The 288,358-nt window shown below is 39.1% G+C and overlaps 2 protein-coding genes across 2 annotated transcripts; one reads left to right on the top strand and one right to left on the bottom strand.

The window, feature by feature from the left end:
* Window positions 1-114,133: 114,133 nt before the first annotated feature.
* On the bottom strand, window positions 114,134-114,994 carry LOC145089366 (uncharacterized). Its single transcript, XM_079027810.1, has 3 exons — window positions 114,938-114,994; window positions 114,790-114,889; window positions 114,134-114,690 (listed from the first exon to the last, which is right to left on the bottom strand). The coding sequence occupies exons 1-3, from the start codon at window positions 114,992-114,994 to the stop codon at window positions 114,134-114,136; spliced, it is 714 nt and encodes a 237-aa protein (XP_078883936.1).
* A 10,990-nt stretch (window positions 114,995-125,984) lies between these two features.
* LOC145086486 (Late embryogenesis abundant (LEA) hydroxyproline-rich glycoprotein family) lies at window positions 125,985-126,981 on the top strand. The gene has a single exon (XM_079024249.1). The coding sequence runs from the start codon at window positions 126,107-126,109 to the stop codon at window positions 126,890-126,892; it is 786 nt and encodes a 261-aa protein (XP_078880375.1). The 5' UTR covers window positions 125,985-126,106; the 3' UTR covers window positions 126,893-126,981.
* The last annotated feature ends 161,377 nt before the right edge of the window (window positions 126,982-288,358 follow it).

The following is a 288,358-nucleotide window of genomic DNA, read 5'->3' as shown; positions in this document are numbered from 1 at the left end:
AGCTAAAAGCGCTATCTTTCAAAAATCAGTACGTCAAGCCTCCTCACCCGACGTGCGTTCAAAGCCAAATCCTGAAGAAAAGCCCAACCGCTCAATATGAAGTCATTCGTTGAAGATTCATCAAGTTCATCTTGAAGCTGTGAAGAATTTGAAGATTAATGCTGAAGCCAAGTTCCCAATAAGATTAACAAGAAAAGCCAGCTACTTCTTAGGGGGAGCTTGTTGCGTCATTTAAGAAAAGAAAAGAAATCTATAAACCAAGGGGGAGATTGTTGGGTCAATATTTTGGTTTATACTTTGCTTTTCTAGGAAATTGATTTGTTATGTAATATTGTATATGTGTTTACGGTCAGGAAGTGAGTTTACGACCGTAAACAGAGTTTATGGCCGTAAACCATGTTTACGGTCCATGTTTTCCATGTGTATATATATAGGGGTGAGGGGTGTGAGGAATAGAGTGATGAACACCAAGGAGCTTAAGTGTGTGCATTCTAAGGTGTGAGAGAAGCTAGAGAGAAGAGTGTGTGTGAATTATGTGTATGGAGCTTCAATCATTTCATTGAATACATCATAGATTCATCTTCTTCTTCTTCTCCTTATCTTCTATTTTTGATCTGACATCATCCATTTGATTGGGATTCCGCACCATCAAACGGATCTGATTGATACACAAGCAGATTGGGGACTTACATTAGTTTTGGATCTTTGATGGATTTTTAGACTTATGGTTTAGATTTTAAGTTGATTAAGTTATTATGATGGATAAATTCGGAGACTTTATCCATTAAGACGTTTCATGTTTTAGATTTGAGTTTTGGAACTCCTGTCTTCAGGTATTAAGGACTAAATATGAGAGGTTGATAATCTGAGTCTCTCGATGCGATGAAATGAGTGTCTTGATGCTAATTTTGAGTATCTTTGAAAGATGTAGTATGCTCAAGAATCATATTAAAGTGATATTTCTAATTAACATATGATACTAATGGGTCACACTAACAACTTGATACAATTTGGTATTTATTAGAAAATGATTTTAATAAATATTCAATACACTCTTATAATTAAATTGGAAATTATTTATTTCTAAGAGAGAATAATTTTCATTATCATGTAAAATTACAGAATTCATATGGTATGAATTATTAAGTCATGCACAACCTTTTTGAGTAGGTATATTTTTTGCCTTCTACCAAAAAGTTAAAGTTTATATTTTTATAAACATGGTTTACAAAATATAAAAGGCTTTTGTCTTCTTCTTTGTTCCTATTTTCGAAAATATGGCTAGACAAAAGGAAGACATGCCTTTTGATTATTTAAATAAAAGTATGGCTTGTCTTAAGAAGCATAGGGGACAAATCGAGCTAGTAGAAGCATTGATTCTTAATGGTTAAGGAGTCATGTATTTTGTGCATGCTATATAAATAAAAGAAAGGATTTCATTTGTTTGGTTCTTAAGATACAAAACCGTAAATATCTTGGATTTTGAGCATACTTTGGTTATGAAATTCATGTTGGGTTTTGAGCATTCTAACACTCCTAAGGTGTTCATGCAACCCTAAATATCTTGGATCTATGTTTTCACTAATTATACATGCAAAGGTGTTTCCAAGGTTTAAGCCTATAACTAGCATACAAATATGTAAACTACACAAGATACTAGTTAGTGTAACATACCTTTTCATATGGCTAGAAGTCTTGATAAATTTGGCCTTAAGAGCTTAGCCCCAATAGTGTGGAAGCCTCAAGTGGAATCACAACACATCAAGGACAAAGGTAGGAATTGAGAGAGAATCTCCATGCACTCTAAAACCTTCATGAACTCCAAGAACATGCCCCCACACACTAGGGTTGGCCGTTTTTAGGTCATCATATATGTGTTTATATGTGTTGAATTATCAGAGTCATGGGTAAAACCCAAACCCATACCCATGGGTTTTATGATCCATGGTTTATGTGGCCCAACTCTTTATGTATCCATACATAAACTTGGTCCAACATGGATCATAAGCCCAACACATATAAATATAACTAATTAACATAATTAGTCCCTATATATTTAAATAGTCTCTTTTTTATCACTATATCAATTCCAAATTAATTCTTTATCAATACTAATGAAAACCATATGATTTCATATTAATATATTAGTACTTATAATATATTAATAAATCATATATAACCTTCTTTCAAGACTCCATCCTAACAAATTGTCCTGATGATATGCAACCCAAATGGACCATGCTACTCTCGGGTCAAGTACATACCAATAAAAGTTATGGGCTTAGACATCTAATGCAATAGTCTCCCACTTGGATAAGTCTAAAACTATTATTTCATGTATGGCTTCATAACCCGACTAGCAATCGTAGCTCTTTAAGCCGCTGTCAAACTCTGAACACATCAAATGACACGTCCATTAGATAAGTGATCATATATTCCTCCATTCTAGATATCATATCGACTGAGATATGGATTATAATCATTCTCTATGTCCATTTTTTGTTTCCCGATTTTCGATTTATGACAACTAACCAATTGAACAAATCAAATCAGTCAAGGCTTGGCCAAGCACTTAGGGTTGTCATCATTAAATTATTGAAGGGCCCACATATATCGCTTTTATCCTTATGAGGTAAAAGGAATAGATTAAATTTGACTCATATGATTGCACTAACTACTTGTTGAATCATACACAAATACACGTTTTATAACATCAAGTTATTGATGCGTTTTTGTACAATCAATGTACAACCAACTCATATCTCTAGGTTTCTAGAATACGAGATATTATCGTCTCATGATTCACTCGTGATAAAATCCATGAAGTGATTCAAATGAGCATGGGTTTAATCCAATACTCGGACCTTATGAGCACTCATGAATGTTGTAGCAACCATTTTTATGTCTAATGCACCTTAGACAAATCTTACAAGCCAAATTCATGACAGTCTTAATTCCATACCTACTTCCAACGTATAACCGACTGTAGAGAGTTTGAATAAAATAATTATTCTGGAAGTCAAAACATGCAAAGTGAAACACAAGAATAATACTAATCCTATATGGCCCCAACACTTTGATAGTAAATAAAAACACCTTTTATCTAAGCACCATATTGATTACTCATTATTCATGTAATGTTCGGAATTGTCAACTTAATACTTGAATTAAAACAATAATCATGTCATGCTCCAAGCATGCACACTATGTTTACCTACGATCATTTCTTTTGTGAAATAGATCAATTGAACACGACTCCAATGATGCTCATTTCATAATCCCAATCCCTTTTTCCATTTACTATAATTTGTTAGATTCTAAACTTATATGCAATGATTCTCTTGTAATGACTATGCACAAAGGTCACAAAGACTTGGCAACAGACATTACAAAGTATTGCAATGAAGATCAATTCCATGGAAACGAAGTCTCATATTCAAAGTACTTTCCTTTGAACATCCTTCTTTGCATTAAGTTTTCTAATCTTACACAGATTCAGAGAATAACTTCCACCTATGAAAACAATTCCATATTACCATTTTGACTATCACTTCTGAACAAAAGTTACCACTTTTCAAAATATGTCAATATGGTCATTTTCAAAGTTTACACTGTACTTCCAATTGTCCACGAGCAACCAATCTTTGGTAAACCTCAAATTGTCCTCGAAAATTGTTTAATCATTTTAGTCATATCCGGTTCTATTCCTTTTTCCCTCTTAATGCCCTAAGCATTTGGAAAATTTAGAATGGATGTGATCGATCCTATACCCGAAGCATATGGGACACAATTCATGCTATAAAATTTTTATTTGCCATGTTCTCGCAATTCGAACTATGAAGAGGGATGTCGTAATCATAATTGAATTTTGAGAACGCAACATATATAGAATTTCCTTATGTTGAACCATTCCAACATAACATTCATATATATCTTTGACTAAAGTTGATTAAAATCTCAATCTAAGCTTGTAGAATTGGGATGAAGCATAAAATCCTCTCCCTTAATTATAGCAAAACAACTTTTCAAGGCGAATTGAAACTTTTGTTTTCTATAATTAACATTGCTAACTTGCAACACTAAACATAATAATCATGCTTCCACTAGCATAATGATTATTATCTTACCAGCATAACACTCATGCTCCCACTAGCTTTGGCATGTACTCAGAAATCAACTAGACTTACAGAAATCAATACTTTATTGAGTTTCTTACCAAAGTTCAGGTTTCTGACCCAAGATTGCTTTGATAAAACTTTATCAAAATCATACACCTTTCCTTAGATAGCTCACATGTGTGTCTAAACAATTTTAGAACTATAAAAAGGGATGTTGCAATCATAGTCTCAATTGTTTAGACCTTTTCCATTTCTCACAAGTCTATGTTAGTGTGTCGGTTAATCACACGCGCTCCACTAACGAATTTGAGAATGAAAATGTCACAATTGCTATCTACTTCAAATCTACTTAGTGAAAGTGTTTCCTCACCATCATTTTCATGAATTGGTGAGAAACCTTATGACACTTAGATTTTATGGTGTATGTGTTCCTATCCATGTGAATTTGTCATAACCATAATCACAAGACAAGGTTAGTGACAAATCCAAACTCATATGGACTGAAGTTTCCTAATCTCATTTTCTTGCCACCCGGCAGCACAAGTGCCTACTATTGCTTCCAGGATGTTTCAAACAAATGAGAACTTATAGAACTCACAAGCATTGTCAACTTAAACTGGAATGGCCACAAAAACAGAAATATGTCAACACAATGGGCTACAAACCTCAAGTTGTGTGCTAGCCATTAAACAATAGGTTTTATTCTTGATTAGTTCTTGAAACTTTTCCAAGATCTTTAAGACTCCCACTGTCCTCTTGATATATGACATTCTCTTGTCAAGAACCATTCCTTGAAAAAACAAATATTCAAGAGTTAGTGTGGATTCTTATCAAGATAAACACTTTTCACAATTGCTCTTAGATGGTCTCTGTTTTATCCAAAACATCACAACTTACCAATTTCAAATGTACAAGAGTAAGAAACCTTTTACTCTTACATTTGACAAGTGTTAGAAATCTTTCTTAATATTATGTCACTCAAGTTACAATCTTAGAGTATGACTCTAAGACTTGTTTTGGAACGAAGTATGATTTATCTTTTGATTTGACCATTTCCACACTTCACGATTCCTCTCCTTAGCCAAACAAATGTACTAAGGTTTTGTAAGAGGATCAATTGTGACATGGTTCCATAATCACTAAGATAATCATAAAACAAGATACTCAAGTACTCTTCCATCTCTTCAGATTGGAGAAACTTTTATTTTTCTGCCTTATTCGATTCTTCTTATCCGTCCTGCCATACATTGAAACTTTTCCAATATTTTAGAATTATACTTAAACTTGTAAGTAAATCATAACGAATATTCTTAGCGATCTTTGTGGTGGACCTGGCCAATGCACATCCAAGTGTACCCAATCCTTTAGTCCCTCACTTGACTCACACATGTATGTGAGCACGGAGTTAGTCTTAAACTATTCTTTTATTTTAAAACTTGTGGAAAAAATTTATCCTTGCAATGCAAATACATATGAAAACATGTTGTTATCTATTCCTAAGCAATATATCACAACTCTTAAGCATCGGTTCAAAATTCTGATCATCGAACCATGCGATCGAAATCCATCTATTGCGATCAGAATTAGCTTACTCTTTCTTTAAGCTTCCTTACTTTTCTTTGATTCTACAAAACATCAAAATGTAATTACATTACATCATGTATCGAGAATCTCCAAATAAGAACTTAATAGAGTTAGATAGTAGACTTTACCTGAAGTAAAGTCAAACCTTTTTGACTTTACCATCCTTATGATCTTTCAGGTAAAATGGGTAGCTTCGCAACCAATGTCCCTTCTATTAGCAATAGAAACATATGGACCCTCTGGAAATGATGCACGAGACTATATCAGAATTAGCCTTTCTCTTTACCGTTAGATCAAATGACTTGACCATAGTCGATCCCTTTCCATTGGGAAGAGAAAGCTTTTCTGGACTTTCAATGTTACCATTACCAATGTCTGTTGAAGCATGGGAAGTAGATCTTCCAATCAAATTTGCTTTACTAGTGCTCCAAATCATTGCTGGTTTAGCAGCATCAAGCAAATAGGTAAGATCATTAAGGTTAATGTCATAGTCTATTACATAGTAGTCCTTAAAGAAGTCACTATGTGACTTACAAAGTGATTGAAGAACCCAGTCAACAGTCAACTTCCTTAAGACCTTGACACCCACTCTCCCGGCTTCCCAATATGTGACTTAATCTCCAAGATGTAAGCACATATTGACTTTTCTTTTCAAATAGGGATTGAGTGACCTTGAACTTGTGGGTCAGGGAGAAATATTGGAGGGGGTGGAGGAAGTGAAGTATGATGTCTATTCCTATTAATGCACAACAAGGGATTGATCTTTCACCATGATTGCCATTTGGGATATCATCTTCTTCAGGAAAGCTATATCCAAAAGGATGACGAAGACCATAGTTGTCTGAACATAGACATCTATGAGGGATAAATTCAAGTTTCAGTTGATTTAATTCTTTAACATAACACCCAATATGAAATATTAAGGCTAGGACCCATCAAACTATTTTATAACTTGGAAGAGGGATGTCGTAATCCAAGCTACAAAATATTTGAAGGTACATAAATGACGATTTACCAATTTCCACCATGAAAAACAAAATAAATTATTAAGTTTTAATGGCATGTTTAAATCTCGATTGTGCCCTCTCAAGTTGGTAACTGGGATGTCGAGGATCACAAACAAGGTGTAAATAACCATGCAAATTGACTTGGTACCCTTAATTTTATCACCCAATTGATGTGCCAGTTAACCACACGAGCTCCACCGATCTATGATAAAACATAAGTCACCCTTTGCCACACATTGTTAGTGCCATTTTAGTGTGCTGGTTAACCACACACGCTCCACTAACGACATAACAAAGGTGTAAAGTGTAATTTCATGGGTTAACACCAAATTTACATTTTCCTAAGTAACTAAGATTGGGAATTAATTAGTCTTTAGTTACTTAGTATTTATCATTATACTTTTTGTGAAGGGAGAATTATAGTCATTTCCTACTCGTGCGGCTAATGACCCTCCACCAGTCACGGAAGCGGTGGGTGAGAGTACACACCTATTAAACTACCATTTTATAGGCAATAACCTTATACCCCCCTTAGAGACTGGCTTTGTGAATGAGGGATACTAACGGTAAGATTGACTTTACCTTATACATATATATAACCATTAACTTTTAATATAATGTTAGTATAAGGTTGAATTTTAAACTTTTAAAATTCTAAGGTTTAATTAGGAATTAAAGTATACATGGGGAGGTAACTTTGCAAATTCCAAAACTTGAGGGCAAGTTTTGAAACTCTTCAAAACTCTTAGATTTTCATAACTTATGAGTTTAATTAAGGTTTTAAAAATCTTTAATGAAGAGACACTTGAACACCCATAACTTGAGGACAAGTTATGGAGTTCATAAAACTATTTATGACGAAGAGACTCTTCAAGTTTCTTAACCTATGGTTGTAATAACTTTTATAATGAGACTTTTCATATAACATGATGACAATTTACAAAAACACATATTAAGAATAACTTTTAGATTAATTTGGATTGAAAACAACTATCACAAACATGTCTAACAATATTCATAATCTTGATTAAACTCATATGAACATGACAATTCAAATCAAACAATTTTCATGTAATTAGCCTAATCATTAAACTAATACAAAACATGAAAGTTTTGACAATTATCTTTTGAGTTGGATTAGAATGATCATTACTACATCAAAAATAGGTTTATAGGTTCAAAAATAGCTTATGGTAATGTTCCTAGTCCAATTCCATCCTAGAAACTCGAAAATATGCATTCTGGGTGACAAACTTGTCGAGTTCATCAAGAAACTCATCGAGTTCATGCTTTAACACATGAACTCGTTGAGTTTTTGGCCAAAACACGTCGAGTTTCATGTCTGGGCAGATTCTTGGCTTCGAAAAATGTGTTGCATCAAGTATAATTGAAAACAGCCCTAGGATTTGATACTACTGTTGGGTTTTGAACATTCTAACACTCCTATGGTGTTCATGCAACCCTAAATACCTTGGATCTATGTTTTCACTAATTGTACATGCAAAGGTGTTTCCAAGGTATTAAGCCTATAACTAGCATACAAATATGTAAACTACACAAGATATGTAAGGTCCTGAAACGGATCTTACTAGTGATCAAACAAACAAAACAATCAATAGTAACGAGAATGAAGTAGAAACAGAAATCAGAACAAGCTTGCACACGCTTTTATTGATGAAAAACGTCAGGTACAACTTGTTTATATCTACCGTAAACTCTGTGGCATCAACAACCATTAAATGACCTAGCTAGCATCTATATATAGTGTAATTGGGCCGACCTTGGGTTTACGGCCGTAAACAGGCTTACGGCCATAAACTCATGCCACGACTGTAAACTACTAACAACACTACCAATACTGTCTATTGACTCAAAAGACCCTATAACAACAAAAGCCTAGACCAAACCATTAACTGGACCCTTCAAGATACTTGTTAGTGTAACATACATTTTCATATGGCTGGAAGTCTTCATACATTTGGCCTTAAGAGCTTAGCCCCAATAGTGTGGAAGCCTCAAGTGGAATCACAGCATGTGAAAACCCGAAATTTCTATCTTGTACGAGAGGCCAATTGAATCCAAGTTAAACTAGTTTTACTAGCTTTTAACATTGTTTGGGGTCTAATGGAGTGTTCTAAACCAAGTACAATTAAGGTAGGAACCTAGAAATGGGATAACATAATGCATATCAAGTAAAATCGGGTCAAACACTCCAAAGCATGGAGTGTGCGGCCTCACACTTGAGTGTACGGCCACACACAGGTGTGTGCGGCCGCACACCCATCCCAGCCACACACTCCCACCTATATATACCACACTAAGTCATTTTGAACACTTTTTCCCACTCTTTCAAAGCTAGAACTCGAAATCCTCTCAAGTATCATCCAACTCTCCACTCCAATCTTCAAACAAGTAAGTGGTTCATCCCTTGAGTGACTATTACATGATCATAACTAGTCTTCTTCCCCACTTAGATCCATGAAAACATGTTTTTGGTATGAACCTTCAAAAACACCAAGAACACACACTAAGTTTTGGACCCTAATCACCACTTTCAAGCATCTAAAACGTGTATATACTTGTTATACTTGGTTATATACTAAGAACACTTAATGATATGCTTGAAAAACTCGATTTCATCATCTTCATGAAGGGTGTGCGGCCGCACACATTCATAGTGGCCGCACACACCCTTTTTGAGTCCCAAAATGGCAATGAACTCCATATAAGGCTAGAGAAATAAGTAAGAAACATTCCTAGATGAGTCCTACAGCCTTAAGATACGTTTTGACATACTTCATAGGGAGTTTGCAGTTGCACACACATCCTGCCTGCACACCCTGGCCGCACACACCAATATGGTGTATTTTGACCATACACTCCCTTGTATAGCCATACACCCCTTATACACAATCATTTATGATTGTAACACTTCAATAAAAGTGTTTACTAGTCCCTAAGGTGGTCCCAATTCAATAATTAGCTGTTACGGACACTAATTGTATACATACATATGTCATAATATGGTTAATACGATTCGTTTGTGCTCGAGTCCACAAATACTCAACCTCCTAAACCGATCCTACCGTCGCTTCACTCACTAACAGGTGAGTTCATACCCTCCTTAATTTACCTTTTATATGTTTTAAATGCTTTTATGGGGGAGAATACAAGTTGAAACGTACTAGATATTATATCAATCACATGTGATTAATGACTAGTACGCCAATGGATTTACTATCCTTTAAACTGTCTTGTCAACAACATTACTTCAAAACGATTTCCAAACACTTTACATGTTAAACTCTTTATAAAACTTAGTTTCAGTTTCCAATTCATTACTTTCAAAACTCTTTAAACTCATATACTGTCAAATCATGTCCAATACATATACGGTTATATAAGTAAGGTTTGAAGGACTTAGGACTGATAATACGCTCTATTTCATGTTCCTTGTTTGGTTGTGGACTTAGAGTCCCCTATTGTTTGTCCGAGTGTCGTTTGATCCTTAGTTATATATCATGTGTATATGTATAGAAATAAAACCTTCCTGTGTTATTTCAATACACTCAATTATACAAATGATCTTACTAGTAAACTATAATAGGTATAGTTTGGTGATATACTACTTACTACTTCTAGTAAAATGTAACATGCAATGAGCCAGTTCATACATGAGTCAATACATACTGTAAGCAATACACTACACTATACTATTAAACACACTATAATGAGAGTCAGAGAAAGCATACACTAATACATACTATTCATACATACTATAGACTACACTAGAGAACTTACTATGATGGGGATTAGGAAAGCCATATACTACACTATTACATACACTATATACATACTATGCAATAAATGTGAGGCACTACTTCGGGGCACGGCATCTTTGTCATGGCTAGTCTTGTACCCAGAATCTCCTGGAGGGAGATCGTAAATTTGTGTATAGATCTATACTGGATTGACAATCCTACACCTTACTGCTAGCTACAGTGGGATCTGCAGATCTTCGGGTGACAAATGTCATTACTGTTCGACGTATTACAACGCCGTGATTTCCCTAGTCAATTAGTACGGTTACAACTATGTAGCATTATACCGTAATTAACAATTGGATTAAGGTAGTTAGTACAATAATAATTATAATATTGTCACACTACCATACTTCATTGTTTTCCCTTTACATTTACTTTGTGATCTCCTCACATAAAGAGTAATGTAGAAACTATATTTTCTAATAATAGTCACATTTGGGAAAGGTATGCACTCTTACAACAAACAAATATACGTTACACTTGATGCCTTGGTAGAAGGATGCTTTTAGTGGAAAACATAGGGTTTTCTGGGAAAGATGACCAATCACTATAAACATTTTTTTGCACTATTAAACTCAAATACTTGCAAACATTTTTTATATAGAACATGACACTAAATACATATGGACTCACCAGCTTTAATGCTGATAAACTCTTTCAAAATAACTTGTATTCTCAGGTCATCAGTAGACACGTATAGATACCAGCTTTTGAGAAGATGGAGCATTTACAGGACTCATCTTTTATTTTGATTCATATTTTTGGTGTCTATAACTGTACAGAACACACCTGTATTAAAATACATTATTAATGCAATGGATGATGTTGTTTTCTTGTTTACTATATTTTTGTGTTGTGATACTGTACATGATGTCCTGCGCCCCAGAACGTTTCCGCCGTTCTTGGTTTTGGGGTGTGACAGATTGGTATCAGAGCATTGTTTATAGTGAATTGAGTATATCAAACCATAAAATATATACTAACTATAAACACAATGGGATTAAAATATCCTGACCAAGAGTTATACTTTTAAATAATAAAATATTTAACTAAGTATACATACCTGCATTCATACTAAAATCAGTGTCACTAGGGCAGAACAAAAGTATTACGATTGTTGAATGTCACAAGTAAGCTTGGGGATGTAAGGTCAGTTCTAGGAGTGGCATAGTCTGATCAACTATGTTGGTCCGAGAAGTGATTAACATATACCCAGGAATGGTTGTGATATGGCAACAAGTCTAAAAACTTACCAACACTACTACAATGAAAACATTAGGACAAAACATAAACCTAAAATACTATAGGATTATTTTGTGTTACTATAATTACTTGTCTGAGAACTAAAAAGGCCTTTATTGATAGGTCAATAGTTGCTAGGTGGATACGCTGAGGTTATGTGTATCTAGGATGTTATATACTCAGAATTTGTGGTCTTTGCTTTACTCCATGTTCCTTCTTTGGTTGTTGGTTTAGAGTTAGGGTCACTTATTCGAAGGTCTATCCTGTTTTGAATACACATAACTAGTATGCACTATGCAAGTATTGAAGTAACTAATAAAGATTATATTATAATTATCTTAAATAGTACATCTATTTATATAAGATTCTTATACCTCCTTCCTCGCGTAGATATGATGGCTGGATTCCATCCACCTGGCGACCCGTACTTCCCGAATCAAGGAAATGCTGGATGGCTTGACTATGACCCGGAAGATGATCATCCAATCCTTTTGGATGATCACCTTGTTGAAGGTTTTTCTGATGGTTCTGATACCGAGCCAGAAGTCGACAACCTGCCTCCTGTGGCCCTAGTCCCGAATCCTAACCCTCGTCAGGCTTTTCAAGGCCCGACGCCTGCATGGATTGAATGCATGGAAACATGGGGCGAAGAGTAAAATCAGCCCATGACATTCAATGGAGACCAAAACTTTTATGACACTAGTGAAGGAGGATCAGTGGATAGAGTCTTGCCAATGCTTGTTCGAAGGTTTGCTCGCAATGAGATCCAGGGCAGGACAACCCTTCAGCGCATCACAGAGGTTGATGCAAATGCAAGGATGCATTCCATTCGCACCAGCCGCCTAGAGCATGCTCGGGAGAGGTCTGCAACGGACCACGAGAACCTACGGCAAGCACTAGCTGACACCCAGGATGAAGTCATAGAGCTCCGGGTTCGCAAGAGAGTCTACGAATGACACCTTCTCAAAATGGAGCGTCATCTGGCAGACCTTAGGGTTCGCCCGAGGAATGCCCGTCGCCGGTAGCAGATGTTTAGTGCATCTTTTCTTTTGACTCAAGGAATAGCCTTCCCTAACTATGTTCTATGAAACTTTTGTCTGTAAAATATTCCTACTCTTCAAGTACTCTAACTAGGAATCTAAAAGTTGTCAACCTTTTCCCTTTATGGTATGATGTAAGACCTACCGTTCGGTCATTTTTCCCCGAACTTGTTACATCAATAATACCAGTAATATTGACAGTTATCTAGCCTATTGGAAAAACCTGTACTCTTGTGTTTCTCTACTCTTTTACTGTACTTCTATTTCGAAACATACACTCATTCAACTGTTGGACTATGGCAATTTAGCCCATGGATCACTCTCATTATGCTTACAATTGATTCTTATTATCATGTTCATCTTTTAAATTTATAGTTGAAGGATGCCTCCTCGCAAATCAACAAGGCGTAATCCTCCGAGTACTGCAACTCCAATACCACCACCACCTCCTCCACAATTCGATGCGACGGCTCTGAATGCTGCAGTAGCTGCGGCAATGGCAACTGCCATGGCACAATATCACTCTACTGATGCCAGCAGAGGTGGAACCCCTGTTAACTCTACTCATGGTGAACTCCTTGTGGGCTCGAGAGAGTGCTCCTACAAGGACTTCACTAACTGTAAGCCAAAGCCCTTCAAAGGGACTGGCGAAGTCATTGCCCTCTCGCAATGGTACGAAAAGACGGAGTCGATCTTCGAGATTTGCTCCTGCCCGACTGCGAGTAATGACAAGTTTGTTGCTTGCACCTTTGAGGAGAAAGCCCTGACATGGTGGAACAGCCATGTCAAGCCACTCACTCTTGCAGAGGCTAACGACATTGTCTGGGAAACTCTGAAAGACCTCATGATCGAGGAATACTGCCCAAGGGGCAAAATCCAGAAGTTGGAACAAGAGCTATGGAGCCTAACCATGAAGGGCTCTGATATAGTTTCTTATACCACCAGGTTCAGCGAACTGGTTGCCCTCTGCCCCAACATGGTTCACACAGAGGGAAAGAAGATAGAGAGGTATATCTGGGGGTCGTTGCCTGCGGTTCAGAGGAATGTGTTAGCTTCAAACCCCACTAACTTCGACAGTGCCAAGCAATTGGCACAGCGTCTCATTGACCATGAGGTTCGTACCCCATCTGCAACAACAATCCTAGCCATCCCTGAACCTTCCAAAACCACTGACAATAAGCGGAAGTTTTGGGATGACAAGAAAAAGTAGAAAGTTGCAAAAAAGCAGCAGGTTGTAGCGGTTCATGCTGCGGTAACCCTTTCCGCTGCTGCTCCGGCAAAGCAGTACGCTGGAAACTTGCCTAAGTGCAACAAATGCAGCTTCCACCACAATGGACCTTGCCGAGAATTGCAGTACTCCAATGGCAACAAGAAGGGAAACACATTCCGCTTCTGTAAATCCCCGGAAAGGCCAATCAACCAGGTCCCTAGTCCTGGTGTGCCTCAGTCAGGCTATGGATGTGGCGAAGTGGGCCACTACAAGAGGGACTGCCCCAAAGCAAGAAATGTTGGTGGAGCGGGAAGAGTTCTGGCTATAAGCCACGGAGAAGCAGTTGCTGACCACACAGTGGTGACTGGTACGTTTCTCCTTGAAAACTCTTATGCATGCATACTTTTTGATAGCGGAGCGGCGAGAAGTTTCGTAAATCAGAAATTCACTCGTTTACTTAAACAATAACCACACACAATTAAGGAACTGTTCACTGTAGAAATGGCTAATGGGAAGACAGAAAGTAATAATAGCATATACATAGGATGTACTCTAACTCTAGATATCCATTCATTTCTTATCAACCTCATGCCGGTCTCAAGTAAAAGTGTCAACGTCATCATCGGCATGGATTGGTTGAGTCTTCATCGTGCCGACATTATGTGCTATGAAAAGGCTGTACACCTTAATATTCCGTCTAACAAAACTCATATCATCTACGGCGATAAACCCAGCACTAGCCTTAGCATCATCTTAAGTATTCAAGCTCAAAAGTACCTATGTAAGGAATATCGTGCATTCCTTGCACATGTTGTTGATACGAGCAAAGAAACCAAAGACCTGAAAAACCTCCCCGTGGTACGCAACTTCCCCGACATCTTTCCAAAAGAACTACCAGGGTTACCTCCGTAACGACAAGTCGAATTCCGAATCGACTTAATTCCGGGAGCTACCTGAGTAGCCAAATCGCCCTATCGCCTAGCACCAGCTGAGATGTAGGAACTGTCTGGACAACTTAACGAACTGCTCAGCAAGGGCTTTATTAGACCAAGCTTCTCACCCTGGGGAGCACGGGTCATGTTCGTCAAGAAGAAAGATGGATCGTTTCGTATATGCATCAACTATAGGGAGCTCAACAAGCTAACGGTTAAAAATCGTTACCCTTTGCCTCGCATTGACGATTTCTTTGATCAACTGCAAGGGGCATCTTACTTTTCAAAGATTAATCTGAGATCCGGGTATCACCAGTTGCGAGTGTTAGATGAGGATGTTCCGAACACATCTTTTCGAACTCGTTACAGACATTACGAGTTCGTAGTAATGCCATTCAGATTGACCAATACGCCCGTAGTGTTCACGGATCTAATGAATCAAGTATGTCGTCCCTACTTGGATCAGTTCGTCATCGTCTTCATCGATGACATACTTATCTACTCTCGAAGTGAGGAGGAAAATAGCAATCATCTGCGGCAAGTCCTAGGAACTCTATGAACAGAGAAGCTCTACGCGAAGTTCTCTAAATGTGAATTTTGGATCCAAAGAGTCGAATTCTTAGGATACGTGGTTAGCCAAGAGGGAATCCACGTGGACCCTTCCAAAATTAAGGCTATTGAAAATTGGTCAGCAGTGAAGACGCCTACAAAAATTCGCCAATTTCTAGGCCTCGTGGCTACTACCGCAGATTCATACAGAACTTCTCATGAATTGTGAAACCCCTTACAATGTTGACCCAGAAGCGCATGACCTTTGACTAGGGAGAGAATCAAGAGAAGGCATTCCAAATGTTGAAACGAGCCTTATGCACCGCACCGATACTATCCCTCCCCGAAGGAATAATAGACTTCGTAGTCTACTGTGATGCGTCAAACCACGGACTCGGGTGTGTTCTGATGCAACGAGGTATGGTCATCGCCTATGCCTCAAGACAGCTAAAGACACATGAAGTGAACTACACTACACACGATCTTGAGCTAGGAGTAGTTGTGTTTGCTCTAAAGACTTGGAGACACTACCTGTATGGTAAAAAAAAGCACGATCTTTACAGATGAAAAAAACCTACAACACATATTCAACCAAAAAGAACTCAATATGAGGCAACGACGGTGGGTCAAGCTACTCAATGACTACAAATGCAAAATTCGTTATCATACGTTTAATTCCAATGTAGTAGCAGACGCCCTAAGTCGGAAAGAATATTTTGTTCGAAGAGTCAGGTTACTACTATGACTATCCATTTGCATCTGTCCACACAAATTAAGAAGGCTCAGCTCGAAGCTTTGAAATCCGAAAATGTGGCGGGTGAATCCCTGCGAGGGATGGAGAAGAATCTGGAAGTCAAGGGTGGCGGAGCCTTATTCCTCATGGACCGGATCTGGACACCGAAACACGGTGGTTTCAGAGACTTGGTCATGACCGAGGCATACAACACTCGATATTTCGTCCACCCGGGTTCAGATAAGATGTATCTGGATCTTAAAAAGCCATACTGGTGGCTAAACATGAAGTCAGAGATTGCTACCTTCGTGAGTAAACGCCTTACTTGCGTGAAGGTTAAGGTCGAATACCAGAAACCATCGGGCTTACTTCAACAACCGGAGAAACCATCGGGCAGAGATTGCTACCTTCGTGAGTAAACGCCTTACTTGCGCGAAGGTTAAGGTCGAATACCAGAAACCATTGGGCTTACTTCAACAACCGGAGATACCACAATGGAAATGGGAACAAATTACTATGGACTTCATAACCAAGTTTCCCAAGACAACGGGTGGACTTGATACCATTTGGGTCATCGTCGATAGATTGACCAAATCCGCACATTTCCTACCAATCAAAGCGACTGACAAAATGGAGAAGCTTACAAGAACTAACATTAGGGAAATCGTTAGACTGCATGGTGTCCTTATATCCATTATCTCCGATAGAGATATTAGGTTCACTTCAAGATTCTGGTAGTCTCTACAAAGTTCCCTGGGGACGAGGCGGGACATGAGTACAACCTACCACCCATAGACCGACGGACAAAGTGAGAGAACGATATAAACACTTGAAGATATGTTGAGAGCCTGTGTGATTGATTTTGGGAAAGCATGGGATACTTATTTACCCCTTGTCGAATTTTCCTATAACAATAGTTATCACACTAGCATAAAGGTTGCTCCATTTGAAGCCCTCTACGGCCGAAAGTGCAGATCCCCTCTGTGCTGGGTTGAGGTGGGTGACACAAAGTTAGCTAAAGGACAAGCTCCTGACAGCACTCTCACAGGTCCGGAGATCATTCGGGAAACAACAGAGAAGATCGTTCAGATTCGTGAACGATTGAAAGCCTCTAGAGACCGACAGAAAAGCTACGCAGTTAAGCGAAGGAAACCTTTGGAATTCCAAGTGGGAGACCGCGTTCTTTTGAAAGTCTCACCCTGGAAGGGCTTAATACACTTCAGAAAGCGTGGGAAGCTAAATCTAAGGTATATAGGGCCTTTCGATATTCTTGCCCGAGTTGGCCAAGTAGCTTACAAAGTCAATCTATCGCGCGAACTCAATAACGTACATTCTACTTTCCACGTCTCCAACTTGAAAAAGTGTTTGGCCGACGAGACTCTTGTAATCTCACTCGACGAGATCGATATCAACGAGAGCCTTAACTTCGTGGAAGAACCTGTAGATATCATGGACCGTGAGGTTAAGCGAACGAAGCAAAGCAGCATCCCAATAGTGAAGGTTCGCTGGAACGCCAAGCGAGGCCAACACAAATAATAACCCTAAATATTACACACTAAAATAGTGTATAGTGGTAAAGGATCGAATCCACGGAGATTGGTTCAATTTATAACTCTATGAAAAATCTCTTTGTGAAAATACTTACAAAATAATAATAAAAATAAAATGGGGGGATTTGGTGTTTTGAAATACTTGAAACAAACTAGAATTAACTATGAATTAAAAGGACAATTTCAACAAAGATAAGGGTTGATGTAAAATCAATAAGGGAGAGATGGTTGACTTAAAGTTTCCTCACTTTGACTTTTGATGAACATATCATTAGAATCCAATGGTGCAATACTTTGATTTAAATCCTTAATTTGGCTATGGTAATCCAAGAAGCTTGAGATTACCTAGACTTTTCTTAATTGTTGAAATGGATAGAGAAGCTCATAACAATTTCCTTAGTCAAAGTCACTAATTCCAAATAGCATGTAATTAGTGAAAGTCAACTAACATTAAGAACCAAAAAGTCACCAAATCCAAGAGGAGTCAATTGCTTTCACTACCATGTTGGAGAAAATGTTTTTATGATTGTGTGAAGCAAAAACAACACAAAAATCATTTGTTGCTTGCTAATTTGAGGGTCATTTACTTAATCAAGAAATTAGCCAACTAATCACCACAAACACATTTAAACTCATGAATAAAAACATACTAGTAGTGATAAAATGATAAAACACAAAACATTTCCATAAAGATTTAAGAATAAGTTCATGGATTCTTCAACATTCAACAAAAGTTCAAAGGATTCAACAAGAAATCAACCAAGATTAGTTTAGCAAAGCATGGCTAAACTCAAAGAAACAAAGTTAGATGAAATTGTACCAAACATTTTACAAAAATTAAGAGGTGAAATCAAGATGTTTTTCAAGTGTTCTTGGCCTCAAAAAGTGCTTCAAACTCCAGAGAGAAAGTATCAAAATCGGACCTTCAAGATCTGGCTAAAGAGGTACACCCACCTTCCCAATATAGAGCTCTTAGCAAAATCCCGAAATTGCCCTTGTCAGGAATCCACGCGGGCCGCAGGGAATCTTACGCGGGCCACGGGCTCTGACAGGTATTTTTGATCTTTTTCAAGTTTTGGGCCCCCACAACTAATCCATTGCCCAGTTCGAATCCAATCAACTCCTAGCCCATTTTTCTTCAATATTTCTTCAATTAAAGCCCAATTTGTCTATCCACATCACTCTAAACTTCCGCTAACTCCCAAATATTGATCTTGCACACTCAAGAATTCTCCCGCGTCTTTCAAATTTAAAGCTCAATTCTTCCAAGCCTTCAAGCAATTGACAAGTCCACCCCGTGAGTCACCTTCATAGCCATCAAGCACGAAATCCCCAATTCCCTTCAAGCCCAATCGCCTCCCAAGAGTGTCGCCCTACTAGTTTCCAAGAAAATCTGCAATAATGCTCAAGAAACTAGAAAGTACCCCGAAATGGCCATAAAAATAACAAAAGGGAAAATATGCATGGAAGTTAACTAAAATGTGAATGAAATGTACTAAAATAAACTATAAAAAGAAGTAAATAAAATGAAGCTAACAAATCACCCCAAGCTTAAACCTTACGTGTCCTCAAGTAAGACAAGACTAAATGAACTTGGGACGAACTACCCTAGAAATAAAAAGAATGGATAGAACCATGGAACCTATTCGATGTTAGTCAACATGGTCAGAATTGATCTTGCTGCTGTCTCACAACTTTTTCATCCGATGACAATGGGACCATAAACCACAGCCAGGACAACTCCTCTAGGTGAATAAGGAGGGATGGTCAGTCGTAGTCTTAATGGAACATGCATACAATGAAGAACATCTGTAGTAGGGAGAAAGCAACTGGATGGGCTCAGGTGGAGCTCTTCTGTAAGTGCACACTCTGATCTCACGTCTTCCGGTTTCTCTCATGTGTAATTGGGTTTAATCGCCCGGGCACCGTTGTAGGAATCATTTCACTTAGTGTTGGCCCAAACCTCCCGTAGTATCCAACTCGACAGTCTCCCTAACATCACCAATTTGCGAGAGAAAAAAACAACTAGATCTATATACAATAAAACAGACCTATATAAATGAATATCAAACACCGGGTGACCAAGATGATGGGAAATTTGTTCAATAATTGAACCGAACACCTATCTAAAATAGTTGCAATTGAAATTTTGCATGCTTCTTTTTGCTTTGTTTTGTTTTTTTTGGTTTTTTTTTTGTTTTTTTTTGTTTGATACTTAAAGGTAATGTATTAACAATCGAAAATTTTAACAAGAAAACCCTTTGACTAAAATTTTGGTTCCCAAAAGTGTGTAAGTGGAACCGAAAGGGTAATGATATAATCTGAATGGCCTAAGTGTGAAAATGACCATGTGTGGAGCATAAAGATGTAATATAAGCTCCTTTTCAAACTCATGGTTTTTCAAAGATAATGAAAATGTCCAAATGTGGACTAAAAGACTCTTTAAAATTCTAACAAAATCGCAAAAAGATATGGTGATGTAAAGAGACCGGATATGGATTCTACTCGGGGACAAGCACCAATGCTTCATCCTAACAGTTCAAACATGATCAAGTGTGATCCTCTCAGCGGTAGTGACCGTAAGTCTAAGAACATCCATTGCTATAGTATATCCTACAGTTGTTAGTATTGTATGCATAATTCTTCATGAAACTACCTGGCCATGATCACTTACCCCTTTAAGCTACCAGCATCTGATCCCAAGTATGAAATCCCAAATTGCGGCTAGTGGTCCCGGTTCGATGGGTGAGGTAGCAACAAGATCCTAGACCAATAATGATACAATAACTGTGAACCTGTTCCATGGCATCCAAGAGATGTGAGAATAAATAGACAACAAAAATGCAAGAATGTTAATGCCTTAAGCTCAATGTTATGCAAAAATAAAAAGTGGAAAAGAGAAAATAAAATCTTTTTGAAATTTTATAACATAAAAAATCAATGCAAATTAACTTAAACTAATATGTTATGCAACCTAACTAAAGAAAAATGAATGAAAAATTAAAAAGAAAGGGAAATGCCCCACCCCAAGCTTAAGAACAAACATTCTCCTCAATGCTTAAGGAAAGGGCGGAAATGACCTAAATTGAAGGGTTGGGTAGAGCATAAGGGTTTGTAGAGAAGGAAAAATGGTGAATAATGGTTGTGGTCTCGAGGGATTCCGACCGGTAGATCTCCGGGAAATCGAGTTTTTGTGTGGAGCGCGGGCGGGGCGCGGGCCGCGTAGAGGCCGCGTGTAACATTCTTGGTTTCCTCTTGAGTTCACAGAAGGTTCAGAAGAATTTTGGGTCAAAACACGCGGGCCACGTAAAGGCCGCATGAACTGAAGCTCAAAAAATACTAAGTGTTGAAACCAGCCCCGCGGGCCGCGTGGAACCCGCATGCCGGCCGCGTTAGCTGAACAGGGCTAGAGGTTATTGTTTTACGCGGGCAAGGAATGGGCCGCACATAAGCCGCACATGTCCTTACGCAGGCCGCGTGACTTCCTGCGCCTTAAAATTTGAAATGTTTCAAAAAACTTGATTTTTGGCTTAAATGATTCCCGCGAAGTCCCGGTTTCAAAAACCCAATAAAAGGTTTGGACCAAAGGTGAGAATAAAGCTTGAAATTTTTCAAAAATGAACATTTTCAAAAAAAAAAAAACTTTCAAAATCATTTTATTCGGTTTATAAAAGACGAAAGCACAATGTTTCCCAAAAATGCCCTTCTTTAACGTCTTTGGCAAGACGCCTCCAAACTTCACTTTAACACTTTGGGGCATCCAAATGGACGACATCTTGGACATTTGAATCAAAACCTTCATAGAAAGGTTTCAACCGATGTCCATTAACATTGAAAATTTGCCCCGTGTCGACATTTTTTAGTTTCCACACCTCCATTAGGACTCTTTTCTTGTATTTGACTTTCTTTTTATGGGAGAACCATACCGTACTTAGACCTTTGATAATAGAAAGCATCCAACCATATTCTTTATTGTACTTGTTCAGTAAGGTGATCAACTCTTCCATCTTTGACATGGTGTTCAAGTTGGTGACTGGTTGGGCGTCTTCATTCTCGACATGTGTATCCTTTAAAGGGTCCGACATATTTATCATTCCCGGCTCTTGTGGTTCATCTACCATTGGAGTTAGTTTCTCAATGGTAGTGGGTGGCTCAACCTCTCTTTTGTTAACACCGAACACTTCCTCTATAGTTTCATTGACATCTTTCTCAATTTCTTCTTCCTCCTTGATAGCCTCTTCCACTTCTACTCCGTCTTCCTCTTCTCCACATAACACTCTTGGGCCATCAAAACTTTTCTCATCTTTCAAAGGAATGGCACATGCGCTATGCCATGGTCTCTCTTCAGATTGTAATTTGTCTTGATATTCCATTATACTTACTGATTGAGCAATTTGTGTTATTTGTTGCTCTAAGCTTTTGAGGCTAGCTTGGGTTTTTTCTTGGAAAATTTGGGTAGATGTGGCAATGATTTTCACAATCTCCTCTAAGGACATGCTTGGTGTTTCAAGTTGTTGAGGAGGTGGAGGATATGGATGTTGGAATTGTGGAGTTGGTTGGTATTGGTCATTTCTCCAAGCTTGGTATGGGCTTTGGTATTGATTGTATCCCCAAGCTTGGTTGTTGTCCCACCATTGATCATTATGATGTTGATCATAACTCCATTGGTTTGACCAGTAGTAACTTCCCTTCTCTTGCACTTCTTCCCATTCTCCTTGTAAATATGGACACACGTCGGATTGATGTCCATTTTGGGCACAAAAACCACAAAGAATAGGTGAGGGTTGCACACTTTGGTCATTTTCAATCATCATAACTAACTGAGCTAGCTCAGAAAGTTTATCTTAAATACAAGGAGTGTTCATTCCTGAACCATACTTTTTTCTTCAATTTTTTAGTTTTAAACTAGAGTACCTGCACAATGAGATCTAGGCATAGAGAAACAAATTGATTAAAAATAAACCAATCCCCGGCAACGGCGCCAAAAATTTGGTGGTTGTCGAGGCCAACACAAATAATAACCCTAAATATTACACACTAAAATAGTGTATAGTGGTAAAGGGATCGAATCCATGGAGATTGGTTCAATTTATAACTCTATGAAAAATCTCTTTGTGAAAATACTTATAAAATAACAATAAAAATTAAATGGGGGGATTTGGTGTTTTGAAATACTTGAAACAAACTAGAATTAACTATGAATTAAATGGACAATTTCAACAAAGATAAGGGTTTGATGTAAAATCAGTAAAGGAGAGATGGTTGACTTAAAGTTTCCTCACTTTGACTTTTGATGAACATATCATTAGAATCCAATGGTGCAATACTTTGATTTAAATCCTTAATTTGGCTATGGTAATCCAAGAAGCTTGAGATTACCTAGACTTTTCTTAATTGTTGAAATGGATAGAGAAGCTCATAACAATTTCCTTAGTCAAAGTCACTAATTCCAAATAGCATGCAATTTGTGAAAGTCAACTAGCATTAAGACCCAAAAAGTCACCAAATCCAAGAGGAGTCAATTGCTTTCACTACCATGTTGGAGAAAATGTTTTTATGATTGTGTGAAGCAAAAACAACACAAAAATCATTTGTTGCTTGCAAATTTGAGGATCATTTACTTAATCAAGAAATTAGCCAACTAATCACCACAAACACATTTAAACTCATGAATAAAAACATACTAGTAGTGATAAAATGATAAAACACAAAACATTTCCATAAAGATTTAAGAATAAGTTCATGGATTCTTCAACATTCAACAAAAGTTCAAAGGATTCAACAAGAAATCAACCAAGATTAGTTTAGCCAAGCATGGCTAAACTCAAAGAAACAAATTTAGATGAAATTGTACCAAACATTTTACAAAAATCAAGAGGTGAAATCAAGATGTTCTTCAAGTGTTCTTGGCCTCAAAAAGTGCTTCAAACTCCAGAGAGAAAGTATCAAAATCGGACCTTCAAGATCAGGCTAAAGAGGCACACCCACCTTCCCAATATAGAGCTCTTAGCAAAATCCCGAAATTGCCCTTGTCAGGAATCCACGCGGGCCGCAGGGAATCTTACGCGGGCCGTGGGCTCTGACGGGTATTTTTGATCTTCTTCAAGTTTTGGGCCCCAACAACTAATCCATTGGCCCAGTTCGAATCCAATCAACTCCTAACCCATTTTTCTTAAATATTTCTTCAATTAAAGCCCAATTTGTCTATCCACATCACTCTAAACTTCCGTTAACTCCCAAATATTGATCTTGCACACTCAAGAATTCTCCCGCGTCTTTCAAATTTAAAGCTCAATTCTTCCAAGCCTTCAAGCAATTGACAAGTCCACCCCATGAGTCACCTACATATCCATCAAGCACGAAATCCACAATTCCCTTCATGCCCAATCGCCTCCCAAGAGTGCCGCCCCGCTAGCTTCCAAGAAAATCTGCAATAATGCTCAAGAAACTAGAAAGTACCCCGAAATGGCCATAAAAATAACAAAAGGGAAAATATGCATGGAAGTTAACTAAAATGCGAATGAAATTTACTAAAATAAACTATAAAAAGAAGTAAATAAAATGAAGCTATCAACATTCTATTTTCCACGTCTCCAACTTGAAAAAGTGTTTGGCCGACGAGACTCTTGTAATCTCACTCGACGAGATCGATATCAACGAGAGCCTTAACTTCGTGGAAGAACCTGTAGAGATCATGGACCGTGAGGTTAAGCGAACGAAGCAAAGCCGCATCCCAATAGTGAAGGTTTGCTGGAACGCCAAGCGAGGACCGGAATTCACATGGGAGCGCGAGGATCAAATGAAATTGAAATATCCTCATCTATTCGCTTAGTTATTTGTAACTACTACATTCTGCTTAAACTCTAATTTCGGGACGATAGTCCCTCTAACGGGGGAATGATGTGACAACCCGAAATTTCTATCTTGTACGAGAGGCCAATTGAATCCAAGTTAAACTCGTTTTACTAGCTTTTAACACTGTTTGGGGTCTAATGGAGTGTTCTAAACCTAGTACAATTAAGGTATGAACCTAGAAATGGGATAACATAATGCATATCAAGCAAAATCGGGCCAAACACTCAAGCATGGAGTGTACGGCCGCACATTTGAGTGTACGGCCACACACAGGTGTGTGCGGCCGCACACCCATCCCAGCCACACACTCCCACCTATATATGCTACACTTAGTCATTTTGAACACTTTTTCCCTCGCTTTCAAAGCTAGAACTCGAAATCCTCTCAAGTATCATCCAACTCTCCACTCCAATCTTCAAACAAGTAAATGATTCATCCCTTGAGTGACTATTACATGATCATAACTAGTCTTCTTCCTCACTTAGATCCATGAAAACACGTTTTTTGTAGGAATCTTCAAAAACACCAAGAACACACACTAAGTTTTAGACCCTAATCGCCTCTTTCAAGCCTCTATAACGTGTATATACTTGTTATACCTGGTTATATGCTAAGACCACTTGATGATATGCTTGAAAAACTCAAGTTCATCATCTTCATGAAGGGTGTGCAGCCGCACACATTCATAGTGGTCGCACACACCCTTTTTGAGTCCCAAAATGGCAGTGAACTCCATGTAAGGCTAGAGCATGAAGTAAGAAACCTTCCTAGATGAGTCCTACGGCCATAAGATACGTTTTGACACACTTCATAGGGATTGTGTGGCCACACACATATCCTGGCCGCACACACACCAATATGGTGCACTTTGACCATACACTCCCTTGTATAGCCAGACACCTCTTATACACAATCATTTATGATTGTAACACTTCAATATAAGTGTTTACTAGTCCCTAAGGTGGTCCCAATTCAATAATTACCTGTTACAGACACTAATTGTATACATACATATGTCATAATATGCTTAATAGGATTCGTTTGTGCTCCAATCCACAATTGACACTCAACCTCCTGTACCGATCCTACCGCCGCTTCACTCACTAATAGGTGAGTTCATACCCTCCTTAATTTACCTTTTATATGTTTTAAATGCTTTTATGGGGGAGAATAAAAGTTGAAACATACTAGATATTATATCAATCACGTGTGATTAATGACTAGTACGCCAATGTATTTACTATGCTTTAAACTGTATTGTCAACAACATTACTTCAAAACGATTTCCAAAAACTTTTACATGTTAAACTCTTTATAAAACTTAGTTTCAGTTTCCAATTCATTACTTTCAAAACTCTTTAAACTCATATACTGTCAAATCATGTCCAATGCATATATGGTTATATAATTAAGGTTTGATGGACTTAGGACTGATAATACGCTCTATTTCCTGTTCCTTGTTTGGTTGTGGACTTAGAGTCCCCTATTGTTTGTCCGAGTGTCGTTTGATCCTTAGTTATATATAATGTGTATATGTATAGACATAAAAGCTTCCTGTCTTATTTCAATACACTCAGCTATACAAATGATCTTACTAGTAAACTATAATAGGTATAGTTTGGTGATATACTACTTACTACTTCTAGTACAATGTAACATGCAATGAGTCAGTTCGTACATGAATCAATACATATTGGAAGCAATACATTACACTATACTATTGAACACACTATAATGAGAGTCAGAGAAAACATACACTAATGCATACTATTCATACATACTATATACTACACTAGAGAACTCATTATGATGGGGATTAGGAAAGACATATACTACACTATTATACACACTATGTACATACTATGCAATAAATGACAGGCACTACTTTGGGGCACGACATCTCTGTCATGGCACGTCTTCCCAGAATCTCCTGGAAGGAGAAAGTGAATTTGTATATAGATCTATATAGGATAGACAATCTTACACTTTACTGCTAGCTACAGTGGGATCTGCAGATCTTCAGGTGACAAATGTCATTATTGTTCGACGTATTACAACATCATGATTTCCCCTAGTCAAGTAGTACGGTTAGAACTATATCACATTATACCTTAATAACAATTGATTAAGGTAGTTAGTATAATAATAATTATAATATTATCACACTACAATACTTCATTATTTTCCCTATACATCTACTTTGTGATCTCCTCACATAAAGAGTAATGTAAAAACTATATTTTCTAATAATAGTCACAGTTGGGAAAGGTATGCACTCATACAGCGAACAAACATACGTTACACTTGATGCCTTGGTAGAAGACAACTTTTAATGGAAAACGTAGGGTTTTCTGGGAAAGACGAACAATCACTATAAAAAAAAAAATTTGCACTATTATACTCGAATACTTACAAACGTTTTTCATACAAAACATGACACTAAATACTTATGGACTCACCAGCTTTAATGCTGATAAACTCTTTCAAAATAACTTGTATTCTCAGGTCATCAGTAGACAGGTACCGATACCAGCTTTTGAGAAGATGGAGCATTTACAAGACTCATCTTTTATTTTGATTCATATTTTTGGTGTCTATAACTGTACATAACACACTTGTATTAAAATACATTATTAATGCAATGGATGATGTTGATTGCTTGTTTACTATATTTTTGTGTTGTAATACTGTACATGACGTCCTCTGCCCCAAAACGTTCCCGCTGTTCTTGGTTTTGGGGTGTGACACAACACATCAAAGACAAAGATAGGACTTGAGAGAGAATCTCCATGCACTCTAAAACCTTCATGAACTCCAAGAACATGCATCCACACACTAGGGTTGGCCGTTTTTAGGTCATCATATATATATATATATATATATATATATATATATATATATATATATATATTTATATATATATGTGTGTGTGTGTATGTGTGTGTTGAATTCTAAGAGTCATGGGTGCAACCCAAACCCATACCCATGGGTTTTATGATCCATGGTTCATATGGCCCAACTCTTTATGTATCCATACATAAACTTGGTCCAACATGGATCATAATCCCAACACATATAAATAGAACTAATTAACATAATTAGTCCCCATATATTTAATTAGTCTGCTTTTGATCACTAAATCAATTCCAAATTAATTCTTGATCAATACTAATTAAAACCTTATGATTTCATATTAATATATTAGTACTTATAATATATTAATAAATCATATATAACCTTCTCTCAAGATTCCATCCTAACAAATTGTCCTGATGATATGCAACCCAAATTGACCATGCTACTCTCGGGTCAAGTACATACCAATAATAGTTATGGGCTTAGACATCTAATCCAACACTTCAATCTTAAGATTTAAGAATTATAGACTAGCATCTACATCAAGGCTTCTTGTTGTTGTCTCTTAAGTTCATCATTCCTCATCAACTTCCAAGCCTCACAAGATGATCTAAAGAACTACAAAAGTTGTAATTTCTACGTCTTTTTCTTTGGTTTGTGTTTGTTTTCTTTCCAAACTTTGCATGAAGATCCTTGGTGGGTTATAAACTTGTTTTATCTGAATCATTATGTCTTCCATTGCTAAATATTATGTTTTTGAAATTAAATTTTTGAATAAAAACCTAGCAATTGGTATCAAAGCCACCTTGCAAGTTTGGTTAGATTTTTTGATTTTTGGAAATCTTAGTTTTGGAGAATATAGATAACTTGGTTTTATATAAAAACAAGTTCATACATATTTTCTATCACAAAATTATATATGTTATTTTATGCGACAAAAGTTTTCATGCATCTTTTGTCATTTAAAGTTGTCTTAGAAAAAAAAGGTTATTTCATGTGTATGTTGATATGTATGATGTGCTTAAACTAGTGAATGACCATTGTGTTTGTTGTGTTGTTTGTGTTGGTTGTTTCATAAAATGGTTGTAATAATTTATTTTATTCATATGGTATGTAATAAATTAAATAGATTAGTTTTCTTGGTTTATTTTTGTAAATAATAAGTTAGTTTTTAAAATTAATTTATTTGTACAAAAATTTAAAAAGAGATGAAAATGAAACTATTTTTTTAAGACAAAAGATCCATTTTTGAAGTTAAAATGTGTGCAGGATTTCCAATGACAGCTTCTTAAAATTGTCACTAACGTTGTTTTCTAAAGGGTTGTTGGACTTTTAGCAACAGTTGTTGAATTTTAGCTTTCAAGAAGTCCTTCAAATCTTTTGCAAGCAAATGGTGTTTACTCAAGTGTGAGCTTCTACAATAACATTATAAGAAGATTTTTAGTCCCTTAAAATGTCCCTTTAGTAATGGACTTGACATTTTTTGTGTTGGATCACAAAAAATGTAATTAATTGGTTATGTTTATGCACATATATTTTTATGCATGTTTATAATGTTTATTTTATGCAATTATTATGTGTGGTTGATAAATTAGTTTTTCACATGCTAAAATAATTTTGGACAAAATAAACATCACATGGAGTTTTGTTTTCAAAATTTGTAATGCGGACATAAGATGTAACGAGTATTTGTTTTAGAATAAAATTCGGTTTTATAAAAACGCTAATAACGTCAAATTTTTAAATACTCAAATATAAGTTTTTAAATGGTGATTTTTATAACTTATATAAACTCCAAATAAGTATGTAATAAAAGGAAGTTTTATTAAAGATATAAAAAGGTTCAAATGCACTCCAACTTAATACTGGTTATTAAAATTGAATTGCGTCGAATTATATAAAAAAAAACTAGTTTTATATATTGAACCTTTAAAAGGTGATTTTCTTTTGAAAAATTGTACCATGATTTATTATATGCATGTAATAGCCATGATATCATACGTTTTTAAAATTTGAATTATATAACATATAAAAGACCCTTTTACAAACCTCAAATCAATACAATCTTTTTTGAAGAGCACTCGCACATCTTTTGTATGTACTAGTGGGATACATGATACCTAACCGCTTAGTGTTATATTTTGTTGGCCGGGGTGTATTCATAATTTATATAACCAAGTTATGAGCCGATTACACATATTTTTCAAATTATATGATTTGATCAGAAACATTTATGATAAAGCATACGTAAGCAAGAGAGTTATGAGCCATAGATGTGATCAAACATGTCTAATTAAATTTTTTATTAGCGATCCCATAAATCTTGGAATTATATAGTAATATATAATTGTTAATCGATATCTACCGGGTTGAATTAAAATGGAGGAGATAAACGATACCTAACCATTTAATTGTTTTGCAAATTGGATTTTTTTGGAAAGTAAAAGAGTATTAATTATTAAAGAGTGTAAATATTGAAAATACTAAATGAATTTTGTTAAAGTTTTGTAGTTAAATAACCCATTCTCATTACCATGAAATTGTCATTTTCTTTAATGACTTAATGAAACAATATCATTCACTAGATAAAACTTCAACAAATGAGTTCATGTCTTATGAGAAAATCTCGTGATAGATATGAAATTGTATACACTTAAACGTCTAAGTCCTAAACTATTTTTTAGCAATAATCTTGAACATGATACCTAGTAAAGGCATCACTATGATGCAAGCGATGTTTTTAATATCAAACTATGAATAGTTCAAGACCCAAAAGAGTCACCTTATGTGATTTAGGAGGCCCATGTTTTATGGACTGAACATCGTTAAGCCCAAGAAATACAATAAAGCCCAAATTGATGGATATTGTTTCTTTTGTGGAGAAACTGGAAACCAGAAGACAATCTGCTCCTCTTGTCTAGAAAGAAAGTCTGGAAGAGGCTAGTACTTCAGGTATCTACTAGATAGAAATTATAATATTCATATAACACTTAGGTACTTGGTACTTAAATCTTAATCTAATATTTGTAATTGGTTTGTAGATATTTATAGAAGAGTAATCAGCTGAGCACAATCAAGTTGGAACTACAATTTCGGAGTCTAGTTCATTATGCTTGGAACATAATGTACTTGTAATATAAAACAATGTTTGTTTACGAACAATGTATGTTTTAATTTATCTTACCTAAATATATGTCTCAGTTTAATTTATGAATGATTGACTATTTACTTAAGTCTTTTTTCATAACGATCACCATCATATTCGGAAATAATTTAAAAAAAATTATGTTACGAGACTAGATCTCTTCATTATAATTATAAAGTAAATATCAATATTTTATAAATAACAAGTTCTATATGCAAAATACTTTTCACTTAAACTTGTTTTAAATAAAACTCATCTTTAACATTGTTATATTTATTGTATAAATAACATTCACATATTCCTACTTCAAGAAAGAGATATTTGACGGAAAATAATGTAGTTTATTTGACATATGTGAATCTTATTTATATATAAAAGATTCCTAATGTTATTTTCACTATGTATTAGAGAAAATAATTATTAAGGAACTATACAATATAGTGTATGACTACTAATGAATGTCAAGGATTTATCATTGGATACCAAATCAACTCTATTAACAACTATAGTAGTTATAAATTATATTTTACATGTTATAAAATAACTGAGAAATATTTGTTGAAGCTTTCAAATATAAGGTTGAAATTCAAATCGATAAGAACTACCTCAGGCCTTAATGATAATAAAGAATAAATTAAATCTTACTTTGTATGATTTTCTTTCTAATCAGTAGAAATGTCCTCCTTTTATTTCCTTGGGATAACACCTAGAACGCTATCAATTTTACGTTGAGTATAAATACCAACTAACTAGTTGATATAATATTTTTTATAAGCTTTTTATGGAAATGACCCATCCCTATCTTATTAAATGTTTTATGGATTTGAATCCTATTATGGACTAAAGCTTCCAAACCCAAAATCTACTAAATGCATATTTATACAATACTCTAAATGTGTCTTAGATTATTATATACAAAACCAACAAGAATAAGTTCTCTTATTCCTTTGATAGTTGAGTTAGTAGAAAGCAAGCTTCTAATTACAAAGAAAGTGGGAGGTACATAGAAGTTGAAGTAGCTCAAGAACCATAACCCGATGTAGTTACATTTGGTACTAGTTGTAACAAGGATTATTAAACTTGAATAACAGCTATTCACAAACACAAATTGTTGGCATTAGTGGTACAAATCACCTATGACATTAGAAATGTGGAATCTCTCATTGATGAGCTTCTATTGATGGTTTCCAACAAATCCATCAATTACCAAGATGTTATGTCAGATCTCAAATCTAAGTAATGACTTAGAGTCATGAACATGAGATGTAATTCATGTATGATAATCAAGTACGGTCTTTATTGAATTTTATCTCTATAGCAAGTTTAAAAGGAGTAAATGATTCTTCTAGAAAGAATGCTCTACATGGATAATCATACAAATTTAAAGCAAGGCTTTTTATAAAAGGATTTTTCAAACTCATGTCATTGAATATGGTTCTTATCATACTGATGACATTTACTGTGATCAAACCTTTTTCGCTAGTAGACTTATTAGGGGTCGTTTGATAGTTACTGACTGGGTTAGAGCTGACTGGGTTAGAAATGCTGACTAAGTCCATATCTGACTGAGTTTATGCTGTTTGAATATTTATCTAAATGTTTGTGCTGAATGAAAATATAATCATATTACCCTTGTGTTGTCTCTTGTGCTGGATAAAAAAATTGTAAAAAAACAAATTAACATATAAAATCCAAATTAAACATACATCAATTAAAATCCAAATACAAAGTGTAATACAAAATCCAAATACAAATTTTTATACATAATAAAAAAAAGTACACCATTTAACGTGAACCATTTGAAAGTAACTGATTAGCAATCTGGTCACGCAAAGTAGTCATATAGTTAACGGCTTCTAAACCCCATTCTATGCCTTCTATGTTTTGACCCTCATTTCCTCCACCACCCACAAATTATGAATAACCATAGTGTTTTTTTCAAAGTTCGTAAATAATTCATCTTCAATATCGTATTTCCTTATAAAATTATGGACTGCAACACAAGCAATGACTATTTCTCTTTGCACTGGAAAAAGGATAAGGAGCCATATGTTTTAAAATTGGAAATCTCACCTTCAATACACCATAAGCACGTTTAATGTAACTTCTAAGTTGTGTATGAGCATGATTTAACCTTTCTTCCTTAGTCAAAGCTCTGTTTCTTCGAAAATCGGCTAACCAATACCTAGTATTGTGGTAGGGAGCCATAAATCCACAGGTGTTGGTGTATGCGGCATCCCACAGGTAATATTTATTTGTAGATGTATGATAAATTTATCATATAAATAATATAGATAATAAAACGTATAGTAAAGTTACAAACCTGGTGGAGGGAATAGAAATCCGGAAGTCGGGTTAAATGCAACTTCTTTCAAAACTTTAGAATCATGTGCTATGCCCTCCCATCCAGCCCATACAAAGGTGAATATCATACCCAAATTACAAATTCCAATTACATTTTGATAACATTCACCTTTTCCTCTTCCCCTATAACGAGTTTGTTTATCAACAGGCACAACTGCATGTACAAGTGTTCCATCTAGTGCACCTATTGCTCCGGGAAATATCTACATTAGCCGTCTATGTCGTTCTGAGGTATTTCTTGTTGAATTAGACGAGGTTGGTACTATAATTTCTCGTGCAAAACACATCATTGCACGTAAGACCTCATGAAAACATTGATGAATCGTTTTGTATGGAGTGATGAAATCTTTCTTTAATGGCTCGAAAACGTTCATTATGTCCTATAACATGTAAAAACACAGACATCTTCTCTTCAACGCTTATCGTCCTACTAGATTGCAACCAATTTCATTGTGTAAAGTGATTGCATAATAGTATAAATACATGTTGTGAAAGACGTAGAATATCGTAAAATTGTATAGGACATCTGTGTATCAAATCTTGTGTATACACATACCCCTTTGCTACTTGTTCGCTAGCTCTTATTCTTTTAATTATTCTTTTCCTTTGTCGGACCAACATCAACCAATACCAAGAGAATGTAAGAAAATATAAAAAGTCACCTTCTTTATCCATGTGTCATGTTAGATGTCAAATACAAATTACATTTTAATCAATAACATAACAATCCATAACATAACAAACCGTAACATATAAATACAAAAAGCATAACATTCCAAAACATATAAATTCATATAACATAACCGCACCTAAGAAAAACAATACATAACATAACAAAACCATAGCATACTAATGTCTAACAATGAACCATAACATACTAAAGTCAAACAATGAACCATAACATACTAAAGTCAAACGTAACATGTAAATACTAAAGTCAAGCAACTAATCCAAATTTTTTCCCGCATTTGTTACCCACGACTCACAAGTTAACAAGTTAAGGCGCAACCAAATTTTCCTATTACCAACACTTTCAGCAAATAACATAAGAGCAGTGGTGTATTTCGGATCATATTCTCCCCACTCCAAGCTTGTCAACTTCGCCATACAAGCATCCATCTCCTCATAAGATTATTTGCTTCGGTGAATGCTTGTGAAGCCTTGATAATTTCTTTTCCAACTTCTTTCAACTCATCATCAAGTGTGGTTTTTTTAGGACCATTTCGTTTGCCCCCCTTGATAATTTCTTTTCCAACTTCTTTCAACTCATCATCCAGATGATTCCTCACTAGTAGGTTGAGGTACTGTTAAGCTTGGGGTATCTGCATGAGGTGCTGGCTCATCCATCTCTGTATCCTCAAAATCATGTGTACTGAAGGTTTCATTAGGATGAGGTAATGTCAAAGATGGCCCCTAACTGTGAACACCGCTCGAGGTCTCCCCATCAAATAGTTGGGTACAAAGTTCAGGGCAAGGGACGGGTGCATTTCTCATCTTATCTACATACTTGTTCAACTGTTTGACAAATTTAACAAAAATTATTAAAGTAGTAAAAAAATAATCTACTTTAAAAAATATGTATATATGTATCTTCGTTTCCACTTCCCATTCTTCATTAGTCGTGTTAAAAGAATTCGTTACGGGATTATAAATATTTCCTGTTTTGTTTTTAAGTTTTAACCACACTGCATACTTTGCTTTTAAATAGTCGTCTCGGTTTTTCATTTCTTTTTTCTCGACACTAAAACTATGATATGTTTTCAATTTCTCCGCAACCACATCCCATGAACTTGCTTTTAGGCCACTACCCTCCCGGCCATTGCTTGTTAATTCTTGTATACATGCTTCCAAAAAAGTTTTGTCCACCAATTCCAACTTCCAACTAACCCTAATTCTTTTATCTGTCATGTCTATTGTAAAAAGGGGAAAAAAGCTAATCATCCACATAACACACATTTACAAATAAATCAAGCATAAATGTGATAAGCTAATCATCCACATAACACACATTTACAGATAGCTAACACTTTGTGCTTGATGTCAATAAGATAAAAATATATTTTTTTTGTATAACCTAAAGATAAAACAACTTGAAGACAAGACTTGGGATATTCAACTTTGATATTACTACAACTATATGGTATCAGTTTGCTAATACACATAAACATATCATATATCAGTTTGCTAACATATGAATAAGATAATGTTGGGTTTTGAGCATTCTAACACTCCTAAGTGTACATGCAACCCTAAATACCTTGGATCTGTGTTTTCTCTATTATACATGCAAATAAGAACTTCCAAGGTATTATCCTAATCTAGCATATAAAACAATGAATATAGTAGGATAGAATACATACCTTTTTGGTGTAGAAAGTCTTCATGAAGCTTGAGTTCCTAGTGCCCCAAGTGTGACACCTCAAATGGAATCACAATCATCAAAACACTTAGAATAACTTGAGAGAGAATTCTACAACTCATGAAATTCGGCTAGCCCTCTCTAGAATAATACTAGTGCCGATTTTGCCAAGAATAATATCTTTATATAGTGTTACAATTAGGGCAAACCCTAATTGTCATGACTTTCCATTTCCTTGGATCCATGGATTCAAATACACCATGGAGCATCCATGGACCATCCTATAGGTTTTAGCCCAACTTGATTATCCATGGAGCATTAGCCCACTATACAAGTATGGATGATTTACACAATCAACCCATATATTTAATTAGTCTTCTTTTGATCACTTAATTAATCCTAGATTAATTCTTGATTAATACTAATTAAATAATCTCATTATTCTTATTATTAATATACTAGAACTTATAATATATTAATAACCATAAGTGTCTTATTTCTCTCATTATAGTCTATCCAAGTGCATGATGGTATGCAACCCAAATGGACCATGCCGGGTCGGCTCAAGTCTTACCAATTATAGTTATGGACTTAGACATTAATCCAACAGTCTCCCACTTGGATAAGTCTAAAACTATTATTGCGTATGACTTCAGGAACCAACTGGCAATCGTAGCTCTCAAAAGCTTCTGTCGAACTCTGACCTTGTAGATGAACTCTGATCTTTGTCAATGACTTGTCCATTAGATAAGGGATCATATATTCCTCCATTCTAGATATCATATGGACTGAGACATGGATTATAATCATTCTCTCTGTCCATTTGTTGTTTCCCGATTTTCGATTTATGACGACTGACTAATTGAACAAATCAAATCAGTCCTGGCCCGGCCGAGCACTTCCGTTTGTCATCATCAAATCATCGAGGGGCCCACAGATATCGCTTTTATCCCAAAGGTAAAAGGAACGGATAAACTTCACTCATATGGCTTGTTCTACTACTTGTTGAATCATACACAAAAGCACGTTTTATAGCACCGAGTTACCAAATGCATTTTCATGCAATCAATGTACTATCAACTCATAGTAACAACTCATATCTCTAGGTTTGAAGAATATAAGATATTATCGTCTCATGATCACTCGTGATAAAATCCATGAAGTGATTCCAATGAGCGCGGGTTGAATCCAATACTCAGAACTTATGAGCACTCATGAGTGTTGTAGCCCTTTGTCCAACACCTTAGACCTCTACAAGCCAACCCATGACAGTCTTAATTCATATCTACTTCCAACATATGACCGACTGTGGATGGTTTGAATAACTTAGTCATTCCGAAAGAATAACCTAGTTTATTCGGGAAGTCAAAACATGCAAAATGAAACACAATAATAATTGAATCCAATATGGTCTCAGAACTTATGAATATAAATAAAACACCTTTTATTTATCACCATATGATTCACATTATTCATTGTATATTGTTTCAGCTATCAACTTTATTCTTGAATTTAAAACAATAGTTGTCCCATGCTCCAAGCATGTACACTATGTTTTCTAAACACTAGTCATTCCATACACCAAGTATGCATAATATGTTTGTCTATGATCTTTAATTTGTGATATAAATCAATTGAACATAACTCCAATGATTCTCTTTTCACACTCCCAAATCCTTACTGCAAATGCAAGAATTCCAAATTCATGCCATTTGCTTAAATCTGTTAGATTCTAAACTTATATGCATTGATCCTCTTGTAATGATTATGCAAAAAGTTATAAAGACTTGACAACAAACATTACAGAGCATTCAAAAGGAGATCAACTCCTTTGGAAACATCCTTCTTGCATTAAGTTTCCTTAATCTTACACAGATTGAAAAATCTTAACTTTGAAACATTTCTAGATTCCATTCTGACTTATCACTTCTAAACAAGAGTTGCCTCCTTCCAGATTATGTCAATATGGTCCTTCCAGAATTATCACTATACTTCCAATTGTCCTTGAGTAACCAATCTTTGGTAAACCTTAGATTGTCCTCGACAATTGTTTAATCCTTTTAGTCATATCCAGTTCTAAACCTTTTCCCTTCTTAATGCCCCAGGCATTTGGAAAATTTTAGAACAGATGATTATAGCACATGTAATCGATCCTATATCCGAAGCATATGGGACACGATTCATGATGTCTCACATAAAGACTAAACCAGTCTTTTGCTATAACATTTCCATTTCTATTTGCCAAGTTCTCATAATTCAGATTATGAAAAGGGATGTCGTAATCATAATCGAATTTTAGAACGCAAATAATGGACCCATATACAGAATTTCCTTATGTTGAGCCATTCCAACATGAAATTCATATATATTTCCTTGACTAAATGATTAAAACCTCACGATCTAAGCTTATAGATTTGAGATGAAATCATAATCTCCTCTCCCTTCATTATAGCAAAACAACTTTTCCCAATTGAAACCTTTTGTTTTCTATAATTAACATTGCTAACTTGCAATACTTATCATAATTATCATGCTCCCACTAACATGATGATCATTAGCATAACACTTATGCTCCCACTAGCTTTGACATGTTCTCAGAAATCACCTGGACTTCTAGAAATCAATACTTCATTGACTTTCTTACCAAAGTTCAGATTTCTGATGCTAGATTGTTTTTGATAAAACTTTATCAAAAATCATACACCTTCCCTTATATAGCACACTTGTGTGTCTAAACAGTTATGAAGAGGTATGCCGTAATCATAATGGTTAGACCTTTTTGCCACTTCTCACAAGTCCATATTAGTGTGCCGGTTAACCACACGCGCTCCACTAACGACTTTGAGAATGCAAATGTCACAATTGCTATCTAGATAAAATCTACTTAGTGAAACTGTTTCCTCACCATCATTTTCATGAATCGGAGAGAAACCTTATGACATTTAGATTTATATGGTGTATGAGTTCCTACCCATATGAATTTGTCAAAACCATAATCACAAGACAAAGATAATGACAAATCCAAAACCATATGGATTGAACACAATCTTAACTTCTTGCCACCTGGCAGCTCAAGGGCCTACCATTGCTTCCAAGTTGTTGTGCAACTAATTGAGAACTCTAAGAACTCATATGCAAAGCCAACTTTAACTGGAATGGGCACAGAATATGTCAACACGATAGGTTGTAAACCGCAAGTCGTGTGCTAGTGAAGAACTTCAGGTTTTATTCTTGATTAGTTCCTGAGACTTTCAAGACCTTTAAGACTCCCACTGTCCTCTTGACATATAAGACTTCCTTGTCAAACATCCAAGAGATAGTGCGGATTCTAATCAAGATGAACACTTCACACCATTGGCCTTAGTTGGTCTTTGTTTTATCCAAAATATCACAACGTACCAATTTCAAATATACAAGAGTAGAAAACTTTTACTCTTGCATTTGACAAGTGTTTTAAACCTTCTTTAAGACATGTCACTCAAGTTACAATCTTGGAGTATGACTCTAAGTCTTGTATTGGAACGAAGTATGACTCATCCTCTTGATTTAACCATTTCAACAATTCAAGATCCCTCTTCTTAGTCATAAGAATGCACTAAGATTTCCTTAGAAAACTGATTGTGATATGGTTTCTTAATCATTAAGATGATCACAAAATTGATACTAAAGTACTCTCCCATCTTTTCAGATTTGAGAAACTTTTATCCTTCTGCCTAATTTGATTCTTCTTATTCGCTCTGCCATACATTGGAACCTTTTTCCAATGTCTCAGAATTACACTTAAGCATGTAAGTATAATCATATTTACTGAACTTAAGTAAATCATGACGAATAGTCTTATCAATCTTTTGTGGTGGACTTAATCAGTGCACAAGAATGTGTACTCGATCCCTTAGTCCTTTACTTGACTCACACATCCATGTGAACAGTATTTAGTCTTAGTTTTCCAAAACTTGAAAGTTCTCATTCATCATGCTATACAACTTGCATGATTCCAAGTTCCGGTCCAATTGAAACTTGGGTGTGAGAATCTTTCCTTATTTGGTAAATATAGACATTACCACAAATGAAAGAATCAATTTCATATTTCCACTCTTGCTGTTACTGGAATCTTATAAGCAACAATTTTTCCTCAAATGCCATTGTAAGGATATTTTAAAAATAAATAAAATCAAAAATTTTCTTTTATTTTAAAACTTTGCGGAAAAAACTTATCCTTACAATCCATATGAAAACTTGTTGTTATCTATTCCTAAGCAATATCTCATAACTCCTGAGAAGTAGCTCAAGAATCCGATCTTCAAACTACGCGATAGAAATCCATCTATGCGATCAGATTCAGCATATTCTTTCTTTACGTTTCTTCATTTTTCTTTGATTCTTAAAACATCACCATGTGACCCAGTCACATCATGTATAAAGAATCTCATAATAGAAACATAACAGAGTTTGATAGTGGAATCTACCTGAAGTAGAGTCAAACTTATTGACTTTAACATCCTTAGGTAAATTTGGCAGCTTTGCAACCAATGCCCCTTCCTTTGGCAATATAAACATATGGACCCTTTGATAATGGTACACGAGACTATCACAGACTTAGCTTTTCTCTTTACCATTTGGTCAACCGAGTTGACTATGGCCGATCCCTTTCCATTGGGAAGAGAGAGCTTTTCTGGATTTCCTGCGTCACTATTGTCAATGTCCATCAAGTTTTAAGGAAGTTGATCTTAACAAATAGATAAGATCATTAAGGGTCTTGTCATAGTCTGTTACATAGGTGTCCCAAAGGAACTCACTATGTGACTTAGAAAGTGATTGAACCACCAACTTTCTCAAGACTTTGACACCTAACTCTCCCGGCTTGTCAATATGTGACTACATCTCCAAGATGTGATCACACCTAGACCTTGCCTTGCCAATAGGGCTTGAGTGACCTTAAACTTTTCAAGAACTTGTGGGTTCGGGAGAATAATTGGAGGAGGAGAAAGAAGTATGATATCCATGGGACATCATCCTCATTAGGAAACCTTGTTTCAAGAGATTTGGGAAGATCATAGATGTCTATTACAGACATCTTTTGGGAGATATTCAAGATAGTTGATTTAAAGTCCTTAATATGACACCCAATATGAAATATTAAGGGTAGGACCCAACAAACTATTTTATAACTTAGAAGAGGTATGCCGTAATCCAAGCTATAAAATATTTGAAGGTAGGTGAATGACGATTCACCAATTTCCACCAAGATAAACGAAATGTATCATTAGGTTTTAATTGGTTTTGAAACTCCTAGATCTTTGAGATTCATTGAACTGTTCAATGGCATGTTTCAATCTCGAGTGTGCCCTTCAGGTTTTGTGACTGCGATGCCGAGGATCACAAAACAAGGTGTGAAGTAACCATGCAAATCACTTGGTACCCTTAATAAATTACCCCTCAATCGATGTGCCGGTTAACCACACACGCTCCATCGATACTATGATAAATATTAAGTCACCCTTTACCTACCTTGTTAAGTCCAAGTTAGTGTGCCGGTTAACCACACACGCTCCACTAACGACTTTGACAAAGTGTAAAGTGTAATTTCATGGATTAGCACCTTATTCACATTTTCCTAAGTAACTAAGATTGGGTATTATTATGAGTTTAGTTACTTAGTTTTATCATTAATACTTTTAATGAAGGGAGAATTCTAGTCCTGTCAAACCCGTTCGGCTAACGACCCTCCACCAGTCAAGCAAGCGGTGGGTGAGAGTGGACACCCATTAAGTTGCCATTTTATAGGCAACAACCTTATACCCACCTTATAGACCGGCTTCGTGAATGAGGCGTACTAGCGGTAAGACTGACTTTACTCTTATACATATATATATTATTAACTCATAATATTATAAAGTATAAGGGTTGAATTTTAACTTTTAAAATTCTAAGGGCTAACTTGGAATTAAAGTATTCATACTTGAAAACTTTTCAAATTCCAAAACTTGAGGGCAAGTTTTGAAACTATTCAAAACTAATTAATTCCATAACTTATGTGTTTAAAGTAGTTTTAATCCAAAAACTCTTCAAGTTCCATAACTTGTTGAGGACAAGTTATGGAAGACTTTAAACTAATAAAAGAACTAACTTTTTCTTTATTTTATAACTTATGGATTTAATTATGGTTACATATTTTCCTTTAATGAAGTGACTCTTGAACTTCCATAACTTGAGGACAAGTTATGGAGTCATAAAAATTATTCAATGACACAAGACTCTTCATTTTGTAACCATTGCCAACTCTTATGAATTTTATGAGTCTTTAATGTGACTCTTCATGTAACTTGAGGACAAGTTACACAAACACATTTTATACTCAACTCTTAGATTAAAATAGATTGAAAACAACTATTTCAATTAACTTTTCTGTTAATCTAAGCAACTCATAAGAACAAGATAATTCAAATCAAACTTTTTCATGTAATTAGTCTAAACCTTAAACTAATACAAAACATGAATCTATTGACAATTATCTTTGAAAATGGATTAGCATGAACATTACCACATCAAAAATAAGTTTATAAGTTCAAAAACAACTTAGGGTAATGTTCCTAGTCCATTTCTAGCCAAAAACGTCGAATATATGTTGTCTGGGGGTCCAACTCGTCGAGTGCACGAACCAACTCGGCGAGTTGGATGCATTTTGCCTTGGACTCGGCGAGTCTGCTGGGCAGACAGCATCAAAACTCGATTTTCCAGCTTCTATTGCAGGTATAACAAGAAAACAAGCCTAGGCTCTGATACCACTGTTGGGTTTTGAGCATTCTAACACTCCTAAGTGTACATGCAACCCTAAATACCTTGGATCTATGCTTTCTCTATTATACATGCAAATAAGAACTTCCAAGGTATTATCCTAATCTAGCATATAAAACAATGAATATAATAGGATAGAATACATACCTTTTTGGTGTAGAAAGTCTTCATGAAGCTTGAGTGCCTAGTGCCCCAAGTGTGACACCTCAAATGGAATCACAATCATCAAAACACTTAGAATAACTTGAGAGAGAATTCTACAACTCATGAAATTCGGCTAGCCCTCTCTAGAATAATACTAGTGCCGATTTTGCCAAGAATAATATCTTTATATAGTGTTACAATTAGGGCAAACCCTAATTGTCATGACTTTCCATTTCCTTGGATCCATGGATTCAAATACACCAAGGAGCATCCATGGACCATCCTATGGGTTTTAGCCCAACTTGATTATCCATGGAGCATTAGCCCACTATACAAGTATGGATGATTTACACAATCAACCCATATATTTAATTAGTCTTCTTTTGATCACTTAATTAATCCTAGATTAATTCTTGATCAATACTAATTAAATAATCTCATTATTCTTATTATTAATATACTAGAACTTATAATATATTAATAACCATAAGTGTCTTATTTCTCTCATTATAGTCTATCCAAGTGCATGATGGTATGCAACCCAAATGGACCATGTCGGGTCGGGTCAAGTCTTACCAATTATAGTTATGGACTTAGACATTAATCCAACAGATAAAACATATATTTTTTTTTCTTATTTGTTTTCATGTGGTTTAGTGTATCAAATATAGATAATACACATAAACATCTCATATATAAGTTTTGTAATACACATATACCTATGTAACAAATTCTGATCATTGTTATGCTAGCCATTGTTGCATTTCTTGATTATGAAATATGGCAAATGGATGTCAAAACCGCTTTCCTTAATGGAAAGTTGGCTGACGATGTTTACATGAGTCAGCCAGAGGGTTTTTTCAGCGTAGAGTACCCTAATAGAGTGTGTAAGCTTGAAAAATCCATATATGGATTGAAACAAGCACCTTGCAGATGGAATCTTTGTTTTGATGAGAAAGTCAAAGAGTTTGGTTTTTCGAGGAGTGAAGATGAGTCCTGGGTGTATGTCAAGGCTAGTGGGAGTATAGTTAGATTTTTGGTACTGTATGTGGATGACATACTACTCATAGGAATTGACATCCCAACTCTATAGGAAGTAAAATCCTGGCTTGGGAAGTGTTTCGCTATGAAGGACATTGGAGAAGCTGCCTATATCCTAGGGATAAGGATTTAGAGTGACAGGAGTAAAAGAATAATTGGACTTAGTTAGAGTACCTACTTGGATAAGGTGTTGAATAGGTTCAGCATGCAGGATTCCAGATTGAGTAAGACTCAGAATCCGAGTACAAAGGTTGATTAGCTGAGATGAGTCGAGTACCGTATGCTTCCACTGTAGGCTCGATCATGTATGCTATGACTTGTACTCGTCCTGATGCATGTGGCCTTTGCTTTGAGCATGGTCAACAGATATCAGGGGAACCCTGGCAAGGCTTACTAAACTGCGATAAAGAACATTATCAAGTACCTGCGGAGCACTAAGGATTGGGTCCTTACCCTCAGTGGGAGTGATGACTTGAGAGTAGTGGGGTATAGTGATGCTAGCTTCCAGACTGATAGGGATAATTTCCGCTCTCAGTCAGGCTGGGTCTTCACCTTAAATGGAGGAGCAATTACATGGAAAAGTTCCAAGCAGCAGACAGTGGCTGATTCAACTTGCGAATCAGAGTACATAGCAGCAAGCGAGGCAGCAAAGGAGGCGATATGGCTGAAGAAATTCACTGGAGACCTTGGAGTAGTATCAGCTATAAAGGAGCCTATGGAGATTTTCTATGATAGTGCAAGTGCAGTTGCATTAGCGAAGCAACCAAGGGATCACAGGAGATCCAAACACATCGACAGAAAATATCATTTCATTAGACATCACATATAAGAAGGACTCCTCGTGGCAAAGAGGGTATCATCGGATGAGAACCCAGCAGATCCCCTCACGTAGGGATTGGGTAGGGTTAAGCATCTTCAGCATGCAAGGCGCATTGGGCTAAAGGATGATATTAGTTTTAGAAATTAGATAGCTTTTGAAATTTGTAAAGTGTAATTGACATTTGATGATAAATAAAAGTTGTTGTTTATTTATAAGTAAAGTGTTGCTATCTTTTGCCAATCGTTTACTATTACTTCATTTTTGCGTGTTTTGAATTCCAGAATAAGTATGTTATGGTATATCATATTATTCAAAACATCCATAGTCAATCATATTGTGGAAGTAGGTAATGAGGCAAGACTGTCATTAAGGGTCTGAATTTTGTTTGGGACAAAGGGGTTGCAGTGTTCATGAGTACTCTTGGAATAGTGATACGAGTATTGGATTGAACCCACGCTCACTTGTATCACTTCATGGAATTTATCTAGAGTGATTTTGAGACGGTAATATCATATAAGTCTTCAAACCTAGAGATATGAGTTGTTGACTATGAGTTGGTTATACATTGATTGTACAAAAACGCATTGGTAACTCGATGTTATAAAACGTACCTTTGTGTATGATTCAACAAGTACTAGAACAAGCATATGAGTCGAGGTTAATGTGTTCCTTTTAGTCCTTGGAGGATTAAAAGCAATATTTGGGCCCCTCGATGATTTTTTTGACCTATGTACCGGGCCCGGTCAGAACTAAATTGATGTGTTCGATTAAGTTCTATGTCAAACAAATCGGAAATCGGGAAACAAACTGCTGGACAATAAGTACCACATTGTTCCATGTATTTGTCTGGCTAATATCTTGAGAGCAGAGTCTTATATGATCACTTATCTTAAAATGGCACGTCATCTTAGTTCCGCGAGACTTTGAAAGAGCTACAATTGTTGATTGGCTCGTCAATTCATACTTGCAGTTATAGTTATTAGACTTATCCAAGTGGGAGACTGTTGGATAAGGTATCTAAGTCCATAACTATTTCTGGTATGTACTTGACCTGGTTGGCATGGTCCAGTTGGGTTGCATGGTATGATGACACTTGGATAGACAAAATGAGAAAAGGACACTTATGGTTTATTAATATAATATAAGTTCTAATATATTAATAATATTATTTAATTAGTATTGATCAACAATAAATTTGGAATTAATTTTGTGATAAAAAGAGACTAATTAAATATATAGGGTTGATTGTGTAAATTATCCATTCTTATATAGTGGGATAATGATCAATGGTTTATTGAATTGGGCTAAAACCCATAGGGTGCTCCATGGATGGTCCATGGAGGTTAAAACCCACGGATGATGGAGGAAATGAAAATCCATGTCAATTAAGGGTTTACATGGTGTAACCCTACTTGTGACACAACTATAAAAGGACCCCATGGGCTACCAAAATCGGCAATAAGTGTAGAACAAGAGGGCTAGCCGATTTTGAGTTTGTGTGTAGTTCTCTTAAAGTTATTCCAAGAATTATGGTGTTGTGTGAAACACTTGAGGCATCACATTTGGGGTGCTAGGCTCACAAAGTTCCCAAGGAATCCAAGCAACAAGAACGGTATGTTCTTCTACTAGCTTTTATGTTTCAAGTTCCCCATGTCATGCTAATTAGGTTAAGAACCTTGGAAAAATCAAATTTGCATGTATCTTAGTAAAATATAGATCCAAGCTTTCTAGGGTTGCATGTACCCCTTAGGAGTGTTAGAATGCTCAAAACCCTTCACATTTCACAAACAAGTCTCTAAAATCTTTGTCAGTCTCATAGTAACCCTTCAAAGTCTCCAACCCCAACAAACGAGCATCCAAAGTCACTAGCAAGGAATATTGCCTCGACAACGCACCGGCTACCACGTGTCTTTTGCTATGTTTATACCTGGAAGACAAGTGAAAAGATTGAAAAAACTCCACCCACTTGGCATGGCAAGTACTCAACTTTTGTTGATCATTTATGTACTTTAACGAATCATGATGCAAGTGCAAAATAAAATGATCTGCACGTAAGTAATGGCTCCAACGATCCAATGCTCAAACATTTGCATAAAACTCCTTGTCATACATACAATAATTCAATTGAGTACCTTCGAGCTTCTATGAAAAATAAGCGATAGGAAGCTTAGCTTGAATGAGAACTGCTCCAATTCTAATGCCACTCACATGACACTCCACCTCGACTAGTTGTGAAAAGTCAGGAAGAGCTAATACCGCAACACATAATAACTCCTTAACTTTCGCAAAGGCCTTTTGAGTGTCTTCCCCCATGTTAATGTTCCTTTCTTCAAAAAACATGTAATCGGACTCTTAATGGTGCTAAAGTCACAAACGAACGTCCTATAAAACGAATCAAGACCATCAAATGATCAGACTTCTGAAACAGTAGTAGTTGTAGGCCACGTCTTAATCACCTCGATCTTTCACTGGTCCACCAAAACTCCGTCTTTAGAAACAACATAGCCCAATAAAATAACTTTCTCCATCTAGAACGAACACTTATCCCTCTTCCTGTAAAGTTTTTGTGTTCTAAGACTCTCGAACACTTTTCTTAAATGCACCATATGGTCTTTTTTTTTGCTATATACCAAGATATCATGTACGCACCTCTGCAGAAAAGACTTCAATACTTCGTTCATCAGCCTCATGAGAGTACTAGGTGCATTCATAAGACCAAATTACATTACAATCCATTCATATAACCTTTGTTTGGTCTTAAAGGTTGGCTTCCATTCACCACCTTCTTGCATGTGAATCTGATGATACCCACTTCGCAGGTCAATCTTCGAAAATACCACCGAGCCATGCAATTCGTCCAACATGTCGTCAAGTCTAGGAATAGGAAATCTCCACTTGATTGTTATATTTTTCATTGGCTCTGCTATCCAAACACATACGCTAAGTTCCATCCTTCTTAGGCATAAGAAAGACAAGAACAACACATGGACTTAGGCTCTCCTGAACATAGCCTTTGTTCACCAACTCGTCAATTTGCTTTTGCAACTCCTTTGTTTCCTTTAGATAGCATCCATTACCTGCCTTGTTTGGTAAAGAAGCACCTAGCACAAGATCAATTTGATTTTCAATACCATGGTTTGGGGGGCAAACCCGATGGTAATTCGGTGGGGAACACATCCTGAACCTCCATAAGAAACTCTACAATTGGACCCCCTTCTTTTACATTCACCTCCTCCATTGGGTCTTATTTTGCAGTATCTACCTTGGATGTTCTTTCACAACAAGGACATAAATCTCCTCTCTTTTTTTGAGAACATGTTCCACCTCCTTTTCACTAGCTAGTACAGTAAGATTTAGCTTTTTGTTGTTCATCAATTTCACGTCTGTTGAGGACATGAGTGACAACATGATTTTCTTACCATTGTGCTTCAACTCATAGTTGTTACTCCTTCCCTTATACACCACATCCTTATCGAACTGCCAAGGACGTCCCAGTAAAATATGGAAAGCATACATTGGAATCACATCACATAAAATTTCATCCTTGTACGATCCCATAGCTAGACCAACGCAAACCTACTTTCTCACTTTTACTTTATTTCTATCATTTAGCCAATGAAAGCATATATGGTTTAGGATGGGCTGTTCTAACTAAGCCCAACTTTGTAACCATCTTACTTGAAGCCACATTCATACAACTACCACAATTGATGATTACACTATCGATCGTTCAAATGACACTTGGTATGAAAAATATGATCCCTCTGATCACAATCAGTCTACACCACTTGCATTTAAATAGCTCGAAGAACAAAACTCGTATCAAATTTTGGTGCTTCATACTTTTCTTCTTCTTGTTGTTCTTTACAAACTTCCTCAACAACAAAAGTATCTTCCAACACCACTTCTTCTTCAAATAACTTATCTCGGATTGCAACAGCCTCTCTAAGCATCACTGCCCTCTTGTTTGGACATGCGTTCTGATAGTGTCGCAACGCTAAACACTTAAAGCAATGAACCTTACACATACTAGTTTCCTTGTTAGCATTTCTTGTCCTCGGAGTCGTACTGGAACTATTCAAAACAATAGGAGTAGTTGTTGTGATTTCTTTCACATTCGCTTCTAATTTCACCCAAGGCTTGGGTTACTAGCTTCCCTACTAGAACTTCCCACATACTTCACTTCCCTTGCGCTTCTCCCTTCAAATTGAGACTACAAATCGCGTCAAAATCAAAAAATAGATAGAGTTCCACCATACTTGTGATATTGTAATTTAGAACACATATAAAATGTCCCATCTTTTGCTCTTCAGCCTCCTCAACATCTCCCATCAATGATAACTTCTCAAACTCATTAATGTAATCACCTACGTTAGTTTACCTTACTTCAAATCAACTATCACCCTATAGGTGGTCAATCTATGCTAATCTGACACATATCTCTTCTAAAGTTTCGATTTCAAAGATTCCCTAGAAGTAGTGTTTTCTTTTCACATATGAGCTCTTATAGTCTTCAAACCCTCATACGATAGCGAGGCTCCTCCACCAAACTTTAGGACTAAATACGTATAGTACTTATCGTCATCCAACTACTTAAACTCAAAAATTATTTACATCTTTCTTTCCCAATCCAAATAAACTTCGGGGTCAGCCCCACCAACGAACTCAGGCAACTCATAGACCATGAAATCTTTAGCAACCCTAAACTGCCTACGCCTAAGGTGCCTTCTTTCTCCATCTTGCAACCACACAATGCTTCACATAACGCGTTCATGAAATTAGGATCATTAACGTTCATGGTTTCTTGATGCAACTTCCAAAAGACCAATAACAAAATATATCAATTGAATAAAATCGAACAAACTCGTCAGGAAATTCGGCATTTGAGCTCCAACAACACTTATGATGCGAACATAGAGGGGGTATGTTTTCAAGTATTATTATGCAGCGGAAAATCAAGAATAGGATATGAAAACAAGAACAATGAATAACTTGCACAATAAGAAATCAAGAAAAAAATATATTTGATAAACAATCTATACCTATAGATTTGAGTATCGATGAAAAAAAAATCAATACCTATTGATTTGAGTTCAAATCAACCTAGAAAACACGTCCTAGAATTGACAAGGGGCAAGTAACCAACTCAAAAAGAAGACAAAGCTCTTTTATTCGAGATCAAGTACCACCCGGGTATGGCTAACGTGGTAGCCGATGCCATGATCAGAAAAGAATACTCAGGTCACCGAGTGAAAACCTTAACAATAACAATCCAATCCCACCTAACCTCACAAATCAAGGAAGCCCAAACAGATGCATTGAAGCCGGAGAACGTCTCAAATGAAACACTATGTGGGATGGATAAAGATTTTGAAGCTAGAGAGGACGGAACTTATTATTTCATGAACAAAATTTGGGTCCCTAAATTTGAGGAATTCAGAGAAATGATCATGAATGAATCCCACAAGACACGATATTCCGTCCATCCGGGTTCGGATAAGATGTACCTGGACATAAAGCAGCATTATTGGTGGCCAAATATGAAGGCAGAGATCGCCACTTATGTAGGCAAATGTCTCACTTGCACCAAGGTGAAAGTGGAATACCAAAAGCCCTCAGGACTATTACAACAGCCCGTAATACCCGAGTGGAAATGGGAAAAGATTACTATGGACTTCGTGGCCAAATTACCTAAGACGACAGACGGATTGGATGCTATCTGGGTAATCGTCGATAGGTTAACAAAATCCGCTCATTTCCTGCCAATAAAAGAAGCTTACAAGATGGAAAGGTTGACACGAATCTACATCAAGGAGATCATAAGACTTCATGGGGTGTCAATGTCTATTATCTCAGATCGAGATAGTAGGTGTACCTCATGGTTTTCGCAGTCACTTCAGAAGGCAATGGGAACACAATTGGACATGAGCACCGCTTACCACCCTCAGACTGATAGCCAAAGTGAACGAACCATACAAACACTCGAAGACATGCTCCGAGCCTGTGTGATTGACTTCAGCAAGTCATGAGATAGCCACTTTCCCTTGGTTGAATTCTCATACAACAACAGTTATCACACGAGCATCAATGTTTCTCCTTTCGAGGCTCTTTATGGTCGTAAATTCCGATCACCTCTATGTTGGGCTGAGGTGGGTGGCACCCAACTAGCAAAAGGACAATCACCAGACAGCACTCTCTCAGGGCCAGAGATCATTCAAGAAATGACCGAAAAGATAATCCAAATCAAAGCCCGACTTCAAGCATCTCCAGACTGATAGAAGAGCTATGCTGAAAAACGGCGAAAGCCTCTGTGTAAAGTCCAAATAACGTATCTTACTAGAGATCAATAGCAAACACAATCACACAAAGAAATAATAGAAGCGAAAATAGAATAAACCAAGCATGCACACGTTTTATATCAATAAACGTCTGGTACGACTCGATGGAAAGCCATGAACAATAATGGCATCAACAACCACAAAACGTTTGGCTAACCCTCTATTTATAGGGACCACGACCGAGAAGAGTTTACGGACGTAAGGTGTTTACGACCGTCAACTCATTAGAATCGTAAACTAACCAAAAACACACTACTAACACACTCCCTACTATTACATCGTAAAGCCTAGACCAAACCACTAATTTGGGCCCTTCAATCTCCCCCTTGGTTTGGACTAGCTCGAAGTTAACCTTTAGTGACTACCATGACGTCCGCTTGCCCCATTTCCCCATTCCACATCCGTTTGTTAAGAATCTCAGCAACCATAGTTGTATACACCTTCGCAGCATCTTCAAAAGTATCCTTTGCAACCAAAATCTGAAATTTGCTTAGGTAATGAATATCCCATTTTCGAAATTGTAACAAATCTCTTCGATCGTAGAGTCGAATGCACCCATTCTTGAGCTTGATGACCGTAGCAGAAGTAACTTCATCAAAGACCCAACACTCCATAGAACTTAAAGATCCATCTCGATAATGTTGAAGAACAGGGAACTATTTGACCTGCTTGGTTGCGAGCCACATCACGACTTGCAAAGGCTTATCAGTTTTAGTATCAAGGATGTCAGAATGCTCTTCTATAATAGACTCAGCAGTATTCATGGATGGAAACCCTTTCTTGACTTGATCTTCAAGGAAGTGCTTAAACTGAGTTGCCTGAGGATTGTTTGTTAAATTAGAGAAAGGAGCTCGAGACAATTCTGTCAGATCGACTCTAGTCCATGAACTAAAATCATGACTATCTCTGTCGAGCTCAGAGTTACCACTTTTCCTTAGCACTATCCACATCTTGAGAGGATCATGAAATCCCCACGAAGAAATTCCCGACCTATCACCGAAAGTATCTCTGAATCGAACGACTTCAAGATTAGTCATTGTAATCGTAGGTTCATCCCAAGAAGCATTCTGATTAGGGTTTCTTTTAAACAGCAGTTGCCCTTTCTTAGCTGGTTCCTCTTGTGCTTCGCGAATGGTTGGCTGAAACATGGGGAGCTTGAGGAGGCTCATCTTTAACACGATTAACAGCTCCTGGTGTTTGACCAGTTGGCAAAGAAACTGGAAAATCTTGGACATGTAGATTAATCTTATATTCATCAGCAGACGTCTGGTATTTATCACCGAGGTCTTCCTCAAGATTCTTCTTCAGCTCAAAGTAGCTTGAATTCAAGAGATTGAAGTGATCTTGGAGATCGGAAATCTGTTTTGACTTTAGCTCTTTGTCCTTAGTAAGATCAGCAACTTGCATACCAAGGTTTAAATTATCAGATTGAAGCTTAGACACTCGAACATTAAGCTTTGAATTTTCAACTTGAAGACCTGACACGCGAATATCAAGCTCAATTTTTTCTGACTCAGCACTAATATCTCCTTCTGTAGCCCTGAGATAGTTAGGTTGTCTCCTCCAGAACCATCATTCCCTATAGCAATACCTTTACCGCGAGGAGATGGCATTAGAAGTTGCTCCTCAGCCATATGCATAGCTAATCTCACAGAAGTCTCATCATGATCAGATCTAGGAGGAGTAAACCCTGGTGGAATAGAGGAACCACCAACCTCAAAAGTAGTGTCTGGACCCACAGAAAAAAGTTTTGTTGTGGTAAGACTGGGAGTAGTAGTAGTAGTAGGTGGTACTGGGAGGCTGCTAACGAGACTTGCAATTACATCACTCTGCCTCGGATCCCTTCTTTGTCTTTTCAACGGGGGTTGATCAAACTATGTCGTTGCAAAATCACTAACAAATGGCTCTGAGGTAGGAGGAACAAAAACAGGAAGGGAACATCCCATAATCGTCTCCATTGGAATGGAAACACTTGCCATTTGACCTGAAGTAGGGGTTGCAGTTTCAAAAACTTCATTTGACTCCCTTGTCTCAGTTGTTGGAAGGACAACATCATCGACATTGTTAAAGATAGTGTCAAGATTCTCATTTGACACCAAGTTGGCACTGCTAGCTAGAGAAGCTTTAATATCATCATTATCAAAACCAGTGAGATCAAGATCATCAAAGGAATCATTGTTGTCGCCTTCTACATTTTCTGCAAACTCCATGTGCATTCCTGAATCATCTCCTTGAGCAAGATTAGACATTTCGCCATGTTCCTCAGCCACATGAGCATCAGGAGTAGGAGTATCTTCCTTCTCAGTACTTTCATCCTCAGATACATCAATAACAATGTTGTTTGGAGATGACTTCTCAGAAGATGCAGGCTCAGAAAAGGCCTGGTCAGATGAACCATAAGATTCTGCAGGCTCATTTAGTTCAGTGAACTTTCCAAACTTTTCAAGCAGGTATTTTCCTTGAAAAATAAACTTTCCTTTTCGATTCTGTTTGGCGAGTCCTACAGTGTGGGGACTCAATGATTTCATATCCAGAACATCACCTTCCTTTCTCACATCCGGAAATTGAGCCTCGATGAACAGCTGAATGAATCTAGGATACAACAAGAAATTATCCCGAGTTGAAGCTCGAATGTTGACAACAAACTCATCCAAAATGAATCTAAAAAAATGGAACTTTATTCCTGCGGCGAGAGAAACAATGGCACTGGTATTCCGTTGAGAAATCTCATCTGCTCCCGATCTCCTCCCTGAAATGCAGCTAACGAATACGTGTGCTAACAATCTCCAATACGGATGTAAAAGTTTCTTTAAAGTTGGAAGTGAAGTGCCTTCATAACTCATTCTCCCCAGAATTCTTTGAGTGTCTTCAATTCCAATCTTCGTGGGGTAATTAGGTTGATCATCAATCAACAACGTCTCTCTGATAAAGCTTTCATTAATCACAATTTCACGACCTTGAACCGTAGCTTTAACAGTAAAATGAACGGCATCACTCATATCCATGCTTGCAGTCGCCCAGAATTCTCTGATTAAGTTCTGATAAAAAACAGGATTTGTTGTAATAACTGACGCCAAACAACACTCCCGAAGTCTGTGAATCATTGATCGAAGATCCGAATGAATACCAGGAGGATCCGCAAGGACAATAGCAAGATTGTGCATATCCGCAAATTTCAGGTTCACCATTTTGCTACACTCAACCATACTAAGTAAGACACGAAAACATGCCAAACGAACAACCAAAATATTTAATTTTAATTTTGATCCCCAAGAAAAATAATATTAATTATTTTTATTTAAAAATTTGGGTCAAAAATTAAAAAATATATTCATTTAAATTAAATCCAAATTGGCAGTCAACACAAGTTCACGGTCAACAGCAGTTCACGGTCAACATCAGTTCACGGCCCAAGAACACAGTTTGCGGCCGTAGAACTGTGTTTACGGTCGATGAACATAGATTTCGATCAAAACATGAAATTTGCATTTAATTAAGAGTGTACGGTCGTAAATCAACACAATAGATAGTCGTAGTTTGCGGCCGTAAGCAATTCGCGGTCATACACACGTTTACGGCTCAAGAACAGGGTTTGCGGCCCAAGCTTGCGGCCGTAAACTCCGTCGCACCCCTTTTTCTCGATTTCTGCTCAAATGACACGGTGAATCACACAATAAAATGCATATTTCTGATCTAGAACTCATTACCTTCGAGACTAACATATTAGATTTGCAAGATTTGACGAAATTTTTTTTGAGGAGAGAGAGAGTATATGAGAGGTTTGCGGTCGGAATCTTGAGAATGAAGGAGATTCCGGCGGTAAACTCCTTTTTATACCATTTTTACCATTTACATGATAACTACACAGTATTGAGCAGAGTCCAACACAGTCAAAAATTTTAAAACCAATTCTTTTTGAGGATTTTTACTAAGGTAAAAACAATATTAAAATAATAATAAAAATTTTAATTATGTACAATAAAAATAAACTAAAAATAATAATAAAAATAAAAACTTAGTAATTTTAATAGCTAAAAATTGAAATTAATTAATTAAAAAAAAGAAAATAAAAATAAAATAAAATAAAATAATTTAGCTTCAACTAAAACATAATCTAAAAAGTTTAACTACTGTGACTGAACTTGTGACGCTGGGATCAAAGTTGTTGAACAGTCTTATTCTACTTGTCGGTACCCTTATCTTCACATCTTCGTCTGATCGATCGCCAGTATTGTGGTCCACTTAAACACGAAAAATTTGTGACAATTTTGGACAATTTACCAATGACATGATACATGCATATATCTAATTGTAACTTTATTATCAAGAATGACCCTAATTCTTAAATAAATTATTCTTATCACCATTTAACTGACTACAACCAGGGATATTGTTGTCCACCTAAATCGAGTAGCGAGATCTACAGACAATCTGCATGTGTTCAATTTTAAGTGAACGTGTTTCCCGCTTCCTGATATGCCCCACCCATCAAGAACTTCCAGAGTACTCCTTACATCGGGTGAGCAGACAATCATTCAGAGAGAGCAGATTCAAATTGCTATTACTTAACGTTTTAGAGGGATTGAGAAGTAGAAGCTTGCATATGCTGTGTACCAGGTCAGATTGGAAGTCACGCAAAGGAGACAACATATGGCTAACAGATAAGAGGAATTTTTTATATATAACATGCAGAGAAATAGAGTTGCATATGTTGTGTACCAGGTCGGATTGGAAGTCACGCAAAGGAGACAACATATGACTAACAGATAGAAAGAAAGAAAACAATTTTCTACAGACCTAATTTATCGGAATTTACCAGTCGCCCCATCCAACAGGAATTAAGGACAGAATCCGCACATCGAGGAAAAGTGAATCCACAGTTCTAGATACGGGTTATTTAATGTGACCGGTAGATTCCCATGTATATCTCCCAGCTCAACCTATCCGAGCGTTGTGAAATCAGGTTAAACGGATCTAACTAGGTCAAAGTTTGTCAAGTCCTTAAATTCATTAGGTTCAACTCTCCCTAGTCAAGTCCATTTAAAATCTTTCGTGCCTACCAGCGCATCGAACACAGAGCGTAGACGATTCAACTTAGGTACGTTACGCTGATTTAGATTGCCCGTTATCACTTGCTAATTTCATTTCCTGTCACAATGTCACACCCCAAAACCAAGAACGGCGGAAACGTTCTGGGGCAGAGGACGTCATGTACAGTATCACAACACAGTAAATGTAAATAAGCAAACAACATCATCCATTGCATTAAATATATAACTTTAATACAAGCGTGTTATGTACAGTTCTAGACACCAAATATATAACGTAAATCAAAATAATATGATGAGTCTTGAATGCGCTCCATCTTCTCAAAAGCTGGCATCGGTACCTGTCTACTGATGACCTGAGAATACAAGTTATTTTGAAAGAGTTTATCAGCATTAAGCTGGTGAGTTCATAAGTATTTTAGTGTCGCTGTTTGTTGTCAAAACGTTTGAACGTGTCTCAAGTATAAGTTTGTAAAATGTATGTAAGTGTTTGTAAAAGTTTGAATATCTCATAAAACCCTATATTTTCTATTAAAGTAGCCTTCTACCAAGGCTTAACTATTTTGTATGCTTGTTTGTTGTAAAAGTGTGTAATTTCCCAAGTGTAACTATCATTTAACAAATATAGTTTGTACATTAATGTTTAAGTGAGGTTATCACTAAAAATATGTAATGGGTAAACCATTGTAGTACTGTAGTTTTGTATTATAGGAACTACTGCTGTACTAACTACCTTAAACCGGATTTATATTAAGGTATAATGTGATAATTTCACCATACTATCGACTGGTAACAACGACATACGAATGGTCGTAATAACGAAATGACGTTTGGCACCCGCAGACCTGCAGGTCCGGCTGTAGCTAGCAGCAAGGTGTAGGATAGTCAATCCAGTATAGATCTATACGCAAACTCACGCTCTCCCTCCAAGAGAATTCAGGCTACAACTCGGGCCATGACATTTAAGGCATGCTCCGATCCAGTGGATCATAATTGTTATCGTATTCTTGTATATGTAATGTTTCTCGTTCTAGTATAGTTGTATATGTTCTCCTCCTAGTATAGTTGTATATGTTCTCTTTCTAGTATAGTTGTATATGTTCTCATCCTAGTATAGTTGTATATGATCTCATAGTAATGTAATGTATAGACTCATGAATGAACTGACTCATTGATCTAACAGTTGTAGTAGTATGATCCTGTGTTACCCCGATGGTAACTTACTAGTAATGTGTATAGTACGCATGAATATGGAAGTACTTTTATGTCTATATATGTATAATTGATATATAAGTAATATTGAAACGACCTTCAGATGGTCACCCGAAATCCCACCAAACCACATCCAAATCGAGAAAAAGGAAATAGGGCGGATGGCCTTCCTAAGCCCTTTAAACATTGCTTATATATCTATACATATATGGGCATGCAATTTATAAGAAGTATAACAAAGTTTAAATAAAAGTATTTGGTAAGTAAAAGAGTTTGTAAAACATTTCAAAGTAAAGCAGTTTGATAAATAGTTTGAACAGTGATAAAATCTTTGGTTTTCTAGTTATTAATCACATGTGATTAATGCAATCACATGTGATTGATTTCAATAACTATATAAGCATTGAACTTGTATTCCCCCCCCCCCCCCCCATAAAGTATTTAAAACATTTAAAGGCATTTCAAAGGTTAATTAAAGGGGTATGAACTCACATGTGGTGAGTGGTTTGGATTGTAGTGTCGGATACCGTGCTAGGTGGCAAACGGAGACTTGTTCACACGCACGAGCCTAGTTATCATATAATAAGCATATATATAACTACTTAGCCAAATAATAACTTAATAAAATAAGTTGGGACACTTAGGAACATGTAAACACTTTGTATAAGTGTTATAGGTCCTAATGGTTGCATCTAAGTTGCTACGGGACAAGGCTAAAGGGGTTTAATGTACCAAATGACCTTGTATATGAGCTTACCACCCAAAAAACCCCACCTTTGGAGTTTACGGTTATAAAACCTTGAGTTTACGGCCGTGAACTCTTGACTTGGTGGTTTTGGGTGTCTTAAAGTGTTAAATGAATTCTAGAATAAGCCTAGCATTAGTGCTTTAATCCTTTAGGTAGTTTAGGGCCTTAGAATGCTCCTTTGAGGAGTTTATGGCCTAAATACCATATCCCCTAGAGTTTACGGCCGTAAACTCCTATGGGGTGGGTGTTTTAATTCTTTTAAGCCTCTTGCACACAAAGGATAAATCCTAGACTTTTGTTTAAGGCTAAAGGGGACTTTAGGCACACTTTGGTGCCTTTACTTGGAGTTTACGGCCCAAGAGTATTTCTTGGCCGTAAACTCCCCTTTAGGGATGATTTTGATGTAATTTACTCCCCATTCAAGCTACAAGTAATAGAGGGTTATTGTCTAAAGCCTTAAGGGGTGTTTAGGGCACTTTAAGCCCTTGAAAAATGGTGTTTACGGTCCAAGAAACTCTTGGACCATAAACTCCAAAAGCTAAGTGTTTTTGATTGTGTTCTAGCCTTAAAAGATCATACATAATGTCCTTAACTAGTTACCTAACAAGGAAATGGGACTAGGTAGCTCTTAGGCTTCGTTTTGGAGTTTACTCCCCAAGAACGTTCTTGGGCGGTAAACTCCCGGATCTTACAAATTTGACATGTAAAATATGTTATTAAGCATATAACATGCATTAAAACACAACTAGGAAAGTAGACTCACGATTTGGGATGAAAACCCGAAGATCCGTGAGAGAGAAAATGGCTTTTCTCTAGTTGGAAATGTGAATAATGAATAATTTAGTTCAGAATTCTATTTATAGTCCTGAAATATTTTGGCAGAAAATATTTTATTCTGGAATTGGACTTTAACATGATGAAGTGTTGAAATGCTCAAGTTTCACAAACCCATGAGCATCCACTCTCCTGATATCTCCTTAAATGTAAACCCTAATGTACACAAACTTATTCGGAAAAGTCTGAAGTTCATTGAAACTGGACTAGCTTCTATTGAATAGTTAGTGTTCGTACAAAATGGAAATTTCGGGTTGTCACACACAACACCTACAAACAAAACTATCAGCAATATTTTTAATTTTCTGAGTTTTTTTATTGTTTTTGGATTTTTGATTATTTCTCCCCTAAATTTGTGCATGAGTGAGAATAAAAATAAAAGAAAATGAAATGCGCAAATTTAATCTATCCTAAGGAAATAAAAAATAAAAAATAAAAAATAAAAAATAAAAATAAATATTGAAAATTGAGTTGAAGAAAAGAAGAAAGAAAAAAATATAAAAAAAAAAAAACTTAATCCTCAAAACGAATCATTTTCATAAAGCCTAGAAGCACATCGAAGCGAGCTTTGTTAAATGGCTTTGTGAACAAATCCGCCACATTATTATCAGTGTGGACCTGTTCCAGCCGGATTAGCGAACGTTCATAACAGTCTCTGATGAAATGAATTTTAATGTCGATGTGCTTGGTTTTAGAGTGTTGGACTGGGTTTTTGGCAATTTGAATAGCAGCTTCATTATCACAATAAATGGGGATTTCTAAATAATTCAAACCGTAGTCCAACAGCTGATGTTGGATCTAGATAACTTGAGAGCAGCAAGCCGATGCAGCAACGTATTCTGCCTCCTCTGTGGAAGTTGAGACAGTGTGTTGATTCTTGCATTGCCACGAAACTAGTCTGTCACATTGGTATTGACATCCTCCCGAGGTTGATTTCCTGTCAAGCTCACAGCCTCCATAATTACTGTCAGTAATAGCATAAAGATCAAATTCAGAATTCTTCGGATACCAAAGACCCAATTTTGGGCTCCTTTGATATACCGAAAAATTCTTTTGACAGCAATAAGATGTGAATGTTTAGGATTAGCCTGATAACGTGCGCATTGACAAACTGCAAACATGATGTCAGGTCGGCTTGCAGTAAGATACATCAGCGATCCGATCATCGATCGATAGTGAGTCTGATCTACGGATTCGCCTTCAGGATCTGGAGTCAGAAGAGGTCGTTCAGCCATTGGTGTTGAAGCAGACTTAGCATCGTTGAAAGACCCTAACTTTCGTATTTATGAAAGACCCAAACTTTCATACACGACAATATAGTTACTCCAAAACATGCTACTTGCATATTCATAAAAACAATATTTTACATTGATAAAGAGGTTACAAACTACTGGATACAAACCGACAATTTTAAAGTGTTATATATTACATAACTTCCCAGGATTCTATAGTTTTATACATATGGGAGTGCAAAATACAATAGTTTCAAACTATTCATAAACTTCTATCGATACAATAGTTTCAAACTATTCAAAAATCTTCTACCAGTATATAACTATCCTGGATGCTTATCTCCTGCAAATTTGTTAAACATTGAGAGGGTAAGCGGTGACGCTTAGTGAGTTCAATAATAGATACAATATAACGTTATGCCATATATATACTTCAATATGGCTGAAGCAAAGAGAAACAAGGAACAACAAGGGCATATGTGAATCATGTGATCAACATTCCATATCAATCATTGACTTGATTTAAAGATATAAAATCAATGAGACATAACAATTTCCAAGCTTGATATACATCAATAAAGCTTTGGCCCAAACGGCACAGAAGATATACAACTTCGGATTAACATTTTGGTAGATTTCAGGCTTATAGCGCTGTCTAACCTTCTGCCACTACCATAGAATAGAATTCATTCTCTTACGGAGACATGTTCCACATGGCCAGAGGCTACATACCAGTACCAACGTGAATCTAAGTCCTTTCACTGATCACATGGTCAATGGTATTTCTTTGCTATTAAAAATAGCGAATAAAAATAACCCGGAATAATAACACCGAAAGGCATGTAGCACATATAACACATAACATACAATTGTTCCTATATATTAAACTCACCGTTAAATAACCGGGGGCTAAAATATTAATTTGGGCAGCACTTCGGCTCTAAATAAAACTTGCGTCGTTGAAAACCGGGCTCTGCGAAGGTAGAGCTTCGAAACCGAAAAGATAAATTTTTCGGGCTTCTCGGGAGTCTCGGGGCGTGTTTCGGGCTTTGGAATCAGTATCGGGGCTTTAGGGGAAGTCGAAATAGTAAAAATATCAAAAAGGGGGGTGAAAGTGGCAATTTTCCAAAATTACCCGAGAGGTCTCGCAGGACCTTGTATTTATAGGGAGGTCCGAAGTCGGCTAAGGAAGGGGGAGTCAGCAGCGAGGACACGCGGCATCAGCAGGGCGGGGGTGCTTAGGCGGCTCGCACGTGGTTTGCGCATGCGAGGGGCTCGGTGTCGGCCTCTGATTGGACCAAGGTCTAGTCCGAGGCTTCGGACGTGGCACTCCTGCGAGGCTCGGACACGTGATAAAGGGCACGCGCCGGATTCTTAGTGGACCGAACTTCGGATGCGAGGGCAGGCAACACGTCTCGCCAGCTGGCTTCGGTGACTCACCAAATTTCGGACACGTGGCGTGTTTTAAGCGAGGGTGACGTGGCCAAAGTCCACGTATGCGAGATTTCTCAGTTTTTGTGCAAAAACATCTAAAATCCATAACTTTCACATACGAGCTCCGTTTTTGACGTTCTTTATATGCACGCGTAGCTAAAATTATGCTCTACAACTTTCGTTTAGACTTCGTCGGCTAATTTTGACTTTAATTTTAATATTATTATTTTTAACAGACCGGGACAGGAAAATCCGTTAGAAATTCATAACTTCTCCATCCGACGTCCGTTTTTGTCAAACTTTTACCGTTGCACTACTAATCACGAGACCTTCAATTCTCGTTTAGTTTGTGTCGGCTAAAAATCACTCGATCTAAAATACGAGTTTTTAGATGTCTATTGCTAAGCTGAAACTTCGAAAAATCATAACTTCTTCATACGAAGTCAGATTCAGACGGTCTTTATATGAAAGTTGATTATTTTCACGAGTTCTACAACTTTCATTTAGATTACTAAGGCTAAAAATTAGTTTATCGAAAACTAAATTTTTACGCGACAAAGTATTTTCCGGATTTATCACGGACGTTTGGTCATAACTTCTTCGTTATAACTCAGATTTCGATGAGGTTTTCACCCAAATGTTTCTATGAGATTATCTACAACTTTCAATAATAAAATTTTACTTATTCCAAATTTTATATTTTCACTATATTTCACTATTTGGCTTTTAATTGGAATCTCATAAAACTTCCAATACTTTCTGAATGATTCTAAGCATAGTTTTACTTCAATTCTAGTAAAAACTATCTGTTAGAACTCAACATTCAATCTTACATAATATTTCATAATATTATTTACTTAAAACACTATTTCAAAACGTGTATGTTACAATCGTGAAACTCGAACTTCTCAAGAATATCCTCCACATACTTGGCTTGATGTAGCAGGATTCCGGTTGAATTCTGTTTGACCTGAAGCCCCAAAAACATGGTCATTTCTCCCAACGAACTCATTTCGAACCGTTTCTTCATTACACCTTCGAATTCTTTGTAGAGCTGCGGACTGGTTAACCCAAATATGATGTCGTCAACATAGATTTGCACAAGAATTTGATCATTTCCTACATGCTTGATAAACAAGGACCGATCGATGGTTCCGCGAGAATAACCATGCTCGAGCAAATGCTTTGTTAGAGTTGCGTACCACGCTCGAGGAGCTTGATGTAACCCATATAATGCCTTGTCCAACTTGTAGACATGATTAGGAAATTTTGAGTCAACGAACCCAGGAGGTTGATCAACGTAGATTTCTTCCTTCACCTTGCCGTACAAGAAGGCAGTCTTGACGTCCATTTGATACACGGTAAAGTTCATGTAAGAAGCATATGCTAGAAAGATACGAATAGCCTCCAGGTGAGCTACTGGAGCATAAACTTCAGTGTAGTCAAGACCCTCGACTTGTCGAAACCCACGAACCACCAATCGAGTTTTATTTCGCACAATAACCCCTGAATCGTCCTGCTTATTTCGATAAACGCATCTTGTGTCAAGAGACTTCTTGCCCTTTGGTAACTCAACTAACTTCCAAACACTGAGTTTTTCAAATTGATGCAGTTCTTCATGCATTGCAACTACCCAGCTGGGTTCATTCAGAGCCATTTCAACTTTCTTGGGCTCTATTTGAGAAATAAAGCAAGAGTAGAGACAAGTATTAACATCTCCACTCTGACTTCTCATTTTAACACCGTCTCCCAGTTGAACAATGATGTTATCGATCGGATAATCGCGTTGAACTCTTGAAGGTATCTCTTGGCTGATATCATTGAGAGAGACAGGAAGAGTGGGAATGTTGATACCTGCTTCATTTGCTGATTGAGCTGCTCCAGAAGGTTCAGCCACGAACTCATTAGATATAATTTCAGGAAAGAGTAGTTCCATAAAGGTTGATGTGGTTGCGGAAGCGTCATTGGGCATGAACTCTATCTCCATAGGTGTAGATAGTGTAACTTCAGCATCAGGAGTATCATTTTGGACTGGAGATTTAGGACTATCAAGTTGTGCAGAAGACTCCCTCTCTGGTGAAGTAGTGAACTCCCCTTCAGGCATAGCATAGGACTCCCCCTCAGACATAGCAGAGGACTCCCCCTCAGATGAAACCGGAGACTTCCCTTTGAAAAAAGAAGGGGATTCAAATGGAGGTTTGTAGACAACTTCTTCGTCTTCGTCTTCAGAAATCTTCTTCAAACCAGAAACGGATCCGGATGAGCCACTCGAAGACACATTTATTGATTTGAATAGCGAGGTGTAATCAAACAGCCAATCCGGACCCACTCTAGCGCCCGTCTCATTTTCTTCCAACCAACGCACGTCATACGATTCCACAATCTGTTTTGTCTTCTTATTGTAGACTCTATAGTTAGTGCAAGCAGCATACCCTACGAAGTAACAATCATCGGCCTTTGCATTAAACTTCGGGTTGGCATCTAAGTGAAGAAGATTGCAAGGGCAGCCAAATACATGGAAATGACTGACTGACCGTTTGTGACCATAGAGAATCTCATACGGGGTCTTCATTTGAGCTTTGTTGATCATCACTCGATTCTGAACATAACAAGCAGTGTTTATCGCCTTGGCCCAAAAGAAAACCGGTAGCTTTGAATCACACAGCATCGTACTTGCAACATCCTTTAACGTTTTGTTCCTTCTTTCTGCAACACCATTTTGTTGGGGTGTGTGAGCAGAACTGAATTGACGCAGGATACCCTTTTCTGTGCAAAAATGATCGAGAACAGAGTTCTTGAACTCTGTTCCGTTGTCGGTACGAAGCGCCTTCACTTGATTGTTAGTTTGGTTTTTAACTAATACAATAAACTTCTTGATCAAATCAGCAACTCCAGCTTTGTTGGATAAAAAGAAAACCCACGTAAACCGAGAGAAATCATCGATCACAACCAGGCAATAAGAATTTCTGTTGATGCTAAGAACATTTACTAGTCCAAACAGATCCATATGAAGCAATTGAAGCAGCTGGTTAATTGAGTTGACCTGTTTTGGCAGATGTGGTTTTTTATGATGCTTTCCTTGGGCACATGACACACATTGTTCAAACATAATGAAGTCCTTGATAGGCAATCCATGGACCATCTCATTCTTCGCAAGACGATTCAAGTTCTTGGCATTAGCATGACCTAGTCTTCCGTGCCAGAGCATTGCAGTTTGTTCGGAGATCTTGGAGAAAAGGCACGTAACTTGTTCTGGAAGATTGCTATTCATATCAATGATATAGGCACTCCCATCTCTTTTAGATTTTACAAGAATCCACTCCTCTGGGGTGACAATGCCTGGCTTGAGAATCATGCATTCCTTATCAGTGAAATGTGTAGAATAGCCCTTGTCACAAATTTGAGAAACACTTAACAAACTATGCTTCAGCTTGGGAGCAAAATTAACATTCTCAAAACTTAAAACCCCATTCGAGACAGTTCCTCATTGAGTGATTTTACTACCTTCTCCACCCACAAAGGATATGTATCCCCCATTAAATTATTGAAAATTGGGCAGTTGGGCGATATCTCCTGTCATATGTCGGGAACAACTGTTGTCGACGAACCAGGGTCTGACGACATTTCCCCGCAACTGTCCCTGCAAAATGTGCGGGTTTAATTAGATTTGGGATCCCAGGTCATTATTTTCCTGGGTGGTCCCAATGCCTTTTCAGATTGATAATTTTCGGAATTTTTAGAGGACACGGAAGATGAATTGGAGACTTGTTTGGGCAGCCATTGATAATTGGGTTTTCTAATTGTCCTGGGTGTTTTAGAGATTGAATGAGTATCAGTTTGCTTAGGGCATGTGGGTTTTCTACCGGATTTGGTTGAAGACTCACTGCTGCCTCTTGACGAAACCGATCTTGGCTTGGCCATGTTCGGTTTTGGCAAACTGCCTGGGACTTTGTGATAAAAAAAACCTTTTTATGCTTTTGAAAAATTGCTCGTTTTCTACTTCGATCATCTTTCCAATCACCATTCCAGGAACGATTTCTAGAGGACTTTCTAGTTAAAGACCTTCCTCTGGGTTCGTTCTCTCCTCTTGGAAATTCGAAATGTACAAACATACGATTTTGACAATTTCTAGCTATATGACCACTAACACCACAATTGAAACAAATTTGTTTGTTATTGTTATAACTTGTGCTACATTGATCAGATTTGTTTTCCATACTATCACACTTGCTTCTCTCACAAGAACATGAATAGGAATTAGGTTGTGAGGCAAGCGAGGGTACATTAGATGGAGAAGTCTGTGAAATTGGTGGTTTCTCAAAATCATTATCACACACATCAAAATTCTCAGCCAAATTGTTCAAACCAAACTTTTTCAAACCATTCAAAACAGTATCAGAAGTAACAGAAACACCACCACAAAAAACATTGTCATTTGAAACATTAGAAAACATATTGTCTTTATTTAAAACTAAAACTTCAGGTTTAGACTCAATTTTATTTTCAGAAATATATCCTTCAACTTCGTGCTTTGACTGATTCAAGGATTGATCTGCAGGAGAAGTAGAAATGTTAGTACTTTCTACATTAATAAATCCTCCCGAAATAAAACCCGATGGCTTACCATAAACCATAAATGGTTCATTGGCAATCTCTTCTTTGGACAGAGGCTTTTGCTGATATGAATGATTGAAGGGAGGGGGCACTTGATTATAACCTAGACCTTTTGATTGATTTTTCTTAAATTTCATGCAATGGTCTATCATATTTGCAACTACCTCACTTGAAAAATCATATTTTCTAAAATCAAAATTAGCAGTTTCAAATTTTCCCTTTAAGGATTCAATTTCAGCCACTAGTTCCGCGTTCTGTTTCACTACATAATCATAATTTTCACATTTATTACTGTAGTCTTCCTGAAGTCTCCTAAAGTCCTTAATTTTTTTATTCCAATTGTGCTTTAAGTGGTTTTTGACCTTTTCTAAGTTGGTACCCTTCATATCAAAGGTCTTCTACTTCCCTTTTTAATGAGTCATTAAGGTCACGAAGAATCTTAAGGCTTTCTACTTCACTACCTAATGTTTCAATTTTCTCATGCATAGTTATAGCATAATCTATACAAGCTTGAGAGCATGATGCTAAACTTACCTCGGTTGAATTAGGTTCATGAGAAGAGGATATCATCAAAGCAAATTCCAGCTCCATCATCTTATCTTCAGCTGCCACAATCTCTGATGGGGAATCATCACAAACTTGTGCCAGGTGGGCAGTTTCGGGTCTAGACAGGTTCAGGGCTTGCATCTGATCCTCCCAGTCAAATGACTGAGCGACCATAGCCTTCTCGTTGTTCATTTGAGTACCACTTCGATTGTTTCTGACTGTAACCATTGTCCTATCATTGTTTAGTCTTTTGTCTGGCTGCGAACAATCACGAGCAAAATGCCCTGGCTCGTGGCAGTTGAAACATTACACCTTTCCCTTGTTGAACCCCACCTTCTTGTCAGAACTCATTCCCCAGTTATTCTTTCCAGTCTTTTTGGCAAATTGTTTCACCCTAAATACTGCCATAGCAATTTGCCATGTAATATCCATCTCCTCAACGTCTTCAGGGTGAATCTAATCAAGATCAGCAAATGATAGTTGAGGCGGAAGATCCCCGGCTACAAGCACATTGTAGCAGTTGACAAGACCTGAAGCAAGTGCAAGATTCTCATCACCCTCCTTTCCCTTTGAAGAAGAAGCTCCAGTTGAGGATGAAGCAGCTTGAGCAACCACAAATGATTGATTCTGCGAGAACGGCATGGATGATGCACAGGAAGTTGATGGAGTGGGGAAATTCTGAATCTATGCTTTCGGAGTATTAACTGATGAACCTGCAGAAGGAAGAGAAAAAGAAAAAGATGAAAGAGCATTGTTTGAAGAAATGCCAAGGTTCGCAGCTGAATATGAGTTCACATGGTTGATTTCCCGCTGATTGTCATCAATATCACACGCCTTGATGACTGCCATCACTTCAGCGAGAGAGAGAGAGAGAGAGAGAGAGAGAGACGGTTGAGATCCTTAGTCTTCTTAATGACAGCTACATTCATGTCCCAAGATTTTGGGAGAGCATTCAGTAGCTTCTTGTTTATCTCTGACTTTGTGTAGAAGATCCCAGCCATAGTCATTTCTGTATTGAGAGTTGTGAACCGCTGCAGCTATGCTTCAAGAGTCTCTCAAGGAACATAATTAAACATATTAAAACGTTGTCGCAGCATGTCTTGGCGACTCTCTCACATGTCTTCATTCCCTTCATACACCTCAATTAGGGCTTCCCACAAAGCTTTAGCAGACGTATACTCTATGAACCCTTGAGCAATATCTGGTGACAGGGCCATGGTCAAGATGGCCAATGCCTTCTCCTACTCTTCCACACTCTCAAAGTCTTCATCAGTGTAATTTTCTATCTTCTTATCAACCATTTTCCCCGCAAATGTAGTGGTTATTCTGACTGGATCCTTGATGATCCATTTCCATATCTTGAAATCTTTCATTTTTATGTACTTCTCTATTCTGTACTTCCACTCGGGAAACCCATCAGAAGACATTAACCTTGGAATTCGTGTAGTGGTGCCCATGACAGCATCAAGTTCTTGAAAATGAGTTTGACTTTTGAGTTTCCATTTTTATTGTTTAATAAATGTGAAATAAAATAAATTAATTAAGATATAAATTTTTTTTTTTAAAAATCCGATTTTCTGTCAAAATGAGTTTAGTGCCCAAAATTGGTTTGCGGCCGTAAACTCGAAGTTTGCGGTCGAAAGGGAAGATGGTCCAAAATTTACGGTTCAAAAATACGGTTGAAGATTCACGGTCCAAGGCTTTACGGGTGAAGTATACGGTCCAAGAACTTTGATGGGATTGCGGCCGTAAACAGAGATTACGGCCGTAAGCTCGAGCCGTAATCAACAAGTTTTTTATTTTCTCGATGAGACCAAAAACCCTTTTGCAGAAAAATGCGAACTTAGTCTCAAACCAATAAGAACTCGCTCCAAAATCAATTGTAGAATGCCTTTGACACTGGTTCTGCTCTGATACCAATTGTAAAGTCCAAATAACGGATCTTACCAGAGATCAATAGCAAACACAATCACCCAAAGCAATAATAGAAGCGAAAAGAGAATAAACCAAGCTTGCACATGTTTTATATCAATAAACGTCTGGTACAACTCGATGGAAAACCGTGAAAAATAATGGCATCAACAACCACAAAACGTCTGACTAACCCTCTATTTATAGGGACCACGGCCGAGAAGAGTTTACGGTCGTAAGGTGCTTACGGCCGTAAACTCATTACAACCGTAAACTAACCAAAAACACACTACTAACACACTCCCTACTATTACATCGTAAAGCCTAGACCAATCCACTAATTTGGGCCCTTCACTCTGGAATTCCAAGTCAGGGACTGGGTGATATTGAAAGTCTCTCCCTGGAAAGGAAGGATCCGCTTTGGGAAACAGGGAAAACTGAACCAGCGATACATCGGACCATTGGAGATTCTTGCCCGAATTGGTCTAGTAGCCTATAAGCTAAAGCTACCTTAAGAGCTCAACAATGTACACCCCATGTTCCACGTCTCGAATTGGAGAATCTCCTGTTCGTCGAAGAACCAGTCGAGATATTGGATACGAAAGTGAAGTGTACGAAGTAGAGCCGTATTCCGATAGTGAAAGTTCTATGGAACGCTAAACGTGGACCGGAATTCACATGGGAACGCGAAGACCAGATGACGCAGAAGTACCCTCACCTATTCTCTCATTCTTGAGTCCATCATTCAAAAGAATATCGAGACGAAATTCCCTCTAATGGGGGGATGATGTCACAACTAGCATTTTAGCTAGGAAATTCTAGGCTCATGTAAACATCATCTACTGTGATATTTATAACCTTAATTTGATATTATACATTATGAACATTCAATGACAAAATACTTAATCAATGTTCACAAGTTCAAAACCTTATTCAAAGCATCTCATATAGTCAACCAAGGGTTGAAAACCCTAAAAATCCCGGTTCAAGTTTAATATGAACTAGGATTTTCTTATTTGGCTTAATGAATTAATAAACCTTCAACTTGACAATTTTGGACCTAGGAATCCTAATTGGGCTCTAATTGGACCCACATCCATAAGATTTTAGCATTTTGGGCCATATAAACCTAGAACAATGCATCTTATCTCTAATGGGCCTTGTTGGGCCATAAATGATTTCATTTGCCCTAATGGGTTGTAAACCCTTTTAATTGGGATTCATTGGGCCGAGAACCTTAATAAGGGCCCAATGGGCCAAAAAATATTATTAGGCTTCATAAAAATCGAACAAAACCAAGAATGGGCCCAAACCATTCCATTTCCATTTCTTCTTAGCCCATTCTCAGCCCAACCTTGTACTAAAAAAAGGAAAACAAATGGGAGGATATTTGAGGTGCCACCTAATAATTACCTAATGGTTTTCTATGCTAATTACCCTTCAAATAAACAACTAGTCTCATGTCTCTAAGCACCTATCACATCTCAATCTCTCATCTCTTTTCCCTCTCTTCTTCTATCTCTTGGCCGAAACCCTCCCCTCACCTCTCTCATTTTCACTCACAAACTCTTCCAAAATCTCTCAAGAACCCCTCCTTCCCCCTCTAAATTTTCGAGATTTTAGGTGTGTTTTGAAGAGAATTTTTCATCAAGATCATCATCCTTGGAAAGATCTTACATGAATCTATGGTTTAACTTCTAGATTTCATCAAAAATCTCTTCATAACCCAAATCATTTCATGATCTATACTCTTGAACTTCATATAGTTCGAAAACCACCTCAAGGAGCTTACTAGGGCCGAGATCTTCTCTTCATTCTTCATCAAAAACCGAAACTTCAAAGCAAAGTGAGTTGATACCCCTTGTTTTTTTTCGTTATGCTATGTTTTGGGGGAGGATACAAGTTGATATGTGTTAGATCTATGTATTTTTGCATTCTTATGTGTGTTTTCTAAGTTATATATTGTGATTATGTGAAGAACTTCATAGATCTTGACAATATTTGGAAACTACAACACTTTATACAACTTACCTTAAGAAAAATGTGCTAAACAAGTTAAGAATGTTGAAAACTAAACAAAATCTTGTAAAAGGACCATTTTTGACAAGAAAACAAAAATATGAAGCCTCTTATGATTATTCACGGTTTTTCAAGCACCAAAAGAGTCATTTCTTTATAAAAATGTGTTTTTATGACATTATGGTTTTAAAAAGGGCCAAAAGTGTTAAATTTCGTATAATGGGCGTTCACGGTTTTCAAAGGGCCTAAATTGAAAATTTACGAATTTTATGGACTAAATTGTCATTTAACACAACTTTGAGCCAAATAGGTAAATTTACGGTTTTAGGGGCTGAAAATGTCACTTTATTTGAATTTGGGCCTAAAATGTCATTTTTACAAAACTTGGGCCGAAAATGTCATTTTATTTAAAAAGGGGCTAAAATGTAAATTAATGGGTCAAATACATCAATTTATGGTTACTTGGGCCAAAAATGTCAACTTACATACAATTGGACTAAAGATGTAAATTTACATGCTTATTGGACCTAAACTATGCATTACATGTTTAATGGGCCTTAATGGCCCATATACATGCTTATTGGACCTATATTATGCATTACATGTTCAATGGGCCTTAGTGGCCCATATGCATGCTTATTGAACCTAGACTATACATGACATGTTTAATGGGCCTTAGTGGCCCATATACATGCTTATTAGACGTAAACTATGTATTACGTGTTTAAGGGGCGTTAGTGGCCAATACACATGCTTATTGGACCCAAACTATACATTACATGTTTACTGGGCCATAGTGGTTTTACTACATTTCTTTTGGGCCTCATACATTCATTTACATACTCGTTGGATATTTTTTTAAAACATAGAACATACAAGAAAACATTATGCAACATAATGCAATAATCGCGTAAACTCAGTCAAGGTTTTCACCCGGGTAAGGCTAACGTGGTAGCGGATGCCCTGAGAAAAAACTTGATTTGTGAGGTTAGGTGGGATTGGATTGTTATTGTTAAGGTTTTCACCCAGGTGGTACTTGATCTCGCACCCATAATCATTTAGTAGCTCAACCCATCTTCACTGCCTCATGTTTAATTCTTTCTGATTCAAATGTGCTGGAGGGTTTTGTGGTCGGTGAAAATGGTGTACTTTGTACCATAGAGGTAGTGCCTCCAAATCTTTAGGGCGAAGACCACAACTCCTAGCTCGAGATCATGAGTGGTGTAATTTACGTCATGCGTCTTTAGCTGCCTGGATGCGTAGGCTATCACCTTTCCACGCTGCATGAGGACACAACCTAACCCTTTATTCGAAGCATTGCAGTAAACTACGAAATCTTTGGTTCCCTCTGGTAAGGATAACACTGGTGCGCTACAAAGGGCTCGCTTCAGGGTTTGGAAGGCGGCTTCTTGCTTTTCTGTCCAGTTGAAAGACACACCCTTTTGTGTCAAGGCGGTAAGTGGTTTAACTATCTTAGAGAAATTCTGGATAAACCTCCGGTAGTAGCCTACGAAACCCAAGAATTGACGAATTTCTGTTGGGGTTCTCAGCATAGCCCAGCCTTCAATGGCCTTCATCTTGGAAGGATCTACGTGAATTCTTCATTGCTGACTACATGACCCAAAAAGCTTACACTACGGATCTAGAATTTGCATTTGGAAATCTCTACGTAAAGTCTCTCAGATCTTAGGGTTTCTAAGATTTGACGGAGATATTGACCATGCTCTTCTTTGTTTCTAGAGTAGATAAGAATATCCTCGATGAAGACAATCATGAATTTATCCAGGAATGGGCGGCAGACTCAGTTCATGAGGTCCATAAATGCAGCGGGGGCATTTGTTAGACCGAAGGGCATCACGACAAACTCGTAAAGACCGTATCGTGTTCAAAAAGCAGTTTTGGGAGTATCCTCCTCCCGAACTTGGAGTTGATGATAACCGGATCTCAGATCTATCTTTGAGAAATAACTTTCTCCTTGAAGTTGGTCAAATAGCTCATCGATTCGTGGAAGTGGGTATCGATTTTTGATGGTAAGTTTGTTTAGTTCCCTATAATCGATGCACATCGTGAAGGATCCATTCTTTTTCTTGACAAACAAGACCGGAGCTCCCCAGGGTGAGAAGCTTGGTCGGATGAATCCCTTGCTCAACAGCTCACTTAGTTGGTTGGATAACGCCTGTATTTCGGCGTGAGCTAACCTATAGGGTGATTTGGCAATTGATGTGGCTCCTAGTATTAGGCCGATTCAGAATTCGACCTGTCTTTCTGGGGGTATTCCTAAAAGGTCTTCTGGAAATACATCCGGGAAGTCACATGGCACTGGAATGTCCTAAATGATTACTTCTTCTTTGGTCTTATCCACCACATGAGCGAGGAATGCGGAGTTCTTCTTGTATAGACACTTTTGTGCCTTGATGCATGAGCTAAGACGAAGATTTGCGCCAGGTTTATCACCATATATTATTAGGGTTTCGTGATTGGGGAGATGAAGGCGAACAACCTTCTAGCAACACATACTATCAACATGGTGGGAGTTTAACCAATCCATGCCGATTATCACATCAAAACTCCTAATATTTACTTGCATCAAGTCTATTTGAAAAGAGTGATGGTTTAGTGTTAATGTGCACCCTACATAGATATCTTGGGTTGTTTCAGTTTTTCCATTAGCTATTTCCACCGTGAAGGCTTTGTTGAGCTTTTGGGGCTGTTGATTTAGTAGGTGTTTGAATTTATTACTAACGAAACTTCTCTCCGCCCCACTATCAAATAATATGCATGCGTACGAGTTGTTTAGTAGAAACGTACCAGTAACAACTGATGGGTCCTACACCGCTTCACCTTGACCCATTGTCAACACTCTTCCTGATGTTCCTGTCCCCTGATTATTTGCTTTGGAGCATTTGCGCCAGAAATGGCCGGTTTCTCCACACCCATAGAAGGTGTGATTGGCCCCAGTAATGTTGTTGTTGTCGTTGTTGTCGTTGTTGTTGTTGTTGTTGTTGTTGTTGACGTTGTTGTTGTTGTTTGACTGTTGGTTTTCTTGTGGATAAGTTCTGCAGTATCTTACAGTGTGACCCTTTCGGTTGCAGCTTGTGCAATGCATCTCTCTACACTCTCCCTGATGGTCGAAGTTGCATTTGCTACACTTGGGTAGGATCCAGAGTATTGCTTGGGATTATTTGGTGTGGATGAGGCTGGAGCATGTAGTTTTGTGGTAGCTTGCGTAGCAGCATCAACAGTAATAGGTTGTTGTTTCTTTGATGATTCTGAATTTTGTTTTCCCTTCCGCTTGTAGTTTTTCCCCTTCTTGTTCTCACCTTCTTTTTTAAATTCCACTTCTCCTGTTTTGGCACCCTTTTTGTTTCCATGATCGTACAATTTCTTGGCTAGCCTCCTTGCACTATCATACGTCTCAGGGTTTGCTACAGTTACATTCCCTCGGAATTGTGCAGTCAATCCCCAGATGAATCTCTCGATCTTCTTCCCTTCAGATGTGATCATTCCGATACACAAGAGAGACAGCTCACTAAACCTTGATATGTATATACGCATCAATTTCATAGTTTTGAACCTTGAGGTTCCACAACTCTTGTTCCATTTTCTGAATTTCTCCCCTTGGACAGTACTCAACCAACAACATTTCCTTAAGCTCCTCCCATGGCATTGTGTTCGCCATCGGGAGCGTCATGGCCTTTATGTGACCATTCCAACAAGAGAGAGTTTGATTAACGAATGTGCAGGCCGCAAACTGGACCTTGCACCCATCCGGACATCCGCAGATTTCAAACACTGATTCCACCTTCTTTATCCATCGTTTTAGGGTTATTACGCCACCCGTCCCATTGAAGGTTCGTGGCTTGGCGTTGGTGAAGTCCTTGTAGGTGCAGGTTCTTGTGGTTCCGTGGTTTGTTCCCTGATTTGTGCTTCCGGTCCCCTGCCTGTTTCCTTCTCCGTTGTTTCCGTTGCGAATCTGTGCAAGTGCTGCAGTGACCGCAGTGGACACTGTTGCTTGGAATGCGACTGAGTTTACTTCTGGTGGAGTCGGTGTCATGTTGTTTCTGCAGTTTGGTCTTTGAGGCATCTTTCTGTCATAGAATGGAAAGACGTTGAGTATCTAATGTATTCAATTTCACGCTTTCTTGGTTATGGCACAATGTCAGTGATTTGGTTGTGTATAAGTGAGTGAATGCATACAATCAATATGTAGTAAAAATAATATAACGCATAGCAAATCACAAACATCACGATAAGATATAGATATATCATTTCTACTAGTAATAACCATTTTATAGGTAAAATTTGCTTAAAAGGTATACACAGTACATGGGGAAACATATGATCCGACAGCATGACGACCTTATGGGTAGTGTAATCACTTAAACATATGGTCGATAGTACATAGAGTAAAACATAAAAGAGAAATCATACTGATAGTACATGATCGGTACTAGTCGCGACGGGGTGGTTCAGGTGGTGCTGACGACGAGGTAGATGCACCCTGAAGTCTAGCCAGGTGGTGCTCGGCATCCCGAAGTCGGGCTTCCAACGCTGCCTGACGCACCTGGTAGTCCCCGACGACCTCGTGTGTCATCCTTTCTATGCGCTCTATTGCGGCTCTCATGGCCACCATCTGGCCAGCGGTTTCCTGCGCCTGCTCGTCGATATCGCACGTCCTCCTCACTATCACAGGCAGGGCACGATCGGTGGGTCCACCGTGACTCAAGTCATAGTAATCCCGGTTCATACCAAATGGGGGTCGCACCCCTTGTTGTCTGCTCCATCTCCAGATGTCGTGTGCCCTTGGGGGCGTAGGTCCATTGGGGCTCATCCTGTATGGGGGCACCCTGGCAATGTACGGAGCATTGAAGACTTCGGACCCCGTGTCAGTGTCATCTGTGTCACTTTCCTCTGTCTCCTCCTCGTCCGAGTCGGCTACCGGTTCTGCCGGTCTTTCCATGGGCTCCTCTTCATGTTCTTCTTCTGGTTCTTCCTCGGGTTCTTCCTTGTGTAACGACCCGAAAATCCTACCGTAAACGACGTTAGATTCCATTACTCGAAAAATAATTATTGTAAATGAATTTTAGTTTTTATGATAATAAGTTAAAATAAAATGAGTTAAAATGATGTTAATTAATATCTAAGAGAATTAGTTAATATATATATATATATATATATATATATATATATATATATATATATAAATTGTTTTATATAAGCCTAATGTTTAATTCAGGGTTAAAACTAATTCAAACAAAAATAGAAGGTTGGATATGAACAAAGGAGCATACGTCGAGGGTTAATGTTGTAACTTGAGAATTAAAACAATTTCAATGCTACGTAAATGTTTCCGTCCGTTTCTTTCTTGGGTTAAGCCTTTATGTAATTAACTAGGGTAACGTTACGAAAAACTAATCGTGCGTTCTTTTCCCTTCTCCTTATACGAACGCATAAAAAAATGAACCTCCCTTCTGTGCTTGTGCGACATCGACAACAAGAAGAAAAAAAACAAACCGGACGATTTGTGGAGGAAGGAAGGATCGGCGAGCAAAGAGGAAGGAGGAAGGAAGAGAGGCCTTGCTTGATCGATCCTAGAGGGGAGGAAGAGGGCTGCATTTTTGGCCAAGAATTGGTAAAAAAACATATTCTAATTTCTTTCTGGTGTTAATTTATCAATTCCTTGTTAATTGGTGATTGTTGTTGTTAGTTCTTTTCATATTTGGTGATTACAATATCATCTTCTTATTCCTAGAAACCTTTGAAGGTTCTTATGGTTTAATTTCACTTTTATTGGGTGTTTATGATGGCTCAATTGCTATCAAAATTGCTTATGAGCACCTTCAATAAGTTTATTGTTCAAATTCATATTTTGAGCAAAGTTTTGGAGTCTTAATCTGTGTTGTTGATTTCTAAAACTTAAGTTAACTTCCACCATGAATCAAATATATATTTTTCTGTGATTAAATGATGTTTTGAGTCACCCAATAAGTCTCAAAACAATCTTTCAAAGTCCTTCTATGAGTATTGGTGGTGGAAGAAATCCAAGTTTCTATTTGTGCAACTTACTTTGTTTTCCACCTAATGTTATGTACCTTGATAAGTGAGTTGTGAGTGGGATTAATATTGTTATTTTTTTTGACGTGTTACTTCTGTTGAGAGGCTAATTTTTACCCTTATGGATGTTTTTAGTGATGGCTTACTGTGTTAAGTGGTCAAAAGCCCTTGAAACCCAAAGCTAGAAAATTCACCAAAAATTATCAATCTGTCCCGGTATTCGAAAAATTATAGAAAAATCAATAGGAATCGAATTAGTGATTTTTAAATTCTCAAAGTTTCCATTTTGAGTCTAGTTTATCCATGAATTTTTCCAGAACCTTTTGGTGCTTTTAACTTAGGTGAAAATCGTCTTTTTCACCAGCTGATCAGAATTTAGCTGCATTGATAGACAGTTTTGTAAATATCATATAAAATTGTAGAAAATTTTATTTGGAACTTCAAAAGTACATTCCGAAAGGATAAAAGTATAAAATTCTTGAATATGAAATAAAAACGGAATATATACGGGTTTCAAGTGTGCTAAAACAGCTCTAAGCAGGTGGCTGTTTTGGGTCCAAAACTGAGAATTTTAATTGTTAGTTGATTTATGTGTTTGGGTTATAAATTTGTCATCCTTGGCATTATAGAACAACAATAACCTTTTTATTTAAAATGTAATAGGGGCAAGGGTGATATTTCAACCAATACAAGATTTGAAGTGTGAGTTGGTCACATTTTTGGCAAAGGTGAGTCAACTTGTGGTTTTAAAAGTACATTGTTACGAGTATCCCATATCTTAGATGGATTGTGCTGTACCTAGTTATCAAGGATGCATGTGCCCTTTTGATGATTGATTGTAATATCATTCTTATTGAAATGTTTTATATGTAATGATACCTAAGGTGTTGCATCCTAGACACTTCTATGTTCGATGTGAGATGTGATCTAGGGTCATTCTAGATCGAGTGAAGTGTATGAACATTATGTGAGAATGTTAATTCTTTTTTGAAAATATTTGTTTAAAATGTTTTAGGACTAGCATCCTAGTATTGTATCAACTTTATAGCTATGTTGTGTATGAAAGTAGTGTGTGATGTAAAATGTGATAACTTCATGAAATTACATGTTTGCATGAAAATAAACCTTACAGAGGTAATATGTTAATAAAAGAAAATTCATAATATTTACATGATTACTTGAAACGGTAAAAGTGTAACTCCTTATTTAATTAATCATTATTAAATTAGAAAAGGGGAACACACTAGCAGGGCGAAGGGTAGAAACCTAGACATAGGTAAATACCAAATCCGGATATTATGATGGCCTAGTGAGTTGAAAGATACCTATAGGAAAAAGCGCTTAAGCCAACTATGACGCCGACTGGTTTTTCTAGACAACCACTCGGGACATGGTCTTGGTATATCGGGACTGTAGTGATGTTGCTCAAGCGGTGGGACCAGCGCAAACATCACATGGGATTTGCGAGGTGTATATGTTGGTATTGGCATCGCTTGTACCAATCCTGAACGACAACGCATGTATACATATGTGCATAGTCGGAGTAGCGAACGCAGCGCACTGGGAGCAATGATTACGGGTGAGAGTCGTGTCTCACTTAGTGCATTGGGTCGTGTCGGTCATGTTAGTACCGAACGGGGTCTTGCTTTGTGGGTTTTGCGGGGAATAAGTAGACCCTAAATAAGAGGTAATACTTTAATAATTATAGCGGTGAGAGGTGAGTAATTATTAATGTAAAGTGGAGAAACTTAACATTATATAATAATATTTAAGCGGTGAATCGATAAGATTAAATTAGTTACAGAGTCGTTAAGGAGAGTAACTAATAAAACAAGCTCTAATTGAAGAACTAAAGTAAATTGAGATAAACCTGTGTTTGTTATGTGGTGTGATGTTGCATGTCTTGCTAGTGAGTCTGTCACACCCCATAACCGGAACGGCGGAAACATTCGGGGGTGAGAGTCGTGTCTCACTTAGTGCATTGGGTCGTGTCGGTCATGTTAGTACCGAACGGGGTCTTGCTTTGTGGGTTTTGCGGGGAATAAGTAGACCCTAAATAAGAGGTAATACTTTAATAATTATAGCGGTGAGAGGTGAGTAATTATTAATGTAAAGCGGAGAAACTTAACATTATATAATAATATTTAAGCGTTGAATCGATAAGATTAAATTAGTTACAGCGTCGTTAAGGAGAGTAACTAATAAAACAAGCTGTAACTGAAGAACTAAAGTAAATTGAGATAAACCTGTGTTTGTTATGTGGTGTGATGTTGCATGTCTTGCTAGTGAGTCTTTCACACCCCAAAACCGGAACGGTGGAAACGTTCGGGGGTGGAGGACGTCATGTTTAGTATCACAAGACATGCATCTAGTAATCAAAGTAATGAACAATCATTTCATTAGAAAGAAAGTGTTTACAAAGTATGTGTTAACAAAAACATAGAATACATATGTAAATAACAAAACAAGACTTGGAGCTATACTTTTCTGAATTCCCAGCGCAAGTACCTGTCTACTAGTTTCCTGAGAATACAAGTTATTTTGAAAGAGTTGACTAGCAATTAAGCTGGTGAGTTCATAAGATTTTAGTGATGTGAGTACATTGTAAGAAAGTTGTAGTAATTTGTAAGTTTTGTTTAGAAAAGTTTGCCTGTTCCTCCAGAAAATCCTATATTTCCTACTTTGATGAAAGATAAGTAAAAATGACTCTACAATCCTTTCTACGAGTACTAAATGGATACAAGTTATATAAAACTCAGAGTAAACTAACAATCGGTTGTGTGTATCCGCCCTAAGCCCACAACCAAACAAGGAACAGGAAATGAGGCAGAAGGCACACATCCCATTGTTTATTAGATCGTCGTTGTATATAACCCTGGCGTATTCACTTGGTACTCAGAGAGTTAATTGTAATAATTCCTTTATATTTGATGAAAAGATTCTTTAAGAAAACCCTTATTTATTTGTAATAAAAATGGTAACCACAGTGGTTACTTCTATAATCGCTTAGTTTATACTTGTTATATATAATCTAATATCGAATAAATAGTTAATTGTGTGAATCTGCCCTAAGCCCACAACCAAACAAGGAATATGAAGTAAGGCGGAAAGCACACATCTAACTACCTATCGGGTATTAATTATATATAACCCTGATGTATAAACTAAGGTATTATAGACACCTAAGGTCCTGTAAGTTATACTGGTTTAATAAGATGGATTAACCCCTTTACTGATAAGTTTCTAGTTTTGTCTACCAAATGTTCTATTTGAAAAGTATGTTTTGTACTAGAAAAATGTGCATTGAATTAGTGTCCTATGACCTGACCCATACCTAGTACCCCTTATGATGGCTTAATGTATACGAAACATATATATTACTATGATCGAATGGATAACAGTCTGGGTGAATCCGCTCTAAGCCCACAACCAAACAAGGAATAGGAAATGAAGTGGAAAGCACACATCCTATTACCTGTCGGATCCTATTATAAATATAAATTTTAGTTTAACTTAAACAACCCAAAGAATACTTTGTAAATAGTTAAAAGTGATAAATTGTAGTGTATTTCTTATTCTGATTATAAGTTATCATACTATACTTATAAAGGAGACATTTTTCCAATCACCTCATGCATTTGAAACCCCTACACAAATTTCCAAACACCTCATGCATTAAAAACTCCCACACATTTTCACATTCAAAGTAATTAATCACACATCACACACTTTATATATCTGAAATTTTGAAGCTACAGATGGAACTATGGATGGTAAATTTAGAGCATGACATGAATGATCAATTCATTTTGCTCCTACGTACTTATAAATATGTTCCCAATTCTGATGAAAATTTGGCAAGGATGATGAAACAAAACCAGCTCATGCATTGTAATTAAATCCTTTTATATCATTCATTTCATACCTTCCACTCATTTAGTTTGTTCCTTCTTCATGATAATTAAATCCATTTACATCATTTATTTCATAACTTCCACTCCTTTGGTTTGTACAATTTCAAATTCTCTAAATGGATTATCAATATATGGCAGCTATGATAGGATAATATGGATTGGGCATCAGTTGGTGAAGATACTCTAGAAATGAATCCAAGTTTTATGATCATCAGTTGGTGAAGGCGATATTGTCTACCGAAGTTAAAGTCTCAAGATAGAATATCAAAACCTTTGCATTTTAGATAAGTTTCCAGAACTATATTTGTTCTGATCTTACTAAAGAATGCAAGAACAGGAGGTCTACCCACGATTCTTGAAGATCTAAAACTCCAAGAATGAAAGAAGATTTAAAACCATTAAATATGAATGAGAAACTCGAACATAAAGATTTAATGGCGTAACTTTAGAAGTTCTACAAAATCTACAATGAAAAAAATGCAAAAATGAGATTTCTTAAATTACCAAACATTGCAAGTAATAAGTAAGTTCTCTAATCCTATTTCAGTAATTTTCAAAAAATGTGATTCAAACACATGTGGGGTTTACTTAAGAAACTAAACGCATACGGTCACAATTGAGAACCCATATTTAACCAATTATCAAATAATTACATTAGATACTAATGTGTACATAAACATTACATTTACAATTTTAAACTAATAATAATTTTGCATTATTTATTAGTAAATATAAATAATATTTAATCGCATACAATCTTTATGTTCACAATAGATTAAACCATATCAATTATAATGTCATATTTTTCTAATTGCATTATGTTAGTATCTTATTAGTTTTAAAATCGTAGTATCTTATTATTTTACCATATATATATATATATATATATATATATATATATATATATATATATATATATATATATATATATATATAACCATATTAAACTACATAATTATTCCACGACGCAACATACGGGCATTCGCATAGTATACTTATAAAGGAAGCATTTTTTTCGTTCACCACATTTATTTGAAGCTCTCACACATTTTTCCTTTCACCACATTCATTTGAAACTCCTATGACTTTTCAATTTCTTTCTAATAATAATTATAAGTTGGTTAATAACGTTAAATAATTATCAAACCTAAAGTGTAATCATATATAAACTAAATTTCAATATTAAAATAATATATTTACTTCTACTTATAAAAATATGTTTTTTAGCTTTTAACATAGTATACTTAATTTATTAGTTTTAATATATTGTTGGATGTAAACCATTACCGTTTTAAAGATATAATTTTGGAACAATGCAACATCCCAAAATTCAAGCCTGAAAATTTCATTTTTGAATTAATATGTTTAATAAATATTTTACCAAAACATTGTCGAGAAAACAACATCTTACAAAATCATAATGTTGTGTTTCAAACCATGACATCAAAAGTAATGAAAATCATAGTACAATCCCTGAAACTCAATGCGGAAACCATATGTGTGTATGATGTGCTGCTACACCGTCGGCTTCTTCCCCTTCGACGAAGAGGTACCTGAAACCAAAACCAAAAATGTAAGCACAAAGCTTAGTGAGTTCCCACATCATACCACATACCATACAATATCATCGATATCTTTCAACCAGTAACCTTCATCGGTATCTTTCAACCGGTAACCATCATCGGTATCTTTCAATCAGTAATCATCATCGGTATCTTTCAACCGGTAACTGCCATCGGTATCTTTCAACCGGTAACTGGGGACTATTTCATCCCCTACCACTAGCATGCAACAACAAATATAAGCATACAGTCAGACATATTCGGGTACTGACCTACTTGTAGGTCCTAAGGACCACTGTCAGGGAAGCTAATCCCTACTACACACATAACATGTCATACAGTTAAATCTCATGACCAAAACACATAACCAGACCAAGATAATTATCACAAAGAAAATCATCTTTTAAATAACCCTTTTTGGTGGGCCGACATTGTGGCCTTAGACCCACCCATACTGGAAGGTAAGTCACTTCAATGTCGTGCAGTGTTTCAATTATCCTTGGCGCACAAGTCGACTCCCTTCGACTCCTCGATTCCTACACGACAGCCTTAAAGTCAACACACAGCACGTGCAACACTAAACAGGGTTAGTCCAAGTCCAGTCAAAGTCAACTTCAAGTTGACCCGACTCGCCGAGTTGGGCCGTCAACTCGTCGAGCCCCTAACCCTTTACTCGTCCTTATCCACGTCTCGACTCGTCGATTTTGGCATTGACTCGATGAGTTCCTCTCTTGTATGAACATTGCATGAAACTCATCCGACTCGCCGAGTTGTATGAACACACGTCGAGTCTACCTTCATCTGATGAACAAGTCCTGTCCTCGACTCGCCGAGTTGCATGAACAACTCGTCGAGTTCATCTTCAATCTTAAGAAGATTGCCTTGGACTCGCTGAGTCTGTTCTCGTACTCGTTGAGTCCCTTGAACTCCAGGTCTAAAATTACGTCCAATGCGTTGGGTCACTCTTTCTGTCCGGTTACAACCCTTCTAACACTCAACTGAGTTCTTTTGACCTTCAACAGATATGGGACTCAAAACCATGGACTCATCGAGTCCCAAGAACGGACTTGCCGAGTCGGTCACGTCCATACTCTAAATCCTCGATTTCTGATGTACAACCTTTGAACAAAAGATAGATCCAAGCTTCTACAATCGATCTAGCTCGTAAAGTTACAAACTTTACATGCTTGTATGGGACTTTAAGCTCAAAAAGACATAAAACAAGCTCTTAAGATGCATGGGACCTTTCATGGGTGTAAAAGCAGTCCCCAACTGCCTTGTAACTTTCTTAATGACGTGATTCAAAAGCTCTAACCCCCAACCATGTTTGCAGTCATGGTTGGCCATCAAAAATGGCTTATAAAAGCCCTAAACCTCCCCAAAAAGGGATCTAACAAATGAAAGAGCAAGATTACAGCTTTTTACCTTCAATGAACTGTAGAAGGTGCACAAACTCAGGTTCCCTTGGTCTTTACTTTCTTCCTCAAGCTTTTCTCCTTCCTTCTTAAGACCACAAGCACCAAAATCCACCAACAAGGCTTAGATTGCTTCAATAACGGCTAGGGTTTCAATGAGAGGTGTTCTGGGAGTATAAGGGACGTTGTGGCCGACATAACATTATTTAAATATGGTGCAAACCCTCGGATTAGGGTTTTTGTCCAGACAGGGTCTACTCATCGAGTCCATCACTTATATCCCGCATCCCGTCCCGGTTCTACTCGGCGAGTTGGTCCTTCAACTCGCCGAGTCCAAGGACAAAAATGCAAATTGCTTAGAAAGAAATATGTACCAAGACCTAGGTGCTACAAATCTCCCCCACTTATTTTAGACTTCGTCCTCGAAGTCTGTTGCTCATTCCTAAAACAGCTCTGGGTAATGCTCCATCATCTCGTCCACTGGCTCCCAAGTCCATTTCGAGCCCTTCCGGTGCTGCCATTGCACCTTTACGAGCTCCACCCTCTTGTTCCTCAAATCCTTCGACTTCCGGTCGAGGATTGCCACAAGCCGCTCGATGTAATTTAGGCTGTCATCAACCTGAATGTCCTCCAAGGGCACTACTGCTAAGTCATCCACCAGGCACTTTCGCAACTGAGAAACATGGAAAGCGTTGTGTATCTGACTGAGTTCGGCTGGCAGATCCAGCCTATACGCCACCTTGCCCACCCGGGCTATAACCCTGAATGGTCCAATGTACCTGGGGCCCAACTTGCCCCATTTCCTGAATCGGATAACGCCCTTCCATGACAACACCTTCAGGATAACCATATCCCCGACCTGGAACTCCAGGTCTGATCGGCGCTTATCGGCATAGCTTTTCTGCCGACTCTGAGCAGTCTGGAGCCTGCTCCTGACCTGTTGAATCCTTTCTGTCGTCTTGAGCACTACATCGGTGCTCCCCATGACCCTCTGGCCAACCTCGCCCCAGCATATTGGGGTCCTGCAGTTCCTCCCGTATAACATCTCAAAGGGAGGACGATTGATACTCGTGTGGTAGTTGTTGTAGGAGAACTCAACCAACGGAAGGTAAGTATCCGAACTACCTCCAAAATCTAACACACACGCCCGCAGCATTTCCTCTAGAGTCTGGATGGTCCCTATACATCTTCGTCGCCCCGGAATGAATGGTGAATCGGGATTTGTGCGCCTCCTCCATCAGAACCTGGTGCACACCCCCGTGGTATAACACCCACACCCTACGGTGTAGTATAAGTAGTTCGCGGCTGTCATAGTCAAAGGAGGAAACCTGCCCCACTATCCGCTCGCTCTTCCGATGTTCCTCTTTCATGGCCTCCTGCTGGGCCTCCCGAATCCGCTCCAAAAGCGGAGTTACCATTGTCATCCTCAGACAGATATCTCTGATCGGCACTGCCTTGCGGCTGAGCGCGTCAGCCACCACATTGGCCTTCCCTGGATGGTAAAGGATCTCGCAATCGTAATCCTTCACCAAGTCCAACCACCGACGTTGCCTCATGTTTAGATTCGGCTGGTCCATGAGGTACCTCAAACTCTTGTGGTCCGTGAAGATGGTACACCAGACCCCATAGAGGTAATGCTGCCAAATCTTGAGGGCGAATAAAACAGCACCCAGCTCCAAATCATGTGTCGGGTAATTCGCCTCGTGAGGCCTCAACTGCCTCGAAGCGTAAGCAAGGACGTTCCCTCTCTGCATCAATATTGCGCCTAAACCTAAGATGGACGCATCGCAGTATACAACGAAATCCTCCATGCCCTCTGGCAGGGCTAAGATCGGCGCTTCGCACAATCTCTCCTCAATGTGTCAAATGCAGCCTGCTGCTCAGGCCCCCAACGGAAGACCACAGCCTTCCTTGTCAGCCTGGTCAGGGGCACAGCTATCTTGGAGAAATCCTGAATAAAACTCCGATAGTAACCTGCCAGTCCCAGGAAGCTCCGAATCTCGGATGGAGACCTCGGGACCTCCCACCTCATCACGGCCTCTACCTTGGCCAGATCTACCGAAATCCCGTTCTGGTTGACAAGGTGCCCAAGAAACTGCACCTCGCGCAACCAGAACTCACACTTGGAGAACTTAGCATATAAGCTCTTCCTCCTCAAAGTACTCAAAACCTCCCGTAAGTGCTCCTCATGCTGCTCTCGCGTCTTGGAATAGACCAAGATGTCATCGATGAAAACTATCACAGACCGATCCAGCATCGGTTTGCACACACGGTTCATGAGATCCATGAACGTGGTAGGAGCATTGGTGAGCCCGGAAGGAATCGCCACAAACTCATAGTGACCATAATGTGTCCAAAAGGCAGTCTTCTGCACATCCTCCTCTCTGACACTCATCTGATGCTATCCTAAATGCAGGTCAATCTTGGAGAACCAAGATGCTCCATGTAGCTGGTCAAAGAGATCATTGATCCACGGGAGTGGGTAACGGTTCTTCACCTTCACCTTATTCAGCTCCCGATAATCTATACACATCCGATGCGACCCGTCCTTCTTCTTCACAAACAGAATCGGGGCGCCCCAAGGTGAACTGCTCGGTCTAATGAACCCCTTATCTAACAGCTCCTGCAGCTGTGTAGACAGCTCCTGCATCTCGGGAGGAGCCAACTGATATGGTTCCTTGGCTATCGGAGCCGGACCAAGGACTAGGATGATCCTGAACTCCACCTATCTCTCCGAGGGTATCCCAGGCAACTCCTAGGGGAATACGTCCGTAAACTCTCGCACCACGAGCACATCGCCCACCGTCGCCTTTCCCGCCTCCCGGGTATCCATAACATAGGCGACATAACATGCGCAACCCTGCTGGAGGTAGCGCCTAGCCCTCGCTGCCGAACAAAAGGCTGGTCCTCGATGTGGCCTTTCGCCCTGAACCACCAGCTCTCCCCTACTAGGGGTCCTGATCTGCACTGACTGCTGCGCGCAATCGATCACTGCCCCATTGGGGCTCAGCCAATCCATACCAAAAATAACCTTGTTTCCCCGCAAAGGTATGGGAACCAAGTGATGGGTTTTAGCCATAAGAACTTTCCTATGTGCGCATGCAAAATCCTAATGCTTGGATCTAGGCTTTCTAATTAAACATGCTTTGAATCCAAGACTTCTAATGACTAATTAGGTATAAGAACAATACTAAATCAGATATAGAATCATACCTTTGAATCTCTTGTTTGATCTTGTTGTCTTGGAGCTCTAGAGTCACAATTGTCACTCCTCTAATGGCTTACAAACACCAAATAGCAAGGAGGATGATTTGAGAGAGAGGAGAGGGGAGGAATTCGGCCAGGGGTTCTCTACTTTAGATCAAGTACCGATTTCCCTTTGCCATAGGGTCTATTTATACTTGTAGACTCCTTAAGGGTTATAGCTTAAACCCTAATTGGATAATCTTCTCTTAAAGCAATCCAAATCCATTCCTTAGATAGACTTGGACGATTTTAAGCTATCTCTAGCTTCTAGAATCCTTCCACCCCTATCCAATATGGATTTACAGTCTAAAGTTTAACTATCAAACAATTGACAGTTTATACCCTCTTATTTAATTAATCTCTTTAAGTCACCAAATTAATTCTAATTAATTCTATGACTTATATTAATCAAATAACAATATTATTATTCTTTATATTATTCCCATAATATATGAATAATATTTATTCTCTCTTAATAAATCATCCTATCAAGTTGCTATGGTGAAGGCAACCCAAAAAGACCATGCACAACCGGGTCAAATACTTGCCTAATATAGTTGCAGCCTTAGACACTATTCCAACAGTCTCCCACTTGGATAAGTCTAGTAACTATATGCACAAGTACAATTCGGTTTGCAATCGTAGCTCTCAAAGACGCTGTCAAACTCTGATCTAATCAATCTTGTCCTTTAGATAAGGGATCGTACAGTCCTCTGTTAGATATCATGCTGACAATTCTATGGAATGATTAGTCAAGCATTTAGGTTTCTCGATCTCTGATTTATTTGACATAGAACTTAATCGAACACATCAATTCAGTTCTGACCGGGCCCGGCACATAAGTCAAATCAAATCATCGAGCGGCCGAGATATCGCTTTTACCTTCTTAGATAAAAGTTACAGATAAACTTCGACTTATATGCATTTACTTATTCATTAACCAACTATACACAACAATGCGTTTTATAACACCGAGTTACTGATGTGTTTTCGCATTATCAATGTACAATCAATTAACAAATAACAAACCATATATCTAGGTTTTAAGACTATATGATATTATCGTCTTGCGATCACCCTTTTATATCATATTCCATAAGGTGATTCTAGAAAGCGCGGGTTTGTTCCAATGCTCAAAACTAGTTCATAAGCACTCATGAACGTTGCAGCAACCCTTTGCTATGTCTAATACCATTTAGACAATCTACACACCAATTCACGACAATCTTCATTCATATCTACTTCCAACACATGAACGATTGTGGACAATTTGAATAATTCGATTATTCCTAATAAACCCAATTATTCTGGAAGTCAAAACATGCAAAGTGAAACAATAGTTAAACAATTTACATAAGACAGTAACATTACTCATAAATAAAACGCCTTTATTTAATCATCAAATGTTAATTACATTTATCTATTACACGTTTCTAATACTTTCTAATCTATGCTAATATCATCCTTCAACCCAATACTACTAGCATGCTGCAAGTGCTTAACCCTACTCAGTCCCTTCGTAAGCGGATTTGCTGGGTTATCTTCTGATGGTATCCTCTTCACCACGAGTTGTCCTTCTTCTACTCGATGTCTAATAAAGTGATATTTTCTGTCGATATGTCGAGATCTACCATGATCCCTTGGTTCCTTGGTCAAGGCAACCGCTCCTTCGTTATCACAGAAAATTTCCATAGGCTCCTTTATGGCAGGTACAACTCCAAGATCACCGATGAAGTTCTTCAACCATATTGCCTCCTTCGACGCTTCGCTCGCTGCAATGTACTTTGATTCGCACATTGAATCAGCTACGGTTTCCTGCTTGGAACTTTTCCAAGTTACTGCTCCTCCATTCAGGGTAAAGACCCAGCCCGACTACGAATGGTAGTTGTCCCTGTCGGTCTGAAAGCTGGCGTCATTATACCCGCACACCTTCAAGTCATCACTCCCTCCGAGGACTAAAAACCATTCCTTGGTCCTCCGAAGGTACTTAAGGATATTCTTGACCGCAATCCAATGGGCTCTGCCAGGGTTCCCTTGATATCTACTAACCATGCTCAAAGCAAAGGCTACATCAGGGCGAGTACAAGTCATAGCATACATGATTGAGCCAACTGCGGAAGCGTATGGTACTCGGCTCATTTATGCTATTTCGGCTTCGGTACTCGGACTTTGAGTCTTACTCAACTTGGCATTACTTTGTATCGGTAATTCTCCCTTCTTCGAATTTTCCATACTAAAGCGTTTTAGTACTTTATCTAAGTAAGTGTTCTGACTAAGACCTATTAGTCTCTTACTTCGTTCTCTCACTATCCTTATTCCCAAAATATAGGAAGCCTCTCCGAGGTCCTTCATAGCGAAGCACTTCCCGAGCCAGGACTTAACATCATGCAGTGTCGGGACGTCGTTTCCTATGAGTAGTATGTCATCGACATACAAAACGAGGAAGCTTACTATACTCCCACTGGCTTTGACATATTCACATGATTCATCTTCGCTTCGTACAAATCCAAACTCTTTGAATTTCTCATCGAAGCAAAGATTCAATCTGCGAGACGTTTGCTTAAATCCATAAATGGAATTCTCAAGCTTACACACTCTATTCGGATGCTTTGGATCTACAAACCCCTCTGGCTGAGCCATGTAAACATCCTCAGCCAACTTTCCGTTAAGGAAAGCGGTCTTGACATCCATTTGCCAAATCTCATAATCATGAAATGCGGAAATTGCTAGCATCACTCTAATAGATTTTATCTTCGCAACTGGTGAGAAGGTCTCATCATAGTCAACTCCGGGAGTTTGAGTAAAGCCCTTAGCGACCAATCGCGCTTTATATGTGTGTACGTTTCCATCCAAGTCGGTCTTCTTCTTGAAGATCCATTTGCACCCAACGGTCTTACGTCCGGGCACATTATCAACCAAATTCCAAACTTGGTTATCATACATGGATTGGATCTCGCTATCCATTGCCTCTTTCCATTTCGCAGACTCCGGGCCTTCCATGGCTTCCTTATAGTTATTAGGTTCATCAAGATTTATTAGTGTACCATCACTAATATACGTGTCCCTTTCGGTAGTAATATGAAAACCATAAAACTGGGAATGAACTCTAACTCTATCGGAACGTCTAAGAGGTAAGGACTCGTCAATCAGTTCCACCGGAGTTTCCTCCTCGGGTTGAGTGCCAGCGGTAAAGGTTCCTTCATCTATTGTCTCTTGAATCTCTTCAAGCTCGATTTTCCTCCCACTGTCTCCTTGGCCTATGAGTTCTCGCTCTCAGATAACTCCTCTTCATGCAACAAAGACAACATTGTCCTTCGGTCTATAGAAGAGATATCCAAAGGATTTCTGCCGGTAGCCGATGAAAATACATCGCTCACTTCGAGGTTTGAGCTTGTCGTGAGTATCTCGTCTTACGAAAGCCTCGCAACCCCAAACCTTGATATGTGCTAACGAGGGAGCTTTCCCTGTCGACATCTCGTGAGGTGTTTTGGCAACCTTCTTAGTAAGGACTCGGTTAAGGATATGGGCGGCAGTCTCTAAGGCATACCCCCCAAAAAGAGATTGGTAGTGAAGCACGACTCATCATAGAGCGAACCATATCCAATAAGGTTCGATTACGCCTTTCTGCCACACCATTCAACTGCGGTGTCCTAGGAGGCGTTAATTGTGAAACTATTCCACACTCATTGAGATAATCGTGGAATTCAAGACTTAGGTACTCTCCTCCTCGATCGGATTGACGCATCTTGATTTTCCTGCCCAATTGATTCTCCACTTCATTCTTGAACTCCTTGAACTTTTCAAAAGTTTCTGACTTTTGCTTGATCAAATAGATATACCCATATCTACTATAGTCATCGGTAAAAGTCACGTAGAAGCGGTTCCCATCCTTCATGGTTGATCTAAATGGTCCACATACATCGGTATGTATTAGGTCCAATAGACCCTCACCCCTTTCGCAAGTACTTGTGAAGGGTGACTTAGTCATCTTTCCAAGTAAACAAGACTCGCACGTGTCATCTTCCCTAAGGTCAAATGACTCCAATACTCCATCCTTTTGGAGTTGGGCTATGTGTTTCTTGTTGACATGTCCAAGACGACAGTGCCACAAGGATGCTATATCCATACTAGTGGAAGAATTTATGTTTAAAACATCATTTCCTAAGTTATCAACAATCATAACGGTTTCATAAATTCCATTACATGGTATAGCTTCAAAGTAAAATACACTATTTAGATAAGCCAAAATAGAACCATTCTCATTATTAAAAGAAAATCTAAAACCTTGTCTAAACAAACCATGAAATGAAATGATGTTTCTAGCCATTTCTGGCGAATAGCAACAATTGTTCAAATCTAAACATAAATTATTCCTAAGCACTAAAGAATACACTCCAATCTTGGTCACAGGCGACGATCTTCTGTTCCCCATGATTAGATTGATCCTTCCTTGCTCCACATCCCTACTTCTTCTTAGTCCCTGCACATTAGAACAAATATGATAACCACAACCGGTATCAAGAACCCAAGAAATAGCATGATTAGAATCGTTAGATTTAATTGTGTATATACCTGCGAAAGATGGCTTGATCTTTCCTTCCTTGATGGCTTGCAGGTATTCTAGGCAGCTTCTCTTCCAATGTCCTATCTTGTGGCAGTGGTGGCACTCTGCCTCCTTAGGGTTAGGGCAGGGCTTAGCGGGATCAACTTTGGTCCCACTAGAAGAGGCACCATCTCGGGCTTTAAACTTGCAATAGTTCTTAGATGAAGCCTTCCTCTTCTTTCCCTTTCCTTGACCAATGGCCAAGACAGGAGCAGCGGGTGGATTGGGAGTTGGTGCAACAGACTTGTCTTTGAAGTTGCTCTCAGCGACCCTCAAGAGACCTTGGAGTTTGCTTAGGGTGACCTCCTCTTTGTTCATGTGGTAGGTCATCCTAAATTGATTGTACATCGGAGGCAAAGAGTGAAGCACCATGTCGATCGCCAAGTCTTCCCCAAAGTCAACTTTTAACTTGTGAAGGCGGTCGACATACCTTTGCATCTTTTGCAGGTGCACGGTAAGAGACTCTCCATGACCCATCTTAGCGGAAATCATGTTGGTGAAAATCTCATAACGCTCTTGTCTCGCGTTTTGGTGGTATCTCTCCAATAAGTCTTGATGCATCTCGTACGGGTACATGTCCTCGTAGGACTTTTGGAATTCTGAGTTCATGGTGGCTATCATGATGCAATGTACCTTCGTTGCGTCGCGCTCATGAGTTTCAAAAGCGGTAATTTCGGCCGGAGTAGCGATTTCAGGTTTGATTTTCTCGAGCTTCTCATCGAGGACATACTCCTTATCCTCATAGCGAGCAATGGTGCGAATGTATCTTATCCATTCGCTAAAGTTCGTTCCATCGACAGTGACCTTTTGGCAAAGGCTCATCAATGTGAAAGAACTAGCAGCAGCATTGTTTGCGTTCGACATCTACAAATAGAAAGGACAAAGATAGATTAGAATATGAATCCCTAATTATCACCCAATAAGAAAAATTAGGGCTAGGATCCAACAACAATATTTACATATTAGAAAAGGGATGTCGTAATCCAACATGAAAATAAATTGAAGGTAAGTGAATGACGATTCACTAATTCTCCACCATAAAACCTAACTATTAGTCCTAAATGTATTGAGAATTCCTAGGTTCGGATGAGATTCATTGAAACTATTCAATGGCATGTTTAAATCTCGATATGCCCCTCTAGTTTGTGACTGGGATACCGAGGATCACAAAGCGGGTGTGAATTACCATGCAAATTCACATGGTGCCTTCATTGTAACGATCACTTATTCGATGTGCCGGTAAACCACACACGCTCCATCGAATTATGATAAACAATGAATCACCCTTTGCCACCTTTGCTTAGAACCAATTAGTGTGCTGGTAAACCACACACGCTCCACTAACTTCTTAGCAAGGGTGCAAAGTGTAATTTCATGGGATTGCATCAATTCACTTTTCCTAAAGTAACTAAGATTGGGAAATTTTAAAAATGTGTAGTTACTTTGTATTACTTATTATACTTTTAATGAGAGGACGAGGTTTCCCTATCCTACCCGTTCGGCTAACAACCCTCCACCGATCAAGCAAGCGGTGGGTGTGAGTGTACACCCATTAAGCGCCATTTTATAGGCTGCAACCTTACACCCACCTTATAGATCGGTTTCGTGAATGAGGCCTACTAACGGTAAGACTAGCATTTTAGTTATACATACATATATATATATATATATATATATATATATATATATACATATTATTCTTGTAATATTATATTAGTATAGGGTTGTATTTTAAACCTTTTAAAATCTAGGGTTTGAAATTTAAATTGTCTAAATTAAAACTTTTAATCACAAAATATAAATTTCAAAACTTGAGGACAAGTTTTAAACATTTAAAACATGGAGGATCAAATAACAAATAATTTTAATTAACAATTAATTTCCTAATTATCTATATTTGATTTATTCAAGATTTCTTACAAGATAATTACCAAAATAATCAAAATAATTAATTAATTATCATATAAGGAAATTAAATATTTTATTAGTTGATAAATATCTTTAATTAGATCAATATTATAGTCATATATATCAAAATATCGGATTAGGGTTGATCTAATATGATTAAGGTAAGTTTCCATAAGATAATCATGAAGAAATCCCGAATCTGGCCATTCCTGACGCTTGGACTCGCCGAGTGCACCAAGGGACTCGCCGAGTCAGGCCAACTCGCCGAGTCCACTATGGAACTCGCCGAGTCCATGACTCAGAAACACAAAAATCGAATTTTGCAGTTTAGTTTCAAACAAATAAGCAACAATTTAATGAAAACCAAGCTAGGTTCTAATACCACTGATGGGTTTTAGCCATAAGAACTTTCCTATGTGCGCATGAAAAACCCTAATGCTTGGATCTAGGCTTTCTAATTAAACATGCTTTGAATCCAAGACTTCTAATGACTAATTAGGTATAATAACAATACTAAATCAGATATAGAATCATACCTTTGAATCTCTTGTTTGATCTTGTTGTCTTGGTGCTCTAGAGTCACAATTGTCACTCCTCTAATGGCTTACAAACACCAAATAGCAAGGAGGATGATTTGAGAGAGAGGAGAGGGGAGGAATTCGGCCATGGTTTCTCTACTTTAGATCAAGTACCGATTTCCCTTTGCCATAGGGTCTATTTATACTTGTAGACTCCTTAAGGGTTACAGCTTAAACCCTAATTGGATAATCTTCTCTTAAAGCAATCCAAATCCATTCCTTAGATAGACTTGGACGATTTTAAGCTATCTCTAGCTTCTAGAATCCGTCCACCCCTATCCAATATGGATTTACAGTCTAAAGTTTAACTATCAAACAATTGACAATTTATACCCTCTTATTTAATTAATCTCTTTAAGTCACCAAATTAATTCTAATTAATTCTATGACTTATATTAATCAAATAACAATATTATTATTCTTTATATTATTCAAATAATATATTAATAATATTTATTCTCTCTTAATAAATCATCCTATCAAGTTGCTATGGTGAAGGCAACCCAAAAGGACCATGCACAACCGGGTCAAATACTTGCCTAATATAGTTGCAGCCTTAGACACTATTCCAACACCAAGTCCACCAGGTAACGTTCCTCGAACAGCCGCAAAACACAATCCCGGTAGACCTCTGACGCTCGCACAGACCGGTCGTCCGCAATCTCGACCTCTAGAGGGCAATCCAACATGCCCGAAGACTCAGGAAACTTCTTGCTAAGCGCAAGAGAGACAAATGATCGGGTGGCACCCGAATCAAACAACACCTGAACTGGGATACCATTCACATGGAACGATCCTAAGCAAGGCACATAATATATCAGAATCATAGCAACATAACATAAAATCATAAATAAGAAATCATACCCGTCACCACATCGGGTGCAGCGCGTGCCTCCTCGGCTGTCAGCTGAAATGCTCGGCTCTGAACTATTGGAGCCTCCAACTTGACCTTCCGGCCATCCACAACCCGTGTTGTCGTTAGAGTCGGCGCCACTGACGGCGCCGTTGCTGCTGTCAATCTAGGGCAATTGGCCTTTTTATGACCCCTCTGATTGCAATGAAAGCAAATCAGGTCTGATGTCTGAATCGCAGGAGTAGGGGCAGTACAATCTCTTCCAAAATGCCGAACCTTGCCACACGTATAGCAGCCTGATCCCGGCCCAGTGCGACAAGCCCCCACATGTAACCAATCGCATTTCCCACAACGGTTCCGTCCTGACTAGCCTTTCGGCCTACCATCGGATCCCTTGGGCTTCTTCCCCGAAGCCCCCGTCATCTGCCCCTCCTCTGCCTTCCTCTTCTGGATGTGCTCCAGATCAATCTCCCTCTCCTAGCCCTGGCAATCATGGAATCTAGGGTAGGGGAAGCTGAAAAACTGACATGCTCTCAGATGTCAACTCATAGCATGTCATGGTAGCGGGTCCTCTTCATGTCCTCATCACCCGCATACTGGGGCACCAACAAAGCCCTCTCCCAAAACTTAGCGGTGATCTCCTCCACAGTCTCCGTAGTCTGTCTCATATCCAACAACTCCCTGGCAAGCTACTAAAGCTCCACAACTGGTGCGAACTCGGCCCTGAATCGGGCCACAAAATCTAACCATGTCATAGCCTCAATGGCTGGGGATCCCAACGTGTCACCAATCAACTCCCACCAATCTCTGGCTCGGTCCCTCAAACATCCTGTAGCAAAACGGACCTTAGACCTTCTGGGCAGAAGCTAGTCAGCTGTGCAGACTCGATGTCTGTGATCCATCTCCTAGCGGAAATGGGGTACTTCACCCCATGGAAATCCACTGCACCACTCCCTCTAAAGTCCTTAAAGGACAGTGTGTGCGTGCTCGTCTGGACAGACGCTAGATTAATCCTAAACGATCAGAGACAATCATCCATCAGCTCAATGATCCCCTCCTTGATCGACCCAAAGATAACCGGTGTCGCATCAAGGATACCTCTCGTGATATCGGACGCGATGAACTCGCGTAATCCATCATCCACATGCTCGGATCCTGCACCCGAGCCCGATCCTGAACTGGATCTTGAACCTCCCGCTCCATGTCGCGTGACCACCATTCTGAAAATAAACATACTGTTGTCAGGGTCACATACAATATCCAAGTTTCCTGGTTCCATCTAGGCCCTCCTTGACTCGAGTACGAATCCTCTGCTTTCAGTAGTACGGGCCCATACTACCTTCCACATTTATCCGTACTTTCCTCAAGGATTGCTTCGACTTCACCAAGTCCCTTTTTCCGATACCCTTTCCACTGACCTCATCCTAGGCTTCCCTAGGGCACTCTCCGACCTACTCTCTGCCATTAGCTGCACAAAGAGTCCCCACCACCTCCCCCTAACTAGCTTGCGGATACTGTTACATATCCATTCCTTAGTTAGTTGAAGTTGGCCAAAACCCCCATAGCACAAGGCAAGCAGCATTCGTGCATTGAGTAACCAAACCAGGCATAACCTACACATGCCATCCTACTGCTGACTAATCAGTCCTAGCATACAACTCATACAACAAGCATATAAGGCATACTTCCTAGCCCCTTAGCCCTAACTAGCATGCAACTCTCTGAATCAAAACCATATAACATAACATAGGAAGTATGGGTATCTTGGGGAAAACTTACTTGAGGCCAGCCGGTCGCACGCATCGCACACTTATTCTTTCTTAAAATTTCTCAATTTAGATTTTATAAAACCATTTTCCTTTTAAAAATCTTTTAGTCCCTCGGTTTGAGTCCAGACACCCCCGAGGGTGTGACTGAATCCCTCAAACCAGGGCTCTGATACCAACTTGTAACATCCCAAAATTCAAGCCTGAAATTTTCATTTTTGAATTAATATGTTTAATAAATATTTTACCAAAACATTGTCGATAAAACAACATCATACAAAATCATAATGTTATGTCTCAAACCATGACATCAAAAGTTATGAAAATCAGAGTACAATCCCAGAAACTCAATGCGGAAACCATATGTGTGTGTGATGTGCTGCTACACTGCCGGCTCCTTCCCCTTCGACAAAGAGGTACCTGAAACCAAAACCAAAAATGTAAGCACAAAGTTTAGTGAGTTCCCACATCATACCACATACGTTTCAATATCGTCGATATCTTTCAACCGGTAACCTTCATCGGTATCTTTCAACCGGTAACCATCATCGGTATCTTTCAACCGGTAATCATCATCGGTATCTTTCAACTGGTAACTGCCATCAGTATCTTTCAACTGGTAACTACCATCGATATCTTTCAACCGGTAACTGGGTACTATTTCACCCCCTACCATAAGCATACAGTCAGTCATATCCGGGTACTGACCTACCCCTAGGTCCTAAGGACCACTGTCAGGGAAGCTAATCCCTACTACACACATAACATGTCATACAGTTAAATCTCATGACCAAAACACATAACTAGACCAAGATAATTATCACAAAGACAATCATCTTCTAAATACCCCTTTTTGGTGGGCTAGCATTGTGGCCTTAGACCCACACCTACTGGAAGTTAACTCACCTCAACGTCGTGCAGTGTTTCAATTATCCTCGGCGCACAAGTCGACTCCCTTCGACTCCTCGATTCCTATACGACAGCCTTCAAGTCAACACACAGCACGTGCAACCCTAAATAGGGTTAGTCCAAGTCCAGTCAAGGTCAACTTCAAGTTGACCCGACTCGTCGAGTTGGTCCGTCAACTCGTCGAGCCCCTAACCCTTTACTCGTCCTTATCCACGTCTCGACTCGTCGAGTTTGGCATTGAATCGACGAGTTCCTCTCTTGTATGAACATCGCATGAAACTCATCCGACTCGCCGAGTTGTCTGAACACTCGTCGAGTCCACCTTCATCTAATGAACAAGTCATGTCCTTGACTCACCGAGTTGCATGAACAACTCCTCGAGTTCATCTTCAATCTTAAGAAGATTGCCTTGGACTCGCCGAGTCTGTTCTAGTACTCGTCGAGTCCCATGAACTCCAGGTCTAAAATTACGTCCAATGCGTTGGGTCACTCTTTCTGTCTGGTTACAACCCTTCTAACACTCAACTGAGTTCTTTTGACCTTCAACAGATATGGGACTCAAAACCATGGACTCGTCGAGTCCCAGGAACGGACTCGCCGAGTCGGTCACATACATACTCTAAATCCTCGATTTCTGATGTACAACCTTTGATCAAAAGATAGATCCAAGCTTCTACAATCGATCTAGCTCGTAAAGTTACAAACTTTACATGCTTGCATGGGACTTTGAGCTCAAAAAGACATAAAAACAAACTCTTAAGATGAATGGGACCTTTCATGGATGCAAAAGTAGTCCCCAACTCCCTTATGACTCCCTTAATGATGTGATTCAGAAGCTCTAACCCCTAACCATGTTTGCAATCATGGTTGGCCATCAAAAGTGGCTTATAAAAGCCCTAAACCTCCCCAAAAAGGGATCTAACAAATGAAAGAGCAAGATTATAGCTTTTTACCTTCAATGAACTGTAGAAGGTGCACAAACTCAGGTTCCCTTGGTCTTTACTTGCTTCCTCAAGCTTTTCTCCTTCCTTCTTAAGACCACAAGCACCAAAATCCACCAACAAGGCTTAGATTGCTTCAATAACGGCTAAGGTTTCAATGAGAGGTGTTCTGGGAGCATAAGGGATGTTGTGGCCGACATAACATTGTTTAAATAGGGTGCAAACCCTCGGCTTAGGGTTTTTTCTAGACAGGGTCTCCTCGTCGAGTACGGGACCCGACTCGTCGAGTCCATCACTTAAATCCCGCGTCCCGTCCCGCTTCTACTCGACGAGTTGATCCTTCAACTCGCCGAGTCCAAAGCCAAAAATGCAAATTACTTAGAAAGAAATACGTACCAAGACCCAGGTGCTACAAACAATTTGAATAAAATACTTAAATTATTAATTTAAATATAACATTAAATTGTTAACTTAAATATAAATTTTAGTTTAACTTAAACAATCCAAAAAATATTTTGTAAATAGTTAAAAATGATAAATTGTAGTGTCTTTTAATAATGATTATAAGTTGGTTAATAAGGTTAAATAAATATCAAACCTAAAGTGTAATCATAAATAAACTAAATTTCAGTTTTAAAATAATATCTTTACTTCTATTTATAAAGTTATATCTTTAACTTTTACTACATCCTTCCCATATTTATTGTCCATTTTTGACTTTTGAAGTGTTTATTCTTCAACTTTGACTTTAAATATTTTTGTCCTTGATATATAATACTTGATGGAAAATTTGTGAATGGATTGTATTTTAAATATTTTCTCATTGCTATAAGTTTCAACGAGTAATACATAACACAAATAACAATATTTAAGGTCAAAGTTGATGAATAAAGACTTCAAAAGTCAAAAGTTGACAATTATTATGGGACGGAGGGAGTAACATATTATACTTAATTTATTAGATTTAAAGAATTGTTGTATGTAAACCATTATCAGTTTAAAGCTACATTTTTTGAACTGTATAGACAAATACTTAAACTATTAATTTAAATGTAACATTACAGTGTCAACTTAAATATAAATTTCAGTTCCACTTAAAAACCAAAGAATATTTTGTAAATAGTTAAAAGTGACAAGTTGTAAGATAAATGCAAAAACTAAATTGTAATATCAATTTAACTAAAATATTTTCTAAAGATATTTTTATAATCGAAAAAAGTTTTCGAATAAGTAACTTAAATAAAGTAGAATAATAATAGTTAAAAATAACTCTATGTAAATGATTATATTGTTATCTTTAAAATCAAAAAATAATGTTTGATGTTTTAAATAATTATAATGATAGAAATTAAGACATTAAGCAAACAAATTTTAAAAAATTAATTAACAATAACAACAACTATAAATAATATTAAACCATATATTATACTTAATTTTAATTATGTGTAACTCGCAGGTAGAAGTCATTCAAACGATTAAGATTATGCAATTATAATAGATGTATATATTATCATATAATTCAAAATAACCAATATATTATATCAATTTAGTAGATGAATTTTATATCAAATTTAACAACAACGTTATTGTTATATTTAAAAAAACATATATTTGTAAAGACTTCAACTATATAGGTGTTTCTGCGCAACACGCGGACATTCGTCTAGTATATACTTATAAAGGAAGCATTTTTTCTTTCACCACATTCATTTGAAACTCCCATGTATTTTTCTTTTCACCATATTTAATTAAAACTCTCATGACTTTTCAATTTCTTTCTAATACTGATTATAAGTTAGTTAATAAGATTAAATAAATATCAAACCTAAAGTGTAATCATATATAAAATAAATTCCAGTATTAAAAGAATATCATTACTTCTATTTATAAAGTTATGTTTTTTAACTTTTAACATATTATACTTAATTTATTAGTTTTAATATATTATTGGATGTAAACCATTATCATTTTAAAGCTACAACTTTTGAACAATTTGTATAAAATACTTAAATTATAAATATAAATATAAGATTACAAAGTCAACTTAAATTTAAATTTAGTTTAACTTAAACAACCCAAATAATATTTTGTAAATAGTCAAAAGCGAGAAATTGTAGTGTCTTTCTAATAATGATTATAAGTTGGCTAATAAGGTTAAATAAATATCAAACCTAAAGTGTAATCATAAATAAACTAAATTTCAATATTAAAATAATATCTTTATTTCTACTTAGAAAGTTATGTCTTTACATTTTAACATATTATATTTGATTTATTAGATTTAACATGTTGTTGTATGTAAACCATTATCAATTTAAAGCTACAACTTTTGAACAGTTTGGACAAAATACTTAAATTGTTAATTTAAATATAACATTACAGTGTCAACTTAAAAATAATTTCCAGTTCCACTTGAAAAACACGATTAATATCTTGTGAATAGTTAAAAGTGATAAATTATAGTGTTAAATGTAAAAACTAAATTACAGTCTCAATTTAACTAAAATATTCCCTAAAAATATTTGTATAATTGTTAAAAGTTTTCAAATGAGTAGTTTAAAATAATTTACAATAGCAATAGTTAAAAATAACTTTATATAAATGATTATATTGTTACCTTTAAAATCAAAAAACAATGTTTGATGTTTTAAATAATTATAATGATAGAAATTAAAACAATAAGCAAATAAATTTTAAAAAATTAATTAACAATAACAACAACTATAAATAACATTAAACCATATATTATATTTAATTTTATTCATGACTAACTCGTCGGTAGAAGTCATTCAAATGGTTGAGATTAGGGAGTTATAATAGATGTATATATTATAATATAATTCAAAATAATCAATATATTATATCAATTTAGTATACGAATTATTATATCAAATTTAACAACAACGTTATTATTATATTTAAAAAAAACATATATTTGTAAAGATTTCAACTATATAGGTGTTTCTGCGTAACTCACGGGTATTCGCCTAGTATCATATCATACTTTACTTATAAAGGAGACATTTTTCCTATCACCTCATGCATTTGAAAACCCCACACAAATTTCCAAGCACCTCATGCATTTAAAACCCCCATGCCTTTTCACCTTCAAAGTAATTAATCACACATCATGAAAGGTTTTATAACTTATATAATATGTTTAATAAGAAATTAATGGATAGTATACTATAAAAATACCATTATCTTTGAGTAGACACACAAATACAAATCACATACAAAATTCACAAAGAAAACAAGTTTAAAGGTTTTGTGTTGGTTTGAGGGCTTTCGACCATTTTTCGAGCCATGTTATTATATTAATGTTTGTAATTTGTAAGTTTGTTATATGCTAATTCTTTCTTTATATTTTTATTGGTTTAAGTATTATTTTAAGACAATCATTGTATGTTGTCGTTGAATCTTTAATGTAAATTAGATTAGATTCATGTTATCGATCATATGTTATGGAAAGTGATATCTATAATATTTAATTAAATATTTTATATATGTTTGTATGTTTGTGTTGCTTCAAAGTAATAATTAATTAAAAATTATGGATATGCAATATTATCCATAACATCCATGTAAGTCTCTTTTAAAATGCAAATTATCTATCTTATCACTTTATATTTTGGTATACGTTTAACATTTTAATTATAATAATAAGTGTCTTTTAAAAGTTTTCTTTCATTTATTAATAATAATAAGTGGTTTTAAAACTAATGAACCATAATTATAAATAATAAAATCAAATTATAAAAATCATGGATATGTCATATTATCCATGCAAGTCACTTTTGAAATGCAATTTGTCTATCTTATTAGTTTATTATTTAGTTAAAAATAACTTTATATAAATGATTATATTGTTACCTTTAAAATAAAAATAAATAAAAAAACAATGTTTGATATTTTAAATAATTATAATGATAGAAATTAAAACATTAAGCAAATAAATTTAAAAAAATTAATTAACAATAACAACTATAAATAACATTAAACCATATATTATATTTAATTTTATTCATGATGTTGGGTCAAAATATGGTTTTTACTTTACTTTTTTGGGCAATTGTATTTTTCTGTAATATTTATGAATTTATGGTCTAGTTTACGGCTGAGTTTACGGCCGTAAACACCTTACGGCCGTAAACTCATTTACAGCCCATTTGTTTCCGGCCCATGTTCCCCTCGTATAAATATAGGTATTAGGGTGTGAGGAATAGATTGATGAACCCTAAGGAGTTTACGGCCAGAGAGAAGAGAGTTTACGGTCAGAGAGCATTTTGTGTGAATCTTTTGTATCTGAAACTTTAATTCATATCAATTCATACGAAGATTCATATTATTCTTCTTCTCCTTCTCTTCTATTTGATCTGACATCATCTGTTTGATTGAGATTCCGCACCATCAAACGGATTTGATTGATACACAGACAAATTAGGGACTTACAATTGGTATCAGAGTTTACGGCCGGAAACTGTTCACGGCCGGAAACTGTTCACGGTCGCCGGAGTTTGTGGCTTCGGCTCGGCTCGGATCATGGCTCGTAATTTGTGGCTCGGCTCAGCGCTTTAATAAAAAAGGCCGCAAATCTCGGGGGAGGCAAGGATCGAACCTGCGACCTCCGGATCAACAATTCAAGCGACTAACAATCTTGGCTAGCCAATCCTTTGTGCATTCACTTTGAAATATTAAACTTAAACACTACCTTTCGCTTCCTAATTTCAAATTTTGACACTTTTACCCAAAAACTCAATTTCTTTTAACTTTAAATTCCTTTTTCATCCAAAATAATAATAATAATAATAATAATAATAATAATAATAATAATAATAATAATAATAATAATAATAATAATAATAATAATAATAAAATTATAAATAATAATAATAAATAAATTAATTAAATTAAAATTAATAAATAAAATTATATTTTAATTTTTTTTTCTTTTATTTTTATCTTTTGACCTTAAATTTTGAATTTGACTTTCAAGTTTGACCTTTGACTTTAAACTCTGACTTTTTCGTTTAATTTTTTAAATTTTCAAATTTAACTTTTCGGTTTGACTTTCAAGTTTGATTTTTTTGTTTGACTTTTTCAAGGTTGACTTTTTCAATTTGACTTTTAAGTTTTATTTTAGCTTCTAGTTGTGTTTATTTTTTAATTGATTTTAAAGTCTACGAGGGACTTGAAAACATGAAAGAGAGTCGTCAGGATATGGTAAGACAAAATTTCAACATTTTCGATTATATCCCTGGAGAAACCCTCGAAGCTCAGTTGCAACGATTCACTACACTCAGTACTGAGATGAATAGAGCCGGTATATTCTTGACTAAGTCCGAGATAAACAAAAAGCTGCTAAATTCACTTCCGAAATCGTAGGATATGAACGTGGTTATCATCAAGAAGTCAAAAGATCTCAATCATCTTAGTCTTGTTGATGTAATTCAAGAACTTGATGTTTTGAAGTGTAGAGAAACAATGAGTTCTGAAAACATTCTGGTCACTGAAGTTACATGTACTCCAGCTTGTGAAGCCACGATTAAATTTCTTCGGGAACAAATTGATGTATTTAAAAGAGAAGTTGAGGACCTGAGATATGAAGGATATCAACTCAAGAAAGGACATAAACCCATGAAGGCTAAATTAGAAGCTAAAACCAAGGACTTTAGGAAACTTCAGGAAGAGTATAGCAGCAAGTGTGAAAATTATGATTATGTTAAGAGACAACTTGCTGCTGTAACTGAAGAATTTGACGCTTTAAAAATTAAGTGTGGAAAAATTGATGTCGGTTTCAAAAATTATACTGCGTCAAGTCAGACAGTCGAGTCCTTATATGAAACCCAGTTAAAATTCAAAGAAAATCAAAACAAGGGTCTAGGGTATGATAGTGTACCTCCTCCTTATAATCATAACTACACATCCATCCCTATGACACAGGACGAAACTGATAGGTAGCCACATCTTCGATATGGCAAACGAGCTGGATTTGTGTCAGGAGGAGTTATTAATGTTGAAAATAGTGATGCTTCTGTTACATGTGCAGGTAAAGTAGTAGAGGATGAGAACAAGGAGAGTTCTTCTGAACAAACAAACGACCCCTTGAACTCTAAATCTGTTGCTTCTAATCAACCTGTCGTTGGTAAATACAGGCCACCAATTCCAACGCAACAGATTTCTTGTGGCAAGTGTGCATGTGGGAACAACAAGAGACAAGGCAAGGATACGCCACCAGGGGTAGGAAGAAATAACTTCACGTGGAAGAAAAAGACTTGTTTTCACTGTGGAACACCTAGACACATTGCCCGAAACTGTCCAAATCGCGCTTACGTTCCCTACAACGCACAAGAATGGCAAAACGCGCCAAGTGGGAGATACTTCAAAAGAAACCCTTCCATGTCACGTTCAGACAATGGTGACTGGAACGCGCAGAAGGCCAAGAATCAAACCCACAAGGCCAAGAATCCGAATCCCAAGGGCAAGAAGGAAATGTCAGCCAACAAGCCCAATCCAAGAGATGATCCAGTAAAACAAAGACCGGCTAAGTCAAATTCATCTCGAAGATCGACTTCAAGTTCCAAAGCAAGTGCCGAGGCACCCATCGGATCGAACAAGAAATGGGTTAAACCCGAATATAGATGGGTTCCAAAGGTGAAAACTCCTAACTCTTCTAATGACTCTAATATTTCATCGTCTTCTGTTTGTGATAAGCAGGACATGTCATGGGAGAGAGTACCCTGCATTGATGACAAAGGTCGACCCAGTTTCAAAATGGATTGGGTTCCAAATACCAATTAATCCCGCTCTGTGTCGGAGCAGCTATGGAGGCATATCATCAGACTTCGGTTTGTTGGTAGTGGCTGCTCCTGGCATATGATAGGGGACATCTCTTAAATATACAACACTCATAACTTTGTTCGAGAGTTTGTGTCCTTTGTGGGAAAGGAAAGAAGGGAAGAAAAGAAGGGATCACATGGGGTTAGTGCTTAATGACATGAAGAATTTTCGGATCTGTTCTGAGATTATGCTTGCTGTTCTCAGACCTTCTGAATGCATATTCAATTGGTGAATTACAGTTTGCATTTTCTTCTCTATACTCCTGAGTTTTTCTTAAGCTGATTCACTTTAAAGACTAATTTTTGTTTTAGGATAGTTTAAATTTGCACATTTACTTTTGTTTCTCTCCTATGCACAAATTTAGGGGGAGAAATAAAAAGAAAACAAAAATTAGAAAATTTTAATTCAAAAAAAATATGTTGGTTATGAAATGTACTTGAGGGAGATGTTTTGGGAAGTGATATTATCAAGTGATAACAGGCAACCTGAGTCTGCGTAACGTACCCAAAGTTGAAGGGTCTATGCTCTGTCTTGATGCGTCAGTAGGCACGAAAGATTCTAAATGGACTTGACTAGGCAGAGTAGAACTTAGGAAATTTATAGACTTGATAAACTTTGACCTAGTTGGATCCGTTCAGCCTGACAATACGACGCTCGTATAGGTTGAGCAGGGAGATATATGTGGGAATGTACTCGTCACATTAATTAAACCCGTACTTGGAACCGTGGTTTAACTTTTCCTCGATGTGCGGATTCTGTCCTTAATTCCAGTTGGATGGGGCGACTGGTAAATTCCGATAAATTAAGTTTGTAGAATATCATTTTCTTTCTTTTCGTCTGTTAGTCATATGTTGTCTCCTTTGCGTGACTTCCAATCCGACCTGGTACACAACATATGCAACTCTATTTCTCTGCATGTTATATATGTGAAATACTTCTTATCTGTTAGCCATATGTTGTCTCCTTTGCGTGACTTCTAATCCGACCTGGTACACAGCATATGCAACCTTCTACTTCTCAACCCCTCTGAAGTAATAAGTAATAGAATTCTGAATCTATCCTCTCTCTGAATGGTTGTCTGCTCACCCGGTGTAAGGAGTACTCTGGAAGTTCTTGATGGTTGGGGCATATCAGGAAGCGGGAAACACGTTCTAGTACACTTAAAATTGAACACTCAAAGATTATCTATACATCTCGCTGCTCAATTTAGGTGGACAACAATATCCCTGGTCGTCGTCAAATGAATGGACCTTAAGATATAGTATCTAAGAAATTAGGATCAGATATAAATTTTAGGTTTTTAAGTTCATCATGTCTTGTAACAAATAGTATGTCCTAAATCTGTCACAAATGTTTCGTGCTTAAGTGGACCACAATACCGACGATCGACCAGACAAAGATGTGAATATGGAAGGTACCGACAAGTGGATAAAGGCTGTCTAAAAACTTTGATCCCAAATCACTCTTAAAGTTAGATATCATTTTTATTTTTTATTTTGTTAAATTTGTCATAGTTTCTTCTAATTTAAATATTAGGGGAGAATTAAAAATTAAAAATAATGAAAATAAAAAAAATCAAAAAAAAAATTCAAAAATCAAAGAAAAATCAGAAAAATTAAAAATTCAAAAATAGTGTTATTTCTGTTTTATTTCTTGTTCAGAAAAATCAAAAATCCAAAAATATTTTTGTTTCTATTTTAATTTGTGTGCTAAGTTTTCTTTTAGTTTTCTTTTTGACTTGAATAGTGATTTCAGGTAAAGATGAAACTCATGGAGTTTGTGTTGAAGATTTCTGAGCCAAAGCCTCATCTGTGAGCATCGAAGAATTCTCATTCGAAGGAGCAAGAAATGAAGATTATTCTTTCAAATTCAATCTTTCAACCCCAGAAGCAAGGTGAAACAGAAATTGAAGATTATATGACGAATTGCATTGAAGCCTCCTCAATCAGTCTGTTGCTATCGTTGTACCTGCTAAAGTGATCCAGAAGATTTGTTCTCTCTGATGTTCTCTCTAAAGATTCTCAAGCTGAAAGCACTATCTTTCAAGAATCAGTACGTAAAGCCTCCTCACCCAATGTGCGTTCAATGCCAAATTCTGAAGAAAACCTCAAGTGCTCAAGATGAAGTCATTCATTGAAGATTCATATGTTCATCCTGATGCTGTGAAGAAATCGAAGGTTAAAGCTGAAGCCAAGCTCTCATTGAAGATTGAAAAGAACGGCCAGCTACTTTTTAGGGGGGGGGGGGGGCTTGTTGGGTTAATTAAGAAAAGAATGCTATAAACCAAGGGGGAGATTTTTTGGTCAAAATATGGTTTATACTTTACTTTTCTGGGCAATTGTATTTTTCTGTAATATTTATGAATTTATGGTCTAGTTTACGGCTGAGTTTACGGCCGTAAACACCTTACGGCCGTAAATGAGTTTACGGCCCATTTGTTTCCGGCCCATGTTCCCCTAGTATAAATATAGGTATTATGGTGTGAGCAATAGATTGATGAACCCTAAGGAGTTTACGGCCAGAGAGAAGAGAGTTTACGGTCAGAGAGCATTTTGTGTGAATCTTTTGTATCTAGAACTTTAATTCATATCAATTCATACGAAGATTCATATTATTCTTCTTCTCCTTCTCTTCTATTTGATCTGACATCATCTGTTTGATTGAGATTCCGCACCATCAAACGGATTTGATTGATACACAGGCAAATTAGGGACTTACACATGAGTAACTCGCGGGTAGAAGCCATTCAAACGGTTGAGATTATGCAGTTATAATAGATGTATATATTATCATATAATTCAAAATAATCAATATATTATATCAATTTAGTATACGAATTATTATATCAAATTTAACAACAACGTTATTATTATATTTAAAAAAAACATATATTTGTAAATATTTCACTATATACGTGTTTCTGCGCAACGCACAGGTATTCGCCTAGTATCATATCATACTATACTTATAAAGGAGACATATTTCCTATCACCTCATGCATTTGAAACCCCCACACAAATTTTCAAGCACCTCATGCATTTAAAATCCCCCATGCCTTTTCACCTTCAATGTAATTAATTACACATCATGAAAGGTTTTATAACTTATATAATATGTTTAATAAGCAATTAATGGATAGTCTACTATAAAAATACTATTATCTCTGAGTAGACACACAAATACAAATCACATAGAAAATTCACAAAAAAAAAAAACAAGTTTAAAGGTTTTGTGTTGGTTTGAGGGCTTTGGACTATTTTTCGAGCCATGTTATTATGTTAATGTTTTTAATTTGTAAGTTTGTTATATGCTAATTCTTTCTTTATATTTTTCTTGGTTTAAGTATTATTTTAAGACAATCATTGTATGTTGTGGTTGAATCTTTAATGTAAATTAGATTAGATTCATGTTATCGATCATATGTTATGGAAAGTGATATATATAGTATTTAATTAAATATTGTATATATGTTTGTATGTTTGTGTTGTTTCAAAGTAATAATTAATTAAAAATCATGGATATGCAATATTATCCAAAACGTCCATGTAAGTCTCTTTTAAAATGCAAATTGTCTATCTTATCACTTTATAGTATATGTTTAACATTTTAATTATAATAATAAGTGTCTTTTAAAAGTTTTCTTTCATTTATTAATAATAATAAGTGGTTTTAAAACTAATGAACCATAATTATAAATAATAAAATCAAATTATAAAAATCATGGATATTCATATTGTCAATGTAAGTCTCTTTTGAAATGCAATTTGTCTATCTTATTAGTTTATTATTTAGTGTATGTTTCACATTTTAATAGTAATGTTAAGTGTTTCTTAAAAGTCTTTTTTAACTTATTAATAATAATAAGAAAAAACATCATAAATGGTCCCTGTGGTTACCCAAAATCTGAAGTTTAGTCCCCGTGGTTTAAAAATCTCATAGATGGTCCCTATGTTTTCAAAACTTTTGATGTTTGGTCCTTTTTGCTAACTCGGGTTAAGTTTGTCCGTTAACTGAAGGGTATTTTTGTCATTTCACAACCACAGGGACCATTTATGATGTTTTCTCGTATTTTTTTTAAAAAAAAGAAAAAATTAAACATAATTAAATATATAAAAGGTCTCTCTCTCTCTCACTAATAAAACCTGCAACTTCCCCCATCTTCATTTGTGTAAACCTAGAAGACGAATGGCAGACATAGCATATCGAAAACCCAAAAATGAAGCCTATGAGAAAGCCCCAGCTAATTAATAGCAACTTTAATCCATGGAAGATGAAGTCGGCGACTGTTTCAATTTTAAACCTATTATGATTTTGGAAGCTGATATGATTTTGTGAAAACCCAACAAATCAAAAATCAAATGTAGCAAATCAAACTTTCATCTCCACTCATAATTCCGTCAACCAGAAGCCCGAAACGAAACAGAAAGAGTCCCTCGGAGCCGCTATCGCCGCCCATAGCCACCACCTGATGCCACCTTGTTGTTGTTTCTACCCGAATCCTATAGTGAGGTAGCCATCTCCGTTCCTTCCCTTCTCTACAACAACAAACACCTTGAACCCAAATGGGTAGCAGCGGCAGGTGGCTCTGCCACCTCCTCCTCTTCTGATGGGTTCGTCCGACATCGCTCGTCAATGAAAGATGAAAGGCGGTCGAAGAAGTGGGTCGCGACAGGAGGAGGGTGGTGTGGGCTGAAAACGACGGTGGCAGTGGGTGGTGCTCGCTCTGGCGACTCCCATTGCTTCTGTTAATTTCTTCCGGCGAGGTCGACACATGAGAGACGAGGGGAGGAAGGAGTAAAGGTCGAGGATGTTTGGGTTGCTGTATTCGACAAAATAAACACGATGGTGGTGGATTTTTACCATGGCAACGGGGAGTGGAGGAGGGAGCTGCTCCGGTGGCTGGCAGCGGTAGTTCTTGGTTGTAAGTGAAGAAGAAGGAAGGGGAAGGTTGGTCTGGAGAGAGAGAGAGAGAGAGAGAGAGAGAAAGACCTTTTATATATTTAATTTTTTTCTTTTTTTTTTAAATACGAGAAAACATCGTAAATGGTCCCTGTGGTGGTGAAATGACGAAAATACCCTTCAGTTAACGGACAAATTTAATGGAGTTAGCAAAAAGGACCAAACATCAAAAGTTTTGAAAACACAAGGACCATCTATGAGGTTTTTAAACCACGGGGACTAAACTTCAGATTTTGGGTAACCATAGGGACCATTTATGACGTTTTTTATAATAATAATAAGTGGTTTAAAACTAAAGAACAATAATTTTAAATGATAATAACATCAATTTATAAATTACATAACGTTATTAACAAATAAATTATATTTTAAATGAACATCATTATTGAAATTAGAAAATAATAACAAGTAAAAATTTAGATTAATCAATTATAACATTTGTTAAAAATAATATTAAATAGATAATTATATTTAATTTTATTAATGAGGAAGGTTGGTTGATGTCAATGAATAATATTGTTCAAAATATTATGTCAAAGTTAATGTCAATAACATAACCATTTTAAACATATATTTTTCAACATTTTAACAATATATTTTTAACATACGTTGCGCAACGCGCGGGAATTCGTCTAGTATACTTATAAAGGAAGCATTTTTCCTTTCACCACATTCATTTGAAACTTCCATGACTTTTAAATTTATTTCTAATAATAATTATAAGTTGGTTAATAAGGTTAAATAAATAGCAAACCTAAAGTGTAATCATATATAAACTAAATTTTAATATTAAAATAATATCTTTACTTCTACGTATAAAGTTATGTTTTTTAATTTTTAACATACTATACTTAATTTATTAGTTTTAATATATTGTTGGATGTAAACCATTATCATTTTACAGATACAATTTTGGAACAATTTGTATAAAATATTTAAATTATAAATTTAAATATAACATTACAAGGGGGGCGTTTGAGAGCTTCTAGCTTCTAGCGTTTGACAAAACGTTCCGTTTTGAATAGAAAATCTTGTTTGGCATTACAAGCTTCTAGCGTTTAGTTTAAACGAAACACTCCAAATTCAAATGCTACTTCATGTAGCGTTTAACAAAACGCTACAAGCTACCCGCCACCCGCAACAAGCTAACTGCTACCAGCTAATTTTGTCGAACACGCCCAAGGTCAACTTAAATTTAAATTTAGTTTAACTTAAACAACCCAAAAAATATTTTGTAAATAGTTAAAAGTGATAAATTGTAGTGTCCTTTTAATAATGATTATAAGTTGGTTAATAAGGTTAAATAAATATCAAACCTAAAGTTTAATCATAAATAAACTAAATTTCAATTTTAAAATAATATATTTACTTTTACTTAAAAAATTATCTCTTTAACTTTTAACATATTATACTTAATGTATTAGATTTAAAATGTTGTTGTATATAAACCATTATCAATTTAAAGCTATAACTTTTGAACCGTTTAGACAAAATACTTCAATTATTAATTTAAATATATCGTTACAGTGTCAACTTAAATATAAACTTCAAATCCACTTAAAAAACCAAAGAATATTTTGTAAATAGTTTTTTTTTTGGAAACGGCCGAGAATATTTTATTAATGGACCCCCACCAGCAAGAAACTAGACGAGGGCCAAGGTTTTACAGTCATTTACATATCAAGAAATATAAAAGGGGGAAACTCTCCAACTCTCCCAGCTACAAATTCCTTTTTCACCCCTACATTTGATCCATAAATAAACTAATGACTTAGTATCCTCGACCGCTTGAGTAGGGAAACAAACAGACCTTTGGAATAGTCTGTTGTTCCTTGATTTCCATAGCACCCATAACATGCCATAACAGATAGCGATGAATCTTTTTCTTCGTTTTACACAGTTTCCCCAATTAGAAGTAAGATCAATGAACTCACTTACTGTGTTGACTGCCATATCATCAATCCCGCACCATCTTAGATTTTTTCTCCGTACCATACTCGCAAACAGACAGTTGATGAGTATATGATCTGCATCTTCCTGCTGATTTACACATAGGCCATAAAATACAAAATCAATAGGAATATTCCTACTGATGAGTGCCGAAGCATAAGGTATGCGACCTTGCACTGCCCTCCAAACGAAGCACAACACCTTTATAGGAATTAATTTACACCAGCTGATCAAGTTATGAGAATGAGTGTTGATATGTTTGTGTTCAATTAACTGCCTTAGGGTCGAAACACAATAAATTCCATCAGGGGCAATAGAGTAATACATATGATCCGATCCAGGAAGCAGTTGGATTGAACTGACATCCTGTACAAGGCTCGATAGGCAGTTGTGTAGCCCATATTTTTCAGGATTAGACTTCCAACACCAACTTGTATCACCATTTCCATTGATTATGTCCTTCACCACACATCTCTTTTGACCCTCTAGATCATAAAGGGTAGGATATACCCTTTTTAATGTTGATGATCCAATCCAAATATCATTTCAAAACTGAGTGTTGTCCCCATATTTTACACATTGTTTAAACATATCATTGAAATTTATACCCATAGATTCCAGGTCAATTATTACTCCTGCAATGTTGTTCCATACACCTCTGAGAGATTTCTTGGAGAGATAATCTTTCGGTTTATTAAACAGGTTGTGAACTCCACATATAATCTTTCTCCATAGAGCTGAAGTGTCATTCCTAAGTCTCCACCACCATTTGACCAGTAGAGCAATGTTCATAGCCCTAATGGAACCAACACCTAGACCACCCAATTTTTTAGGACTAGTGACTTTGTTCCACGAGACCCAGTGAATTTTGTTTTTCTCATCGTTTCCCCCCCCCCCCCCCCAAATAAGAAAGATCTTCTTATCTTTTCCAGCCTCTCAATTACACTTAACGGAGCTTTAAACAACGAGAGATAGTATGTGGGAAGATTTCCCAGTACAGAAGTGATTAGAGTTAGTCTTCCCCCAAAGGATAGTGTTTTTGCCTTCCAACTAGTAAGTTTGGATTGAAACTCGTTGATAATTGGCTGCCAATTTCTCACCAAGTTCATGTTTGCCCCAACTGCTACTCCAAGATAGTTAAAAGGTAGACAACTAGCCTCACATCCAAGTATCCTAGCAGCATATGCGGTTTCACAACTCGATGCCCCAACACCAAAAACCTTGGATTTTCCAAAGTTAACCTTGAGACCAGAGGCCATATGGAAGCAGTGTAAGATGCAAGCTAGGTTTTTCATATTCAAACTGCACCATTCTCCTACAAATAACGCATCGTCTGCGTAAAACAAATGCGATATTTTTTCCTCAATTCCAAGAATTTTTACCCCTTTAAATATGTTTTTATCACTAGTGGTCTTCATAGATATATTAAGTCCCTCCATTGCAATAATGAAAAGAAACGAAGAGAGAGGATCTCCTCGCCTTACTCCTTTTGAGATCTTGAATTCTTTAGTTGGACTACCGTTGATAATAACCGAGGCACGGGCAGATGATAGGCAACCTCTAATCCATTTTCTCCACTTGTTCCCGAATCCCATTTGATTGAGAATGGAGTCGAGGTACTCCCAGTTGACAGAATTGAACGCTTTGTCGAAGTCTAATTTGAATAGTAGCACTTTCTTTTTTGTTTTTTTGGCCCAAGAACTTAATTCATTGACAACCAAGGGTCCATCAAGTATACTCCTTCCCTCAACGTATGCTGATTGAACTTCATCTATTACACTACCAATTACTGATTTTAGTCTAGTTGCCAGCACTTTGGAAATTATCTTGTATATGCAGCCGATCAAACTAATAGGCCTAAAATCAACCAAGGTAGTCGGGTCCTTAGCTTTGGGGGCTAACGTAATGAATGAGGAGTTACAGCCTTTGGATAGAGTTCCAGAATCTTCAAATTTCCGAATGGCACTCATCAAATCATCTTTTTTTACAACCCAGTATCGCTTAATAAACTTAAAAGTTAGTCTGTCAGGACCCAGAGCCTTATCACCACCACAAGCCCATGTGGCCTTTTTGACTTCATCTATCGTAAATGGGGCCTCAATACGAATTACATCCATCATCGAAATAGTTTTGAACCGGGAATTCACAAGTTTAGGTCTAGAAGCCCATCTTTCATTAAACTTGTTTTGGAAGAAATTAAACACCTCTTTTTTAATCTCCTCAACTTCATTGCTCCATTTGCCATTAATCATCAAACCGTCAATGTGGTTCTTCCTGTTTTGATTGTTAACAACTCTGTGGAAGAATGATGAGTTTTCATCCCCGTCCTTGGCCCACTTAATACGCGCCTTCTGCTTTAGGTCCTCAGCAGCAAGCCTTTCAAGTTCATGGATTCTCTTTAGGCAATTGCTCATGTAATGTAGTTCCTCTTCAGATAACATTCGGGTTTTTTCCTCTTTCTCAAGTTTCGTCGCAGATGCTTTCAGTGTTTCCTTTTCCTTAGCTTCCTTATTGTGTTATACTTTACGCCACTAACGAATAGCGTCCTTCACATGCTTGAGTTTGGCAGCCATATACGCATCAGCAGGCCCATAACCTCTGAATTCAGACCATGCATTCACCACCACTTGATCGATGTCGTCAACAAGTAGCCAAGAATTAAAGAATCTAAATGGTTTAGGACCAAAGTCCTTTCTACCCGAGGTGAGTGTAATAGGACTGTGATCAGATAGGTGCTTGGGATGAGCAGTTGTTGTGAGAGCCGGACAAGAAGACAGGAAATTAGGACATGCAAGGAACCTATCAATTTTCCTCAATTTATCATCTACACGACTCATATAAGTGAATCGTTCTCCACCCATGTTAAAGTCTTGCACACCAACCTCATGAATGAACCTGTTAAAGTCTTGTGCACTAACCTCACAAAATTGGGAATTGAATCTTTCCTCTTTGTGCCTCATAACATTAAAGTCTCCAAATAGGAGCCAATTCCCGGGCCAGTTCTGCATAATTTGTATCAGGTCCCTCCATAGTGTTTTCTTCTCATGTGGTGATTGAGGACCATATATATTTGCTATAATAGTAAGCCCTGCAATGCTAATCCAACAACCTATAAATATTAAGTAATGACGGCTCTTGATTACATTTGATTTTCTAAATAGTCTTGAATTCCAAATTGAGACTATACCGCCAGAACGTCCAGTGGAGTCCACCCACTCGTAGTCCATCACAGTGCCGTCCCAACATCCATTCACATCTATATTGGCGTAATTGGAGATTTGTGTCTCCTGCAGTCCCATGAAGTTAATATTATGCTACATCTTTAATTTCCTTACCCATTTCACCTTGGCATCGACTCCAATGCCACGAACATTGAGTGACATAAAATTCATTGGTCTTTCCTGTAGACACCAGCTTCGCCAATGACCGCATTGAGGATACTGCAGTCGCCATCAATTTGGTACCCTAGCTCTTCCCCAATTCTTACAGTTTGAGCTACTTCTTCGCTACACGAGCTCTCTATGCCTACAACACCAGATGATTGTTCAGAATTAGGGCTTTGGTTAAGGTTTATGACGGGCACGTGAGTTTCTTGTGAAGAAATGGAGTTCGTAGTAGAATTCAGGGGGATTTGTGTCGTGGATTGGTTCGTGAAAGTTTCCCCGGTTACATCATGATATATTTTTCTTTTTTTTGCTAGTTTGTCTGGTTGAGGCTCCAATGTCCGATCAACATGAGACAAGATATTGGGCTGAAAGTTCGGAAAAGGCCCAAAACAACCTAACGCCACCAATTTACTAATTGGGCCAGGCTCACTAGGCTCCGATATATGCACCTTGTCCTTTTTAGCATCAAATTTGAAAATTGGGAGGGGGCATGACTGTTCGTTATCCTCCGTATCCCCAGGATTATTCTCTGGAATTACAACCGCCTTTGGTGAATCCTCCACATTAATTTCATCATCATTTTCCGCAAACTTTGATGGCGATTTTACATTTTCAGTGACCGTTGACTTACTGACCGGCAGGATATTCCGACCATCGTTGTTACCAGAAGTATCCGTTTCCGGCATTATCTCCCCTTCTTCCATATCCACAGTTTTATTCGGACCTCCCATCCATGTATCAGAGATTCCATCAGCTTCATCTTCCACCAGTGTTAAACATCCTAGCATCAAGTCCTAAGTGTACGAGGCTTAAAAACTCACATAATAACCCTTAGCACGGATAAAAGGTAACAGATACAAGTCAGACTTTGATTGAATTTAATGGCTTTACAAGATAGAAATATCGGGTTGTCACATCATCCCCCCGTTAAAGGGAATTTCATCCTGAAATTAGAGTTTAAGCAATTATAGATAAACTAAGGTAAAATATGAGGATAGGGATCTGATTAGTCCTAACGACTACGCTGTCTAGGGTTTCTACGGATTCTTCCACAAAGTTGGGGTTCTCTCTTACCTCAATCAAAACGGGTGGAATAACAAAAGTCTCGTCGGACGACCAATTTTCAAGTTGGAGACGTGGAAAGTACAGTGTATGTTATTGGATTTCCGAGGTAGTCGGGGTCTATAAGTTACTGGATCAACTCTAGTAAGAATCTCAAATGATCTTACGTACCTTGGATTTAGCAATACACGCTTTCTAAAGCGTATTCTGCCCCTCCGGATGAGACCTTCACCTAACGAGGTCACTAACCTTGAATTTCCATGGGTTTTGTCTTATCGAAGGCGTTAACTTTTCTGCCTGACCCTGGGAGCTTCACGTCGCTCCTGGATTTGTACTCTCTTCTCGGTAGTTTCTCGGATGAATTTCGGACCAATGAAGGTGTCGTCTGGAAATTAGACCTCTAGCTAGTTGTGTGTTGCCTACTTTAATACAGTGCATAGAGGATCTGTACTTATGGCAAAAGCGGGTTTCGAATGGAGCAACTTTAAGTTCTAGCATGGTCAAGGACTCGACTAGTAATTGGGTATTCTTGTTCTTCCAAAGTCTATCATATATGTTCTCTGCACAACTTCTAACGATTGAATCATTGTCACACCCCCGAACCAGACGGCGGAAACGTCCGAGGGCTATTATGACTCAATTGAATACCATCACAATGAATATACATGAAACATAACATCATACATTACCAAGCATTGGAATATTATAACTGGTAGGGTTTACATTAAGTACATTGATCCATAATATTACATGCCCAAAAGTAAATTGTTTGATACTAATTAAAACAACAGCAAGACGTTACTGAGTACATTTTTCCTTTTCGATTTACCTGTTACCTGAGAATACAAGTATTTTGAAAAACATCAACATATGAAATGTTGGTGAGTTCATAAGTAATGTTTGAAATGTAGTGGTTTGTATTGTTTTGAAAATCACCAGAAAATCCGATATTTTCTGAAAAGAGCATAGTATAAAAAAAAAGTGTGATGATCCGTAAGTATGCTTGTTTGTTTCCATAGATGTAAAAGTACAATTTGTAAAACTCGGTATGTAACTCGTAGGTGTATTAATTGAAAACCCTAGGAAAACCCGATGTTTTCCTAATACTTTGCATCAAATGATTTATATTTTGTTATTTCGTTGCGACGGGTGTATTCGTTGAGTTCCCGATGACGTTGGATTAATTATGGATTGTGAATTGTTATAAACACACATTAATGAAAATGACTAGTTTACAACTATACAAACGATCCCTTAGGCATTGCTCGCACTATTCACTTAATCCAATCACCCGGACTTCTCATAGCCCCACAACCGAGGAGGAAAAGAGGGTGCGAAGCCCCCGATATTTACCATAAGTCATTCGAGGCTATCGTGAATGCAAAGGGCCCTTAGCCCGACTCGCATTCGGTGAATTCTCGACTTTACTAGCAGCACCAGAGGGCCCCTGGGGTCCGACAGCACAAAGCCTGTAAAAGTCCTTTTACACGGAATTATGTCATATAAGACCCAACTACATGTAAGCGAGTTTCCTTCGGGCCTAAAGATCATGTCATTGGGCTAGCTAGGCCCAACAAACACAATTTGAAACTTTCGGGCCCAAAGACGGTGTATCGACGTCTGGTGTATTCCCACGTGTGTATTGACTTCCCGAAATTTCCGCGTGTGTATTGAAGTATCATCGTGTTAGTAATTTCGGATTCATTATTGATTCGAGACCGAATCAATTCGTTTGATAACGATTTTTGGTGTTGAAGGTGTATTATATTTCGCCGATAGTCGAGGTACTAGTATTTCATCATGTCGGATTTATTGTTTAAAACATTAGAATTTTACATTTTTGCATCCCCTTTCTTTTGAATAAATTTACACTTTTGACCCTTTGTATACAAGAATTTCTATTTTAGTCCTTAAACCATTTTTCTTGACACTTTAGTATCAAAACTTGTAGAAAAGGTATTTTTCAGCTCAAAGTTATTTGAAAAACAGTTTTAGTCCCTCAAATGAAATTTTTCTCGGCTGAAACCCTTATTTTCGCAATTTTTACACTTTTGGCCCAAAGTAGAAAATTTTTGCATCTTTGGTCCCTTTTAAATATGAAAAGCATTTTTAACCCTTGAAATGGACTTGGAGCACTAGTAGTCCCCTGTTTTACAGAAAAATACAGTTTCAGCCCCTCTAATTTGAAAATCTCGCAAATTGGGCTTTATTGGGCCGAAAAATTCATTTTTGGCCCATTATGCTTAAAAATTTCACATTTAATCCTTCAAAGAGAATATTTCCAGAAAAATACATTGTTGAAACTGTTTTGACTCATTTCATCCATCAGAATTTGTATTTTGTCATTTTGGGCCCTTTAACCTTATATTTTTAACATTTTGAGTCCAAAAATGGGATTTTTAGCCCAAGGAGTTCATATTAACCAACTTGGTTATTTTTCTAGAAATGATTTGTGTGTAATAATATGTTTAATACTTGTTTCATACATCCTAATGCAAATCTTGATTTTTAAGGACTTTTTGACTAGTTTCAACACCATAATCACATAAGAACATGTAAATAAACATAGAAATCATACAAAGCATACATATACTCATAGATCTACACATTTGCTTGTATTCCCCCCCCCCCACAAAACTTATAAAAACCGAAAAATAGGGGGTATGAAGCTCACCTTTGGGTTGGGTTTCGGTTTTGGAGAAGATTGGAAGAAGTTTGATGTTGTTTTCGGCTCTAACAAGTCTTCCCTTGTTGATTTCGAACTTAGGGAGTTTCTAAGAGAGTGATCATGATTTTTGCATGGATTAGAAAGAGATTTTTGATAAAACAAAGAATCTAGATCATAGATCCAAGCATAATCTTACCTTAGATGAAGAATTTGTGGAAATATCTTCTTGAAAAACCTTCTAAAATTCGAGATCTTGATGAAGAGTGGAGGGAGTTTCCTTGAGAGATTTGTGGGAGAATTGTGTGTGTGTGTGTGTGTTTGGGATCGGCCGAGAATCAAGAAGAAAGGAGAGAAGAGAGAAGTGTGAAAGGATGGTGCATGGAAGTATGAGTCCTCTTGCATGGAAGTCCCTTAAATAATGGTGAGGTGTCACTCAGAAAGTCAACTCCCCTCTTCTTTTAGGCTTGGGCCGAGAATGGGGAGGGTGAGAGGAGATTTTTGGGCTTTTTGCCCTTAAGCCCATGTTATAGCTAGGTTGGATGATTTTTGGCCTAAAAAAAATATAAATATGATTTTTATGACCCATTAGGTTAGATTAGGTTAATTATGGTCCAAATGGTTAATATAATTAATCTATCTCATTCTAGGCCCAATATGGCCCAAAATATTGAATTAAATGGAATTGGGTCCAATTAGAGCCCATTTAAAGGTTCTAATCCCATGATAGTCAAATTGGAAGCTTATTGGTCCATTGAGTCCAATAAGGAAGTCCTAGTCTAAAATGGACCTAACAAGAACTACTAGGGTTTCCAATTGCTTGTTGACTATTTGTAGTACTTGTATGGTGTATTGGATTGAAATTTTGTTGTCATAGAGTAAGCATCATACATGCTCTTAAGTTTTTGATTCTACATTTTACTTGAGTGTGGTGATTACAAGACACAAAATTTCTAGTTGTGACAATCATTCTCTAATTATGTTAGTTGGTTTTAAAGATGGTAGGCTATGCATCATGACTGGCCTAGTTTCCAAAAAATTCTGAAGTGACTGCCTGAACTGGGAGATGATTCTACTATCTCAAACTGAGATAACAGATATTGGAACACCGTGCAATCTAACTAATTTCTCGGACTCATGTCCTAGTTAACTTCTCTATTTTGCATGATTCCTTAAGATTGTAGGAAAGGTGCGGATTTGGCTGATTTGATGACGATCACCCTAAATTGTAATCAATCCCCCTGTTGCCTTAGTTAACTTGATTATGAAGCTCCTTGTAATCCACTACAACTTCCTCTCAGGTATCTCTGGTGGTTTGTAGTGAGCCTGCGGGCTTTTTCTCTGAAGTTCATGATAAGACTTATACTTAAGTCATCCACCATCACCTCGTGCATACAAGTCATATATAATTTAGATTAACAAAACGTTCGGATGGGTGGCTCTGCCCAAAGTCCACAACCAAACAAGGCACAAGAGATAGGGCGGAATCACACATCCTAAATCTTGTTAAGTCTAAATTATATACCACTCTTGCGTATACACTTAGCAATGATTGATTAACCTAATGAGTTCTTAGTCTCTATTCTTAAACTTGGCATGGCGGTACGTGTGGTCTTTCTCGGAGATCTACTGGGTATACTTCGGGTGGTTACTGACTTCTGAGACTTCTTTGGTGTTTTTCGCATCAAGTTTATTATCCACGTGTAGGTTAGAAGGGCGTGGTACCCCTCACATAGGTACTTCTGAAGTTATGAAGTGAGAGGTGATATAAGGGTTGGCTTTATGGATCGAAAAAATTTCATCTGACGGTTGATTTAAGGGAAAAGCTCTTTTACACAACACCACATTTTTGCATGGTAAGGACCCAGCCCAAGCCATGTCGGATGATGATGTCGGAACTTCTTGATGAATCAGATACTTTGTTAATTAGAAGAAGAAATGATTACTACGAATCCTATTTTATCAAAATTAATAAATACAACTTAACGAGGGTTGTGATAATTTAAAACAATGAACTTTCATGAAATAAGCCCTACTAAATCTCTCTATAACTGTTTGGTATATGCAAGTCACATATAATTAATTAATGGGGTTTGAAAGCGTACCAAAATTATCGCAGGGTTCTTTGATGCTTCCCCCATATCATGGGGTCAAACTCCTCCTGCTCCCCTGTTATTCTTCTATGTTGGACAGTCCCTTCTGAAACGTCCTATTTCACCACAAAGGTGGCATATTGGACTGGTTCCAACATTAGTGGTTGAAGTAATGTGTCGGATCGAAATTCTGCAGAAACTGGTAGTGTGCCTGTTCCTATTGCAGTTCTTGCAATGTATCACTCGGCAGACTCTCGGGTGATGGAAGTTGCACTCTTTGCACTTGGGTAACCGGGATACTAGTAGAAACGGCAGTAGGAGTAACAGATTTCGTGGCCGCAGAGGCTGCCACTCGTTGTTGTCTCTTAGCTAACTTTTGAGGTGATTTTCCCTTCTTCTTATCCCAGAACATCCGTTTCTTGTTCTTAAACTTGAGGTTTGGAGTGTCGTTGTGAATAGGCACTTGTTTTTGTACTTGGTTATCACCTGGATTGGGATTGCCGATAACAAATCTACTATCATTTGCGTTGTTAGCGTTAAGGTGAGTCATGATAGTTGTTACGACGGCTGTGACCGCAACTTGAAAAGTAGTTGTATTCATCTAAATGATTGGTGTTTTGCCAACGGGTTGGTTACGTTTCTTCGGAGGCATGATTTTGTTACATGATAAGGAAATGAGTTCGTGAGGGTTGATGGTTTACTCTAGATGTATCCTAATCATTTATATGAATGTAACTTTTTCGTTTTGTTATACTGTCCTCGATGGTTCGACCTACGTCCTTATGATGTAGTCCTGGTAAGATGTACAAGGAAGTTCCTATAATGGTCACAAAGGCGGGTGTCATTCGAACTAAGTTATCTTTGGTTGGAGGATATCATGTTCCAATTTTCGAAAAGATTTGAAAGTAGCTCATAATAGAGTCTACATAAAATAGACTTATGAATTTTGAGAAATAATCACTCTCGATTGAGATTTCATGATCCGATTTATTGATGTTAGTCAATATTACTGATATTAAAGATGTAACAAGTTCAGGAAAATGGCCTAGGAGTAGGTCTTACATCAAACCTGAATAAGAAAATTTTGAAAGCATGAAGACCTAGCGAAACAGTACTTGCGGTACAAGAATATTTACAGGGAAAAGTGCTACTTAGAACATAGATAAGAAGGATATTCCTTAAACCAACAGAAAGGATGAGTACAGAATTTCCTACTGGCGATGGGCACCCCTTGGATGAACCCTTAATTCGGCCAGTTGACACTCCACATCAAGAAGGTGTCGTTCATACATTGTCTGGCGTGCTCGAAGCTCTATGACTTTAGCTCGAGTTACAGCTAGCTCTTGCTGCAGAGCCTCATTGTCCCTCATAGCTCTCCCATGAGCAACTTCAAGGTTGTCAATACGATCCGTATTGGCGTTTGTGTCCGCATCAAGCTCCACGGTTTGTTGAATGGCTGTCGTTCCTAGCTCAACATTTCGAGCTACTTGGCGAACCAAGATAGGAAGAATTCTGTCTGCTGAGCCTTCCTCACTTAGATTGTAGAAGCTTCGGTCTACATTATAGGGTAAGGGTTGACCCTGCTCGCGGCTCCATCTGCCCAAGTTCTCCTCCCACAAAGGCATCGGGCCCAGAAAAGTCAGACGAGGGTTAGGATTTAGGATGGGAGCCACTAGGGGTAGATCATTAACTTTTGGATCAGAGTCAGAATCCTCTGGGAAGTTTTCTGCGAGGTCATCATCTAAAGGGATTGCATGATTCTCTTCTGGCTCTGTATCGAGCCATCCACCATTTCCTTGGTTGGGAAAGTACAGGTCACCGGGGAGATGGAATCCAGCCATGTTATCTACGAGAGAATAGGGATAAAAGAGATAGTTAATAGACGTACTACTAAAGATAATTATAGGATGATCCTTACCAGTTACTTCAATACTTACGGAGTGCATACCAGCCATATGTAACCAAAACAGAATAGACCTTCGAATAAGTGACCCTAACTCTAAGTCCACAACCAAACAAGGAACAGGAAGTAAAGCAAAGATCACAGATTCTAAGTCTATGACACCTTAGTCACATATAACCTTAGCGTATCCACTCAGCAACTATTGACAAACTAGTAAAGAACTTTTAGTTCGCACATAAGGAATTATAGTAACACAAAATACTCCTATAGTATTTTAAGTTTATGCTATGTTCTAAAGTTTTCATTGTAGTAGTGTTGGTAATTTTTTAAACTTGCTGCAACACCACAACCATTCCTAGGCACATGCTAATCACTTCTCGGAAAGATATAGTTGATCAGGCTATATCACTCCCAGATCTGATTATATATCCCTAAGCCTACTTGTGATGTCCAACAACCACAATACTTTTGTTCTGTTCTAGTATGACACTGATCCTAGTATGAATGCTTATATGTATACTTTAGTTAAATATTTTATTATTTATAAGTATAAACTCTTGGTCAGAGTATTTTAATCTCGATGTGTTTATAGTTGTATATCTTTGATGGGTTGATATACTCAATTCACTATAAACAAAGCTTTGATACCAATCTGTCACACCTCCAAACCAGAACGGCGGAAATGTTCGGGGGGGGGGGGGGGGGGGGGGACGTCATGTTCAGTATCATAACAATGCGCAATAGTAAAACAAGCAACAACATCATCCATTGCATTAATAATATAGTTAATACAAGTGTGTTCTGAATGTATTTGTAAGACACCAAAAATATATATATCAAAATAAAAGACGAGTCTTGAACACGCTCCGGCTTCTCAAAAACCTGGTCCAGTGTACCTGTCTACTGGTGACTTGAGAATACAAGTTATTTTGAAAGAGTAGATCAACATTAAAGCTGGTGAGTTCATAAGTATTTTAGTGTCAAGTGTTTGTATAAGTTTGAAGAAAATGTTTGTAAGTGTTTGATGTAAAGTTTGTAAATGTTTGATGTAAAGTTTGTATACTTCCTAGAAAATCCTATATTTTCTACTAAAATGGAGAGTAGTCTTCTACCAAGACCCAATTGTTTGTATAAGTATGAAGAAAATGTTTGTAAGTGTTTGATGTAAAGTTTGTAAATGTTTGATGTAAAGTTTTTATACTTCCTAGAAAATCTTATAATTTCTACTAAAATGGAGAGTAGTCTTCTACCAAGACCCGACTGTTCTGTATGTTTGTTCTTTTGTAAAACTGAGTGTTTTCCCAAGTATATGACTATTATTACCAGAAAATAGTTACACTACCTTTTATGTGAGAAGATCATTATATGAATGTAATGGAAAAATGAAAGTGTACAGTAATGTTGTAATAAGTAACTACTAAAGCACTAACTACCTTAAAACCAATTTGTTTAATTAAGGATAAAATGTGATGTGGTTATAACCATACTTATTGACAAGTGTTTAACACGAAGACCTGCTGGTGTCGAAACTGATGTGACATTTGTCACCCCTTCGCTTGCCGGCCAAAATGTAGCGAACAGTCGGGATGTGGGATTTTCAGCCTCGTATAGATCTATACACACAATGCCCGCTCTCCCTTTAGGAGACTCTGGTTACAAAACGCGACCTACCAAGTATATTGCTAAGCCGTGAAGTAGTTTCACATTAATGTTATCTTGTTCTTGTAAAAGGATGTATGTTCCTTTCTGTTTCTTGTTATTGTATATTATATATATATATATATATATATATATATATATATATATATATATATATATATATATATATATATATATATATATATATATATATATATATATTTCGTTCCAAATTTTATAAAACATTATTTAATACAACATCGTCAATTTATTAGAAAAAATATTTATGACACGTTTTTAATTTATTTAATAGAAAAATCAAAGTTTATTTCCATCCATTTATATATCAAATTCTTTGATCCTAATTACAATATTTAGGCATAACTTTGCGACCAAAATTGTTTTTTTATCAAATATACACGTTAATTTGTATCATTTTTATTTTTACTTTTTATACAATAATATATAAAAGTTGACTTAGATTTGTTAATTACTTATAACAAAGTCATAAATATATTAAAAAATCACTTTGTAGTTTAAAAAAAATTAGTTTATTTAGATTTTAGTAATCTGTAGATGTTAAAAAACAAACAATCTTTTTTTTTTCAGACTGCAGACGTTTAGTCCACCTCTTCTACTGCAGAGGTCTATAGATATGGTCCGTAGAATGCAGAAATTTTGTTTAAAAAAACACAAATTCTTTTATTAGAAAATAGATTCATTATTTTACATAATTGATTACCAAATATTTTGAATTTCAAAATTTCTATTATTAATGTTGATTTTAAGTGACTTAGAATATATGTTAATTTTTAGAAAATAAGAGTTACAAATTATAAAAAATGACAAGTGACAATTTAGGATTATCTTATTTGTAATAAAAATGGTAATTTTGATATATATCTGTTATATATATAAACTAGGTGTGAGACTCATGTATTACATGAGTTTATTTAAAAAAAAATTAAATATAAAATTTTAACAATTTGAGAAGTTTCAATTTATAAGAAAAATAAGAAAAATTTTGAATTATTAAAATTAATGAGATTTAATGTATTGAATACATTACATATATAAACCCTTTTTAATAAATACCTTATATATATATATATATATATATATATATATATATATATATATATATATATATATATATTACCTTACATATTAAATGTGGAATTTTAATTTAATAAAATGAAAAATACAATAAAATGACAAATTGAAAATAGAAAATTCTAAAATTCTAAAAGATGTCATGTGTCCAAATGGAAAAGAAGAGTACATATGACAAAAAAAAAAAAAAAAAAAAAAAAAAAAAAAAAAAAAAAAACTTCATTTATTAAGGAGGATAAGCAAAATGTATTTACACGAGATATTAATGATCGACGCTTCATCTATTTAACAATTTATGCAATCAAATTGTATAAATGATGAAAGTAACAAAAATTTTATAATCACAACCTAAACGTAAATATTTTATATAAACACATATTCAAGCCCTTTAAAATTTGGATTGTTTCTACTTTGCAGTGAAACTAATAAAAGAGAACCGGCCAAACACAAAATGTCGAACGCGCAAGTCGTTGCCACTTGCCACGCGGTCTCCATCTTTCCAAAACCAGCTAAGTCCTCACTGTAATCCTATTTCATGCCTACCCACCACCTCCCCTCTATATCTCTCCATTCTCTCTCCCAACTCCGATCTCCCATTTCCAAAACAAACTTCAATCCTTCATTTCATTTTAGCTTTCCCACAAATGGCAGATCGTGTTCATCCAGCTGCTGCATCGGATCACTCCCATCCGCTTCCTGAATCTGTCAAGCCTCCTATCTCCGACGACAAACCACTACTTCCGCAAGGAACGTACGTTATCCAGATCCCTAAAGATCAGATCTACCGCATCCCTCCCCCTGAAAATTCTCAGAAAATAAAAAAACTTGCTAATCGAAAACCTCGACGGAGCTGCTGCTGCCGCTGTCTCGGTTGGACAATCGCCACCGTATTGATTCTAATTATCCTCCTGGCAATTGCTACTGGCATTCTCTACTTGGTTTTTCGTCCAGAAAAGTTGAAATATTCAATCGATAACATTTCAATAGGAGGCGTCAACCTGACTTCGTCAGCGCCGATATTCCCAAGGATAACTGTTGACATTAGAGCAGAAAACCCTAACGATAAGCTTTCGGTGTACTACAACGGAAAAGGAAGCTCTGTCAACGTGTATTACGCCGACGTTAACTTATGTAACGGTGTGTTACCGACGCTTCAACAGCATACGAATAACGTGACGATAATCAAAACGGCGTTAAGGGGATCAAATATTGTCTTAGCACGTGATGATCACTCGCGATTGGTATCACAGCAGGGCAAACGGAATGTGCCATTAAGATTGAAGGTTAAGGCTCCGCTGAAAATTAAAATTGGTGCCGTTAAAACGTGGGAGATAACGGTTACCGTCAAGTGTAACGTTGCTGTTGATCAATTAACCCAGAAGTCAAAGATCGTGTCGGAAAATTGTGATTATAGAGTAAAACTGTGGTAACAAAAAGAGAGGTAGCTTCGTAAATTGCTTGATTGTAAAGATCTCAAAATATACGTTGAATTATATAATCGCACAAAAACATTCATTAATTCTAGTGTAAATGTTCCTGTGGTATATTAAAAATTAAAATTTTGGTTTTCAGTTGATCAAACGAAACGAATGTCGTATTGAAAATACTACCACACAAACTGAAAATGAATCTATGCAAATTAATCTACAAATTATTGAACTATTAATTACAATACATAATCAAACTGAAATGCAACATAATCACGTATTGACAGTGCATCAGTGGTTGCGCTTGTGATTAGTTTGTGAAAGCCTATCTTAATGTAAGATGGAAAAAAATTATGGATTCTAAAATTACAGAGTTTAATAAAGTAAATATGAAACGGGTACTATACGTACACAGTATTTAAGTCATTAGGAATACATCAAATGGTCTTTGACATAATAATTTGACGAGGGCCGCCCTGATATATCTTAGGCCTGTGCGAACACAAAAAAAGGTCTCCTAAAAATATATTTATATAAAAAAAATCCAAAATATTATACACTATGTTAGAAATGGAAAACATTAAACAAAAAATATGGCCCTAGGTATAGGGATGTCGACGGGACCAAACGGGAGCGGAAATAGCTGCCCCGCTCCCGCCCCCCAAATCAGTTGATGCCCCCGCTCCCGGTCTTGCCCCCGGCTCCCCCACTTACATAGCCCCCCAGTCCTGCCCCCGGTTACCTCCATCGCTCCCAGTCCCGCCCCCCGTTCCCCCGGTTTATAGGCTTAAAATTCGATTTTTTTGCTAAACAACTACTTTGGTTTAGGTTAAAAAGACTATTTTTAACAACTTTAAAAGCTTAAAACCTAATATTTTAGAAACTAAAAAATTAAAAATCCAACATTACAAATCTAACATTATAAAATGACAATTCTAACAATCTTATAAATATAAAATACGACAAATCCAATATTATAAATATAAAATACTTACATGTCCAAAATTATATGATCAATTCACTACCTCTTCATATCCATTAATTGGAAACGGGAAAGTAAAACCTAACGTAAACCTAAAATTAGAAAATCTATTTTGTATATATATATATATATATATATATATATATATATATATATATATATATATATATATATATATATATATAAAACCGGGGCCCCCGCAGGAGTACAGGACGGAAATACCAACTCCCGACCCCGGTCCCGAAAATAAGTGGGGTTTAATTTTGCCCCCGCTCCCGGTTTTTTTAAAAATTTAGTCCTGTACGGGATCGGGGTCCCACGGGGGTGCAAACGAGCCAAGCTACTCACGAGCTACTCGAGACCGGATCGTTAAAAGCTCGAATCGAAATCGATTTTAAACGAGCCCAAGCCGAGTTCGAGCTTAATATTAAGCTCGTTTATTAAACGAGCTCGAGCTCAAGCCTATGTCATTAAGCTTGATTAGGCTCGCGAGCTTTTATATAATATTATTTAAATATATTAAAATAAAAACATATTAGGGGAATTATGGATTTAGAGTATTAGTAAACGAGCTTCTTAACGAGCTCGAGCCGAGCTTAAGCTTATTTAGACACATCAGATAAAAAACGAGTCGAGCCCGAGCCCGAGCCGAGCTTCTATAATTCTTTACGAGCTCGAGCCGAGCTCAGTACAAGGAAGCTCGAATCGAGCCGAGCTCGAGCTCGAGCCTTATATAACTTAAACGAGCCCAAGCCGAGCCTGGCCAGACTCGTTTGCACCCCTAGTTTTTGACAATTGGTAAGACCCCATAAATGCTTATGCCCTCTCACCAATTTCTCTAATACGAGATACTTTAGAAACTGCCAATTAATATATTTATATACATACACTACAAAACAAAATATAGGTTGAGATATGTAGTGCAAAAGAGTCGAACACGGGTGGTTGAGTACTACGTGACACGTCCATAACCAACTGCCCTTCAACAATTTTGGTGTTAACCGTCAATGATATTATATATAATATAATTACACTATGTAAATAGTATGATTTTGAGGCCCTATTTTTTTCGGAGGCCCTGTGCGGTGGAACACTTTAAACACCCCTAGGGTCAGCCCTGGATTTGACATGACTACGAGAAGTGACATAGCGATAAGAAGTGTGATTCTTGCATTTCCTTTAAAACCGTCCGGTATGCATGCCACGAAATGGATCGTGGTTTAGGTGGCCACGACCGTGGTTAGGCTATGGGGAGTGGTCACATCTATTCCACCGGAAAAGTGCTGCCACATATGCGCCATTCATTAATTCTAGGTCTGCCGGATGTTTGATTATGTGCCACCTTTGTTTGAGGACTCCAAATGCCCGTTCTACATCCTTCCTTGCAGATTCTTATGCTAACTTGAACATTTTCCGTTTATCGTCGGTCGAAAATGTGTATGACTTGACAAACGTAGCGTATTCTGGATATATCCCATCACCTAGGTAATACCCATATTTGTATTCATTTCCATTGACAACATATGGCATTTCTGGTGTTTTGCCCTGTAAAATATCGTTAAATATCGGAGACGCTTAGAGCACATTCAAGTCATTGTTTGACCTGGCCATACCAAAAAATGCATGCCAAAACCATAGGTCATTTGAAACCACCGCCTCCAAAATAACAGTTGGCACCCCATGATCACCTCAAGTGAACTGGCCACGCCACGCGTTGGGACAATTTTCCCACTCCCAATGTGTACAATCAATGCTACCAATCATCCCTGGAAAACCATGTTTCGCTTGATGTGCGGCATACAACTGTTCGACATCGATTTTAGTTGGATGTCGCAAGTATATGTCACGGTAAAGCTCTATGACATACTCACAAAATAAATATGTACACTCTCGACCCGTCATCTCAGACATTTTCAGATACTCATCTGATGCGTCTGCGGTTATACCATATCCCAACTGTCTAAGAGCGGCCGTACATTTTTGTATTGTGGTAAAACCGCGTTTACCTCTAGCATCCCATCGTAATTGAAAAAATTCATAATTACGTGTCAAATCTCTAGCGATACGTAAAAATAAAGTTCTATTAATACGAAAACATTCTTCGAATTTAGATAGATCATATAAACTAGCAACGACAAAATAATCACGTACCAAAAGTTCATGTGCCGCCTCTCGATCCCGGTTGATCCATTTTCTATGCTTCTTGTCGACGTTTGAACTTTCGCCCCTCTCACGTACCACATCTCGTGTCACGGATAACAACGTATACAAAATAAAATCGTCATCGAAATCGTTATCATCGGAAGACGAAATAACTAGAGGTGGAAAATTATCCATTTTTTGGTTTGATGTTTTGATGTGTGTGTTTGTTTTGAAAAAATGTGGGTGTGGTTTAGTGGAAATTGTGAATAAAGTGGATGTATATATAGAGAATTTGAAAAAATGAAAAAAAAAAAAACAGTTTTTTTTTTAAATGCAAGATATAACGGTCGAATGCAACGTTCCAATTTATTCAGCCAATCAAAGCCCTCGTCTTCGTCTGTCTTCAGCCTCACACCACATGCAACCCACCGGACTTGGGGGCGGTGTTCACGCGTGGGAGAGGCTGTCACCTCAGCCCAAGACGCGTGAAAACGCTCCCATACCGGGTAGCCATAGTGGACACCACCCCGGACCTTAGTGGTTCTTAGTGGTCGTTGTTCTTTGTGGTGGGTAAAACGGAAGAGCACGCCCAATCAGATTTCTTCTTCTCATTTCTTCTCTCTTCTTGTCTCTATCTCTCTCTACAATATATATATATATATATATATATATATATATATATAAAATTTAAAATCAAAAAAATAAGAGATATAGTGTTGGGTATACCAACATTTTAGTGGTGGTTAGTGGTAATGACGTGACACCCACCACTATAGTGGTTAGTGGTGGGTATAACGAATGACCTACGACATAGATAGTAAGGCTAAAGGGAGTGGTAACACTCTTAACACATTGCTATGTCAATTTTTTGAAAGACACGTCATTTTTTTCTATTTATCACAAAATTTTAACATTTTGTAGGGAGTAGTAACACTCCTAACACTCCATTTTTTTTATTTTTCTAATTTAATTTAATTACTCTATTTTAATAAACAAATATTTTTTTTAATATTACACAAACATTTTATAGATTTAGTTAATATCACATAAAAAATTATAAAATAATATATTTTTTTTTATGTTTTTCTTATTATTATCTTTATTGAAATTGGTCCCCACCGTTTACACTTTCTTTGAAACACAAATCCATTTCCCATTTCTATTCAGAGACTATCGAGAAGTCTCTGTGGTTCATCTCCCTTTTCATTTATTTCAGTTGCAAGAACCAGTAAAAAAAAAGTCTCTTCCAAAGTTCGTTTTAATTTCCATCTCCAAAATCTAGAGCGAGGTGCACTTCGGTCATCAAAGGAAAGAAAAGACTAAAACTACCAATTCGATATCCCAATTGTAGTTTCCTGTTTCCGTTTCAGTTTCCCCTCTCAAATTGGTGTCGAATATAGCTGTTAATTGGGGTTTATTTGGCCGATTGGGGTTTATTTGGCCGGAAAATCACCATTTGGTCGGTCCGTTGGAGTTGGTCTAAATCAAGAACAAGAAGAAGATGAAGAAGAAGAGGCGAACCCTTTTGCGTATCAGAACCTCAAACTGTGGAATTCAGTCAAAGATATGAGAACCAATCGACAGCATGCCTCCCACTCCCTTAGGCCTAATAGTTATTAGCGAGGCTCTTAGCATAACTTGGGGGGTGGTGTAGCGAGCTGCTAGGAGTGTAGTGGCCAGGCTTAGCGCCTCCCACTCCTTAGGCCTAAGAGTTATTAGAAATGAAATATATTAGTTTGCTTGTTTCAAAAAAAATCATTAAAAATACATAAAATAATTTGAAAGTATGTATATAATTAAACATAATGTTTTAAAAACCGGTTTCCGATTTAACAAGTTCGCCTGTCGGGTCAACCGACTTTTATAATTTTCATTTTTTTTCTTATTTTCTTACATATAAATACATATATAAATCATGAATTTAACATTTACAAGTTCAAACATTATATATATATATATATATATATATATATATATATATATATATATATATATATATATAAAGTTACAGATCAATCCAAATACATTAGAATAACAAATAATTATAAATTTTATTATTTTACATCAATTTATATACCTCAAAAAGAAAATAAAATATAATGCCGAAACAAAATATATTTTTAGATGAATACAAAACATCAAAAAACTTTATAACATTTATTATATGTTTTATTTAGAGAAAACTAAATAGATTCGAAAAAAAATCATCAAAGTTTATTGGGTCATCCGTTATACTCACCACATACCACATATATGGTGAGTGTCACATCAGCACCACATTCCTTTACCACTAACATGTGATATCTACCACTAACACACCACTTCACATCATTATTTTTAATACAAAAATACAACAAAATTACATTTTTTATATTAAAAAAACATTTATTTTTTAAATTGGTTTTTCATTAATTATAAAAATAAAATTACAACTTCAAACTACATTACTTAGTTAATCTAGAAAAAAACATTACATTAATTAAAAAAAACAAACATACATATAAAAAAACTAATCGTCGTTCATGTTACGTTGGTACAAATGTTCCGCGACATCTTCTCGAAGATTGAAACACGTTTCACTGTTATAAATTTCAACAAGTCGCTCTAAAAACGCATTCATTCCGGATACAAACTCCTCAATTGGAATGACAACATCGTTCGGATTATACATGCAAATCGCTCGACCTTCATCTTCAATAATCATATTATGCATTATAATACTGTTGGATTAATGTCTAAGTGCATAACTATAATTGGTAAGCCTTGACCCGACCCGGCATGGTCCATTTGGGTTGCATGGCATCATGCACTTGGATAGACTAAATGAGAGAAATAAGACACTCATGGTTATTAATATATTATAAGTTCTAGTATATTAATAATAAGAATAATAATATTTAATTAGTATTGATCAAGAATTAATTTAGAATTAATTATGTGATCAAAAGAAGACTAATTAAATATATGGGTTGATTGTGCAAATCATCCATAACTTATATAGTGGGCCAAAGCTCCATGGATAATCAAGTTGGGTTAAACCCATAGGATGCTCCATGGATGCTTCATGGAGGTTACATAACCCATGGGTCATGGAAATGAAATGTCATGACAATTAGGGCTTACATGGTGTAACCCTAATTATAACACACTATATAAGCATCATATTATTCACCAAAATCCGCCACTAGTGTGTGTAAAAGAAGGGCTAGCCGATTTCATGAGTTGTGAATTTCTCTCAAGTTATTCCAAGTGTATTTGGTGTTGTGTGAACCATTTGAGGTGTCACACTTGAGGCACTAGGCACTCAAGCTTCATGAAGACTTTCTACACCAAAGAGGTATATATTCTATCTTGTTATATTCATTGTTTTTGTATGCTAGAATAGGATAATACCTTGGATGTTCATATTTGCATGTATAATAGAGAAAACATAGATCCAAGGTATTTAGGGTTGCATGTACACTTAGGAGTGCTAGAATGCTCAAAACCCAACAGTGGTATCAGAGCCACGGGTTGTTTTCTGTTATAGTGATGCAAATATTTTATTTTCAAAGTTGAAAAAAAAGGAAAAAAAAAAACATGAAGTTTGTCAAATTTTAAGATAATTACTTGTTCTTGTGAAAAACTAATTATTTGTAAAATTTGAATAATTTGCTATATGAGTTAAATTATGTCAAATTTAGTAAAAGATAAAATGATATGATTATTTTATTAGTTTTAAAAGTTTGATCTAAAGAGTTTTATTTTTTGAAACCTCCATAAGTTATGGATATGAAAATGTTTTAAAAAAAATTGATGCAAAGTTTTTATGGAGTTAAAAAATTTTGGTGTTAATGTTTTAAAGAATTTCATAACTTAAGAATAAGTTATGGATCACCAAAAGTTTTTTGTGTTACCTTGTTTTATGAGTGAATTTAGATTAATGAAAAAAAAATATGTGATAGTTGGTTTTAATCCAAATTAATCCAAAAGAAGTTCATAAAATGTGTTTATGTAACTTAAAAGTCACATTTATGAATCTTAAAACTCATAAAAGTTAACATAGGTTACAAAATGAAGAGTCTTTTTCCTCATTAAATTGTTTTATGACTCCATAACTTGTCCTCAAGTTATGGATGTTCAAGAGTCTCTTCATTAAAGTTTTTAAAACTTTAATTAAACTCATAAGTTATGAAAATCCAAGAGTTTTGAATAGTTTCAAAAACTTGCCCTCAAGTTTTGGAATTTGTAAAGTTTTTCCCATGAATACTTTAATTCCAAGTTAAGCTCTTAGAATTTTAAAAGTTAAAATTCAACCCTTATACTTTATAATATTATAAGTTAATAATATTTATATATATGTATAAGAGTAAAGTCAGTCTTACCGTTAGTAGGCCTCATTCACGAAGCCGGTCTATAAGGGGGTATAAGGTTACTGCCTATAAAATGGCAGTTTAATGGGTCTCCACTCTCACTCACCGCTTCCATGACCGGTGGAGGGTCGTTAGCCGAACGGGTAGGAAAAGGACTAGAATTCTCCCTTCATTAAAAGTATTAATGATAAATACTAAGTAACTAAACTCTTATAAATACCCAATCTTAGTTACTTAGGAAAATGTGAATAAGGTGCTAATCCATGAAATTACACTTTGCACTTTGTTTAAGTCGGTTAGTGGAGCGTGTGTAGTTAACCGGCACACTAACTCGTATTTAACAAGGTAGGCAAAGGGTAACTTAATGTTTATCATAGTATTGATGGAGCGTGTGTGGTTAACCGACACATCGATTGGGGGGTAAACACTTAAGGGTACCAAGTAATTTGCATGGTTACTTCACACTTTGTTTTGTGATCCTCGGCATCCCAGTCACAAAACCTGAAGGGCACACTCGAGATTGAAACATGCCATTGAAAAGTTCAATGAATCTCAAAAGATCTATGAGTTTCAAATCCAATTAAAACCTAATAATATATTTCGTTTATCTTGGTGGAAATTAGTGAATCGTCATTCACCTACCTTCAAATATTTTATAGCTTGGATTACGACATCCCTCTTCTAAGTTATAAAATAGTTTGTTGGGTCCTAACCTTAATATTTCATATTGGGTGTCATATTAAGGACTTTAGATCAACTGTCTTGAATATCTCCCAAAAGATGTCTAAGTTCAGACATCTATGATCTTCCCAAATCTCTTGGAACTTTACTTCTTTCACCTCCTCCAATTATTCTCCCTAACCCACAAGTTCTTGAAAAGTTTAAGGTCACTCATTGGCAAACAAGGTCTATGTGTAATCACATCTTGGAGATGAAGTCACGTATTGACAAGCCGGGAGAGTTGGGTGTCAAAGTCTAGAGGAAGTGGATGTTCAATCACTTTCTAAGTCACATAGTGAATTCCTTTGGGACTCCTATGAAATAGACTGACAAGACCCTTAATGATCCTATCTATTTGCTTGGTGCTGCTAAATCAGAAATGATTTTGTGTACTAGTAAAGCAAATTTTATTAGGAGATTAACTTCCCAAAACTTTATGGACAGGGACAATAGTGACATAGGAAATCCAGAAAAGCATTATCTTCCCAATGGAAAGGGATTGGCCATAGTCAACTTGGTTGACCAAATGGTAAAGAGAAAGACTAAATCTAAGATAGTCCCATGTACTATTACCTAAGGGTCCATATATTTCTATTGCCAAAGGAAGGGGCTTTGTTTACGAAGCTGCCAAACTTACCTAAGAATGGTAAAGTCAATAAGTTTGACTCTACTTCAGGTAAAGTCCACTATCTAACTCTGCTAAGTTTCTATTCTGAGATTCTTGATACATGATGTGACTGGGTCACATGGTGATGTTTTAAGAATCAAAGAAAAGTGAAGGAACTTAAAGAAAGAATATGCTCGCGTTGATGGATTTCTATCGCATAGTTTGAAGATCGGATTCTTGAGCTACTTCTTAGGAGTTATGAGATATTGCTTAGGAATAGATAACAACAAGTTTTCATATGGATTGTAAGGATAAGTTTTTCCACAAAGTTTTAAAATAAAAGGAAATTTTTGATTTTATTTATTTTATGTATCCTTACAATGGCGTTTGTGGAAAATTGTTGCTTATAAGATTCCACTGATAGCAATATTGGAATGTGAATTTTATTCTCTCATTTGTGGTAATGTCTAAATTTACCAAATAAGGAAAGATTCTCATCGCCCAAGTTTCAGTTGGATAGAAACTTGGAATCATGCAAGTTGTATAGCATGATGAATGAGAACTTTCAAGTATTGGAAAATTAAGACTAATTACTTGTTCACATGGATGTGTGAGTCATGTAAAGGACTAAGGGACCGAGTACACATTCTTGTGCACTGATTAAGTCCACCACAAAAGATTGATAAGACTATTCGTCATGATTTACTTAAGTTCAGTAAATATGGTTATACTTACAAGTTTAAGTATAATTCTGAAACATTGGAAAAGTTTCAATGTATGGCAGAGCGAATAAGAAGAATCAAATTAGGCAGAAGGATAAAAGTTTCTCAAATCTGAAAAGATGGGAGAGTACTTTAGTATCAGTTTTTGTGATCATCTTAATGATTAAGAAGCCATATCAAAATTAGTTCTCAAAGGAAATCTTAGTGCATTCTTATGACTAAGAAGAGGAACTTGAATTGTTGAAATGGTTAAATCAAGAAGATAAGTCATAATTCGTTCCAATACAAGTCTTAGAGTCATACTCCAAGATTATAACTTGAGTGACATGTCTTAAAGAAGGTTTAAAATACTTGTCAAATGTACGAGTAAAAGCTTTCTACTCTTGTACATTTGAAATTGGTAAGTTGTGATGTTTTGGATAAAACAAAGACCAACTAAGGCAAATTGTGTGAAGTGTTTGTCTTGATTAGAATCCACACTATCTCTTGAATATCTAACAAGAAAGTCTTATAGGTCAAGAGGACAGTGGGAGTCTTGAAGGTCTTGAAAGTCTCAAGAACTAATCAGGAATAAAACATGAAGTTCTTCACACGACTTAAGGTTTATGACATATTTCTATGCCCATTCCAGTTAAGGTTGCTTTGCATATGAGTTCTTAGAGTTCTCAATTGGTTGCACAACAACTTGGAAGCAATGGCAGGCCCTTGAGCTGTTAGATGGCAAGAAATTAAGATTGAGTTCAATCCATATGAGTTTGGATTTGTCATTATCCTAGTCTTGTGATTATGGTTTGACAAATTCACATGGATAAGAACACATACACCATTAAATCTAAGTGTCATAAGGTTTCTCTCCGATTCATGAAAATGATGGTGAGGAAACACTTTCACTAAGTAGATTTTAGTTAGATAGCAATTGTGATATTTGCATTCTCCAAGTCGTTAGTGGGGCTGTGTGGTTAACCGGCACACTAACATGGACTTGTGAGAAGTGGCAAAATGTTCTAAACAATCAAGACTATGATTACGACATCCCTTTTCACAGTTCTTAAAATTGTTTAGACACACCTGTGAGCTATCTAAGATAAGGTGTATGATTATGATAAAGTTTTATCAAAGCAATCTAGTATCAGAAATCTGAACTTTGGTAAGAAAGTCAATAAAGTATTGATTTCTAGAAGTCCAGCTGATTTCTGAGTACATGTCAAAGCTAGTGGGAGCATAAGTGTTCTGCTAATAATCATCATGTTAGTGGGAGAATGATAATTATGATGAAGTATTGCAAGTTAGCAATGTTAATTATAGAAAACAAAAGGTTTCAATTGGGAAAAAGTTGTTTTGCTATAATTAAGGGAGAGGAAATTATACTTCATCTCAAATCTATAAGCTTAGATCGTGAGGTTTTAATCATTTAGTCAAGGATATATATATATATATATATATATATATATATATATATATATATATATGAGTTTCATGTTGGAATGGCTCAACATAAGGAAATTCTGTATATGGGTCCATTATTTAAGTTCTAAAATTCGATTATGATTACGGCATCCCTTTTTATAATCTGAATTATGAGAACTTGGCAAATTGAAATGGAAATATTATAGCAAAACACTAGTTTAGTCTTTATGTGAGACATCATGAATCTCGTGTCCCATATGCTTCATATATAGAATCGATTGCATGTGCTATATTCATCCTTTCTAAAAATTTCCAAATGCCTGGGGAATTAAGAAGGGAAAAGGTCTAGAACTGGATATGACTAAAATGATTAAGCAATTGTCGAGGACAATCTAAGGTTTACCAAAGATTGGTTGTTCAATGACAGTTGGAAGTATAGTGATAATTCTGGAAGGACCATATTGACATAATTTGTAAGGAGGCAACTCTTGTTCAGAAGTGATAGTCAAAATGGAATCTGGAAATGTTTCAAAGTTAGAAATTATTCAATCTGTGTAAGATTAGGAAACTTAATGCAAGAAGGATGTTTCCAAGGAGTTGATCTCCTTTGGAATGCTCTGTAATGGTTGTTGTCAAGTCTTTCTGACTTTGTGCATAATCATTACAAGAGGATCAATGCATATAAGTTTAGAATCTAACGGATTTTAGTAAATGGCATGAATTTGGTATTCTTGCATTTGCAGTAAGGATTTGGGACTGTGAATGAGAATCATTGGAGTTATGTTCAATTGATCTATTTCACAAAGTAAAGATTATAGACAAACATAGTATGCATACTTGGTGTGTGACATGACTAGTGTTTAGAAAAACATAGTGTACATGCTTGGAGCATGGGACAACTATTGTTTTAATTCAAGAATAAAGTTGATAGCTGAAACAGTATACAATGAATAATGTGTAATCATATGGTGATAAATAAAAGGTGTTTTATTTTATATTCATAAGTTCTGAGACCATATTAGATTCCATTATTATTGTGTTTCATTTTGCATGTTTTGACTTCCAGAATAAACTAGGTCATTGTTCTGGATGACTAAGTTATTCAAACCATCCACAGTCGGTCATATGTTAGAAGTAGATACGAATCAAGACTGTCATGGGTTGGGCTTGTAGAGGTCTAAGATGTTGGACAAGGTGGTGCTACAACACTCATGAGTGCTCATAAGTTCTGAGTATTGGATTCAACCCGCGCTCATTGGAATCACTTCATGGATTTTATCACGAGTGATCATGAGAGGATAATATCTATATTCTTCAAACCTAGAGATATGAGTTGTTACTATGATTTGATAGTACATTGATTGCACGAAATCGCATTGGTAACTCGATGTTATAAAACGTGTCTTTTTATATGATTCAACAAGTAGTAGAACAAGCCATATGAGTCGAAGTTTATCCATTCCTTTTACCTTCGGGATAAAAGCGATATTTGTGGGCCCCTCGATGATTTGATGATGAAAAATGGAAGTGCTCGGCCGGGCCATGACTGATTTGATTTGTTCAATTAGTCAGTCATCATAAATCGGAAATCGGGAAACAACAAATGGATAAAGAGAATGATTATAATCCATGTCTCAGTCCATATGATATCTAGAATGGAGGAATATATGATCCCTTATCTAATGGAGATGTCATTGACAAAGGTCAGAGTTCATATACAAGGTCAGAGTTCGACGGAAGCTTTTGAGAGCTACGATTGCCAGTCGGTTCTTGAAGTCATACACAATAATAGTTTTAGACTTATCCAAGTGGGAGACTGTTGGATTAATGTTTAAGTCCATAACTATAATTGGTAAGACTTGACCCGACCCGACGTGGTCCATTGGGGTTGCATGGCATCATGCACTTGGATAGACTAAATGAGAGAAATAAGACACTTATGGTTATTAATATATTATAAGTTCTAGTATATTAATAATAAGAATAATAATATTTAATTAGTATTGATCAAGAATTAATTTAGAATTAATTATGTGATCAAAAGAAGACTAATTAAATATATGGGTTGATTGTGCAAATCATCCATAACTTATATAGTGGGCCAAAGCTCCATGGATAATCAAGTTGGGTTAAACCCATAGGATGCTCCATGGAGGTTACATAACCCATGGGTCATGGAAATGAAAGGTAATGACAATTAGGGCTTACATGGTGTAACCATAATTGTAACACACTATATAAGCATCATATTATTCACCAAAATCGGCCACTAGTGTGTGTAAAAGAAGGGCAAGCTGATTTCATGAGTTGTGAATTTCTCTCAAGTTATTTCAAGTGTATTTGGTGTTGTGTGAACCATTTGAGGTGTCACTGTGACAACCCAAAGTTATTTCTGTTACATAATCCCGTTTTCACTAACGGAATTCGGCGTTGTATATATAAATTTCCGTAATATTTGGAGTCGTCAATAAATAAATATCTATTTATTTATATCTTCTTGACATTATCATTTTTGTATAAGTAAATATAATTGTAAGTGTTAACCTCGTTTAACCAAACAAAGTTGTATTACTTTTAACCACTTCACCCGGGTAAAAAGTATTAACCCTGTTAAACTTTAGCGTCGGGTAGCCGTGTACCGGGTACAATACCCGAGGCATATATAAAGGAAATGAACACCACTTTGAACCCTTTTACCACTCATTCACACTCTCTCTCACTACTTTCTCTCTCTAGACCCGAACCCGACTCCAAAACCGCGAATTTCGGCCTCCAAACGTAAGAGTTTCTTCCCTAGCTTGTTCTAAACGTACTCCATTGCATTTAGCACACAAAAATCATAGGATTTAGTGGAAAACATGGAGTTTACGGCCTAAGAAGCCCCTTAGGCCGTAAACACCCCAAAACCTAGCAAATGTCCCGTTTTTACTTCCTATAAGCTTGTATACTAATTAAAGGATATACCTAGATGAGTTTGGACATGAAAACTTAAGATTTTAGAGCCTAAAAAGGAGTTTACGGCCCAAGCTTGTGCGTAGGCCGTAAACACCCAATTTCCATGTCAAAAAGCCCCAAAAACTCACCTAAGGCATTCTAGAATTTTAGTTATAATTCTTGGAAGTGCTTAGGACAATTTAACAACTCATTTTGAGGGAAAAAATGGATTTTACGGCCCAAGCATAAGCTAGGACCGTAAACTCCCCCAAACTTAGCCAAAATGATGGTTTAAGCCCCTAAACACCCTTATACCTTCACTAGAAATCAAAGGAAATGGAATAAAGGCCTTAACATCATGAAATGGGGAGTGAACAAGAGTTCACGGCCAAGCCATGAGGCTTACGGCCATAAACTCCCAAGGAGTGGCCTTTGGGCCCTAAACTCCAAGGGAGTGAACTCATGAGCCCCTTGTTACCCCCTTTGGCCTTGTAAAATACCCTAGAACCACCACCTCTTGCATATGAAACTAGATAGAATTCAAAAATACCCCTCCCATGAGTTTACGGCCGTAAACTCATGGGGGACAAGGCCTCCCAACCGTAAACTCACTTAGGGTGGGTTTTAGGAGAGTAAACTCCAATGTGAGGTCACACACTCCTTCCATACAACTCATTGACCTTCTAAACTCAACCATAAGGCCTTTAATCAAGCTTAAATGTTTAAATGATTTAAATAGAATATAAGTCACTAATTACTTTCAAAACACTTATCCCACATGTTAATAGGGTCTTAAAGGGTGTACAAGTCCTTATTTGACACCAAACGCTCAACCGACACTTTCATCCGATTTACCCGATTTACTCGGTTTCAGGTGAGTTCATACCCCTTCAATGAACCTTTCAAATGTTTTTATATGTTTTAGGGGGGGGATACAAGTCAAATATACATGTTTATGGAAATTAATCACATGTGATTCACTATCTGTAGTTCAAATCACATATGATTTACCGCTATGCTTTATAAAAGGATTTTATGTTTTCAAAACTATTTTGGATAAATAAACAATTTTCTAAATGTTCCATTTGGACATGATTTTTATTAAATAAATTTTTCTTACAAAATGTAACCACACCAATACATTTATATAAGTAAGACTTGAAGGACTTAGGACCGATAGCTCGCCTTATTTCCTGTTCTTGTTTGATTGTGGGCTTAGGGTAGTTGTTATCCGTCCGACTGTCGTTGATTTCTTAGTTATATATCATGTATATTAGTGCTGGATACGAGTATTTTCATTTCATCCGATGCTTAAACCACTAAATTGACAAGAACCATACACACTAAGTTAACTGTAATAAGTATAGTTAAGGCCACTACTACTCGCTATAGCTACTACTCTACACACTATAATACACACTATTACGAGACTATACACTAATAAGAGAACACACTACAAGCTATACAAAAGACTACTACACTATAATACAAGAGAAAGTACTAATCCGAAGATAACACACTAACTCACTATGAGATACTCTATTCGCTACACACTACGCCCAGAGTTTTCCGACAGGAGAACGACGCTACATGTATAGATCTATACGGGGCAGACACTATTACATCCCGACTGTTAATTTCAGTCCGAGCTGTGTAGGCCCAGGGATGCCGCTACTTCACTACACTGTGCATGACCGGGAAGGTCATGGGGCCCTCTATTATACACACCATTGATAACATCCAAGGAATACATTATAACCACACTAAAACACTAAACTAAAGGCTAAGTTAATATCCCGAAGTAAAAAAGTATCTAACACTAAAGGAAGTTTGCACCACTATTATTGATTTCAGGCATAACCTACCATATTGCATTACTTATTGGAAATTCACTATTATACTGTTACAATAAATGTTTTTCTTCAAAGATGAAAATTACATGTTTCTTAAAGGTTTTCACTTACAATGTATTTCTGGAAAATATAGGATTTTCTAGGTTTTTCTACTACTTATGAATGTAAATTACAACTTTTCATACTATCGGTTCTAATGCTTTTTATACGAAAACTCACACTAAACTCTTATGAACTCACCGGCTTTATGCTGATATTCGTTTTCAAAACAACTTGTATCCTCAGTTCAAAGATAGACAGGTACAGGTGCGGCATTTTGGAGAAGGTGGAGCATACAAGATCCATCTCTTATTTTTGTAATACTTTTGGTGCTTGTTAAACATTACAAAACACACTTGTAATTAAACTCACTATGTAATGCAATGGTTGTATGTTTCTTGTTTTTACTATTATGCAATTGTGATGATACTGTACATGACGTCCTCCACCCCGAAATGTATTCCGCCGTTATCGGTTTTGGGGTGTGACAGATTGGTATCAGAGCATTGTTTATAGTGAATCAAGTATATCAACCTATAAAATATATACGATCTATAAACACTTCGGGACTAAAACACTCTGACCAAGAATATATACTGTTAAGCATCTAAAAGATTTAACTAAGTATATATATACACACATCGCTATAAAACACAGAAGTCAGTATCACCCTAGAACAGAACAAAAGTATTAAGATTGTTGGATAGCACAATTGGGCTTAGAGACATATAGTCACATTTGGGGGGATGTAGCCTGATCAACTACGTTTTCCTGGGGGTGACTAGCATGTGCCTAAGCTTAGTTGTGGTGTTGCAACAAGTCTAAAAACTTACCAACACTACCACAATAACGTTACCATAACGATACTATAGGAGTATTATGTATCTCTAAAACATTCGTATGTGATAACTAAAAGGGTCGTTACTGGTAGGACAATAGTTGCTAAGTGGATACGCCACGGTTACATGTGACTAGGGCGCTATAGACTCAGAATCTGTAGCCTTTGCTTCATTCCCTATTCTTGTTTGATTGGGGGTCTGAAGTTAGGGTTGCTTATTCGAAGGACTATCTTGCTTCGGTTACATGTAATCGGTATGCACTACGCAAGTATTGGGTCGACTAATAATGATTCATCTTATAAGTATCTTAGAGTAGTACGCCTGCTAACCTTTCCTTTCCCCTTTCTCGTGTAGATAGCATGGCTGGCTTCCACCATCTCGGTGATCCGTACTATCCAAACCAGGGCAATGGAGGATGGCTCAATGAGGAGTCAGACGATGATCACCCGATCCCTTTAGATGATCATCATGTTGAAGGCTTCTCAGATAGCTCGAGCTCCGAACCAGAAGTTAACAACCAACCTCCTGAAGCTCCGAACCCCAACCCCCGTCCGGCATTTCAGGGTCCCACTCCTATGTGGGCCATATCCTTGCATCGATGGAGTGAGGAGCAGGGCCAGCCTTTACCTTACAATGGAGACCAAAGCTTCTACAACATAAATGAAGGAGGACCAACGGATCGGGTTCTGCCCATCATGATCCGAAGGATTGCCAGGAATGTCGAGCGGGGTCAAGCTGCTATTGGTCGAGTTGTAGAAGTGGATTCCAACTCAAATCTCAACACGGTTCACATCCGCCAACTTGAAGAAGCCATGGACAGGACAAGGAGGACCAACGAGGCTCTGCAGCATCAGCTGGCTGCATCCCGAGCCGAAGTTAGGGAACTCCGAGCACGCCAAAGGACTCATGATCAACACCTTCAAGAAGTTATGCGTCAGCTAGCGGACCTGAGGATTCGCCCAACAAGTAACCGTCGCCAGTAGAAGACGTCTAGTTACCTCACTCTTTTGTTTAAAGGACTAGCCTTTCCTCTCTATGTTCCGTAGATCTCTTGTTTGTAAACATTCCTAGCTTAAAAATACTCTAACTAGACCTCTAAACTGCCAACATTTTCTTTATGGTTTGATGTAAGACCTACTGTTAGGTTAATTTTCATGAACTTGTGTTACATCATTAATACCAGTAAATTGGCAGTTAACTACTCTATTGCTATGACTCTCATTCTGATTTTGGATTATGTTGATTTAATCCATGAAACACTCTATTCATATTCGCAATAGACTCTTACTATTGCTATCATTTCTATGATCTTCCAGTGAAAGATGCCTCCACGAAAGCGTCCGAACAGAGGAAGACCAGCAACTCAAACCCCTCCTCCACCACCTCTTCCTCCGCAGTTCGATCCAGTGCTGTTCCAAACAGCTGTGACCGCGGCTGTGACAGCAACCATGGCTCAAATGAACTCCGGTGATGCGAGCGGTGGTAACTCTAGATTTGGTGAAGTCCACCAAAGAGTGCAGGGATGCACTTATAAGGAGTTCATGAATTGTAAACCTACCTTCTTCGATGGTACCAGAGGAATTCTGGTATTGTCCCAATGGTTCGAAAGAACCGAAGCTGTATTTGAAATGTGCTCTTGCCCCGAAGAGAGCAAAATCAAGTTCGCTACTGCCACCCTCACTAACAGGGCCTTGACATGGTGGAACGGCCATGTCAGCGCACTCTCCCTGGTTACAGCCAATGCCATGGGCTGGGACACTCTAAAAGATCTCATGAGAGGGGAGTACTGCCCTAGGGGCGAAGTTCAGAAACTTGAGGAGGAACTCTGGAACCTCAAGATGGTGGGGACCGACATAATAGCGTACACGGCCAGGTTCTGCGACTTGGCGGCTATGTGTCCCAATATGATCCCGTCAGAGAGCAAGAAGATTGAACGGTACATCTGGGGTTTGGTGCCCCCGTATCAAGGAAATGTTCTAGCCTCCCGCCCTACCACCTTTGACAGCGCCAAGGAATTGGCCCAGAGTCTGATCAACCAAGAAGTCTCTTCAACACCAGCAACATCAACCACAACTACCATTGCACCACCCGATTCATCTGACAGAAAAAGGAAGCGATGGGATAAGAAGAAAGGCAAGAAAACTCAAACCTCCTCCAAGGACCGGCAAATCATGGCGGTCCATGCTGCCACTACTCCAGCCACCCCTGCACCACTAAAAGCATATAGTGGGAATTTGCCCAAGTGTCCCAAGTGCCCTTTCCACCACAACGGCCCCTGCCATGAATTGCAGTGTTCCAACTGCGGCCGGAAAGGCCATACTGTCCGATTTTGCAAGTCCATTCCCAAACCTATCACACAGGTTCCCGGTACAGGAGTGACCCCGACTTGTTATGGCTGTGGTGAAGCTGGTCATTTTAAAAAGAACTGTCCGAAGACTACAAATGTTGGGGGAACTGGAAGGTTACTCGCTATCGGTTACAATGAAGCGGTAGCGGATCCCACAGTAGTCACGGGTATGTTTCTTCTCAACAACTCTTATGCCTGTGTCTTATTCGATAGTGGTGCAGAAAGAAGCTTCATAAATCAAAACTTTAAACACTTACTCAAACAATCCCCTCAACCACTAAAAGAAACATTCGTCGTAGAAATGGCTAATGGGAAGACCGAAAGCTCTAACGAAATCTACATAGGTTGTACCCTCATGTTAGACGATCACCCATTTCAAATCGATCTTGTACCAGTCTCAATCAAAAATTTCGATGTCATTGTTGGTATGGATTGGTTGAGTCTTCATCGCGCCGATATCCTATGCTCCGACAAAGCCATTCGCCTGAATCTTCCAAATCACAAAACCCTATTGATCTATGGAGATAAACCGGGTACGAGCCTTCGTATCATCTCCAGTATTCAGGCTCAGAAATACTTGCGCAAGGAGTATCGCGCCTTTCTTGCTCACGTTGTCGACACTAGCCAGAAATCGAAAGATCCAAAGGACATTCCCGTTGTATGTGAATTCCCTGATGTTTTCCCCGAGGACCTTCCAGGTCTACCTCCCAAACGTCAAGTTGAATTCAGAATCGACCTAGTCCCAGGAGCTACTCCCGTAGCTAAGTCGCCCTATCGTCTAGCGCCTGCCGAAATGCAAGAACTATCCGGTCAACTCAACGAACTGCTCAACAAGGGTTTTATAAGACCGAGCTTCTCACCTTGGGGAGCTCCGGTCTTGTTCGTGAAAAAGAAGGATGGATCGTTCCGGATGTGCATCGATTATAGGGAACTGAATAAACTCACGGTCAAGAATCGCTACCCTCTCCCTCGTATTGACGACCTATTCGACCAACTCCAAGGAGCAAGTTACTTCTCCAAGATTGATCTTAGATCCGGGTATCACCAGTTACGGGTACTTGAGGAAGATGTTCCGAAGACAGCTTTCCGAACCCGTTACGGGCACTTCGAGTTCGTAGTTATGCCCTTTGGACTGACTAACGCCCCCGCAGTATTCATGGACTTGATGAATAGGGTGTGTCGTCCATATCTAGATCAGTTCGTCATCATCTTTATTGATGGTATACTCGTCTACTCTCGGAGCGAGGAAGAACATAGGGATCATTTACGACGAGTCCTGGAAACGCTGCGATCCGAGAAGTTATATGCAAAGTTCTCTAAGTGCGAGTTTTGGATCCAAAGAGTTGAATTCTTAGGACACGTGGTTAGTGAAGACGGAATCCACGTGGATCCCTCCAAAATTAAAGCTATCGAGAACTGGTTAGCACCGAAGACGCCTACAGAAATTCGTCAATTTCTAGGCCTCGCTGGCTACTACCGTAGATTCATCCAAAACTTCTCTCGGATTGCGAAGCCTCTCACCATGTTGACGCAGAAGGGTGTATCATTTGACTGGGAAGAGAAACAGGAGAAGGCATTCCGGACCCTGAAGCGAGCCCTATGCACCGCACCGGTATTATCCCTTCCCGAAGGGACAGAAGATTTTGTTGTATACTACGATGCATCAAATCAGGGGCTCAGTTGTGTCTTGATGCAACGAGGTAAGGTCATCGCCTATGCGTCAAGACAGCTAAAGACACATGAGGTGAACTACATTACTCACGACCTCGAGTTAGGAGCGGTCGTCTTCACCCTAAAAATCTGGAGACACTACCTGTATGGAACGAAAAGCATAGTATAAACCGATCATAAAAGCCTCCAACACATATTGAACCAGAAAGAGCTCAATATGAGACAACGCCGATGGGTCGAACTACTCAGTGATTACGATTGCGAAATCCGATACCACCCAGGGAAAGCCAACGTAGTAGCAGACGCCCTGAGTAGGAAGGAGTATTCTGGACGAAGGACCAAGTCATTGACAATGACTATCCGTTCGCATCTATCTGCGCAGATCAGGGAGGCTCAGCTGGAAGCCTTAAAGCCTGAGAAGGTGACAGGAGAATCCCTGCGTGGAATGGATAAAAGTTTGGAGGTCAAGGGTGATGGAGCCTACTACTTCATGGACCGAATCTGGACTCCGCGCCATGGAGGTTTCAGAGACTTGGTCATGAGGGAGGCACACAACACTCGCTACTCCGTCCACCCAGGTTCAGATAAGATGTATCTGTGTTGGGTAGCGTAGCGTTTTGATGTATTGCGTCTATTGGGCTCGGTTATTAGTCCAAGTTTTGTTACTCCGGTTTGGGCCTGTCCAACCGAGAGCTTGATAGGGTTTAGTATATATTGATATGCTTGCATGCATATTAGGTTAACGATTTAGAAAACGATAGAAAAGATTATTACGATAGATCAGAGATTTATTTCTTCATCGTTCTTGTAAACCCTAAATCCTCTACAGTGGAAGTTCTTCATCGGGCTCTACTGAGGATTGTTGATCAATCATTCGACACACTTTGATCCATTATTGTGTTATTCGCTGCTTTCATATTTATTATTTTACCTGTTTTAAAGATCTAATCGATCTTTAAGTTAGTTTTTAACTCATCAATTGGTATCAGAGCAGGAGGCTGTGCAATTCATACACTTCGTTTCTGTGAAAAAGGTTTCGATTAGGGTTATTCCGCATTTACTGATATTTATTGAGCCGTCATCCCATATTTGACGTAACTCGATATTTATTGTTTTGCCCTAATTTAATACATTACAAGTCTGATCTTTTAACAGGTTATTCGATCAAGCATGGACGAGTCGCAATCCAATCCCATTAATATTTCAAACAGCATTGGATCAACAACGAAGATTCCCATCCTTTACACCCATGATTATGAAGTCTGGGCACATCACTTTGAAGACTATGTTATAGGATCTGAGGACAATGGATACCTTATCTGGGAAGCAATAGTATCTGGACCCTTTGCTCATTCAGCAACTTCAAGGATTATTAAAACTCAGAAGGAGTATAATGATCTTTTGAAAGACGTTAAAGATATTGCTCAAGACGAAAAAGATAAATTTCAGTGCAATATCAAAGCATTGAGATTAATCAGATTCGCTCTTCAATCTGATACTTTCAGGCTGGTGAGTTCGTGCACAACTACAAAAGAAATATGGGACAGGCTACGAGAATTGTATTCTACGGACGAAGATCTTGAACACTCCATTCAAACCTTACTCTTGTCTGAGTTTGGTGAATTCAAGCAGGGAGCCGAAGAAACCGTGACTCAAACGTTCGATCGCTTCAATCATCTTCTTAGCAAGATGATTAAACATGACATTGAAAGGAAGCTAATTGAGCAGAAGGTTATGTTTTTGAACGGCCTCAGATCTGAGTGGAGAGTTGTAGTGTCCACAGTTAAAGCGCATGAGCAATTCAAATCCTACTCTTTGGCGAAACTGGTGGGCATCCTGAAATCTCAAGAAAAGATCGTGTTACAGGAGAAAAATGTGGTCTCAAGCTTGGGTTCGTTGGCCCTTTTGTCCAAAAGCAAAGCGGTGATGGAAGAAGAAGACCTCAACTTGGAGGACTATGACCTCACTTCGGAAGACTATGCTATGATGGTGTCAAACCCCAAGAGGTTCATCAAGAAAAGATTTCCCACAAATAAGAATAGAAATTGGCAGGGAAGTTATAGTTCTGAAAAGGTCAAAGATGAACCGAAGGCAGAAGAATCAAAGAAGGAACCGAAAGCTGAAGGAGATTCGGGAGTGAGCTGCTATTACTGTGGAGGAAAGAACCACTATGCAAAAGATTGTTTCCTCAAGAAAATGGTAGAAAAGGATGACGAAAAGGATGAAGAAGCTTTGTTGCAGAGAAAGCTGGATGAGATCAGAAAGAAGAAATCTACTGCTAACCCTTCTATGAATGCTTTAATTGTGCAGGGTTCGGTAGCAGATGATGAGTTCGGTGGCGTGGAGGTCTGGTCAACCGACTCTGAGGATAATGAAGTAAGGAAGCCTTCTCATGGAAAGGCTTATGTGGCGAAAGATGAGGCCAACGGTGAAAAATGCTTGATGGTGACAGACGTGTCTCAGATGAGGGGATACAACACAGATAGTGGGAATGGAGACGCAAAAGAGCGAGAGGACTTGTGCTTCACAGCAAAACCGCTCAGCGTGCAGTTCAACGAGCTTGATGAACTGATCAAGAAGGTACAATCCGTTTTTGTTTCATTCAAAGTCCCACAATTCTCATACGAAAAAGAATTAAAAAGTGTTAATTCAAGAATCTCTCATCTAGACAGTAGTTTAACTCAAACTCGAGTCACCAATTCTAACCTAACTGACCAAATAAGCAGGGTGTCTTCGAAGAGTGAGGAACGGAGAATGTGGATCGAACTGAAGGAGTCGGAGTTAATCAAAACCAAAGATGAAAACATTTATTTGCAAAGAGACAATTTAAAGCTTTTAAAACAGAGAAATGTTTTTTGTTTGATTGCTAAACGTCTTTATACTAATATCACTCATCTTCATTTGGACTGTGAAATAGGACAAAAGATTCATCGCATGATTTTACCCTTCCTTGAGTTTAAGGAGGATGAAATTGATGCTGAAGCATATAATTGTGAAAGTGTTATTTCGTCTGAGGAAGTTAATCCGACGTATATGTATGGACTGGACCAAATCGAATCTTTCATTAAGTCCAAGGACCATAAGGACATGCTTAAAAACCTTTTGGATGAAAATGATAAACTGAAACTGAGGACCGAAACCATACAAAAATTTGACTCATTGAACGCCAACTTGAGCTCAGAAAATAAAATTGATGTTGAAAATGCATCTGAGCTTAATGAGGACGACAATATGAGTGAAATTTCTGTAGAGGACACAGTTGATTGTTCAGAATTTGTCAAGAGCGAACTCAAAAACCACAAGAATCTCATCTCAGAAAATTCAGTGGAGTTTGCTCGTTTGTCCCAACAAAAGTCCCCGATCCTTGCAGAAAAGGCAGTAGTATACCAAAAAGTAAGAACAACTCCAAATCAGGTGTATAAGGTCACAGGCGTAACCGAACATCAGACCGCTGAACTCACAGCCATTGTAAACGAAGACAATGCTGATGGCTGCGACGAGTTCTTCTGGTCAGCTCCCATTGATAATGCTGATGAAACGGTAGGTCTATCTGAAAGGACTTCATGGAAAAGCAAAGGCAGATATGTGCCAGAACCTTTGAATAAGCCTGATAGCTTCGATGTGCCAAGTACTAGTGGTACAAAAGATGTTCCTCAAGAAAAAGGAATTCCTGCAAAAGAAGTCACTCCTTTAAGCGAAACATCATCAGTTCAGAGTGAACCAACTAAAGGAAAACCGAAACCAAAAGCCAATATTCATCATCAACCGAAGCAGATGAGAAATCAAAAACAACAAAGGAATCAGAGATACAAGAAGAATCTCTCTGAAAGAAAACGATTTTGGCAATATCAAAATGCCTATTTCTCACATCATGACAGGAACTTAAAGTCAGAGAAAAGTCCTGTTGAATCACAAGAGAGCAACAACAACCGAAAGCAGAGGTTCGGTTCAGAAAATAACATCAACCGAAAGCAGAGGTTCGGTTCAGAAAACAACATCAACCGAAAGCAAAGGTTCGGTTCAGAGAACAAAAGAGATCAAAATTCTAGGTTCGGTCTCACCAATGATCAAAAGCAAAAGGGTCACCTAGAATCTCAAGTCAAGAAGTCATCTCAGTCTAAGTTTTCGCATTCTAACTCTTCTAATTCTTCAAATGCTTCTAATTCTTCTCCACCTCGTTCCAAATTCCATTCTGTTCACTCTCAAAAACCTCAATCATCAACTAAACTGAAAGGAAAACTGAAGGTTTCATCAGTTAAACCAGAGTCCAAACCAAAAACAACGAATCCCAATAAAATTAAAGTTTTCACCATCAAAAAGAAAGATGAAACAACACTAATAAAAAGAACATATCTTGTTGACATCTCTCTCACTATTCCAGTTCTTGTGAAAGGCTCACGAGGACCCAAGAAACTTTGGGTTCCTAAATCTGCTTAATTTTTGCAGGTTATCAGTGACGAGCAGTTTGACGAAGAATGGTACATTGACAATGGCTGCTCGCGTCACATGACAGGAAGGAAGGAAGAGCTAAGGGAATACAGGTCTCTTTCAAACGGTGAAAATGTCAAGTTCGGGAACAACTCTTTTGGTACCATAAAAGGCTATGGAATGATTACAAACGGTGATTTCACGATTAGGAAGGTTGCATACGTGGAAGGACTACAACATAACCTCATTAGTGTATCTCATCTTGTTAGAGGTACCGGTCTCAAAGTTTCATTCGACAATGAGGGTTCTGAAATCATTGAGAAGAAGACGAAAAGAGTTATTCTCAAATCGGAGCGTAAAGGTGAAATGTTTCCCCTAAACCTCAAACCTATCAAAGGGAACCCAACCATCTGCCTGTTATCCAAAGCACAATCTGACGAAAGCTGGTTGTGGCACCGAAGGCTCTCTCATCTCAACTTTAAGGATATCAACAAACTTGTCACTGGAGGTCATGTTCGAGGTCTTCCATTACTCAAGTACGATAGAGAACATTTGTGTGCTGCATGTGAAATGGGGAAGCAGAGTCGTCAAAGTCATCCATCTATAATAAACACTAAAGTTGTTGAACCACTAGAATTACTTCATATTGATTTGTGTGGTCCATCATCTATCGAAAGTATCGGTGGTAGCAAGTATATTCTTGTTATTGTTGATGACTTTTTGCGTTTTACATGGGTGTTCTTTCTGAAGCTTAAATCTAAAGCGACTCACAAGCTAAAGGTGTTCATCAAGCAGATTAAAGTACAACTGAAGAAAGTCGTTCGCAACATCAGGAGCGACAATGGACTGGAATTCAAAAATAAAGAATTTGAAGAATTCTTGGCAGAAAAAGGAATCAGTCACAACTTCTCAGCTCCTTACACTCCTCAACAAAACGGAATTGTCGAAAGACGAAACTGATCTTTGTGTGAAGCAGCCCGAACCATGCTAAGTTTCGCTTCCTTACCTTTATATTTTTGGGCTGATGCTATTTCTGCTGCTTGTGTTACACATAACATGTCATATCTCAATAAGCGCTTCACTCTCACTCCTTATGAGATCATCAACAACAGGAAGCCAAATGTCAAGTTTTTCCATGTGTTCGGTTCACGGTGTTTCATCTTCAATTCTAAAGAACACCGCAACAAGTTTGATGTCAAAGCCGACGAGGGGATATTTCTGGGCTATTCTCTCACTTCTAAAGCGTACATGGTATTAAACAAGCGTTCGAGGAAAATAGAAGAAACCTATTATGTGACTTTTGACGATAGCTATGTCAAAAAGTTAAAGGCCAACGAAGACACAGCTGGAGAAATCTTTTCTCAAACTGGCCAAGTCATAGCCTCAATCGCTAACCTATTTGAAAAGTTCGTGGAATTATTTGATGAACCAGAGAAGTCCACTCTCTCAGAAGCCAGCGCAGCTGACAACAAGGTAGATCATTTGAAGCAACTTGTCGAAGATGCTGCAAAGAGAATGAATGAAGGAGGATCAAGTTCTGACGACCCTCCACAACACAATGCTTCAGTCGAGGGGGAGGATCCGCCATCATCATCACAGTCGAGCTCACATGTTGAGGGGGAGAACAGTTCTCAAGCTGCTCTCGAACGCACTTTATCAACTGAAAGTACCACACCAACCGAAAGTGCCTCACCACCCGAAGGTGCATCAACACCCGAAAGCTCAGCACCAGCAGAAACCTATGTAGCACAAGACACTCAAGACATTCCTGAAAGCTTATCTGTCGAGGGGGAGCATGCCGATATGCTTTATGACGATGAAAGTCCATCCGAACCAGAAGAGATGATAAACGCTGAATTGGATCCAACCTTTGATCCAAACTACCCTCCTCTCGTTAAATGGACCAGAGATCATCCTGTCTCTCAAGTTGTTGGGGATGTATCTGAAAAAGTTCTGACCCGATCACAACTCAAGGCAAAACAAACTTCCTTGTTTTCAAAAGTAGAATTCTGTATGTTTAACTCCTTCGTCTCAAAAGTTGAACCAAAGACAGTTAACACTGCTCTTGATCACTCCGATTGGGTTCAAGCTATGCAAGACGAACTGAATGAATTCGAAAGGAACAAAGTTTGGCGACTCATTCCAACTCCTCCAGATGCCTCAATTGTTGGTCTCAAATGGGTCTTCCGGAACAAAATGGACAAAGAAGGGAACGTAATACGAAACAAAGCACGTCTGGTAGTGAAAGGATACTGTCAGGAGGAAGGAATTGACTATGAAGAGACTTTCGCTCCTGTAGCTAGGCTGGAATCCGTTAGAATATTTCTCGCCTATGCTGCACACAAAAACTTTGAAGTCTACCAAATGGACGTCAAGTGTGCATTTCTCAATGGTGAACTCGAAGAAACAGTGTACGTGGAGCAACCTCCTGGATTCGTAAATGAAAGGTATCCTAATCACTGTTATATTTTGGACAAAGCCGTGTATGGACTGAAACAAGCTCCGAGAGCCTGGTATGAAACGCTGACAGTTTTTAAAGATGTCCAAATTTAAACAAGGTTCGGTTGACCCAACCTTCTTTCGTAAGAAGGAAGGTAACCACCTTATGATTGTTCAAATTTACGTCGATGATATCATCTTTAGCTCTACGAATCCCAGCTTAACGGCTGAATTCAGAAAGCTGATGGAGACTAAATTTGAAATGAGGTCAATGGGTCCAATTAACTTTTTCCTTGGTTTAAATATTAGACAGGGACCCGAAGGCATCTTTATTAATCAGGAAGCTTACACGAAGACTCTCCTTGCAAAATTTGGCATGATGGGAGATTCCAAGGTCAAAATTCCAATGGCGTTCGACACCAAGCTCACTCCATCCTTAGATAAACCGGCAGTTGATATTACGCTGTATCGCCAGATGATTGGTTCACTGATGTATCTTACTGCTAGCAAGCCTGACATAATGTTCTCTGTTTGTTATTGTGCTAGATTTCAGGCAAACCCACGCGAACCTCACATGCTTGCAGTAAAGAACATTCTACGATATCTCAAGCGAACTACCTCTTTAGGTCTGTGGTATCCTTCTAACTCAAGCTTCTTCGTTCAAGCCTACTCAGATGCAGACCTTGGAGGTTGTGGACTCGACAGGAAAAGCACCACTGGCGGCTGCCAATTCCTTGACGGGAAGTTGGTTAGCTGGCAATCAAAGAAACAAACCTGTGTGTCCTTGTCTACAGCTGAAGCAGAATACATTGCAGCTGCATCCTGCACTTCTCAAGTGATTTGGATCCAGAGTCAACTCCGAGACTATGGACTCAATATGAAAAAGATCCCACTATATTGTGACTCTGAAAGTGCAATTAGGATCTGTCATAACCCAGTGCAACACTCCAAGACTAAGCACATAGCACTGAGGTATCACTTCATTAAAGATCATGTGGAAGATGGAAACGTTGAAATTCACTTTGTTAGAACCACTGATCAACTGGCTGATGTCTTCACCAAAGCCCTTCCTGAAGCGTCGTTCAACAAAATTCTACAAGGGCTAGGTATGATGGAATCAGAGTCAGTACCACAAACTACCTCTCAAACACAAACGTAAGAAGCGAAATAGACCGAACGTTCGGGTTCGGTTGGTTCATCTTCCTCTCGCTCATCAACTAAAGGTAGTTTTCTTGGTTGTAAATTTCATGTACAATTGTTTTAAAATTATTTATCTTATTGTCAAAAGTATTTCCTTTTTGAAAATCTAATTTCTTCGGTTTTCCAAAAAATTTCAAAACCGAAACCAACCGAACGCTCGGGTTCGGTTTTCCAAAATTTTTCAAAACCAAAACCAACCGAACGCTCGGGTTCGGTTTTTCAAAATTTCAAAACCGAAACCAACCGAACGCTCGGGTTCGGTTTTTATAAATTTTTCACAACCGAAATCAACCGAACGCTCGGGTTCGGTTCCAAAGTTTTTTTTTTCATTTATTTTTTAATATATATCAAAAATTCCAAAAATATTTCTTTTCTTCTAATATCAAAAACTCCAAAAATATTTTGTTCTTTATTTCCTTTTTGGCTTTACTTTTATTTGTGTGTTTGTTTATGGGGAAATTGTTGAATTAGTTAAGTGTCCCTAGAAGCATGCTGCTGTATGTGCCCAAAGCCTCATCAGATTCTGAATAATAGCCTTAATGACTTGGTATACACAAACCTTGTCTTCCCAATTAGGCTATCATATTTATTCTAATCGTGAGCTACCTAACTCTCTTCTCACATGAGATAAGAGTTTTCTGCTTGGTCCTACTTTTCACAGCAGAGGTACTTTGATTTCTTACACCATCTCTATTGCATTTCTCCATTAAATTCGTTTCACAAACGTAACCCTTGAGACTCTCAGAAAATACCACTGAGGTTTATGGTTACTCAAAAACTGCGTTTATGATCTTAGTTTCGTGCCACTACGAACTGAGTGAAACCCAAAATTCAATACCCAATCTGAATTGACGGTGAACAATCAATTTGCTCTAGTTTTCACTAATGAATTGACGGACGTATCTTCATGAAATCTCAAATTTTTTTATTTTGTGTTATTCTTATGAAATTGTTAAAAACCATAACATTTCTTCCATTGGGATCCAGTTTTTAATTTTTTGTTGAGATTTTATATTTCCCAGCCACTTTAAAATTATTTCAAACCTACTTGTTCAACAGACTACACCGGTCTCACAAGTACTTTGTTCACTTTCTATCTTATTTCAAGATTAGGACTATTGAATCAAAGCTAAGCCACCCTAAAAAGCTTAATTAAAAGAAGCCTTTCAACACTTCTTAATAGGTGTTTGATCGTTATTCAACGGGAAACCACACTAACACTTTAAGGTCTCTCTTGACTTTGAAGGAAGAGATTCGTGCCCGGGATCATTTGTTTCGTGTCTTTATTGACATCACAATTTTTCCTAAAAAGAATTGCTTTATTTCTTATCTTTTACACCCTTAGCACGAAAATCTTTGATTTTCCAAAATTCTGGTTATAATAGTTACAGGCTTTTTCATTGGATTGGTGGTTGATTATAAGCTGTGGTCAATTTTAATCCATGTGGGCGCATTATTCAAAAGATGCCGTTACACTTTAAAGGGATAAGATGAAAGGTTGCTGACTCAGGCGGGAGTCTAATTGATTTGATTTCAAACGGCGAAAAAGGGAACGCGTGCGAATTTGAAACGTCTAATCTCCAAATGACGTCGCAGACGCGTGTGTGAATTTGAAACGGTTATTCTCTAAATGGCACAGAAGGGGTGCGTGTGAATCTGAAACGGTTTGCCTCCAAACGGCGCTTGATGGGAGGCGTGTTCTTAGGAATCTGACACTCTCTCTCATGCGTGATCATCGGTTCCCCAACTGTCACGCATCAGTCACACTCCGGAAAACTCTTGGTATTTCGATAGAAGATTTGGGAAGATCTTTCTCTCTCCTTAAACCAAGTATAAAAGGCGACATCCTCTGCCATTTACCTCTTTACTGCAATCAAAATTTCCAGAGCGCAAGAAATCCCTGAACCCTAACTGTTCATCATCTTCTTCACTCTCTTCAACAATGGCAGATTCATCCTCTGTTCACGCCACTTCCCACATTCTTCCCATTCGCCCTCAACAATGCCTCATTATCGATTTAACCCCTCACGCTTATGACTCCTACATGTTCCCCATCATCGAGTGCTTGAAGTATTCGTCGATTGCTCCTGCACTTTCAAGGGCGGAATCAGTTCCAATGGAGTTCCTGTCGCAGATCTATGCGACTGCTCATTACGACAAAGTGGTTGATAGGATCTTCTTTGACGTTTCTCATCACAAAGCGTCTATCTCCAAGCAACGATTTTGCTCTCTGCTAGGGTTTGAAGCTGATCCTACGAGGGTTAATCCAGAGACAATTCCTATGGGGCACTTGTTTAACATGTTCTACAACATGGGTTACACGGTGGCGCTTACTTCCATTGCTAAGTTCAAGAAGTCATGCTTGCCGCCACAGTGGAACGGGATGTTCACTGTGCTATTCAAGGGTCTTTCTGAAAGGAGCTCTGGCTCAGATGGTTTCAGTCGACTGTTCCTGTCCATCTTATATGGTGTCTACAATGGCATCAATGTCGATTATGGGTTTGTTCTTTGGCAACAACTCATCTAGAGTCTCTCATCTTCTTCACGGCATTCAGAGGTGTCTTATGCTAGGTTTTGGACCCTGATTACGAAGTGGGTCATGGACAAGTACAGCATCCCCACTGTCGCCGGTGCACCGATGTCTTCGATTGGTACATTTCATACCACGAAGATCATCGTCTCAGATGCCTCCAAATTCCCCTTCAATGGTTCCATTCCAGAATCCATGTATGCTGACGTTCCAGCTGACAGCCAGATCATCAGAACCTACAAAGAGTTCAAGCGTTCTGGTCCGAGGGATCTCACGCCGGAGATGCTGAAATCGATTCACGACGCCGACAAGCCTGCTCCAAGAGGCAAAAAGGCTGACAAAGGGAAACAGGTGGCCAAAGGGGCTAAAGGTCCTTCTCCTAAGAAGAGGAAACCAACAAAAGCTGCTCAGTCTCCGCAGCACAAGAGGCGAAAAACACAACCAAAGAGAAAGCTGATTATCGCTTCCTCTTCCAGTGAGTCAGAGGGTGAGAGTTCGGATTCTGACGGCTCTCCAAGAGGCAACACACCACCCAGATCACCTACCCCTGAAATGCAAATCCCTCCTTCTCCAATTCCCTCTCCTCTTACAACTATTCCTACTTGCAATTCCACCATAAACCCCTTTACCCACATTCCAAACACCTCAATCCCAATGCCACCACCAATCTTCACCGATGCAACAACAACATCCACTGCAAAGGTTACAACCAACGTATCTGATACGGGGGTTCATACTGATGCAACCGAACCTCCACCAGCACCCGAAACCATAAACACAACCGAAACCCAAAAAGCACCCAAACCTACCCATACAACTGTACCACCAGCTTCACCTCCACCAACATCTCCCGGTCATGCCTCTGACGGAGACAACCCTTTCCTTGGCGGGGAAAACATGACATTTGATTCGGTCTACTACAGTCTGTTTCAATTCCAAAGCGATGATGATGATGACGCTCTGGTCACAAAGAAACATCTTAAGGAGCTGCATGACAAGGTCGACTTGCTCATTGCCTCTTCCTCTACATCTCAATCATCCCTCTCTGAAGCTGCTATTCAGAAGATTGTTGACGCTTTCTCAAGGGCTCAGCAAGACTCTGTCGCTTCTGCAACCACCACCATCGATGCCTCAACGAAAGCCTGTCAGGCTGCGACCGAAAAAGTCAATAAACAATTCTCTGATGCCTCTGCCCTGTTAAAGTCTTTACAGGAGAGTGTTGATGCCACCAAGACTACGTTGGAACCAATTGTTCAACAGTTGGCCACGTTTGTCTCTACTGAGTTGAAGTCCTTTGCTTCACTTCGTCAATCGCTCACCGACGACAACTCAGCCTTTCGTGCTTCTATTGACGAGCGTCTCTCAAAGCTTCAAGAAGATTTGGCTGCCGAGAACTCGTTGATGGATGTTTTGGCAAGGAAGACCACTGCCCTAAAGGTCAAGAGTGCTTAACTCTCCCATTCTCAACAACAAATTGACACTCTTCAGTCCGAACGGGAGGTCATCAAGATGTGTGTTTCGGATGTCCACTCAGCCATCTCCAACATCCTCGAAGCACATGATCCCATACTTAATCATTCTATGAGGTGCACCCTTGCAGAGAAGCTCGCTCCTGCCCTAGACCTGTTAAGCAAAATTGAAGGGCTACCCGATTTCGTGTCCATTCCGAAACAAGGGGGAGAAAAGGAGTCTGCATCTCAACCACCTCATTCCTCAAAGGCAACTCACACAACCGAACCTCCTCCTATAGGCCAAGCCTCCGGTTCAGGTGTGAAAGAAAAAGGCAAGAAGATTGCTGAGGATGAAGAGGAAGATGATCAAGAAACCATTGCCGACTTGTTGAAACGCAAAAGTCGTCGCAATGATGCAGATGATAGTGCTCGTGTGGCAAAAGAAGCTGAACGCAAACAGAAAGAAGCCCACGACCTTCTCGAGAGTAGAAAAACTCTTTTTCCTGCTTGGACTCTCGAGAGGATGATAAAGGAGGCAATCGACACTCCGAGCATCTTGTGGCTGGAACCAGTTATCTCATTTGACTGTTTCAATTCTGTCGACTCTCAGTTCGACATGCCACTGACCCGAAAGGCGTTCATCTTTCACGCCTTCTCCAACGTTGCTGAGTTCCCTCATCCTCATCCGGAGGTTGATCGGGACTTGATTGAATTCTATCTGAAGGCTACTCAACCCCAATATCAAACCTGGAGCGCTCAGAAGATCATCAACGTTCGGGTCCAGAAACCATACACTGAAGGGAAGTTTATCAACGTTCGGTTCAAGGTGCTCAGGGGATCTGCAAAAACCGAACATGCCATTTCTTTAGCAGATCTACCGAACCTCAATCCGCATGATTGGATCATCCTGCACAACATCCTTCTGACCAACGAAGCTGAATATGGTCCGATCATTGACCATCTCAAGAGGATGCTGGTGTGCTATATCATGGAGGTCGCACTGATGGATCAGGAGATTGCAAACGTCTTCAATAAGAAACCAACAATATCTCCTGTTGGCTCGGCCAGTGATCTGAACCAGATGAAGATGGGCAAAATTGACCCGAGGCGAAACTCATTCATGTTCACTAGGAGTGAAGGACATAAATGTCTTTTTGCTTTAGCTGATAAACATCTTTATACCACTGCTTGTCTAGAGCATGTGTTGGGGATCATCCACAGGTGCAAGGAAAATAAAGCGGATGATATCAAGTATTTTGACGACATGATACAATGGTACATTCGGTTCAGATAGACGATCCTCGCGCTTATCTCACGTCTGTTTGATACTGTCAAGAAGAAGGTTCCTGCTGCTGGCCCAAGCAAGAAGACGAAGTAATCTAGCTCTAATTTGACGCAAAGGGGGAGATTGTTGGGTAGCGTAGCGTTTTGATGTATTGCGTCTATTGGGCTCGGTTATTAGTCCAAGTTTTGTTACTCCGGTTTGGGCCTGTCCAACCGAGAGCTTGATAGGGTTTACTATATATTGATATGCTTGCATGCATATTAGGTTAACGATTTAGAAAACGATAGAAAAGATTATTACGATAGATCAGAGATTTATTTCTTCATCGTTCTTGTAAACCCTAAATCCTCTACAGTGGAAGTTCTTCATCGGGCTCTGCTGAGGATTGTTGATCAATCATTCGACACACTTTGATCCATTATTGTGTTATTCGCTGCTTTCATATTTATTATTTTACCTGTTTTAAAGATCTAATCGATCTTCAAGTTAGTTTTTAACTCATCAATCTGGATCTCAAAAAGCTATACTGGTGGCCTAACATGAAAGCGGAGATCGCTACCTTTGTGAGCAAGTGCCTTACTTGCACGAAGCTCAAGGTCGAATATCAAAAACCATCAGGATTCCTCCAACAACCAGAGATACCGGAATGGAAGTGGGAGCGGATTACAATGGACTTTATAACCAAGCTGCCCAAGACAGCGGGTGGGTTGGATATCATTTGGGTCATCGTCGACAGATTGACCAAGTCTGCACACTTCCTACCCATCAAGGAAACGGACAAGATGGAGAAACTCACAAGAACATACATAAAGGAAATAGTGCGGCTGCATGGCGTCCCCATATCGATTATCTCGGATAGAGATAGTAGGTTTACATCAAGATTTTGGCAATCACTACAAAAAGCATTGGGGACGAGGCTGGACATGAGTACCGCCTACCATCCACAAACTGACGGACAAAGTGAGAGGACGATCCAAACCTTAGAAGATATGCTACGAGCTTGTGTGATTGACTTCGACAAATCGTGGGACACACACTTACCTCTTGTGGAGTTTTCCTACAACAATAGTTATCATACGAGCATCAAGGCAGCTCCATTCGAAGCCCTATACGGCCGGAAGTGCAGATCCCCTCTATGCTGGGCTGAGGTGGGTGACACTCAGTTAGCTAGAGGACGAGTTCCTGACAGCGCTCTCACTGGTCCGGAGATCATTCGAGAAACGACCGAGAAGATTGTACAGATTCATGAACGACTAAGAGCCGCTAGGGATCGACAGAAAAGCTACGCAGACAAACGGAGAAAACCCTTGGAATTCCAGGTGGGAGACCGAGTCCTTTTGAAGGTCTCGCCCTGGAAAGGCACGATACGCTTCGGAAGGCGTGGAAAGCTGAACCCAAGGTACATAGGGCCTTTTGAAATTCTCGCCAGAATCGGCCATGTAGCTTACAAACTCAACTTACCCCACGAGCTAAGCAACATACACCCTACCTTCCACGTCTCAAACTTGAAGAAATGTCTGTCTGACGAGACTCTCGTGATTCCCCTCGACGAGATCGAGGTCAATGAGAGCCTCAACTTTGTGGAAGAGCCTGCGGAGATTATGGATCGGGAAGTAAAACGAACAAAACAAAGCCGCATCCCAATTATGAAGGTTCGGTGGAACGCCAAGCAGGGACCGGAGTTCACTTGGGAGCGCGAAGATCAAATGAAACTTAAATATCCCCATCTCTTCGCTTAGTAGTATTGTAATACTTATCTGTATGAATTCTAAATTTTGGGACGAAATTTCCCTAACGGGGGGATAACGTGACAACCCAAAGTTATTTCTGTTACATAATCCCGTTTTCACTAACGGAATTCGGCGTTGTATATATAAATTTCCGTAATATTTGGAGTCGTCAATAAATAAATATCTATTATTTATATCTTCTTGACATTATCATTTTCGTATAAGTAAATATAATTGTAAGTGTTAACCCCGTTTAACCAAACAAAGTTATATTACTTTTAACCACTTCACCCGAGTAAAAAGTATTAACCCTGTTAAACTTTAGCATCGGGTAGCTGTGTACCGGGTACAATACCCGAGGCATATATAAAGGAAATGAACACCACTTTGAACCCTTTTTACCACTCATTCACACTCTCTCTCATTACTTTCTCTCTCTAGACCCGAACCCGACTCCAAAACCGCGAATTCCGGCCTCCAAACGTAAGAGTTTCTTCCCTAGCTTGTTCTAAACATACTCCATTGCATTTAGCACACAAAAATCATAGGATTTAGTGGAAAACATGGAGTTTATGGCCTAAGAAGCCCCTTAGGCCGTAAACACCCCAAAACTTGGCAAATGTCCCGTTTTTACTTCCTATAAGCTTGTATACTAATTAAAGGATATACCTAGATGAGTTTGGACATGAAAACTTAAGATTTTAGAACCTAAAAGGGAGTTTACGGCCCAAGCTTGTGCTTAGGCCGTAAACACCCAATTTCCATGTCAAAAACCCCCAAAAACTCACATAAGGCATTCTAGAATTTTAGTTATAATTCTTGGAAGTGCTTAGGACAATTTAACAACTCATTTTGAGGGAAAAAATGGATTTTATGGCCCAAGCATAAGATAGGACCGTAAACTCCCCCAAACTTAGCCAAAATGATGGTTTAAGCCCCTAAACACCCTTATACCTTCACTAGAAATCAAAGGAAATGGAATAAAGGCCTTAACATCATGAAATGGGGAGTGAACAAGAGTTCACGGCCAAGCCATGAGGCTTACGGCCATAAACTCCCAAGGAGTGGCCTTTGGGCCATAAACTCCAAGGGAGTGAACTCATGAGCCCCTTGTTACCCCCTTTGGCCTTGTAAAATACCCTAGAACCACCACCTCTTGCATATGAAACTAGATAGCATTCAAAAATACCACTCCCATGAGTTTACGGCTGTAAACTCATGGGGGACAAGGCCTCCCAACCGTAAACTCACTTAGGGTGGGTTTTAGGAGAGTAAACTCCAATGTGAGGTCACACACTCCTTCCTTACAACTCATTGACCTTCTAAACTCAACCATAAGGCCTTTAATCAAGCTTAAATGTTTAAATGATTTAAATAGAATATAAGTCACTAATTACTTTCAAAACAGTTATCCCACATGTTAATAGGGTCTTAAAGGGTGTACAAGTCCTTATTTGACACCAAACGCTCAACTGACACTTTCACCCGATTTACCCGATTTACTCGGTTTCAGGTGAGTTCATACCCCTTCAATGAACCTTTCAAATGTTTTTATATGTTTTAGGGGGGATACAAGTCAAATATACATGTTTATGGAAATTAATCACATGTGATTCACTATCTGTAGTTCAAATCACATATGATTTACCGCTATATAAGAGAAAGTACTAATCCGAAGATAACACACTAACTCACTATGAGATACTCTATTCGCTACACACTACGCCCATAGTTTTCCGACAGGAGAACGACGCTACATGTATAGATCTATACGGGGCAGACACTATTACATCCCGACTGTTAATTTCAGTCCGAGCTGTGCAGGCCCAGGGATGCCGCTACTTCACTACACTGTGCATGACCGGGAAGGTCATGGGGCCCTCTATTATACACACCATTGATAACATCCAAGGAATACATTATAACCACACTAAAACACTAAACTAAAGGCTAAGTTAATATCCCGAAGTAAAAAAGTATCTAACACTAAAGGAAGTTTGCACCACTATTATTGATTTCAGGCATAACCTACCATATTGCATTACTTATTGGAAATTCACTATTATACTGTTACAATAAATGTTTTTCTTCAAAGATGAAAATTACATGTTTCTTAAAGGTTTTCACTTACAATGTATTTATGGAAAATATAGGATTTTCTAGGTTTTTCTACTACTTATGAATGTAAATTACAACTTTTCATACTATCGGTTCTAATGCTTTTTATACAAAAACTCACACTAAACTCTTATGAACTCACCGGCTTTATGCTGATATTCGTTTTCAAAACAACTTGTATCCTCAGGTCAAAGATAGACAGGTACAGGTGCGGCATTTTGGTGAAGGTGGAGCATACAAGATCCATCTCTTATTTTTGTAATACTTTTGGTGCTTGTTAAACATTACAAAACACACTTGTAATTAAACTCACTATGTAATGCAATGGTTGTATGTTTCTTGTTTTTTACTATTATGCAATTGTGATGATACTGTACATGACGTCCTCCACCCCGAAACGTATTCCGACGTTATCGGTTTTGGGGTGTGACAGTCACACTTGAGGCACTAGACACTCAAGCTTCATGAAGACTTTCTACACCAAAGAGGTATGTATTCTATCTTGTTATATATTCATTGATTTTGTATGCTAGAATAGGATAATACCTTGGATGTTCAAATTTGCATGTATAATAGAGAAAACATAGATCCAAGGTATTTAGGGTTGCATGTACACTTAGGAGTGTTAGAATGCTCAAAACCCAACAAATACATGCTAGGACCATTCGTTTAATTCTTTCTTTATCCCAGAGTCGTGTAGCATATTTCACTACATGTCATGTCTGCCTAAGGACTCTAAATGCTCTCTCGATATTCTTTCTCGTCGATTCCTGTTTTTTTGTAAACAACATTGCCTTTTCATCAATGTAGAATAATCTGGGTATATCCCATCACCAAGGTAGTAACTATATTTGTACACATGCCCGTTCACCGTGAACGTCATATCAGGTGCTTTTTCGGTCCAAATATCATTGAAAACTGGAGATTGACCAAGAACATTAAGGTCGTTGTTAGACCCCGCTACTCCAAAAAGGCATGCCATATCCATAAATCTTGAGATGCAACAACTTATAGGATGATAGTTTGTTTACCTATATCTCCTCGAGTGAACTGACCACGCCATGCATTTGGACATTTTCCCAAGCCACATGCGTACAATATAGACTGCCAAGCATACCTGGAAATCTATGCCTTTCTTCATGAGTCGAATATAATCTCTCAATATCACGTTGAGTAGGTTTGCACAAATATTGTTCGTGAAAAACCTCATACACACATGCAGAAAACCAATCTGCACATTCAATTGCGGTTCTCTCAGATACTTTCAAGTATTTATCAGATGCATCAAATGTTATACCGTATCCCAAATACCTAAGAGCAGCCGCACATTTTTGTATACTACTAAAACCCATTCTTCCTCTAGCGTTGGGTTTTTGTTTGAAAAAATCGTAACGAGATTCTAAAGCATTACTAATACGTAAAAATATAGCCTTATTCAGACGGAAACAACGTTCGAACGAGTCATCATTATAAGACAATTATCGGCAAAGTAATCATGTACCAATAAGTCATATGCGGCTTGGAATCACGATTGACGACCGCCCTTGTACGGGCAACATTCGAACTTTCTTCGTCGTGAATGTGTTGCGCACCATTGAAGAATGTCTCGACGAATTCTACGTCGTCATCCGAGTCAAAAGTTTTTAAAAATTTCATATGTTTTGTGGAATTCATGTGCATTTGCTTTGTGGTTTTATAGAATGAAGGTTAGAATGAAGGTCTGTTTTGGTGAAAATAGAAGGTTTATTTATTTGTATATTGAATTGAGTTTGAAAAAAAGGCCAAATGATCGTTCAACGGTCAACAAATCAGTTAACCAATCGTCGAATCCGTTTACACTCTTTGTTGGGAACACGAAGAACAACAACCACGCCCGACCACAGAATGTCAGGGTGGTGTGCACGAAATTTTCTCGTGGCCACTTGGACCACGACCCGTTTCGTGGTATGTATACCACACAATCTTATGCAAATGGTTTTTTTCTATATGTTTTTATTCAGTTTAACCGATTCAACCGGTTTATTCTGACTGTTCAACCGGGTTTTTCTAAAATCTGACCGGTCCAATCTGATTGACATAAACTGATGATAGTTGAACCGCACCATCTCCTGATTCTCGGTCCAACCGATTCAACCAACTGGTTCAAACCGATTTTTTAAAATGGTGATTAAACATGACATTACAGTATTTAAGTATAGTACTCAAAACTTCATGTTTTGGGCAACTTTGTCATTTCAACAAATGAAATAAGTTGGGTCATTTATACATATACATATTTGGCTTCTTTTATGAAGCATTTTTAGTTTTTTATAACAAATTTATTATTGATACTAGGTCAACACCTATGTTCCATACAAAAATGGGTTATGTAACACCCCGATTTTCATATATAGATTATATAACAAATAATCATTCCAACATCTCCCAAGATCAATTAAAAACTTACTTATAGACTAAACTGCAGCGGGAGCAAAACAAAATAAAATAAAATATAGTCTTCAACCGAAGAGTTTCGGGTGTTACGTATTTGCGGAACTCCTTTGTCGTCTTGTTGATCAATCCTTCTCCCTAACCTTCTTGCTGCCACTTTTTAAATAGTTTCCTGGGTTGCGCACATTTAAAGTTTCTAAAAAGGTAAGTCTAGGGCCTAGTGAGTTCGTGTTGCACATACATGCCCATCACTTAAAAAAACAAATAGTTTTATCATTTATCTTCAATAAATCATACAACAAACATATCACCCGATAACATAATTTAGGGGAATGATTAATTATCCAGGGAAAGAACCAAATGTTCATTTCCCTTCTCCTTGAGACAACTCATCATACATTGTAAGTATTTTAAATATTCAAGGAAACGAGTATGATTCTCAATTCCTATCCCCACCGATCACACACACCCATCATGCTCACGATGATTAAACACCCACCCGTTCCCGCTAAACATCCATCCAAAAACACACACAGTAGATAATAAATCCAAAATAACATTTGTATGCAACCATACTTATCAAAAACATACTGTCAATAAATAAATAAAAACTACATAATAAACGCATGATAAACATTTATGTGCGAGCAACCACAGAATACGGAAAAAGAAACCCACCTTAGAGCCGATAAGTCCTAACCAAAGCTTTATTGCTAATCTGCACCATACATGTCACGAACAAAATTTCTAAGGCAAGTCCTAGAAAACATTATACATGCTCTTTTCGGTTCCATGACACATATGTCTCCTTCGGTCAACCAATAATTATTCTATCACGTTAATTAAAATGTTCATGACAATTTTAATAAAAAATATTATTATCTTTTTTTCATGTCGTCATTCCCATTTAAGTATGTTTTACCCGTAAAAGATTTAATATTCAAATGTCAAAACAACTAAACCTTAAAACGAAGATTTATAGATTTAAAATAAAAAAATAATAATAATAATAATAAATAAGACTAAGAATTTATTAAAACTGCGGTACATTTTCTCTGTCCATTTTCAATCTACAACGTAACATTGTTAAAAATATTGAAATCATCAAAGTATTCAAAACTCAAGGACCATTTATGTAAATATCATTTTAATTCAATGGAAACACTTTTGAAATTGACAACTTGAAAAAAAAACGCACACATTGTTCTGTAAGGATTGAAATTGTAGGAATTTGATAGCTTTTAAACAACATCAGATTATAAAAGTTTCAGGGATCACTTCGGTAATTACTGTTTTTGTGTAGGTAGGCCGTAGGCGGCAAGGCTAGACAAAAATATTCCACATACGACTTTTGTTTTACTATTTAAATTTCTTATTTTCTTTTTAAATTCCTCTGGACTGAACTCACTCATCGAACTAATACTGGACCATTTCTTCCTTACCCGGAAATCCTCATTTTCTACCATTTTTAAACATCCTGGAGCTTCGAAAATAATGTCAAATAAATAACTAAAATCACCATCAGTCATCTCCACTTCATTCTAACATACATTGGTAAATAATTTTTCAGAAATAAACTAAAATCAACTTGAATTCAAGCTTTTTATCAAAAATCACAACACTTCAAAAACATCATCAATTAAACTCCTATTGGTCCGAATAGAGACATTAAATGGAACCAAAACACAAAGTATAGATGTATAAACCTAATCAAAGGACTATACCAAGCTAAAATCAAAGAATCATATCTTAACTTGCTAGAAAGCTCCGAAATTTTAAGAACTTTTAGCTCTGATTTCTCCTTCGTTTCTTCACCGTTTTTCTCAATTCCTATTGGGTTTTCATTCGATTTCTCAAGCTATATATAATGCCTAATTTTAAAACTGATGAAACCCCTTCATTTGCTCGAATTTAATTCTTCTATTGAAAGTGATGTGTTTTATGATTAAGCATCATTATTTTTGTTAATTAAAGTCAATTACTCCTAATTAATCACCCATTATATTATTTTAATAATATAGTAGAATTATATATGTATTTATAAATTTTTTATTTGAGTTATCACAAACTTCCCCCCTTTGAAAAATTCTGTCATCGGAATTTGTATTCAGTACACAAATATGGGTATCGGTCTTCATATCTCGTTCACTTTCTAATGTTGCATTCGATCCCTTGGTATCTCCAATCCATTAGTCACCTATACAGCTCATTCCTTAATCATAAGGAGGTCCAATAGGTCGGATACTCTACCTTTACAAAACTGCACCATGTCTTTCCATGAGAATCGTTCGATATGACTTTTCCTCCACCTGAAACACTATTAACTTCCTTCGTTTAACCACCTAACATTTTGGTTGTTTCTGTGCATCCACCAATTATCTGTAATTTACTGAATTTTTTCGGTAGTTTGTTGGACAAGCTCAAGTCCAACCATATGTTTCTCCTTTAAATCATACCAACATAGTGGTACACTTCATACCATACAAGTTAACCAAATTTTCACCAAGTTTATTTCACCTAATGACACAATTTAAAGGAACATTTTAGATATCTAGAGAAAGAACCAATGGTCCACTTCCCTTCCTACTTGGCACAACACATCTATTATGCTCAAGCATTTAAATATAAAAAGAAATGAGTAACATCTCAAATCCTATCCCCGTCGGTCACAACACACCCGTTATGTTCCCGACTTTCATACACCCATATCCCCACTAAGTGTGTCATCATACACCAGGTAAACAAATCTAGAAACTTTCTACTTATCCTCTACCGTGGATTCTTTCTGACTCTTCTTTGGACCACCCAGTAAACTAACAGTTACATCAATTCTTATCATTTTGAATCTTACTTAATTCCTTCCTTTGCTTATGACTTAGTGTATAAGTGAAAAGGTTAACCTTCCATAATCTGTAAAGATCTTACACCTTCTTTTACTCTTGGTAATCCATGCACATCTACCAACGTCCCATCCTTTTCAAGCAGGTCCTACAAGTATTAAATAAACCCTCTCATCCTTGTTGGTGCTAACCAATAGGACTCTCGAGAACTCCCTTACAACCGGTACACATACAATATAATGTCCCCCTATGTGGCATCTACACCCAATAGTTCTCTTATTACAATCTATGTTAGCTTGTTTTTTTTACAACCACTTCATTCTATCAAAATCTCATAGTGCTACAAGATCTAAATTTAGTGATGCTAAAAAATTGTCTATTTCATTCAAGCAATCATCAAATTTTTTTCTTATGACTACAAAATGATCATCATCAATCTTTATTTCTAAAAGCCTTCGCACCCATATTAAGGCACTTACAAAAAGTAAAAATAAAAATGTTTACATCAACATTCAATAGCACCCATAATATAGAGTTTGCTAAGAAAGTAAATGCCATTATATCAAGGTATCCTGAGATTCCTGAGCTGTCATATGGAAAACTCTTCCTTTTTTTCTTTTTGTTTTTTCCTTTTCATCTCCTGACCGATTCCCTTTCTTTGTCATCATGTGTTGATTATTGTTACCCTTATTTTGAGGACAGTTTGACATGATTTGATATGGGGACCTGCACCCATAACATACTTTCCCTACTTTACAATCTGAAGCGATGTGTCCTATCTTTCTACATTTGTAGCAAGTTCTTTTGTTCATATTACACTCCCCTTTATGGAATCGTTTGCATATTGCCTTTCTTTGAGTCTGTATTTGAACTTTCCCACTTCCTTTTTCCTGAATCCTTATTCTCATCCCGATGATTCTTTTTCCGCTCTCGGCCTTCCGCGGCGTCTATAGTAGACTGGAAGGTACCTGGTTTCTGAATTTCTACAAATTCACGAATGGTGGTTTTTAGTCCCCAAATATACCTCTCCACCTTCCGTTTTTCCGTAGACACATAAAATTCGGCAAATCTAGCTTTCTCCGTGAACTTAGTAGTGTACTCTCTTACAGTCATATTCCCTTGTTCCAACCTCAAGAATTCTTCCTCCAACTGTTTAACCGCCATTCGAGGGAAAAACTTTTCTTTAAAGATTCTTAGAAAATGATCCTATGACATCTTCTTGGCCGCCTCACGCCCCCTAACTTCCTTCACCATGCCCCACCAATGTATTGCCTCCCCTTTTAACATTGTCACAACATAAATCACCATGTCCTCAATCTACACATCTGCTAGTATCAAATGTTCTCTTAATCTTCATGATCCATGTTGATGACAAAACGGTATCAATTTCTTCGTTAAATATGGGTGGCTTACAATTCATGAACGTCTTGTAACTACAACCCTGCTATTCATGGTTGTCATGATGCCTTGAGGGTTGTGCAATACTTGGGTCATGATTTATATTTGGTGTACTATACTCGTATTCCTCTTCACCCCCGCCCAAGTTACCTTCATACTCACACATTATTGCATCTCGTGCCTGAGCAACTACATTTGGCAATGTGACTTGAATCGCCCAAGCAATCTCATCAGCCAACTATTCTCTAGTGATCATGTTTGTCACATGACCCCATCCGCGGCCTCGACCTCGACCACGGTGAGAGCCGGAGCTACCCTGGCCAAACGGTGCATCTATCGGTGCTGTTATAGCTTATCACCCTCTTCCTCTACCCCTGCCTCATCTTCCTTGGCCACATCCAAGACTCGCATTAGGGATCAACAAAATTTCTTGTACATCTCCAACCTCTCTAAAATAAGCTCCAATTGGAATGTGTTCTTCTTCCGGGGTGACCTAAGCAAACCTTCCAGATCTCCTTGAAGACATGATACCTACATGCGAGATGCGGTCTAGTTTAGTCATTTGGTTACCTCTCGTTCCTTCCGTCTAAGCTTAAGTGTTTATGCAAACACCTAATCTGATTAAATATGTATCTGATACCAACTTGTAACACCCCAATTTTCATATATAGATTATATAACAAATAATCGTTCCAACATCTCCCAAGATCAATTAAGAACTTACTTATAGACTAAACTACAGCGAAAGCAAAATAAAATATAGTCTTCAACCGAAGAGCTTCGGGTGTTATGCGGAACTCCTTTGTCGACTGGTTGATCAATCCTTCTCCCTAGCCTTCTTGCTGCCACTTTTTAAATAGTTTCCTGGGTTGTGCACATTTAAAGTTTCTAAAAGGGTAAACCTAGGGCCTAGTGAATTCGTGTTGCACATACATGTCCATCACTTAAAAAAACAAATAGTTTTATCAATTATTTTCAATAAATCATACAACAAACATATCACCCGATGAAATAATTTAGGGGAACGATTAATTATCGAGAGAAAGAACCAAAAGTTCATTTACTTTCTCCTTGAGACAACTCATCATCCATTGTACTCAAGTATTTTAAATATCCAAGGAAATGAGTACGACTCTCAATTCCTATCCCCGCCGATCGCACACATCCGTCATGCTCACGACGATTAAACACCCATCCGTTCCCGCTAACATACATCCAAAAACACACACAGTAGATTACAAATCCAAAATAACATTTGTACGCAACCATACTTATCAAAAACATATTGTCAATAAATAAATAAAAACCACATAATAAATGCATGATAAACATTTTGTGCGAGCAACCACAGAACACGAAAAAAGAAACTCACCTTAGAGCCGATAAGTCCTAACCGAAGCTTTATTGCTAATCTGTACCCTATATTTAATGAACAAATTTTCCAAGGCAATCGTTGTAGAAAACGTCATACATGCTCGTTTCGGTTCCATGACACATGTGTCTCCTTCGGCCAACCAATAATTATTCTATCACGTTAATTAAAATGTTCATGACAATTTTAATAAAAAATATTATTATCTTTTTTTGATGTCGTCATTCCCATTTAAAGAGGTTTTATCCGTAAAAGATTTAATACTCAAATGTCAAAACAACTAAACATTAAAACGAAGACTTAATGATTTAATAGAATAATAATAATAATAATAATAAATAAGTCTAAGAAGTTATTAAAACTGGAGTATATTTTCTATGCCCATTTTCAATCTACATCGTAACATTTTTAAAAATATTGAAAACATCAAATATTCAAAACTCAAGGACCATTTATGAAAATATCATTTTAATTCAATGGAAACACTTTTAAAATTGACGACTTCAAAAAAAAACACACACACATTGTTATGTAGGGGTTGAAATTGTGAGAATTTGATAGCTATAAAACAACATCAGGTTATAAAAGTTTCAGGGATTACTTATGTAATTACTGTTTTTGTGTAGGTAGGCGGAAATGCCAGATGAAAATATTCAACATACAACTTTTGTTTTACTATTTAAATTTTTTTTATTTTCTTTTTAAATTATTGAGGACTGAGCCCACCCATTAAACTAATACTGGACCATTTCTTCCTTACCCGAAAATCCTCATTTTCTGCCATTTTTAAACATCTTGGAGCTTTGAAAATAATGTCAAATAAATAACTAAAATCACCATTAGTCATCTCCACTTCATTCTAACATACATTGGTAAATAATTTTTCAAAAATAAACTAAAATCAACTTGAATTCAAGCTTTTTACCAAAAATCACAACACTTCAAAATCATTATCAATTAAACTCTTAGTTGCTCGAATAGAGACATTAAATGGAACCAAAACACAAAGTATAGATGTATAAACCTAATCAAAGGACTATACCAAGCTAAAATCAAAGAATCATACCTTAACTTGCTAGAAAGCTCCGAAAATTTTAAGAACTTTTAGCTCCAATTTCTCCTTCGTTTCTTCACCGTTTTTTGCAATTCCTATAGGGTTTTCATTCGATCTCTTAAGCTATATATAATACCTAATTTTATAACTGAGGAAACCTATTCATGTAACACCCAAAGTTTTGAAAGCCAAGGAAAAAAAGGAAACCCCAATTTTAAGAGGAGACTCGGCGAGTACAAGGAGGGACTCGACGAGTCGAGTTGAGGTATAAGCGACCGACTCGGCGAGTCGGCGAAGGTGACTCGGCGAGTCTGGTCTGAGCAAGGAAAACCCTAAATCCGGGACTTGGAGCTTATTTAAACGTCTCATTCTCTCCCTTAGGGTTCCTTTACTGCCTCTCTAGCACATAACACTAAACCCTAGCCGCCATAATCGTTTTGGAGCAAGATCTACCCGTAGTGAAGCTTTTGGAGCTTGAGAGAGAAGTTAGTCTTTGTGGAGCAAGAAGGGGGCCTTGGATCCAGAGTTGGTGGATCAATTCCGAGCATTTAAAGGTAATAAATCGTTACCTTTCCTCTTTTGTTTAATAGATCAACCTTGGCTATGTGATTTGGGGATTTTATGCCATGCTTAAGAACTATTTCGAGTTAGAAGCCTAGATCTGAAGTTGCTACTTCAAATCTGAGTATATCTTGGCCTAGAAAGTCATAAAGCATCTGTTCTTGGGTTGATAGTGAAGCCTCTTTGTCTTAAACCCTAGTTTGGATGGTTTTAAGCCTAGATCTCTTGATCTACACGTAAAGTTTGCCACTTTACGTGGGGGATAGGCCTTAGAAGTATGGATCTATGAGTTGGAAGCCCTGTTTGGCTCGAAAAGCCACTGCATGGATTAAGGACTGAATAGACTCGGCGAGTCCTTCGAGTGGACTCAACGAGTAGCTTGAAGATGAGGAGGAACTCGACGAGTGGGATGAACAGCTCGTCGAGTCGGATGGAGTTAGGCATGAACTCGGCGAGTTGGAAGAACAACTCGACGAGTTAGTTGAAGATTGCCTTGGGCTCGGCAAGTCTATTCTTGGACTCGGCGAGTCAGGTCGCAATACCCCAAACCCTTCGAGTTGAAACTCGAATCAGTGAGTCGGGTGGAGACTCAGCGAGTTGGACAGGTTAGGACTCGGGAATAGCTGACTCGGCGAGTCGAGTCGCGAATAGAAAGACCCTGAGCATATGAACTCGACGAGTTATTAGGTGGACTCGACGAGTAAGGTTGACCTGGAAGGTTGACTTTGACCAGGATTTTGACCTTGACTAGAGTTGACCTAGTTGACCTTTGGAGGTCAGTTGGACTAAATGTTATATTGACATTGGTAGCTCGAGGAGCTAGTGGAGCAGCAGTTCGGAGTCAGAGGTCAAGTAGCGGTCAAAAGGATTAGCAGCATCAGTTCAGCAGTCTCAGGTGAGTTTCCTTCCAATAGGAACGGGTCTAAAGCCACAATGCCGATCCTTTTAGCTAGTAGCAGTTTCCGGATTTTGATCTGATGCAGTATTTAGTATGTTTGATGCCTTCGTGGCTCAGACAGGAATTATGTGTTATGTGTTCCGGGCCACGGCCCGATGTAGTATGCAGTACATGTGTGTTCATGCTAGTTGATATGTTTATGCTATGTTCCGTTCAGTTAGCAGTAGTTTCTGGACTTCGTTCCATTGCAGTAGTTAGTATGTTTGACGCCTCCGTGGCTCAGACAGGATTTATGTGTTTATGCTAGATGATACGCTATCTTATGCCGTGTTCAGTCGGTTTCGGACTTCGGTCCGATGTAGGGGACGGGGGTCCCAATCAGTTCGGACTTCGGTCCGGTGTAGGGGACGGGGGTCCCAGTCAGTTCGGACTTCGGTCCGGTGTAGGGGACGGGGGTCCCATTCACTTTCGCACTTTGGTCCGATGTAGGGGACGGGGGTCCCAGTCAGTTTCGAACTTCGGTCCGACGTAGGGGACGGGGGTCCCAGTCAGTTTCGGACTTTGGTCCGATGTAGGGGACGGGGGTCCCAGTCAATTTCGGACTTCGGTCTGATGTAGGGGACGAGGGTCCCAGTTAGTTAGCCCAGACTTCGGTCCGATGCAGGGGACAAGGTCCCAGTTAGTCCGGACTTCGGTCCGATACAGGGGGCAAGGCCCCAGTTAGCCCAGACTTCGGTCCGATGCAGTGGGCAAGGCCCAGTATGCGCTTTATATGTTATTGTATGGTATGTGGTAGATTGGGGGAGCTCACTAAGCTTCGTGCTTACGGTTTTCAGTTTTGGTTTCAGGTACTCAGTTTTCAAATGAGGAGCTCAAGAAGATTGCAGTACACACACCATAGTCAGTTAGCCTGGGAATGTTTGACTCTGATAATGATATTATGTTTTGAATTAATACTCGAGAAATTATGTTATGACTTATGATACAGTTTTTATAAATATGATTTTAGTAATGTTTTTAAAGAAATTTTTAGTTGTGATTTTTGGGTCGTTACAAGTTGGTATCAGAGCCTTGGTTTGAGGGATTCGGGCGCACTCCCGAGTGTGTCTGAACTCAAACTAAGGAAGTGGTATAGAGTTTTCAAAAAAAAAACCATGGTTACAAAAGGATTTTGAGAAAAGAAAACAATTTTAGAAAAGTATAAAGATAAGAGATTTAGAAAAAGCAAAAAGAGTTTTGAAAAGAGAAAAAGGGTGTGGTGCATGCAATCAGTCGAGCTCAAATAAGTACTCCCAATTTACCCATACAAGTTATGTTATGATTATCAGTATCAGTTTCAGTTTCAGTTTCAGCTTCAGAAGAACAGCATGCTAGAATAGGACTAAGGATCTAGGATGATGCCTTATGTGCCTGCTTTATGTGTTCAGCTTGATAAGAATTTCATGCTAGTAATGAGTAGACAGTAGTAGGATAGCCTGTGTAGGTTATGCCTGATAGTATGAGCTTAGCATTGTATGCTAGTACAGTTTCTTGTTTTGAGAATAGTTTTGCCTGGGTATGTTTCCTTTATCCGAATGCTGTTTGCTTTGTGCTTTGTGGGACTCTGAGTGATGGGAGTTAGCCATTAGGTGAATACATCACATCACATGTGATCAAGGTTGAATAATCTCAGAGTGCTGGATTTGGCCCTACTGTGCAGCTCTCGTTTGAGTCTAACCATTGTAGGGACGAGACTTTTACTCGAAGGATTATCCGAGCCTCATTACATGTGATGGTATCTAGGTAATGGCTAAATGGCATCGCGAGGAGGCCTTCAACAGCTGAGGACTGGTTTGAGTAGAGTCAGAGGTTCCCTAGGGCAAGCCTAGGATGAGAGTAGCAAAGATCAGTAGAAGAGTAAAGGGGACTTGGTGGAGTTGAGGTAACTCTTGAGGAAAGTACGGATAGATGTGGAAGGTAGTATGGGCCCGTACTACTGAAAGCAGAGGATCCGTACTCGATTCAAGAGGGGCCAAGGCAAAACCAGGGAACTAGTAGAGTGTGTGAGAGATCCCTCAGCAGTAGTGTTTAAATTGATCAGGAATTGTTATATTTTCAGCATGGTGACATTGCGCGAGTTACCAGTTAGCAGTTCAGGCGTCGAGGAGGGATCTGGCTCGGGCTTTAGAGTCGGGCAGCTTGATGATCAGATGAGGGATTTCATTTCCGCAGAGATCACGCGCAACATCATTGATTAGACTCCAGTGATTTTCGGTTCGGTTAGAAAGGCCATTGTGGAGCTCATGGACAGTCATCTTGAGGCCTTTAAGGCCGGGATAGTTTCAGGACAGATTGGGGCTCGTCTGGATCCCGATTCTTATGGAGTTCGGGGATCCATCAGGGAGGGAGATCCCATTTCTAGTTTTCGCCATCAGGGGATAGGAGTGAGTGGGGCACCCTGTCTCCAAGAGAGACCTCTGTATGATTGGATAGTTGAGGAAGTTTCGCGAGCCATTTGCGAGGATCTGCTCGACATGGTCGTGAGGATCACTGATAGATTGATCGAGAGGCTCCAGGATCAGACAGTTGTTGCCTAGTCGACAGACAGGGAGTCAGAAAGGAAGAGGAAAACAGATGAGATTCAGGTAGCCATAGGTTCGGGTAAGAGGCTCAAGGGTTCGGATTTGAGGACGAGGAACTATCAGATCCGCAGTCGATGCGGGAAGTGCGGAAGGACGCACATGGGTGTGTGCAGGCGTAGAAGTGGTGGCGATGCTGGATGTTTCAAGTGCGGCCAGATTGGTCATTTTAGCAGAGACTGTGTTGTTACCATTGCCCAGGGACTTGATCCGTTATGTTTCCATTGCAGTCAGAGGGGCCACAAGAAGGCCCACCGTCCAAGTTTGTATACAGCAGGGCAGGTGCCAGCTCCTTCCCCTGGGATTTCAAGAGCCACCAACGGACTTCAGTGCCGAGCAAGGGCGCCTACGGCTCGGAGCCGAGTTTTCTGGTAGATTTCAGCTGGGATTCGAGCAGCACTGAGTGGTGGAGGTATGTATCTTTTACTTTTCTGTCAGCTATTATTTGTCATATTATTGTTATGTTGCTGCATTGTTATCAATAAGCTTAAGTGTTGGGGTATTGTATTACCTGCTTGTGGTTGAGTTTTATGCCATCTGCATACCTTGGAATTAGAATGGTGAATTGAAGGTCGTCCCCTCCAGATCAGGTTACTTCGGATACAGTAACTGCAGCATGTATGTGTAAGATGCAGTAGTGCCTTACTACTTGCGGAAGGCGTTAGTCGGGTAATGATCAGTTATATTTTCAGTAGTGATAACCCAGAGTTTTTAGTGGAGTAGCTAGCGGTCAGTAAGGAAGTGGGTTGGGGATGTGCAACCCAAATGCAGATTCTTGGGATGTAGTCCCTAAAGCAAATACAGTTAAGGATCGAAGGGTGCTCAGTCAGATAGCAAGAAGGGTGCGGATCTGGTAAGAGTTAGTTGGAGCGCTGGCAAGGGTAAACGTCGGCGGACGGCATATCGCCCTTTTAATGGAAGGAAGGTTGGAAATCCTTTCGACCAGTGAGCAGTAAGGATCTAGCCGAAACCAAGTGGGGGAGAACCCTCCGAGTATACAAGGATAAGAGCCACGTAGGCTCAGAATGAGTGCGCGGCCTCTGAGAAGAAATGATAGTAGTACAGTGATCGATGGATCGAGAAGTTTAGAATTAGGAGTTCGAGGACCTTCCCAGCAGTTAGTTCATGTAATCAAGATGGTTAGAAGCTAGTTGAGAATCCAGGATTGGAGGACCACCTGTAGGGGCACAAGTGAGTCGGAATGAGGATCCTGAGAACGGTTAGCAAGAGATGTTTTCGTATTAGTAGCTAGTCACAGCGTCAGCAAGCAGGATTGTGTAGATTCAGGAGTTGGGAGTTTGGAAACTTCCCAACAATAGCTCTTGTATCCGGATTAGTAGACGGTTGGTTTGGGAACCAAGCCGAAGAGTTCCTCGACGAAGCGCTAAGTATATCAAGGATAAAAGATGTCGAGGATGATGCAGTATTCAAAGACTGAGGGCTGGTTTTGAGAAATCAGGATGAGGAATCACTAGCGGGACTAGGGATAGTCAGGATGTCCTCGGGATAGTAGTAGAGTGTTGTAAGTCTGCGGGGGTAGCGTAGCATTCACTATCAGTCAGGTAGTAGTGGTGGTGTTGTAAGTCTGCGAGGGTAGCCGTAGCATTCACTAGCAGCCAGATAGTATTAGAGAGTTGTAAGTCCACAAGCGTAGCCGCAACCTTTATCAGATTGGTAGGTAGCATGAGCGCGTTGTTGGACGTGGGAAAGCAGTAGTACCCACCGGTTCGGGTGCAGTAGTGAGGATATGGGAATCCACGAGTTAGACTTCGGATTTCCAAGTATTTCAGTTATGGTTAAGTCGGCAATTTGTCAGTAGATCGTCACCTCAGTTATGAAATCAGAGTAGTAATGGACAGTTGGGGTTCGGGTATGTTAAGGGCTACCGTCAATCTGGGAGCCATCATATTGTTGGTCGTTGATTTGATGATGTCAGGATGTGACGTAAGGACCTGATCGGTGGATCGGGAGGTTGTTAAAGTAGCAGTGCCAGGATGACTGGTGGAAACTAGTTCCAGAGGAAGTTTTCATTTAGAAGTTGTGGGAAGCGGCCATTCAGCCAATTTAGTGTTTCAGTCAGTTCAGTATGTTTCAGCCAGTTCAACGTTTCAGCCAGTTCAGTGTTTGGATAGTTTTAGAGTTTTAGACAGTATTAGTATTTGTGTTGGAGTGTAGGTGCTGACGGTATAGTTGGTTGGTTTGGAAACGAAAAATCCCTCTCAGCAGGATCAGTTGAGCCCTTCTGCCAAGTATAAGTGATATGTAAGGATAGCTAGGCAGGTAGCTTTTCTATCAGGATGAAAGGCTTGAGATAGTAGGAGTTGAGTAATCAGGTGAGAGATAAGCAGGCTGTTTCCAGCAGCATCGATTCAGTATGGATGGCAGAATGGATAGAACAATTATGAATAGTCGAGGAATCTTGCGGAGTCGCTGGGAGCGACTAGGAGATTGCGATGGAGTGTAGTGACCGGTAGGAGTCCGGTAACTCAGATATTGACAGAATAGTTGGACTAGGGAGGTCTCAGTGCATCCGGTAGGCGGATGAGGGTTAACAGAATTCTCAGTCGGAGGAAGTAACGTTAAGAAAATTATGGAAAAGAGAAGGATTCAGTATGTACCAACAGTAGTGACCAACACTGTAAGTGGCTGGAGTGATGGACAAAAAGGGGGGGGGGGGGTGTTAGATTTCCCAGGCAGAGAGTTGGAGGCAGTTCGCAGGACAGGTGGTCATAGCAAACTTCGAGGACGAAGTTTAGTTTAAGTGGGGGAGAGTTGTAACACCCAAATTTTTGAAAGCCAAGGAAAGAAAGGAAACCCCAATTTTAAGAGGAGACTCGGCGAGTCCAAGGAGGGACTCGACGAGTCTGAGCGGGATCCGAGTTGAGGTATAAGTGACCGACTCGGCGAGTCGGCGAAGGTGACTCGGCGAGTCTGGTCTGAGCAAGGAAAACCCTAAATCCGGGACTTGGAGCTTATTTAAACGTCTCATTCTCTCCCCTAGGGTTCCTTTACTGCCTCTCTAGCACATAACACTAAACCCTAGCCGCCATAATCGTTTTGGAGCAAGATCTACCCTTAGTGAAGCTTTTGGAGCTTGAGAGAGAAGTTAGTCTTTGTGGAACAAGAAGGGGGCCTTGGATCCAGAGTTGGTGGATCAATTCTGAGCATTTAAAGGTAATAAATCGTTACCTTTCCTCTTTTGTTTAATAGATCAACCTTGGCTATGTGATTTGGGGATTTTATGCCATGCTTAAGAACTATTTCGAGTTAGAAGCCTAGATCTGAAGTTGCTACTTCAGATCTGAGTATATCTTGGCCTAGAAAGTCATAAAGCATCTGTTCTTGGGTTGATAGTGAAGCCTCTTTGTCTTAAACCCTAGTTTGGATGGTTTTAAGCCTAGATCTCTTGATCTACACGTAAAGTTTGCCACTTTACGTGGGGGATAGGCCTTAGAAGTATGGATCTATGAGTTGGAAGCCTTGTTTGGCTCGAAAAGCCACTGCATGGATTAAGGACTGAATAGACTCGGCGAGTCCTTCGAGTGGACTGGACGAGTAGCTTGAAGATGAGGAGGAACTCGACGAGTGGGATGAACAGCTCGTCGAGTCGGATGGAGTTAGGCATGAACTCAGCGAGTTGGAAGAACAACTCGACGAGTTGGTTGAAGATTGCCTTGGGCTCGGCAAGTCTATTCTTGGACTCGGCGAGTCAGGTCGCAAAACCCCAAACCCTTCGAGTTGAAACTCGAATCAGTGAGTCGGGTGGAGACTCAGCGAGTTGGACAGGTCAGGACTCGGGAATAGTTGACTCGGCGAGTCGAGTCGCGAATAGAAAGACCCTGAGCATATGAACTCGGCGAGTTATTAGGTGGACTCGGCGAGTAAGGTTGACTTTGACCAGGATTTTGACCTTGACTAGAGTTGACCTAGTTGACCTTTGGAGGTCAGTTGGACTAAGTGTTATATTGACATTGGTAGCTCGAGGAGCTAGTGGAGCAGCAGTTCGGAGTCAGAGGTCAGGTAGCGGTCAAAAGGATTAGCAACATCAGTTCAACAGTCTCAGATGAGTTTCCTTCAAGTAGGAATGCGTCTAAGGCCATAATGCCGACCCGTTTAGCTAGTAGCAGTTTCCAGATTTTGATCTGATGCAGTATTTAGCATGTTTGATGCCTTCGTGGCTCAGACAGGAATTATGTGTTATGTGTTCCGGGCCACGGCCCGATGTAGTATGCAGTACATGTGTGTTCATGCTAGTTGATATGTTTATGCTATGTTCCGTTCAGTTAGCAGTAGTTTCTGGACTTCGGTCCATTGCAGTAGTTAGTATGTTTGACGCCTCCGTGGCTCAGACAGGATTTATGTGTTTATGCTAGATGATACGCTATGCTATGCCGTGTTCAGTCGGTTTCGGACTTTGGTCCGATGTAGGGGACGGGGGTCCCAGTCAGTTCGGACTTCGGTCCGATGTAGGGGACGGGGGTCCCAATCAGTTCGGACTTCGGTCCGGTGTAGGGGACGGGGGTCCCAGTCAGTTTCGGACTTCGGTTCGATGTAGGGGACGGGGGTCCCAGTCAGTTAGCCCGGACTTCGGTCCGATGCAGGGGACAAGGTCCCAGTTAGTTCGGACTTCGGTCCGATGCAGGGGGCAAGGCCCCAGTTAGCCCAGACTTCGGTGATGCAGTGGGCAAGGCCCAGTATGCGCTTTATATGTTATTGTATGGTATATGGTAGATTGGGGGAGCTCACTAAGCTTCGTGCTTATGGTTTTCAGTTTTGGTTTCAGGTACTCAGTTTTCAAATGAGGAGCTCGAGAAGATTGCAGTGCACACACCATAGTCAGTTAGCCTGGGAATGTTTGACTCTGATAATGATATTATGTTTTGAATTAATACTCGAGAAATTATGTTATGACTTATGATACAGTTTTTATAAATATGATTTTAGTAACGTTTTTAAAGAAATTTTTAGTTGTGATTTTTGGGTCGTTACAATTCATTTGCTCGAATTTAATTTTTCTATTGAAGGTGACAGGTTTTATGATTAATCATCATTATTTTTCTTAATTAAAGTCAATTACTCCTAATTAACCACCCATTATATTACTAGTTTATAACCGGTGGGAACCACGGTTACAAAATTAATTAAACTTTTATAGTGAAAACTCAAAATTATTAATCAAATATTTTAAATAAATTATTAATTAAAATATATTTTTTTAGTTATATGAAATTATAATTGTCAATTTAAATAAATATATAAATTATATCATCTTATAATTTGTATTAATTTTATTTTAATTTTATTGTAATGTTATTTATTTAATATAATTAGAGTGAGAAATTTAAAATTTAAAATTTAAAATTGAGAATTAATCTAATATAATAAATGAAGATTAATTTTGCCACATGTTAATCTCTCATAAGTTTTCACACTTGTCATTTTGTAGTATTTTTGAAATAAATAATATCCAATGTCTATTTCTAGATTTTTTAATTTTTAAAATTAAAAAGCCACATAATATATATAGCTATATAAGTAAAGTATTACATATAATAAATATGATCTTAAATTGCAATAAATATGTTTTTCCATCTTTTAATTACAATTTAATTTTAAAAAATACTTAATGTTTATATTTTGATATTTAATTTTTTTTAATTAACCCATGTAATACATGGGTTTCACACCTAGTATGTTAATAAATGACATGCATTAATTAAGAAGACTAATAGGGTGACATATGTCAAAAGTAGAATAAAATATATATTTATTAAAAGGCCAAATAAGATGACACATGTCAAAAGGAGATTAAAACTATTCTTTTATTAGAATAGGAAGATTTTAATAATATAATAGACTTATATATGTATTTATATATTTTTTATTTGAGTCATCATAGGTTAAAAAATATTAAATTTATTTTTTTGTTAGATAATATTATACTATAACTCCTTAATTATCAATAAAACATATTTAAAATATTTTTATTCTAAAAATCTTTTAAGTTCTTTTATAGAAAAATAGATTATTATTATAATAAAGTTATTAGATCAATATAAAATTTATAAATATTAGTGCGAAAATAATAAAAATGGATGGACTTATTTAAGTAGTTATAACAAAAAGAAAGTACTATCAATTTTATAATTTGTTTTATTATGAATTGTGATTTTATTTTTTAATCTCATCTAAAAAAGCTTTTAAAAAAGACTAAAAATTGAAGAAAGAAATATATTCGACAAGATATGAATCTAATTTTCAATATATGATTTTACAATATATTAACCCGTATGATTATTCTTTTCTTATTTATTTATTTTTTTTTCAAAATCGTTTAACTTTTTATAATTAAATGTAATCCTAATATAGTTTCTTCTCACATTGTACATACAAAATTCTCATAAATTGGCAGAAGATGTAACCTCTAATTTATCAATATGAGCCATTGAATTATATGAAAATTTATATCTTTAAACTTACTTGGTTAGGTCCTTACTTCTCACACAATGCATTAATAGGTACTTTTTCGTAAAAAAAAGTCACTATCTCTTCAAACACTTAACGTATTTTATACAGAAAGTTTTTTCGACAATTAATTTCCTTTCGGATGGTGATAAATAGTTTCCTTTCAGTCCTTAGTTTCATTTTGATGCGATTCACTTTAGTTTTTGTACAAAACCTAAAGTGAACCGAAAAAAAATCAATATCTAAAATATTGTTTTTGAATTTCAGGTTTCATCTTATTGTTCAAAGACATTAATGACTCAGTTTGTTTTTCTACAAAAGTACTTTTTGAGCACTTTTCCCTTCTGATGGGTAGACGTTTCGCAAGTATACTGACGGGTAGACATTTCACAAGTATACGTCTTCTTCCGCAAACTTGGACAAAGACAAAAAACATTTAACCATTTTCAAAACAAACAACACCTAACTGTTTTCCGGTTAAAACATCTTATATACCCTACATGTTGGTTCCATTAGTTTTGTTTTTAAAATTTGTCATTTTTTTTCTTCTAAAAGTGATAATAACCAAATCAATAATTTCAAATATATGGATCAACATTCTCTTTTTCTTGTTATTTGACTTTTTCTTTTCTATAATCTTATTCTTTCAAAATGGTAATTAAGGGCATAATTAAAGTAAATAACGATTGATTAATCCACAAAGATTGCATTTATCTTGAATGTTTGTGGCTTTTATCTTTCTTCTTGGAGATGTCCTTTTTCTATGGCAAAGGAAAGCTGAAAAGGGGAAAAAAAGGACAGGAAGTTGTTATTTATAGGTGTGGTATAGAAGTATCAGCAAAGAAAATTTGGAGTTTTTGACAATAATAGGATACTTTGAAAAAAAATATTTACCATAGTATCCTTTCATTAATATTTACCAACATGCTATTTTTCTTATTTTCCTTTCATAAATATTTACCATAGTATCCTTTCACTTATTTTTCTATTTTAATAAAGACAAAATTGCAAAAATGGTCCCTGTGGTATGCAAATTTTTGGGGTTTTAGTCCAAACTATGACTTTTTTGGATTGGTGGTCCTTTTGGAGTGGTTTGTATGTGAAAATAGTCCCTTCAAAAATTGAAATGACTATAATACCCTTGGGGTATTTATTTTTCATTTTTCGTAAAATTTAATATTTATTTATTTATTTTAACAATTAAAAAAATAATAGAGGACCCACCTCTCTCTCTCTCTCTCTCTCTCTCTCCCCCAACACCCAAGAACACCTTCATAATCTTAAGAACACATCTTCATAATCTCAAGAACACCCAAGAACATATTCATGAACTGAAGAATATCTTCCACAGCCACCACACTTTGACCACCGTTCGCCGCCACCACCACCACCCTTTGACCACAGTCTCCTTCCACCCTTTGACCACAATTGTTGAAATCTAATTCTAACATCAAATCAAAACCAAGAGCTTAAACTTAAAATCTAACCTGCAACTCAAATTCTTAAACACCTTAATCTTCTTCAAAAATCCAACCCCAACTCGTCCATTACCCATTTTCTCCTCACATACGCATATACATACACCACACAATCGGGGATTTGGTTCCCAGTTTACAAACCCAAAATTTTGTAGACCCATCTCCATCTACGCACCAACCATCACCTCAATTACCCTTCTGTATCAACCTCCATCGTTTCTACAAACCTTACACCATCAGGCATCACCTCCTGCATCATCTTCTTTACATACCCACCTCCATACCTTGTTCTTGATTCGTTTTTTTTTTGACTTGTTGCCACTAGGTTCTGCATCAATTGCAAAAAGGATGAGGGGATGAGCAGATATATTAGTTCTCTCTGTATACACTTTGAAAGCTAGGACCGATTTTGGATTTTTTTGGGGTTTGGAAGGCTAGAAGTCAATTAGTCAGAGATTCGAACAGAGGATGGGTAATGCGACTTTCAGATCACTTAGGGAATTTCACTATAGTTGTTTGATGGGTGAAGAAGAAGAAATTCATCACATGGCTCGTTTGATGGGTGAAGTAGAAGAAATTCATCAGCAACGAGTGGAACTTGGGTTCCTGGAGTAGGAACCTTGAGGATCGAACGATCGATCGTTCTTTTCTACTTTTATTGGGGTTCTCAAATTTGGGGTTGGGGGTATTAGGAGGTCACAAGGACATTAACATGTTTGTACAGATCTATGGTGCTTTCCTGAGAGAGAAAGAGAGAGAAAGAGAGAGAGAGAGAGAGAGATAGAGAGGTGGGCCCCAAATTAGGTAATTATTTTATTTTTCATTTAAATTAAATAGAAAAAGCATAAAAAAAATATATCAGAAGGGCATAATAGTCTTTTCAGTTTACTGAGGGACCAAAAACGCAAAGAAACTAGCTCAAAAGGACCACCAATCCAAAAAAGTCGTGGTTTGGACTAAAACCCCAAAAATTTGCATACCACAGGGACCATTTTTGTAATTTTGTCTTTAATAAATTAAAAAAATTAAATGGTCCCACGACATCTAAATCACTCTCTCTCTCTCTCTCTCTCTCTCACACACACACACACACACTCATCGGCGATGGCAGCCCCTCCTCCAGAGAATAAAGATTGAAGCTCCACCTAAACACCCTCTGATCACTTCGTGAGCTACTCACCTCCACAACTGACAACAAGAAAGGAAAACAGTCGAGAGGATTACCGAAGCATCCATATCGTCATCACCTTACCGGAGCCCATATCGTCATCACCTTCAATGCTTCAACCATCGTCGATCCTGTCACCACCTTCAGCTCCTTCCCTTTGATCTGTGGTCGCTGGCGACGAAATCAAGAATGCCAAGGGTACCACTGAAAAAATGAGCTCCGTCCCCTTTAACGGATTTGCCACCACCGGACCGAAATCCTCCCTTCTTCCTTTGATTTTCTTCCTCATTGATCGATCGAACTCCTCATAACCACCCCTCATTTGTTGTTGTTCAATTTTTGATCCTTCCTTTCTTGTGTTGCAGTCGGTCAGACCAGAAGAAGAAGGAAGTTGCTGGAGCAGCCCTGGAGTGTCGGCACCCCTCCTCATGACCTCCCAGCCATCGCCGAAGATTAACGCCCTCCCCTTCTCTCGATTGCTAGCCAACATCAGAGTTTCCTTGCGACTTCGACTGTACATTCCTTACTCGATCGTTGAAGATGGAGACGGACTGCAACCGCCTACTACTTCCGTCTTCCTTCCTCGATCGGTGCTCGCTGATCAGCCACAAACAATCACCGCATCGTTTCCTGTTTTCGTCCGCATCAATTTCCCTTCCAGATCTAATGAAGACGAAGGCCCCCCATTTTGTATATATTAGCGATCTAATGAAGCCGATTATTCAATCTGATACCTAAACAAATTATTGGTGAACAAAGGAAAATGCGGGTGGTGATTGGTTTCTGGGTAACAATTATTCAATTGATCAGAGAGAGATAGGTGGGCCCAATTTTTATCTATGTTTCCCCTAAACCGTCTAAAACAAGTAAAAGTGACTAAAAAGACAGGTTGCCTACAACTTGATTTCTTCATAAAGCCATGAAAAAACTTAAATGACTAAAATGGTCAACCTAGACACTTCATAGGGCGTATGTGTCATTTTCCCACCTTTTTACCATCAAATTTTCGTCATAAAAAATTAAAAATAAAATATATTTTAAGGTGCAAAAACTCAAACATTCACATATAATAAAAAACATCAAAACCTCAATATTGTTTGATACAAAACAAAAAAACACCACAAAATTAACTTCAACATTGTTTATTACAAAAGAAAAAAAATAAGCACAATTAGCTTGAACTTGAACCGGTAACAAATCCTTACCTGTAAAAATAATAATAATAATAATAAGAGGAATTAACCACAACAAATACCATAAAAATATTTTTTTAAACTACCTTGGCATAGACGGACATCATTTTCGATTATGCCCTGGTTGCCTACAAATTCCACAAAGATTGACATTTCTTCCTTCTTTAATATCCATACATATTTTTAGTCTTGTTGAACGAGGGCGACCTTTTTTATTTCGTAATAGTTCTAAATTTGGAAGTAATTTGTTAAATGGTGATTGTGACCAATACGCTTCATGAGGAAGTAGGGAGAACTCAGATGTTGGTGATTTTAGTGTCACAATGTCATTTTAAGTAACTGGAACTAACATGTAAGCTAAGGGGCTTCAGAATTTGTACTCTAATATATGTACGGGGTTGTGCGGAGTGCACACATGTATAAGATCGAATTAGAAGCTGGTTCGACGACTAGTCGGGGGTCCGGGGCAGCGACCCTGGATCCGGGGTTTGCAAAGGGGCAGCGCCCCTTTGGCGGGGTCTAGGAGCAACGTACCTAGCGGGGTCCAAGGGGAAGAGCCCCTGGCTGGGAACATAGTGGAAAATTTAATTTCTTGAGCGTGATTATGGTAAAACTAACGAAACTCGTCAGTTTTGGTAACCCTAAATCCTCATTAAATCCACATTAACATTACTTGCTTCCAAAGCAAATAATGACAGTCCAACCCTAATGAAACCCTAATCTCGTTTAATATATAAACAGTTCATCCTCTTTAGAAGAGGGTTACGATCTTAAGCTCTCGTTTTCATCATACTTTCACCGAATCCTCTAGCATATTGGTTTACAATTTCTGTGCCTAGAATCGTAAGTGTCCACTTGGATTATCCTAGGCTGAATTTCTTGTAACCCAGACATAGGGTATAAATATCAGTTCGGAAAGTGATATCACGATCCAAGTTGGTATCCAGATCTCCACCACAAACCCTATATTTCCCTACATCAAATGCCCAAGTAGCATAATAATATTCAATCGAGTAACATCTGTCAACATATTTCCAACTATTCAAAGAGAGTTTGGCACATGCACTCAAGATATGAGAACAAGGATATTTAAATGCCTCCCATTTACCACATGTGTAAGTTTTTTTGTTCCAAATTAACTACTTGCACCTTTGAGTTATCAACTCAAATATACCTTTTTCTCGGTTAAAAGATCTTAAGGAATGTGCAATTGCTTTTGCCATCAAAGCTACTTGTTTTACCACAATATGTGGAGTATGTGCATCATCATTGGCTTGAGAAATAGATCCTAAAGGACGTCTAACCTCAAAATAATGAACCATTCCATAGAATGTAAGTTGCACACAAGTTGTGATTGGTAAAAAACGAGCACCTTTAAGTACACTGTTGAAAATCTCTGACAAATTTGTTGTGAGCAACCCATACCTCCTTCCACCATCATGTGCAAGTATCCATCTATTAAGTGGATGACTCTCCAACCATTCTCGAGCACGTGGATTTAACTTCCCAATTTCTTCCATGATGGAGTTGAACTTTCGAATTTGATTCTGACTCCTGGCACGATAAGCTAAAGCTTTTAATTCTGAATTACGAAACTTGTCATAAAAGTTGCTGATGAGATGTCGTAAACAATACCTTTAAAGTTAAAAATAATAATAATAATGTAAGTTAATGAAGAAAGTTATTGAAATGTCATAAAAGAATAATTAAGAAATATAACAATACCTATGAAAACCATGTGGCTCTAACCATGGAGATCCATGCTCATTGACAACCTTAATAATTCCACCATGACAATTAGATATTAGACATATGCCTTCACGGTCTTTCACCACATGATTATTGACATGAGAAAGGAACCAATCCCAAGTATCATAAGATTCATTTTCTACAATAGCAAATGCAAGTGGCAAAATTTGATTATTACCATCAACTCCCATTGCAATTAGCATCTTACCCTTGTATTTACCATACAAGTGTGTGCCATCAATGCTAATCACCGGTCAGCAATAGTGAACCCCTTTGATAGAGGGAGCAAAAGCCCAAAAAACACGCCTAAATTTAACTTATCCACATCGTTCAATCTTGAAACACACCATTCAACTATAGTTCTTGGATTGAAATTTTGAAGTGTGCCTAGATATTTTGGTAAAGCAACATAAGAATCTTCCCAGTTTCAAAACACATGTTCAATTGATTTTTGCTTTCCAACCCAAACCTTCTTATATGAAGGATTATAGCCCAAAATTTCAACTATTTCAGCTCTCAAAGCCGGAATACTGATAGAAGGTTGCTCTTTTATAAGGTGTCTAGTTTCCATAGCAATCAAGCTTGCATCTAGGTTTGGATGGTCTAGAGAAATATTATAGTGTAAACAAGTGTGCGGACTGGTATACGATGTGATTTCAAAATAACCACTACGTTTACGTTTACTTGCATGAAGTTTCCATTTGCAACCAGATTGTAAGTACAACTTGCATCTTAGAGTCCAACTAGTTGGGCGTGACTCAATGACCTCAAATTGTCTATGTGTCCTAATGATATGGTTCTTGATTGCTCTAACAAGTTCTTCTTTATCCTTGAAATAATCTTTTCCCAACTCTCGCGTAGAATCATTCTTACTCGTTGATTGTGTCATAATCCAATTGTCATCAATAGTCAAATTTGTTCCTTCCATATTATTAAAAGTCGAAGGTACTTCAACATTATTGTCAAAAGATGCTTCCTCATCATCTTCATCTCCAATTTCATCTTCCAATATTTCATTTAACTCAACTTCATTGTCTATATTCATCACATTAGTCACAACAGTAGCTTGAGAGATTATAGAAAAATTCTCTTTGTCAATTATATCTATAATAGAATTCATCTACAAAACAAACAAAAAAAAAACTAAAATTGATCAAAAAAATTTGTGATAACAAGAAAAAAGAAACATAATGACATGTTTTAAATCAATTCCATCTACGAAAAGATTAAAAAAAATAAAAAACAAGCTGTGATTTTCCATCTACAAAAGCAAATAAACAAAAGTAGAAATTGATCAACAATTCGTCCTAACTAGATACATACTGAACTTACATAATAACCTTTCAAAATCCTTCGCTAATGAAATTCAGGTATGCATTTTTTAAAAAGAGGCAAAGAAGTCCACATATTTTCAGATGTGCAATAATTTTATGAATGATGACTGGTTACTTATACAGGCAGTGGCATGCAAGCTTAACGCACTAGACGAAAAGAATCCAACACCTGCCCTTCTCCCACCAAAGGTAATATAGTGTATCAACATGTAGTTGTTAGTGTCATAGAGGGAAACATAGTCTTTTCTTACAACATATGATGTCCAAATGCATGCTGCCAGTTTTTTTGCCAATCCTCAAGGAATAGCCCCAAAGAAGTATGTCTATGTCCAGTGTTGTGTATCAGTATTTAGCTTCCATTTGGCTTCTTAACTAGATACATAATCGAGAAAAAATAGAATGTAGAAGCAAACAGAAAACTTAAGAACTGGAATCAAGAAAACGAGCAGGAAGAATCAAAATTGATAACAACTTCACATGCCTTGAATGGAGCGAAGGGTGGAGGAGTTGCAGGTCACCGACGGCAGAGGAGGAGATGGCAGACGACAGAGGAGGAGATGGCAGGCGACAGACGATGGTCGATGTGTGACGAGACGAACGAACCGCCGCTGGAGCCCTAGTTGCGTCGACAGAGAATATGGTCGTCGTTTTCGATTTTTTTTCTTTTCTGTTCTCGTTCCAATCTTCCTGGGTAATCAAAAGGCGTGTTTTTGTTTTTGTTTTTTTTTTAAAACAACAATATTAGTTTTGAAATAAAAATAATACCATTTTGGTAAATATTTTTGAAAGAACCCTAAAATGATAAATATTTTTTCCATTAACTCTATTATGGTTAAAAACTCAGAAAATTACGAATAAAAAAATTATGCCTAAATAATAACAAATAACTCTTTAGACCATTTAGACCATAGGGTGTTGGTGGGAAATTTCCCTCATTTTTTGTGGGCACAACATTATTTCCCTCATTTTCATTTCCCTCACATAAACCCAAGGAGTGAGTGAGAAGCTTACCTCACTATTTATTTTTTATTTAAATAAAATTAATTCATTTATATAATATATAAATTTTAAATTAATAACAACCAAAAAATTTAATTAAAAAGAAAATGCATTTCATTAATTAAAATAAAAATTACAATAAACATAACATTTAAAAAATTAGAAAATTTAAAAAAAAAACACAACCAAAAAATCAAACAAACCACAACAACCTATAAAAAATATTTTTTCATAATTCTTTCCTTCTTCTTCATCACGAGCTCGAGAGTCGGTCCCGAGATATGGTCTGTGTTTTCCATCAAGAACTTCACATCCTCCATTTCTTGTCTCTCCGCACGCTCCTTCTTCCTTGCTTCTTCTTTTTCTTTGTCGAACGCCAAACATTCAATGAAATTAAGATTATATCGATCAAACGACGCTTTTATTTTCTGCATTTCGTCAACGTCCATGCTGAAATCCGATGCACCCAAAAAAGTCCCTTTTCCCTTCCTCTTTGCTTTGTCCCTACCCATCAGTCAGACAATTTCTTCTAGCTTGAGTTCGTCCTCCTGATTTAAATCTAGACCAAACCGAGCATCGAAGGAAGTTGTGTAACCACTAGAGCCCGTTTTTGTTCGCTTTGATTGTTATACTCCAAAAATAAAATCTTGCTCGTATTTTTTCCACCTAGGACATCTAACCAATAATTTCCAACAATCGTGCCACTTGAATGGTTTTCCGACTTCCTCAAGGTAAAATTGCAAAGGTTCTTGAAGTATTTCTTCGTCGCCTTGGCCGCTTTTTCGTTGGGTTTTTAGGTTGTTGTACAACCTGTTTATTTTTGAAACCCCATTTGCTAATTCTCGAAACTTCAAATTGAGTTGGTGTTTCTTATGGTAGTCGTCATCTTTTTCTAGCTCCTCCCGAAATTGCTCTAAAATGCGAAACCAAAAATGATCTCCTGGTTGTGCATTCCCCGCCTTCAAATCATCAGAAATGTCAACCCAAAATTTTACCAAAACTAGCTCTTCTTGTGGAAGCCATGCCGTCGACTTTTGTCTCCCCGATTGTGCGACACCCTTGCGTGCTTGTTGTTTTCCTTTGCGTCGTTGTGAGGGTGGTGTGGGTTGAGTTCAGGAACCATCTTTTCTTCTTTTGAGTCATCCAAATCATCGACAAGTTGGAATTGTTGTTGGGTTTGGGTTTGGGTTTAGGTTTGACGTTGATTTGGCGAATGTTGATCGGGAAAAACAACAAAATTTGAAAACATTTGCGGAGTAACATTTGGAACTTGGACCGGGTTATATTGTTTAACATTTTTGTATTGAAATTGTAGTAAGATTGAATGGGAGCATCGAGTTGGGGACGATAAACTCCTTGTGATGATGAATCGATAGCAAAAATGTTTCGAGTGGGGGTGCTTAAACTCGAAACATAAGTTTTTTTTTCCTTCTATCGGAGGTTAGGGTTTTATTGTCGGGATTCATTTTTTTTGAAGAAAATTGAGGTTGTAGAGGGTTTGACTGAAGGTAAATAAGTATGAGTATTTATAGAGGTTGTAGAGGGTTTGTTTGAAGGTTTGATTGAAGGTAAATAAGTATGAGTATTTATAGAGGTTGTAGAGGGTAAAAAAAAATAATTTTAAACCAATTAGCCGTTAGAAATTAAAAAAAAAAGAAAAAAAAAACAAAAATTCACATTTTACCGTTTTTTAACGGTTAGTTTAAAAAAAAATTCTACCCAATCAGCAAAGGAGCGAGAACGCGACGACCGATTCCCTCACTCCCTTCCCTGTGCAGCCTTTCCGCACCGCTGATGCGGTGTTCATTGGAGCGGGAACCTTTCTGCGGCTTCTCCCGTGCCCCATTTCGTCTGGCATTAGAAATGTTTAATAATATAGACAAAATTGCAAAAGTGGTCATTGTAGTATGCATTTCTTCTGAGGTTTAGTCCAAACTTCGATTTTTTTTTTGGCTTCATAGTCCTTTTGAGCTAGTTTCATTGCGTTTTTTGTCCCTCCGAATAAGTATAAACTCATAGAGATTCACCTATAAGTCTAGAATTCATGACACTTCATATGACTAAGGACCCCAAATCGATTGTAGCCTTAGAAGTTAAAGTAACAGAGATATGTTGTGATTAATATATATCAAGAAAGGATGTTGACTGGGTTCTTTCAGAAAAAATATAATAGTTACGAGTCTTCAATACCACCAATGGGTTGATCGTGAGTGTTCAGGCCTGATGGGATGATGACAAGAGTAATCTAGTATCACAATCCCAGTAGTTGTATAATATCATAATGTGTTGTGAGCAGACATAAGAACGAATTGATCGAGAAGTAGTTGTCCCTTGATATATGTAAAGTAGTTAGAGCCTTGCAATAATGCTATTAGTGACCTAGTGTTCATTTTAATCTAGTAGGTTGGAAGATGAGCAAGCCTTATAATAAGTCTGTCACTGGTACTGGAGTATTGGTTCCAAAGTTATTCGAGACAATAAACTTGTGATAATAGCTTTTATTAAATTTCAGGATATTGGAATACTTGAACTAGGTAGAAATACCACTTGTAATCTGGGTTCATTTGTATAGTAAGGGTGCCATAGAAATATGTCGTGGGACATATAGTCAAAAAAATATACCACAAGCCTTTTATAGGCGCATGTTTCAGAAGTTAGATGTCGTTCAAATGTCATAGATAAATTCCCCTAGTTACTCGCTTCATAACAAGTCGAAAAATACTCTTAATCAAAGGAACAAATCGATATTTTACATTTGAAAGTGATTGTTAGTTGTAGAGTATAAATTCTTGAATTCTAGACTAAGGGATTCCTGGTTTTAGTAAATATCGCAAGGAGTTCGGGAGTACGTCCAATGTGGACTAGGAATAGGATTTCGGGAATGAAACCTTTGTAAATGGGGGAGAGTTGTAACACCCCATTTTTACTCAATAGTAGAATTTAACATATCTGTTTGTTTATAAAATTTTAAGTAGAAATATATTTCATTTTAGCCAAAAAATCATCATCAATAATTAGTAAACGTCAAAATGATTTTCGTACATATAAATAATGCTTCAGTCTGATTTTGTATGAAGAAGTTATGATTCTTTGAAGTTTCGCGTACACGCCTATACAAAAAAAATGTGTCGTAAAAAGTAAAATGAAGATAGATTGCTTATTAGCCTAAGTAATCTAAATAAAACTCGTAGTAATCGTAATAGCGAAAGCATGCATATAAAGAACATCTAAATCTGACTTCATATGAGGAAGTTATGACTTTTTGAAATTTCGATGTGACACAATACAGAAGTGTGCGGAACATAAATTGAAATTTAGTTCGGTTGATTGTTAGTTTGTAACAATTCAAATTTTCAGACCAAAATTTTCATTTTTTAAACACATAAAACTCATATATTATATTTCATGAAAATCATAAGTGTCTCAATGTCAACATAAATCAAAATCAAAAGTCAAATCCCAGAATCCTCAACATAATCTCAAAAAGGTGTGTACAATCATGCCGGTGCCTTCCCGCGATCCTCTGAGGTACCTGAAACACATAACACATAACACGGTAAGCACGAAGCTTAGTGAATTCCCTAAGTGGGACCCTCCAGTCCCACAGCTCATTGGACCCTCTGGTCCGGTCTGGTTGGGACCCTTTAGTCCCATGACTTGTTGGACCCTCCGGTCCGGTCTGGTTGAGAACCCTCCGGTCTCGTAGTTCGTTGGACACTCCGGTCCAGTGTAAGTAACATATAATATAACATACAATACATATCACACAAACATGCATAAATCAAGCAAGCACATAAGACCCTTTGGTCACACATAGTTACCACTCTAGTTAAAGTATAGTGGGAAGACTCACCTCGAAGTAAGCAAGCTAATACACCTCGTACACGAATCACCGAACTAGCCTCCGCCTAATACATGTGGTGATTATCTCTAATTAGACCAATATTCCAATAAGCTCCTAATAACCCCTCTCTAACTCTTGGTAAGGGTAAAAGACCATTCTACCCTTCCATGGTCTCCATTACTCTTATTTGGTCCAAGCTTTAAAAGTCAACGGAAGTCAACTTGAGTCAACGGTCTGTGTTGACTCAACTCGTCGAGTGCATTGAGAGGACTCGTTGAGTCCCCTCGTTCCCTCAGAGACCTTATAAAAACCAAATCTACTCGCCGAGTAGACCCTTCAACTTGTCGAGTTGCAGCGTGTTCAGACTTTATCGGGTAAACCCTAAACGACTCGTCGAGTATGCTCATGGACTCGGCGAGTTCATCTGGTCCATACTCCCATTTAGACGTTTTAGGGTAGATCTATCACTCCAAACCATAGATCTAGGCTCCCTAGGCTCGAATGTCACGTAAAGCTTCGATCTTTACGTTCATGCATGGCATATTTGCTCCATAATGCCATTACAAGCTCTACGGAAGGTTAAATGCATGTGGACCTGCCTCTAACTCAATAACGTTCGAATCTTTGGACTCTCAAGGCCTTCGCTAATCCAAATATGAGGTTCTAACCTCAAACCATGCTCAAATAACTCAAGAACACAATATGATTTGGGAGAAAACCCTAAAAACTCCCAAAAATGAGATCTAACGAATATGTGGCCAAGATGAGAGTTTTTTTTACCCCTGAATAGTAGCTAATGAAAGAAGAATGCAAGATCCACAACCTTCCCTTGGTTAGACCCACCAAGCTCTTCCAATCCTTCCTCCAAAATGCACATGAATGCTCAATATGGTCTCTCTCTCTCTCTATACAACAAAAGGGGCCGGTTAGGGTTTCTCTATGTGAAGTGTGGCCGCCCAAGGAGGCTATAAGTGCCTTTAAATAGGTCCCAAACCCAGGGATTTAGGGTTTCTCATTCCAGCACCTACTCAGTGAGTAGCCCCTTGGACTCGTCGAGTAGGTCATTAAACCCACGTGACCATGCGCGACTCGACTCGAGGAGTCGTAGCATCAACTTGTCGAGTCACTCTATAAAATTGAAAAATAAATAATCAAAATGATCTAACAGGGATTCAAGATGTTATAATTTCCCTCCACTAGAATCAGACTTTGCCCTCAAAGTCATGCTCCACGAACAATTCTGGATGGTACTCCTGCATCTCTGAATCCACCTCCTAGGTCAACTCTGACCCCCACCGATGTTGCCACTGGACTTGAAGTAGGGGCACTTCCTTGTTTCATAGAACTTTCATGTTTTAATCCAGAATTGTGATCAGATTTTCAATATAATTCAGGCTCGCATCCACCTGAATGTCCTCTAACGGTACCACTGCAGACTCATCGGCCACATACTTCGTCAACTGGGACATGTGGAAGGTGTTATGGATCTAGCTCAACTCTGCAGGTAGCTCCAATGTATATGCCACACTGCCCACTCCGGCGGTTACTTTGAAAGGACCGATGTACCGGGGCCCCAGCTTACCCATTTTCCTGAATCGGATAACCCCCTTTTAAGGGGATACCTTTAGGAGTACAAAGTCTCTAAACTGAAACTCAAGCTCGGATCATCGCCTGTCCGCATAACTCTTCTGGCGACTCTGTGCCATCAGTAATCTCTGTCTGACCTGTTGAATATGCACGATCATATTCAGCACTATCTCAGTGCCACCCATCACTCTCTGTCTAATTTCTCCCCAACAAATGGGAGTCCGACACCTCCTCCAATAAAGAAGGTCATAGGGAGGCATACCAATGCTCGAATGGTGGTTGTTGTTGTAGGAAAACTTAGCTAGTGGTGTGTAGGTGTCCCAACTTCCTCCGAGGTCCATGACACACGCATGAAACATGTCCTTAAGTGTCTGTATCGTCCGCTCACTCTGCTTATCTGTTTGCGGGTGGTACGCATTGCTGAAATGTAGACACGTGCCTAACTCCACATGAAATTTCTTCCAAAAACTGGAAGTAAATTGCACGTCTCAATCCAACACTATCGAGATTGGCACTCTGCACCGTGCTACCACCTCTCTCACATAGATCTCCGCCACTCTCTCTACAAAAGAGCTCCCACTAATAGCAAGGACGTCAACACTCTTCGTCAGCCGGTCCACGATCACCCAAATCGCGTCAACACCACAAGCCGTTCTCGGTAGTTTGGTGATGAAATCCATGGTAATCTGCTCCCACTTCCACTGGGGAATCTCTAACGGCTGTAATGGACCATGTGGCCGTTGGTGTTCCTCCTTGACCCGATGGTAGTGTAACACCCAAAGTTTTAAAGGCCTAGAAAGGAAGGAAAACCTTAATGTTAAGGGGAGACTCGACGAGTCCAAGGAGGAACTCGGCGAGTCAGAGCGGGATCTGGGTCGAGGAGTAAGTGACCGACTCGGCGAGTCGGCCAAGGTGACTCGGCAAGCCTGGTCTGTGCGTGGAAAACCCTAAATTCGGGACTTGGAGCCTATATAAACGTCTTAATCTTCTTCCTAGGGTTCCTTAATGCCTCCTTAGCCCTGGATACCAAACCCTAGCCGTCATATCCTCTATTTGAGCACTTTGTTGCCTTGGAAGGGGCATTAAAGCTTGGAAAAGGAAGAAGGAACTTGGAGGAGAAAGAAGGGGCTATAGATCTGGGATTGTGAGTTCATTCTGAGCATTTGGCGGTAATAAACTAGTTCCTGGACCCTTTTTGCACCTAGATCTATGTGTGGTTGTTGGGGATCTTTAGCCATAATGTTATTATTTTGAGTTAGAAGCCGGATATGGAGTTGCTACTTCAGATCCAAGTGTGTTATGGGATGGAGAAGCATAAAGTATCAGCCCTTGAGTCGATTTTGAAGCCCCTTGGCCTTAAGCCCTAGTTTATGGTGGATTTTGCCTAGATCTCCATCTCTACACGTAAAGTTTGCAACTTTATGTGGGGAATATGCTTGGGAAGGGTAGATCTACAGTTTGGAGTCCATGCATGACTCAGAAGTCCTCTGCATGTATGTAGATCTGAATGGACTCGGCGAGTCCTTCGAGTGGACTCGGCGAGTAGCATGAAGATGAGGAGGAACTCGACGAGTGGGATGATGATGGGCATGCACTCGGCGAGTTGGAGGAACAACTCGGCGAGTTGGATGAAGATTGCCTGGTACTCGGCGAGTCTATTCTTGGACTCGGCGACTCAGGTCGCGAAGCCCCAAACCCTTCGAGTTGAGACTCGAATCAATGAGTCGGGTGGAGACTCAGCGAGTTGGCCAGGTCAGGACTCAGAAATCGTTAGACTCGGCGAGTCATAGACTGGCTCGGCGAGTCATGTCGCGAATGGAAGGACCCTGAGTATGTGAACTCGGCGAGTCAGTAAGTGGACTCGGCGAGTAGGGTTGACCTGGAAAAGTTGACTTTGACCAGGACTTTGACTTAGACCAGAATTGACTTGGTTAACTGTCGGGGGTCAGTTAGACTAAGTGTTGCATTGATATTGATAGCTCGGGAAGCTAGTAGAGAAGGAGTTCAGTGAGTGGTCGGGCAGCAGCTAGTGGCATCATCAGCAAGTTCAGCCAGTGCAGGTGAGTTTCCCTTTGTATGAATGGGTCTACGGCCACATTGTCGGCCCATGTAGTTAGGAGTAGAAGACCCGGGGGTTAGCCCTAGGCACAATATGATAGTATGATATTCGGGACGAGGTCCAATGATAGAGGGCGGGTGCCCAAGGAATGGTTTATGTGATAGTTTATACTTGTTGTCTGTGTGATACTTGTATGTGCCTGGTAGGGAGGTGAGTGTGGGCGAGGTCCCGTATCTCACCAATAGTAGAGTGTGGATGGTGTTCCACATCTCAGTAGCAACAGAGCAGGGGCGAGGCCCAAGTTAGGAAAGGAGTGAGTGTGGGCTGGGCCCGTATCTCACTACCAGTAGGAGCATGGACGGGGTTCCGTGACTCATCAGTAGCAGGTCAGGGGCGGGGCCCAGAGATAGGCGAGGCCTAAGGACAATATCCGTTAGTATGTGTTTAGCTTATGTGACATGTTTATGTGCTATTATGTGTTAGTGGGCGAGGCCCTGTGACAGGTGAGGCCTAAGTGAAACATATCTGTATCCGAGTGGGGCTCGAAGCCAGGCGGGGCCTGGAGTGGCGGGGCCGTTGTAGCGGGCGAGGCCCGAGGTAGGTGGTGAGGCCCAGGAAAGCGGGCGTGGCCCAGGATGTGTAGTATGTGGTTATGTATGGTATGTGGTAGGGTGGGGAATTCACTAAGCTTCGTGCTTACGGTTTTCAGTTTTGTTTTCAGGTACTTCCGGTAGCGGAGGGAAGAGCTCGGGGTGATCGCATGGCACACACCATAGTTTAGACAGCCTGGGAATGTTTACTCTAATAACGAATATGTATTTTGGAAACTAATACTTTGTTTATGTTTTGAAATGATGAATTTGCTTAACGTAATGTTTTATTAAAAGAAATTTTTAGTCTTGAAATTTGGGACGTTACAAGTTGGTATCAGAGCCTTGGTTTGAGGGATTCGGGCTTACTCTCGGGAGTGCTTGAACTCAAACTGAGGGGTCGGATAAAAAGTTTTCAAAAATGAAAAGACAGTTTTGTAAAAAGAATTTTGAGAACGAAAAACAGTTTTAGAAAAGCAAAAAGAATCCAGAAAGAGAAGAATTTTGAAAAGAGAAAAGGGGGGGGGGGGTGGTGCATGCAATCAGCCGAGCTCAAGTAAGTACCCCAAAATACCCATACAAGTTTATGTTATGATTATCAGTTGATAGAGCAGCATGCTAGAATAGGACTAAGGATCTAGGGATGATGCCCTATGTGCCTGTTATTTGTGCTTTTGAGCTGCATGATAGTGCTGATTAGACAGTAGTAGGATAGCCTGTTTAGGTTATGCCTGAGTTTATGAGTTTGTGTTGCATGCTAGTTCAGATTCTTGCTATGTGAATATGATTGCTTGAGTATGTTATGGTTAGATTTTCCCTTGTCTGAATGCTGCTTGCTTTGTGCATTGTGGGATTCTGAGCGACGGGAGTTAGCCATTAGGTGGATACGACACGCCACATGTGATCAGGATTGAATAATCTCAGAGTGTTGGATTTGGTCCTATTGCGCAGCTCTTGTCTGAGTCCAACCGTTGTAGGAACGAGTCTTTTACTTGAAGGATTATCTGAGCCTCGTCACATGTGACGGTATCCAGGTGATGGCTAATTGGCATCCCAAGGAGACCTTCAGTAGCTGAGGACTGGTTTGAGTTGAGTCAGAGGTTTCCCTAGGGTAAGCCTAGGATGAGGTAGTGCTGGGAGCAGTATTAGTCGGTAAGGGACCTGGTGGAGTCGAAGCAATTCCTGAGGAAAGTATGGATAGATGTGGAAGGTAGTATGGGCCTGTACCACTGAAAGCAGAGGATCCGTACTCGATTCAGGAAAGGCCGAGACAAGACCGGGAACCTGGTAGGGTATGGTTGGTCTCGCATCAGTGATGAGTATTCTGATAGTGGTTGTATTATATGTTTCAGCATGGTGACGTTGCGAGAGAGACCAGCGGGCGGATCAGGCACCGGAGAGGGATCAGGCTCGGGTTCAGTGGCCGAGCAGCTCGAGGAGCGAATGAAGGAGTTGATATCCGCCAAGGTTGCGCGCAGTATGCTAGATCAGACTCCTGTGATCTTTGGCACGGTCAAAGAGGGTATACTGGAGATTTCGGATGAGAGGCTGGGAGCCTTCCGTACCGAGATGATGGCTTTGTTGGGAGCGCGTACCTTGACATTTCGAGAGTTTAGGGCCTGCGGGGCGCCAGATTATCATGGGGCTAGGGACCCCATTGCTAGCAGCAGATGGTTGGCTGATGTTGCCAACGCTTTTCGTACGAGCAAGTGTCCCGAGGGGGACAAGGTAGACTCGCCTCCTGTCTTCTGAAGGATAGAGCGAGGGATTGGTGGGAGGAGATTGGTCATGCTTTGGCGGATGATGCCGCGTTGGACGCGATGACTTGGAGCGATTTCTCAGCCAGGTTCAGGGCGGAGTTTTCGCCGATTATTGAGGTGCAGCAGCTGGCACGAGAGTTTCAGAATTTGATGCAGACTACTGAGACTGTGGCGGAGATCACCGCCAAGTTCAGGGAGAGGGCTCTTCTTGTACCGAAGTATGTCGCGGATGAGGAAATGAAGTAGGCTCGGTACCATGAGATGTTGAGGGATGACATCAGGGAGTTCGTGAGCATTTCCAGCTGTAAGACGCTGGAAGATATGATTTCTCGGGCTAGAGAAAGGGAAATTGATTTGGAGCAAATCCGGAAGAGAAAGCCGGATTAGGTTTAGGTAGCTGCGGGTTCGGGCAAAAGGCCCAAGGGATCAGATTCGAGATTGAGGGATCATCAGGACCGCAGTCGGTGCGGAAAGTGTGGCAGGGCGCACGGGGGCACGTGCAGGAGTGGTAGCGGTGGTGAGTCTGGCTGTTTCAAGTACGGTCGGACTGGTCATTTCAGCAAGGATTGTACTGTTACCGCCATGCAGGGATCAGACTTGATATGTTTTCACTGCAACCAGCGGGGCCATAAGAAGGCCCAGTGTCCCAGCTTGTTTTCGACAGGACGGGTGATGGCACCCACCCCTGCAACCTTGAGGATCACGTATGGCCGTCAGGGCCGGGTAGAGGCACCTGCGGCAGGGAGCAGGGCTTTTCAGATGACGACCTTGGAGATGCGAGCAACGCCGGACGTTGCAGGTATGTAATTTCCCATTTTCAGTTCTTTTATTTGTGCATGATTTTATTGGTATGGTTCTGCATCATTATCGGTAAAAGTATTTTATTTTGAGTGGTTGATTGTGATCGAGTTTTATGCCATCTGCATACCTTGGGTATTTGTATGGTAGTTAGGGGATGTGCTCTATTGAAGAAGGTTTCGAAGGATGCAGTAACTGTAGCATGCTTGGGAGGGATTTGGTACGTCTCGCTAGTTCGGAGTGGTATAGTGATTGAGATGGATTGGTTAAATCCCTATCTATGGCGGGCTTGGGTTCCTCCGTAGATGGGTTATGGAATGGTAGCAAAGATCGGGATCTCTTTTGAGTATTGAGCAGCAAGGGGTAAGCAGGATCGAAGTGGGGGAGAATCCTCCGGGTGTGCCCAGAGAGGAGCACGCAGACCCAGAATGAGTACGTGACCTACGAGAAGGAAAAGAAGTAGTTCAGCGTTTGATGGTTTGAGGATTCAGAGTTGGGAGTTTGAGAAACTCCTCATCAGTTAGTGTGTGTGTTGGTAATGGTTAATGCGTGATTGGGAATTCAGGTTGTGGATCGCCCGAAGGATTCGAGGGAGTCGGAGTGAGGATCTTGAGAGCTGATGGCACATGGGTGCCTTTGTATTAGCAGTCAGTGGTAGGAAGTGTTTTAAGACTACGGGGCAGCCGTAGCATTCACTAGCAGTCAACAATGGATGGTGATGTAAGACTATGGGTAAGCTGTAGCATTCCTTAGTAGTTTCGTTAGCAGAGTTGGGGCGAGGACCTTATCTCCTAGTGATCAGGTAGGGATCAGGAATGGGTAGTGGATGAGAATGATAGGGAGTTGCCTGTATAGCCCTAGAAAGGTGAGACCTTGGGAGAGGCCGCTCCAGGATATAGTTGGGTGAGACCCGTGGGCGGGGCCCGTATGAGATTAGCAGTGTAGATGAGACCTGAAAGTAGGGTTGCCCAGTAGTATGGTTGGGTGAGACCCGTGGGCGAGGCCCGAGCGAGAGTGATTAGACTAGTGGGACTAGAAGGATAGAGGCGGGTGGGACCCGTGGGTGAGGCCCGTGAGTTTTTGCAGCGCATGTGGGACCTGGTAGGGACCTTAGTGTCCAATTAGGGGATCGGGGATCCCAGGTTTGTAGTTCCTAAATGGCAGAATAGATTGAGAAGTTATAGGTGGTCGAAGTTTCTTCGGAAGTCGCTGGGAGAGACTAGTGGTGGTGTTGGGACTAGCTACCGGTAGGAGCCAGTAATCCAGACATTGATAGTTTGGTAGGGACCCGGGGTGGTCTCAGTTCATCCGGAAGGCAGACAAGGAATAGCAGAATTTTCAGTCAGTAGTACTGCGGGTAAGCAATGTATGGTGGAATTCAGTTAGTTGAATCGAGGGGTGCTCGACACCAAGTTTTGACAGAGAAGAGTGTCAGTGGTTACTGGCGGTGATGACCCGTAATGGAAGTAGCGGCAATGATGGATTGGTGAAGATAGGATCTTCACAGTGACAGGGGAAATAGTTAGATATGGAGCATCGCCTTAGGAAGGCAAGGGAATTGTGTAAGGAAAGAAGGGGTCAACCCCTATGAGTCCAAGTGCAGTACTCGGAGAGTACTAGAAGGATTGTCGGTTGAGTAAGTTGTGTTTCCAGAATGTTCAGGGTCAGGGTTGACCCGAGATGATTATCTGCAAGGTTTGATGCTAGTCAGAATGATCAGGCGGTAGGCCAGCGGAGGAAGGCAGCTAGTGTTGGAATAATTGGTTGGGTATTGCAGGCAGATCGCAGGCGGTGGGCCATAGCAAACTTCGAGGACGAAGTTTAGTTTAAGTGGGGGAGAGTTGTAACACCCAGAGTTTTAAAGGACAAGAAAGGAAGGAAAACCTTAATGTTAAGGGGCGACTCGGCGAGTCCAAGGAGGAACTCGGCGAGTCAGAGCGGGATTTGGGTCGAGGAGTAAGTGACCGACTCGGCAAGTCGGCCAAGGTGACTCGGCGAGTCTGGTCTGTGCGTGGAAAACCCTAAATTCGGGACTTGGAGCCTATATAAACGTCTTAATATTCTTCCTAGGGTTCCTTACTGCCTCTTTAGCCCTGGATACCAAACCCTAGCCGTCATATCCTCTATTTGAGCCATTTGTTGCCTTGGAAGGGGGATTAAAGCTTGGAAAAGGAACAAGGAACTTGGAGGAGCAAGAAGGGGCTATAGATCTGGGATTGTGAGTTCATTCTGAGCATTTGGAGGTAATAAACTAGTTCCTGGACCCTTTTTGCACCTAGATCTATGTGTGGTTGTTGGGGCTCTTTAGCCATAATGTTATTATTTTGAGTTAGAAGCCGGATCTGGAGTTGCTACTTCAAATCCAAGTGTGTTATGGGCTGGAGAAGCATAAAGTATCAGCCCTTGAGTCAATTTTGAAGCCCCTTGGCCTTAAGCCCTAGTTTATGGTGGATTTTGCCTAGCTCTCCATCTCTACACGTAAAGTTTGCAAATTTACGTGGGGAATATGCTTGGGAAGGGTAGATCTACAGTTTGGAGTCCATGCATGACTCAGAAGTCCTCTGCATGTATGTAGATCTGAATGGACTCGGCGAGTCCTTCGAGTGGACTCGGCGAGTAGCATGAAGATGAGGAGGAACTCGACGAGTGGGATGAACAACTCGACGAGTCGGTTGATGTTGGCTATGAACTCGGCGAGTTGGAGGAACAACTCGGCGAGTTGGATGAAGATTGCCTGGTACTCGGCGAGTCTATTCTTGGACTCGGTGACTCAGGTCGCGAAGCCCCAAACCCTTCGAGTTGAGACTCGAATCAGTGAGTCGGGTGGAGACTCATCGAGTTGGCCAGGTCAGGACTTGGAAATCGTTGGACTCGGCGAGTCATAGACTGGCTCGGCGAGTCATGTCGCGAATGGAAGGACCCTGAGTATGTGAACTCGGCGAGTCAGTAAGTGGACTCGGCGAGTAGGGTTGACCTGGAAAAGTTGACTTTGACCAGGACTTTGACTTAGACCAGAATTGACTTGGTTAACTGTCGGGGGTCAGTTAGACTAAGTGTTGCATTGATATTGATAGCTCGGGAAGCTAGTAGATCAAGAGTTCAGTGAGTGGTCGGGCAGCAGCTAGTGGGATCATCAGCTAGTTCAGCCAGTGCAGGTGAGTTTCCCTTTGTATGAATGGGTCTACGGCCACATTGTCAGCCCATGTAGTTAGGAGTAGAAGACCCGGGGGTTAGCCCTAGGCATAGTATGCTAGTATGATATTCGGGACGAGGTCCAATGATAGAGGGCGGGTGCCCAAGGAATGGTTTATGTGATAGTTTATACTTGTTGTCTGTGTGATACTTGTATGTGCCTGGTAGGGAGGTGAGTGTGGGCGAGGTCCCGTATCTCACCAATAGTAGAGTGTGGATGGTGTTCCACATCTCAGTAGCAACAAAGCAGGGGCGAGGCCCAAGTTAGGAAAGGAGTGAGTGTGGGCTGGGCCCGTATCTCACTACCAGTAGGAGCATGGATGGGGTTCCGTGAGTCATCAGTAGCAGGTCAGGGGCGGGGCCCAGAGATAGGCGAGGCCTAAGGACAAGATCCGTTAGTATGTGTTTAGCTTATGTTACATGTTTATGTGCTATTATGTGTTAGTGGGCGAGGCCCTGTGACAGGCGAGGCCTAAGTGAAACAGATCTGTATCCGAGCGGGGCTCGAAGCCAGGCGGGGCCTGGAGCGGCGGGGCCGTTGTAGCGGGCGAGGCCCGAGGTAGGGGGTGAGGCCCAGGAAAGCGGGCGTGGCCCAGTATGTGTAGTATGTGGTTATGTATGGTATGTAGTAGGGTGGGGAACTCACTAAGCTTCGTGCTTACGGTTTTCAGTTTTGTTTTCAGGTACTTTCAATAGCGGAGGGAAGAGCTCGGGGTGATCGCATGGCACACACCATAGTTTAGACAGCCTGGGAATGTTTACTCTGATAACGAATATGTATTTTGGAAACTAATACTTTCTTTGTGTTTTGAAATGATGAATTTGCTTAACGTAATGTTTTATTAAAAGAAATTTTTAGTCTTGAATTTTGGGACGTTACAGGTAGGTCAAGCACCTCTCAACTACCCATGCAACATCCCTCTTTATACAGGGCCACCAATAGTCTCTCTTCAAGTCCAAATACATCTTAGTGGCCCCTAGGTTGATCGGAAATCTCGATATGTGTGCCTCCTCCATCAGTATACGACGAGCTCAACCCGTATAGGGCACCCAAATCCGCCCTCGAAAAGTTATAAGTCCTCAGCTATCTATCAGAAACTCGGACACCTACCCAATCACCCGTTCCTTCTTGCGGTTCTCCAGTTGCACGGCCTCCGCCTGGGCTTCTCGAATGGTATCTGTAACACCAGCAAAGTTTAGGTCAAAAATAAATTGTTCAATAACCTTAGTTGGAATAAATAAAATGATATAGATCGTAACTAGGTTTCCAAAAATATAAAGAACACTAAAATCCGAGTTATAACGAAGAAGTTATGACCAATCAAAGATCCGCGACAAAACCGACAAAACGTAGTTTAGTGTAAAAAGTGAGTTTAAGATAGAATAGTTTTAAGCCTTAATCATCTTAATTAAAGTTGTAGAGTATGTCTCCACCTTCGTGTGGATATAAAGAACGTCGAAAACGAACCTCGTATGTGAAAGTTATGGCCATTCGAAGATACAACTGTCTGAGAGCAGGACGCGTATCAGAAACCCTAATATAACCAAACTCACGACATGAGCATCATTTCTCACGACATGAGAGTGGAAATATTGTCTATAAATAGAAATCGAAGCCTTCCAAGTTTGGTTGCTCATTTCCATCCTTTCTCCTACTTCTACATGCTATTAAACCCTTCTAAACCACCCCAAAGCCCCTGTAACACCTCGCACACACGACGCGAGTCCCAATGCTCCGAATCTCCCGAGAAACTAACTTCTTTCTAGTTGAAGTACTGCTCGCGTGAAGCTCCTTTCTTCACCCAAGACTCATGGTTACGTCAAGAACGATCCTTCTTAGAAACGAAACACTGCTCGATTCATCACTTATCAAGTGAGTTCATACCCCTACAACTGTGTTTTCAAATACTTTGTAAATGGTTTTATACACTTTTAAGGGGGGGGGGGGGATACAAGTAAACACACGATTATCCTTGTGTGAAAAACATAAATCTTTTGCTATACTCTTTGTTATTTAATCAATCATATGTGATTTATAATTGTGTTTCAAACAATAGGATTTCATATACCTCAAACTGTGTTATCAAAACAACTACTTTTAAATCGATTTATAAATTGACATCAAGTCATCAATATTTATTATTAAACTCTTCAAAAGGTTTTACAAAACTTCCTTTTTAGCTTATATATCGTCAAATGTATGCTTATATATGTATAATTATGTAAGTAATGTTTAAAGGACTTAGAACTGCTAACCCACTTTATTTCCTTTTTCTTGTTTAAATGTGTACTTAGACTAATCGGTTAGTTGTCCGAAGGTTGTCTAAAAATTAGTTATATATTATGTATACAAATGTAGATATAAAAGTACCAGTCAATCATTCAAATACTACAAAGAAGAATACTATAACATAAATTACTAGTAAGCTATTATAGGTATAGTTTAGGAGAATCCTATCATAAACAAATATTAGACAGAGAATACTATAACAGAGAATACTATCATATACAAGTACACACAGAGAATACTATCATATACAAGTACATACTAAGATACTATAACGGAAAGAACATACTAAGATACTATAACAGAAAGAACATACTAAGATGTTATAGCATGGAACAACTACAGGATCTAACTATACCAATGATCACTAACACACCTGATCGATGTGGAGCGTCAGCTGGATGAAGTAAGTGTTCACCCAAGGAATAACTGTCACCAGTAGGAGATATTCTACCTTTCTCTCCTTGGTTTAAGGAATAGTCTTCCTATCTATGCTCTAAGTATCACTTTCTATGTAACTATCCCTGTATTGTAAGTACTTTTTAGTTAGGCTTTCATGCTGTCAAAGCTTTTCTACTTCGGATACGATGTAAGACCTACTCCAAGGTCATTTTTTTCCAAACTTATTACATATTAAATATCAATGATTTTGACAGTCGGCTAATTTCTGTGACAATCCTTGTTCAAATACTTTCATTCTACTATCATTAGGATTCTATCTAAATCTCATCCTAGTCAATTTGTTAAACTATGGTAACTTAGCTCATGGATCACTTCCAATTCTTTTCGAATGTTGGATCATGTTATCCACCAACCAATGATAGCCTAGATTGGATAAAAATCGTATGGCGACCATTCTATGAACTTTCTTCCACTCTTTACCAGTACTACATCATAGGGATGTAGGTCAAACCATCGAGAACAGTTTAACAAAACCGAAAATTTACATTTACCTGAATGATTAGAATACATCTGAGGCCAACCACAATCGCTCACGAACTCATTTTCTTATCGTGTAACAGAATCATGCCGTCGAAGCAAAGTAAACAACCCATCAAGAAAACACCAACTCTTCAGATAGATACAACTACTTTTCAAGTTGCGGTCTCAGCGGCAGTGACAACTGTCATGACTCACCTTAACGCTAACAATGCAAATGTTAGCGGGATTGTTATCAATAATTCCAATCAAAGTAACAACCAAGTACATCAACGAGTATGAAACTACCACGATACTCCAAATCTCAAACCCAAGAGCAATAAACGAAAGTTCTGGGATAGATTTAAAGGCAAATCACCCCAAGGGACGAACAAAAGACATCAACATGTGGTAGCCTTCGCGGCCACGACGTCTTTAACTCCTACTACCATCCCTACTAGTATCCCAGTTATCCCTAACCCAGCCAGTCAGTATGCTGGAAATTTGCCGAAGTGCAATCGGTGCAATTTTCATCATCTAGGTAGTTTCTAACAGTTACACTGCAAGGACTGCAACAAGAACGGGCACACTACCCGTTTCTGTAGGACTCAGATCCAACACATTACTTCGACCACCAATTTCGAAATTTCTCGGATATACCATCTATGCGGCGTAATGGGACATTTCAAGAGGGACTGCCCAACAGAGAAGAGTGACGGGGGAACAGGAGGAGTTTGACCTCAGAATAGCAAAAAGGTATCACAGGATCCTACTATAATATGCGTACACTTCCGAATCGCAGTAATTAATTTCACTTATAATTATACCCTCGGTCGAATCAAATCTTAACACTTGTATAAAACTACTTCAATGCGAGTCATACCTTTCTGCGAGGTCCCATCAGTTCAAGGGACTCTCGTGTTGCTTGTACTTTCTTTTACGCAGTATACCTTATTCGCAGTAGCAACAACATCGGTAAAACTAAAGTACTGCAACTCCTTCATAAGTTGCGCAGTAGTGTTCTTGTAACACCGTTCGGAACTAGTCTAATGCCAGTTATTCCGAGTAGTCCAACATTGTCATTTGACCTGAGTGGATTCGATCCTTACAGTGCCAGTTTCGTGCATAAATTCTTCTCCCTGTAATCGACTTTCTAGCAAAGCCGAATTTTCAGAACTCCGAGGCACTCATGCGTAGATTGCCTTATGTTTCATAGCTTTCCCAAAGTAACCTCAGCAAACCTCCTCGGAATACCACTCGTATAGTACGTCAAGTTCAATCCGAAGGCCCTTACGGTTAATCTGTCACTGAGGAATGTATATGTATAGGTGGTACATAATCAAGGTTCTACAGGTTTAGAATTGATGATTCTGCTTTAACTTCTGTTCCTTGTTTGGATGTGAGCCTAGAGAAGAATCATTTATTCGACTACCTTCTCAATCTTAATTATATATGACTCGTATACCCAAGACTGTGATTAATGAACCAGGTATGAGTTCTATTATGAATTTCAGGACGGAGACTGCCCAAGACTGAGAGTGATTGTGCTTCCGTGAGAATAAACTTAGAAGCACCTATCTTTTTCCTTAATTCATGAGTAATCATACTTTCTTTTAGATCTTCACGACATCAAATCCACCTTAAGGTTTTGACGTCATAATCAGTATGAATTGATTGAGTCTACTTCGAGCCGACATCATGTGTTTTGAGAAAGCAGTTCGTCTTAACCTCCCTAACAACGAAACTCTAGTTATTTATGGCTACGAATCAAGTACGAACCTTCACATCATTTCGTGTATGCAAGCTCAGAAGTGCTTACGAAAGGAATGACATACATTCCTTGCACACACCGTCGATACGAGCCAAGAAGCGAAAGACATTTAGAACATTCCAGAAGTATGCGACTTTTCCAACATCCTTCCAGAATAACTATTGGGATTACCACCGCAGCGCCAAGTCGAGTTTCAGAATCGACTTAGTTCCAGGAACTACCCCAGTAGCCAAATCGCCTTATCGTCTAGCTCCAGCTGAGATACATAAACTTTCCAGTTAGCTTAACGAGCTTCTCAGGAAGGGATTCATTAGGCCAAGCTTCTCACCATGGGAAGCATCGGTCTTGTTCGTGAAGAAGAAAGACGGATCATTTCATTGATGACATCCTTATTTACTCCCGAAGTAAGAGAAGCATAGTCAACACCTCCAAAGAGTACTATATTCACAAAACAAGAGAGCATGCAACACACATCTGACCAGGAAGAGTTATCACCCCAGTAAAGGCAAACAAAAGAAACAAAGCCGTACCCCGATAGTGAAAGGTTCGCTGGAATGCCATGCGAGGACCTGAATACACTTGGGAGCGTGAAGATCAGATGAAACAAAAGTACCCACATATCTTTCCCTAAACCACAAATATTTACCTTACATTAAATTTCGGGACGAAATTCTTTCTAACCGGGGGGGGGGGGGGGGATAATGTAACACCAGCAAAATTTAGTTCAAAAATAAATTGTTCAATAACCTCAATTGGGATAAATAAAGTGATAGAGATCATAAATAGGTTTCCAAAAAATATAAAGAACACTAAAATCCGAGTTATAACGAAGAAGTTATGACCAATCAATGATCCGCGATAAAACCGAAAAAACGTAGTTTATTGTAAAAAGTGAGTTTAATATAGACTACTTTTTAGCCTTAATTATCTTAATGAAAGTTGTAGAGTATGTCTTCACCATCGTGTGAATATAAAAAACATCGAAAACGGAGCTCGTATGCAATAAGTTATGGCCTTCTAAAGATACAGCTGTCTGAGAGCAGGACGTGTGTCAGAAACCCTAATTTAACAGAACTCACGACGTGAGCATCATTTCTCACGACGTGAGAGTCGAAATCTTGTCTATAAATAGAAATCAAAGCCTTCTGAGTTTGGCTGCTCATTTCCATCCTTTCTCCTACTTCTACACGCTATTAAACCCTTCTAAACCACCTGAAGCCCCGGTAACACCTCTCACACACGACGCGAGTCCTAACGCTCCGAATCTCTCGAGAAACTAACTTCTTTCCAGTCGAAGTACTGCCCACATGAATCTCGTTTCTTCACCCAAGACTCGTGGTTACGTCAAGAACAATCCTTCTTAGAAACGAAACGCTGCTCGATTCACCACTTATCAAGTGAGCTCATACCCATACAACTATGTTTTCAAATAATTTGTAAATGGTTTTATACACTTTTAGGGGGGGGGGGGGAATACAAGTACACACACGATTATCCTTGTGTGAAAAACATAAATCTTTTGCTATACTCTTTGTTATTTAATCAATCATATGTGATTTATAACTGTGTTTCAAACAATAGGATTTCATATACCTCAAACTGTGTTATCAGACAAACTACATTTAAATCGATTTATAAATTGACATCAAGTCGTCAATATTTATTATCAAACTCTTCAAAAGGTTTTACAAAACTTCATTTTTAACTTATATATCGTCAAATGCATGCCTATATATGTATAGTTATGTAAGTAATGTTCAAAGGACTTAGAACTGCTAACCCACTTTATTTCCTTTTTCTTGTTTGAATGTGTACTTAGAGTAATCGGTTAGTTGTCCAAAGGTCATCTAAACATTAGTTATATATTATGTATACATATGTAGATATAAAAGTACCAGTCAATCATTCAAATACTACAAAGAAGAATACTATAACAGAAATTACTAGTAAGCTATTATAGGTATAGTTTAGGGGAATGCTATCATAAACAAATATTTGACAGAGAATACTATAACAGAGAATACTATCATATACAAGTACACACAGAGAATACTATCATATACAAGTACATACTAATATACTATAACGGAAAGAACATACTAAGATACTATAACAGAAAGAACATACTAAGATGCCATAGCATGGAACAACTACAGGATCTAGCTATACCAATGATCATTAACACATTGTTCTAAACAAAAGGTGATAATAAATTGGGTATACATGATCATATAACTTTAATGTGGATACTACGGCCTAGCAATTCGTTGCAGAAGTCACTCTTGTTTCCCAGAATCTCTTGTAGGGAGAACGTTTAGTATGGGAACTACTTATCACATTATGACCTTAATAAAACAAATATTAGACTGGGAATACTATAACAGAGAATACTACAACAGAGAATACTACAACAGAGAATACTATAATATACAACTACACACTAAGATACTATAATGGAAAGAACATACTAAGATACTATAATAGAAAGAACATACTAAGATGCTATAGCATGGAACAACTACAGGATCTAACTATTCCAATGATCACTAACGCATTGTTCTAAACAAAAGATGATAATAAATTGGGTATACATGATCATATAACTTTAATGTGGATACTACGGCCTAGCAATTCGTTGCAGAAGTCACTCTTGTTTCCCAGAATCTCTTGTAGGGAGAACGTTTAGTATGGGAACTACTTATCACATTATGACCTTAATAAAACAAATATTAGACAGGGAATACTATAACATAGAATACTACAACAGAGAATACTATCATATACAAGTACATACTAAGATACTATAACGGAAATAACATACTAAGATACTATAATAGAAAGAACATACTAAGATGCTATAGCATGGAACAACTATAGGATCTAACTATACCAATGATCACTAACCCATTGTTCTAAACAAAAGGTGATAATAAATTGGGTATACATGATCATATAACTTTAATGTGGATACTATGGCCTAGCAATTCGTTGCAGAAGTCACTCTTGTTTCCCAGAATCTCTTGTAGGGAGAACGTTTGGTATGGGAACTACTTATCACATTATGACCTTAATAAAACAAATATGCTTTCAGGTAATTAGTACAGCTGGTTGTCATTTCTGAAGACCCATGAATACTTATTTTTCCCATTACATTCATATAGTGACAATTCTACTTGAAAGTCAATGCAAGTTATTTTTGAGTTAAGATAGTTATAAACTAGGGAAAAACATCAACTTTTATAGAGAAACAAACATTCAAAACAGTCGGGTCTTGGCAGAAGACTACTTTTTATACTACTAGGAAATATGGTATTTTTTAGAGGTTTTTAAACATATACAAACATTTAGATTGAATATTTACAAACATTTACATTCAAACTTTTACAAACATTTACATTCAAACTTATACAAACACTGACATTAAATACTTATAAACTCACCAGCTTAAATGCTGATCTACGCTTAAAAAATAACTTGTATTCTCAGGTCGTTAGTAGACAGGTACCGATGCCAGGCTTTGAGAAGAAGAAGCATCTTCAAGACTCGTCTTTTACTTTTATTATTCATTTTTGGTGTCTTATTACTATTAAAGAACACACTTGTATGAAATTATACTATTAATGCAATGGATGATGTTGTTGCTTGTTTACTATTTTGTATTGTTATGATACTGTATATGACGTCCTCCGCCCCTGAACGTTTTCGCCGTTCCGGTGTTGGGGTGTGACAGTATCAAAGACTGGAGTCATCAATGTCATCCTCATATACACATCTCAAATCGGGGCACTCTCCGTTCTACGACTCAGGGCTTCGACCACCACGTTAGCCTTGCCCGGATGATACAAGATCTCACAGTCATAGTCTTTCACCACATCCAACCATCTCTTCTACCGTATATTTAGGTTGGGTTGATCCATTATATAATTCAGGCTCTTGTGGTTTGTGTAAATGGTACACCGAAACCCATACAAGTAGTGGCGCCAGATCTTGAGGGAGAACACCACCGCCCCCAGCTCTAGGTCGTGGATGGGATATCTCATCTTATGAGGGTTCAACTTCCTCGATGCGTATGCTATCATGTGTCCTCTCTGCATTATCACCGCACCCAACCCAGATATAGATGCATCACAATAAACCACAAAGTCCTCCATTCCCTCGGGAAGATCTAACATCAGGGCTTCGCACAACCTCTGGCAAAGATTCTCAAAAGAGGTCTGCTTCTCGGGACCCCAAGCAAAATCAACGCCCTTCCGGGTCAACTTGGTGAGGGGGACGACAATCTTGGAGAAATCCCTGATAAATCTCCGAAAGTAGCTGGCCAATCCCAGAAAACAACTGATCTCGATGGGGGATCTTAGCACCTCCCATCTCATAACTGCCTCAATCTTGGCAGGATCGACCAAAATCCCATTCTAATTAACGAGGTGTACCAAGAAATGAACCTCTCGTAACCAGAAATAACACTTGGAGAATTTGGCATAAAGCCTCTCCGATCTTAATACACCCAGAATCTCACTTAACTACTCCTCATGCTGCTCTCTGGATCTCGAATACACCAAAATATCTTCGATGAACACGATCACCGATCGATCCAACTTAGGCCTGCACACCCGGTTCATGAGATCCATGAACGCTGCCGGTGCGTTGGTGAGTCCAAAAGACATCACCACAAACTCGTAATGCCCGTAATGAGTCCTAAAGGCTGTCTTCTAGATATCCTTTTCATGGACCCTCATCTGATAATATCCAGACCTCAAGTCGATCTTGGAAAACCAAGATGCGCCGTGCAATTGATCGAACAGATCCTCGATTCTCGGTAATGGATAACGGTCTTTGACCGTCAGCTTGTTCAACTCCCGGTAATCAATGCACATCCGGTGTGAAACATCCTTTTTATTGACAATAAGGATCGACGCTCCCCATGGTGAGATACTCGGTTGGATAAAACCCTTCCCTAAAAGCACCTGAAGCTGCAAGGATAACTCCTGCATCTCGGGCGGCGCAAGGCGATAAGGTGCCTTGGCAATAAACCAAAGTAATCCGAAACTCCACCTTCCTCTCGGGAGGCACACTCGGTAACTCCTCGGGAAAAGCATCCGGAAACTCACTCACTATCGGAACCTTAGTGATATAACTCGATCTCTCAGCAGCAACTAGTGTATCCATCACATACGCTACAAAACCCCTGCAACCCTGCTGAAGGCTCTGTCTCGCTCTAGCAGCCGAGAAAAATGCTGACCCAGATTTGATACCCTCGCCATATACTGTAAGCACTCCCCCACCAGGGTCACGTTTGGTCACCAACTGATGCTCCTAGTCGATCATATCTCCGAATCGACTTAACCAATCCATGCCCACGATGACACAGACATCCCCCATCGCGATCGGTACCAGATCTATTGGAAACTCAACTCCAAAAATCTCAAGCACACACCCCCGGATTACATTAGTCACAAACACCGCATGCTCATCGACTATGGAGACTCTCAGAGGTTGACTCAATGCCTCCCGTCGGATACTGATGTGACGACTAAATGCTAAAGATATGAAGGATCGACTCGCACCTGAGTCAAATAACACCAAGGCAGCTACAAAACTCATAAGAAAAGTACCTATGCATATCACAATATAAGCACAAAATAACTAAAATAGAATAAGTAAAAGTTCACATACCAGCCACAATGCCAGGTGCTGCGCGGACCTCCTCCGTTGTCAGCTGAAAGGCTCTCTTGCGAGCCTTCGGTACCTCGGCCTTCGCTGGCCGACTCTTGGTAGCTCGAATAGTAGCAGGTGCAGATCCCTGCACTGCTCCCTGTAACAGCTGCGGGCACTCGGCCTTCCGATGGCCTATCTGGTTGCAGTGAAAGCAAACTGCAAACCCCTTGGGGCAATCCCTCGCAATATTCCACTCCTTGACACACTTGTAGCACACACCCACTCCACATACTCCTTCATGACTCTTGCTGCACTTCCTACAAGTGCGTCCCTTCTGGCCTCCAGATCTCGAATTAGCGGGCTTTGCTTGCTTGGCTGCTGGCTGTGACTGTGCCTGCCTATGATCCCTCCCCTAAGACTCTGCCTCCTCCCTGGCCTGAGTCTCTAGCTCAATCTCCCTCATCCAGACATTTTCCTGGAGCTCAGCAAATTTATGGTATGTCAAGTTCGCCATGAACTCATGAATGTCCCTCCTCAGTATGCTCAAATATCGGCTCATCTGTGCCTACTCGCTAGACACGTGCTTAGGGTTGAACATCGCCCTCTCATGGAACATCCTCGTAATCACTGTCACAGACTATGTCCTCTGTTTAAGGGACAGGAACTCCTGGGTCAACCAATCCCTCTCAACTGGGGGGAACATACTCATCTCGAAATATAGTAGTGAACCGCTCCCATGTCACTGCAGTGTGCACTGCAACGGTGAAACTGGCTGTCACAAACTTCCACCAGTCCTTCATCCTTAAGTGAAGTTGGTTCAGCGTAAATTCTACCCATAAATGTTTTGGATAGGAACAAGTGTAGAAACACCCCTCGATGTCATAGATCCATCTCATCGCAGCAATCAGATCTTGCGTCCCATCAAACTCTGGTTGCTTCGTGTTGTTAAGCTCCCGATACAGCAACGAGTCACCCCTGTGGTCTGGCAGCAGCAACAGCTGCGGTGGCTACAACAACAGCCACCTTAGTAATAGCACCGTATCACTCGTCAAACGTCTCAATCAATGTGGTCTTAATAGACCCGAACATCTCTGGGGTAGCCTCTCGGATAGCTGTGGCCACCTCCTCATGAATCATCCTGCGAATCTCCTAATCGCTGACCCCACTGCTCTCAGGGTGATGACACATACTCACCATGATGTCTCTGAAGCACAACACAAAATAATCAGAGGCTCGATCTAGAATACTCACACTGGAGCACTCGCTCCTACTTGTTCCTTAGCACCCTAAGGATTCTTACTTGGACTGTTCACCGATCCGGTATTTCTAGTATTATGGGCCCAATACTACCTTCTACACCGCATCTGTGCTCATCCCAAGTCTTCCTTTTAGGATCCTATATCACAAGTACTCTATATCTCGTCAAATAACGACTACTCTCTTAGTAGACCTCTCATAAGCTCATCGCTGGTACATACTTGCACTCAAGAAACTCACTAGTAACACTAACTCCTAGGCTAAGGCATCACAAATCTGGCCACTCTAGTCCTAAAATATGAAATACCTAGCCTAATTCTCTAGAATGCACAATATATCTCATAATATCTCATGAATATCTCATAGCACATAAATAAGGGTATTTTGGGAAATCACCGTTCGGGCTCTGGCTCATTGTACACACTGCTCTAACTCGTTTTCTCTTAAACTCTTTCTCATTTTTAGAAAAAATTATCTCTTTTGAAAATCTTTCTCAAATCATCAGTTTGAGTTGAAACACACCCAGAGGTGCATACGAATCCCTCAAACCAAGGCTCTGATACCAACTTGTAACAACGCAAATTTTCAAACCAAAATTTTCATTTTTAAAACACATAAAACTCATATATATTATATTTCATAAAAATCATAAGTGTCTCAATGTCAACATAAATCCACAACAAAAGTCAAATCCCAGAATCCTCAATATAATCTCGAATAGGAGTGTACAATCACGCTGGTGCCTTCTCGCGATCCTCTGAGGTACCTGAAACACATAACACATAACACGGTAAGCACAAAACTTAGTGACTTCCCCAAAATACCCCACACAAATAGAACTAGCCAGTCGAGGCTGTAGCTCTGTAAGAACTTCCGGTCAATGTGTCTTAGTGGGACCCTCCAGTCACACAGCTCGTTGGACCCATTGGTCCGGTTTGGTTTGGACCCCCCCAGTCCCATGGCTCGTTGGACCCTCCATTCCGATTTGGTTGAGAACCCTTCAGTCTCATAGTTCGTTGGACCCTCCAGTCCGGTCTAAGTAACACATAATATAACATACAATACATATCACACAAACATGCATAACTCAAGCAAGAACATAAGACCCTCTGATCACACATAGTTACCACTCTAGGTAAAGTATAGTGAGAAGACTCACCTCGAAGTAATCAAGCTAATACACCTTGTACACGAATCAACGAACTAGCCTCCGCCTAATACACGTGGTGATTATCTCTAACTAGACCAATATTCCAATAAGCTCCTACTAACCCCTCTCTAACTGTTGGTAAGGGTAAAAGACCTTTCTACCCCTCCATGGTCTCCATTACTCATATTTGGTCCAAACTCCAAAAGTCAACGGAAGTCAACTTGAGTCAAGAGTCCATGTTGACTCAACTTGTCGAGTGCATCGAGAGGACTCGTCGAGTCCCCTCGTTCCCTTAGAGACCTGATGAAAAGCAACTCTACTCACCGAGTAGGCCCGTCAACTCGTCGAGTTGCAGCATGTTCAAAATTTATTGGGTAAACCCTAAATGATTCATCGAGTCTGCTCATGGACTCGGCAAGTTAATCTAGTCCATACTCCCATTCATACGTTTTAGGGTAGATCTATAACTCTAAACACTAGATCTAGGCTCCCTAGGCTCGAATGTCACATAAAGCTTCGATCTTTACGTTCATGCATGACATATTTGCTCCATAATGCCATTACAAGCTCCAAGGAAGGTGAAATGCATGTGGACTTGCCTCTAACTCAATAAAGTTCGAATCTTTGGACTCAGAGGCCTTCTCTAGTCCAGATCTGAGGTTCTAACCTCAAACCACGCTCAAATAACTCAAGAACACAATATGATTTGGGAGAAAACCCTAAAAACTCCCAAAAATGAGATCAAACAAATATGTGGTCAAGATGAGAGCTTTTTACCTTTGAATAGTAGCTAATGACAGAAGAATGCAAGATTCACAACCTTCCCACGGTTAGATCCACCAAGCTCTTCCAATCATTCCTCCAAAATTCACAAGAATGCTCAATATGGTCTCTCTCTCTCTCTCTCTCTCTCTCTCTCTCTTTCTATCTCTCTATACAACGAAAGGGGCAGGTTAGGGTTTCTCTCTGTGAAGTGTAGCCGCCCAAGGAGGATATAAGTGCCTTTAAATAGGTCCCAAACTCGGGGATTTAGGGTTTCTCATTCCAACGCCTACTCGATGAGTATCCCCTTGGACTCGTCGAGTAGGTCATTAAACCCACGTGACAATGCACGACTCGAATCGATGAGTCGTAGCATCAACTCATTGAGTCACTCTATAAACTTCAAAAATAAATAATCAAAATGATGTACCAGGGATTCCAGATGTTACATTGTCAAAACATTGTAAACAAAAGTTGAAGATCTTGTAAATGAATCCATCGATATAGAAGAGTTCGTATGAAGGAGTTTTGATTTTTTCATAGATTGTAACAATGTAAGGTCTATAAAATTTGATTTTAAAATAGAATGAGAATTAGTTGTTGAGTCTAAAGAAAAGTTGTAGTGCTTGGGATTCCCTACGCATAGATATAATGAACAATGAAAACGAAGCTTGTATGTGAAAGTTATGGTTGTTTGAAGATTCACGAAAATAACTATTGAAAGGTGATATGGTGGCAGCAAAGCACGCCACAGAACGGAGCTTAGGCCGAACTCTCTACATGACATGTCGACGTGGCACAAGGAGGACACGACACGTGTCGCACGACATCGTGACATATGGCAATGTCGGAGAAGAAGATTGACCAGAGGATATGGGCCAATGGGAATCCAACATGTGGCAGGTAAAGAGAGGGATACATTGATGAAATCACAACATACATCAGGCTTGGGAAGCGGCTCCCCCTCCCCCTTAAACTCTTATAGGTAGAAGGCGAAACACTGCTCGTTTGCACACATCTTCAACCCCTTTCTCTCTTAAGTTTTCCCACCCAACGAGTATGATTTTTCTAAGCTTCTAAGCACTTTAGCAAAGCTCTGATATATGTAGGAGCCTGATGAAAAGAAGGTTTCGGGTCAAGCTTCTACCCACGGCTATCCACCTTTTCACTAGAAATTTCTGTAACTTAAGCTATGATTACTACACTTTAAGTGTAACTTTTGTTTATATTCATAGTCCTTATTATGAATGTATAAAAAAAGATTTATCAATGATTTTAATCATATTACTGCTTATGAGAATGGTCTCTAGGCTAGAATTAATGAGGTCTTTAAAGTGGTTTGCCAAGAAGTATACTTTGTATACCAAAAAAACCTACCTTCGATATGATCGTACCGAGTTGTTCCTTAGTTGATAGCTATCTATGTATTCATTGAGATTATTGAGGAATCCATGAAATAGTATAAATATAAGCAAATACTGAAGCACAATAATATTCATACTTAGGTTGTATAAAAGGGATAAGATGAAGCACTAGCCCAAAAGCTAGCTTCTCGACGATATTCCACCTCAATCAGGTGAGTTATCTCACTATACTATGTATTACAATATATATATATATATATATATATATATATGTATGTATGTATGATAGGATATACGAGATAGTAGAGTAGAGTAAAAAGTATAGCCTTTATGTACTTAATGTTACTGTATTAGAGTTATTGAGTAGACCTGAAAGTATAGTGTCCATATGGTTAAATGTTATTATATTCGAGTTATTTTTTTACAGTTAAGTGATGGATTCATGGCGGAACGGTGACAGCTCGAGAGCCTATAGACTCGTGTTGAGGACGGAATGGCAAGTAGGCCGTAAATCTAGATACATACACTCATGTTGAAGATGAAATAGTAGGTTGGCCGTAAATATACAAGACACATATTATTGGTGGATCGTCGAAAGGTCGTGAGCCATTGTTTGTATGCATGTATATGTATTGTGATATATGTTATTTTGCGGAACTCATCTGGCTTCGTGCTTACCCAGTTGTTTTTTTAAAGATTGCTTACCTAGTTGTTTACAAATGATTTCAAGTATTTCTTTGGATCGTGAGAAGGGCAATGCTTGACTTTACACATGCATTGGCATCATGTTTTTCAGATAATTTAATAATACTATGATTTAATTAAACAAATAAAAATGAAATTTTTTCTATGAAAATCTAAACGTTACATATACATAATGAGCAAGTAGCATTTTCTTAAATCCATATAAACTTACAATATGACATATATAACTATTTATATATAATAAAGGGAATTCATCAATACAATGAGTAATAAACATTAACTTTGAAAATATTATAGTAATTAAACGATTTAGATAAGCCATAATTCATGTTTTATATCATATGGAAGCAATCAAAGCAATTAAAGTGAAAACAGTAACAAGGATTGTCATTGTAATTGGATGAAGAATTATATATATATATATATATATATATATATATATATATATATATATATATGTTGGGATGCAAAGTTATCCATATATTACTTTGTGGTGGTTTGACTCTAGTAGACTCACTTGCATGTGGTAGAGTAGCCTTGTGATATGAGAGAGAGAGAGAGACATGTAAACACCTCTATATAAGGTGGGTTCAAACCACTTGTAAAGGTGTGCATGAGAGATGTAGTTCATTATGAATAGTGAGTGGGATATTTATGTAGACTAGATCTAAATCCCTTTTTGTACTCTTTCCTATGATCGAATACGTCTTTTAGTACCCAAATAACCATTTTCTTTGTGTTCTTTAATTCCGCATGCCAAATCAAATGCTCATAATTCACATCAATTGGTATCAGAGCGGGTCTTTGAAGATAAAAGCGATGTTTTGAAGAAACAACTCTTGGTTTGGCAACATTCAACACATTTGGAACGTTTATGGTGAGTCTCTCCATGATCTCTGTAAATCTCTTTGATTTGTGCTTGCGTTCTTTAATTTTTTGATCATTTTTGAATTTTTGATCATTTTGACTCATTAGATCAAATTTGCTTTGAACCCGATTGTTTTGATCCAATATTTTTTATTGATCTAGCCTAATTCAACAAATGTTGATGCGATACTATTCATTTTTGTTCAATTGTCAAGCCAAATTTTCTGAAATTTTCACGGTTCATCGGATGGCTTGGCCCAAAATCAAATTGTATCTAATTATTCATTCTTGATGTCATGATATTTCTCCATTTTATTGTTGACCGACAATCATCAAATTCGTATATCATTCATTGAAACTAAAATTCAATTACGTTATCTGATTGTATTTCTAATTTGAGTCAATTGCTTGTTCATTGCTGAATCTTAAAAATCGATTTCATTCAATCAGATTTAATTGATCATATCTAAAACTTGCATTTCACCTTCACATTGCTTTTCTACGTTCACAATCAATAAATCAAATCGTTTCAAGATTTAATCTCTATTTTGGTTCAAGATCAAGGTCAGATTCTTTGTTTTGTCAAATCGATTTTATCGGACCTATTTTTCTAAATCGATTTCATATATGTTGTTCTAATTCTGGGTATGATTGGGTTAGATTCATGTTCACTTCCACTAATTGTTCATTCTGATACAATCATTTTTCATGTTACATCTGCTTTGAATCGATTGTATTCTCAACAAAATGTATAAAATTCGATACTACTTTCTGTAGTGTTGTTGATTATGATGACAAGTGCGGAATTAGAAAAGATCTAGTGCATCATCATACAAAATAAAGAACACATGGATTAAATAAATCTTTTAAGCTCTAATTAGTTTGAATTAGAAAGAGTACGAATGGGTTTGTAAGAAAACTTTCTCTAAAACTAATGCTCTCCAAAACTTTTTATAATGTGAGTCACGCACTTCCTATTTATAGGAAAGACTCAACCCATTTACACATACAAGAGGCTAAACCTAACACCCCACATCCAAGCGTGACTTTGCACCCTAACATTTCCCCCCCCCCCTCAAAGTTAGGATTGGATGTCCCGGCTTCAATATCCAACGAGCTCGTGTGACCAAGACCCAACTCCCCCTCGAAATAACATCGATCTTCAAATCCTTAAATGAATACTCAAAGCTTCGAATACCCACTTTTCATTCTCCCTCTTTTTATAATCAAAATATGATTATAAAATCCATTAAGGGTGAGAAGCGCCGGAGGATTAATCTCTAGATAGCTCCCCTTGATGTGTGCCGAAAATGAAACCTTGAAAATCATGCATGGAAAAACAATCACGAAAAAGCCTCGAAAAAATTTCTAATTTGTGTAAATTTTTGACTTTTGGGTAAGAATTGCAAGATATTCCAAAATCTGGGTAAAAATTGTCACTTTTTGAATTCTACAGGGACCCATTGCCCTAAAAACAACTTAAGATGCAAAACTCTACCCCATGTGCAAAACTGGCATAAAGTGTAAATTCGCACCAACTACAGGGACTGAACTTGTAAAATCTTCAATTCTCAGCCTTATTACCCTGATTTCGAAGTTGCGTATTTTCTGCCAAAATTTCGAAACTGCGGGGACTCACTTGAAAACTTATGCAGTCTTCATAAAATTTTTTTGCTCAAAATTCAAAACTGGACTATTTATGCTACTTCAATAAAAGTTTAGGGACTAATTTCGAAACTTGTGGTTATCTTCTTCTTCACTTTGTTAATTAGGTAACGAAGTCTACTAAAGCTTTGCTTTTAAGTTCAAGAGCTTGTCAACGAAGCATATCGAATAGTTGAATAACATCTTGACCATTCAATTGCTTAATCACCTCTTTTCTATTTGACCATCTACAATTCGTTAATCACGTTCCAAATCACTAGTCTTAATCACGCTTTTACTGTCAAACTCATCTTCAAGCAATGAACGAACGTTTGAGTTCATTAGTTCGTGTGTTCCCAAACCATACTTCCCAAAATCATTGACATCAAAATCACCGCTTCGCTTTTTAATTTCAAAATCATCCTACTTCACAGTCTAACCTTTCAAAATCAAAACAACAGTCATTTTCCCAAATTGACTATCAAAACCAAAACCCATGGATTCTCTTTTTGAGAATTGTCCAAAACAACAATCGATTCAACAATCCATTTCTAGTAAACCACTCCAAATCAAATTCATTCGATTAAAATTTAAACCCATCGATCGACCATCGATCAGTCATCAAAATCAAATACCCTTCGCTTTTTTGTCAACAAGGACTTGACCGTAATGATTAGCATACAAATCAAATTGTGAAACCTGCTCTTGCGAATGCAAAAATCTCAAGTTTACAAGACCATTCATCAAATCAAGTTTCGCAAAATGATTTCACAACCTTTGATTTCTAGGACATCGTCTTTTTCAAGAAATTCGACCAGTCACTTTGCATTCTTCGACCATGAATCATCAACCATCGACCATGAATAGTCGACTCCAACCATTCGAAATAAAAAATCAAGCCTTCAAAAGTAAATCATCTACTCATCCAGTTCGTTATGAAAATCAATCTGTAACATCCTGACTCACATGTATTAATTTGAAGTTTTAAATTTACATTTTTAGAACCTACTCAACGAGTTTGTTTACCACAACTCATCGAGTAGATATTGATCAGGTTGTGTGATTTATGGAACCTACTCGATGAGATGGAGATCTAACTCGACGAGTTGAGGTTGTTTATGAAAACCCTAGTGTTTAGGGTTTGCACCCTATTTAAAGGACCTTAAGTCCCCATTCCAACCTCCTTACCACCTTTTCATTGTCCCTTTACTAGAGAAAACCCTAATCTCCCCATTGTGTGAGTGTGTGAGCTTGGAAGTCATTTTGGGTTCTCTTTTGAAAGGAAACTTGAAGGTTAAGGAGCTTGGATCAAGAAGAAGGTTATATATCCGTCATCTACTTTGTATTGATAACGAATCTGAGGTTCAAAGAAAATACCTAGACTTCTCATTTCTTATATCTTCCATTGAGAAAGAAATGGCCACTTCTTGTGCAAAATGGAGTCACTTTCGTGTTTGAGCTAGTCACAAGGACATGGTTTCTGATTTGGACTCCTCTACGCCCCCACAGTCATAAAGTCATTGAATTTATCAAGCTGTGGCCCTTCCCCGTGCCCTAAACTTCTTTCGGACTATGTTTTGGTGTTTTAAGCCTTTTGAGACCCTGCATGCACGTAAAATTAGTAATTTTACATGGTAACTTCACCTTAGAAAGCTAGATCTAGAGTTTGGAGTTATGAACTCAACTGGAATGAGCTGAATGCGAAATGACTGAAGGAACTCGACGAGTTGGATGAAGGTTTCTTGCTTTCTATATTCTGCATGAACTCGGCGAGTTAGCGAGGTGACTAGATGAGTTGGTTAGGATTTTCCCGATATTTTGGATGTTGTAGGGACTCGACGAGTTACTTGGTAACTCGGCGAGTTGACTGGGGTTTTCGCGACTTTCTGATTTCTAAAGGAACTCGACGAGTCTGTAAGCTAGACTTGACGAGTTGGGTCAACATGGACTGTTGACCTTGGCTGTTGACTTTGACCATGGGTTGACCAAGTTTGACTTCTAAGGGTGTTTTGGTAATCTGTAACATCCTGACTCACAGGTATTAATTTGAAGTTTTGAATTTATATTTTTAGAACCTACTCAATGAGTTTGTTTCCCCCAACTCATTGAGTAGAGATTGATCAGGTTGTGTGATTTTTGGAACCTACTCGACGAGGTGGAGGATCCAACTCGACGAGTTGAGGCTGTTTATGAAAACCCTAGTCTTTAGGGTTTGCACCCTATTTAAAGGACCTTAAGTCCCCTTTCCAGCCTCCTTACCACCTTTTCATTCTCCCTTTACTAGAGAAAACCCTAATCTCCCCATTGTGTGAGTGTGTGAGCTTGGAAGTCATTTTGGGTTCTCTTTTGAAAGGAAACTCGAAGGTTAAGGAGATTGGATCAAGAAGAAGGTTGTATATCCATCATCTACTTTGTATTGATAACCAATCTTAGGTACAAAGAAAATACCTAGACTTCTCATTTCTTATATCTTCCATTGCGAAAGAAATAGCCACTTCTTGTGCAAAATGGAGTCACTTTCATGTTTAAGCTAGTCACAAGGACATGGTTTCTGATTTGGACTCCTCTAGGCCCCCACAGTCATAAAGTCGTTTACTTTATCAAGCTGTGGCCCTTCCCCATGCCCTAAACTTCTTTTGGACTATGTTTTGGTGTTTTAAGCCTTTTGAGACCTTGCATGCACGTAAAATTAGTAACTTTACATGGTAACTTCACCCTAGAAAGCTAGATCTAGAGTTTGGAGTTATGAACTCAACTGGAATGAGCTGAATGCGAAATGACCGAAGGAACTCGACGAGTTGGATGAAGGTTTCTTGCTTTCTATATTTTGCATGAACTCGGCGAGTTAGCGAGGTGACTAGATGAGTTGGTTAGGATTTTCCCGATATTTTGGATGTTGTAGGGACTCGACGAGTTACTTGGTAACTCGGCGAGTTGACTGGGGTTTTCGCGAATTTCTGATTTCTGAAGGAACTCGACGAGTCTGTAAGCTGCACTTGACGAGTTGGGTCAACATGGACTATTGACCTTGGCTGTTGACTTTGACTTTGACCATGGGTTGACCAAGTTTGACTTCTGAGGGTATTTTGGTAATTTGGGAATTTATGGAATTGGATCAATGGTGGTTGTAGAGGTTTGAGTTTGGAGCCGTACTTCGGGAGTTTGATCTTTTTCAGTTCAATACATTTCGACTGTAACACCCGGATTCCCAGGTATTATTTTTATTCTTTTATTTTTGGGTGATGTGAGGAGACTCGGCGAGTTGGAGTCTAAACTCGCCAAGTAGGATCGCGGTTTTGCACGTGGGTTCGCGTCTGGACTCGGCGAGTCCATGCTGTTTAATAAAACCCTAATTTCCAGGGTTTGAGACCTATTTAAAGGGGCTTATGGCCGTCATTTGCAGCCACCAACCCCATAGAGAAACCCTAAAGAGATCTTGAGCGTTTTAGGAGAGAGAGGAGGCCATTGTTAACCTTTGAAGCATTGTTTGGCAAGGCAAAGGAGATTCTAGCTAAGAGGAGGCAAGGGAGGGGACATCCTTCGAATTTGGAGCTCAAAACATCACTTTGGAGGTAATATTATGGCTCCCTTTTCTGTTGTTATGATGAACATGGGGATTTACGGTTTCTTGACCCATTTGTTGGTTAGATTTGATGTCCATTTCGTCCCTATTTGTGATGAGGCTTGAAATGGGATCCATAAAGGTCCAGAGAAGCTTTATTCCTTAAGCTTTGTGAGGATTCATGGGAGTTTTGACCAAGGGTTATGAGATATGGGGCTAAAACATCATATAGGAGCAAATAGATGTTATTTGAGCATCAAGGTTTGGACTTTACGTGATTATCATGCTTGGGGAGGCCAGATCTATGATTGTATGGAACAGATCTAACCTCAGAAGTGAGTTTGAGTTTATGCATGGCATGAACTCGCCGAGTCTGAAGAACAGACTCGGCGAGTAGTATGAAGTTTGCCAGTAATCACTCAGTGAGTGATCTTGCCGAGTTAAGGGAGTGACTCAGTGAGTCACGGTGAGTCGGGGGGACTGAGTCAAGCCGGAACTCGCCGAGTTGTTCTTGAGACTCGGCGAGTTGTGTCGTGGTGGCCCCGCGATTCATGCCAGGTGGAACTCGTCGAGTCAGAGAAGTACTCGGCGTGTCAAGAGAGGATCCAAGAGAGTCAGTGGACACGTATAGACTCGCCGAGTCGCCCTAGTTCACTCGCCGAGTTCGGTCAAAGTTGACCGTTGACCTTGTTGACCTTTAGGGTTGAGTGCAGTTGTACTTATGAGTGTATTACTTTGTGTGATTAGGCGGAGGCTAGATCACGTTTATTCCGATACAGACAATTACCGAGACATCGAGGTGAGTCTTCTCACTATACTTACCTAGAGTGGTATAATGTGTAGACCAGAGGGTCTTATGTGTTATGTATGAGATTATGTGCTATTATGTATGAGATTATGTGTATGTTGTTATAGACCGGACCGAAGGGTCCAACGATACAGACCGGGCCGGAGGGCCCAACGAGCTATGACTGGACCAAAGGGTCCAACGAGTTACGGGACTGGAGGGTCCCGCTGAGACGTATCGACCGAAGGGTCGTATTATAGCCTTGGGTGGCGTATGTGTTGTATGCGGTATATTTGGGGAACTCACTAAGCATTTATGCTTACAGTTGTTGTGTGATGTGTTTCAGGTACCAGTGATGAGCGAGGGACGACGCCGACATGATCCGTACACACTTGAGGAGTTTATGTTTTCGATTCTGGGGAGATATCTTTGTGATAAATACATTTGAAACAATATGTTGATGTTACTTCGTGAAAAATGATGGTTTTGAAAATGAAAAATTTGTTTTGAAAATTTACGTCGTTACAAGTTGGTATCAGAGCCTTGGTTTGAGGGATTCAGATGCGTCTTTGGGCGAATCTGAACTAAAACTGAGGAATTGAGGAGAATTTTTAGAATAAAATAAATTTTTTGAAAAGAATAACAGAGTTTTGAGACAAACAGAGCAGAGCCATGTGTACGATCAGCCAGCGCCCGAACGACGAACTCCCCAAAAGTACCCTTACTCTATGTGTTATGAGATATGTTATATTATGCATGCTAGAGTAGGCTAAGTATACGTATTAGGACTAGAGTGCCCTGATTTGTGATGCCTTAGCCTAGGAGTTTTCTGCTGCTGAGATGCTTTGAGGGCGAGTGATAGCAGTTAGGAGCTCATGAGAATAGAGTACTTGTAATCCAAGATCCAAGGAAGAGGACTTGAAGTGAATGCTGGTGCGGTGTGGTCAGTAGTATTGGGCCCGTACTGCTGAAGACACCGGACCAGTGGGCATTTCAAGTAAAAATATTTTGGACGAGGGAGGACAAGTAGGGTTGCGTCATCGAGTATGAGCATGTTCGATCGAATCTCTGATAATTTTTGTTGTATTTCAGAGACATCATGGTTGGGACTCGACACACACCTGAGACCAGTGGTGTCAGCGACGAGGAGATCCGTCGGATGATTCATGAGGAGGTGGCTGCTGCCATCCGGGATGAGATCCCTGAGATGTTTGGAGACATCAAGACCACATTGATCGAGATTTTTGATGAGCGGTACGCAGCGTTGACTGAGGCTGCTGCAGCTGCAGCTACTGCTACTGTTGCTGCTGCCAGACCTCAGGGATGTGACTCGTTGTTGTTCCGGGAGTTCAGCAACACGAAGCCACCAGAGTTCGACGGGATGTAGGACCCGATTTCCGCTATGAGGTGGATCTCTAACATCGAGGGATGTCTCTATATGTGCTCTTGTCCAGAGCACTTGAGGGTTCGGTTCGCCTTGAACCAGCTCCGCCTGGGAGCAAAGGATTGGTGGAAGTTCGTGACGGCGAACTTTACTTTGGCTGAGATTTCTGAAGTGACCTGGGAGAGGTTCACCGCTATGTTCCGAGAGGAGTATGTTCCCCCCGGTAGAGAGGGAACGGTTGATCCAGGAGTTCTTGTCCCTCAAGCAGGGTACTGATTCAATGACAGTCATCACCACGATGTTCCATGAGAGGGCGATGTTTTGCCCTGAACAGGTTTCGACTGAGCAGGCTCGTATGAGCCGTTATCTGGGTGTTCTGAGGAGAGATATACGGGAGTTCGTGGCAAACTCGACTTACCGGACATTTGCTGAGCTCCAGGAAAATGCCCGGAAGAGGGAGATCGAGCTGGAGACTCAGGCCAGGGAGGAGGCCGAGTCTCAGAGGATGGATCGGCGGCCGGCCCAGTCTCAGCCGGCAGCCAAGCGGGCTAGACCCGCTGATTCGAGATCTGGGGGCGCGAAGGGCCGCATTTGTGGGAAGTGCGGTAAGAGTCATGAGGGGTTGTGCAGGGCGGGAGTATCTTACAAGTGTAGGAAGGAGGAGCATATCGCGAGCGAATGCCCAAGGGATTCTCGGTTTGCTTTCATTGCAACCAGACCGACCATCGGAAGGCCGAGTGCCCGCAGCTTCTTCAGGGATCAGCGCAGGGATCTGCGCCTGCTGCTAGGGTTATCGAGGCTCGGCCAATGAAGGCCGAGGCCCCGAGGGCTCGTGGGAGAGCATTTCAGTTGACCACGGAGGAGGTCCGCACAACGCCCGATGTTGTGGCTGGTTTGTGTTTTCTTTTCATCTTTTATTTGAGTTGAGATTTTATGCTTATATGATCATATGCGTAGGTAGTTTTCTTGTGAATTCTATGCCTGCATTGGTGTTATTTGACTCGGGTGCGAGTCGGTCGTTTGTTTCCATAACATTTAGTTAGCATATTAGTACCCGTCGAGAGGCATTGGATCGGCCTCTGCGAGTTTCCGTAGCTAATGAGCGAGCTGTGTATGCTTCGGATGTGCTTAGAGGATGTGTCCTTGAGATCTTCGGTGTGGAGCATCCGATAGATCTGGTCCCGATCGCGATGGGGGACGTATGTGTGATAGTGGGTATGGATTGGCTGAGCCGTTATGGAGCTGTGATAGATTGCAAGCGTCAATTGGTGTCGATTCGAGACCCTAGTGTGTAACACCGTGAATTTCAAAATAATTTTTCACAATTTATAAAAACATTTCTCATTAACTTTTCATAAAAACATTAAGTTTAAATCCCAATTTATATTATACAAAATCCCAAGATCATATATATATCAAAATCCCATGCGTGTGTACAGATGAAGCCGGCGCCTTCCCATGGTCATCGCTAGTACCTGAAACAACAACACTAACACTGTAAGCACAAAGCTTAGTGAGTTCCCCAAAATACCACAAACATAACACATGTATAAGCTACTCGAGGCTATAACTCTTATGGGTCCGTGCACCCAAGCTCTGTGAACCCTCAGGTTCTAACTCTGGGAACCTTCCGGTTCCAACTCTATAAACATGCACATCATAAATCACATAGACATCATGAAGTACAACACATAGCATACACATAACATACATACTCTGACACATAACTCTGATTACCTACTCAAGGTAAAGTATAGTGAGAGGACTCACCTCGCGTATCTCGATAACTCGCAACTCCTGTAATCACTCGTGCTCGATCCTCCGAGCTATAATCCTCCTATAACATCATATGACTCTAATTAACACTTTTACCACTAAGGTTGACTACCCCTATTAAGTCAACACTGGTCAACGGTCAACGGTCAACGGTCAACGGTCAACTTTGACCGGACTCGGCGAGTGCACTAGGGCGACTCGGCGAGTCTAAGCGTTTTCACCAACTCTCTAGGATTCCCTTTTTGACACGTCGAGTATTCCCCTAACTCGACGAGTTCCACCTGGTAAGAATCGCAGGGCCACCCCGACTCAACTTGCCGAGTCTCAAGAACAACTCGGCAAGTTCCAGTTCGACTCATTCCACCTGTGAACTTCTAACTCGCCCTGACTCACTGAGTCAACTCATAACTCGGCTGGACCACTCACTGAGTGGTCAAGGACAATCTTCATGCTACTCGCCGAGTCTGTTCTTCAGACTCGGCAAGTCCATGCCATGCATCAACTCAAACTTGCTTCTGAGGTCAGATCCGCTCCAACAACTCATAGATCTGGCCCTCCTAAGCTAATTCATCACGTAAAGTCCATAACTTGGTGCTCATAACACACCCCATGACACATAAATGGTGTTTTGACCTTAAGCACAAAGACCCCAATCCAAAACCCTCATAGATTCATAAAAAGCTTGGGCAAAGGGACACTCTGGACCTCCAAAGGTCCAGATCTATAACTTAACTCACTTAAGGGACCAAGGGAGCACTAGATCTAACCACAAAAGGGCTCAATAAGCCCTAAATCAATATAAACCTCAACATAACAGAAATAGCTCGAAGATAATACCTCAAATGTGATGTTCTGGACCTCAAACCTTCAGGAAGTGGCTCCTCTTGCTTTCCCTTAGCTAATTCTTCCTTTCCCTTGCAAAATGATACCTCCAAGGTCAATAATGGCTTCCTACTTTGCTCCAAACGCTCACACTTGCTAGGGTTTCACTCAAGGGACTGGTGAGCACAAATGACGGCCTAAAGGCCCTTTAAATAGGTCCCAAACCCGAGAAATTAGGGTTTCATTAAACAGCGTAGACTCGCTGAGTCCAGGCGCGAACCCGCGTCCAGAACCGCGATCCTACTCGGCAAGTCTGAGCTCCAACTCGCCGAGTCCTCTCACAAAACACCGAAAACATAATCATAAAAGTTACCTGGAAATCCGGGCTATTACAACTCTCCACCACTAGAACTAGACTTCGCGCTCGAAGTCTCACTCTGGAAATAGCTCCGGATGCTGCTCACGCATCTCACGCTCCGGCTCCCAAGTCATCTCTGATCCCTTCCGATGCTGCCACTGAACCAACACCAGGGGTACCTCCTTGTTCCTCAGAACCTTGATCTTCCGATCTCTGATGGCCACTGGTCTCTCGGCATAATTCAGGCTCGCATCCACCTGAATATCCTCTAATGGAACCACTGCCGACTCATTGGCTATACACTTCCTCAACTGCGCACATGAAAAGTGTCATAAATCTGCCCCAACTCTGCTGGAAAATCCAAACGATAGGCTACCCGGCCTACCCTCGCGATCACACGAAATGGACCAATATACCGGGGCCCCAACATGCCCCTCTTCCTGAATCGAATCACTCCTTTCCAAGGAGAGACCTTCAGGAGAACAAAGTCGCCGACCTGGAACTCAAGCTCGGACCGGCGTCTGTCTGCATAACTCTTCTGTCGACTCTGAGCGGTCAACAACCTCTGTCTGACCTGCTGAATCTGCTCTGTCGTCTGAAGCACGATCTCTGTACTGCCCATCACTCGCTGCCCAACCTCTCCCCAACAAATGGGGGTCCGACACCTCCTCCCATACAACAGCTCAAAGGGTGGCATACCAATGCTCAAATGATGGCTGTTGTTGTAGGAAAACTCTGCCAAGGGTAAATACGCATCCCAGCTACCCCCGAAATCCAACACACATGCCCGGAGCATGTCCTTAAGCGTCTGAATCGTCCGCTCACTCTAACCGTCTGTCTGGGGATGATATGCGGTACTAAAATGCAGTCTAATACCCAACTCCTCATGAAATTTCTTCCAGAATATGGAAGTGAAACGCACATCACGGTCTGAAACAATCGAGATCGGCACCCCATGTCGAGATACCACTTCCCTCACATATACCTCCGCCAATTTCTCTGCTGAAGAACTCTCACTAATGGCAAGGAAGTGAGCGCTCTTTGTCAACCTGTCCACGATCACCCAAATTGCATCAACTCCTCTGGCAGTCCTCGACAATTTGGTGATGAAATCCATAGTGATCTGTTCCCACTTCCACTCGGGAACCTCCAATGGCTGCAACTTGCCATGCGGCCTCTGGTGCTCGGCCTTAACCCTACGGCAGATTAAGCACCTCTCAACAAACCATGCGACGTCCCTCTTCATACAGGGCCACCAACACTCCTTTCTCAAATCCAAATACATCTTAGTGGCCCCCGGATGGATCGAAAATTTCGACCGATGAGCCTCCTCTATCAAAGTGGTACGCGTTCCTCCCACAAACGGTACCCAGATATGCCCCTGAAATGTCATAAGACCCCGACCATCGGTCACGAGCTCTGAAACCAAACCAACAACCCGTTCCCTCTTCTGCATCTCAGGTTGCACAGCCTCGACCTGTGCCCCGCGAATGGCGTCCAATACCTGAGCTATCACGGTCAATCTCAAACATACATCCCGCAGTGGAGTTCTCTCCGCCCTGCGGCTCAACGCATCGGCTACCACATTAGCCTTGCCTGGGTGGTACAGGATCTCACAATCATAATCCTTGACCACATCCAACCACCTTCTCTGTCGCATATTTAGGTTGGGCTGATCCATCAAGTACCTCAAACTCTTATGGTCCGTGTATATCGTACACCGAACCCCATACAAGTAGTGACGCCAAATCTTGAGGGCGAACACTACTGCCCCCAACTCCAGATCATGGGTGGGATATCTCGTCTCATGAGGCTTCAGCTGCCTCGATGCATATGCTATCACTTGCCCTCTCTGCATCAGCACCGCTCCCAGCCCCAAAATCGATGCATCACAATATACCACAAAGTCCTTCATCCCTTCCGGGAGAGCTAATACCGGGGCTTCGCACAACCTTTGGCGAAGTGTCTCGAAGGAGGCCTGCTGCTCAGGGCCCCATGAGAAAGCAACACCCTTCCGGGTCAATTTGGTGAGTGGCACTGCGATCTTGGGTAAATCCTTGATAAATCTCCGATAATACCCTGCCAACCCTAGGAAACTCCTGATCTCGGAGGGTGACCTCGGCACCTCCCAACTCATCACTGCCTCAACCTTGGCCGGATCGACCAATATTCCTTCCTAGTTAACGAGATGTCCTAAGAACTGAACCTCCCGCAACCAGAAATCACACTTGGAGAATTTGGCATAAAGCTTCTCCGATCTTAGAACTCCGAGAACCTCTCTCAGATGCTCCTCATGCTGCTCTCTAGATCTCGAATATACCAGACTGTCGTCGATAAACACAATCACCGACCGATCCAGCATCGGCCTACACACTCGGTTCATGAGATCCATGAACACCGCCGGGGCATTGGTGAGCCCAAAAGGCATCACCACAAACTTATAATGCCCATAACGTGTCCTGAACGCTGTCTTCGGGACGTCCTCATCCCGCACCCTCACCTGATGATATCCAGACCTCAAATCGATCTTGGAGAACCAAGATGCTCCCTGCAACTGATCGAACAAATCGTCGATCCTCGGCAATGGGTAACGGTTCTTGACCGTCAGCTTGTTCAACTCCCGGTAATCAATGCACATCCGGTGTGAACCATCCTTCTTCTTGACGAACAGGATAGGTGCTCCCCACGGCGAGCTGCTCGGCCGAATAAACCCCTTCCTCAGCAGCTCCTGAAGCTGTGAGGATAACTCTTGCATCTCTGGAGGTGCAAGGCGATAAGGCACCTTAGCGATAGGCGCAGCCCCCGGAACCAAATCGATACTGAACTCCACTTGCCTCACAGGAGGCACACCTAGCAACTCCTTAGGAAATACATCCGGGAACTCACGCACTACCGGAACCTCCTCAACTGAACTCGGCCTCTTGGAAATCACCCGCGTATCCATCACATACGCCACAAAACCCTTATAGCCCTGCTGTAGACACTGCCTCGCCCTAGCGGCCGAACAAAACGCTGATCCTGAATGTGTACCCTCGTCGTATACCAAAAGAACTCCCCCACTAGGGTCTCGTATGGTCACCAGCTGACGCTCGCAGTCGATAACCGCACCGAATCTCCTCAACTAGTCCATGCCCACAATGACACAGACATCACCCATCGCAATAGGAACCAGATCAATCGGGAACTGAACACCGAAAATCTCGACTACACAACCTCGGAGAACCTCCGTGGCATATATCACTCTCTCATCAGCTATGGAAACTCTTAGAGGCCGACTCAACGCCTCACGACTAGCACTGATATGCTGACTAAAAGCCAATGATACAAAAGACCAACTCGCACCCCAGTCAAATAACACCAAGGCAGGTACAAAATTCACAAGAAAAGTACCTACACATAACATAACATAAGCATAATATCTCAACATCAAAAATAAATACATGAAAGAATACATACCAGCCACGACATCGGGTGCTGCGCGGACCTCCTCCGCAGTCAGCTGAAAAGCTCTCCCTCGTGCCCTCGGCGCCTCGGCCTTCACCGGCCGACTCTCCATAGCTCTGATGGCGGCAGGGGCAGATCCCTAAGGTGCTCCCTGAGATGACCCTCGCAACTGTTGACACTCTGCCTTCCGGTGTCCGGTCTGATTGCAGTGGAAGCACACTGCAAACCCCTTGGGGCAATCCTTGGCCATATGCCCCTCCTTGCCACATTTGTAGCAAGATCCCGCTCTGCAAACTCCATCGTGACCCTTGCCGCACTTCCCACAAGTGCGGCCCTTCTGGCTCCCTGGTTTGGGATCAGCGGGCTTGGCCCGCTTGGCTGCCGGCTGAGACTGTGCCGGTCGCCGATCCCTCCCCTGAGACTTCGCCTCCTCCCTGGCCCGAGTCTCAAGCTCAATCTCCCTCTTCCGGGCATTTGCCTGAAGCTTAGCAAATGTCCGGTACAAGGAGTTCGCAACGATCTCCCGAATATCCCACCTCAAAATGCTCAAATAACGGCTCATACGTGCCTGCTCAGTGGACACGTGCTCAGGGCAAAACATCGCCCTCTCATGGAACATCCTCGTGATCGCTGTAACTGACTCAGTACCCTGCTTGAGGGTCAGAAACTCCTGTGCCAAATGCTCCCTCTCCACCTGGGGAACGTACTCATCTCGGAACATGACAGTGAACCTCTCCTAGGTTACTGCCGCAAGCTCAGCAGGCGTGAAATGCGCCGTCACAAACTTCCACCAGTCCTTCGCTCCCAAGCGAAGCTGGTTCAGCGCGAACCGAACCTTCAAATGCTTAGGAGATGAGCAAGTGAAGAAACACCCCTCTATATCAGATATCCACCTCATAGTTGCCACCGGATCCTGGGTCTCATCAAACTCTGGTGGTTTTGTGTTGCTGAACTCCCGGAACAGCAACGCATCACCACCTTGCGGCCTCGCGGCAGCAACAGCCGCGGTAGCCGCTGCAATAGCAGCCTCGAAAAGAGCGGCATAACGCTCGTCAAAGGTCTCAACCAGCGTGGTCTTTATAGACCCAAACATCTCCGGTATCTCTGCCCTGATGGCCGCAGCCACCTCCTCATGGATGATCCGGCGGATCTCCTCATCACTGGTACCACTGCTCTCGGGCATCAAGCGTGTCCTCACCATGATCTACCTCTGAAATACAACATACGATAAATTAGAACCCATACGAGCATACTCACAGTCGTCAACTCTTTCCTCCTTGATTCCTGGTATTCCAAAGATTCTTACTTAGGCTGTACACCGCTCCGGTGCTTTTAGTAGTACGGGCCCAATACTACTGTCCACACCGTATCAGAATACACCCCAAGTCCTCCTCTTTGGATCCCAAATTCTAAGCACTCTATCATGCATAGACCTCCCTCTAATAGATCTCTCATAAGCCCCTCGCTGCTACCTACTCACTCTCAAGCATCTCATAGCAGCTCACCTCTTCCTAGGCTAAGGCATCACAAATCAGGCCACTCTAGTCCTAATAGGAATACCTAGCCTACTCTAGCATGCGAATACATCATATCAGTATCAATATCACATAACATAAGGGTATTTTAGGAAATCACCGTTCGGGCGCGGACTGATCGTACACACAACTTTGCTCTGCATTTTCAAAATCTTTTTTTCTTTTTGAAAATACTTCTCAAATCCTCAGTTAGAGTTCAAATACGCCCGAAGGTGTACTCGAATCCCTCAAACCAAGGCTCTGATACCAACTTGTAACACTGTGAATTTCAAAATAATTTTTAACAATTTTTAAAAACATTTCTCATTTACTTTTCATAAAAACATTAAGTTTAAATCCCAATTCACATTATACAAAATCCCAAGATCATATGTATATCAAAATCCCATGCGTGTGTAGAGATCAAGCCGGCGCCTTCCCACGGTCATCGCTAGTACCTGAAACAACAACACTAACACTGTAAGCACAAAGCTTAGTGAGTTCCCCAAAATACCACAAACATAACACATGTATTAGCCACTCGAGGCTATAACTCTTATGGGTCCGTGCACCCAAGCTCTGTGAACCCTCAGGTTCTAACTCTGGGAACCTTCCGGTTCCAACTCTATAAACATGCACAGCATAAATCACATAGACATCATGCAGTACAACACATAGCATACACATAACATACATACTCTGACACATAACTCTGATTACCTACTCAAGGTAAAGTATAGTGAGAAGACTCACCTCACGTATCTCGATAACTCGCAACTCCTAGAATCACTCGTGCTCGATCCTCCGAGCTATAATCCTCCTATAACATCATATGACTCTAATTAACACTTTTACCACTAAGGTTGACTACCCCTATTAAGTCAACACTGGTCATAACTTGGTGCTCATAACACACCCCATGACTCATAAATGGTGTTTTGACCTTAAGCACAAAGACCCCAATCCAAAACCCTCATAGATTCATAAAAAGATTGGGCAAAGGGACACTCTGGACCTCCAAAGGTCCAGATCTATAACTTAACTCACTTAAGGAACCAAGGGAGCACTAGATCTAACCACAAAAGGGCTCAATAAGCCCTAAATCAATATAAACCTCAACATAACAGAAATAGCTCGAAGATAATACCTCAAATGTGATGTTTTGGACCTCAAACCTTCAGGAAGTGGTTCCTCTTGCTTTCCCTTAGCTAATTCTTCCTTTCCCTTGCAAAATGATACCTCCAAGGTCAATAATGGCTTCCTACTTTGCTCCAAACACTCACACTTGCTAGGGTTTCACTCAAGGGACTGGTGAGCACAAATGAGGGCCTAAAGGCCCTATAAATAGGTCCCAAACTTGAGAAATTAGGGTTTCATTAAACAGCGCAGACTCGCCGAGTCCATACCTTGGACTCGCCGAGTCCAGGCGTGAACTCGCGTCCAGAACTGCGACCGTACTCGGCGAGTCTGAGCTCCAACTCGCCGAGTCCTCTCACAAAACACCGAAAACATAATCATAAAAGATACCTGGAAATCCGGGCTGTTACATACTGGGGGAGTTCTTTCGGTGTACGACGAGGGTACGCGTTCGGGGTCAACATTTTGTTCGGCCGCCAGAGTGAGACAGAGTCCACAACAGTGTTGTAGGGGTTTTGTGGCTTATGTGATGGATGCGAGGGCTGATATTGAGAGACCGAAGTCAGTTGATGAGGTTCCGATAGTGCATGAGTTTCCGGATGTGTTTCCGGATGTGTTTCCAGAGGACTTGCCTGGTGTGCCTCCGGAAAGGCAGGTAGAGTTTGGTATTGAGTTGGTTCTAGGAGCCGCGCCTATCGCTAAGGCGCTGTATCGCCTTGCGCCTCTGGAGATGCAGGAGTTTTCCTCGCAGCTTCAAGAACTACTGGGGAAGGGGTTTATCAGGCCGAGCAGTTCGCCTTGGGGAGCGCCTATCCTTTTTGTCAAGAAGAAGGATGGCTCGCTCTGGATGTGCATCGCTTATCGTGAGCTGAATAAGCTAACGGTCAAGAACCGTTACTCGTTGCCAAGGATCGATGATTTGTTTGATCAGCTGCATGGAGCATCTTGGTTCTCCAAGATTAATTTGAGGTTTGGGTATCATCAGGTGAGGGTGCGGGAGGAGGACGTACAGAAGACAGCCTTCCGGACTCGTTATGGGCATTACCAATTCGTGGTGATGCCTTTCGGACTCACCAATGCACCAGCGGTGTTCATGGATCTCATGAACAGGTGTACAGACCAATGTCGGATCGCTCGGTGATCGTGTTCATCGACGACATTCTGGCGTATTCGAGATCCGGAGAGCAGCATGAGGAGCATTTGAGGGAGATCCTCGGAGTTCTGAGATTGGAGAGGCTTTATGCGAAGTTCTCTAAATGTGAGTTCTGGTTACGAGAGGTTCAGTTTTTGGGGCATCTCGTTAACCAGAAGGGGATTTTAGTCGACCCGGCCAAGATTGAGGCGGTTATAAGGTGGGAGGTGTCGAGATCACCCACCGAGATCAGGAGTTTTCTGGGATTGGCCATCTATTATCGGAGATTTATTAAGGATTTCTCCAAGATCGCTGTGCCCCTCACCAAGTTGACCCGGAAGGGTGTCGCGTTTTCTTGGGGTCCGAAGCAGCAGACCTCGTCCGAGACACTTCGCAGGAAGTTATGCGAAGCCCCAGTGTTAGCCCTTCCAGAAGGGATGGAGGATTTTGTGGTTTATTGTGACGCATCGATATCCGGATTGGGAGCGGTGCTTATGTAGAGGGGGCATGTGATAGCATATGCATCAAGGCAGCTTAAGCCTCATGAGTCGAGATATCCCACTCATGATTTGGAGCTGGGAGCGGTAGTGTTCGCTCTCAAGATCTGGCGACACTACCTGTACGGGGTTCGATGTACGATATACACGGACCACAAGAGCTTGAAGTATTTGATGGATCAGTCCAACCTAAATATGCGACAGAGGAGGTGGTTGGACGTGGTCAAGGATTATGATTGTGAGATCCTGTACCACCCGGGCAAGGCTAATGTTGTAGCCGATGCACTGAGCCATAGGGCAGAGAGCGCCCCATTGCAAGATGTATGTTTCAGATTGATGGTGATGACCCCGGTTTTGAATGCTAATCGAGGGGCCCAGGATGAGGCTGTGCACCCTGAGAGCCACAATAGGGAACGAGTTGTCGAGTTGGTATCGGAGTTCGTTACCAATAGCCGAGGGCTTATGACATTTCAGGGTCGGATTTGGGTACCGTCCGTGGGCGGGATGCATGCCATTTTGATGGAGGAGGCTCATCGATCAAAATTCTCGATCCATCCCAGGGCCACTAAGATGTTTTTGGACCTGAAAAAGGATTATTGGTGGCCCTGTATGAAGAGGAATGTCGCATGGTTTGTAGAGAGATGCTTGACCTGTCGCAGGGTTAAGGCCGAGCATTAGCGTCCGCATGGTAAGTTGCAGCCTTTAGAGATTCCCGAGTGGAAATGGGAACAGATTACCATGGATTTCATCACCAAATTACCAAGAACCGCGAGTGTTGTCGATGCAATTTGGGTGATTGTGGATAAGTTGACAAAGAGTGCTCACTTCCTGGCCATCAGCGAGAGCTCTTCTGCGGAGAAGTTGGCGGAGATGTACGTGAGAGAGGTGGTATCGCGACATGGAGTGCTGATTTCGATTGTCTCAGATCGAGATATACGTTTCACTTCTAGATTCTGGAAGAAGTTTCATGAGGAATTGGGTACGAAACTGCATTTTAGTACAACGGACCACCCCCAGACTGACGGGCAGAGTGAGCGGACGATTCAGACACTTGAGGACATGCTCCAAGCATGTGTGTTGGATTTCGGAGGAAGTTGGGACACGTATTTGCCCTTGCCAGAGTTCTCTTACAACAACAGCCATCACTCGAGCATTGGGATGCCGCCCTTTGAGCTGTTGTATGGGAGGAGGTGTCGGACCCCTATCTGCTGGGGAGAGGTAGGGCAGCGCGTGATAGGTAGTACCAAGATCGTGCTTCAGACGACAGAGCAGATCCAGCAGGTCATACAGAGGTTGTTGACCGCTCAGAGTCATCAGAAGAGTTATGCGGATAGACGCCGGTCCGAGCTTGAGTTTCAGGTCGGCGACTTTGTGCTCCTGAAGGTCTCTCCTTGGAATGGAGTGATTCGATACAGGAAGAGGGGCAAGTTGGGGCCCCGATATATTGGTCCTTTCAGGGTGTTCCCGAGGGTAGGCAGGGTAGCCTATCGTTTGGAGTTGCCAGCAGAGTTGGGTCAGATTCACGACACTTTCTACGTGTCGCAGTTGCGAAAGTGCGTAGCCGACGAGTCGGCAGTAGTGCCATTAGAAGATATTCAGGTGGATGCAATCCTGAATTATGCTGAGAGACCAGTGGCGATCAGAGATCGAAAGGTCAAGGTCCTGAGGAATAAAGAGGTGCCACTGTTGCAGATCCAGTGGCAGCATCGGAAAGGGTCAGAGTTAACTTGGGAGCCGGAGCGTGAGATGCGTGAGCAGCATCCGGAGTTATTTGCAGAGTGAGACTTCGAGGGAGAAGTCTGATTCTAGTGGGGAAGATTTGTAAAACCTGGATTCCCAGGTATTATTTTTATTCTTTTATTTTTGGGTGATGTGAAGAGACTCGCCGAGTTGGAGTCTAAACTCGCCGAGTAGGATCGCGGTTTTGCACGCGGGTTCGCGTCTGGACTCGGCGAGTCCAAAAGTGGACTCGGCGAGTCCATGCTGTTTAATGAAACCCTAAATTCCAGGGTTTGAGACCTATTTAAAGGGGCTTATGGCCGTCATTTGCGGCCACCAACCCCAGAGAGAAACCCTAAAGAGATCTTGAGCGTTTTGGGAGAGAGAGAGAGGAGGTTATTGTTAACCTTTGAAGCATTGTTTGGCAAGGCAAAGGAGATTCTAGCTAAGAGGAGGCAAAGGAGGGGACAATTCGAGATAATTCGATTATTCCTAATAAACTCAATTATTCTGGAAGTCAAAACATGCAAAGTGAAACAATAGTTAACCTATTAACATAAGACAGTAACATTACTCATAAATAAAACTCCTTTTATTTAATCATCAAATGTTAATTACATTTATCTATTACACGTTTCTGATACTATCTAATCTATGCTAATATCATCCTTCAGCCCAATACTCCTAGCATGCTGCAAGTGCTTATCCCTACTCAGTCCCTTCGTAAGCGGATCTGCTGGGTTATCTTCTAATGATATCCTCTTCACTACGAGTTGTCCTTCTTCTACACGATGTCTAATGAAGTGATATTTTCTGTCGATATGTCTTGATCTACCATGATCCCTCGGTTCCTTGGTCAAGGCTACCGCTCCTTCGTTATCACAGAAAATCTCCATGGGCTCCTTTATGGCAGGTACAACTCCAAGATCACCGATGAAGTTCTTCAGCCATATTGCCTCATTCGACGCTTCGCTCGCTGCAATGTACTCTGATTCGCACGTTGAATCAGCTACGGTTTCTTGCTTGGAAGTCTTCCATGTCACTGCTCCTCCATTTAGGGTAAAGACCCAGCCCGACTGTGAACAGTAGTTGTCCCTGTCGGTCTGAAAACTGGCGTCACTATACCCTCGCACCTTCAAGTCATCACTCCCTCCGAGGACTAAGAACCATTCCTTCATCCTCCGAAGGTACTTAAGGATATTCTTCACCGCAATCCAATGTGCTCTGCCAGGATTCCCTTGATATCTGCTAACCATGCTCAAAGTGAAGGCTACATCAGGGTGAGTACAAGTCATAGCGTACATGATTGAGCCAACTGCAGAACCGTATGGTACTCGGCTGATTCTGCTATCTTAGCTTCGGTACTCGGACTTTGAGTCTTACTCAATTTGGCATTACTTTGTATCGGTAATTCTCCCTTCTTCGAGTTTTCCATACTAAAACGTTTTAGTACCTCCGAGGTCCTTCATAGCGAAGCACTTCCCGAGCCAATTAGTCTCTTACTATCCTTATTCCCAAAATGTAAGAAGCCTCTCCGAGGTCCTTCATAGTGAAGCACTTCCCGAGCCAGGACTTAACCTCCTGTAGAGTCGGGATGTCGTTTCCTATGAGTAATATGTCATCGACATATAGAACGAGGAAGCTTACTATACTCCCACTGGCTTTGACGTATACACATGATTCGTCTTCGCTTCGTACAAATCCAAACTCTTTGACTTTCTCATCGAAGCAAAGATTCCATCTGCGAGATGCTTGGTTAAGTCCATAAATGGACTTCTCAAGCTTACACACTCTATTCGGATGCTTCGGATCCACAAACCCCTCTGGCTGAGCCATGTAAACATCCTCAGCCAACTTTCCATTAAGGAAAGCGGTCTCGACATCCATTTGCCAAATCTCATAATCATGAAATGCGGCAATTGCTAGCATCACTCTAATAGATTTTATCTTCGCAACTGGTGAGAAGGTCTCATCATAGTCAACTCCGGGAGTTTGAGTAAAGCCCTTCACAACCAATCGCGCTTTATATGTGTGTACTTTTCCATCCACGTCGGTCTTCTTCTTGAAGATCCATTTGCACCCAATGGTCTTATGTCCGGGCACATAATCAACCAAATTCCAAACTTGGTTGTCATACATGGATTGGATCTCGCTATCCATTGCCTCTTTCCACTTTGCAGACTCCGGGCCTGCCATGGCTTCCTTATAGCTATTAGGTTCATCAAGATTTATTAGTGTACCATCACTAATATACGTGTCCCCTTCGGTAGTAATATGAAAACCATAAAACTGGGGATGAACTCTAACTCTATCGGAACGTCTAAGAGGTAAGGATTCGTCAATCGGTTCAATCGGAGTTTCCTCCTCGGGTTGAGCGCCAGCGGTAGAGGTTCCTTCATCTATCAACTCTTGAATCTCTTCAAGCTTGATTTGCCTCCCACTGTCTCCTTGGCCTATGAGTTCTCGCTCTCGGAAAACTCCTCTCCTCGCAACGAAGACAACATTGTCCTTCGGTCTATAGAAGAGATATCCAAAGGATGTCTACGGGTAGCCGATGAAAATACATCGCTCACTTCGAGGTTCGAGCTTGTCGTGAGTATTTCGTCTGACGAAAGCCTCGCAACCCCAAACCTTGATATGTGCCAATGAGGGAGCTTTCCCTGTCCACGTCTCGTGAGGTGTTTTGGCAACCTTCTTAGTAGGGACTCGGTTAAGGATATGGGCAGCAGTCTCTAAGGCATACCCCCAAAAAGAGATAGGTAGTGAAGCACGACTCATCATAGAGCGAACCATATCCAATAGGGTTCGATTACGCCTTTCTGCCACACCATTCAACTGCGGTGTCCTAGGAGGCGTCAATTGCGAAACTATTCCACACTCCTTGAGATAATCGTGGAATTCAAGACTTAGGTACTCTCCTCCTCGATCGGATCGAAGCATCTTGATTTTCCTGCCCAATTGATTCTCCACTTCATTCTTGAACTCTTTGAACTTTTCAAAAGTTTCTGACTTTTGCTTGATTAAATAGATATACCCATATCTACTATAATCATCGGTAAAAGTCACGTAGAAGCGGTTCCCATCCTTCGTGGTTGATCTAAACGGTCCACATACATCGGTATGTATTAAGTCCAATAGACCTTCACCCCTTTCACACGTACTCGTGAAGGGTGACTTAGTCATCTTTCCAAGTAAACAAGACTCGCATGTGTCATCTTCCCTAAGGTCGAATGACTCCAACACTCCATCCTTTTGGAGTTGGGCTATGCGTTTCTTGTTGATATGTCCAAGACGACAATGCCACAAGGATGCTTTATCCATACTAGTGGAAGAATCTATGTTCAAAACATCATTTCCTAAGTTATCAACAATCATAACAGTTTCATAAATTCCATTACATGGTATAGCTTCAAAGTAAAAGACACCATTCAGATAAGCTAAAATAGAACCATTCTCATTATTAAAAGAAAATCTAAAACCTTGTCTATATAAACCATGAAATGAAATGATGTTTCTAGCCATTTCTGGCGAATAGCAACAATTGTTCAAATCGAAATATAAATTATTCCTAAGCACTAAAGAATACACCCAATCTTGGTCACAGGCGACGATCTTCTGTTCCCCATGATTACATTGATCCTTCCTTGCTCCACATCCCTACTTCTTCTTAGTCCCTGCACATTAGAACAAATGTGGTAACCACAACCGGTATCAAGAACCCAAGAAATAGCATGATTAGAATCGATAGATTTAATTGTGTATATACCTGCGAAAGATGGCTTGATCTTTCGTTCCTTGATGGCTTGCAGGTACTCTGGGCAACTTCTCTTCTAATGTCCTATCTTGTGGCAGTGGTGGCACTCTGCCTCCTTCGGGTTCGGGCAGGGCTTAGCGGGATCAACTTTGGTCCCACTAGAAGAGGCACCATCTCGGGCTTTAACCTTGCGATAGTTCTTAGACGAATCCTTCCTCTTTTTTCCCTTTCCTTAACCAATAGCCAAGACAGGAGCAGCAAGTGGATTGGGAGTTGGTGCAACAAACTTGTCTTTGAAGTTGCTCTCAGCGACCCTCAATAGACCTTGGAGCTTGCTTAGGGTGACCTCCTCTTCATTCATGTGGTAGGTCATCCTAAATTGATTGTACATCGGAGGCAAAGAGTGAAGCACCATGTCGATCGCCAAGTCTTCCCCAAAGTCAACATTTAACTTGCGAAGGCGGTCGACATACCTTTGCATCTTTTGCAGGTGCACGGTAAGAGATTCTCCATGACCCATCTTAGCGGAAATCATGTTGGAGAAAATCTCATAACGCTCTTGTCTCGCGTTCTGGTGGTATCTCTCCAATAAGTCTTGATGCATCTCGTACGGGTACATGTCCTCGTAAAACTTTTGGAATTCAGAGTTCATGGTGGCAATCATGATGCAATGTACCTTCGTTGCATCTCGCTCATGAGTTTCAAAAGCGGTGATTTCAGCCGGAGTAGCAATTTCAGGGTTGATCTTCTTGATCTTCTCATCGAGGACATACTCCTTATCCTCATAGCGAGCAATGGTGCGAATGTATCTTATCCATTCGCTAAAGTTCGTTCCATCGAAGGTGACCTTTTGGCAAAGGCTCATCAACGTGAAAGAACTAGCAGCAGCGTTGTTAGCATTCGACATCGACAAATAGAAAGGACAAAGATAGATTAGAATATGAATCCCTAATTATCACCCAATAAGAAAAAAATTAGGGCTAGGATCCAACAATAACATTTACATACTAGAAAAGGGATGCCGTAATCTAACATGCAAATAAATTGAAGGTAAGTGAATGACGATTCACTAATTCTCCACCATAAAAAAAACTTAACTATTAGTCCTAAATGTATTGAGAATTCCTAGGTTCGGATGAGATTCATTGAAACTATTCAATGGCATGTTTAAATCTCGATATGCCCCTCTTGTTTGTGACTGGGATACCGAGGATCACAAAATGGGTGTGAATTACCATGCAAATTCACATGGTGCCTTCATTGTAACGATCACCTATTCGATGTGCCAGTAAACCACACACGCTCCATCGAACTATGATAAACAATGAAGCACCCTTTGCCACCTTTGCTTAGAACCAATTAGTGTGCCGGTAAACCACACACGCTCCACTAACTTCTTAGCAATGGTGCAAAGTGTAATTTCATGGGATTGCATCAATTCACTTTTCCTAAAGTAACTAAGATTGGGAAATTTTAAAAAAACTAGTTACTTTGTATTACTTATTATACTTTTAATGAGAGGATGAGGTTGCCCTATCCTACCCGTTCGGCTAACGACCCTCCACCAATCAAGCAAGCGGTGGGTGTGAGTGTACACCCATTAAGCGCGATTTTATAGGCCACAACCTTATACCCACCTTATAGATCGGCTTCGTGAATGAGGCCTACTAACGGTAAGACTAGCATCTTAGTTATATATATATATATATATATATATATATATATATATATATTATTCTTGTAATATTATATTAGTATAGGGTTGTATTTTAAACCTTTTAAAATCTAGGGTTTGAAATTTAAATTGTCTAAATTAAAACTTTTAATCACAAAATATAAATTTCAGAACTTGAGGACAAGTTTTAAACATTTAAAACATGGAGGATCAAATAACAAATAATTTCAATTAACAATTAATTTCCTAATTATCTATATTTGATTTATTCAAGATTTCTTTCAAGATAATTACCAAAATAATCAAAATAATTAATTAATTATCATATAAGGAAATTAAATATTTTATTAGTTGATAAATATCTTTAATTAGATCAAGATTATAGTCATATATGTCAAAAAATCGGATTATGGTTGATCTAATATGATTAAGGTAAGTTTCCATAAGATAATCATGAAGAGATCACGAATCTGGCCATTCCTGACGCTTGGACTCGCCGAGTGCACAAAGGGACTCGCCGAGTCAGGCCAACTCGCCGAGTCCACTTTGGAACTCACCAAGTCCATGACTCAGAAACACAAAATACAAATTTTGAAGTTATGTTTCATACAATTAAGCAACAATTTAATGAAAACCAAGGTAGGCTCTGATACCACTGATGGGTTTTAGCCATAAGAACTTTCCTATGTGCGCATGCAAAACCCTAATGCTTGGATCTAGGCTTTCTAATTAAACATGCTTTGAATCCAAGACTTCTAATGACTATTTAGGAATAAGAACAATGATAAAACAGATCTAGAATCATACCTTTGAATTTCTTGTTGATCTTGTTGTCTTGGAGCTTCTAAAGTCACAATTGTCACTCCTCTAATGGCTTACAAACACCAAATAGCAAGGAGGATAATTTGGGAGAGAGGAGAAGGGAGGAAATCGGCCAGGGCTTCTCTACTTTAGGTTAGGTGTTGATTTCCCTTAGCCATAGGGTCTATTTATACTTGTAGACTCCTTAAGGGTTACAACCTAAACCCTAATTGGATAATCTTCTCTTAAGGCTATCCAAATCCTTTCCTTAGATAAGCAATTGACGATTTGAGCTATCCTTTAGCTTCTAGAATCTATCCAATCCATATCTATATGGATTTATATTCTAATGTTTAACTATCAAAAAATTGACAGTTTATACCCTCTTATTTAATTAATCTCTTTAAGTCACCAAATTAATTCCAATTAATTCTATGACTTATATTAATCAAATAAGAATATATTATTCTTTATAATATTCTCATAATATATTAATAATATTACTCTCTCTTAATAAATCATCCTATCAAGTTGCTATGGTGAAGGCAACCCAAAAGGACCATGCACAACCGGGTCAAATACTTGCCTAATATAGTTGCAGCCTTAGACACTATTCCAAAAAACATCACTTTGGAGGTAATATTTTGGCTCCCTTTTTTGTTGTTATGATGAACATGGGGGTTTAGGGTTTCTTGACCCCTTTTTTGTTTAGATTTGATGTCCATTTCGTCCCTATTTGTGATGAGGCTTGAAATGGGATCCATAGAGGTCCAGAGAAGCTTTATTCCTTAAGCTTTATAAGGATTCATAGGAGTTTTGACCAAGGGTTATGAGATATGTGGCTAAAACATCATATAGGAGCAAATAGATGTTGTTTGAGCATCAAGGTTTGGACTTTACGTGATTATCATGCTTGGGGAGGCCAGATCTATGATTGTATGGAACAAATATGACCTCAGAAGTGAGTTTGAGTTTATGCATGGCATGAACTCGCCGAGTCTGAAGAACAAACTCGGCGAATAGTATGAAGTTTGCCCGTAATCACTCAGTGAGTGGTCTTGCCGAGTTGAGGGAGTGACTCAGTGAGTCAGGGTGAGTCGGGGGGACTGAGTCAAGCCGGAACTCGCCAATTTGTTCTTGAGACTCGGCGAGTTTAGTCGTGGTGGCCCCTCGATTCATGCCAGGTGGAATTCGTCGAGTCTGAGAAGTACTCGGCGTGCCAAGAGAGGATCCAAGAGAGTCAGTGGACACGTATATACTCGCCGAGTCACCCTAGTTCACTCGCCGAGTCCGGTCAAAGCTGACTGTTGACCTTGTTGACCTTTAGGGTTGAGTGAAGTTGTATTTATGAGTGTATTAGTTTGTGTGATTAGGCGGAGGCTAGATCATGTTTATTCCGAGACAGACAATTACCGAGACATCGAGGTGAGTCTTCTCACTATACTTACCTAGAGTGGTATAATGTGTAGACCAGAGGGTCTTATGTGTTATGTGTGAGATTATGTGCTATTATGTATGAGATTATGTGTATGTTGTCATAGACCGGACCGAAGGGTCCAACGATACAGACCGGGGCGGAGGGCCCAACGAGCTTTGACCGGACCAGAGGGTCCAACGAGCTACGGGACTGGAGGGTCCCGCTGAGACATATCGACCGGAGGGTCGTATTATAGCCTTGAGTGGCGTATGTGTTGTATGCGGTATATTTGGGGAACTCACTAAGCATTTATGCTTACAGTTGTTGTGTGATGTGTTTCAGGTACCAGTGATGAGCACGGGAAGGCGCCGACATGATTCCTACACACTTGAGGAGTTTGTGTTTTGGATTCTGGGGAGATGTCTTTGTGATAAATACATTTGAAACAATATGTTGATGTTATTTTGTGAAAAATGATGGTTTTGAAAATGAAAAATTTGTTTTGAAAATTTACGTCGTTACAAGTTGGTATCAGAGCCTTGGTTTGAGGGATTCGAATGCAATTTCGGGCGTATCTGAACTCAAACTAAGGAATTGAGGAGAATTTTTATAATAAAATAAATTTTTTGAAAAGAATAACAGCGTTTTGAGACAAACAGAGCAGAGCCGTGTGTACGATCAGCCAGCGCCCGAACGACGAACTCCCCAAAAGTACCCTTACTCTATGTGTTATGAGATATGTTATATTATGCATGCTAGAGTAGGCTAAGTATACATATTAGGACTAGACTGCCCTGATTTTGATGCCTTAGCCTAGGAGTTTTCTGCTGCTGAGATGCTTTGAGGGCAAGTGATAGCAGTTAGGAGCTCATGAGAATAGAGTACTTGTAATCCAAGATCCAAGGAGGAGGACTTGAAGTGAATGCTGGTGCGGTGTGGTCAGTAGTATTGGGCCCATACTACTGAAGACACCGGACCAGTAGGCATTTCAAGTAAGAATCTTTTGGACGACAGAGGACAAGTAGGGTTGCGTCATCGAGTATGAGCATGTTCGATCGAATCTCTGATAATTTTTGTTGTATTTCAGAGACATCATGGTTGGGACTCGACACACACCTGACACCAGTGGTGTCAGCGACGAGGAGATCCATCGGATGATTCATGAGGAGGTGGCTGCTGCCATCCGGGCTGAGATCCCTGAGATGTTTGGAGACATCAAGACCACATTGATCGAGACTTTTGATGAGCGTTACGCAGCGTTGACTGAGGCTGCTGCAGCTGCAACTACTGCTACTGTTGCTGCTGCCAGACCTCAGGGAGGTGACTCATTGTTGTTCCGGGAGTTCAGCAATACGAAGCCACCAGAGTTCGACGGGACGTAGGACCCGATAGCCGCTATGAGGTGGATCTCTGACATCGAGGGATGTCTCTATACGTCCTCTTGTCCAGATCTCTTGAGGGTTCGGTTCGCCTTGACCCAGCTCCGCCTGGGAGCGAAGGATTGGTGGAAGTTCGTGATAGCGAACTTTACTTTGGTTGAGATTTCTGAAGTGACCTGGGAGAGGTTCACCGCTATGTTCCGAGAGGAGTATGTTCCCCCGGTAGAGAGGGAACGGTTGATCCAGGAGTTCTTGTCCCTCAAGCAGGGTACTGATTCAGTGACAGTCATCACCAGGAAGTTCCATGAGAGGGCGATGTTTTGCCCTGAGTAGGTTTCGACTGAGCAGGCTCGTATGAGCTGTTATCTGGGTGTACTAAGGAGAGATATACGGGAGTTCGTGGCGAACTCGACTTATCGGACATTTGCTGAGCTCCAGGCAAATGCCCGGAAGAGGGAGATCAAGTTGGAGACTCAGGCCAGTGAGGAGGCCAAGTCTCAAAGGATGGATCGGCGGTCGGCCCAGTCTCAGCCGGCAGCCAAGCGGGCTAGACCCGCTGATTCGAGATCTGGGGGCGCGAAGGGCCGCATTTGTGGGAAGTGCGGTAAGAGTTATGAGGGGTCATGCAGGGCTGGAGTATCTTACAATTGTAGGAAGGAGGAGCATATCGCGAGGGAATGCCCATGGGATTCTCGGTTTGCTTTCATTGCAACCAGACCGGCCATCGGAAGGCCGAGTGTCCGCAGCTTCTTCAGGGATCAGCGCAGGGATCTGCGCCTACTCCTAGGGTTACCGAGGCTCGGTCGGTGAAGGCCGAGACCCCGAGGGCTCGTGGGAGAGCGTTTCAGTTGACCACGGAGGAGGTCCGCGCAACGCCCGATGTTGTGGCTGGTATGTGTTTTCTTTTCATCTTTTATTTGAGTTGAGATTTTATGCTTATATGATCATATGCGTAGGTACTTTTCTTGTGAATTATATGCCTGCACTGCTGTTATTTGACTCGGGTGCGAGTCGGTCGTTTGTTTCCATAACATTTAGTCAACATATTAGTACCCGTCGAGAGGCATTGGATCGGCCTCTACGAGTTTCCATAGCTAATGAGCGAGCTGTGTATGCTTCGGATGTGATTAGAGGATGTGTCCTTGAGATCTTCGGTGTGGAGCTTCTAATAGATCTGGTCCCGATGGCGATGGGGGATGTATGTGTGATAGTGGGTATGGATTGGCTGAGCCGTTATGGAGCTGTGATAGACTGCAAGCGTCAATTGGTGTCGATTCGAGACCCTAGTGGGGGAGTTCTTTCAGTGTACGACGAGGGTACGCGTTCGGGGTCAACATTTTGTTTGGCCGCCAGAGCGAGACAGAGTCCACAGCAGGGTTGTAGGGTTTTTGTGGCATATGTGATGGATGCGAGGGCTGATATTGAGAGACCGAAGTCAATTGATGAGGTTCCGATAGTGCATGAGTTTCCGGATGTGTTTCCAGAGGACTTGTCGGGTGTGCCTCCGGAGAGGCAGGTAGAGTTTGGTATTGAGTTGGTTCCAGGAGCTGCGCCTATCGCTAAGGCGCCGTATCGCCTTGCGCCTCCGGAGATGTAGGAGTTGTCCTCGCAGCTTCAAGAACTGTTGGGGATGGGGTTTATCAGGCCGAGCAGTTCGCCTTGTGGAGCGCCTATCCTTTTTGTCAAGAAGAAGGATGGCTCGCCCCGGATGTGCATCGATTTTCGTGAGCTGAATAAGCTAACGGTCAAGAACCATTACTCGTTGCCAAGGATCGATGATTTGTTTGATCAGCTGCATGGAGCATCTTGGTTCTCCAAGATTAATTTGAGGTCTGGGTATCATCAGGTGAGGGTGCGGGAGGAGGACGTACAGAAGACAGCCTTTCGGACTCGTTATGGGCATTACCAATTCGTGGTGATGCCTTTCGGACTCACCAATGCACCAGCAGTGTTTATGGATCTCATGAACAGGTGTACAGACCAATGTCGGATCGCTCGGTGATCGTGTTCATCGACGACATTCTGGTGTATTCAAGATCCGGAGAGCAGCATGAGGAGCATTTGAGGGAGATCCTCGGAGTTCTGAGATCGGAGAGGCTTTATGCGAAGTACTCTATATGTGAGTTTTGGTTACGAGAGGTTCAGTTTTTGGGGCATCTCGTTAACCAGAAGGGGATTTTAGTCGACCCGGCCAAGATTGAGGCGGTTATGAGGTGGGAGGTGTCGAGATCACCCACCGAGATTAGGAGTTTTCTGGGATTGGCCGTCTATTATCGGAGATTTATTAAGGATTTCTCCAAGATCGCTGTGCCCCTCACCAAGATGACCCGGAAGGGTGTCGCGTTTTCTTGGGGTCCGAAGCAGCAGACCTCGTTTGAGACACTTCGCAGGAAGTTATGCGAAGCCCCAATGTTAGCCCTTCCAGAAGGGATGGAGGATTTTGTGGTTTATTGTGACACATCGATATCCGGATTGGGAGCGGTGCTTATGCAGAGGGGGCATGTGATAGCATATGCATCAAGGCAGCTTAAGCCTCACGAGTCGAGATATCCCACTCATGATTTGGAGCTGGGAGCGGTAGTGTTCGCTCTCAAGATCTGGCGACACTACCTGTACGGGGTTCGATGTACGATATACAAGGACCACAAGAGCTTGACGTATTTGATGGATCAGCCCAACCTAAATATGCGACAGAGGAGGTGGTTGGACGTGGTCAAGGATTATGATTGTGAGATCCTGTACCACCCAGGCAAGGCTAATGTTGTAGCCGATGCACTGAGCCATAGGGCGGAGAGCGCCCCATTGCGAGCTATATGTTTGAGATTGACGGTGATGACTCGGGTTTTGAATGCTATTCGAGGGGCCCAGGCTGAGGCTGTGCACCCTGAGAGCCAGAATAGGGAACGAGTTGTCGGGTTGGTATCGGAGTTCGTTACCGATAGCCGGGGGCTTATGACATTTCAGGGTCGGATTTGCGTACCGTCCGTGGGCGGGATGCGTACCATTTTGATGGAGGAGGCTCATCGATCAAAATTCTCGATCCATCCCAGGGCCACTAAGATGTTTTTGGACCTGAAAAAGGATTATTGGTGGCCCTGTATGAAGAGGGATGTCACATGGTTTGTAGAGAGATGCTTGACCTATCGCAGGGTTAAGGCCGAGCATCAGCGTCCGCATGGTAAGTTGCAGCCTTTAGAGATTCCCGAGTGGAAATGGGAACAGATTACCATGGATTTTATCACCAAATTGCCAAGAACCGCGAGGGGTGTCGATGCAATTTCGGTGATTGTGGATAGGTTGACAAAGAGTGCTCATTTCCTGGCCATCAGTGAGAGCTCTTCTGCGGAGAAGTTAGCGGAGATGTACGTGAGAGAGGTGGTATCGCGGCATGGAGTGTCGATTTCGATTGTCACAGATCGAGATGTACGTTTCACTTCCAGATTCTGGAAGAAGTTTCATGAGGAATTGGGTACGAAACTGCATTTTAGTAGAGCGTACCTCCCCCAGACCGACGGGCAGAGTGAGCGGACGATTCAGACGCTCGAGGACATGCTCCGAGCATGTGTGTTGGATTTCGGCGGAAGTTGGGACACGTATTTGCTCTTGGCAGAGTTCTCTTACAGCAACAACTATCATTCGAGCATTGGCATGCCACCCTTTGAGCTGTTGTATGGGAGGAGGTGTCGGACCCCTATCTGCTGGGGAGAGGTAGGGCAGCACGTGATAGGTAGTACCAAGATCGTGCTTCAGACGACAGTGCAGATCCAGCAGGTCAGATAGAGGTTGTTGACCGCTCAGAGTCATCAGAAGAGTTATGCGGACAGACGCCGGTCTGAGCTTGAGTTTCAGGTCGGCGACTTTGTGCTCCTTAAGGTCTCTCCTTGGAATGGAGTGATTCGATTCAGGAAGAGGGGCAACTTGGTGCCCCGATATATTGGTCCTTTCAGGGTGTTCCCGAGGGTAGGCAGGGTAGCCTATCGTTTGGAGTTGCCAGCAGAGTTGTGTCAGATTCACGACACTTTCCACGTGTTGCAGTTGCGAAAGTGCGTAGCCGACGAGTCGGCAGTAGTGCCATTAGAAGATATTCAGGTGGATGCGAGCCTGAATTATGCTGAGAGACCAGTGGCGATCAGAGATCGAAAGGTCAAGGTCCTAAGGAATAAAGAGGTGCCACTGGTGCAGGTCCAGTGGCAGCATCGGAAAGGGTCAGAGTTAACTTGGGAGCCGGAGCGTGAGATGTGTGAGCAGCATCCGGAGTTATTTGCAGAGTGAGACTTCGAGGGCGAAGTCTGATTCTAGTGGGGGAGAATTTTAACACCCAGATTCCCAGGTATTATTTTTATTCTGTTATTTTTGGGTGATGTGAGGAGACTCGGCGAGTTTGAGTCTAAACTCGTCGAGTAGGATCACGGTTTTGCACGCGGGTTCGCGTCTGGACTCGGCGAGTCCAAAAGTGGACTCGGCGAGTCCACGCTGTTTAATGAAACCCTAATTTCTAGTGTTTGAGACCTATTTAAAGGGGCTTAGGGCTGTCATTTGCGGCCACCAACCCCAGAGAGAAACCCTAAAGAGATCTTGAGCGTTTTGGGAGAGAGAAGAGGCCATTATTAACCTTTGAAGCATTGTTTGGCAAGGCAAAGGAGATTCTAGCTAAGAGGAGGCAAGGGAGGGGAAATCCTTCGAATTTGGAGCTCAGAACATCACTTTGGAGGTAATATTTTGGCTCCCTTTTCTGTTGTTATGATGAACATGGGGGTTTAGGGTTTCTTGACCCCTTTGTTGGTTAGATTTGACGTCCATTTCGTCCCTATTTGTGATGAGGCTTGAAATGGGATCCATAGAGGTCCAGAGAAGCTTTATTCCTTAAGCTTTATGAGGATTCATGGGAGTTTTGACCAAGGGTTATGAGATATGTGGCTAAAACATCATATAGGAGCAAATAGATGTTGTTTGAGCATCAAGGTTTGGACTTTACGTGATTATCATGCTTGGGGAGGCCAGATCTATGATTGTATGGAACAAATATGACCTCAGAAGTGAGTTTGAGTTTATGCATGGCATGAACTCGCCGAGTCTGAAGAACAAACTCGGCGAATAGTATGAAGTTTGCCCGTAATCACTCAGTGAGTGGTCTTGCCGAGTTGAGGGAGTGACTCAGTGAGTCAGGGTGAGTCGGGGGGACTGAGTCAAGCCGGAACTCGCCAATTTGTTCTTGAGACTCGGCGAGTTTAGTCGTGGTGGCCCCTCGATTCATGCCAGGTGGAATTCGTCGAGTCTGAGAAGTACTCGGCGTGCCAAGAGAGGATCCAAGAGAGTCACTGGACACTTATAGTCTCGCCGAGTCGCCCTAGTGCACTCACCAAATCTGGTAAAAGTTGATCGTTGACCTTTAGGGTTGAGTGCAGTTGTATTTATGAGTGTATTACTTTGTGTGATTAGGCGGAGGCTAGATCACGTTTATTCCGAGACAGACAATTACCGAGACATCGAGGTGAGTCTTCTCACTATACTTACCTAGAGTGGTATACTGTGTAGACCAGAGGGTCTTATGTGTTATGTATGAGATTATGTGCTATTATGTATGAGATTATGTTTATGTTGTTATAGACCGGACCGAAGGGTCCAACGATACAGACCGGGCCGGAGGGCCCAACGAGCTATGACCGGACCAGAGGGTCCAACGAGCTACAGGACTAGAGGGTCCCGCTGAGACATATCGACCGGAGGGTCATATTATAGCCTTGAGTGGCGTATGTGTTGTATGCGGTATATTTGGGGAACTCACTAAGCATTGATGCTTACAGTTATTGTGTGATGTGTTTCAGGTACCAGTGATGAGCGCGGGAAGGCGTCGGCTTGATCCTTACACACTTGAGGAGTTTATGTTTTGGATTCTGGGGAGATGTCTTTGTGATAAATACATTTGAAACAATATGTTGATGTTATTTTGTGAAAAATGATGGTTTTGAAAATGAAAAATTTGTTTTGAAAATTTACGTTGTTACATCGACATTGTGAGGTAAGTCTTCCTCAGTATACTCAAGGGTCGAAGTCACCAAGGCCGACCCTTTTGATTGTTATCCTGCTTTGTTGTTAGTGTGATCTTTTAGATCGGTATCCTAGTAGACAAGATGGTTCTATGTGGTTATAATTAGTTAGATCGGTATCCTGGTAGATAGGATGTTGCTATGCTTGTGATATATAGATCGGTTTGTCTGTCTGTAGACTATTATATGATTATCTGATAAATGTGCACATGATTGATTAGTGGTTGAGGCTTACCTGCTTGTGCGAGAGCTAACAGACCATGGGATTCCATCCCGATGGTTGTGGTCCGAGAGTATTCCATCCCGAAGATGATTGGAGTTATATTATGTGGGCATTCCAACCTTATGGTTGTGGGCTGAGGGTATACCATCCTGAGGATGATTATACTCGTAGTATGTTGGCATTCCAACCTGATCGTTGAGGGCCCAGGGCGTTCCAACCCAATGGTTGATTAGGCTCATAGCATGCTGTTATTATATGTGTTTTATTTATTATGTGGGTATTTTAGGGGAACTCACTAAGCTTTGGGCTTACAGTTTCGATATAGTTTGGTACTTCAGATGATCGCGGGAAGGCGAAGGCATGACCATACACTTTCTCGTTTTATGATTATGATTTCCTGGAAAACTCTGATATTGATTTATTTTGAAAACAATTTGTGAACATTATTGGTTTTAGATGATTATGCAAACTATTTACGAACTTGGGTTGATTTTGAAAAGTTTAAATTTTTGTGAATTTTATGGATTTTACAAGTTGGTATCAGAGCCTTAGTTTGATTGAATTGGAGGAACACTCGTGTGAATCCAATCTTAAACTAAGGAAAAGGCTTTCAAAATAATTTTCAAATGGTTTTCAAAATACTAAAGGAGGATGCAGAGTGTACGATCAGCCGGAGCCAGTAAGTAGACCTAAAACACCATGTAATTGTTTGATATTGTGATATGTTAGAACAACATGCAAGTTATAGGCTAGGGAGTTCGGGAATTGCATGATAGAATTTCCTGATTTTATGATGCCTGATTGGCTAGTATTTCCTTATATGAAATTGACATCATTACCATAGTTGCTTAGTGTACGCATCATAGTTGTACATAATTAAGATATTATAGCTTAAGAATGTTTGGTTTGCCCTTATTTCTTATTCTTGTTTGATGTAGGGCTCAGGGTCGAATCAGATATTCGAAAGTCTATAGGGTCCAGCGTTAAGTTTGACTAGCATTGACGAGTGCTGCAGGGTTGGTGGAAGTTTCTGTTGGGTTTTGAGCAATCTAACACTTCCTAAGTGTGCATGCAACCCTAATAAACCTTGGATCTATGTTTTCTTCTAAAATACATGCAAATAGTAACTTCCAAGGTTTCTTCCTAACTAGCATAGCATAAGGATTATGAATCATAAAAGTACTAGTAGAAATACATACCTTTTGATGATGGTTGATTGTTTGGAGTTTGAGAGCCAAGCACCAATAGTGTGAATGCCTCAAATGGAATCACAAATCACCACAAACACTTGGAAAACTTTGAGAGAGTAGTATACTTTCTTGTGGAATCGGCCACCACTAAGTCTCACACTACTAGTGTCTCATTTCTTGCATCATATGCTTCTTTATATAGTGTGCATGGTTAGGGTGAAACCCTAATAACCCATGTCTTTTCCTTTCCAAGGATCCATGGGTTAAAAGCTCCATGGATCATCCATGGACTTCCATATTAGCTTAGCCCATTAACAAATGAGTATTAGCCCATACTATATAAAATATAACAGCCCATAATTTAATCAGTCTTCTTTTTAATCTCTAAATTAATTCATAATTAATTTAAGACTAAAACTAATTAAATAACATGACTTCATATTAATATATTATAACTTATAATATATTAATAAATCGTAAGTATACAATTCTCATAAAATTATCCATAAATCGTTTGGGTGAAGTGCAACCCAAATGGACTATGCTGGGTCGGGTCAAGTATGTACCAAATAAGTTATGGACTTAGACACCTTATCCAACAGACTCCCACTTGGATAAGTCTAATAACTATATTTGCGTATGTTACTTCAGGAACCAACCAGCAATCGTAGCTCTCGAAAACTTTGTTGAACTATGAAGCGCCATTTTAGATAAGTGATCATATAATCCTCTGTTCTCATGATATCAGTCGGACAAATACTTGGAACAACGTCGTACTTATTGTCCAGCAGTTTGTTTCCCGATTTTCGATTTGTTTGACAAAGAACTTAATCGAACACATCAATTTAGTTCTGACCGGCCGGTACATAGGTCACAACAAAATCATCGAGGGGCCCAGATATCGCTTCTATTTCTAGAAGGAACAGATAAACTTCGACTCATATGCATGTTCTACTACTTGTTGAATTGTACACAAAGGCACGTTTTATAACATGAAGTTACTGATGCGTTTATGTGCAATGAATGCACAACCAACTCATAGGTAACAACTCATATCTCTAGGTTTGAAGATTTATATGATATTACCGTCTCATGATCACTCGAGATAAATTCCATGAAGTGATACAAGTGAGCGTGGGTTTATTCCAATACTCATAACTTATGAGCACTCATGAATGTTGTAGCAACCATTGCTATGACTAAAGCCATTCATCCATCTACAAACTCAATTCATGATAGTCTTGATTCATACCTACTTCCAACATATGAACGACTGTGGAGTGTTTAAATAACTTAGTCATTCGGAAAGAATAACCTAGCTATTTTGGAAGTCAAAACATGCAAAGTGAAACACAATAATAATCGAATCCAATATGGTCTTAGAACCCTTTTGAATATAAATAGAACCACCTTTTATTTATCACCATATTGATTACACATTATTCATTGTATAATGTTTCAAAACAGTCAACTTAAGACTTGAATAAAAACAACAGTCGTCCCATGCTCCTAGCATGTACACTTTGTTTTTCTAAACAATAGTTATGCCATACTCTAAGTATGCACACTATGTTTGTCTATGATCCTTACATTGTGATGTAGATCAATTGAACATGATTCCAATGATACTCATTTCACAATCCCAAATCCTTATTGTAAATGTGAGAATCCCTGATTCCTATCATTTACCAAAAAATCTGTTAGATTTTAAACTTTTATGCAATGTTCCTCTTGTAATGATTATGCACAAAGTCACCAAAACCTTGTCACCAGTCATTACAGAGTATTCCAAAGAAGGTCAACTTCTATGGAACGGAAGTCTTATATTCAAAGTACATTGCTTTGAACATCCTTCTTCCATTAAGGTTTTCTAATCTTACATAGATTGAATAACTTCCACCTACGGAGACATTTCCTTAGTCCCATTTTGACTATCACTTCCAAACAAGAGTTACTACTTTTCAGAATATGTCAATATGGTCCTTTCTGACATCATACTTCCAAGTTTCCCTAAGCAACCAATCTTTGGCGAACCTCAGATTGTCCTCGACAATTGCTTAATCACTTTAGTCATATCCGGTTCTAGACTTTTCCCTTCTCAATGCCTTAAGCATTTGGAAAATTTAGAAAAGATGAATATTATAGCACATGCAATCGATCCTATATCCGAAGCATATGGGACACGATTCATGCTGTTTGACATAAAGACATGATACTAGACCAGTCTTTTGCTAGAATATTTTTTATTTGCCATGTTTTCAAAATTTAACTATGAAGAGGGATGCCGTAATCATAATCGAATTTTGAAAACGCAATATATATAGAATTTCTTCAAGTTGAACCATTCCAATATAAAATTCATATATATATATATATATATATATATATATATATATATATATATATATATATATATATATATATTCTTGACTAAAGATGATTAAAATCTCAATCTAAGCTTTAGAATTGAAACGAAGTATAATTTCCTCTCCCTTAATTATAGCAAAACAACTTTTCAACCCCTGCAACTTCACGAATTGAAACTTTGTTTTCTATAATTAACATTGCTAACTTGCAACACTAAACGTAATAATCATGCTCCCACTAACATGATGATTATCAACATAACACTTATGCTCCCACTAGCTCTGACATATTTCCAGAAATCTGCTGGACTTCTGAAATTTAGATTTATACACCCTTTCTTAGATAGCTCACATGTGTGTCTAAACAATTTTCAGAACTATGAAAAGGGATACCGTAGTCATAGTCTTAATTTTTTAGACGGTTGCCATTTCTCACAAGTCCATGTTAGTGTGCTGGTGAACCACACGCGCTCCACTAATGACTTTTGAAAATGCAAATAACACAATTGATATCTACATAAAATCTACTTAGTGAAAGCGTTTCCTCACCATCATTTTCATGACTCGGAGAGAAACCTTATGACACTTAGATTTTATAGTGTATGAGTTCCTATCCATGTGAATTTGTCAAAACCATAATCACAAGATAAGGTTAGTGACAAATTCAGCCTTACATGGATTAAACTTGTTCAATCTTAGTTTCTTGTCACCTTGGTAGCACAAGGCCCACCAATGCTTCCAAGTTGAACTCTGATAACTCACATGCAAATTCAACTTATTTGAAGTAGGTACAGAAATAAGAATTATGTCAACACGATAGGTTGCAAACCTTAAGTCGTGTGCTAGTGATAAATTACAAGTTTTACTCTTGATTAAATCTTGAAACTCTTTCAGGATCTTTAAGGCTCCCACTGTCCCCTTAACATATAAGTTTCCCCAGTCAAGAACCATTCCTTGACAAAACAAATATTCAAGGGATAGTGCGGATTCTTATCAAGACTAACACTTCACACAATTGGTCTTAGTTGGTCTTTGTCTCATCCAAGATATCACAACTTACCAATCTCAAATGTACAAGAGTAGAAAACATTTTACTCTTACATTTGACTAGTGTTAATAAATCTTCCTTTATGTCACTCAAAGTTACAATCTTGGAGTATGACTCTAAGAATTGTTTTGGAACGAAGTATGACTCATCTTCTTGATTTTAACCAATCCAACAATTCATGACCTCTCTTCTTAGCCATAACAATGCACTAAGACGTCCTTAGCCATAACAATGCACAAGGCCCACCAATGCTTCCAAGTTGAACTCTGATAACTCACATGCAAATTCAACTTATTTGAAGTAGGTACAGAAGTAAGAATTATGTCAACACGATAGGTTGCAAACCTTAAGTCGTGTGCTAGTGATAAATTACAGGTTTTACTCTTGATTAAATCTTGAAACTCTTTCAGGATCTTTAAGGCTCCCACTGTCCCCTTAACATATAAGTTTCCCCAGTCAAGAACCATTCCTTGACAAAAAAAAATATTCAAGGGATAGTGTGGATTCTTATCAAGACTAACACTTCACACAATTGGTCTTAGTTGGTCTTTGTCTCATCCAAGACATCACAACTTACCAATCTCAAATGTACAAGAGTAGAAAACATTTTACTCTTACATTTGACTAGTGTTAATAAATCTTCCTTTATGTCACTCAAAGTTACAATCTTGGAGTATGACTCTAAGAATTGTATTGGAACGAAGTATGACTCATCTTCTTGATTTTAACCAATCCAACAATTCATGACGTCTCTTCTTATCCATAACAATGCACTAAGACGTCCTTAGAGTATGAATTTGTGATATGGTTTCATAATCATTAAGATGATCATGAAATACGATACTAAAGTTCTCTCCCATCCTTTCAGATTTAAGAAACTTTTAGCTTTCTGCCTAATTTGATTCTTCTCATTTGTTTTGTCATACATTGTAACCTTTCCAATGTTACAGAATTATACTTAACCTTATAAGTATAATCATATTTACTAATCTTTAGTAAATCATGACAAATCAATCTTTGTGGTGGACCTTGACCAGCGCACACCCAGTGTACCTAATTCCTTAGTCCTTCAATTGACTCACATATACATGTGATCAAAGAATTAGTCTTAATTTTCAAAGATGAAAATTCTCATTCATCATACAATACAACTTTTATGATTACAAGTTTCTGTCCAATTGAAACTTGGGTGATGAAAAACTTTCTTCATTCGGTAAATTCAGACACTACCACAAATGAAGGAATCAAATCCACTTTCCAATATTGCTATTACTAGAAACATATAAGCAACAATTTTCCACAGATGCCATTATAAGGATAATTTTTAAAATAAATAAAATTAAAACCCTTTTTTTTCTATTTTAAAACTTTCCGGAAAAACTTATGCTTACAATCCACATGAAAACCTTGTTGTTATCTATTCATAAGCAATATATTATAACTCTTAAGCAACAGCTCAAAATTCTGATTACCAAACCATGCGATCAAAACCCACCTTCGCAATCAGAATCAACATATACTTACTTTAAGCTTCCTATTTGATTCTTAAAACCATCAGCATGTGACCCATTCACATTATGTAATAAGAATCTCCAAATAGGAACTTAATAGAGTTAGACAGTGGACTTTTACCTGAAGTAGAGTCAAACCTCTTGACTTGATCAACCTTATGACCTTTCAGGTGAATAGGGCAGCTTCGCAACCAATGCCCCTTCCTTTGGCAACAAAACACATGGACCCTTTGGTAATGGCACATGAGACTATCTCAGACTTAGCCTTTCTCTTTACCATTTGGTCAACCGAGTTGACTATGGCCGATCCCTTTCCATTGGGAAGAGAAATCTTTTTCTAGATATCCAATGCTACCATTTTCAATGTCCATTTAAGACTTGGGAAGTTGTTCTTTTAATCAAATTTGCTTTACTGGTGTTCCAAATCATTGCTGATTCCACAACACCAAGCAAATAGATAACATCATTAAGGGTCATGTCATAGTCCGTCTCATAGTAGTCCCAAAGAGACTCACTATGTTACTAAGAAAGTGATTGAACATCCAACTTTCACGGGACTTTGACACCCAAATCTCCCAGCTTGTCAATATGTGACTTTATCTCCAAGATGTGAGCACACATAGACTATGCTTGCCAATAGGGATTGAGTGACTTTAAACTTTTCAAGAACTTGTGGGTGAGGGAGAATAATTGGAGGAGGTGGAGGAAGTGAAGCATGATGTTGAGGGACACCATCTTCAAGAGGTTTGGGAAGATCATAGTTGTCTGAACCAGACATCTATAATGGGAGAAAATCAAGTTAGTTGATTCAAAATCCTTAATATAACACCCAATATGAAATATTAAGGCTAGGACCCAACACAATATTTTATAATTTGGAAGAGGGATGCCGTAATCCAAGCTATAAAATATTTGAAGGTAGGCGAATGACGATTCACCAATTTCCACCATGAAAAACGAAATAATTTATTAGGTTTTAATTGGATTTGAAATTCCTAGATCTTTTGAGATTCATTGAACTTTTCAATGGCTTGTTTCAATCTCGAGTGTGCCCTCTCAAATTTTGTGACTGGGATGCCGAGGATCACAAAACAAGGTGTGAATAACCATACCAATTCACTTGGTACCCTTAATATTATCACCTAATCAATGTGTCGGTTAACCACACACGCTCCATTGATCCATGACAAACATTAAGTCACCCTTCGTGATCCTTATTAGTCTAAGTTAGTGTGCCGGTTAACCACACACGCTCCACCAACGACTTGGTAAGGTACAAAGTGTGAATTCCATGGGCTAGCACCAAATTCACATTTTTCCTAAAGTAACTAAGATTGGGAATTAATGATAATTTATAAGTCCTTGTCTTACCCGTTCGGCTAACGACCCTCCACCAGTCAAGCAAGCGGTGGGTGAGAGTGGACACCCATTAAGTTGCCATTTTATAGGCAACAACCTTATACCCACCTTATAGACCGACTTCGTGAATGAGGCCTACTAACGGTAAAACGACTTGTTCTTATACATATATATAATAATTAACCATTAATGTTATAAATAGTATAAGTGTTGAATTTTAACTTTTAAAAATCTAGGATGTGGAATTAAAGTTTGTGTGAGACTTTACAAATTCCAAAACTTCAGGGCAAGTTATGAACAATTCATAAACTTTTGGATATTCATAACTTATGAGTTTTAATTAAGTGTTTAAAACTTTTAATGAAGAGTCTCTTGGAAATCCATAACTTGAGGACAAGTTATGAAGTCCATAAAAACATTTATTAGAAAAACTCTTCTAAAGTGTAACTTATGACTTCCTAAAAAACATTTAAAAGAAAAAACTTTTGGAATTCCATAACTTCAGGACAAATTATGAATTCCATTAAAACACATTAAGATCAAGAATTAACTAACAAACAATTTGCAAATAATTCCTATGATCTAACAAAACTCATATGAACATGAACATCCACATCAACAATTTCAAGAATCATATGAACACATATAAACTTTGAAATTTTGATTATAACTTTGAAATTGGTCCACCATCATCATCACCACATCAAAAACAGGTTTTATGAGTCCAAAACAGTTTAAGGTAATGATTCTAGACCAATTCCAGCACCAAAACTCGAAGATATGTTGTCTGGGGTTCCAACTCGTCGAGTGCATGAACCAAGTCGCTGTGTTGGATGAATTTTGTCTTGGACTCGTCGAGTGCCTTCATGGACTCGGCGAGTCTGCTGTGTAGACAGCACATAAACTTCGGTTTTCAACAATTTGCATCAAGTATTCAAGAAAACAAACCTAGGCTCTGATACCACTGTTGGGTTTTGAGCAATCTAACACTTCCTAAGTGTGCATGCAACCCTAATAAACCTTGGATCTATGTTTTCTTCTAAAATACATACAAATAATAACTTCCAAGGTTTCTTCCTAACTAGCATAGCATAAGGATTATGAATCATAAAAGTACTAGTAGAAATACATACCTTTTGATGATGGTTGATTGTTTGGAGTTTGAGAGCCAAGCACCAATAGTGTGAATGCCTCAAATGGAATCACAAATCACCACAAAAACTTGGAAAACTTTGAGAGAGTAGTATACTTTCTTGTGGAATCGGCCACCACTAAGTCTCACACTACTAGTGTCTCATTTCTTGCATCATATGCTTCTTTATATAGTGTGCATGGTTAGGGTGAAACCCTAATAACCCATGTCTTTTCCTTTCCAAGGATCCATGGGTTAAAAGCTCCATGGATCATCCATGGACTTCCATATTAGCTTAGCCCATTAACAAATGAGTATTAGCCCATACTATATAATATATAACAGCCCATAATTTAATCAGTCTTCTTTTTAATCTCTAAATTAATTCATAATTAATTTAAGACTAAAACTAATTAAATAACATGACTTCATATTAATATATTATAACTTATAATATATTAATAAATCGTAAGTATACAATTCTCATAAAATTATCCATAAATTGTTAGGGTGAAGTGCAACCCAAATGGACCATGCCGGGTCGGGTCAAGTATGTACCAACTAAGTTATGGACTTAGACACCTTATCCAACAGTTTCATGGATGAGTTTTGTGGGGCCGTTCAGCCAGTTATGGGATATTTAGCCTTCCTCTAGGAGTGAGGATTGAGTGCTCGCCATGCTTATGTATATTGTTAGGGCGTTGTGATGATACTTTAGACAAATATGGGTAGGTGTGGAAGGTAGTATAGGCCCTTAGTATTGAAAGCACAGGACCCGTACGCGTAGCAAGGAAGTCACAACCACTAGGGTTTAGTTGGGAGTTGGTTCCCTCTATTTATGCGGATTATCTGATATCTTCCTGGTGTATTTTCAGTATGGTGGTTACGAGGTAATTTGAGACCGCATCCAGATCAGGATCATGAGCTGGCAGCCAGGCTAGGACAACGTTGATAGAGGATTGCATGATGGAGATCATACAGGAAGAGGTGGTCGAGATTGTCTGGGGTCATATTCCGGAGATGTTTGGGTCTATCAAGACCACGAAGATGGAGTATTTGTCACACCCCCAAACCAGACGGTGGAAACATCTGGGGGTGGAGGACTTCATTTGTAGTATCACAACACATGTATCATAGTAATCAAAGCACAAACAACCAATGTATTTAAAAGTATAATATTTACATGTGTTCAATCATTATATATTGAAACCAAAATAGTTATACAAAAGAAGAAAATAAGACTCTTAATGGCTCCATCTTCTTAAAAATCTCGGGGAATACCTGTTATTATTTCCCTAAGAATACAAGTAATTTGAAAAGAGAGTATCAACAATAAGTTGAGTGAGTACATAAGTCTTTATGTTTGAATGGGTGTCTTTGTATTTTGAATATGAAAACTGTTCTAGAAAATCCCATATTTTTTGTGGTATGTTAAAAGTAGTTTTATTCCCATAAAACCGTCCTATTTGTAAACCAATGTATTTGTAAAACTTGTATCTGAGAGTGTGCCTGGCTTCACCAGTTGTTATTGAAAACTATAGTATACCATTGTACTTTGAATTTTGTAAACTGGTACTTTGAAGATGTACTTACGTTTAGTTGTTTATACACTAACGTGTTGTTAATATCTTTTTAATGAGTTATTATAGCCATACTAAGACATGAACGCCTGAAACAAACGCCTGATGAGCGCTTAAACCGTTGATAACAATTGCCACTCATTGGCGTGTATGCCTGACTGTAGCTAGCAGCCTGAGTGCGGGGTTGTCAATCCCGATATAGATCTACACACAACTTGTTTTGATCCCTGGACTGGAGATTCTGGTTATAATGTCAGGGCTTTACCTTGGTTGTCTAAAATGAATTAAACAACCTGAATTGAATGTCTCATAAAAAGCATATAAAGATTATATGTATATTAGTTATGAAAACCCAATCATTCTAAAAAAATGATTGACAGTATGTTCTTGAATTAGTATCCCGAACATGCATTTGATAAATCTAAACCCTTGATTTGTTTTGAATTAAAACCCTTGTTGCATGTAAAACAGTGTATTCATATGAATTATTACTCTATGTATCATAAATTATACCGATTATAATTTATATGTACTTTATTAATTATAAATAACTATTTTTGCATGTATTCCTTTGCTCAACATGTTACAAAGAGTAATTAAACTGATGAAATAACTTTTTTTTTTATATACATATACAATTTTATATATAAGTAAAATTTAAACGACCTTCGGACAAATAACCGGTACTATAAGTCCTCATCCAAACAAGGAAAAGGATCTAGAATGAATTATTAGTCCTAAGCTTTTTTAAATCTTATTTATATTAAATTTTATATACAAGTATTTATATTTGGGAAAAATATAAGTTTATAAAAGAGTTCAATATTTGGAGTATTTTTGATGCTTTAAAATCATTTTATCGTGATTTGAAATCATTTGTTTATAATACAAAGTTGTTGTGTTATACTTGTATTTCCCCCTTTAAAACAGTAGAAATTATGAAAATACGGGGGTATGAACTCACTTGATAGGTGGTAATACGGGCAGCGTTTCGTTTCCCGGAAATTAGTTTGTTTGGCGAAAAACCGGCTTAAATCGGGGAGAGTTTTGACAGGAGAGAGGATCCATCATGAGACTGCATTTCAGGGCAATTTCCGGTGTGGTGAAAATTGCACTTGTTGCATTTAGGGAGGCTACCGGCATAGGGTTTAGTTGGTGCTGGGTTGTTAGGGGCAACAGCAGGCGCATTAGTAGGTATGGTAGCAGGCACAGTAGTAGCATGGACTGCCACTATTTATTGCTTCTTTGAAGGTTCCAGAGGAGATTTTCCCTTCCTTTTGTTCCAACCCTTCTTCTTGCTGTTGTTGTTGTTCTCCCTAGGTTGTTCTAGGGCACTAACCACAAAGTTTTGACAGTTTCCGTGGTCAATAAGTGATTGTGCCATTTCCTTGGCACTGTCAAAAGTGACAGGTTTAGATGCAATGACACTTGCTTATATCTGGGGCGAAAATCCCCAAATATACATTTCAATCTTTTTGCTCTCTAGAGCAATCATGTCCGGACACAGAATCGCCAAGTCACATAACCGATTCGTGTAAGTTGTTATGTCTACCCCGGCCATAGTAAGACACCAAATTTCTTGTTCTAGTTTTTGAATTTCCCCTCGCGAGCAGTATTCCCGCATCAACATGGTTTTTAGGTTCTCCCAGCTTTTAGTATTATCCACTATCAAAGTTAGTGACTTAAAGTGGCCATTCCACCATGTTAGGGCCCTATCTGAGAAAGTAAAGGCAGCAAATTTAACTTTGCTACCCTCTGGACAGGAGCAAATTTCAAAGACTGCTTCTATCTTCTCAATCCACTGCCTTAAAACCATCACTCCTCCAGTTCCATTAAAGGTCCTAGGTTTGTCATTCGAGAAGTCTTTAAAAGTGCACTCTCTCGAGTGCTCATGACCCTCGGCAAGGTTAGAAGGACGTGGACCAGCTCCCGGCCCACTAGCACCAGGAGTATTGATATGAGATATGGTAGCCGCTACAGCTGTCGTGATTGCCGCTTGGAACATGGCAACATCGAATTGAGGGGTGGTGGTGGAGGTGGCGTCGATGCTTCCGTTTCATTGTTATGTCTTGGATTCCTACGAGGAGGCATCTTTTTCTATAAAAGTCAATAGATAAAAAGATAGTGAGATATCAAGAATGAATATGAATTTTATATCTTTGAACTTAAACACTTAATTCAACAAGAATCTTGTAAAGAATTGAAAATGGATGTCCATTGCAAGTACAACTTGCAACTGGATAAATTAAAATGAAGTGGTTATTTTTCAAAGAGTATGAAAGTACATGTCAATTGTATTGGTATATTAGGTATACGTAATTTGGATACTTAACCCTAAAGTAGGTCTTTAATAAACCACAATATTGCAAAAGTATCGACATCAAACCGGCCTACCGAAAATAAAAATTTTCGCGGTCGTATTTGAAAAGTATGAAAAATAACACTGGAACATATCCAAAATCCCAAAACTTTGGAATGGAATGTTTATGTAAATTGTAGTAACTCTTGTTGAAGTAAAGTGCTTATTATTTTATTGATACTTGATTTATACATATCCTAAAAGTAGTCTATACATTCAGTATATTAAACTAGAAAGTAGTGTAACACTACTTGCGGCGGTTGCTACGACGGTTACTGGGTGCCTCTTCGTATTGCGATTTCTAGCGCCTTTCTTGGGCAGCTTGATGCTCCCTCAGTTCTCTGATCTCTGACTCAGCAGCATTAATTTGCCTTTGAAGGGCTTCAGTATGGTGTTGGGTATCATCTTGCATCTCGTCAAGACGAAGGATATCGGCTGTGTTAGCCTGCACAACCGCATTCACTTCTAGGATGCGATTGATTGACAACCTTGATTGATCGAATTGTCGGGCAATTTGGTTCACTATAACTGGAAGAGCTCTGTCGGCTGTTCCTCCTTCTGAGACGTTATAAAAATCCCGTGCCATTCCGTAGGGAGGGCGTTGGCCGTCTTGTCGACTCCAATGGTTTATGTATTGGCCCCACTCGGGTATGGGTATTGCTTCGTCTTGCCTCGGGGGACGTAACCCCGGGTTGTAGACTTGCGGCTCTGTATCCGTACTGCTTGATTCGCTGTCCTCAAATGGTTCTTCATCTGAGTCTTCTTCTGGATCCTCCTCCGGATCCTCCACTATCCATCCTTGATTGCCATGATTTGGAAAATAAGGACTTCATTTTTAGTATCACAACACATGTATCATAGTAATCAAAGCACAAAAAACCATTGTATTTAAAAGTATAATATTTACATGTGTTTAATCATTGTATATTGAAACCAAAATAGTTATACAAAAGAAGAAAATAAGACTCTTAATGGCTCCATCTTCTCAAAAAGCTCGAGGAGTACATGTTATTATTTTCCTAAGAATACAAGTAATTTGAAAAGAGAGTATCAACAATAAGTTGAGTGAGTACATAAGTCTTTATGTTTGAATGGGTGTCTTTGTATTTTGAATATGAAAATTGTTCTAGAAAATCCCATATTTTCTGTGGTATGTTAAAAGTAGTTTGATTCCCATAAAACCGTCCTATTTGTAAACCAATGTATTTGTAAAACTTGTTTCGATCCTTGGACTGGAGATTCTGGTTATAATGTCAGGGCTTTACCTTGGTTGTCTAAAATGAATTAAACAACCTGAAATGAATGTCTCATAAAAAGCATATAAAGATTATATGTATATTAGTTATGAAAACCCAATCATTCTAAAAAAATGATTGACAGTATGTTCTTGAATTAGTATCCCGAACATGCATTTGATAAATCTAAACCCTTGATTTGTTTTGAATTAAAACCCTTGTTGCATGTAAAACAGTGTATTCATATGAATTATTACTCTATGTATCATAAATTATACCTATTATAATTTATATGTACTTTATTAATTGTAAATAACTATTTTTGCATGTATTCCTTTGCTCAACATGTTACAAAGAGTAATTAAACTGATGAAATAACTTTTTTTTTATATACATATACAATTTTATATATAAGTAAAATTTAAACGACCTTCGGACAAATAACCGGTACTATAAGTCCTCATCCAAACAAGGAAAAGGATCTAGAATGAATTATTAGTCCTAAGCCTTTTTAAATCTTATTTATATTAAATTTTATATACAAGTATTTATATTTGGGAAAAATATAAGTTTATAAAAGAGTTCAATATTTGGAGTATTTTTGATGCTTTAAAATCATTTTATCGTGATTTGAAATCATTTGTTTATAATACAAAGTTGTTGTGTTATACTTGTATTTCCCCCCTTAAAACAGTAGAAATTATGAAAATACGGGGGTATGAACTCACTTGATAGGTGGTAATACGGGCAGCGTTTCGTTTCCCGGAAATTAGTTTGTTTGGCGAAAAACCGGCTTAAATCGGGGAGAGTTTTGACAGGAGAGAGGATCCATCATGAGACTGCATTTCAGGGCAATTTCCGGTGTGGTGAAAATTGCACTTGTTGCATTTAGGGAGGCTACCGGCATAGGGTTTAGTTGGTGCTGGGTTGTTAGGGGCAACAGTAGGCGCATTAGTAGGTATGGTAGCAGGCACAGTAGTAGCATGGACTGCCACTATTTATTGCTTCTTTGAAGGTTCCAGAGGAGATTTTCCCTTCCTTTTGTTCCAACCCTTCTTCTTGCTGTTGTTGTTGTTCTCCCTAGGTTGTTCTAGGGCACTAACCACAAAGTTTTGACAGTTTCCGTGGTCAATAAGTGATTGTGCCATTTCCTTGGCACTGTCAAAAGTGACAGGTTTAGATGCAATGACACTTGCTTATATCTGGGGCGAAAATCCTCAAATATACATTTCAATCTTTTTGCTCTCTAGAGCAATCATGTCCGGACACAGAATCGCCAAGTCACATAACCGATTCGTGTAAGTTGTTATGTCTACCCCGGCCATAGTAAGACACCAAATTTCTTGTTCTAGTTTTTGAATTTCCCCTCGCGAGCAGTATTCCCGCATCAACATGGTTTTTAGGTTCTCCCAGCTTTTAGTATTATCCACTATCAAAGTTAGTGACTTAAAGTGGCCATTCCACCATGTTAGGGCCCTATCTGAGAAAGTAAAGGCAGCAAATTTAACTTTGCTACCCTCTGGACAGGAGCAAATTTCAAAGACTGCTTCTATCTTCTCAATCCACTGCCTTAAAACCATCACTCCTCCAGTTCCATTAAAGGTCCTAGGTTTGTCATTCGAGAAGTCTTTAAAAGTGCACTCTCTCGAGTGCTCATGACCCTCGGCAAGGTTAGAAGGACGTGGACCAGCTCCCGGCCCACTAGCACCAGGAGTATTGATATGAGATATGGTAGCCGCTACAGCTGTCGTGATTGCCGCTTGGAACATGGCAACATCGAATTGAGGGGTGGTGGTGGAGGTGGCGTCGATGCTTCCGTTTCATTGTTATGTCTTGGATTCCTACGAGGAGGCATCTTTTTCTATAAAAGTCAATAGATAAAAAGATAGTGAGATATCAAGAATGAATATGAATTTTATATCTTTGAACTTAAACACTTAATTCAACAAGAATCTTGTAAAGAATTGAAAATGGATGTCCATTGCAAGTACAACTTGCAACTGGATAAATTAAAATGAAGTGGTTATTTTTCAAAGAGTATGAAAGTACATGTCAATTGTATTGGTATATTAGGTATACGTAATTTGGATACTTAACCCTAAAGTAGGTCTTTAATAAACCACAATATTGCAAAAGTATCGACATCAAACCGGCCTACCGAAAATAAAAATTTTCGCGGTCGTATTTGAAAAGTATGAAAAATAACACTGGAACATATCCAAAATCCCAAAACTTTGGAATGGAATGTTTATGTAAATTGTAGTAACTCTTGTTGAAGTAAAGTGCTTATTATTTTATTGATACTTGATTTATACATATCCTAAAAGTAGTCTATACATTCAGTATATTAAACTAGAAAGTAGTGTAACACTACTTGCGGCGGTTGCTACGACGGTTACTGGGTGCCTCTTCGTATTGCGATTTCTAGTGCCTTTCTTGGGCAGCTTGATGCTCCCTCAGTTCTCTGATCTCTGACTCAGCAGCATTAATTTGCCTTTGAAGGGCTTCAGTATGGTGTTGGGTATCATCTTGCATCTCGTCAAGACGAAGGATATCGGCTGTGTTAGCCTGCACAACCGCATTCACTTCTAGGATGCGATTGATTGACAACCTTGATTGATCGAATTGTCGGGCAATTTGGTTCACTATAACTGGAAGAGCTCTGTCGGCTGTTCCTCCTTCTGAGAGGTTATAAAAATCCCGTGCCATTCCGTAGGGAGGGCGTTGGCCGTCTTGTTGACTCCAATGGTTTATGTATTGGCCCCACTCGGGTATGGGTATTGCTTCGTCTTGCCTCGGGGGACGTAACCCCGGGTTGTAGACTTGTGGCTCTGTATCCGTACTGCTTGATTCGCTGTCCTCAAATGGTTCTTCATCTGAGTCTTCTTCTGGATCCTCCTCCGGATCCTCCACTATCCATCCTTGATTGCCATGATTTGGAAAATAAGGACTTCATTTTTAGTATCACAACACATGTATCATAGTAATCAAAGAACAAAAAACCATTGTATTTAAAAGTATAATATTTACATGTGTTTAATCATTGTATATTGAAACCAAAATAGTTATACAAAAGAAGAAAATAAGACTCTTAATGGCTCCATCTTCTCAAAAAGCTCGAGGAGTACATGTTATTATTTTCCTAAGAATACAAGTAATTTGAAAAGAGAGTATCAACAATAAGTTGAGTGAGTACATAAGTCTTTATGTTTGAATGGGTGTCTTTGTATTTTGAATATGAAAACTGTTCTAGAAAATCCCATATTTTCTGTGGTATGTTAAAAGTAGTTTGATTCCCATAAAACCGTCCTATTTGTAAACCAATGTATTTGTAAAACTTGTATTTGAGAGTGTGCCTGGCTTCACCAGCTGTTATTGAAAACTATAGTATACCATTGTACTTTGCATTTTGTAAACTGGTACTTTGAAAATGTACTTACGTTTAGTTGTTTATACACTAACGTGTTGTTAATATCTTTTTAATGAGTTATTATAACCATACTAAGACATGAACGCCTGAAACAAATGCCTGATGAGCGCTTAAACTGTTGATAACAATTGCCACTCATTGGCGTGTATGCCTGACTGTAGCTAGCAGCCTGAGTGCGGGGTTGTCAATCCCGATATAGATCTACACACAACTTGTTTCGATCCTTGGACTGGAGATTCTGGTTATAATGTCAGAGCTTTTCATTGGTTGTCTAAAATGAATTAAACAACCTGAATTGAATGTCTCATAAAAAGCATATAAACATTATATGTATATTAGTTATGAAAACCCAATCATTCTGAAATAAATGATTGACAATATGTTCTTGAATTAGTATCCCGAACATGTATTTGATAAGTGTAAACCCTTTATTTGTTTTGAATTAAAACCCTTGTTGCATGTAAAACAGTGTATTCATATGAATTATTACTCTATGTATCATAAATTATACCTATTATAATTTATATGTACTTTATGAATTGTAAATAACTATTTTTGCATGTAATCCTTTGCTCAACATGTTACAAAGGGTAATTAAACTGATGAAATAACTTTTTTTTATATACATATACAATTTTATATATAAGTAAAATTTAAACGACCTTCGGACAAATAACCGATACTATAAGTCCACATCCAAACAAGGAAAACGAGGTAGAATGAATTATTAGTCATAAGCCTTTTTAAATCTTATTTATATTAAATTTTATATACAAGTATGTATATTTGGGAAAAATATAAGTTTATGAAAGAGTTCAATATTTGGAGTATTTTTGACGCTTTAAAATCCTTTTATCATGATTTGAAATCATTTATTTATAACACAAAGTTGTTGTGTTATACTTGTATTTCCCCCCTTAAAACAGTAGAAATTATGAAAATACGGGGGTATGAACTCACTTGATAGGTGGTAATACGGGCAACATTTCGTTTCCCGGAAATAAGTTTGTTTGGTGAAAAACCGGCTTAAATCGGGCAGAGTTTTGACAGGAGAGAGGATGAATTCTCGAGAATTTCGGGGCTTCACGGATTACTTCGGGCTCGAGTCTTGATACCGGGGCTTTAGGGGTTGTATATGAGATTAAGGGAGTGGAAAATGTGAAAGAGGGTGAAATTTAGGGTGAAAAAGTGAAAAATATTTGGACCCCTCGCATGCTATATATAGTCCGAAGGTTCGGACCCAAAGCTGCGCAAGGGTGACACGCGTCTGACAGGTGGCGAGGCGAAGGGAGTTCTTTGGACCGGAGGCTCGCTGCTGGCTGGCTCGGATTGGACCAACCCTCGGTCCAAAGGAAAGAAGGCATGTGCGAAGGAGCGTGTGCGAGGGCCGTGCAAGGGTGATGTCCGGTGTGTCTCATGCGAGGCTGTCCAGTTCTTACTGGACCTCGGACTTGGTCGAATCAGGAGGGACATGCGATGCATCGGTCCAATCAGTAGCTGACACACGGGGGCCTCTCATGCAAGGGGTGACGTGGCGTTACTATTCATGCAAAAATTCCCGGTTTTTGCTATTTTTCTTTATTTTTTTTTGCCAAAACTTGTAAAATTCATAACTTTTGCATACGAACTCCGTTTTTGACGTTCTTTATATGAACGTGTAGGTAAAATTATACTCTACGACTTTTGTTTAGACTTTGTCGGCTAATTTTGAATTTATTTTTAATATTATTATTTTAAACAGACCAGGACGATAATCCGTTATAAATTCGTAACTTCTTCATACGACGTCCGTTTTTGTCTGTCGTTTTACTGTTGTACTACTAATGACGAGACCTTCAATTATCGTTTAGGTTGTGTTGGCTAAAAACCATTCGATCTCTATTTCGAGTTTTTAGCTATACACTGCTATACAGAACTTAGAAAAATCATAATTTCCTCATACGAAGTCAGATTTTGGCGTTATTTTTATGAAAGTTCTCGGTTAATATAAAGTATAACTTTTATTTACATTGTTAAGGCTAGAAAGCCTTTTATTAAAAATTCAGTTTTTACACTGAACAGTGTGTTGCCGGTTTTGTCCCGGATTTTTGATTGGTCATAACTTCTTCGTTATAACTCGGATTTTAGTGTTATTTATATTTTTGGAAACCTTGTTACAATCTCTATCACTTGGTTCAACCCAATTGATATTATCTAATAATTTATTTTTGAGGGTCAATTATGTAAATATACATAGTATGTCAAAATTTCTCTTTATTTATTTAAAAAGAAGTACAAATTGACCTACACTATTACATAGGTTTGAAATAACGGTTTGTTACAGTATTCCGATGACATATACATAGCCATTGTTGAGACTGTGGCTACTGTAGCCTTCGCAGCCGTTGCGGCTGTAGGTACGGGGACAAGTCAGACTTTTCAGTATCATGACTTCGATAACACGATCATAGCCATGTGGTGGCCATCTGATCTGGAGGGATATTTCTTCACGTGCTCATGTCCTTCTGACCTAAAGGTGAGATGTGCTCTAAACCTGCTAAGGACCAGAGCAAAGGACTGGTGGAGATTGATGACAGGATCATATTCTGATGAGCAGTGAACAACAGTTACTTGGGATCAGTTCAGGAAGATCTTCTGCACTCGCTACATTCCATGGGTTGATCGGGAGCGGCTGTTACAGGAGTTCTTGGATCTTATATAGGATATGGAAACGGTGATGGAGATCACCCACATGTTCACTGAGAGGGCGATGTTTTTCCAGGAGTTTGCCTCTAAGTAGACTCAGATGACTCATTATCTGAGCATGCTCAAGAATAACATTAAACAATTCATTGCTACCCAACAGTGTGATAATTTGCTAAAGTTACAGGAGGCCACTAGCCGGCGTCACCTTGAGATTGAGATGCAGTTGAGAGAGCAGAGGCAGACCCTGACACAATTGCAACCGGCGTCGCAGCGGTCCAAGACCGCTAATTCTAGGTTTGGAGGTCAGTCCGACCTCACTTGTAGGAAGTGTGGGAAAGCTTATTCTGGGGTTTTTTGAAAGGGTAGCGGGTGCCTCAAGTGGGGCACGCAGGGCCACATTGCTAGGGATTGTAGGCAACTGATTCCAGCTTTTGGGGTTAGACTTTGTTACCATTGTGAGCAAGTGGGCTATATGAAGGGCCAACGTTCCCTACTAGCTGCCAGACCGACACAGGCTCTACCGTTGACTATACTAAGGATTACTAACGGGGGTCAGGGTATAGTAGAGCCTAGGAAGGCTTGGGGATGCGACTTCTAGCTTACAACCGAGGAGGCCATGACAACACCAGATGTGGTTGCTGGTACGTTTCTATCTCTTTTCTTGTTGATTATATTTTTTTTATGCTTATATGTTGTACCATGATTAGGTACATTTTTAGTGAACTCCTTGCTTGTTTTGGTATTATTTGACTATGGGGCAAGTCAATTATTTTTCTCTCGATCGTTCAGTAGGGAGTTTGATTTGTCGGTAGGAGAGCTAGAGTATCTGTTGCGAGTCTCCATCACCAAAGAACATGGGATTTCTTCTTCTTCAGTGTACCGAGGTTGCGTTCTAGAGATCTTCGGGGTATCCTTCCCAATAGACTTGATTCTGATTCCCATGGGGGATGGTTGTGTGATAGTAGGTATGGAATCGTTGAGTCGCTTTGGTGCCATGATCTACTGTGAGGGTCATCCGGTGGTAGTTGGAACCGCAAGTGGAGGAGAACTGGTTATCTACGGTGAGGGTACCAAATTGGGTTCAAGGTTTTGCTCAGCTACCAGGGCTCGACATCATATTCAGCACGGGTATGTTGGCAACTTGGCGTATGTGGTGGATATGCGGGTTAGGGATCAGGTTTCGGTTTCAGATGTTCTAGTTGTCAGGGAGTTCGTTGATGTGTTTTTAGAGGAGTTACCCGGATTGCTTCCTGAGAGGCAGTTCACGTTCAGGATCAACCTAGTGCCAGATGCGACCCCTATCGCCAAGGCGCCGTACCGATTGGCACCACCCGAGATGTAGGAGCTGTCATCTGAGTTATAGGAACTAATGGGCAAGCAGTTCATCCGTCCGAGCAGATCTCTATGGGGAGCACTGATACTCTTCGTTAGGAAGAAGGATGATTCACACCGGATGTGAAATGATTATCGGAAGTTGAACATGTTAACGGTGAAGAGTCGTTATCCATTCCCGAGGATATATCATCTTTTCAATCAGCTTCAGGGAGCATGTAGGTTCTCCAAGATAGACCTGAGGTCCGGATACCATTAGGATTCGTTATGGACATTACGAGTTCGTGGTGATGCTGTTTATGCTCATCAACGTGCCACCAATATTTATGGACTTGATGAATCGTATATGCGGACCGATGCCTGATCGCTCGGTCATTATGCTTATAGATGACATCTTGGTGTACTCCAAGACCAGAGAGCAGCACGAGGAGCACGTTTATGAGCTATTGGGAGTTTTGAGATGAGAGCAGATTTAAGCCAAGTTCTCGAAATGTGAGTTTTGGTTGTAAGAGGTTTAGTTCCTTGGAAATCTCATTAACTAGAAGGGGATTTTGGTCGATCCGGAAAAGATCGAGGCTGTTATGAAGTGGGAGGTTTCGAAATCTCCCTCGAATATCAGGAGCTTTTTGGAATTGTCTGGGTACTACTAGATATTCGTGCAGGATTTCTCCAAGATTGTGGAACCCCTCACTAGTCTGACGAGGAAGGGGTGGATTTACGGTGGGGCCCTGAGCAGTAGACTGCTTTTGAGACTCTGCGACAGCGACTTTGCGAGGCGCCGGTTTTAACACTCCCTGAGGGAGTTGAGGATTTCATGGTGTTCTGTGATGCATCGATCACCGGACTGGGAGCATTCCTTATGCAGAGAGGACGGGTGATAGCCTATGCATCGGGGTAGCTGAAGCTGCACGAGATGAGATACCCTACACACGATCTGGAGCTCGAAGCGGTGGTAATCGCTCTCAAGATTTGGAGACACTATATCTATGGGGTCCGATGTACCATATACGGGGACCACAAGAGTTTGAGACAGATCAAGGATCAGCCGAACCTGAACATGAGACAACAGAGGTGGCAGGATGTAATCAAGGACTACGACTGTGTGATCATTTACCACCAGGGTAAAGCGAATGTGGTTGCGGATGCCCTGAGCTGTAGGTCATATGGATCTTCTGTACTAGCAACATGCATGAGGATATCTATGGATTCTCCACTAGTGGAATTGATTAGGGAGGCCCAGACTGATGGCGTACGACAGGAGAACTGGAAGTTGGAGAGGATTAGAGGTGAGATCACCAAATTCATGCAGGATAGTCGGGGATTATTGACCCGTTGAGGTCGGTGACGGGTTCTGATGTACGGTGGGGTCAGACAGATGGTTCTGGAGGAGGCTCATAAGTCTCACTTCTTTATTCACCCGGGGCCACCAAGATGTACCGGGATTTGAGTATGAGTTGCTGGAGGCCATGCATGAAGTGAGAGATCGCTTGCTACATTGAGAGGTGCTTGACCTACAAGATGGTCAAGGCCGAGCATTAGAGGCCGCATGACAAGCTGCAGCCTCTAGAGATGCCCATGTGGAAATGGGATCAAATCATGATGGACTTCATTACCAAGTTGTTGAGGACAGAAAAGGGATTTGATTCTATTGTTGGATTAGTTGTCTAAGCATATAACTATAATTGGTATGTACTTAACCCAATAATAGCATGTTCCTTTTGTGGTGCCATCACCGGAGCAATTGGATAGGACGGATATTTGAGAAAGAGGTTAATTGTGATTTATTAATATATTATAGGAATAATATATTAATTGAGAAATCATAATATTTAATTGGTATTGATCAAGAGTTAATATGGATTTACTTTAGTGATCAAAAGAGACTGATTAAATTTACGGAGACTGATTAGGTAATCAATAATACATATAGTTTGGGCTGATGATCCATGTTGATTAGGGATTGTCTAAACCTATATGAGAGTCCATGAAGGTTTAATCCAAAGGGCCTATGAAATATGAAGAGTCATGGTGAATTAGGGTTTACATGTAAGAAACCCTAGGAATTCCACACTATAAAAGTAACCCCTTGCTTCCTAAAATCAACCACTCTATTCAATAGTGAAACCCTAGCTGATTTTTAGTGCTTCGTAACCTCTCTCTCATAAGCCTCCTCTTGCTTTTGGTGTTTGTAAATCATTTGAGGTATCATACTTGAGGTACTAAGATCTTGAAATGCCAAGGATTACAAGCTAGAACAAAGAGGTATTCATCTAACTAGTTTTTATATTGTATATCTCCAATTGCATGCTAGCTAGGGTATATGCTTTGGAAAAATGAAATTACATGTATAACTTGAGAAAACTTATATCCAAAGCATCTAGGGTTGTATGTGCACCATATGATTGTTATAGTGCTCAAAACCCATCAGTTGTATCAGAGCCTAGGGTGTTTTCTGTTATATTGATGCAATTATGCTATTTTCAAAACCAGAAAAATTTCATATTTGGCCACTGACTGCTGGACTCGTTGAGTCCTATGACGAAACTCGACGAGTTGATCCCGAGTTGAGCCAACTTGACGAGTCCGTTGCTTGGCTTGACGAGTTGGATCATCTGTTTGTAGTTTTTTCGAGTTTTTTGCTAGTTTTTGATTAGGATCATTACCACTAACTGTTTTGAGTGATAAAATTTGATTTCTCTGATAAGGTAATGATTGTCCTCATCCAATTGAATGATGATAGTCAAAATTTAAGATAATTACTTGATTTTGTGAAAAACTAATTATTTGTAGAATTTGATTTGAATCATCTTGCTATATGAAATTAGATTAGGTGAATTTTGTGATATAGTTAATTATATGATTAATTTAATGGTTATCAAATTGATCCAAGAGAGTTTTGAAATGTTTCAAAATTTTCCCTCAAGTTTTGGAATTTGAAAAGTTTTAATTATGAAACATTAAATTCTAAACTCTAGAATTTTAAAAGTCTAAAATTCAACCCTTATAGTATTATAATATTAAAAGATCAATACTTATATAAATGTATAAGACAGTCAGTCTTACCGTTAGTAGGCCTCATTCACTAAACCGATCTATAAGGGGGTATTAGGAAACTGCCTATAAAATGGCAGTTGAATGGGTGTCCACTCTCACCCATCGCTTCCTTGATTGGTAGAGGGCCGTTAGCCGAACGGGTAGGATAGAACATTAATTCTCATTAAAAAAGTATAATGATAAATATAAAAGTAACTTAATGTTTTTCTAAAATCCCAATCTTAGTTACTTTAGGAAATATGTGAAATTGGTGGTATTCGATGAAATTGCACTTTGCACCTTGTGATGTCGTTAGTGGAGCGTGTGTGGTTAATTGGCACACTAACTTGGACTAATAAGAGTGGCAAATGGTGGCTTTAGAATTATCATAGATCAATGGAGTGTGTGTGGTTAACCGGCACATTGATTAGAGTGTAAATGACTCGAGAGTACCAATATAATTTTCATGGTTATTCACACCTTGTTTGTGATCGCCGGTATCCCTGTCACAAACATGAAGGGAATAATTGAGATTTAAACATGCCATTGAAAAGTTCAATGAATCTCAAAGAATCTAGGAATTTCAATTCATTTAAAACTTAATCTCCATTTTCGTTTTTCATGGTGGAAATTGGTAAATTGTCATTTACCTACCTTTAAATATTCTGCAATTGGATTGCAACATCCCTCTTCCGAATTGTGAAATATTGTGTTGGGTCCTAGCCTTAATATTTCATTTGGGTGTTATATTAAGGAATTTCTATCTAATGAAACTTGTCTTTATTTTTAGATGTCTGCTTCAAACAATGCTTCAAACTTAAATGCTTATGGCTCTTTCTCCCTCGTGAACTTATGTGGGAGGATCATTTTAGATGGGTCGAATTTTAATGACTGGATGCGAAACATTCTCATGGACATTCGATACGAGGTAAAGGAATATATCCTCGACAAAGAGCTAAAGGAGATTGATGAAGAAAATGCTACTCCTGAGTAACTGGCTAAGTATAGGGATCATGAGAAGGACGCGACAAAGGTATCATCCATCATGCTAGCCACTATGACTTTTGAGCTTCAGAAATTCTATGAGGACTTCTAGCCTTTCGAGATGCACCAAGACTTGATAGAAAGGTACCATCAGAGTGCTTGACAAGAAAGGTATGAAATCATTGCCTCCATGATAACAACAAAAATAAAGGATGGAGAGTCCATCACGACCCACTTGCAAAAGATGCAAAGATATATGGACCACTTGCTAAAGTTGAATGTCACTTTCGATGAAGAGTTGGCTATTGACATTATCTTACACTCTTTTCCTCCTTGTTATGATCAGTTTTGTATGACTTGTCATATAAACAAGGATGAAGACACTCCAAGCAAGCTTCAAGGCCTTCTGAGAACTACTGAAAGTAGTTTAAAAGGCAAGTCTGTTGTACCTACTCCTACTGCTGATGCCCCAATCCTAGAAATTAGACATGGGAAAGGGGAGAAAAGGAAAGCTCCTTTCAAGAATCACAAAGGAAAGTCTCATGATGGATCCTCTTCAAGTGGGTCCAAAGGTGGTTCTGCTGCTCCCTCTTCCAATCCAAAGGATGCAGAATGCTTCTATTGTGGTGAAAAGGGGCGTTGGAAACGAAGCTACCCTAAATACTTATAGGATAATAAGGATGGGAAGATAAAGCCCATCTTTGCAGGTTTTTATACTATTCAATCTAAGAACTCATCACATGCTAGTTCTTGGGTCGTTGATACAGGATGTGGTTTCCATATTTGTTTTGATTAGTAGGGTCTAAGAAGAAGTAAAGATGTGGAGCATGGGAAGATGAAATTAATCATGGGGAATAGGAAAGTGACGCATGTCATAAAGATTGGAGTTTATTCTTTATTACTTTGTAATGGGCTAGGTTTAGAGTTGAATGATTGTTGCTACTCGCCAGATATGGCGAGAAACATTATTTCTTTTCATGGTTTGTATAAACAAGGTTTTAGATTTTCGTTTAATAATAAAATTGATTCTATAAATGCTTTCTATAATGACAAGTTTTATTTTGAAGCATTTCCTTGAAATGGTATATATGAAATTGTGATGGTTGTAGACAATGTAGGAAATAATGTATTGCATATTGATTTGTCCAATGGTTTGGACAAAACATGCTTATGGCCTTGTCGTCTTGGACATGTCAACAAGAAGCACATAGCCCAACACCAAAAGGATGGAGTGTTGGAGTCATTTGACTTAAAATCGGATGACACGTGCGAATCTTGTTTGCTTGGAAAGATAACCAAGTCACCTTTCACTGGTACTTGTGAAATAGGTGAGGGTTTGTTGGATCTCGAACATACCAATGTGTATGGACCTTTCAGAACTACCACAAGGTATGCTAACCGCTTCTATGTAACCTTTACCGATGATTATATCAGATATGGATATATCTACTTAATCAAGCACTAGTCGGAGACCTTTGAAAAGTTCAAAGAGTTTAAGCAAGAAGTGGAGAAATAATTGGGAAGGAAGATAAAGATACTATGATCCGATCGAGGGGTTGAGTATCTTAGTATCGAGTTCCACAACTATCTTAAGGAATGTGGAATTGTTTTAGAATTGACGCCACCTCGGACACCACAACTTAATGATGTGGCTGAGAGGCGCAATCGAACCTTGTTGGACATAGTTCATTCCATGATGAGTCGATCTTCACTATCTATCTCATTTTAGGGGTATGCTTTAGAGACGGCTGCCCATATCCTTAACCTAGTCCCAGCTAAGAAGGTTGCCAAAAGACCTCACGAAATGTGGACAGGTAAGGTTACCTTGTTAGCACATATCAAGGTTTGGGGTTGTGAGGCTTTCGTAAGATGAGAGACTCACAACAAGCTTGAACCTCATAGTGAGCAATGTATTTTCATTGGCTACCCGTAAAAGTCCTTTGGATATCTCTTCTATAGACCAAGTGACAATGTTGACTTCGTTGGGAGGAGAGGAGTCTTTTGCGAGAGAGATCTCATATGCCTAGACGATAGTGGGAGGCAAATTGACCTTGGTGAGCTTCAAGGGTTGAGCGATGAAGGAACCTCTAACACTAGCGCCAAACCTGGGGAGGAAACTCCTGTTGAACCAGTTGACGAATCATTACCTCTTCGACCTTCCTCTCGAGTAAGGATGGCATCGGAGTTTAATGGTTTTCATATTACTATGGAAGGTGATACGTTTATCAGTGATAGTACACTAGTAAATTTGGATGAGCCATCTAACTTCAAGGAATCCATGGCGGGCCTTGAGTCTGCTAAATGGAAAGATGCAATGGACAGTGAGATTCAGTCCATGTATGACAATTAAGATTGGAACTTGGTTGCAAATGTACCAGGTCGTAAGATGGTCGGGTGCAAATGGGTCTTCAAGAAGAAGATCAACATGGATGGGAAAGTACACACATATAAGGCACGATTGGTTGTGAAGGGCTTTACTCAACCTCATGGAGTTGACTATGACGAGACCTTCTCACCAATAGAGAAAATTACGTGTATAAGGGTTATGGTAGCCATAGCTGCGTTTGATGATTATGAAATATGGCAGATGGATGTCAAAACTGCTTTCCTTAATGGGAAGTTGGCCGAGGATGTGTACATGACTCAGCCAGAGGGTTTATAGATGTGAAGTACCCTAATAGAGTGTGTATGCTTAAGAAATCAATCTATGAATTAAAAGAAGCATATCACAGATGGAATCTTTGTTTCGATGAGAAAGACAAAGAGTTTGGTTTTTCTAGAAGAAATGACGAGTCTTGCGTATATGTCAAAGCTAGTGGGAGTATAGTTAGCTTTCTGGTGTTGTATGTGGATGACATACTTCTCATAGGAAATAACATTCCAACCTTGCAGGCGGTTAAGTCCTGCCTTGGGAAGTGCTTTGCTACGAAGGACCTCAGGAAAGCTGCTTACATTCTAGGGATAAATATTAAGAAATAAGAGTAAAAGACTAATAGGACTTAGTCAAAGTACCTAGTTGGACAAAGTATTGAAATGTTTCAACATGGAGAATTATAAGAAATGAGAATTGCCTATACAGAGCAATACCAAGCTGAGTAAGACTCAGAGTCCGAGTACCGATGCTGAGATGGCAGAGATGAGTCGAGTACCATATGCTTCCGCCGTTGGCTCGATCATGTATGCTATGACATGTACTCGCGTTGATGTGTCTTTTGCTTAGAGCATGGTTAGTCGATATCAAGGGAATCCTGATAGAGCACATTGGATTGAAGTAAAGAACATTCTTAAGTACCTACGGAGGACTAAGTATTGGGTCCTCACCCTCGGTGGGTGTGATGACTTGAGAGTGATAGGGTATAGTGATGAAGGTTTTCAGACCGAAAAAGATAATTTTCGCTCTCAGTAGGGCTGGGTATTTACCCTAAATGGAGGAGCAGTAACATGGAAGAGTTCCAAAAAGGAGACTGTAGCCGATTCACTGTACAAATCAAAGTACATAGCAGCAAGCGAAGCGTCGAAGGAGGCAATATGGCTAAAGAACTTCATCGGAGACCGTGAGTCGTGCCAGCCGTAAAGGAGCTTATGGAAATTTTTTGTGACAACGAGGATGTGGTTTCCATAACCAAGGAATCAAGGGATCATAGTATATCCAGGCACATCGACATAGAATATTCCTTCATAAGACATCGGGTAGTAGAGGGAATCATCATTGTGAAGAGGGCATCGTCAGAGGATAACCCAGTAGATCCCCTTACAAAGGGACTGAGTACGGTTAAGCATTTGCAGCATGCTAAGAGCATTTTCATAAGAGACGATATTAGTTTTAGTGATTAGATAGGCAGTTAGAAACTTGTAATATTTTAAGTGTAATTGACGTTCGATGATTGAGTAAAGGAGCTTTATTTATGGGTAAAGTTACTATCTTATGTCAATTGTTTACTATTGTTTCATTTTTCATGTTTTGACTTCCAGAATAATATGATTATTCTAATTATCCACAGTCGATCATACTTTGGAAGTAGGTTATGAAGTTAGACTGTCGTGAATTGGCTTGTAGATTGTCTAAGGTATTTAGACATAGCAAAAGTTCGATAAAACGTTCATGAGTGCTCTTGAAATAAGATGTGAGTATTGGATTAAACCCACGCTCACATGAATCACTTCATGGAATTTATCACGGGTGATTGTGACACGATAATATCGTATATTCTTCAAACCAAGATATATGAGTTGTTGATTACGAGTTGGTTGTGCATTGATAGAATGAAAACACATCAGTAACTTGATGCTATCAAACATGTTGGTGTGTATAATTTAGTAAGTAACTAGTACAAGCATATAAGTCAAATTTTATTTGTTCCTTTTATCCTAAGAGGGTTAAAATCAATATATTGGGCCCCTCGATGATTTTTTTTTTGACTTATGTGTCGGGCCCGGTCAGGACTCAATTGATGTGTTCAATTAAGTTCTATGTCAAACAAATCAGAAATCGGGAAACAAACTGTTGGATAATAAGTATGACTATGTTCCATTTATTTGTCCACACGATATCTTGAAAAATGGAGGATTATATGATCCCTTATCTAAAGGACGCGTCATTGATTTGTTCAGAATTCGACAAAGGCTTTTGAGAGCTATGATTGCTAATCGGATTTTATAGTTACATTGGCAGTTATAGTTATTACACTTATCAAAGTGAGAGATTGTTGGATTAGTTGTCTAAGCCCATAACTATAATTGGTATGTACTTGACCCAATAGTAGCATGGTCCTTTTGGGTTGCCTTCACCGGAGCAATTTGATAGGATGGATATATGAGAAAGAGGTTAATTGTGATTTATTAATATATTACAGGAATAATATTTTAATTGAGAAATCATATTATTTAATTGGTATTGATCAAGAATTAATTTGAAATTAATTTAGTGACCATAAGAGACTGATTAAATTTATGGGCACTGATTAGGTAAATCAGTAATACTTATAGTTTGGGCTAATGATCTATGTTGATTAGGGATGGACTAAACCTATATGAGAGTCCATGAAGGTTTAGTACAAAGGGCCTATGAAATATGAAGAGTCATGGTGAATTAGGGTTTACATGTATGAAACCCTAGGAATTCCACACTATAAAAGTAAACCCTAGCTTCCTAAAATCGGCCACTCTATTCCATATTGAAACCCTAGCTGATTTTTGGTGCCTCATAACCTATCTCTCATAAGCCTCCTCTTGCT

Source organism: Lactuca serriola, chromosome 2 (assembly GCF_051521515.1).
Source record: "Lactuca serriola cultivar US96UC23 chromosome 2, Lser_US96UC23_V15, whole genome shotgun sequence".
Lineage (NCBI taxonomy): Eukaryota > Viridiplantae > Streptophyta > Magnoliopsida > Asterales > Asteraceae > Lactuca > Lactuca serriola.
This window is presented reverse-complemented; position numbering and strand designations above follow the sequence as displayed.

Bases quoted from the DNA above. Each gene is read 5' to 3' on its own strand.
- LOC145089366 (XM_079027810.1), bottom strand. From the start codon at position 114,994: ATGAATTTTATGTCACTCAATGTTCGTGGCATTGGAGTCGATGCCAAG. The intron at 114,890-114,937 runs GTAAGGAAATTA...ATGGGACTGCAG, and splicing joins TCGATGCCAAGGTGAAATGG to GAGACACAAATCTCCAATTA. The intron at 114,691-114,789 runs GTATAGTCTCAA...TTAGCATTGCAG, and splicing joins CTCCACTGGACGTTCTGGCG to GGCTTACTATTATAGCAAAT.
- LOC145086486 (XM_079024249.1), top strand. From the start codon at position 126,107: ATGGCAGATCGTGTTCATCCAGCTGCTGCATCGGATCACTCCCATCCG.